The sequence below is a fragment of the Oryctolagus cuniculus genome, chromosome 7 (genome assembly GCF_051225735.1).
Source record: "Oryctolagus cuniculus isolate XC-2025 breed Fujian yellow rabbit chromosome 7, ASM5122573v1, whole genome shotgun sequence".
Lineage (NCBI taxonomy): Eukaryota > Metazoa > Chordata > Mammalia > Lagomorpha > Leporidae > Oryctolagus > Oryctolagus cuniculus.
Window position 1 is genome coordinate 120,958,327 of NC_142873.1, and position 247,164 is coordinate 121,205,490.

Sequence of the window (247,164 nt, forward strand, 5' to 3'; positions counted from 1 at the left end):
ACCAGGGGATGGAAGATCTGTCTCTCTGTGTCTCTTCCTCTCTCTGTCACTTTGCCTTTTAAATGAATAAATAAATAAATATATTTTAAATGATGTATTTATTTACTTTCATCTAATTAAAAAGCAGAGCTCCCAGGATGCATTAGCAGTAGGCTGGATTGGAAGCAGAGTAGCTAGAACTCGAACTAACATTCTTTTTTTTTAAGATTTATTTATTTATTTGAAAGTCAGAATTACACAGAGAGAGAAGGAAAGGCAGAGAGAGAGAGGTGTTCCATCCAATGGTTCTCTCCCCAATTGGCTGCAACGGCCGGAGCTGTGCTGATCTGAAGCCAGGAGCCAGGAGCTTCCTCCAGGTCCCCCACACGGGTGCAGGGGCCCAAGTATTTGGGCCATCTTCTACTGCTTTCCCAGGCCACAGCAGAGAGCTAGATTGGAAGTGGAGCAGCCAGGACTAGAACCGGCGCCCATATGGGATGCCGGTGCTTCAAGCCAGGGCTTTAACCCACTGCGATAAATATTAGTTCTTTTTTAAAAAATGTTTGTTTATTTATTTGAAAGGCAGAGTGTCGGAGAGAGGGAGAGACAAAGAGACATCTTCCAACCATTGGTTCACTCCCCAAAAGACCCCAAGCAGGAGCCTGGAGTTTCATCCAAGTCTCCCACATGGGTGCAGGAAACCACGTACTTGGGCCATCTTTGCTGCCTTCCCAGTTGCATTAGCAGGGAACTGGATCAGAAGTGGAGCAGCAGGAACTTGAACCAGCACTCATGTGGGATGCTGGCATCACAAGCAGCAGTTTAACCTACTGTGCCACAATGCCAGTCCCTAAATAATAACTCTTAATTCTCATAATAATGCTATGAGATGGGTACTATTTATATTTAACTTGTAGAAATCTGATTATACTGGCTGTAAACAAAAAGAAAAAGATTAAAAGAGAAAGGTCAGTCCTATGCTAAATATTCCCTTCACTCAGCATGGGTCCAAGACAAGCATATTATGTGAGAGGTAAATCTGTCATGTCCTCTGTTGGCCTCTGTCCCCAGGGGCCTCATCAAATCCCAGGAGGAACTCCAACTGGGTTTCCCATATGGACAACAGGGATCCACACACTTGGGCCATCTTCCACTTTCCCAAGTGCATTAGCAAGGAGGTGAATTGGGAGTGGAGCAGCCGGACTCAAGCCAGCACCCATTTGACCTGCTGCAGCACAATGCCAGCTCTCCTAGGTAAGCTTTGACTGAAATAGAGCTCAAAGATAAGGTGCCTCACCTTCCCCATTTGCCTGGGACTAAAGGTTCTCCCAGGATGCAAGGCTTTCAGTGCTAAAACCAAGAAAGTTCTAGGCAAACCAGGATGAGTTGGTCAATACTGCAGAACACAAAATTGTGCAGACTGTTGGGGCCATGTCCGTATATCATGTGTTACAAGGCTGTCAGGAGACATTTTTGGCTGGTCTTCATACCGAGAAGAGCTACATGTCCTCTAAGTGGCTTGTTTTTATCGGGTGAACACTTTGAACTGTGTAAATGAATAGGTTTCCCTTTTTGCTTTGGCTGCAACAAGTCCTACAGCTAAATATGTAGGACACAAATTTAGCTGTGTAGGTCACTGTGTTCTGCACTTTTTGTATCATTCCAGGCTCTGCTCTGTCCCTGTCTTGTTTTTTTTCAATCTTATCTTGCCCTGTGTCAAACTTAACTGTCTTGTTTTATTCTATATGTCTTTCTGGATCAAGGCAGGGTAAAATAAAACAGCTCTTAACTCAGAATCTATGGACTCTGCCAAAAGTCATTCAATCTATGAAATAAATTCCAAAATGTAAGTGTATAAACATTTTTTCCTGGGGAGAAAGAACTATAGATCTTTTTTTTTTTTTTTTTAAGATTTATTTATTTGAAAGGCAGAGTTACAGAGAGGCAGAGGCAGAGAGAGAAAGAGAGAGGTCTTCCATCCACTGGTTCACTTCCCAATTGGCTGCAACAGCTGGAGCTGTGCCAATCCGAAGCCAGGAGCCAGGAGCTTCTTCCAGGTTTCCCACATGGGTACAGGGGCCCAAGCACTTGGGCCATCTCCTACTGCTTTCCCAGGCCATAGCAGAGATCTGGATTGGAAGTGGAGCAGCCAGATCTCAAACCAGCACCCATATGGAATGCCAGTGCTGCAGGTGGAGGCTTAACCTATTACACACAGTGCTGGTCCTAGTAGGTAACATTTTTTAAAAATTTGTTTATTTGAAAGGCAGAGAGATGGGAGGTGTCGAAGAAAGACATCTCTCATTGTCTGGTTCACTTCCCAAATACCTTCAACAGCTTGGGGGGAGCCAGGCAGAAGTCGGGAGACTAGTCTCAATGCAGGTCCCACATGGGTGGCAGGGACCCATGTATTTGAGCCATCCCTGCTGCCTCTCAGGGTGCATGCACATTAGCAGGAAGCTGGAGTGAAGACTCAAACCCAGACACTCCAATGTGGAATGCAGGTGTTCCAAGGGACGTCTCAACTGCTGCTCCCTTTTGCTGAGGGAGTTAACAGTCCATAATGAGAGAGACAGGTACATAGATGACGACAACCCTGTGTGGTCAGGGATATGACACATGGCACCTGTGAGGGCTGTAGGAGACCAGAGCAGGTCCTACTCCAACTAGGGAGTCACAGAAAATCTGGATGGGGCTGACATAGTGGTGTATGGCTTATTCTGCTACTTGTGGTGCCAGCATCCCATATCGGAGCACTGGTTCCAGTCCCAGCTGCTCCACTTCCAGTCCAAGCTCCCTGCTACTGTACCTGGGAAAGCAGTAGATAATGGCCCAAATACTGGGGCCCCTGCCACCCACATGGGAGACCTGGATGAAGTTCCAGGCTCCTGGCTTCAGCCTGGCCTAACCCTGGCTGTTGTGGCCATGTGGGGAGTAAATCAGCAGATAGAAGAGCTCTCTGTCACTCTGCCTTTCAAATAAATAAATAAACAATTTTAAAACGTCTGCTGGAAAAGTACTGTCTGAGCTGAGTCTGCAAGGAGTCGTGAGCAGGTGGGAGGACAGCTGCTCTGGGCCAAGGTGCATGGAAATGCCCCAGGGCCCAGGTGCTAATGATCACAGACTGCCCCGTCCCCTGGGCCACACTCCTTTGCTCTGTCCATATCTAATTAACTTCAGACTCCTCTCCCCAGCTATTCTAATAACCCACATATTTTAGTCTGTTGCAATCAATTCCAACCAGGAGAGCATAATTGTTTCTTAACATGCGCAGACATTCCCTGATTTTGAAAGAACAGGACTTTCTGGAGGTGCAAAACCTGCTACTTCCCAGCCGCCTTGCTGCCATGTCCTTTCTTTTGGGCCCACTCCTTAGCCAGGACCTCATCCCAACAGCTGGGCGGGCCATTCACTACTCTGCTGTCCATCTCACTTACTTTTTTTTTTTTTTTTTTAACGTTTTATTTATTTATTTTGTTTGCTTGAGACAGAGATATCTTCCACACGGAATTGTGGGGAATTCCAAGCTATGTGGAATCTGAGGAAGGCAGCAGCTCCTTTGCCTGATCCTTGCGGACCTGGCCTTGGCCAAGTTAATGTCCCATCTGGGCTCTGAGTCTGGTGGGAGTTAGGCAGAGGGGTGAGGACAGTCAGAGCGGCTAAAGTGGCGACCCGCAAGTGGCTGTGTAGCCAGAGATGGAGTCTGTGCTAAACAGGCACTTCTTGGGGCAGGAATTAGGCTGTTGCTTTTGATTCTTGCTTCACTGTAACTTCCCTGCATTTCAGTGAGCCATCCAATAACCTTCCAATAGAGCCCCTTTTTGCTGGGTTTTGCAAGAGATGGTTTCTGTTGTTTGCAACTGAGAATCCCAAGCAGCACAGGATAAATACATGCCAGACATGATGTGCACTTACAGAAACTGAGATTCAAAGAGGTAAAATGACCCATCTGAGGTCAGAGTCGGGTCGTGGTGCTGGTGTGGGACTGACCACAGCATCTTTCTGGTGCATGGTATTTAGAGAGCATAGCACAGTATTGCTGAGTCATGTGTTCTCAGGTCTTAACACTACCCCATGAGGTCGGAGAGCTGGCATAGTCTCTTAAGACATAGAGGAAGGGGTTAGCTGCAGGAGACCCTGGTCTCAAATATACAGCTCAGGGCCAGTGCTCTGGTGGTGCGTGCACATGCGTGCACTCCCCAGGCCGATGCTGCAGTGTTTTGTGAGGCAGCCTCATTGGAAGTCATGGGTCCCTGGAGCATTAGCAACCTGGTGTGAGTCACCAGCTGCCTGTATGACCATCAGGGAGGGAGCACCACGTACCAGAACCTGTGGAAAGAAATGCTTCTGGCCAGCGCCGTGGCTCAATAGGCTAATCCTCCGCCTACGGCACCAGCACACCGGGTTCTAGTCCCGGTCAGGGCGCTGGATTCTGTCCCAGTTGCCCCTCTTCCAGGCCAGCTCTCTGCTGTGGCCCAGGAGTGCAGTGAAGGATGATCCAAGTGCTTGGGCCCTGCACCCGCATGGGAGACCAGGAGGAAGCACCTGGCTCCTGGCTTCAGATCAGCACGGTGCGCCAGCTGCAGCGGCCATTGGGGGTGAACCAACGGAAAAGGAAGACCTTTCTCCCTGTCTCTCTCACTGTCCACTCTGCCTGTCAAAAAAAAAAAAAAATGCTTCTATAGCCACCTTGCTGACCTGGGGGTTAGGGGAATAGATGGATGGTGCTAGGAGGTGGGATGGGGTGGAGAGAGGACAAGTGGAGTTTTCCTAAACTGGGACTGCCTCTGCTGTCCCTAATGGGCCCATGCTAATCAGGGAGGTTTTGGTCCCTGCAGTGTTGGCAAAGTGGTTTAACTGGACTTAATGGAAAAGAATGTGCAGTTCACATGGCTAACACAGGTGCTGAGGTCCCGAGGAAGGCTGGCCGGAAGCAGGGTGATAAGCTAAGGCCTGATCTGATGGGGGAGCCCAGGAGATGGATAGCAGCAGGGACAGCTGCTTCTCCCCAGGGGGCCCAGGGCATCCTGCTGAACCCCCCACAGCCCTGCCCTGCTCTTCAGACCTTGTCTTCTCACCTATACAGAGTCAGAGACTGTCAGACTCACAGGATTTGGGGACTAGAATCAGGCTCAGGATTCTAGAACCCCAGCCCTTCAGCATATGTGTTAATAATGGAAAATTTCAGCATCTAACAGTCTCACAACTTGAGGCCGCGGGGAAACAATTTAGGAGCTGGGTCTCCTCTCTTCATCTAATAACACTAAATGACCTCTGCCAAGCATATCAGCCCTCCAAAGGCCCTTTCACACCCACGGGGTCATCACAACAGGTGGATGGTTATACCTTCTGGCAAAGTTAGGTACAGATCGGAATGGGCTGGCGGGATGGGGACCAAGCCTGCAGGGCAAATTCTGTTTCTCATATGCTTAGGTATTGATCCCCTCACCTCTTGGAGTTACAGAAATACTCCTAAGTGCTTGGTAGACTGTGTCCAGCTTCTCAGTGTTTGCTGATTACATTCTGTGTGGTCACATGTGTCTTTCCTTACTGCATTCTGGCATTTTGCAGAGCTCAAACTCAGATTTTCCTCGTTGCTGGAGCATAGTCAGGGCTGGTACAATTCTGCCATAACTCTTTTTTTTTTTAACTTTTATTTAATGAATATAAATTTCCAAAGTACAGCTTATGGATTACAATGGCCTCCCCCCCATAACTTCCCTCCCACCCGCAACCCTCCCCATTCCCTCTCCCTCCCCCCTTGCCATAACTCTTTGGCAGGTTGTATATCCACCATTATTTTCAGTTCACAAAGGACTTCAACAACATAGCCAAGAATAGACCCAAAGTCCAAAGGTAAAGATCGAACTTCAAGTCACTTGTAGGTTCAGTCAGAAAATATACTTATTCCCTTAGAATAAAACGTTAGGCTGGGGCCAGTGCTGTGGCATAGCGGGTAAAGCTGCTGCCTGCAGTGCCTGCATCCCATATGTGCTGCTGCTTCAAGTCCTGGATGCTCCACTTCCGATCCTGCTCTCTGCTATGGCCTGGAGGGGCAGTGAAAGATGACCCAAGTGCTTGGGCCCCTGAACCCACATGGGAGACTCAGAGGAAACTCCTGGCTCCTGGCTTCGGATTGGCGCAGCTCCAACCGTTCTGGTCAATTGGGGAGTGAAGCAGCAGATGGAAGACCTCTCTCTCTGCCTCTCCTCTCTGCGCAACTCTGACTTTCAAATAAAAATAAATAAATTAAAAAAAAAAAAAGGCTACCAAAGCTTGGGATAAAAGCAACAAGAAGTAAGAAGTCTCCGGGCGCAGGAGCGCACGCCCAGCCGGGGCCGGTAGTGACCAGCGAGGGAGGGGCTGGGGACTGTGCCCAACCTTGGCCGCCTGGCACCTGGGCCAAACCTCTGCACGCGTTTGCGCCTCGGTTCTCCCCGATTGCAAGCAGGGACCATAAGTCCTGCCCTGGGAGAGCGAGGCGGGGTGGGCGAGGGGGCGGGGAGTCTCAGCCCTGGAGGGGATCTGCGGCCGAGGGAGCAGGCGCTGGAGAAGGGGGGCTGGGGGAGGGGTGCGCGGCCCGCGGGAGCTGCCCCGGCCCCTGGTCTCCCCGGGTCTCCATAGAAACGCCTGGCCCCCGAGCCCAGGCGGGGCTTGGAGGAGAGGACTCCCGCCGAGACAGCGCCCTCCTCCCTGGGCGAAGGCGTCCGGTGGAGGCGGGGCTCTGTGCGAGCTGCGCGGCCTCGGGGCTGCAGAGAGCCGCGATCGTGCCGCCTGGTTGATCGAGGAAACCGAGGAAACCGCAGCCTCTTCCACACCGGTTGGTGCTTGCCAGTTTGTCCGTCAGTCTTGCCTCAATGGCCGGAAGGTGCCCCGAGGGCAAGCATGCTGCCTGCCACTCTCCTTGTTTCCTGAGTTCAGGGCCCGAGCTGGCAGAGATCTGAGGTGTGTATTGGTCGAGTGACCTTGGATGGGATGAGGCCAGTGAATGGTCTCCTGGCCCAAAGCCCTTGGAGCCACTGGCGTGATAGACTGTCCTTAAAATGTGAAGTGGATATTCTAGGACTTCCTGTACCTCCCTGAGACCCTTCAAATATCACATGTCCACTTCTTCCACAAAGCCTTCCAGCATTAGAATTCTGCTGGCTCAAATCCCAGCTGCTCCGCTTCTGACCCAGCTCCATGCTACTTCGTCTGGGAAAGCAGTGGAGGATGCCCATGTGCTTGGTCCCCTGCATCCATGTGGGAAGAGGCTCCTGTCTCCTGGCTTTGGCCTGACCCAGCTGAATGAACCAGTAGATGGAAGATCTCCCTCTCTGTACCTCTTTCCCTCTCTTTCTGTAGCTCTACCTTTCAAATAAATAAAATAAGTCTTTTTTTTTTTTTTTACAGGCAGAGTGGACAATGAGAGAGAGAGACAGAGAGAAAGGTCTTCCTTTGCCATTGGTTCACCCTCCAATGGCCACCGCGGCCGGCACGCTGCTGCCGGTGCACCGCGCTGATCCAAAGGCAGGAGCCACGTGCTTCTCCTGGTCTTCCATGTGGGTGCAGGGCCCAAGGACTTGGGCCATCCTCCACTGTACTCCCTGGCCACAGCAGAGAGCTGGCCTGGAAGAGGGGCAACTGGGACAGAATCTGGCACCCTGACAGGGACTAGAACCTGGTGTGCCGGCGCCGTAGGCAGAGGATTAGCCTAGTGAGCCGTGGTGCCAGCCTAAAATGTCTTAAAAAAAAAGGGGGGGGGATTTTGCAGCCCAAGTGGCGGACCCCATGTCTAGGTATTTACCTGTGATGGCCCTGACTTCACTCCAGTGGGAAAGTTGAAAGGGAAGGGTTGTGTGTTCTACCCTAAAGGGCCACCATGGGCCCACCGTATGTCCTCAGTTGACAGTCCCTGAGTGGACCATCCACTCTGGGTGGCCTGGGTTCTGTGAGGTATGGTGAGGCGTGCAAGGGCCCAGTCACCTTGTGGGGACTCCTCCCAGGTACCCAGGTGAGATCCAGGACTCCAGGAGACACATAGGCATGTGGCTGACCTGGGCCCTGGCCTGTGGCCTGGCCTCAGTTGCTAGCGTCCTGGCTCCTGAACTAATAAGGCACAGACCAGGAAGAGCTACATGAGGAACCAGGCAGTGCCGTGCCCTCGTTCTGCTGTCAAGAAGAGGCATGTTTAGGACCTGAGTGGTTTTGCTTCGGCCCCTTTCACAGACACATAGGCTGATTTCTATCTTCCTCCCTAACAAAATCACCAACCTCCTCCGTGCGCGCTGTGGGCCTTCGTATGTACTGTTCCCTCGGCCTTCAACGCAGTGCTTCATCTCCCACCACAAGCCCCTTCACCTGTCAGTGGGTGCTTCATCACTCATTTCGGGCACACTTCCTTCAGGAAGCCTTCCCTGAAGCCCTTGGCTGGGTCAGGGACCTGCTAGAGAGGCCTGCAGCTCTTTGCAGCTGGGGACTGGGATATAATTTAGCCTGGCAGAAGCATCATTGGCAATCAGTGTTGAGTGAACAAACAAGACGAGTGTTTGAGAAACGGCTGCAAATCCCCCCGGCAGGAGCACCATAAAGGGGGAGTGGAAGGTCTGATGTCTTCACATTCAGTGTGCTCTCATTCTTGGTTGAAGATTCAGACTCAGGCTCCTCTCCATCTGGAGACCACTCCCCTGCCAGCCGCCCCCGCCCTGTGCCCTCCGCGTGTTCTCAGGCAAGCAGGCGCACGCGCGCGCACACACATACACTCTGAACATAACCGGGAAAGCAATTTACAAGAAATAATTGCCGGTCGATGTGTGCCTGGGAGCCCCGGTGAGCTCAGACTATTTCTGTCTGTGCGTCAGCCCACCCAGCTTCCTCATCCTTGGCAGCCCTGGGGGAGGGGCTTCTGCTGCTGGGGTGGGTGGGGGGATTTGTCTCCAAGGCAGGACTGGGGCCAACCCTGTGAGAGGCATCTCTGCAGAATGACCGTTGACCTTGGGGTGGGCCATTTTCTAGGGTCTGGGCCAGCGCAGGAAGCACACAGGTGGGATTCTCCTAGGCCCATGCCATACACACAGGCTCCTGCTGGGTCCCAGGCCCTGCTCAGTGTGAGGTCTCCCAACGTCTGCATTCAAAGCTCGGCTTTGTTCTTGGGGGCCAGTTGTGCAGAAGGGTGGTCACAGCCCAGCAGCCTCAGCATCATCTGGAACTTGTTAGAAATGCAAATACTGGGGGCTTACTCCGGGCCTACAGAGTCAGATGCTGGCCGGCCCAGTGGGGGAGGCAGGCAGCAACCTGTGTTGAAACAAGCCCTTGGGAGTCAGCCCCGGCCCCTGGCGGCCACTTGAGAGTTTCTGGAATTTACAGATCATCTTCCGCTATGTAGCGGTGAGCTGCTCAAAGGCAGAAACATTATCTGATGCTCGCTTGTGACTTCCTGGAAGGCCCAGCACACAGAGTCCTCAGAAAAACACTGAAATTTACCAATAAAGACAGGACTCGGACAGAGAGGGTCTCTGTTCCAGGAAGGGTCACTCGGAGCAGAAGTGATGACGCCGCCAGATGCTCATCCACCCCCACCGGGCTCGTGCGTAAACACAGGTCCCCTGAGTGCTCTCCACACCTAATAGCTTGCTGCGGTGGGGCCCTGCTGGGCTCCCTGGCCCTCCGTCTTGGAACAGGTTGTACCCTGGTCATAGCTGCCTCACCTGGAAGCTCTGGCTCATCACTGATGACTCAGCCCGGACGTTACTCCCCCTTCCTCGAGCTGTGTGCAGGGCCGCTGCCCAGCCCACTGCTTTTTTCCAAGAAAGACTTATTTACTATTTATTTATCTGAAAGGCAGAGCAACAGAGAGAGATCTTTTTTTTTAATTGTATTTTAGTTTTGTTCTCTATTTATTTATTTTTTTGACAGGCAGAGTTAGATAGCGAGAGAGAGAGAGAGAGAGAGAGAGAGAGAGGTCTTCCTTTTTCCATTGGTTCACCCCCAAATGGCCGCTATGGCCAGTGCTGCGCTGATCCGAAGCCAGGAGCCAGGTGCTTCCTCCCGGTCTCCCATGAGGGTGCAGGACCCAAGGACTTGGGCCATCCTCCACTGCCTTCCTGGACCACAGCAGAGAGCTGGACTGGAAGAGGAGCAACCGGGACAGAATCTGGCGCCCCAACTGGGACTAGAACCCGGGGTGCCGGCACCACAGGCGGAGGATTAGCCTAGTGAGCTGCGGCGCTGACTGAAAGAGAGATCTCCCATCCGCTGCTTCACTCCCTGAATGGTTGTTAACAGCCAGGTGTGGGTCAGGCTGAAGCCAGGAGCTAGGAACTCCATCCTGGTCTCCCGCGTGGGTGGCAGGGGCCCAAACCCTGGGCCACCATCTGTTGGATTAGCAGGACTCTGGATCAGACCCACTGCACCACAGCACCCCCTCCCCCCTTGCCCTTTTGTGTGCCCTGCACACTCCATAGGCGTGTGCAATCACTGGGCAAATAAAAGAACCCGGGGCTGGCGCTGTGTTGTAGTAGGCTAAGCATCTGCCTGCATCCCATATGGGCAAATAAATAAATAAATAAGTAAATAATATAGTAATAATAAGTACATAAATAATATAGTAATAATAAGAAAATAAATAATAAGTAAATATTTTTAAAAAGAGAAACTTTAAAAAGAAAATAAAAACACACTTGTAAATACTACCACAAATAAAGTAAGACCACAGAGCAGGACCAAGGTTTCTCTCTCTCATTCTTTTATTTATTTTCATTTTATTTGAAAGACAGGGATAGAAAGAGATCTTCCATCTGCTGGTTAACTTCCCAAATACCCCAACAGCCAAGACTGGGCCAGGTCAAAGACAGGAGCCAGGAATTAACTACATCCAGGTCTCCCATGGTGAGAAGCAGGGCCCAAGCACTTTGGGCCATCCTCCACTACCTTCCAGCACCTGAGCAGGGAGCTGGACCAGAAGCAGAGCAGCCAGGACTCAAACTGGTGTTCCACTATGGGATGCTGGCACCACAAGCGGCAGCTCAGCCCGCAGAACCACACTGCCAGCTCCAAGGACAGCACCTTGCCCAGGCATTTGGTTCTAGAGTCTCTGCTCTTTATTTATTTATTTTTTTGTCTTTAATTTTTTTTTTTATTTGAAAGGCAAACAAGAAAAAAAGGAGAGAGATCTTCCACCAGTTCATTTCCCATATAGCCACAACAGGCAGTGCAGGACCAGGCCAAATCCAGGAGCCAAAAACCCTACCATGGTCTTCCACATGGGTGGCGGGGAGTACTTGGGCCATTTTCTGTTGCCTTCTCAGCTGCGTTAGAAGGAAGCTGGAGCCGGCGCTGAGGCTCACTAGGCTAATCCTCCACTTTGCGGCGCCAGCACACCGGGTTCTAGTCCTGGTCGGGGCGCCAGATTCTGTCCCAGTTGCCCCTCTTCCAGTCTAGCTCTCTGCAGTGGCCAGGGAGTGCAGTAGAGGATGGCCCAAATACTTGGGCCCTCCACCCCATGGGAGACCAGGAAAAGCACCTGGCTCCTGCCATCGGATCAGTGTGGTGTGCCGGCTGCAGCGCGCCGGCCGGGGCTGCCATTGGAGGGTGAACCAACGGCAAAGGAAGACCTTTCTCTCTGTCTCTCTCTCTCATTGTCCACTCTGCCTGTCGGAAAAAAAAAAAAAAAAAAAAAAAAGGAAGTTGGATTGGAAGCAGAGCAGCCAGGACTAGAACCAGCACTCTGATATGGGATGCCTGTGTCCTAAGTGGCAGCTTATCTACTGCACCATAATGCCAGCCTCCCCCTCCCACCACCACTGAATTCTTCTCTTAAAGGCTGTCATATCAGGCTGGCGCAGTGACTCACTTGATTAATCCTCCGCCTGTGGCGCCGGCATCGCATACGGGCGCCAGGTTCTAGTCCCGGTTGTTCCTCTTCCAGTTCAGCTCTCTGCTGTGGCCCAGGAAGGCAGTGGAGGATGGCCCAAGTGCTTGGGCCCCTGCACCCACATGGGAGACCAGGGAGAAGCACCTGGCTCCTGGCTTCAGTCGGGCGCAGCGCCGGCTGTGGCGGCCATTAGGGGAGTGAACCAACGGAAGGAAGACCTTTCTCTCAGTCTCTGTCTCTCACTGTCTATAACTCTACCTGCCAAATAAATTAATAAAATAAAATTAAAAAAGGCTGCCATATCAGAAAACATCCATCTGTATTTTTATTTATTTATTTGGTTTATTTATTTTTTTTTGACAGAGTGGACAGTGAGAGAGAGAGACAGAGAGAAAGGTCTTCCTTTACTGTTGGTTCACCCCCCAGTGGCTGCTGCGGCCAGCGTACCGCGCTGATCCGAAGCCAGGAGCCAGGTGCTTCCTCCTGGTCTCCCATGTGGGTGCAGGGCCCAAGCACTTGGGCCATCCTCCACTGCACTCCTGAGCCACAGCAGAGAGCTGGACTGGAAGAGGAGCAACCAGGACAGAATCCGGTGCCCCAACTGGGACTAGAACCCGGGGTGCCGGTGCCACAGGTGGAGGATTAGCCTATTGAGCCGTGGCGCCGGCCCCCATCTGTAATTTTAAGTCTTTAAGCACTTTGGTGTTTATAAAGAGAGTTTAAATCCATTACCCCATGGAACACTTGCAAAAACCCCGCAAGGAAACTGAGGTTAGGGAGACTAAGAGCCTTTATCAGGGCCACATGGGAGCCTGTGTGCAGTCTGCTGGCTGCTCCCTCTCTCCCCTGTCATTCACTCCCGCCCACCCACGAGGCTGAATGACAGCTCTGCCCTGTGCCTGCTACACTCCCTCCCGTTTTCCTTCCTTGGCCAACTGCTCCCTTCAGGGCGCCAGAGCTGCTGGACAGGCAAGGGTCACCCACTTCTGGGTGCTGACCATCTTCCTGGAGTTTCCTAAATACACTTACTGTGGGACAGGGAAACCAAGTCAGAGTCGGCTGGCTCCCCAGTTAAGCGAGGTGCTCCTCTGCACGCTCTGGGCTTCCTGTTCGCACGGAGTTGTTGCTGACCATTCTCCTGGGCTCCTGTCTGCCTTCGTTGGCCCACATGGACCTGGCAGAGCAGTGTACACCAGTACGCAGCAGAACGTGGGGGCCTCTGCCGGGAACAGCCCTCATCGATCTCGCTCGCTCCGAAGTCCCTTTGCCCATTCCTACTCCCTCCTTTCACCAAAAGGAGACTCCAGAAGGGGTGGATGTGAGATATTTATTGGATGCTTATGGGACTGGTCCACGTGGGTCAGGGGTGGGGACAAGGGCCTCGGGGCTGCCTGGAATGTCACTGGCGGTCACTGTGGCCAGAAGCAGTGCAGTGGAGGCGACCACTGCTTGTTCTCATTGCCTTCCAGACGCGGGTTCAAGAAGGGGTCATGCTGCCCTCGAGGGCACACTGCTGCGATGCCTGTACTCACACCCTGATGGTCGGTAGGTAACTCCTCCGGGCCTGGAAAACAGCAAGCAGAGGTGTGGGGCTTCCACCGGCAGCCCCTTCCCCCGCCAGGACCACCCGCCCTGGCTAATTTCCATGTGCTTACTGTAGGCAGCACATCTTGCTCGGACTCTTAGATGCATCATTCATTTAACAAGTATTTATTTATTAGCAGCACTACGGCTGCGTTTCTGAACGTACAACTTAGTGAGGGAGACAGATGATGCACAGCGATGAGCAGACAGGAAGAGCTGACCTTTACCATTATCTTATGAGATAGGTACTGTTTTTTTTTAAAGACTTATTTATTTATCTGAAAGGCAAAGTTATATATACAGAGAGAGACAGAGACACAGAGAGATACCTTCCATCTGCTGGTTTACTACTCAAATGATTACAACAACTGGAGCTGGGTTGATCTGAAGCCAGGAGCCAGAAGCTTCTTCTGGGTCTCCCATGTGGGTGACAGGGCCCAAACACTTGGGCCATCTTCTGCTGCTTTCCCAGGCACATCAGCAGGGAGCCAGATCAGAAGTAGAGCAGCCAGGACTTGAACCAGCACCCATATGGGATGCTGGCACCACACATAGCAGTTTTACCCACTATGCCACAATGCTGGACCCAACGTAGTTACTATTAAAAAATCCTTTCTGGGGGCCAGCACCATGGCGTAGTGGGTAAAGCCGCCGCCTACAGCACCCATGTCCCATATGGGCACTGGTTCAAGTCCTGGCTGCCCCATTTCCAATCCAGCTCCCAGCCCTGGCCCCCTGGCTGTTGCTGCCATTTGGGGAGTGAACCTGCCTCTCTATAACTCTGCCTTCAAATAAATAAATAAATCTTAAATAAAAAAAGAAAAAGGCCGGCGCCGTGGCTCAATAGGCTAATCCTCCACCTTGCGGCGCCGGCACACCGGGTTCTAGTCCCGGTCGGGGCGCCGGATTCTGTCCCGGTTGCCCCTCTTCCAGGCCAGCTCTCTGCTATGGCCAGGGAGTGCAGTGGAGGATGGCCCAGGTGCTTGGGCCCTGCACCCCATGGGAGACCAGGAAAAGCACCTGGATCCTGGCTCCTGCCATCGGATCAGCGCGGTGCGCCGGCTGCAGCGGCGGCCATTGGAGGGTGAACCAACGGCAAAGGAAGACCTTTCTCTCTCTGTCTCTCTTTCTCACTGTCCACTCTGCCTGTCAAAAATTAAAAAAAAAAAAAAAAATTCTCTCTCCTCTCTGATACTCTGCTTTTCAAATAAATACAGGTTTTAAAAAGAGAAGTTTGTGTAAAATAGAATTAAAAAGATAATTTTACCCTTAAAAATGGGGTAGAAAGTAGAGTGGCCTCATCTTTCTCTTTCCTTTTTTCCGAACTTCCTGTGAGCCCCTAGACTGCATTTATGAAACACTAATTTTTTCCCACATTGAATTAACTGCAGTGTTCTTGGTCTTTCCTGCTGTGAAATGGGGGTGATGTGCGCACTACATGTCCTACTGCACAGCATGAGAGCCAACAGGAAGGCCAGTCTGTTAGGGATGCCACTTTGAGGAATGCGGAGGCACGGGACTGGAAATGGTCTCAGAGCAGGAGGAGGGCCTAGTGACTCCTGGTGACTGTCAGGTAGAGAGGGAAACACAGCAAAACACAATGAAGATGAATGGGAGAAACAAGGAACTGAATGTGAGCAGAGATCCTACAGCTGTCATTTAGTAAAAGGTCAGGAACGCAGTTTCCATCTTAAGCAAAGAAGCAAGAGTACATGCTATCCCGACCCTAGTGACTGGAGGGTCCAGCTGGTGGCTGAGGTAGGCTGCTTCTGTTCACAGACTCAAGGGAGGGACTGCCTTCCCCTGGAGCCAGAGGGGCTGGAGGGAGAGGAGCAGGGGAGCAGGGGAGCAGGGCACGCCCCGGAGCAGACCCCGGGGCCTTGCCTGGCGGAACCTTGGAGATGGAAACACACACGCCTGAATTCTAGCTCCACAGTCGATGAGCTGTGACTCCTTGAACAAGTCATCCCAGTTCTCTTAGACCTCTTTTCACATCTGTAAAGTGGGTGACAGAGATGCTCACCTCACCAGGGAGGCTGGAGGATGACATGAGCTGGCGCATGTAAAGCTTCCCATAGCGGCCAAGGGGCATGCCTTTGGCCTGCAGCTAAGCCGTCGGTTAGGACACCTGCCTCCCTCATCAGAGCACCTGGGTTTGATCTGTGGCTCTGGTTCTTGATTCTACCTCCCTGCCAATGAGGACCCAGGCAGGCTGCAGTAATTGGGTTTCTGTCACGCATGCGCAAGAGCCTGCTCCTGGCTTCGGCTTCCCCTGACTTTTTTTTTGACAGGCAGAGTGGACAGTGAGAGAGAGAGAGAGACAGAGAGAAAGGTCTTCCTTTTGCCGTTGGTTCACCCTCCAAGGGCCGCTGCGGCCGGCCGGCGCACCACGCTGATCCGATGGCAGGAGCCAGGTGCTTCTCCTGGTCTCCCATGGGGTGCAGAGCCCAGGGACCTGGGCCATCTTCCACTGCACTCCCTGGCCACAGCAGAGAGTTGGCCTGGAAGAGGGGCAACCGGGACAGAATCCGGCGCCCTGACTGGGACTAGAACCCGGTGTGCCAGCGCCGCAAGGCGGAGGATTAGCCTGTTGAGCCGCGGCGCTGGCCTTCCCCTGACTTTTGTGGGCATTTAGGGAGTGAACCAATGAGCTCCGTCTCTTTGTATCTCAAATAAAAAGCAAAAACAAAAACAAAAAACAGTGTCTGGCACATGACAGGGACTTCCTTTTCACAGCAACAGAGAGGAGGAGAGGAGGTGTTGAGGTGGAGTTGGCTCTGTCACTCACTCATCGGTGACTTCGAGCCTCAGTTTCCCTATCTGTAAAATGGAAGTAGTAATAGGATCTATACTTTCCCCAGGAGCTGTGAGAAGCAAAAAAGATGGTCTATTTAGTTAGTTCATTTTAGCTACCGTGTTGTATTTCACTGTTACAGTACACCACGGTTTATCTACCCATTTCTACAGTGGTGGACACTCAGTGTGCTTCCAACTGACCAGCTATCCTGATATCTATCCCACAAGTTCTCTCCTAATACAGTGATTTCTCTAAGGCAGATAACCAGAATCACTGAGTTACAGGATAGATACATTTCTCGTGTCAGCAGATGTCAAGTTGCCCTACAAACTGGTGATAACGATTTATACTCTTAACCAGCAGTACGGAGAGGACCCATTTCACCTCCCACGTGAACTACTTCTGCACTTTTGGCAGTGTAATTGTTTTAAAGAAGTAATGCTTAAATTGCTTCATCCTGATTATGAGTAAGGTTGAACATCCTTTTGTGTATATTGGGCATCTGTGATTTTGTGTGTGTGTGGATTACACTTTTCTCATTTGTTTAAAGGGGTGCTTTTATATTCTAGGTATCAATCCTGTCATATTTTACATACAGTCAATTCTCACTATGCACAGGAGCTATGTTCCATAAAGTCACCGCCAACACTGAATTAGTAAATGCCGAACGGTCACTGCTAGGGAAAACCCAAGGTAAGGACCCTATGAGCAATCTGTCACATTTTTGTTAACCAATTGATACATAACTTTGCTTATTAGTGTTTCTGTTAAGAGACTCCTTATTAATGTACATAATCAACTCATTAACACTAAACTTGCAGCCAACACACCTTAACTCCTGCCTGAATGAAGCCTAACTCACACGGTTCTCCTGCCAGGCACAGCACAGCCTTCTTGTGCTCAGCACTTCAGCGCTACGCGTGGAGCCCATTTTAAACGGTGACATCATCAACAAAAATACAGCAATCGTGGCACTAAATAGATTGCCGGAAGGACACCTGATGACTGTCTGGGCTGAAACAGGAAGGCTGAGCTCTGCCTGGCTACTGTCTCCTGGGAGCAAACGCAGCCGCTCTGGGCGTGCCCGAATCTGCAAATGACCTCAGAGTGCCTCTACTAGGGACGGAGAGGTGACAAGTAAGTTTAGCAAGTAGGCAAAAAGATTCCCAAATATGGAATCTGAGAGTAAGGATCAATTATGTGTATGTGTATAGATGTTTGTGTTTATTATATCTTTGTAGCCCATCACTTGTTTCTGAGATTTATATATGGTGTGTTTTATATTTGACTCAGGAAGATTTGCCAAGTTGTTTCTTTCATATAAAAAAATAAATTTTTCATATTTAATTAGTCTGTTTCTGAACTCTCTATTCCAGGACAAGTGACATTTGGGGCCAACGACTCTTTGTTACAGGGTATTGTCTTCTGAGGGGCAGGAGTTTTCCCAGCATGCCTGTGCCTCTGCCAGTAGGTACCAGTGTCACCCCTCTCCTGACTGTGACAACAAAACTCCTCTTAGTGCCCAGGTACCCAGTGGTCTTCACCTGGTTGAGAGCCACTGCACTGCCCAATTCTGTGCCCGTATTTCACTGACAAAGCTTATGTCCTTTTCAACTATCCTGCATCTGACTTCCTAGTAGGGTGAATGAAGAAGACTCAGGCGGGTAGACAGTGCAGTATGAGTTAGTGACGTGGTATGGTCATGTGGGGCGGAGGTGTAGGGGACAGTGATGTCTCCAGAGGGAAATTTGATTCCCCCCACCTCCAACTCCTCAAATGCCCTATTACAGCATCCCAGAGGAAAATAAACAATGAACATAAACCTGAGCTCTGCTAACAAGAGCGCATCCTGTGCCTGACCAGCAAGTCTCTCTTCTTTGTTTTCCAAAATTGCCATGTTCACTCTGATACCTGTGTACTTTAGATTAATCTTAGAATTCACTGGGCAATCGCTTCTTGGTCTTTTGGCTAAGATCAAGTGTAGAGTTCACTGGGCAAATTCCGTGAAAGACTTTGTTGGGATTTTTCTGCATAGATTAATTTTGGAAGAACTGGCATCTTCCTTTCCACATATATGCCATGTCCCACCAGATAGGCAGGTTCTGTTTGGTCTTTTTTCTTTAAGACTTATTTATTTGAAAAGCAGAATGACAGAGAAAGAGGGACAGAGAAAAAGAGATCTTCCATTCACTGGTTCATTCCCTCAATACCCACAACAGCAGAGACTGGGCCAGGCCACAGCCAGGAGGCAGGAATTCCATTCAGATCTCCCATGTGGGTGGCAGGAGCCCAAATATTTGGGCTATCCTCTGCTGTTTTCCCAGGCACATTAGCAGTGAGCTGGATTGGAAGCAGAATGGCCAGGACTCAAATGGGCAGTCCAGTGTGCATGCAGCGTGGGTTAACCCACAGCGCCTGCCCCAGACAGGTTTTTTGTCTTTCATTAACCTTCATGTTTCTCTCAAAGAGTTGAAGGATGTGGTGGGGGGCTGGGGTGGACACGAGAGCGAGCCAGGGAGTATTGTGGCCCAGCAGGTTAGGCTGGGTCTGTGTTAGGCTTTGTTCCTATTCCCTGCCACCTCCCAGGTCTTCCCAACCTCAGGAAGTGATATAATCAAGTATAAAATTCCTTGACACCAAATGTATCAAATTGACCACTGCTGCCCTGAACAGCCACCTGCCCTTGTCCTTGCACTGTTTAGACACAGCAGGGTTACTCGTGGTCAGGATCTGAGAAGGGTTCTTGAACTGTTGCTTGTTGCATTTGCACTGTTAAGTTAGAAAATCAGCCTTCAGGGCCCATACTGTGGCACAGTGGGTTAAGCTACGGGCCCGCGATGTCAAGATTCCTTTTTTTTTTTTTTTTTTTTTTTTTGACAGGCAGAGTGGATAGTGAGAGAGAGAGACAAAGGTCTTCCTTTTGCCGTTGGTTCACCCTCCAATGGCCGCCACGGCTGGCGTGCTGCGGCCAATGCATGGCGCTGATCTGAAGGCAGGAGCCAGGTGCTTTTCCTGGTCTCCCATGGGGTGCAGGGCCCAAGTACTTTTGCCATCCCCCACTGTACTCCCTGGCCACAGCAGAGAGCTGGCCTGGAAGAGGGGCAACCGGGAAAGAATCCGGCGCCCCGACCGGGACTAGAACCCGGTGTGCCGGCGCCGCTAGGTGGAGGATTAGCCTATTGAGCCGCAGTGCCGGCCGTCAAGATTCCATATAAGCGCCGGTTCAAGTCCCAGCTGCTCCACTTCAGATCCAGCTCTCTGCTATGGCCTGGGAAAGCAGTGGAAGATGGCCCAAGTCCTTGGGCCCTGCACCCATGTGGGAGAGCCAGATGGAATTCCGAGCTCCTGGCATCCATCTGGTCCAGCCCGGATTGTTGCAGACATTTGGGGAGTGAACCAGCAGATGAAAGATTCTCTCTCTCATTCTCTCTTACTCTCTCTCTCTCATCTCTGTAACTCTGCCTTTCAAATAAATAAATAAATCTAAAAAAAAGAGAAAGAAAGAAAATCAGTCATGCAGTTATTAACAAATGACAGCATTCAGCACCTGGCTGTCTTGGAGACCTAGCTACTGCCCACTGCCCTTCTGTGTGCCACAGGCTTGCTGCCCTTTCTTCTTTGACGAAGCTTAAATTCCATCCCTTCTTCTCCTGCCTGGCCTCGTTCCCTACTGCAGGAGTCTCACCCGGTCCTGCCTACACGGTTTTGGCCATTATCTGCCCTATGCTGGGATACTTTTTCTCCTCTGTTTGCTTTACCAATTTCTATACTTATCCCATGCTAATTCAAATGGACACATTTCATATCAAACCGTGTTGTAGTTAATTATACACTTGTGCAGACCCTGTGGGGTGGGCAGAAGACAGAGAAGACTGGAGGCAGAAAGTCACAGGCTGAATTTCAGGCCCAGCTATCAGCTTTGTGACCTTTGAACAAGTCACAAAACCCCTCTGAGCCTTGATGTTCTCATCTGTAAAATGGAGATAATATCTATTTCAAATGTTGTCTACAAACTACACTGAAAAATCTATTGCCAATAGGAACCTGTATTTTTCACAGTACAATGCAAGAGATGGTAAAAATATATGCAGTGAAAGCTACACTGGTTTACGGTTTATGCTAGCAAAGGAATAAGTAGTCTCGATGACCAGAATCATCAGATGATCAAAACAAAACAAAAACCAAAAATACCTATATTTCGTTTCTTTTTTATTTTTTATTTTATTTATTTATTTTTTTGACAGGCAGAGTGGACAGTGAGAGAGAGAGACAGAGAGAAAGGTCTTCCTTTGCCGTTGGTTCACCCTCCAATGGCCGCCGTGGCCGGCGCGCTGCGGCCGGCGCACCGCGCTGATCCGATGGCAGGAGCCAGGAGCCAGGTGCTTTTCCTGGTCTCCCATGGGGTGCAGGGCCCAAGCACCTGGGCCATCCTCCACTGCACTCCCTGGCCATAGCAGAGAGCTGGCCTGGAAGAGGGGCAACCGGGACAGAATCCGGCGCCCCAACCGGGACTAGAACCCGGTGTGCCAGCGCCGCTAGGTGGAGGATTAGCCTAGTGAGCCGCGGCGCCGGCCTTATATTTCGTTTCTAAGCGTGGGGAGAAGCAAGTTCTTATTTTCTTTTGTTAGGGATAATATTAAAAATTGGCTTACATTCCCTAAGGCTAGAATTAAAATAATCTTACAAACCCCACAACACGGGTTAATTCCTGCGTGATGACACTAAACTACTTGAAACATCCTGAGCACGTGGCAACTTCTGCCTGAGGAGAGGCAAAGGAGCCCAAGGTCACCTCCGAATTGCTCCCCGACCCCCGACTTCCCGGCCCTGCACCGCTCCGAATCCGCCCCACCTCCCACCCCGCCCTACGGATACCTGCAAGGCTCCTCTCCTGTTTCTTACCTGTTGTCTGCAAACTTAAGCCTGGGTCCAACTTTGGGTGGGGCTTTGCACTGATGAACAGGAAACACAGCACACAGGCTGTGATAACGAAGGCCAGGAGAACCACTGCTGCTACGGACAGGCCCACAAGCGCGCCGACGCTGCGGAGAGAGGCCCGCCGGGGTGTGAGGGTCAGGTGTTGGAGGAATCGGCGGGGGTGTTGTCCTGTGCCTCCCCATCTCACACAGGCCTGCTCTGCCTAAGCAGGGGACGGCACATCAACAACATGACAGGCTAAGCGGCTCCGTGCACCCAGTGTTTGGCACATGTTCCCTTTCTTCTCTCCTCTGCCTGCTTTCCTGGACGGCTTCCACCCCAGGGAGCAGAGAATGGTCTTTCTTATTTATTTATTTATTTATTTTAACAATTTTTTTGACAGGCAGAGTTAGACAGTGAGAGAGAGACAGAGAGAAAGGTCTTCCTTCCGTTGGTTCACTCCCAAAATGGTCGAAGCCAGGAGCCAGGTGCTTCCTCCTGGTCTCCCATGGGGTGCAGGGCCCAAGCACTTGGGCCATCCTCCACTGCCTTCCTGGGCCACAGCAGAGAGCTGGACTGGAAGAGGAGCAACCGGGACAGAATCTGGCGCCCCAACTGGGACTAGAACCCGGGGTGCAGCACCGCAGGCGGAGGATTAGCCAAGTGAGCCGAGGCACCGGCAACGATTTATTTTGTTTACTTGAAAGGCAAAGTGACAGAGAGAGAGAGAGAGATGGAGAGACAGTGAGAGAAAGAAAGATCCTCCATCTGCTGGTTCACCGAACACTCCATCCTCATGGATACAGGGACCTAAACACTAGGACCATCTTCCGCTGCTTTCCCAGGCACATTAGCAGGGAGCTGGATTGGAAGTGGAGCAATTGGGACCGGAACCAGGAACCGGCGCTCATATGAGATGCCTGCCTTAGCAGGAGGTGGCTTTACCCACTTGTGCCACTGTGCCAGCCCCTGGAGGTGGTTTTTAAGGTCCCTTACCTTCCACAGAGCTGTTTCTTAATGATGAAAACACATGGCAGGCCTTCCTTAGTTAAAAACCGATACTTCAATGTGGGGAGCAACTCGGACTAGACTGTTACTGGAGTTGAGACTTATTCTATACATCTGCTCTCCCACAATATGGCGCTGAGAAGGCAGTAACAACTTCTACGCAGCTGCCTCTCGCCAGCTTGAGTGATGACCTGCAGCAGCTGATCCTGCTCCTGATTGGAGGAGAGCAGCGTACTCGGCGTGTGGGTAGCAGAGTTGGGATTGGTGGAAGAGGACTATAAAGGAGGAGAGAGACAACATGCATCAGGAACATCTAAGAGGAACACCTGAGCAGCCCCCGAGAGAGCCGGCAGGCGGTGTGCCGCTCCCCCGCGGAAGTGGGGAAAGTGGCAGGGGGAACCGCCCTTCCACGGAGGTGGAAGGGTCGGTAGCCAACCCGGGAAGAACCAGCAGCAAACCCGGGAAGGGCCGAGCAGACAAAAGAACAGCGCAGGGTCCTGTGTCATTCCTCCACGAAGACGGGGAGTGACACTTCAACCTCAAAGTAATTGGTGAGGCAACTTCTGTGGGTCTTCTGATTATGCCAGTGTCAACTCTATGTCCAAGAAGTCTCCTCACTGCTGGGCCCTCAGCCTCCAACTCTTTGCCTCTTTCCCCACTCTAGCTTTGGTCACTTAAGAGTTTTTTCCCTTACACAACTTCTGATGCTGCAGGTATGAGGAGTGGGGATGTTTTTCTAAACACCCACAATTCTCCAGTAATACCAGCCGGGTATCCTGTAATTTAGCTCAATTCTGACCCTGTCCACCTGAAAGTGTCAGATCCCGCAGGCAGGGGGCTCAGTCGCACAATACTGCCCCGCACTTCAGGTGTAGACACTGGTGTGCCTAAGACCTTTGGTGTGCCTTTGGGTTTAATTTGCTAGATGGGCTCCCAGACCTCAGGGAAACACTTGCTTGTACTCGTTTATCATAAAGATATTACAAAAGATACAGATGAATGGGCAGATGGAAGACACGCACAGGGCAAGGTATGGGAGAGGGATAAGGAGCTCCCATGCCCTCAACAATAACCCTTCCAGAGGTCTCTGCATGTCCAGAATTGGAAGCTCTTGGAACCTTGTCCTTTTGTATTTTTGTTTTGTTTTGTTTTACAGAGGCTTCCTGATGTAGGCATGGCAGATGCCATCAACGGCCAGTCAAGCAACCTTCAGTCCTCCTTCCCTCCTCGCAGGTTGGGGGGTGGGGCTGTGAGTTCCAACCCTGGAATCACATGGTTGGTTCCCCTGGCAACCAGCCCCCATTCTGAGGCTCTCCAGGAGCCCACCAGCAGCACCTCATCAGAACAAAAGATGCTTCCATCACCCAGGAAATTATGAAGGATTTAGGGGCGCTGTGTCAGGAGCCCAGGATCACAGACCAAATATTAGAACAGAAGATTCTTCTAGTATCCTTATCTCCAAGGGTTTCAATTGCTTTGTCTCATGCACTGGAGGCAGAGACCAAATATAGATTTATTATATCATTTCTACTCTCCAGAAAACTGTCTCCTGGCTCAGATACCTAGGGGCCCTGTCTGTCCTATTTCACAGGCTCCCTCCCCATCATCTCCCCATGATGGTGCTGTGCCTGTCCTCGGAGGCTTATCCCAAATGTCCTGTCATACTTCTCTCCCCCTGCCCTCAAGCCAGGCCAACCTACACAGGCAGGACACCTTACTCCGGGCTGTTAGGGAAAGAGTAAGGAAGGGGCTTTGGGATCAGACCAACCAGGCTGGGACTCCCTGGGAGATCTTGGCACAGGTATTTAACTTTTTGAGTCTCCACTTCCTCATCAGAAAAGTGAAAAAGGTCAACACACAGTACCTTGCAGCTGGTGATGAGGATGAGTGCACTGACTATTCTGAGCACGCGTTAAGTATTCAACATAGTCCTATGCCCCTGAAGGCAGAGCAGACCATGTTTAAGCAGTTTCCTCTTCGCCTTGAACAGGGTCTGGCAGTGTGTAGCTGGTAAATACTGAGTACCTGCCATATGTCAGGGCACTGTCAGAAGCTCTCCCCCAGCACTGTGGGTGTTCCAGGCTGTGGCTTAACCACTGCACCCCCATAGCCACCCCTCCCAATAGGAAGGGGTGTGTCTGCACCAGGCTTTGTTCCTTCCTTCCTGCCACTATTCCTCCAGGCTGCCTGTCATTTCCCTTCCTCACCTCTAGCTCCAGACTCCTGCCCTTGACACTTCTACAAGAATTTCACTCTCAGTTAGCTGATGGCTGATTTCCTATGAACACCTTAGAGCCTTGAAGAATCTGTCTTCTCACAGCTAAGTTTTTGGACACTTCTGTGATGGAAGAGTATTGAGCTATTAAATACTTCAAATACTAGTTAAGATCATGGATATATTCTTATAATGTTAAGTGAAAAGAGCAGGACACCTTATTAATCTATAGCATCACTCCAACTTAACTCAATAAACAACTGCACCAAAGTACACATAGACAGGCAGGATAGAGATTTAGAAATACACAGCTAACTGGCTGTCTTGGCAGAGGAGGAAAGCTGTGGATGGCCTGTCTGCGTTCCCTTGGGTGTTACCATTGTGGAATATTCTGGCCAGCATTCATTTCTCTTTGCCCGAGGGCTTGCTTAGGCCCAGAACAGGCTCTGTGTACACACTGGACAGATCAGAAGCGTGGGATAATTCATGCCTCCCGTCCCCTGCTGGCCCTCATCAATGATGGACAGAACCTGGCTCTCAGAGGGGATAACTCCAGGGTGCATGGCCTCCCCCGCTTGGCAGGGTAGACCAGGCTCTGGAGAGCGCCAGTGTGACTTGCTGGGGAATACACCTGCTGTTGGCTTCTCTCCTTCCCGATCTCACTTCCCTACCTTTATAGGGTCACTGTCCTTGTAAACCACTTGCCATGACATCTTCTGAGAGTCTTTTGGGAAACTCAAACTAAGACCCTGGTCAGTCATGAGTCACCCATGAGTTCTTCTATTTCACATCTTCCACATTGTGCGTATAGAACAAGGGGGCTTTAAAAAGTTAGGGGAAAATGGAATTAAAAGATAGTTCAAGGCCGGCGCCGTGGCTGAATAGGTTAATCCTCCACCTAGCGGCGCCGGCACACCGGGTTCTAGTCCCGGTCGGGGCGCCGGATTCTGTCCCGGTTGCCCCTCTTCCAAGCCAGCTTTCTGCTGTGGCCAGGGAGTGCAGTGGAGGATGGCCCAAGTCCTGCACCCCATGGGAGACCAGGATAAGTACCTGGCTCCTGCTATCGGATCAGCGCGGTGCGCCGGCCTCAGTGCGCCGGCCGCGGCGGCCATTGGAGGGTGAACCAACGGCAAAAGGAAGACCTTTCTCTCTGTCTCTCTCTCTCTCTCACTGTCCACTCTGCCTGTCAAAAAAAAAAAAAAAAAAAAAAAAAAAAAAAAAAAAACAACAAACCCTAAGTGACCAGAGGTGTCAGAGACGTCAGTTCCCCACCACCACAGCAGAATCTGTGCAGGCCACAGGGGTGAGCACCCTCTTTCAATGAGGTTATAGATTCCTGCCCCAGGTGGGAACTGGATGGGAGCACCTGTAGCCTTCTAGGATTTCACCATTCTGACTCCGAAAGACTAAAACAGCCCACTGGGACCCCAGGAAGGCACAGGAGGGCCTGACAAATGAGGGCTAGTTCTAAGTAGTCCTCAGGTAGTTCTAAGTTCAAATCCTGGACTAGGAGGTTCTAAGTTCGAATCCTGGTTCTGCCACACATACGCTGAAAACCATTTCCTTGTCTTCCTTTGCAAAGGTTTCTATCTCACCAGGCGACCATCAGGATGAAATGAGATAGTATACACAATGCTGACCACCAGTTCTGTCTTCCAGCAGGGCTGCTGCCTTGGACTCACACCTTGGTGAAAACCAGAACTGGTGATGGAGGGTATTTAGCAAGTGGACCAGGCTGTGTGATGGCGCTGGCTGCTTCTCCACAGGGCATCTTCTCTGCCTGAGATGCACTTACAGAAGGCGGTACTCCCTCAGCATTCTCTCTCCAAGGAAACGGTGCTCACCTGGAGACCGCCTTTCACAAGAAAGGACAGATGGAACCAGGAGCAGACAAGGCCCCCACCCGCACTGGCAGGGGCTCTGTCAGAAGCCAGTCGGAAGAGTTATTTTCAGGTTCAGAGCACACGGATGCCCTGGACATCGTGGGGACCCTCAGGTCCTCTCCCTTGGGTGGAGGGCAGGCTGTGGATGTCCTGGCTATGTTTATGAACCATGCTATGTCCGAGCCCAGGAAGCATTGTCCTATGTGTTAGAACTTTCAGCTGCCCTTGGGGTCACAATGACCCTGGATGTGACCTCAGCAATCCCCCCCCAACCCCGCTACAGCATTGTCTGAGCTACTACAGCACTCCATGTGGAGAAGGTTTCCAAGGCAACAAGGGACCACAGATCGTGTGTAGAGAAGGGAGTGATGGGAGAGGGAAGGGGTCCTTGCTGGATGATGAGAGAGTCACTCATCTCTGTTCTCCCAAAGGCCAGCACACTCCCAAATGGTAACTCAGCCTCTCTCAAGTATCCTCATCTGTTAGAAGGAGAGAAGGTATGCCAAGACTGTGAATTCCTGAAAGCATCTAACCCGTGCATGGTCCTAGGTAGTGTTCTTTAAATCTACATCCCGCTAACAGGGCTGGGGAACCTCCAGCCTACAGGCCCTATAAAGGCTGTGAAATCACTTGGTCTGGCCCTGCCAAGCCAACTTGCAGTGGGACTTGAAATTCAATAAATCTTGAGCAGGCTCATTTTTAAGCTGATAATTTTGTCTGGCCCGTGAATGATGTTACAAATACCCTAACGCCCTGGCAGAAAACAGGTTCCCCACGCCCGGTAGATCTTGAACAATTCACTTTCCTACCTGAGCCTGATTTCCCACCTCTGTGAAGCAGGGCAAGGGAGCTCTGTTTTACTGAGCACCTGCTCTACACGGATGACTTTCATGTACTCTGTTTCTCTTAGAGCTTACAACAATTCCATGAGACAGGCGTTACTATTACCATTTTAAGGATGAGAAAAGAGATTGAAAAACTTTTGCCACCCACATAGAAAATTAGAACCAAAGCTTGGCCCAGGTTCTGAGCAGCCCCAAGGCTCCACACTGTCTTCATTCTTTAGAGGGAGGCCAGCACTATCTTATTTTAGCCCCCAGTAAGAAGCCTTCAACAAACACTGCAGTGTTTTACTTTGGGTGTATGTTATTTCTCTCTGAACAGACAAGAGTGCTTCTTGGGGGCAGGGGATCATCATTTTTTGCACCCCACCCCCCATTGTGCGATGTGCTTTGACAAAGCAAAGGCAGTAAATGGGTAAATGAATATATGGATGAACAGAAAATAAACTAATACGATTTCCTAGGTGATACTAGGAGCCAAATGCGCAGGATATGATAACCTGGCATTTGAAAATCATTTAGGGGCTGGAGCTGTGGTGTAGTAGGCTAAGCCTCCACCTGTGGCTTCAGCATCCCATATGGGTTCCTGTTCAAGTCCTGGCTGCTCCACTTCTGATCCAGCTCCCTGCTGGGGCCTGGGAAAGCAGTAGAAGATGGCCCAAGTGCTTGGGCCCCTGCACCCATGTGGGAAACCTGGAAGAAGCTCCTGGCTCCAGACCAGCTCAGCTCTAACTGTTGTAGCCATCTGGGGAGTGAAACAGCAGATGGAAGACTCTCTGCCTCTCTCTCTCTCAGTGTAATTCTGCCTTTCAAATAAATAAATAAATCTTACAAAAATACTGTAAAAAAGAAAATAATTTCGCATTAGATTGAACAGCCTAGAAAAAGCAGTAATATTTATAACTGCTGGGGGGGGGGCATATACCAAGTTGGTTTCACCCCCGTTACCTCTTGATCCTAGCCTTAGCTGGACATCAGGGCAATGACTGATCATTCTCCCCATTTGACAGATAAAAAGACAGAGGCTCAGAGCGGTCTTATGGCATGCGATGCTGTCCTTCCCCACCCAGAGGGTGTGCAACCTCTGCTCATGTATCTCCAGGGACAGGCAAGTCGCTACCCACTGCGGTGACTCCTTCTACTCTTGCTGATGCCTGTTTCCCAGAGCACCACATCCCATTCTCTGGGTGAGACAGACCTCTGGAGACCCAGGGGGATTAAGGCCTATTGCCCCTTCAGCTCTCTCCAGAGATCCCAGGAATGCCAGAGCTGGCCTAACCAACCCTTTCCCTGAACAAATCGGATACCTGAGCTCCCATGGGTGGGGGGATTCACCCAAACTTCACTTCTGTTAATAGGGCCAGAGCCAGGTTCTGCTGCGGCTTTACACCACTGTCTCATGAAGGGCCTTGGAGGCAGCTCTGACCCCCCAGGTCTCCTGCCCTAGCTCAGGGGTGGGGTCCACCCCAGCACCAGCCATAGGGCTTGGCACACACTAAGTGCTCAGCTGAAAGAATGGCTAAATGAGAAGGGAAAGGAAGGGGCTGAAGCTGGGGTGGGAGTGGAGCATCAGGTGAGGAGGAAGGTTTGCTGTGGAGGTTGGGTGGGGGTCTCGGTAAGGTTTGGGGTCAGGATGTCAGAGTGGTGCTGGGAGGGTGGGGGGAGGCAGCCGGAGCAGGGGGAGAGCCTGGGGCAGAGCTGGGAGTGGGTAAGGACTAGAATAAGCCGGTGTGGAGAGTAAGAAGGGGGCACTAGATGCGGACTACAGTTTGCGTTTCCTGTGAAGATGCAAGTCGGCTGTTAGGTAGGGGTTGGCAGGATTTGGAGTAGGTTGAAAGTGGTGATGGAAGAAGTTTCGAGGTGGGGGCAGAGAGGGTAGTTTGGGGGTAAGGATTGGGGTGAGATTCTGGCATGGAGCTCAGCGGTTGGGATCAGCATGCGGGAACAGAGCTGAGAGGGGATCGGGTGAGAGGGAAGGTCGGTATCGGGCACGAGTGGTAAGTGTGGGGCGGCGGTCGGTGCCCATGTGCCGGTGGGCACTTGGATGAGAGCTAAAGCTTAGCCCGCGCCGGCGAGGGGCCGCGAGGGGCCGGGGTTGAAGGTGGGGTTAGGGCAGGTGCCCGTACCTGAGCCACCACATGTAGCCGTGCTCGTAGGGGAAGAAGCTGTGCGGGTCGTCGCAGCAGTACTTGTGGTCGCGGAAGCCGCAGCAGAAGACGGCGGCCGCCTCGCCCCCCGGCCGCGGGCAGCTGAAGCCGCGCACCGCCTCCTGCTCGGCGCTCACGTAGCTCGTGCAGGCGCCGCTCATCGCGCCCCGCGGCCCCGGACGGCGGGCCCGGACGGGAACTGAGCCTCACAAAGGCGGAGCCGGAGTGCGCGGGGCAGAGGCGCGCGGAGACGGAGACTCGCGGAGTCTGAGGCGGACACAGCGACGCGCGCGGAGACGCGGCGGCTGCCCCCCGGAACCCGCGGGGAGACCAGGTGCGGGGGAGCCGCGGTACTGAGGAAAAGGGCGGGCGAGCGGGCCGGGGCGCGGTGGGTGGCGAGCGCGGATAGGAGCGGGAGCCGGAGCCGGAGCCAGGAGCGGGCGGCGGTGGGGCGCGACCCGCGGAGCCGACCGGGGAGCCGGCCCGGAGCCGCCCGCGCGCACCTCTGCCACCCTACTGCGCGCCCAGTCTGTGCACGAGGGCGCTGGGTGAGCAGGGAGACGCGAGGACACGGCCGGGGGGCGGGGCGGGACCTCGAGGCGCGCGGGGCGCTGTGCGGGGCGCTGGGGAGCTCGGGGGCAGTTCGCGACTAGCGCGGGAACTAAGGCGAGCGGCCACGCTGTAGGGTCAGTGTGCATAGGATCAACTTCCGCTTCACGACGACCCCAGTCCAGGAGTGTGCATGCGCATTTTTATAGATGAGAGTTTGCGAACCCATTTTATAGGTGAGAGCTGAGGACCTGCGAAGTGGTTTCTCCCGGCCCCTAACTCCGAGGCATTTTAACCTAGGGCTGGCTCCTTGCGATTCCCCTTGCTCTCCGTACGGCTCTCACCAAGGTCTCCCCTGCCCGGGACTTATCTGTGTCCTCTTGACCGGTCTCTTCCTTTCCCTGGGAGCGCTCCCGTGCCCTGACACGGCTCACACTCCCCGGGACCCCTGCCCCTGGCCTGGGACAAGGGGGCCAGTGTGAGTGTGGATTACTGCAAGGGATAACCTTCTTTCCTACACTGCTAGCAAAACCAGAAACCCTCTCCATTTTCAGGATTTCCTTCCGGGTCAGGAGGCAGTGTGCCCCTTAGGAGCAGAGAGTCGGGGCCTGGAGTCCTGGGGCCTTGGTTTCCCCAGAGACAGGCAGGTCAACTCTAAGGGCCTGTGACACAGGGTCCTGGCGGGCTGCATTTTTCACAGTGGAGGGTAGAGCAGGAAGTAGCTAATGAGATGCCTCAGGGTCTCCAATCCCTCCACCTCTTTTGGGGGTGTGGGAGATCTGTGCACAAGCCCTGCTCCACCCCTTCTCTGCTTTTTCTCTCTATGCTTCCGGTTCCTTGTCTTCTCCCAGCTCAGCTGTGCAGATGCCCGTGTGTGACCTGCTCCTGACTTGGGCCCTGGGAATCTGCCAGGGATCAGATCTGGGTCTTTTCTTGAGAAACATACAGTGTGGAGGAGTGGACAGAGCAGGGCAAGGCAGAGGGGAAGTGTGTGTGGGAGGATCATCTGAAGGAGCCTGGGAGAGTTTTGAGGGGTAGGGGTCCTCGAGGGTCAGTGTAAAGTCAAATATGAAAACTGGAAGAAATTGTTAGCCCTGGAATCCTCCTACTCGTCCCTCCACCCCCCACCCCTCGGAGCTGTGGGTCTGCAGACTGGAAGCTGGGTGGTGCACTTTGGCCTCTACTTATCAGAGGGAGAGTGAGAGGGGACAGATCTTTTGGGAAGGAGATATGGAGATCAGCTTAGGAGGAACAAAGTCCTCTGTTCCAGCTTTTGGCAAAAGTAGGAACCCTCCAACAATTTTCAAAACCCTTTTCCAGCCAAGAATTAATCTGTTGCTCCAACAGCCCTGAGGGATGAGCCAAGCAGGCGTGACTGTGCCTTTGAGAGAAATACCAAGCCCGGTTTGGCTCAGCGATCCGTGGCCCAGGCAGGGCTGTGCCCATGTCTGTCTAGACGAGGGGTCCCTCTGGCAGCCTGATGAAGCTCTAAACGGGATAATGCTTTCATCCACCAAAATAACTCATTCAAAATTCCAAAGGGCACCGATTAAATTGAATCTTGATTTCATCTTACACTTTCAACAGTGTCAAATAATAAGATCTAGAGATGGATCTTTTACTATAACTTTGAGGTAGTGAATGAGAATAAATAATATATATACATACATATATTTATATATATATATTTGGACAGGCAGAGTTAGTGGGAGAGAGAGAGAGAGAGACAGAGAGAAAGGTCTTCCTTCCGTTGGTTCACCTCTCAAATGGCCACTACAGCCGGCGTGCTGCGCCGATCCGAAGCCAGGAGCCAGGTGCTTCCTCCTGGTCTCCCATGCGGGTGCAGGGCCCAAGCACTTGGGCCATCCTCCACTGCCTTGGGCCACAGCAGAGAGCTGGACTGGAAGAGGAGCAACCGGGACTAGAACCCAGGGTGCCGGTGCTGCAGGCAGAGGATTAGCCTAGTGAGCCGTGGCGCCGGCCAGAGAATAAATAATATTTCAAGATGTATCTAATATAGTATAAAAGTACTCATAATTTCTGTTGGTGACAAAATTATAGATAGTACTAATACTGCTGTGGGTACGTTTTGCTTTTTGGTTTGGGGGTTTATTTTTATTTTTTGCTTATATGCATAATAGAAGGAAATACTAAATTTCAGTTAGTGATATAAAGACAGTTTTTCCCTTCCAAGTTCATAGATCTTGTATTCCTTATGGACCTCTTGGGCTCTGTGGACCTAGTGTTAAAATTCTCTAGCTTCTGCAGCTTAACTCCTACTTTGTTTATTATGAAAATTAATTTATTATTCAGTTTATAGGCAGAGATACAGAGAGACACATAAACAGAGAAAGAGCACCAGTCCACTGGTTCACTCCCCAGATGCCACGACTGGGCTGGACATAAATCAGGAGCTGGGAACTCCATCTCATGTGGGTGACAGGTTCCAATTACTGGAGCCATCGCGCTGCCTCTCAAGATCTAATTAGCAGGAAGCTGGTATCAGGAACTAAAGCTGATGTCAAACGCAGGCACTGACATGAGCTGTCTGTGCCTTAACTGCTAGGCTAAATGCCCACCCCTAGCTTCTGCTTCAATGCTATTTCTTCGGTATGTTGTCTGTGGGCATTTATTGCAGACCTCTTGTGTGCCAGGCCATTTTCCTTCCTGTACATCATGAGGTTCTTGTAAACTTCCTTTCGGGAACTGTCAGTCTTCCCACTTTGCAGGCAAGGTAACTGAGGCTCAGAAGTGAAGTGATTTACCCAAAGCCACACAGGCAGTAACTGGCCAGAGCCCTGTACTGCCTCCTTTTCCCTCCCCTGCTGAGGCCTGGGGCCAGAATCTTCAACACCAGAAGGGAGGGAAAGTCCAGGAGGAAGGGCTGGGCTGGGAGACTCCTGTTTCTGGAGAACACACTGAACCAGAAATTGTACTCTGTGCTTGCTGGAATTGTCTCCTTTAATCCTCACAACAGTCCTGCACTGTTGTGAGGATTAAAGGGTACTGCTCTACCCTTAAGAAATTTTTTTTTTAAATAATGTCCTCCCTTCATTTTTTTCCCCTCTTTCTCTCTGTCTCTTTAAAGATTTATCTATTTTGGTTGAAAGGAAGAGCTACAGAGAGAGGGAGAATGAGAGAGAAAGAGAGAGAGAGAGAGAGAGAGAGAGAGAGGTCTTCCATCTGCTAGTTCACTCTCCAAATGGCCGCAACAGCTGGAGCTGGGCCCATCAGAAGTCAGGAGCCAGGAGCTCTATCCGGGTCTCCCATGTGGGTCCAGGGGCCCAAGCACTTGGCCCATCTTCTTCTGCTTTCCAAGGCACATTAGCAGAGAACTGGATCATAAGTGGAACAGCCAGGACTTAAAATGGTACCCATATGGGATGCTGGCATTGTAGGCTGTAGCTTAACCCAATACACCACAACTCTGGCCCTCCATTAAGAAAAAAAAATTTTTTTTTTTTTTTTTTTGACAGGCAGAGTGGACAGAGAGAGAGACAGAGAGAAAGGTCTTCCTTTGCCGTTGGTTCACCCTCCAATGGCCGCCGCGGCCGGTGCACTGCGGCCGGCGCACCGCGCTGATCCGATGGCAGGAGCCAGGAGCCAGGTGCTTTTCCTGGTCTCCCATGGGGTGCAGGGCCCAAGCACCTGGGCCATCCTCCACTGCACTCCCTGGCCACAGCAGAGAGCTGGCCTGGAAGAGGGGCAACCGGGACAGAATCCGGCGCCCCGACCGGGACTAGAACCCGGTGTGCTGGCGCCGCAAGGCGGAGGATTAGCCTAGTGAGCCGCGGCGCCGGCCTCCATTAAGAAATTTTTAAAGGTAAAACACAACATGTTTATTATAAAATGACAAATTACAAAGGTAGAAAAGCCAAAAGAAAAATGAAAATTGTCCACACAGGAATAGCTATTAATATGTTGGGCTCCCAATAATACCCACGTGGGAGACCAGATGAAGCTCCTGGCTCCTGGTTTCAGCTTGGTTCAACCCTGGCTATTCGTTGAAGCCATCAGGGGAATGATCCAGTGGATGGAAGATATACTCCCCGCCTTCTGTTCCTCTGACTTTCTTTCTTCCTTCCTTCCTTCCTCCCTCTCTCTCTCTCTCTCTCTTTCTTTCTTTCTTTCTTTCTTTCTTTCTTTCTTTCTTTCTTTCTTTCTTTCTTTCTTTCTTTCTTTCTCTTTCTTAAGATTATTTATTTATTTATTTGAAAGTCAGAGTTTCACAGAGAGAGGAGAGAGAGAGAGAGAGAGAGAGAGATAAAGAAAGGTCTTCCATCTGATGGTTCACTCCCCAATTGGCCTCAACTGCCAGAGCTGCACCGATCCGAAGCCAGGAGCCTGGAGCTTCCTCCAGGTCTCCCATGTGGGTGCAGGGACTTGGGACAAGGACTTGGGCCATCTTCTACTGCTTTCCCAGGCTACAGCAGAGAGCTGGATTGGAAGTGGAGCAGCCGGGTCTTGAACCGGCACCCATATGGGATGCCAGTGCTTCAGGCCAGGGTGTTAACCCGGTGTGCCACAGTGCCAGCCCCTCCTCTGACTTTCAAACAAATAAATAAATCTTAATTTAAAAATGGTGATATGGAGTCTCCCAGATACACACCTACGCACACACACATTGAATGCCTGCATTATGGATAGGAAAACAGACCCAGAGTGGTTAAATCACTTGGCTGCAGATACATGACCAGTAAGTTGCAGTCACCCACCCTCTCTTTGCTGGAGCAGTCACGAGCATTCCTGCAGTTGAAGGGGGTGAAGTCTGCCCCTGGGCTAGCCTCGTCAGGAAGTCCATCCACAGAGTGCTCTGAACAGGGCCCACTGGGGCAGGGGAGAGTCTTGCTGCTGTGGGAGGGTCTGGAAAGAAATCCCCACCGTAGTTGGCAACAGGGAAGCTCAGTGGCTGCAGGCAATGGAGGTGAACACCATGGCCCTTCACTCAAGGTCACGCTTAAATCAATGGTCCGCTATGGCCTGCCATGGCTCCCTGGCCTCTCTCGGGCTGGGCTGAGCTGCACGGCAGCCTTGTCAGCCCCTGGCCAAGTTCAGGTCCCCACTCATAGTTGACCACAGCTGGAGAAGCAAGTGACCCCAAGGGCACTGGCTCCCACTGAATGCCAGCCCAGGAAGGATTCTTTCCCTTCCTTTCTAGACGGAGGATCCTGTGTGTCATCCTGAGAAAACCGCATCTCTCTGGCCTTGGTGGAACATCAAACAGGGAGGAATTGTGACCTGGTGCAGGGCTCTCACTGCCAGCTGGGCTCGTCTTACTCTTCTGCGGCCACCATCTCCTTTTAGGTTTTCACGGGTTTCCTGTGTCATTGTTTTGTGGTGAGAACATTTAAAATGTGCTCTTAGCAATGTTGAAATAGATGATACATTCGTATTAACTATAGTTACCCTGATGTGTGAAGGATCCCAGAAAACTTGTCACCCTGGCTAACTGAAGCTTTGTGCTCTTTGACCAGTGTTTTCCCATTCCTCCAGTCCCCAGCCTCTTTGAGCGGCTGTTCTGTTCTATGCGTCTGATTTGGTTGCTTTAGATTCTACGTGGAAGTGAGATCCTGTCCTGTTTGCTGTGCCTGACGCAGTTCCCTCAGCACAGTGTCTTCCACAGGGCAGGAGTATCATTCAAGCTATTGCAAATGGCAGCACTCGCTTCTTTTTAAAGGCTGAATGGTGTTCCCTTGCATATATCGCTGTATCCTAAGTGTGGGTGGGCTCTCAGGGTGGTTCCATGACTTGACGGTTGTGAACAGTGCGGTAATGGACATGGACCTGCACACACCTCCTCAACATGCAGATTGCAAACCCCTGGGCTATGTGAGTACACCCAGAGGTGGGACTGAGGAAGCATGTGGTGCTTCAGTTTTCAACTTTGGAGGAACCTTCATACGGTTTTCTGTAACGGCTGTACTAACTTATATTACCACCGATAGTGAACAAGGGATTCCTTTTCTGCACACACTCACCAACACTTGCTATCTTTTGTCATTTTGACAGTAGCCATTTGGACAGGTGAAAGGTGATATCTCATTGTGGTTTTAATTTGCATTTCCCTGGCTGGTTAGTGGTATTGAACTTTTTTTCATTTGTTTATTGGCTGCTTGTGAGTCACCTTTTGAGAAATGTCTATTCAGGTTATTTGTTTTCTTACCATTGAGTTGCTTGAATTCCTTGTATATTTTGGCAATGAATTTCGTCAGATGTTTGGTTTGCAAGTAGTTTCTCTAATCTATAGATTGTCTATTCACTCTGCTGTTTTCTTTGCAATGCAGGAGCTTTTTAATTCCATTTGTCTATTTCTTTTATTTTTTATTTATTTATTTATTTATTTATTTATTTATTTATTTATTTTTGACAGGCAGATTGGACAGTGAGAGAGAGAGACAGAGAGAAAGGTCTTCCTTTGCCGTTGGTTCACCCTCCAATGGCCGCCGCGGCCGGCGCGCTGCGGCCGGCGCACCGCGCTGATCCGATGGCAGGAGTCAGGAGCCAGGTGCTTATCCTGGTCTCCCATGGGGTGCAGGGCCCAAGCACTTGGGCCATCCTCCACTGCACTCCCTGGCCACAGCAAAGGGCTGGCCTGGAAGAGGGGCAACCGGGACAGAATCCAGTGCCCCGACCGGGACTAGAACCCGGTGTGCCAGTGCCGCAAGGCGGAGGATTAACCTAGTGAGCCGCGGCGCCGGCCTATTTCTTTTAAAGATTTATTTTTATTAATTTTGAAAGTTAGAGTTATAGAAAGGGAGATAGATAGATAGATAGATAGATAGGGATCTTCCATCTACTGTTTCACTCCCAGATGGCTGCAGTAGCTGGCACTGGGCCAGGCCAAAGCCAGGAGGTTGGAGCGTCATCCAGGTTTCTCATGTGGGTGGCAGGGGCACAGGCACTTGGGCCATTTTCTGCTGCTTTTCACAGGCCATAAGGGACCTGGAATGGAAGTTGAACAGTTGTGACTCGAATTGGTGCCCATATGGGATGCCAGCTTTGCAGGCAGTGGCTTTATCTGCTACCCCACACCAGCCCCTGATTATTTTTGTTTTGTTGTCAGGACTTTTGGGGTCAAATAAAAAAGAATCATTGCTCAGACCAATGTCATGTTGATTTTCTGTTTTTTAAATTTTTAATTTAAGAAGATTTATTTATTTAAAAGGTAGAGTTACAGAGAGAGATCCTCTATCCACTCGTTCACTGCCCAGATGGCTACAACACCCAGGGCTGGTCCAGGCTAAAGCCAGGAGCCATTAGCAGGATCCTAGGTTGGAAGAAGAGCAGCCAGGACTCAAACCAGCATTCTCTATGGGATGCCAGCATTATAAGAGGCAACCTACAGTATTATGCCACAACACTGGCCCCTTCATAAGTTTTAAAACACTGTTCTGAATAACACAATGAAGCCTACTGCCATCCCACTTTGTTCAGGCCAAAACATGAATTGACTCTGTTCCAGTGAATCTATGAAAATATGCTACCTGCCCCATGGCAGTTGAGAGACCATATTTACATAACTTTAATTAGTGCATTGTTAGGATTGTTCTACTTTATTATTATTATTAGTGTGTGTGTATATATATATATATATACTGAAGCAAGTAGCAAATCATATATATACATATTTGCTACTTGCTTCAGTTTTGGGCATCCCCTGAGGGCCTGGGCACAAACCCCCATGAATAATAGGGGACTACTATAGTCTAAGCCAGTGACAGATTGCTGAAATTCAGTAACAAGATTTAAGAAGATAACTAAAATACTGATTAATAATTAAGGCTTAGAAAATAGCTAAACTACTAAGTGATAAGATATAACCTAGTAAATAAAGTGTTTGGTTTATAAGTAAGGTATTGGAAGATAATTAAGATGTTAGCTGGAGCTGGTGTTGTGGCGCAGCAGGTTAAGCTGCCTCTAAAGCTAGCATCTCATATGGGCTCTGGCAGTTCCAATATATATGTGTGTGTATATATATATATATATATATATATATATATATATTTGACAGGCAGAGTGGACAGTGAGAAAGAGAGACAGAGAGAAAGGTCTTCCATTTCCGTTGGTTCACCCCTCAATGGCCGCTGCGGCCTGCGCACTGCAGCCGGCGCACCGCGCTGATCCGAAGCCAGGAGCCAGGTGCTTCTCCTGGTCTCCCATGCAGGTGCAGGAGCCCAAGCACTTGGGCCATCCTCCACTGCCTTCCCGGGCCACATAAGAGAGCTGGACTGGAAGAGGAGCAACCGGGACAGAATCTGGCGCTCCGACTGGGACTAGAACCTGGTGTGCCGGCGCCGCAGGCAGAGGATTAGCCTGTTGAGCCGCAGCTCAATATTTTTTTTTTTTTAAGATTTATTTATTTATTTGAAAGGCAGAGTTTAGAGAGGCAGAGGCAGAGAGAGAGAGAGAGAGAGAGGTCTTCCATCTGCTGGTTCACTCCCCAAATGGCCACAACAGCCAGAGCTGGGCCAATCCGAAGCTAGGACACAGGAGCTACCTCTGGGTCTCCCACGTGGTTGCAGGGGCCCAAGGACTTGGGCCATCTTCCACTGCCCTCCCAGGCCATAGCAGAGAGCTCGATCAGAAGTGGAGCAGCCGGGACTCAAACTGGCACCCATATGGGATGCCAGCACTGCAGGTGGCAGCTTCACCCACTATGCCATAACACTAGCGCCATCCAGTATTATTTTTTTTTAGCAAAGATTTATTTATTTATTTTGAAAGTTACAGTTTCTCTCTCTCTTTCTGGAGAAAGAGAGAAAGAGATATCTTTCATCTGCTGGTTTACTCCCCAGGTAACCACAACAGCCAGCACTGGGCCAGGCTAAAGCCAGGGGCCAGGCACTTTATCCAGGTCTCCCACATGAGTTCAGGGGCCCGAGCACCTAGGCCATTTTCTGTTGCTTTTCCAGGCACATTAGTGGGGAGCTGGATCGGAAGTAGAGCAGCTGGGACACATCCCATATAGGATGCTGGCATTGCAGGTGGCAGCTTAACCTGCTGTGCCACAATGCTAGCCCCACAGCTGTCCACTTCTGATCCAGCTCCCTGCTAATGAACCTGAGAAAGCAGTGGAAGATGTTCCAAGTCTGTGGGTCCTTGTACCCATGTGTAAGACCTGGATAAAGCTCTTGGCTCCTGGCTCCTGGCTTTGACCTGACCCAGTCTTGGCTGTTGCAGCTATTTGGGGAGTGAACCAGAGGATAGAAGATTCTCTCTCTCTCTCTCTCCCCTTCTCCCTCTGTAACTCTTTCAAATAAATAACATAAATATTTTTTAAAAGAGGGAAAAAATCAATTAAATCCTTGCCAACTATCACCTTAGTCATTGGTTAGCCAGTATCTACTAACATCTTGTTTTTAAATTAATCCCTTGGTTATCAGCTAACACTTGAATGGTTAATATTTGATTTTTACTAACATCTTTCTTTTTTAGGATTTATTTATTTATTTGAAAGGCAGAGTTACAAAGAGAGGGAGAGGGAGAAGGAGAAGGGGGGCGGAGAGAGAGAGAGAGAGAGAGAGAGAGAGAGAGAGAAAGAGAAAGAGATCTTCCATCCTCTGGTTCACTTCCCAAGCGGCTGCAGTGGCCAGGTCTGGGCCAGGCCAAAGCATGAACCAGGAGCTCCTCTGGGTCTCCCACATTTTGGCAGGGGCCCAAGCACTTGGCATTAGCAGGCACATTAACAGGGAGCTGGATTGGAAGTGGAGCAACCAGGATTTGAACTGATGCCCATATGGGATGGCAGCGCTGCTGGCAGCAGCTTAACCTGCTACAGCACAGCACTGGTCCCTAAGTGATATTTTTCGTAGGGTATTCTAGCATGTGCTAGAGGGCACTCAGGAATAGCAGAAAGCTGGTATCGTCTATAGTAATTCAGGTCTAGTTTGGAGTATAAAGCCCTCTGCTGGACTTTACATTCCTAGGGACAGTTTGCATATGATCTTTGGTTTCTTCAGAGAGGGGCAAGCCAGGGACAGGCAGGGAGCTGGTGCTCAAAATGCTTACTACACAGCTCAGTGTAATTTGCTCAGAGCCTGGCACTGTGCTGAGGATGCGTGTGTGAAGGGGAAGACTCGGGGAGCGGGGGCTGCGTGGAAGGGCAAGCAGGTGTGTCAGGGAGAGGTGATGATTTCAGTTCTGGATGTGCTGAATTGAGGTGTTAATAAAGGTGCCCAGTAGGCAGGTGGGTAGGAGTCCAGGGAAGACACAAGGGAGAGATCTGGGCATCATCAGGGTACAGATGGTCAAAACCCTGAGACAAAATGAGGTGGCTGTGGAAGAGAATATGGAGTGAGAAAAGCTACCACCCTAGGACCCCCAGGAAGAACGACAGGGTCTGCATCTGGATACAAAAACACGTTTCTAGAAGGGGAAATGATGGGTAAGAGGGTACAAACATTTTGTCTCAAAAGATATTGCCAAAAATGTGTGCCACTTTATTGTCCAACAGTTTATGTGAATGCCATTTGCTCACATCCTTACCAGTAGTAGATATAATTTAAACATTACTTCCAACTTAGATGAGGCCGAACATGTTTTCATGTATTTATTGTTGATCTATATTCTTTCATGACTTATCTATTCATATAATTTTTAAGATTATTTATTTGAGAGGCAGAGTTACAGAGAGGTCTTCCATCTGCTGGTTCACTCTCCAGATGGCCACAGTGGCTGAAGGTGGGCCCATCCGGAGCCAGGAGCAGGAACTTCTTCCAGGTCTCCCACGTGGGTGCAGGAGCCCAAGCAGTTGGGCCTTATTCTACTTTCCCAGGCCATAGCAGAGAGCTGGGTCAGAACAGGCATAGGCTTAATTTACTATGCCAAGCACTGGCTTCCAATATATTTTTTTTAACAGATCTATTTCTTTCTTTGAACGGCAGTTATAGAGATTGGTGGGGGAGGATTGAGGAGACACATACACACATATCTACCATCTCTTGGTTCACTCCCCAAATGGCTTCAACAGTGAAGGCTGGGCAAGGCTGAACCAGGATCCTGGAACTCCATCCTGGTCTCCCACATGGGTGCAGGGGCCCATGCACTTGGGTCATCTTCCACTGCTTTCCCAGACACATTGCAGGGAGCTGGATTGGAAGCAAAACAGTTGGGACTTGAACCAGCGCCCATGTGGGATTCCAGTGTCACAGACAGCAGCTTAACCTGCTGTGCCACAACACTGGCCTCCTTTGAATATCTTTTATTGTAGTATACTTTTGGTCAATAAGTGTTTATTGGGTAATACTGACTGGCTTGATTTTAAAGAATCCTGAAAGTCTTCATACCAAATTGCAGAGTATTTACTTCTAGAAAGTGAGAGTATAGAAAATAAGGGTATACTTCCATTTTTATTTTATGGCATTCTGTATTTTTTTGGATTTTTACAATGAGCTTGCATCTTATATAATTTAAGAAAAACACACACACACACACACAGAAAGAAAGACAATGAGTAAATTTTTTTCTTGGATACCCATTGGAAATTCATGTTGGGTGCAAGTTTTTATTGATCACAAGTTGTTTTTTGGTTTATATGCAAAAAACCCTTTTGAATGCCTCCTATTTAGTTAGCACTGCCCTGGTGCTTCCACAGGGATTCCATCCTAATCCCCACAACAGCCCTGTGAGGTAGGAACTGGCCCCGTTTTACAGACGGTTGCTTGATACACTTCTGTTTTCCACGAATCTTCACTGGCCAGAAGTTTAGTGGCTGGTGATTCACTGGTCCAGAGCTCTCACTGGCCAGGGTTCCTATTGGTTGCTCTAAGATTCAAATCATCAGAACACCAGCACTCCTCCCCTGTAAGATTGATGGGGTGGGTGGGATACGAGGGAATGAAGGAGAGGCCGTGGTCTCTCCCTCTGAAGCACCTTCGAGTTTTCTCTGGTCACAGCTGCACAGGCGGTGGCAGCCGAGGGTACAGGGCTACAAGTCTTCTCGATTCCGCAGGATGAGCTTCCTCACAAGCGCGGTGATCTGGGGCCTGATCTCCTCCACCGGCACCGTCGGGTCCCACGCCCCGATCACCTTCCCATCCGGGGCCACCAGGTACTTCCAGAAGTTCCATGTAGGCTCCTTCCCAGAAGTCTCTAGAGAAAAAGGAAGAAGGAGAATGAAGTGTTTTTCCCTGGGTACCTGCTCCTGGAATTGGTGGAACAGTTCTGATGCCCAGGCCATACCCAAGACCATTTAAATCAGAGTCACTGAGTTCAAGATTCAGGCATCAGTATTTTCAGTATTTTCCAAAAGCTTTCCAGGAGACTCCAGTGTACAGCCACGGCTGCACACGACTGCTTTAGGGTCCTGCCAAGTGCTTGATGAAGCAGCATCAAATCCTCCTTTATTAAGGACCTCAAGTTACTGAACAGTACACCCTATTCTATAATTAAACTTTAATGATATCCAAGTGTTCATCCATGGGGTGATTGTGTCAGAGTAAGTGGGAAGAAGGGAGGTGCTAAAATAAACAGATTCTCAGCCCTTGCTTCAGTGGGTCTCAGGCTTATGCAGAACAAAGAGAGAGAGAGAGAGAGAGAGATCTTCTTTTTGCTGGTTCACTCTGCACAAGTCCACAATAACCAGAGCTGGCCTGGGCCAAAGACAGGGGCCAGGAACTCCACTGGGTCTCCCACATGGGTGGCAGGGACCCAAGTAATTGATCCATCTTCCACTGCCTTCCCAGGCGTATGAGCAGGGAGCTGGATCAGACGCAGAGCAGCTGGGACACACACTGGCACTCCAATATGAACTGCTAGTGCAGCAGGCAGCAGCTTAACCTGCTGCACCACACTGATGTATTTTTAAGAGCTCCCTGGGTGCTTCTAAAGCAAAGCCGGGTTTGATCTCTAACTATGGTAACTGGGAAAGAACTAATAAAAACCCAAAGGGGAAAAGGCAAACATTGGAGGACCCACAGAGGGATGCGCAGATCTGCCTCAGTGAGGGGCCTTCTGTTTGCTGTAATACAGTGCTGTTCCCACTGGTACGGCGGCTCAATAGGCTAATCCTCCGCCTGTGGCACCGGCACCCCGGGTTCTAGTCCCGGTCGGGGCGCTGGATTCTGTCCCAGTTGCTCCTCTTCCAGTCCAGCTTTCTGCTGTGGCCTGGGAGGGCAGTGGAGGATGGCCCAAGTGCTTGGGCCCTGCACCCGCATGGATGACCAGGAGAAGCACCTGCCTCCTGCCTTCGGATCAGCGCAGTACGCTGGCCTCAGCGCGCTGGCCGCAGCGGCCATTGGGAATGAACCAACGGAAAAAGGAAGACCGGAAGAACTTTCTCTCTGTCTGTCTCTCTCTCTCTCTCACTGTCCACTCTGCCTGTCAAAAAAAAAAAAAAAAAAAAAAAAAAGCATCTTAAAAAAAATACAGTGCTGTTCGTGTACCCCTTTCCATGAGAGGGTTGTGGGGTGGTGAGGTGGTGAGTGGTACAAAGGCATCCAGAAACCTGGAGGAGGCAGATTGAGCTCTAAAGGATGCGGAAGGCCCCAGGGAGAAAACAGGAGCAGAAGGACCCTATTCCGGGGCTGGAGAAGGGAACTATCCCAGAAATATGAAGATCTGGTCTTTTAGCTCAAAAGGTTTCCTTCCCACGGCCTCCAAACCCGGCCTTTGACTCAGGGTAGGAGCCTCCTGTCAGCCATCTTGGTCAGCCTTCCCCACGCATGCAGCACCCCTGTCTGCGCCTTGATTTTTTTTCCCACACAAACTCAGCTAATTTACACAAGGCTACGTGTGAGGGCCTCGTCTCCTTCCAGGAGCCCCCTGCCTGGGAAAACAGGATCCCAGAGAAGTGTACCGGAGTAACTTGGAGGGAGGGCTTGGAGGCAGCAGGTGTGCAGACTTCTTAACCCTCCGCTCATGTCTACCTGCATTCTCCTCAAACCTTTGTGCTGGGTTTCCTAGGGGCAGGGGCCCCAGGCAGCCAGCCAGCCAGCGGCTTCTGCTGCCCAGGGAGCTGCACCCTCGGCCAGTTGAGGGACCAGGGACCAGGACTCACCTATCAGGTACTTGAAGGCGGGGTGGGCACCAGTGCCAGTGACCGCGACCTTGCTAAACATGGGGAAAGAGACCCCGTAGGTGCGGCGGGCAAAGCTCTCGATCTCCTTGTTGCTGTCCGGCTCCTGTTGGCCAAACTGGTTGCAGGGGAAGGCGAGCACGTTGAAGTGGCGGGGACCCAGGTCCCTCTGCAGCTGCTGCAGATCTCGGTAGTTCTGCTCTGTGAAGCCACACTCGCTGGCCACGTTCACCACCAGAGACACCTAATAAATAAACAAACACCCAGGTGAAGCTCAGACATGTGCACAGTGCAGTGAGAGGCAGGCGCTTGTACAAGCCCTGACGTGCCCACAGAGGAAGCTCCTTCAGGGGCCATTGCTGTGGTGTGGCGGCTTGAACCACTGCCTGTGACCCAGCATGCCATATCGGAGCACCAGTTCGAGTTTGGGATGCTGTGCTTCTGAGCCAGCTCCCTGCTAATGCATCTGGGAAAGCAGCAGCAGATGGCCTGAGTGCTTGTGGTTCTGCCACTCACCTCTGCGACCTCGATGGCATTTCTTGGATTTGGCCTGGCCCAGCCCTGGCCATTGTGGCCATTTGGGGAATAAACCAGCAGATGGAAGATCTTTCTTTCTGTCTGTCTCTGTCTCTGTCTGTCACTCTGCCTTTCAAATAAATTATATCCTTAAAAAAAAAAGTACTTCCAAAAGTTTATGGGAAAATGGAATAAAAGTAGGCATTTGGCACAGCAGTGAAGTTGCAACTTGAGCCACTCCTATCCCATATCCAAATGCCTGTTTCTAGTCCTGGCTCCTCCACATCTGATCTGGCTTCCTGCTAATGTACACCCTGGGAGGCAGTAGGTAATGGCTCAAGTAGCTGGGTCTCTGTTACCCACGTGGGAGACCCAGATTGAGTTCTAAGCTCCTGGCCTCAGCCCAGCCCTCTTGCCAGCATTTGGGAAGTGAACCAATGAATGGAAGTCTCTTTCTCTCTGTCTTTCTGCCTTTCAAAATTTGATTAATTAATAAACTGTGCTTTTAATTTTTTAAAGTTTATTTTTGTGCAAAAAATGAAACCCATGCATAATTTTTGCATAAATAAATTTTCTATGAACTTTTAAAAAATTATTTTAGAAGCAGAGAGAGACAGAGGCATAGAGGAAGAGGTAGAGAGATAGCTCCCATCTGCTGGTTTATTCCCCAAAGCCCCCAGCAGACAGGACTCAGCCAGACCAAAGCTGGGAGCTAGGAATTCCATCCAAGTCTCCCAAATGGGCAGCAGAGACCCAACTACTTGAGCTATCATCTGCTTTCTCAGAGGGTACACATTAGCAGGAAGCTAGAATTGGGACTGGAGCTAGGGCTTAAACCCAAGCACTCTATTCAGGGATGTGGGCATCTTAGCTGCTGCCCCAAACACTTGCCCCCCAAGAAAACCTTTTAATTCCATTTCCCATAAACTTTTTGAGATAATCTCATATGTGACTCTTCTGGCCATCAATGCTCTCTTACAAATACAAGAACACTCTGTACATATGTGAATGTGTGTACAATGCTCCCACCTATGCACAAACACATGCACACAGGCACACATGAAATCAAGCATGCAGGGGCTTCCAGATGTGCACCACATACATGAACACTTGTAAGCATAAGTACATGAAATCTATTAATGGGTAAGCACATCCATAAACACACATTAGCAAATATGGATCACACACATTTACACACACATAACACATTCCCAGTGAGAGGCACACACCAGGGGGTGATGTGGAGGAACAGAAAGGCAGACCTGGGCTTAATTTTTGGCTTAGTTAATCTGCACTTATCACTGTACTCTGTAGTTGCCTGTATATATGTCAGCCTTCCTTCTAGAATGTGAACCTACAGAGGGCAGGAGCTATCCACTTCCTCCCTGGGCCTGGTGTATGGGAAAGTCTCAGGACATGTCCGGGGATGAGTGAGTGTGCACACACAGGAATAGCTGCATGGGTACCTGGGCAGACACAGGTTTTCTTGTTAAGAACCCCAGGACCCCAGGACATTCCCTTTCTATCCCTTCCCTGCCAGCAATACTTCATGTTTTGATCACTAGACTAATCCCTTAATTTATTAAACCCTTATAGGCAATATATATAAAGCTGGCTGATAGACCTGGATTTTAATACTACAATTAGAATTTTGGCACCGATGCTATGTTGTAAGCCCCTAACTATATATTCCTAAAGTATTAAAAACCCTACCCCATGCCTGGCCATCCCTGCCTATCTCCCTGGCTGGTGTTTGTGAAGAGTCAGGATTATACCAGCTGGCCCAAAAAGAGGAACACCTCCCAGGGTTAGGGGAGCACTCGACAGGCCCAGGCAAGAGAGGTTTCTCAGCCTCAGTGCTACTGACATTGTGGGCTGTACGCTGCTTTTCCATGGGGCTCTCCTGCTCACTGTAGCATGTCTGGCAGCAACCCTGGCCTCTACCCACTAGCTGCCTAGTCTTGACAATCAAATATGTTTCCTGGCATAATCCAGTGTTCCCTGGGCTGGGGGGCAAAATCACCCCTAGCTGAGAGCCTACTGAGCTAGCTGACTACACATTGCACCAGAACTCCGGCATGCTGCCTCTACCCCAAGGACCCATTCCCTGGGGCCAGAGGCTGTAGAACAGTTTCCCCCATTAGTGGGCAGCATCTGCCCTGTTCTGCCCTGGCTGGTGAGAAACTGGGACTCTTCATTCTCTTCCCCAGTCTGGGGTCTTCCAGGAGCATTACAGATAAGAACATTAAAAGCTGCTTATCTTTATGAACCCACACCTTGTGTGTCTACCCACGCTGTTGGAAGTGGGGAAATCTTGCTTCTAGTTCCATCCCTGCAACCCACCGATTGATTTTTAGAGACTAACTTAATTTACATAGATACTTACAAAGCAGACTCTGAAGCATACAAAGCAAGCAAATAAACCATTCACACACACACATACCACCTGCAGGCCACACTATACAACCCCACATGGTACACAAGCACACACCTAAGTGGTCACCTGCACACCTATACTCAACACTGGTCTAAGTCCTAATTAGCTCATGGGCATAAACCATGTCACTCTTACTCATGGATGCCAGCCAGGTAACAGGAGCTGGAACATGTGTGCAGGTGACAGAATGAGCATATTTTCCAGGCAGCAGACCTAGCTTGGCCTAACTCTTAGCCCCATTTACAGCTTCTCCGGACTGTTTTTGTCCTAACACTTGTTACTACTGAGAATCACCTTGTTTATTATCGCTTCTTTGTTAACTGTCTCTCTCCCACAGATAAGTTCCAATAAAGAAGAAAACTGTTACGTTCACCTTTGTATTCCCAGGGTCTGGGTTGGTTTCTAGTATACAGTAGGCACTCAGTAATAAACGATGAATTAATGAGCAGCAGAGCTGGTCCGTGCTAACTCTGGAGCTCTCTGGTGAGACGGCACAGAGAGAAGGAAAAGTGTGAATGGGAAAGGGCCCTACTTGCCTTGGCTCGGTGCCCTGAGTCCTAGATGAGGCTCCTGTCCTGGGACAGAGCACTCTGAAGTTTTCTAAGAGCTTTTACGCGGTTGTCTCAAGTGGAACAACACCCGGGGACAGTCAGGACAGGAATGACTGTCCCCAGGACTCCAGCAAGCTTTCTCCAATACTTTCTTCCCTGGAGATGGCCTTGCGCCCAGGAGAAGGCTGACTCCATTTTCCTGTGGTCTATCCACAGGGGTCCCCGGGTCTATCTAGGAAGCAGCATGGAAGAGGTCTTCACTCCGGCCTCTGCCAGCAGTGGGCAGTATCAGAGGCCCCTCCAGGCCTGCCATGATCCCTCTGGGCCTACCCCTCCCTCCCTTCTGGCTGTTGGCTGCTGAGCCTGGACTAGGACAGTTCCCTTTGTCTGGAATGTTCTTTTTAGTCCTGCAAAAATGCACTTTCATATCAAGGACTGCGCCCAGCTACGCCCCTCTCTGACCCCCTGTCGCCTCTCAGAGCTGAGTCCTTCTTGGTAAAGAGGAGCCAGCCCGCCTGCAGAGCTCCCGGGTCTCAGTCTCAGGGTCTCCGCCCTGCGCTGCCTTGCACAGAGTTCGCCAGGAGGGAGGGAGAGGGGAGTGCTCTCCCCTCCAGGCTGGTGGCCGCCTAGTGCCGCGTGGCCTCGTGCAAACGCTTCCCATCTCTCCAGGATGGGCCGTGGGAAGGTCCCCCGTGCACCTAAAAAGCTACCGCCCTCACCCCGCACATTGCTCTCCAGTGTTCTCACTGACTCCGCATCAGCAACTGCCCAGTTCCCAACGTGGAACCCGGGACGGAGAGGCAAAGGCCGCACGGTGTTAAGGTGACTTTTCCCACGCGCGGATGGCAAAGGCTGGGCCTGCCTGCCAGGGCCGGACGCCGCTGTCCCGGGCCGCCGGGAGCGAAGTGGGCGCGGGCTGCGAGTCTCGGGTTTCGCTGCGCGCAGGGGCCGTGCCACGTAGTCGCGGGACGGACACGGCTGGCTCCCAGCTCCGAGCGCCGGGGCGGACAGAAGGCCCCGGTGCTGGTACCAGCCGAGTCCGGGTGCTGAGCGGCCAGAGCCACACCCGGCAGGGCCCCAGGCCGCCGGCGCCCCCCGCAGGCCCTGCAGGGCGGCATCCCAACCCCGCAGCGGACACGCACTCACCGAGCCGCGGTACTTCTCCAGCGACACCAGCTTGCCCCGGATGTTGACCACCTTGAAGTCGTAGAAGTCCTGCTCCTGCTGCGCGCAGGCCGTGGCCCACAGGAGCAGCCACGCCACCGCCACCGCCGCCACCATGGCTCTCTTCCGAGGGGCGGCGATGCAAGGCCAAAGACCAGGCGTGGGGAATCGGCGTGGGGGGCGGGAGGAGGCGGCCCCGCGAGGCAGGACGCGCCCCCTTCTCGTTTTTCCTCCAGCGAGCACTGGGCTCCGGAACTCAGTTTCCCCTTCGGTCCTACAAAAGCTCTGGAATGCGCCCCGGGGCCCCGGACCCCAGAGCCAGGCTTTTAGGTTCTGACCACTGAGGCTAGAATTTTCTTCGTGGGGCTCTTGCGTGCCCCAGGAGGCAGCGACTTAGTGCAGAATGAGAGACAGAAATCTGGTCTGAGGCCGGTTACTCCACCCCTGAGGGCCTCAGTTTGTCCGTCTGTGTAACGGGGCTAGCCTTCCAGTCCCTAGGCCCTCCAGCCATTGAAAAATGAATGCGACTCACGGACAGCGGAATGGAGCATACACGTTTAGGGATTTGAATGAATGTTCCAGGAACGGACTGCTTGGAGAAGCTGGCGGCCTACTGGGGGTTGGGTTCCTGGGAAGCAGAGTGTAGGATGGGGATTGTAGAGCAGGATGTTAATGAGGGGGCACCCTTGGGATCCATACCTGGAGTGGCAGAGGCAGGAGTGGAGAGCTCCGTGCAGATTCTAGGACTGTCCTGGCTGACCCGGCAGGGACTCTGGAGCTAGAATGGCCCATAGGAGCCCTTTTCCCCCCAGATGAGTTAAGATGGCCAGGCCTAATGCCACTGTCTTCATCCACGCATTCATTAGATGTGGAACTATCTGGGCAGGGGTGTGACAGGGGCAAGATAGTCCTACCCCTGTAGGAGCTGACAGCTAAAGGCTTTATACTGACAGCACTACCAGCAACTATGTCCCAGGTCGTCATTGATGGGGTATTTGGGAAGCAAATCACAGTTTCTCCCTGTGAGGCCCACAAAGTGCCAAGCATGGGGCTGGCAGCCAACCCTGTGCCAGTCCCTGCAGGAACCCCCAGGCTGGTGTAAAAGAAGCCAACTAAGGGGGAGATCGTGTGTCCTGTAAAGACTAAGCACTCCTGTAGACAATCAGCAAACACTTCTTGAGCACCTGTTCTGTGCCAGGTTCTGCTCTGGGTGACGCTCATGCAGTGATAAGCAAGATAGGCATGATCCCTATTGAGGGAGAGACAGACATTAAATAATTTGTAATTAGGGGCTGGTGTTTTAGCACAGCGGGTTAGGCAGCTACTTGAAAAAGCCACATTCCATAGAGGAGTGCCTGTTTGACTTCTTTCTGGCTGCTCCACTTCTTTTTTTTTAATTTAATTTAATTTTTTGACAGGCAGAGTGGACAGTGAGAGAGAGACAGAGAGAAAGGTCTTCCTTTTGCCGTTGGTTCACCCTCAGTGGCCGCTGCGGCCGGCGTGCTGCGGCCAGCGCACCGCGCTGATCTGATGGCAGGAGCCAGGTACTTATCCTGGTCTCCCATGGGGTGCAGGGCCCAAGGACTTGGGCCATCCTCCACCGCCCTCCCGGGCCACAGCAGAGAGCTGGACTGGAAGAGGAGCAACTGGGACAGAATCCGGCGCCCCAACTGGGACTAGAAGCCGGGGTTCCGGTTCCGCAGGCAGAGGATTAGCCAAGTGAGCCACGGCACTGGCCAAGAGATATTTTGAAGAACAACAACAACAAAAAAAGTGCAATGAGAAACGAAGACGGGTAGTTCGGTTGAAGAAAGATGGAAGGATGAAAGGGAAGGCGGGGAAGCAGGTGGAAATGACATCAAATCAAGAAGCCAAAAAGGAGTTGTGTTTTATTTTACAGTGGGGCAGTACCACAGGGGGTCCTGTGTTGCGGAAAGATACCACTGGCTGTTGTGGGAAGAGTGGGTGGGAGACAACAGGTGCAGTTATGTTCCAGATGCTGGGACAGAGGAAACCCCAGGACTTTGAGGCAGCTGATTCGTGACCAGAGCAGCCAGAGAGAGAAGGCTTCTTGGAGGTGGTGGGACCAGAGCCACATATTGAAAGAGGAACTCTCTGGGTTGGGAAGGGAGCAGTGTCTATGAAGGCACAGAGCTTGAGAGGGGCGGTTGGCTACTGGGGTGGAGGGCAGATGAGGGTGGAGCAGTCATCAGGGGCTTGATGACTGTCCAGGCCGTGGCAAGCCGAGATTGTGAAGCCAGGCACAGGATCATGTAGTTAACAGGACTTGAGCCAGGCCTTTGTGTACTGACGTCAAGGTGGTCTGTCTTTTCAGGCATGGACAAGATTATCAGAAAGAGGGTGTTCCAGGCAAGGGCTAAGGCATAAGCACGTGTTGCTGCCCTTCTTCCCCCTCTCTTGTAGGAGCCTTGAGCCCATGATGAGTCCTGCAGCTATTAATTGGTCTTCTCTTGCCTGCTCTGCCCCTGTAAAGCCCTTGGGCTCCCCTCCTGCCATCTGTCTCTTTCACTCAGCTTTTCTTTGCATGTCCCAATAATCAGGAGTTCTCAAGTTCTTCTTTACATAACTGAGACTTGTGCAAGTTTGGCCAAGCTACTTGCTGCTAAAATCCAGATAGCTCAGCATTTTTAGTAAGCAGGGACAGGGGGAGTAAATAGTAAAATGTTTCTCAATTATAAAATTCTGTCTTAGGCCATTTCCTTCTCTCCTGTTCCTGCTTCATAGCCAGTCTCCCACTCATCCACTGTGCTCAATCACTCCCTCCTCTCTGATGCCGTTGCACCTGTTGCATCTTTTTGTTCATGGGCAGATGGCAATATCATGTAGTTGTCATTGTCTGTGGCTGTCTCTCCCACCAGGCTGCGAGCATCTTCAGGATAGGCAGAACTGTGTCTGAATCATCATCATTATTATCAAAGAGTGGCAGAGAGAGACCTTCCATCTGCCGATTACTCCCCAAATGCCCACAACAGCAGAGAGGCCAAAGCCAGGAGCTGGGAACTCAATCCTGGTTTCCCACATGGGTGGCAGGAACCCAAGTACTTGGATCATCATTGCTGTCTCCGAGGATCTGCCTTAGCAGGGAGCCCGGGCCCAGGTATTCTGCTATTCTTTTTGAATATGAGATGTGTCCTCATAGGTGTGCTAACAGCTAGGCCAAACACCTGCCCCCCTAGTTATCGTTATGACCTTTTGGCATGTATTAGATACTCAGTAAATATTCATTTTTCTTAAAATTTCTGGTGACTCCTGTTCCTTATCTGTGCTAGAATCGGATGTGAGATGCTTTTGATTTTAGCCAACAGTGTATGTTTTATAATTTTATTTTCAGTCTATGAATTTTTTGATGTTCCTGAAAAAACTTATTTCCAAGTAGCCCATCTACACAAGTAGGGAACCTACGGAACATAAAGAAAAGCACACACAGTTCTCAGCTGAGTGCCTACAAGAATTGAGAAGTCATTTCAGGATTCCCACTACTTATCTTTCCTATAATGAGTTTTTCTGGATAGTTAAAGCACTCAATTCATATTTTGCTTATTCAACAAATTGTTGTCTATTCTGTACAAGGAACTATTTTAAAGGCTATTAATATACTATTGAAAGAGACAGACCAAAAATTCTTGAATTTACATTCTAGTGGGGCAGAAGGAGAAAGCGAAAACTTTAATAAAAAACTTTAATTAGTGGGACTGATGCTGTGGCATAGTAGGTTAAGCCTCTGTCTATGGCCCTGGCATCCCATATGGGTGCCGGTTCAAGTCCTGACTGCTCCACTTCCGAGCTAGCTCCCTACTGATGGCCTGGGAAAACAGTGGAAGATAGCCCAATCCTTGGGCCCTTGCACCCGCGTGGGAGACCTGGAAAAAGCTCCTGGCTCCTGGCTTTGGCCTGGCCCAGCTCCTGCCATTGCGGAAGACCTCTCTTTGTGTCTCTCCCTTTCTCTGTCTGTGATTCTGCCTCTCAAATAAATAAATAATTCTATTAAAAAAAAAAAGCTTTAATTAGTTTTTACCTGGGTTCTGGAGGTTCAAGTTCATGATTAGGTGGACCCTTTGATTTGGCCCATGTGAGGGTCTTGAATGGCAACAGCAGAGCAGATGTGTAGGAAGGATTACCTGGTGATCCAGGAAGCAGACAGAATGGTTGGCCCCCAGCTCAGGCTTTTATAACAACCCTCGTGCAAGAACTCTGTTCAGAAGGCACATTCCCACTAACCCAAGGACCTCTCATTAGGCGCCATTTATAAATACCACATTGGATTAAGTTTCTACTCTCATAAAGACCATTAACTTATGACTTGGGATTATTAAAGTCTATGAGTTTTGGGACAAATCAGAGTCAAATGATAGCACAAAAATTTATAGTATTTTGCGTGGTAAAAAGTAGGAGAGAATGGGGCCATCTTTGTGACATAACTGGTTAAGCCACAACCTGCAAAGCCGGGATCCGTATGGGTGCTGGTTCGGGTCCTGGCTGCTCCACTTCCCATCCAGATCTGTGTTAATGGCCTGGAAAAGCAGCAGAAGATGGCCCAAGTCCTGAGACCCCTTCACTCACATGAGAGACCTGGAAGAAGTTCCCAGCTCCTGGCTTTGGCATGGCCCAGCTCTGGCCCTTGCAGCCATTTGGGGATTGAACCAGCAGATAGAAGATATCACCCTCTCTCTGTTACTCTGCCTTTCAAAATAAATCTTTTTATTTTTTTCTAATGTTGGGGTGGTGCTTTTTTTTAAAAATATTTTATTTATTTATTTGAGAGGTAGAGTTACAGACAGTGAGAGGGAAAGACAAGAGAGAAAGGTCTTCCTTCTGTAGGTTCGCTCCCCAAATGACCGCAATGACCGGAGCTGCGCCAATCCGAAGCCAGGAGCCAGGTGCTTCTTCCCAGTCTCCTATGTGGTTACAGGGGTCCAAGCACTTAGGCCATCTTCTACTGCTTTCCCAGGCCACAGCAGAGAGCTGGATTGGAAGAGGAACAGCTGGGACTACAACTGGCGCCTATATGGGATGCCGGCGCCGCAGGCAGAGAATTAACCTACCGTGCCACAGCGCTGGCCCCTCAAATCTTTAAAAAGAAAAAAGAACTCTGTTTTGGGCATGTTAAGTTTGAGTTACCTATTAGCAGTGATCTGTTGGCAAAAGAATAATAACTGTCTTTACATGAAAAAAATGCTATATATATGTATACATATGTAAGTTTATTATAAAGTTCACTGATGTAAGTGATGCATAGTAAACAGTTCACAAATAATAAAACATACTCTACTCCTTATTGTAAATTCTATATGACCAGTTAATTCTCACAGAGTGCTTTAATCAATTTTTGCCAAACTTCTATCCATGGCCAACTACTAGTTGTAATTCCTAAACAGATGTTTTTCCAAGGTGAATGCTGGTTGATATTTGTGTTTACATTAACAGTAAGATGAAAGTGAAACAATAGGGCCAGTGTTGTGACGTAGCAGGTAAAGCTACCGCCTGCAATGCCAGCATCCCATATTGGTATTGGTTCAAGGCCCTGCTGCTCCACTTCCAATCCAGCTCCCTTTTAATATGCCTGGAAAAGCAGTGAAGATGACCCAAGTGCTTGGATCCCTGTCACTCATGTTGGGGACCCGGATGAAACTCCTGGCTCCTGGGTTTGGACTGGCCCAGCCCTGGCTGTTGTGGCCATTTGGGGAGTGAACCAGCAGATGGAAGATCTCTGTCTTTCCCTCTCTGTAACTCTGTAACTTTGAAATGAATAAAATTGATCTTTAAAAAGAAAGAAAGAGGAAACAATAAAGACATATGCCAGAACCTCACTAGCCAATGACATAAATGACTTTGTAGAATTAGATAATAATTTCCCAATACTGGAAGAATATTTCCACAACTATTTCATTATTCATAGTGTAATGGCTACTGTTATAATGTACTCTGAATTCAACCCACATCATTAACATTTTTCATTACTTTCTTAAGTCTAGGCAGGCAATCAATGAAACAATAAATTGACTTTTTTTAAAAAGATTTTTATTTTATTTATTTGAAAGACAGAAGTACAGAAAGAGAAGGAGGGAGAGAGAGGTTTTCCATCCACTGGTTTACTCCCCAAATGGCTACAACAAAGCCAGGAGCCAGGAGCTTCTTCTGAATCTCCCACATAGGTACAGGGACCCAAGGATGTGGGCCATCTACTCTGCTTTCCCAGGCGCATTAGCAGGGAGCTGGATTGGAAGTGGAACAGCCAGGATTCAAACTGGTGCCCATATGGGATGCCATTGCCTCAGGTGGCAGATTAACCTGCTGCACCATAGTGCTGGCCCCACTCTTTCTCTTTTTTTAAAGCTATGCTTTTTTCTTTCTTTCTTTCTTTTAAAGATTTCTTTATTTGAAAGGCAGAATGACAGAGAGAGAGAGAGAGAGAGAGAGAGAGAGATCTTCCATCTATTGGTTCACTCCCCAAATGGTTGCAACAGCCAAGGCTGGGCCAAGCTGAAGCCAGGAGCCAGGAGCTCCATCCATCCTGGCCTCCCACATGGGTGTCAGGAGCCCAAGGATTCGGGTCATCATCTGCTCTCTTCCTAGGTGCATTAGCAGGGAACTGGATTGGAAGTGGAGCAGCCAGGACTCAAGTAGGCACTTAAATATAGGATACCAATATCAGTGTTGCAAGCAGCAGCTTAACCCACTGCAACACAGTGCCAACCCTGTTAAATCAGACCTTGGTTAGTGGCATTTGCCTGTTTCTGTAGCATAATTATCCCACCATCACTGATTTTTGAGCTACCAACTTGATGTACCAACCACGGAGTTAGAAAGAGAGGGTAATATACCATTACATAGCATTATAGAAGACATGTCAATAACCTCAAGACCACAGAAGTAAAATAATGAGAAAATTATGAGCCTGACTGCTACCTTTGTTTTAAATCTAGTTTATTTAATTTTAAGTTTATATAATTTGATTTTTAGTAATGGTGATAGTTAATGAGAGGTCCACAAAAGTCCTGAAAATGTAATAATTGACTCTAGGAGCTGGCTCCACACACCATTCCCATGTCCAGTTAGTTTGGATAAATATGAGTCTGGAATTGGAGAGATCTAAGAGATAAATGTGGAAGTGGACAGCATACAGAATATTTTTTTAAAAGATTTATTTACTTATTTGAAAAGCAGAGTTACAGAGAGGCAGAGGCAGAGAGAGAGAGAGAGGTCTTCCATCTGCTGGCCCACTCCCCACATGGCTGCAATGGCTGGAGCCACGCTGATCTGAAGCCAGGACCCAGGGGCCTCTTCTGGGTCTCCCACATGGATGCAGAAGCTTCTGGCTCCTGGCTTCAGATAGGCGTGGCTCTGGCCATTGTGGCCATCTAGGGAGTGGGCCAGCAGATGGAAGTCCTCTCTCTCTCTCTCTCTCTCTCTGTCTCTCTCTCTTTCTCTTTCTCTGCCTCTCCTTCTCTCTCTGTGTAACTGACTTTTTTTTTTTTTTTTTTGACAGGCAGAGTGGACAGTGAGAGAGAGAGACAGAGAGAAAGGTCTTCCTTTTTGCCTTTGGTTCACCCTCCAATGGCCACCACGGCTGGCGCGCTGCAGCTGGCGTACCGCGCTGATCCGATGGCAGGAGCCAGGTGCTTCTCCTGGTCTCCCATGGGGTGCAGAGCCCAAGCACTTGGGCCATCCTCCACTGCCTTCCTGGGCCACAGCAGAGAGCTGGCCTGGAAGAGGGGCAACCGGGACAGAATCCGGGGCCCTGACTGGGACTAGAACCCGGTGTGTTGGCGCCACTAGGTGGAGGATTAGCCTATTGAGCCGCGGCGCCGGCTGTGTAACTGACTTTTAAATAAATAAATAAATCTTTTTTTTTTTAATTATTTATCTGCAAAGCAGAGTTATAGAGAGAGGGAGAGAGGAGGAGGGATCATCTGCTGGTTCACTCCCCAAATGGCTACAATGGCCAAGGCTGAGCAAGGCCAAAGTCAGGAGCCTGGAACTCATCCAGGTATCCATGTGGGTGGTAGGGGCCCAATTACTCGGGTCTGTTTTCCCAGGTGCATTAGCACGGAGCTGGATCAGAAGAGGAGCAGCCAGGACTGGAACTGGCACTGTAATATAGGATACCAGCATTGCAAGCAGGAGCTTAACTTGCTGTGCCATGCCCTATATGTTACCTTTGAGGAACCTGTGAACTCTTTGAGTTCAGGACTATGCTTGATTCAAACCTGTGTCTCTAACCTGCAGCATGGGACTTGATAAAGAGCAGGTGCTCAGGACATGAGAATTCGCATTTAAGAGTACCGCAAGTCCAGGGAAGATACTGTGGGGCAGTAGTTAAGATGGCACTTGGGATGTCAGCATTCCACATTCAAGTGCCTGGGTTTCAGTCTCTGCTCTGCTCTGGTCCAGCTTTCTGCTAATGTGTACCATGGGAGGCAGCAAGTGATGGCTAAAGTGCTTGGTTCCCTGCCACCCACATGGGGGACCTGAATAAAGTTCTGGGTTCCTAGCTTTAGCCTGGCCAGCCCTGGCTGTTGAAGGAGTTTGGGAGTGAATCAGTGGGTAGAAGATCTTTCTCTCTGTCTCTGCCTCAATCTGTGTTGCTCTACCTTTTAATTGAAAAAAAAAAAAAAAAAACTTACAAAAAATATAATTTCAAAGAGTTTGTCATTTTGTAATGATTATAGCATATATATATATACACACACACATATATCTCCTATAGGCAGGGCCTTGTGTTTTTTTTTTTAAGAATAACTGCTTTTTTTAAAAAAAAAGATTTATTTGTTTATTTGAAAGGTGGTGGCATTGTAAACTGTATTTCCACTGTGGGTTTCATTCAAATTGCTTAAAATCTACTGATCTACAAGTAATATAACTTTACTTCTGTTTTGTTTACTTTAAAATGAGCATAATAATAGTACCTCCTAATTCATGGGCTAACACATGAAAGTTCTTGGCATCTTGTAAATACTGTGCAACAGGGGCTGGCGTTGCTGGCAGATTTAGCTGCCACCTGCAATGCCGCCATCCCATATGAGCACTGGTTTGAATCTTGGCTGCTCCACTTCTGATCCAGCTCTTTGCCAGAGTGCCTGGGAAAGCAGCAGAACATGGCCCAAGTACTTGGGGCCCTGCCACCCATGTGGGAGACCCGAATGGAGTTCCTTGCTCCTGGTTCCTAGCTTCAGTCCTGGCTGTTTGCAGCCCCTTGGAGAGTGAACCTGCAGATGGAAGATCTCTCTTTCTCCCTCTCTCTCTGTAATTCTGTGTTTCAAATAAATAAATAAATCTTAAAAAGGAAATACTGTGGAACAGCAAAAATATTTTTACAATCTAAATATAAATTTTTATTTATGATGTTACTACTGTATAACATTATGCATACACATAGACAAGGGTGATTTGTCTTACTGTATCAGATCACTCAAAAATGCTGTAGCAGTAAATAATTGGTTTGCAAATAGGACACACAATCTCTTTCCTTTTCTTGAGACCAGGATTATTTTGGGGCCTGATTAGGGCAGTGGGGTGCTGCCTTAGATTCTATCTGAGCTGATCTTATTAATATCTTTACTGCATCTGACCACAGCTCTCTTTAGAGGAGGATGGAGTGGGACTCAGCAGAGCTTGGTTATTTAAGAATCTAAAGCACTTAGCACCAGGCTTGGCACTTGGTAAATGTAGGCTCACTTGAATTAACTGTTTTTTTTTTTTTTTAAGATTTATTAGGCCGGCGCCGCGGCTCACTAGGCTAATCCTCCACCTTGCGGCGCCGGCACACCGGGTTCTAGTCCCGGTCGGGGCACCGGATTCTGTCCCGGTTGCCCCTCTTCCAGGCCAGCTCTCTGCTGTGGCCAGGGAGTGCAGTGGGGGATGGCCCAAGTGCTTGGGCCCTGCACCCCATGGGAGACCAGGAGAAGTACCTGGCTCCTGCCATCGGATCAGCGCGGTGCGCCGGCTGCAGCACGCCGGCTGCGGCGGCCATTGGAGGGTGAACCAACAGCAAAAGGAAGACCTTTCTCTCTGTCTCTGTCTCTCACTGTCCACTCTGCCTGTCAAAAAAAAAAAAAAAAGATTTATTTACTTATTTGAAAGTCAGAGTTACACAGAGAGAGGAGAGGCAGAGAGAGAGAGAGAGAAGTCTTCCATCCGTTGGTTCACTCCCCAATTGGCTGCAACAACTAGAGCCACGCCGATCCAAAGCCAGGAGCCAGGAGCTTCCTCCAGGTCTCCCACGTGAACACAGGAGCCCAAGGGTTTGGGCTGTTCTCCGCTGCCTTCCCAGGCCACAGCAGAGAGCTGGATCGGAAGTGGAGCATCCTGGTCTCGAACCAGCTCCCATATGGGATGCCGGTGCTTCAGGCCAGGGCATTAACCTGCTGCACACAGCACCAGCCCAAATTAATTGTTGATAACTGTTGTGTGTCCTTAATTAAGCCATTTCCCTTCTCTGGACCAGAATTTCCTGTGTGTAAAATGAAGGGAGGGGGGCATGGAAGGAACCTCTGATTTTACAAATGAGGAAGCTGAGAGCCAGATAGAGAAAGGGACTTGCCCAAGTTCCAACCACAGAGACAGAGGTTATGGACAAAGTCTCCCTACTCCATGATAGAATACTTTAAAAAAATGTTTTAAAGACTTTATTTATTTTTAAGATATATTTATTTATTTGCATGTCAGAGTTGCAGAGAGAGAGAGAGAGAGAGAGACAGAGATCTTTTGCTGGTTCACTCCCCAGTGGCCACAACAGTCAGGGCTTAGCCAGGCCAAAGCCAGGAGCCAGGAGCTTCCTCCAGGTCTCCCACATGGGTTGCAGGGGCCCAAGCACTTGGGCAGTCTTCTGCTGCTTTCCCAGGCATATTACCAGGGAGCTGGATTGGAAGTGGAGCAGTGAGGACTTGAACTGGTGTCCATATGGGATGCCAGCACTTCAGGCTTTACCTGCCATGCCACAATGCGGGCTCATGTAGCACACTTTCTGTAGCACTGTATTGTCAACCCAGTTTTATAATTCTAGAGCAGTTAGAAACAACCAGCTGAAGATGCACCTAACAGCAGGGATAGATCCTGAAATACAGTGTGGTGTTTAAAAGGTGCAGAATGAGACGGACAACCTGGTACCATGTACATAAGTGTAAAATATGTGCACTCAAAATGAAAATACACATTTTGCAAGCACACTATAAATGGGTACACAATAAACATGCTGGAAGAGTTACCCAAGGGGTGGGGTGAGGAAAGAGGATAAGAGAATAAACAATAAAGTAAGAGCAAGGCATTTACAAACATACTCAGTGTGCCCTGAGCCAAGAAACGTCTGCTCTTGGCGCCTGAAGTTGAATAAAATCTAATGCACTTGCTTCCTCGTGGGTTGTATTTTCCTCGTGTGTGTAAAAGAAAAGCAGAGCCTGGCGCCGTGGCTCACTAGGCTAATCCTCCGCCTTGCGGCACCGGCACACCGGGTTCTAGTCCTGGTCGGGGTGCCGGATTCTGTCCCGGTTGCCCCTCTTCCAGGCCAGCTCTCTGCTGTGGCCAGGGAGTGCAGTGGAGGATGGCCCAAGTGCTTGGGCCCTGCACCCCATGGGAGACCAGGAGAAGCACCTGGCTCCTGCCTTTGGATCAGCGCGGTGCGCCGGCCACAGCGCGGCGGCCGCGGTGGCCATTGGAGGGTGAACCAACGGCAAAAGGAAGAGCTTTCTCTCTGTCTCTCTCTCTCTCTGCCTGTCAAAAAAAAAAAAAGAAAAGCAGATAGGTCCTGCTAGTGATTTCTTTTTTTTTTTTTTTTTTAAGGTTTATTTATTTATTTGAATGTCAGAGTTGCAGAGGCAAAGAGAGAGAGAGGTCTTCCATCCACTGGTTTATTCCCCAAATGACCTCAACGGCAGAGCTGGGCTGATCCGAAGCTAGGAGCCTAGAGCCTTCTCCTGGTCTCCTGGTCTCCCGCATGGGTGCAGGGCCCCAAGGACCTGGGCCATCTTTCACTGTTTTTCCAGGCACATTAGCAGGGAGCTGGATTGGAAGTGGAACAGCAGGGACTCGAACCAGCGCCCATATGGGATGCTGGCTCCGTAGGCGGCGGCTTTACCTGCTACGCCATGGCACCAGCCCTCCTGTTAGTGATTTCTAAAAATCCCTCTTTCCTCTGCTTGCCTCCACCCTCCTTTGGACCTCAGCCTCTCTCACCTGGACTTTTGGAGCTGCACTCTCCTTGGTCTTCCCACCTCCACTCTGGCCCCATCCACTCCAACACAATTTTCCACAGAGCAACTAGAATAGTCTTCATTACGCAAACATCCGATCATGTTACTCCTCTGTGTAAACACCCTTCAGTGACCTAGTCTGTGACTAAATGACCTGGAGAACACAGGGCAGTGGTCAAGCACATTGCAATTGGCTGCCTGAGTGAATACCTCAGTTCTGCCACTTCTAATTTTTTTTTAGTTCCAAAGTCAGAGTTACAGAGCCGGGAGGGAGAGAGAGAAAGATATTCCATCCACTGGTTCACTTCCCAAATGGCTGAAGCAGGAGCCAGGAGCTTCTTCTGGGTCTCCCATATGGGTGCAGGGGCCCAAGGATTTAGGCTGTCTTCTGTTTTCCCAGGCCATAGCAGAGAGCTGGATCAGAAGTGGAACAACCAGGACTCGAAGTGGCACCCATATGGGATGTCTGCATTGCAGGCAGCAGCTCAGTCTGCTATACCACAGTGCCGGCCCCTTCTAATTTTTTTTTAAAGATTTATTTATTTATTTGAAAGGCAGAGTTACAGAGAGGCAGAGAGAGAAAGAGGGAGAGGTCTTCCATCTGCTGGTTCTCTCCCCAAATGGCTGCAATGGCCAGAGTTGGGCCCATCCAAAGCCAGGAGCCAGGAGCTTCTTCTGGGTCTCCCATATGGGTGCAGGGGCCCAAGGACTTGGGCCATCTTCTACTGCTTTCCCAGGCCTTAGCATAGAGCTGGATTGGAAGTGGAGCAGCTGGGACTCGAACCGGCACCCACATGGGATGCTGGCACTGCAGGTGGCAGCTTTACCTGCTGTGCCACAGCACTGACCCCTCTAATGGAGTATTTTTTAAAAAAAGATTTATTTATTTATTTCAAAGTCAGAGTTACACAGAGAGAGAAGGAGAGGCAGAGAGAGAGAGAGAGGTCTTCCATCTGATGGTTCACTCCCCAGTTGGCCACAACGGCCAGAACTGTGCCGATCTGAAGCCAGGAGCTTCTTCCAGGCTTCCCACGTGGGTGCAGGGACCCAAGGACTTGGGCCATCTTCTACTGCTTTCCCAGGCCATAGCAGAGAGCTGGATTGGAAGTGGAGCAGCCGGGATTAGAACCGGCGCCCATAAGGGATGCCGGCGCCACAGGCCAGGGCGTTAACCCACTGTACCACAGCGGCAGCCCCTTCTAATGGAGTTTTAAGCAAATTAACTGACTCAACTGTGCCCCCATTACCTTACACATAAAATAGGAATGATATAGCTCCTGTCACATTGTATGGTTGGTGGATTTAAATAAATTGAAACTTGTGAAGGATTTCAAACTGCATGCCACGCTGCAAATGGTTAGTCATTATTCCCCTTACTCCTGGCCTTCCGCAGGTTGGGTCTTTCTCAGACTTCCCGACTGATTTCCTGCCTCCCCTGCCTGTTTCTGATGCCTGAACAGCTCTGCTTCCTCTGCCCTGCCTGCTAGACTCTCCCTGCTTAAGAGCTCGCTCCAGCCGGCGCCGTGGCTCACTAGACTAATCCTCTGCCTGCGGCGCTGGCACCCGGGTTCTAGTCCCGGTTGGGGCACTGGATTCTGTCCCTGTTGCTCCTCTTCCAGTCCATCTCTCTGCTGTGCCCTGGGGAAGGGAAGGCAGAGGAGGATGGCCCAAATGTTTGAGCCCTGCACCTGCATGGGAGACCAGGAGAAGCACCTGGCTCCTGGCTTCGGATCCAGGATCGGTGCAACGCGCCAGCTGTAGTGGCCATTTGGGGGATGAACCAACGGAAAAAGGAAGACCTCTCTCTCTCTCTCTCTCTCTCTCTCTCTCTCACTGTCTAACTCTGCCTGTCCAAAAAAAGAAACAAACAAACAAACAAAAAAAAAAAACGGAGCTTGCTCCTCCAGGAAGCTTTGCTCCAGGCCCTTTGCCACAAACTGGGTGCAGTTGCTGGGGAGTCCTTTCTTTGTGATTCCCAGACCCCTTGTATTTATCATGCTGTTTTGTTTGCAGGGCCTGGTAGATAGTCAATACATATTTCTTTTGAAAATGTTATTAACATGCATACAGCAAAGTGAAGGTGTCGTACGTGTACAGTCTTGATAAACTTTTGAAACTGAACACACATGTAACCTGAACCTAGATCTATAAACAGTGTTCCTTCCTCATGTTGCATTCCAGTCACCACCCCCTAAGCCTCCGATCCTGATTTCTGACAGCACAGATTGGTTTCGCCTGTTTTTGTACTTTATCTAAATGGAATCATATGGAATGGATTCTTTTCTCTCCAGCTTCTTTCACTCATCCTACATTGCACTCATGGAAATTCCATATTTCTATGCGGAATTGTGGATTGCTCATTCTCACACTGTGTGTGTGTACTGATAGATTTGTGAATATGCTCTAACGTGTTTATTCTGTTGTTGGCTGGCACTTGGTGAGTATTTCTCGAATAAATGGATAAATCTGTGCTGTGCTACCTGATGGGTTCCTTAAGGAAAGGGAGTTTTATTCATTTCTAAATTGCCACTGCCTAGCACGGGGCCTGGTAGTGAGTGAGTGAGGAATGGACTGGTGTACGATTCCCCCGGGCCTTTGTAATTAAAGTGGTCATTTCCCCATCCTCGCTGGGGCCCCAGCCTCAGATCCCTGGGTGATGCAGGTGAGTTGCTAGGCAACAGCATGAGGTTGGCTCAGGGGTCACAGTGGAGAGTGTGCTGTGGGGGCCAGCCTGTCGGGTAATTGGAAACACTTCTATTCAGCAGGCTTGAACTGCCTCTGGACCCCCGCCCCCCCGCAGCCCATCCCCCGCCCAGCTGCAGGGGGATTGTTCTACAACTAGACATCAGATTACTGCCCTCCCCCTTTCCATAAGCTGCTGGCGCAGTGAGGAAACGGAGCTGGAGAGGGCTGAAATAACTTGCCCAAAGCCCAAATGACAACTAAAGGAAGAGTTAAACCCAGGTTTTTCCGAGGCCAACCTCTTCCTAGGATGTTGGTTTTGGGTGCCCACTGGTAGAGAGATCCCAGCTGGCATCTGCATGGTCACACTACTGCTCTCTCTACCCATCATGGCTTTCCACGGAGTAGGCACATCGGTACGAACAAGAGACCAGTTCCCTGTGGGAGAAGGGATGATCCTGAAGAGTCTCCTGAACTTGGTGTCTAAATTTGGCATCCAAGTGATGACTGGAGGGCCTTGCTTGGCCTCACGGTACGCAGAAAGGTGAGCACCGGACCCAGACTGTAGAACAGAGCAGGACTCTTAGGAAAGGATCACAGGACAAGAGGACAATTTGAGCCAAGCCAAGGAGGCAGCCAGCTAGAGACAAGACGAATGTGGTAGAGGCAGTTCAGATGGCCCCTGGTGTGGGTGTAGGACAGACTCAATAATCTGGTTGAAGCCTTCTGTCCTAGGAGAAATTACTGTTCTTTCAAGCATTCATTCCTTCATTAGCTCATTTATCTAGATATTTCTGGTGAATCATGTCCTCTATGCTTCAACCATCCTGAACTCACTGCTCCAGCCCACTTTAATCTGTGCGTGCAGCTCTATGTTTCCCATAGACTACACAGTGAGTCTGTAGTCTGGGTGTGGGGTAGAGAAAGGGCATATGAAGGAAGGCTTCCAGGAGGCAGTGTCACTCAAGCTGGTACCAGAAACAGGTATGGTGTTAGTCAGGTATGGTGTTAACCAGGTCAGGAAACATGACCCTTCTTCTTTGTAGAGTCATCCCCAGTTGACCCAAGGTCATTTCCATCCTCTCCTGTTTCTGAAGCTGTACAACATTTTTTCTTAGAGGGCTTATCACATTATATTGTCATATATCTGAGTTGTAATATTTTGATTGTACTTGCCTGCTTCTTAAAGACCGAAAGTTCCTTGAAGGCAGGGAACTATGTCTGATTCTGCTTTTTCAACAGCAACTAGTGAATGGTAGGCACTCATTTCACATTGTTGAATGACTGGACAAATGAACAAGATGTTACCAGTTGCAAAGGGAGGGAGGTTACTGGAGCAAATCGATGGGTTCTTTTCCTTAGCTCAGTATGGAAATAAAAAGCCGGGAAACAATTGTGGGTGAGCAGAAATCTTATTTATGCAAAAACAAAAGTAAAGCATCTAGTCGGAGAGAAGACAAGACAGAGTGCAGGACACTGGTTTTCAAGAAGTGTACCGGGTTTCTAAGGTCTTGCTGTTTTCTTATGGACTCCTCTTATGGAGGTGCCTGTTGGACTGGGGTCTTATATAATGTATGCTTGTTGGCTTGGGGCCATGGTGATGCGGAGGGGGGGTGTCTTTTGGTGACGGCCCGAATGGAACTAGCTAGATTCCTCTTTTGGTGGCCTCAGCCCTCTCTGTTAGCTCTGAGTGGAAGCTGCAACTAGCCTGAAGATGTGGCCAAAACCACAGGCTCTTACGCAGAATGGGACATTACAGTGGAGAGAGGTGAGAGTACGTCTTAGAGCAAACCTCCCTGTCACAGCTTCCAGCCTGCATGCGCAAGACATTCTGCTAAAGCCTGAGGGACCCACAGACACTTAGCCGAACCAGATGGCCTCACAAACTATTTACGTGCCTTTATCCTTTACTGAACGATGAGTTGTTCCAAAGCAACGATTCTGTCTAATTTACCTCCAAGAACTCTCTTGGCCTTCAGTATAGTGGAGAGTGCGCAGGCTTTCAGAGACAGACCAAGGGCAAATCTCATCTGCACCCTGTACTAGGTGTGTGATCTTGAGTAAGTTTCTTAAGCTTCCTTGCCTGCAGTTTTCCAATGTCCAGTGGAGCAATAGTTCTGACCTAACAGGGTTGCCATGAACATCGAAGGGGAAAATGTAAAGGAATAACTAAGCATGGTGCTTGGTGCATAGTAAGTGCTCATTGAATAAATGGGCAATGGGTGGTAAAACAGTGGCTCAAGGTACAGGAGAAGAAAAAAAAAAAGAGACAATTCCTGCCAATCTTCAGATAAGGAGGATTTTCCTCCTGTCACTCTGGGAGAAAACCAAAGAGCTTCGCCTTCCACCCCAGCACCCCAAATTCCGATTTAGAACCTACTTACAGGGAGTTGTGTGCCCAGCCCTAAGGCTGTCCCACTCTCCCCACCCTTTGTTCACTATCTTGTGTCCTCTGTGAGGACCAGTCTATTTCCTTCCCAGACTGGAACCCTCTGAAGACAAGGATCACGATCAGGATGGATTCACACCTCAGCCCTTTTGTGCCTAGTGAAGTGCCTGGCGCATGAGGAGCAGTGCTCATTAATCAAATGTGAACTAGAACTACAAGGAACACTAAGTCAGAGTCATACATTCAGGGTAATTACTGACTCTATTTCAATTCCAAGACATCCCATGAAAACACAGAAATCTCCTTCCTGGTAGCAATGTTCTGTTTGCGGCCAGTGACTTGGCTTATTGAAAGACCTTAAAGTGCAGTTGATCTGCGCCAGAGAAGGTTTGGAAAGGCTTCTCTTGGCTGGGACTCAATCCTTTCTTTCTATTATTATGTCAGTTTCTTTAAACAAAAAAGGATTTAAAAGAATCTTTTTAAATTGATTCTCTTGTAATGCGTGTCCTGTGGCTGGGCTGTGATTGACTCTGAGAATAAAGTGGTGGTCTCTTAATTGTAAAGAGGAGGTGGTGTCTGAGCCACCCCCACCCCCCCGCCGACATATTTCATGTAATTGGTGATCATTTCCCCCTCCCCCAGTCCCTGATTGAGAGACAGCTCATTTCCTATTAGAAGAAAACCAGATCACTAACCTGGGAACCTGAGTCCTGCAAAGCGTTTATTTTACCAGAGCGAGTGTCCAGAGGGAGCGGAAAGCAGGAAGCCTGCGTTTTCTCTCTGCTTCGGTCCACCTGGTACCTGGACTGATCACCATGCTTGGGGTTGGCCTTGGCGTTCCCCCTTCTCTCCCGGGGGAACTTTGCAGCCTTCGAAATATTTGGGCAGATGTTTCCTGTGGAAAATATTCCACAGGGCTGCCCTCTGTTCTATAGGTTTCTGGTAGGAGTATCAAAGGTTTGAGGCTGGGCCCCATATAGAGATACTAGGAGGTGGATTGTGCCTGTGAGTAATCTGTCATATTATTAGCAAATCCTTTTTAGAAATTTAGAAAGTTCTTTCGTTGCCAACAATTAAAACCTCTTCATCAGCAGGCAAACTTTGGAATTTGTCAATATTGGACCTATCACTTATTAGCTGTATAGACTTAGACAAATTAACCTCTTTGACATGCAATTTCCTTCTCTGAAAAATTTTTTTTTGTTTTGGAAATACGAATTTCAAAGATTGTGGTGAGGTTGGGAAAGAAGTTATGTGAAAATCTGGAACTTAATGACCACTCATAAATGAAAACTCTTACTAATATTATGCTCTTTAGGCCAAGGGTTCAGCTAGGCCCAGCTTCTGGGCCAATCCTGGCCAACATAAGGGCACACTGCCTCACCTCTAATAGCAGGTGGGATCAAGAAATAGATCTGCTTTTGGATAGACTAGGTGTGAACCTTGATTCAGTTTGTACAACTGTGTGTAAGCGGAAATCCTCCCACTTCGTACATCTGGCCTATGGTTGCCAGCCTGCCTAAGTCCTACTAATGTAACCCAGGTAGGGAGTGACGGTGCATCGTGTTCCTTATGCTGCCGGCTGGCATACAGCTGTGAACAGAATGATAACCCAGAACCACGGTGTTGCTGCCATCAAGCTCTCATTGGTATCACTCACTGCCTAGGCTTCATGTCACGGAAACTGCATATGAAGTGTCTATCTGAGCTCATCACACCCCAAACATCATATGTGGCCCAACAAGTTCTTTCTTTCTTTTTTTTTTTTTTTTTGACAGGCAGAGTGGACAGTGAGAGAGAGAGACAGAGAGAAAGGTCTTCCTTTTGCCGTTGGTTCACCCTCCAATGGCCGCCATGGCTGGCGCACTGTGGCCGGTGCACCTCGTCGATCCGATGGCAGGAGCTAGGTGCTTCTCCTGGTCTCCCATGGGGTACAGGGCCCAAGCACTTGGGCCATCCTCCACTGCCTTCCCGGGCCATAGCAGAGAGCTGGCCTGGAAGAGGGGCAACCGGAACAGAATCTGGCGCCCAGACCAGGACTAGAACCTGGTGTGCCGGCGCCGCAAGGCAGAGGATTAGCCTAGTGAGCTGCAGCGCCGGCCCCAACAAGTTCTTTATCCTTCTCCTTACCAAGGCTCTACTCACTCTCTTCTCCTAGCCTAAGGAAAAAACAAGGGGATTCACTGGATGCTGGCCAGTTTTATATGTACTTTCTTACCTAATTTAATCCTGACAACTGTGCGACAGGTATTAGCTTTCACCTGTTTTACGGATGAGGAAACTGAGGCCCTGAAAGGTCGAGTTCTTTGCCCAGGATCACATATTGAGCGAATGGCAGGGTAAGATATTGAACCCAGGTATCTGTGCTAAAGTCCAGGTTTTCTCCATGATAGCCTACATGCTCATCCATGATGACCCTCAGTCTTTGGGCCTGCATAAATTACCTGGCCACTGGTGTTGCTGAATTCCCTCAGTGTTTCCCTCCTACCTTCTGCTTTGCATCCCCAAGTCCACTGCTTTCCCAGGGCCCTGCTTGGCTTCACATCTTGACCCTTCCTTCTTGTCTTGCCCTATTTGCGTATAGTAATCTTGTTCCAATGCCTGCTTTGTGACTAAAAAGTAATCTAGTTAGCCATTGATTCAATCATTAGATGCAGTCAGGGTTTGTATTAGTTTGCTTGGGTTGCCATAACAAAATACCACCGACTGGATGCCTTAAACAACACAAGTGTATTTTTCATAGTTCTAGAGACTAGGAGTATAAGACGAAGGTGTCGGCAGGTTTGGTTTCTCCTGAAGCCTCTGTCTTTGGCTAGCAGCTGGCTTCCTTCCCCACATATCCTCATATGGCCTTTCCTCTGTTCTTATGTGCTGATGGGGTTCTGTGTCCAGATTTTCTCTTATAAGGGATCCTAGTCAGATTGCATTAAGGCCCACCTTAAACATTTCCTTATAACCTAACTTCCACAGAAGCCCTATATCCTTCCTTAAAGGCCTTATCACCTCATATTTTGAGTTCAACATCAAAGTCTTGGGCAGAGTGGACACAATTCAGCCCATGTCAGAGTTCTAAGTAGTAGGCAACAGAAGTGGACTCTCTCTGATTTAATCAGGAAAAAAAATATTAAGAGGGCACTGAGGGTTTCACAGAATCACAGGAAACCCTTGGAAAGCAGATTGAGACCAGAGGCGAGGCAGGGAGTAACCAAACCACAGCCTCCAAGCCTGTCTACTGAGGTTGCTGTTGGGACGCTGACTGTCCGCTCTGGATCCTGCATGCTGCCACTGCCCCTTGGAAGTGCAGGCCTGCTGCCACTCCTACAGCCATAGGAATTGGTTTTCTTTTCTTCCTTTTTAATTTTTTTTAAGATTTATTTATTTATTTATTTGAAAGTCAGAGTTACACACAGAGAGAAGGAGAGGCAAAGAGAGAGAGGTCTTCCATCCGCTGGTTCACTCTCCAATTAGCCAAAACTGCCAGAGCTGTGCCGATCTGAAGCCAGGAGCCAGAAGCCAGGAGCCAGGAGCCAGGAGGAGCCAGGAGCTTCTTCTGGGTCTCTCACATGGGTGCAGGGGCCCAAGGACTTGGGCCATCTTCTATTGCTTTCCCAAGTCATAATAGAGAGCTGGATCAAAAGTAGAGCAGCTGGGACACAAATAAGTAAGTGGGCAATGAATGCACTCTCAAATTGGCCATGACAGGAAAGCAGAGAGGGTATGGGATTGAGGAACTGATGCATGGGGGAATCAGGAGGAATCAGGAAAGGTATTCTGCAGAGATGACATCTGAGACCTGAAGGACAAAGGGGTGTTCGCTAATTAAGAATTTTACTCGGCCGGTGCTGCAGCTCACTAGGCTAATCCTCTGCCTTGTGGCGCCGGCACACTGGGTTCTAGTCCCGGTCGGGGTGCCAAATTCTGTCCCGGTTGCTCCTCTTCCAGGCCAGCTCTCTGCTGTGGCCAGGGAGTGCAGTGGGGGATGGCCCAAGTGCTTGGGCCCTGCACCCGCATGGGAGACCAGGAGAAGCACCTGGCTCCTGCCATCGGATCAGCACGGTGCGCTGGCTGCAGCGCACCGGCCACAGCGGCCATTGGGGGTGAACCAACGGCAAAGGAAGACCTTTCTCTCTGTCTCTCTCTCTCACTGACCACTTTGCCTGCCAAAAAAATAAAAAAAAAAAAAAAAAAGAAGAATTTTACTCTCCCTCCCCTGGTCCCGGGTGCCTGTTTGCAAAGCCTCCAATAAGAAGCACATTGCTTGGCACTTGGTGTCTGAACCAGAGTTGGAAATGTCATTGACCAGGTACCCCAATCCCCTGATAGGAGGACGGAGACTGGACACAAATTGCCGTAATACTAATTTCCATATTCTTAATTACATTTCTTCTTTCATTAACATTCCCAGTCATTTTAGGAAGTTTCTTTTTTTTTTTTTTTTTTTTTTTGACAGGCAGAGTGGACAGTGAGAGAGAGAGAGACAGAGAGAGTAAGGTCTTCCTTTTGCCGTTGGTTCACCCTCCAATGGCCGCCGCTGCAGCCGGCGCACCGCGCTGATCCTGGCAGGAGCCAGGAGCCAGGTGCTTTTCCTGGTCTCCCATGGGGTGCAGGGCCCAAGCACCTGGGCCATCCTCCACTGCACTCCCTGGCCATAGCAGAGAGCTGGCCTGGAAGAGGGGCAACCGGGACAGAATCCGGCGCCCCAACCGGGACTAGAACCCGGTGTGCCGGCGCCGCAAGGTGGAGGATTAGCCTATTGAGCCACGGCGCCGGCTTAGGAAGTTTCTATAAGTACCCAACCCTGTATTAGGCAGAGATAGTAGGTGAAAAAAAGAGGAGCCATGGGTTATGCTTATTTGTATGCAGAGGGGAAAAAGGCCTTTAGTGAGACTAGGGAGGGTCAGATAGCCACGCAGACTCGTTCCCACAGGCTGCCATGGTCCAGAATCTGCCAGGCTCAGACCTGATTTTTGTGGTACATGAAGAGTGGATGGGGCCGGTGCTGTGGTGAAATGGATTAATCCTCCGCCTGCAGTGCCGGCATCCCATATGGGTACCGGTTCACATCCAGGCTGCTTCTTCTTCTGATCCAGTTCTTTGCTATGGCTTGGGAAAGCAGTGGAAGATGGCCCAAGTGCTTGGGCCCCTGCACCCATGTGGGAGACCTGGAAGAAGCTCCTGGACCCTGGTTTGCATCGGCTGAGCTGCAGCCATTGCAGCCATTTGGAGAGTGAACCAGCAGATGGAAGATCCTTCTCTCTGTCTCTCCCTCCCAGTGTCTGCAACTCTACCTCTCAAATAGATAAATTGAAAAAAAATCCTTAGAAAAAAAAAAGAGTGGATGCATCTCTCAGATTAGAGACCTGTCCTCAGACTCCTGTTAATAAGCTCACTGTGACTGATGCATAAACCAGAAGTCCATTTATTAATTTGCAAAAAGAACTTATTATTTGCAAAGCCAAGTTAATAGGCCAAGTAGACCAGAACATTGGCCTCAGAAGAGCAGCCTGTCTTCTCTCTCCCTGGAGCGTGTCACATGGGAAGCCAAGTATCAGAGGGTGGCCTGGAAGGCCTGGAGTCAGAGCAAGGGGTGTGAATCAGCCTCAAAAAAGAGCTCTCTGTCAGCGAGCTCCCCTCACTGGAGCTGTGTTTCTAGCCATGGCTGCCCATTAGAGTCATCAGGGGGTGATTTTTTAAACACTTGTGTTGGGACCCACTCCCTGAGAGTCTTTTCAGTTGGTCTGAGGTAAACCCCAAATAAAAAAGCCGCTGAAACCATTGTAACTTGCAGCAGGGGATGGTTTTCTAGGTGTTGCCAAGGAAATCGTGGTTGTGTTCTTTAGCTAAGCCCTCTCGCCCCAGGACGGTGCCTGGAAAGATGCCCCTGACTTTCCCTTTTCAGGCCTCCCTGGCTGACCTCCCTCCCTTTCCATTCACACAGACCTTCCCCACGCAGGATATGCCAGTGACGATATACGGGGCTTCCACTTATCCAATTGCTGTTAGTTTCCAGGCCTGCAGTTTCGAGATTACTCCCAGAGCATCTTAATTGGAGTTTTGAGTATTCCCCAACTTCTTGGATGCACTTTTACAGAGGAGCTGCACATGGTTAATTTCATTTATGGAGAGTGAATTTTATTTCAGGGGCCACGTTATTTCCAGGCTCCCTGAGAATGTCCCACTGTATACTATCAAGCACCCAGAGAATAATCCAAGGTTGTGGCAATTCAAAGAGAAAGCTCTGACTCTGTGCACATAGCAGTTGGTTCAGTGGCAAGAATCATACAGTTTTGAGTTCACATCTTGATTTTTGACCTTTTAAGAGAATGTGACTTGGAGCAAAAGGCTTTATCGTCTGAGCTTCACTTGTAAACTGGAGATTCTCATGCGTAGCCTATAGAGCTGTGGAGATTAACACAGATGCTGCATGGGAAGCCCTTGGCATAGTGCAGGCACCCAAAGAAGTGTCCATATTGGTATATCAAGAAAATCTGTCTCTCAAAAATCAGAGACTATTTCCTCAGAACCAAGCTACCTTTCTCTTTCATTTTTTAGAGTAAATAACTATTGTGCTTTTATAATAATAATACAAATATGGCTGGGCGCGGGGTCGCGCACCTGTAGTCCCAGCTACTTGGGAGGCTGAGGCCGGAGAATCGCTTGAGTCCAGGAGTTCTGGGCTGTCGTGCGCTATGCCAATCAGGTGTCTGCACTAAGTTCGGAACCAATATGGTGACCTCCCGGGAGCGGGGGACCACCAGGTTGTCTAAGGAGGGGTGAACTGGCCCAGGTTGGAAATGGAGCAGGTCAAATCTCCTGTGCTGATCAATAATACAAATATGTATGGATTTCAGAAATTTTGCACCAAAGTGAACTTATCTTTTAAATGAACTTATTTTTAATTAAATTTTCCATGAACTTTTTGAGGTTCCTTCATGTGTGCTTTTTTTTTTTTTTGACAGGCAGAGTGGACAGTGAGAGAGAGATAGAGAGAAAGGTCTTCCTTTGCCATTGGTTCACCCTCCAATGGCTGCCGCGGCTGGCGCGCTGTGGCCGATGCACCGCGCTGATCCGATGGCAGGAGCCAGGTACTTATCCTGGTCTCCCATGGGGTGCAGGGCCCAAGCACTTGGGCCATCCTCCACTGCACTCCCTGGCCACAGCAGAGAGGCCTGGAAGAGGGGCAACCGGGACAGAATCCGGCGCCCCGACCGGGACTAGAACCCGGTGTGCCGGTGCCGCAAGGTGGAGGATTAGCCTAGTGAGCCACGGCACCGGCACATGTGTGCTTTTAAACAATTCTGATTTTCCAAACAGAAAGAACACAAGGAAGAACAAATCACCCTGATTTTCAGTGCTCAAAATAGCATTTAACATACAGTGAAAATCATTATGGACACTGCATAAAATTATACAGCAAAATTGATAGAAAGAATTTGAATGGGCCCATATTATGATATTTTATTCTTTTTACTTCATACAAAAGAATTATTTATTTATTTGATAGTCAGAGATGGCCGGTGCCGCGGCTCACTAGGCTAATCCTCCGCCTTGCGGCGCCGGCACACCGGGTTCTAGTCCCGGTCGGGGTGCCGGATTCTGTCCTGGTTGCCCCTCTTCCAGGCCTGCTCTCTGCTGTGGCCAGGGAGTGCAGTGGAGGATGGCCCAAGTGCTTGGGCCTGCACCCCACGGGAGACCAGGATAAGTACCTGGCTCCTGCCTTCGGATTAGCGCGATGTGCCGGCCGCAGCGCGCCGGCCGTGCTGGCCATTAGAGGGTGAACCAACGGCAAAAGGAAGACCTTTCTCTCTGTCTCTCTCTCTCACTGTCCACTCTGCCTGTCAAAAAAAAAAAAAAAAAAAAAAAAGATAGTCAGAGTTACAGAGGCAGAGGGAGAAACAGAGAGTTTACTCCCCAGATGGTCACAACAGCTGGAGCTGGGCAAGGCCAGAGCCTGGAGCTTCATCTAGGTCTCCCACATAGGCAACAGGGACCCAAACATTTAGGTCATCTTCTGCTGCTTTTCCTAGGTCATTAGTAGGGGGTTGGATTAGAAGTGGAGCACCCAGGACACGAACCAGTACCCATATGGGATGCCAGTGTCACAAGTGTCTCAGGTGGTGACTTTACCTGCTATGCCACAACTCCAGGTGCATACTTAATTAGAATGTATTATTATTCTTAAATTTTTACTTTTTAAAAATTTTTAAAGTTTTTTTATTGCAAAGTCAGTGTTAGAGAAGGAGAGGCAGAGAGAGAGAGAGAGAGAGAGAGAGAGATTGATCTTCCATTCACTGGTACACTCCCCCAAATGACCGCAATGACCAGGACTGGGCCAGGCCAAAGCTAGGAGTTAGGAGCTTCATCAGGGTCTTTTTCGTGGGTATAGCAGACTGAGTACTTGAGCATTGTTCTGCTGCTTTTCCCAGGCCATTAGTAGGGAGCTGGATCAGAAATGGAACAGCCAGGACACGAACTGGTGTGCCCATATGCGTCACCAGTGGCAGCTCAACCTGTTATGCCACAATACTGGCATTTATTTATTTATTGGTTTGTTTGTTTATATTGAGAGAGAGAGAGAGAGAAATAGAGAGAGATCCACTGGTTGACTTTCCAAATGCCTGTATTAGTCAATACTGGGCCAGGCCAAAGCCAGGAACCTGAAAATACATCTCAGTGTCCCAAGTGGATGGCAGGAACCCAAGTACTTGAGCCACCATCTGCTACCTCCCAGGGTGAGCATTAACAGAAAGCTGGAATCAGAAGTGGAGTTGGGACTCAAACCCAGGCACTCCAATATGGGACACAGGTGTCCCAAGAGACTGCTTAACCACCTTCTCTCTTCTACCTTCGAATTTTATTACTCATATTTTTACTTTGCCAAGAATCATAATGTTTACACTTTATTTTTCAGTTGCAATTCCCCAGTCATTTGGGCTTAGGTCTAGATATATAGGTATAGCAGGAAGTTGGATCAAAAGCGGAGCAACCACAACTGGAACCGATACTCTGACATGAGATGCAGGGATCGCAAGCAGCAGCTTAAGCCACTGTGCCACAAGGCTGGCTCCTTAGTTCTAGATTTAAATAGTCTCAGAGTTCATCTCTATTGTGATATAAGAAAAAAAATGCTTTTCCCACTTATAACTCTCTGCTCTCACACAGTCATTCAATATAATACCACTGACACCAGATGTGTGGGGTGGTGCCATACACAAAACAGTTCTCCAGTGGACACTAGCTAGACGCCCTAGCATTTAACTCAGTTCTGAACTATCTACCTGCAGATAGTGCCACATCCCACAGATTGAGGGTTCATCCCCCGAAGACTGCCCCCACTTCAAATGCCAAGTTCAAACCACTCGTGTTCTGATCAACCAATTATGAATCAAGTTCCCACAGTCCCTTCTTTGGTATGATTAATTTGCTAAATTTGCTTGCAGAACTCAGGGAAACACTTTATTTACATTTGCTAATTTATTACAAAAGATATTTTAAAGGACACAGATAAATAGCCACATGGAGGAGATGCATATGGCAAGATACGTGGGAATGGAAGCAGAGCTTCCGTGCCCTCTTCTGGTCACCACCTTCCAGGAACCTCCGCACGTTAGCTATCTGGAAGCTCCAGGAACTCATTTCTTTCTGGTTTTTATGGAGGTTTCATTATGAAGCTATGGTTGATTGACTCATTAGCCACTGATGGTCAACTTAACCTATAGCCCTTCTTCCTTCCTCAAAGACTGGCAGGTGGAACTGAAAAATCTCAACCGTTTAATTGTGCCTTGGTTTTTCTGGTTACCAGTTCTACCCCAAAGCTAGCTAGGGATTCTCTTCTGCCAGCCATCTCATTAACAAATGACAGACTCTCCATATTACGTAGATTCCAAGAGTTTTAGGAGCTGAATTTCCAGGAAATCCTGTTGAAAATCAAGTAACTACCAAATGAGCTTATTATAAATCACTATATCACCACCATCAATCCATTGATAGCTTCTTTATTTGAAATTATGTCTTGATTAGCTGGATTTCAACATCAAGTAATTTTTATGAGAAAGAGATTGGATTCCTGGAATTATTTGAATTTTGATAATGTCCACCGGTTTTTTTTTTTTTTTTTAACATAAAAGATGGTGCAGGGGCCTTCATTGTGACATAGCCTGTACCACTATGGGCGTCAGCATCCAATATGGGTGCTGGCTCATGTTCCAGCTATTCTACTTCCCATCCATCTTTGCTAATGGCCTGGAAAAGCAATGGAGGATCAACCATGTGTTAGGGCCCCTGCCATCCACATGGGAGACCCAGATGGAGCACCTTGCTTTGGCCTTGCCCAGAGCTGGCTGTCGTGGCCATCTAGGAAATGAACTGGTGGATGGAAGAAGATCTCTCTCTGTCACTTTCTCTCTCTCTCTCTCTCTCTCTCTCTCTCTCTCTCTCTCTTTCTCTCTTTCTCTCTCTCTCTCTCTCTCTCCTTCTCTCCCTCTCTCTCTCTATCTCTCTATATAAATACTCACACACACACCCACACACACAACTCTTTCACATAAATAAATCTTTAAAAATAAATACATAAAGTAAAAGACAGGATAACCAGATATGATATTGAATGGTGGGTCACTTTCAATCTGAATGCCATAAACTTTTGCTGTGGAAAAATTTGAAGCAAGTCTTTTTCTTCTTCTAGATAACTTTTTATGTTTGAAGAAAAAATTCTTTGAGATTCGATAATAGCCAGGCTTAATCTGTCCTTTGACAGTATTACTAGGGAATTTATTTGCCTGTAATTTGCTGAGTGGTATCCTTCTCTGGGCCTCATTTGTTTCAACTATACATTGAGAGAGATCATGAATTCTTTTAGCTTTGCCAGTCTGTTCTTCCCTGATTGGATCCATGATTCACAAGCAGGTAGTTTTAATGTTATGTGGGATGCTAGCAACAAGGTGTATAAAAACTAAGCTTGAAGCTGCTCATAGACATTATAGCAGAAATTCATGTTCTTTTTTTCTTTTTTAAGTTTATTATATTTGAAAGGTACAGTTACAGAGACACAGGTAGGGCAGGGACCGGGGCCCAGATGGCCACAATGGGTAGCACTGGACCAGATGGAAGCCAGGACCCAACAGCTTCTTCTGAAGCTCCCACATAGATGCAGGTGCCCAAGCACTTGGGCCATCTTCCACTGGTTCCCTGGTGCATTAACAGGGAGCTAGATTGGAAGTGGAGCAGCTGGGATTCAAACCGGTACCCATATGGGATGCTGGTGTCACAGACAGTGTCTTTACCTGCTACGCTACAATGATAGAGTGGGCATTGTGACACAGCTGTGAAGACACTGCTTGTGACACTTGCATCCCATATCCAGAGTACCTGGATTTGAGACCCTGCTTCACTTTTTTTAATTTTTTTTTTATTTGACAGGTAGAGTTATAGACAGTGAAAGAGAGAGAGACAAAGAGAAAGGTCTTCCTTCCGTTTGTTTACCCCCCGAAATGGCCACTACGGCCGGCGCTGCACTGATCCAAAGCCAGGATCCAGGTGTTTCTTCTTGGTCTCCCATGCGGGTGCAGGGGCCCAAGCACTTGGGCCATCCTTTACAGCCCTCCTGGGCCACAGCAGAGAGACTGGAAGAGAAGCAGCCGGGACTAGAACTGGCACCCATATGGGATGCAGGCACCGAAGGCGGAGGATTAACTAAGAGAGCCACGGCACCGGCCCCCACTTTTCTTTTTTTTTAAAGATTTTATTTATTTTTATTTGAGAGGTGGAGTTACAGACAGTGAGAGGGAGAGACAGAGAGAAAGGTCTTCCTTCCATTGGTTCACTCCCCAATTGGCTGCAATGGCCAGAGTTGTGCTGATCGGAAGCCAGGAGCCAGGCGCTTCTTCCTGGTCTCCCATGTGGGTACAGGGGCCCAAGCACTTGGGCCATCCTCCATTGCCTTCCTGGGCCACAGCAGAGAGCTGGATTGGAAGAGGAGCAGCCGGGACTAGAACCAGTGTCCATATGGGATGCCGGTGCCACAGGCGGAGGATTAACCTACTGCGCCAAAGCACTGGCCCCCCTGCTTCACTTCTGATCCAGCTTCCTGCTGATGTGCACTTTAGGAAGCAGTAGAGGGTAACTCACGTACTATTCATATGGGAAACCTGGATTGCGTTCTGGGCTCCTGGCTTCAACCTGGCGCTGCTGCAGCTGTTGCAGGCATTTGGGAAGTGAACTAGCAGTTGGAAGATCTCTCTCTCCTGTCTCTCTGTTGCTCTGCCTTTTAAATAAAAATAAATAAATTTTAAAGAGTTCCTACTGACCAAAGCTGGAATAATTTGAACAAAATCAGTATTTATAGTATTGAATTATAACCCAGATGAGGAAATAAACATGAGAAATTTTCACAAAGTTCATTGAAAATGTGTATTATGGGGAAAAAAAAAACCCATGCATTTCAAAATTTTCTTCACCAAAATAAACTTACCTTTTAATTCTATTTTCCATGAACTTCCTTTACTAATATAAATAAATGTAGAATAAGTAGACTACAGGAGAGTTTTTTTTTAAAGGTTTACTTGGGGCTGGCGCCGTGGTGCACTAGGTTAATCCTCCGCCTGCGGTGCCGGCATTCCATATGGACACCGGGTTCTAGTCTCAGTTGCTACTCTTCCAATTCAGCTCTCTTGTCCTGGGGGGCAGTAGAGGATGGCCCAAGTGCTTGGGCCCCTGAACCCGTGTGGAAGACCAGGAGGAAGCCCCTGGCTCCTGGCTTCGGATCGGCACAGCTCTAACTGTTGCCGCCATTTGGGGAGTGAACCAACGGAAGACCTCTGTCTCTCTCTCGCTCTCTCTCTTTCTCTCTCTCTCTGTAACTCTGCCTGTAAAATAAAAAAAAAAAAGGTTTACTTATTTATTTGAGAGTTAGAGTTATACAGAGAGAGGAACAGACCTGAGAGAGCAGGGGGTGGGGGAGAAGGATATCTTCCATCTGCTGGTTCACACCCCAAATGGCATAAAGGCCATGGCTGGGCCAGGCCAAAGCCAGGAGCCTGGGGCTTCTTCTGGGTCTCCCAATTGGGTGCAGGGGCCCAAGGGCTTGGGCCATCTTTCACTGCCTTCCCAGGTGCATTAGTAAGGAGCTGGATCAGAAGTGGACAGCTGAGATTTGAACCGGGGCTCATATGGGATGCCAGTACTGCATGCAGAGGTTTAACCTTCTATGCCACAGTGTCGGCCCCAGATTTGTGTTTTGAGATTACTCGCTCTTGTTATTGTCTAGAAGAGAATGTATGAGGTCCAAGTGATGGTATAGGGAGAAAAGGAAAGAGATGAGCTGCAAAATAGATAGAACAAGACCTGGAGAGTAGTTGGATATGTGGCAAAGGAAAGAAATGGACTTATGGGGCTGGTGCTGTGATGCAGCAGGTTAAGCTGCAACCTGCAGCGCTGGCATCCCATATGGGCGCCGGTTTGAGTCCTGGCTGCTCCTCTTCTATACAGCTCCCTACTAATGGGAAAGCAGTGGAAAATGGCCCAAGTCCTTGGGCTCCTGCACCTGTCACTCCCCGTCTTCGTGGAGGAACGACACAGGACCCTGCGCTGTTCTTTTGTCTGCTCGGCCCTCCCCGGGTTTGCTGCTGGTTCTTCCCGGGTTGGCTACCGACCCTTCCACCTCCGTGGAAGGGCGGTTCCCCCTGCCACCTTCCCCACTTCCGCGGGGGAGTGGCACACCGCCGGCCGGCCGGCTCTCTCGGGGGCTGCTCAGGTGTTCCTCAGATGTTCCTGGTGCATGTTGTCTCTCTCCTCCTTTATAGTCCTCTTCCACCAATCCCAACTCTGCTACCCACATGCCGAGTACGCTGCTCTCCTCCAATCAGGAGCAGGTCCTACAGTTTATTGGTTGAACTGGAGGCAGCTGTGTAGAAGCTGTTTCCTCCTCTCCCAGCGCCATATTGTGGGAGAGCAGATGCATAGAATAAGTCTTAATTCCATAACTTAGTCTAGTCCGAGTTGCTCCCAGTTGCTCCCCACATGCACCCACATGGGAGACCTGAAGGAAAATCCTGGCTCCTGGCTTTGGCCTGGCACAGCCCTGACCATTTTGGCTATTTGGGGAGTGAACCAGCAGATGTAAGATCTCTGTCTTTCCTCTCTATATATAACTTTGCCTTTCAAATAAATAAATACATCTTTAAAAAAGAAGTGAACTTTCTCCTAAAAGTGTAAACCCCCTTTTTCTCCTCAATAGACTGGGGGCTTATTGAGGCTTGGAGCTCTATTTTCTTTGGCCACTCCATGCACACAACCTCCTGCCTTGGGCCAGGACTTACTAGAAAGATGGGTTGATAGGATCTGAAGAGATGTTTAGTAAGATAGTCTGGGGCCAGGAGCAAAAATTGTTAATTCTCTGGGCAGAGTTGTGAAAGAAAGGTGAATCCTGGGGCCAGTGGAATAGGGCAAGCTTTTGAAGAAGGGTTTGGTGCAAGAGATGAAATGAAAGCTGGTACAAGAAAAGTTAGCCCAGGATGAGATTTTGATAGCAAAGAGGCAACCACTGGAATTGGTTAATGAGTAGACACAAAGAGGAGTGACCAGAGGCCTACCTATGTTTTTTGGGATAAGGTATTTTATTATTATTATTTTAATTGTTCTGCAGCGCTTTTTATTAGTTTTTAAAAAGGTTTATTTATTTATTTGAAAGGCAGAGCAACAGAGAGGGAGAGACAGAGAAAAAGAGAGAGAAAGCCTCCATTTGCTGGTTTACTCCCCAAATAGGCCCAATAGCGAAGGCTGGGCCAGGCCAAAGCCAGGAGCCAGGAGCTCCATCCAGGTCTCTGATATAAGATACCAAGCAATTGGCCGGTGCCACGGCTCACTAGGCTAATCCTCTGCCTGCGGCGCCAGCAACCCAGGTTCTAGTCCGGTTGGGGCGCCGGATTCTGTCCCGGTTGCTCCTCTTCCAGTCCAGCTCTCTGCTGTGGCCCGTTAAGGCAGTGGAGGATGGCCCAGGTGCTTGGGCCCTGCACCCGAATGGGAGACCAGGAGGAAGCACCTGGCTCCTGGCTTCAGATTGGTGCAGCACCGGCCGTGGCGGCCATTTGGGGGGTGAACCAATGGAAAAAGGAAGACCTTTGTCTCTGTCTCTCTCTCTCTCACTGTCTAACTCTGCTTGTCAAAAATAAATAAATAAATAAATAAATAAATAAATAAATAAATAAATAAGATACGAAGCAATCTGCAGTTTAACCCACTGTGCCACAATGCCAGCCACAACAACCCTGATTCTTGATGCATGGGAAATGCTTCTGATATAAAATCACTAGATGGTGATTTGCTAGCGTAATTTAATTCATTGTAAACTTTTGTGACACCATACATATTCTCCTGAAAGTGGGGCCACTAAGATCATTCTTAAAAATATGATAGCACTTCACTCTTGTATTCAATAACCTACTCAACATAATTTTTATTAAGTACCTTATCTTATCCACTCTGGTCCAAGTGCTGAATTAAGAAACTTACCATCTAGCAAAGAGAGAATGACCCAGCATTTACAAGTGTGATAGATGACACAAGGAGAAATGCAGAGAATCATATGACCAAATCATAGACAGGTCTACGTTGGTCTTTGGTCAGGGAAAGCTTCCTTCAGAAGTGGAGTGTAAGCTGAAATCTGAAGGTGAATGAGAGCCAGATGAAGAGTGGGGAGGTGAGTGGGAAGGGGTAGTGGGAGTGGTGTTGGCATGTGTGAGGGCCCAGAGGCTTTAAGGAGCCGGTGTTGTCCGGGAAACAAAGGGTGTTTAATATTGGCTGAGCACAGAGACACGAAGCATAGCCGAGAGGCTGCTGGAGGGTTAGCTTGTGTAGTGTACTAAGGGCATGCTGGAGCACTCACACATGTCCCTGTGCCTGACTTTGTTCTGGGACTTAACACAGAATTGAAACAAGCCTTGAAGCTATTCAATCAAAGGCCTTAAATAACTCAGATCAGGTGGGTGGGATAAAAACATTTGACAGTGGCAGTGTAGTCTGATCAATACAACAATAGAGAGAGAAGAAGAGATGTCCTGGGACTTCACAGAAGAGATACTTAATAAATAACATTCTCATATTACCTGTCTTTTAAAAATTATTTTATTTTTTTATTTATTTGAGAGGTAGAGTTACAGGCAGTGAGAGGGAGAGCAGAGAGAAAGGTGTTCCTTCCGTAAGTTCACTCACCAAATGGCGGCAACGGTTGGAGCTGTGCCGATCCGAAGCCAGGAGCCAGGTGCTTCTTCCTGGTCTCCAATATGGGTGCAGGGGGGCCATCTTCTACTGCTTTCCCAGGCCACAGCAGAGAGCTGGATTGGAAGAGGAGCAGCCGGGTCTAGAACTGGTGCCCATATGAGATGCCGGTGCTTCAGGTGGAGGATTAACATACTATGCCATGGTGCTGGCCCTCATATTACCTTTCTTTTTTTTTAATTTTTAAAAATTTTTAAATTTTTTATTTTTGACAGGCAGAGTGGACAGTGAGAGAGAGAGAGAGACAGAGAGAAAGGTCTTCCTTTTTGCCGTTGGTTCACCCTCCAATGGCTGCCGCGGCTGACGCGCCGCAGCCGGCGCATCACGCTGATCTGAAGGCAGGAGCCAGGTACTTTTCCTGGTCTCCCATGGGGTGCAGGGCCCAAGCAATTGGGCCATCCTCCACTGCACTCCCGGGCCATAGGAGAGAGCTGGCCTGGAAGAGGGGCAACCGGGACAGAATCCGGCGCCCCGACCGGGACTAGAATCCGGTGTGCCGGCGCCGCAGGCAGAGGATTAGCCTATTGAGCCGTGGCACTGGCCCATACTAAATATCTTAAAACATAAAGATTGTCTTGCTCATCCTTCAGCAAATGCTAGTGTACTTCAAAATTTAATGGAAAATGGAATTAAAAGATAAGGTTTTTAAAAAAATATTTATTTTATATATTTGAGAGAGAGAGAGAGAGAGAGGTCTTCCATTCACTGGTTTACTCCCCAAATGGCTGCAACCCATAAGAGATGTGGTGTTGCAGGCCGGGGCTTTAACTTGCTGTGCCATAGCGATGACCCTAAAAGATAAGTTTTGATTTCAAACAAAAACGTTTGAAATCCATGTGTGATTTTTTTTTTTTGTAATTTGCATTTCCATGAATCTTTAGATCCCTCACATTTATCAAGCCCTTATTTTTGTGCCAGGTTTCAGACTAGATGCTGCAGATTCAAAGGTAATCTGGGCCGGCGCTGCTGCTCAATAGGCTAATCTTCCGCCTGCAGCGCTGGCACACTGGCTTCTAGTCCTGGTCGGGGTGCTGGATTCTGTCCTGGTTGCCCCTCTTCCAGGCCAGCTCTCTGCTGTGGCCCGGGAGTGCAGTGGAGGATGGCCCGGGTCCATGGGCCCTGCACCCGCATGGGAGACCAGGAGAAGGCAGCCATTGGAGGGTGAACCAATGGCAAAGGAAGACCTTTCTCTCTCTCTCTCTCTCTCTCTCTCACTGTCCATTCTGCCTGTCAAAAAAAAAAAAAAAAAAAAAAAAGAGAAAACAAAGGTAATCTGGATAGACCTAGTCCTTGTTCTCACAGCTTTTGTAGTCTAGTGTAGAAGGCAGATGATAAATAAGAAGAGTAAGAATTACAAATGGTACAATAGGGTAAAGTACGGTAGGGAGCAATGGGGAGGGCATCTACTTTGCTGTAGGAGGTAATGGAAGGCTTCCAGAGGGAAGTCATTTAACTAAGGAAGGGATACGCTCCAGTTAGCTAGCTAGAGTGGCCATCATGGATCCAGGGCTGAGAGCAAACACAAGTCAAGACACTGAAGGATCAGTTCACTTTGGGGGCAGGCAGTAGAAATTGGATGGGGCAGGAGACAAGTAGTGGGTCTCAGTTAGAAATAGAAATAGAAATAGCAGTTAACACAGCCATGTCCCACATTAGACTGCTTGAGTCGTGTTTCCAGCTCTGGCTCCTGACTCCAGCTGCCCACCAATGCAGACCCTGGAAGGCAGCAGCACTGGCTCAAGTATCTGGGTTCCTGCAATCTGTCCCAAGCCCCATGGGAGACCTGGATTGCATTCTTGGCTCCTTGCTCCCTCCCTATCCAGCCCTAGGCATTTGGGGGAGTGAACTAGCAGATGGGAGCTCTCTGTTTTTCTCTCAAATAAATAAAACTTAAAATAAATAGTTATTTAGTGTTATGATATAGACATAGAAAACCCTATGTAAATGCATGTTGAATGAACAAATAAAGGAGCCATTATAAAACTTGAGGAGGTAAGACCTTTGGGAAAGCCAAATTTATTTGATAGTTTTCCCCTTGTTCATTGGGTTGCATTGTAGTGTGTTGGTTAAGACTCTAGACTGACACCAACTGCTAACGTTTGAATCTTGGCTTTGATAATTAATAGCTGAGTGACCTTACACAAATTACATAGTTTTACTATCATTTTTCTCATTTGTTAGATAGAAATGATAATAATTCATAGAATTATTGTGAAGATTAAACAAGTTAATATTTGTAAAACACTTGGCATGGTGCCTGGAGCTCAGCACTGTGTGTTTGCTATTATCATTCTTCCATTCATCAAAACATTTATTGAGGGCCAAGTATGTGTTGGATACTGTGTAAATAAGATGTGGCTTCAGCCATGCAGGAAGACCATAAAATCTGGTGAGGGAGAAGACTCATAAATAAGTAATTACAACATAATGTGATCCAGTGAGATGATAGCGCTAAGTGTGGCAGAATCAAACAGGAGGGAATGACTCATTCTCTCTGGAGAAGCCAAGGCAGGCTTCAGAGGGAGAGATGCATTGAAGTCTGGTGACAGAGTTGAGCGGAGTTCACAGCAGAGGAAAGCAGTGGGGTTCATCAGCTCAGGGAAGTACCATGGCACAAAGGCTTAGTGAGATGCCAGCCTAAGGGGTGTTTAGGAAATAGCAGGGGGCTCTGGAGCACCTGTTGTATCCCTGCGTTTATTCTGAGCGCTTTCACTTTTCCTACTAATGCAGGGGGTGAGAATTATTAACCAAATTTTAGAAGGTGTTCAAAAAGATGGAGAGACCTGCTTAAAGAGAAAGAGAAAGCAATACATCTACATTTGCATACAAATCTGTGACCCCAAGATTTGTGTTCTTTGTTCTCAGGTTGAGGAAAGGGTGGGGTCAGATGGGAAAATAATCTTGTAAGTTTTTAGTGTAACTAAAAATATTTTTATTTTAAATTTTAGGGATGTTGAATGACAATCTTTTAAGGTAGGCACTTGATATAATGAGCCTTTAAAATAGAAGACACAGTGACCATGAATGAAACTTTTAAAGATATCTCAAGGTTATTATCATGACCATTATTTATTATTCTTTGATGTTCTATGTTCATATCCTGAAGATTTGTTAGGGGATTTCCCTCTTACACCTTTGGTTCCCAAACTGTGTGTTGAGGAGCCCTGTGTTGCTGTAGCCAACTCACAGGGTGCTATGGGACCTTTTTTTTTTTTTTTCTTTTGACAGGCAGAGTGGACAGTGAGAGAGAGACAGAGAGAAAGGTCTTCCTTTGCCGTTGGTTCACCCTCCAATGGCCGCCATGTCCAGCGTGCTGAGGCTGGCGCATCGCGCTGATCCGAAGCCAGGAGCCAGGTGCTTCTCCTGGTCTCCCATGGGGTGCAGGGCCCAAGCACTTGGGCCATCCTCCACTGCACTCCCTGGCCACAGCAGAGAGCTGGCCTGGAAGAGGGGCAACCGGGACAGAATCCGGCACTCCGACTGGGACTAGAACCCGGTGTGCCGGCGCCGCAAGGCGGAGGATTAGCCTAGTGAGCTGCAGCGCCGGCCTCTATGGGACATTTTAAGATAAATACAGTGATATTTAACATCTCTCTGATACCCACAAGGTTGGGGCCAAAGGTTCAATGTTAGATGCTGCCACATGCCTCTGGATGATATCATGCCTTTATGAAGCTGGATTTTTAAGAGTTGCTATAATAAAAAGCAAGTACTAAGTAAAAATCAATATAGAACAAGAAATGAATGTGACAATATATAATTTGATTTCAAAGCCTGAGAAGTGAATTGTTCAACAGGCACGTATATTCCGTTAGTAAATAATTATGAATATTTTAAAATAAAATATTATATATGCTATTCTTTCAAATGGTTAGTAAATTATTAGGATATAAATACTGATTAAGCTTTCTGAATTTAGCTACTTAAGCAGAATTGTTAGGTTTTGGATTTTCTTTTTTTTTTGTTTTTTTTGGAATGGGGAAGTGCCATAAAAAATACTGAGACACCGAAGTTGCCTTGAACTGAGAAAGCTTGGGAGCCTCTGCCTACATGGATTGTGATTGCTCTGTTTTGTTTGTTTGCTCAAATTTTTATTTACTGATTTGAGAAGCAAGATATGGAGAGAGAGGAAAAAGAGAGAGAGAGAGAGCGCTCCCATCTGCTGATTCCTCTCCGAAGAGAAAGAGAGAGAGAGAGAGAGAGAGCGCGCTCCCATCTGCTGATTCCTCTCCGAAAGTCCACAGTGGCCAGGGTTGGGTCAGGACCAGAGCTAGGATTTTGGAACACAAGCCCATTTTCCCACATGAGTGGCAGGAACCTGATTACTGGAGCCATCACTGCCGCCTTCCAGGTCTGCATTAGCAGGAAGCTGGAGTCAGGACCCAGAGCCAGGTGTCAAACCAGGCAGTCCATGTCCCATACAAGTCCGTATAAGTGTCTGAACTGCTAAATTAAAGCCCTCTCTGATTTCTCTGCTTGCATAACTTTTTGTTTTATTTTGTTGTTTGCTACATCTCAGCACTGTGTTCCCATTCCACTTAATACTCATATAGCATACACAATTGCAAGCACTTTATATCTATTAAGTCATTTAATCCTTATGGCAATTGTGTGGAAATAGGCTCTATTATTACTTCCATTTTAAGATAAGGATATCTCATTCAAAGTCAGACAGCTAGGAAACAGCAGTACCAGCATTCAAACCTGAAGTTTGACTTCAGAATCCATGCTCTTAACTTCTAACAGTCGGCACTCCACCCCTCAACTAGGTGCTGTCTGATCTGCTAGAGCCATGGAAACTAGATATGAGAACTTACAAATGCAATTAAAATCAATGTTGAATGTCACTGCAGGGAGAAAACTGCATGGTCTGCACAAGACAGAGCATAAAGTGCTTGCAAATCATTCCTTCCCCTCTCTGACTTCCCCTGCTGCTGTGGACAGTAGAGGTGGGGTTGGGGTGGGGTGGAAATTTGTTGGATTATACAGAATGTCTCAGGCCCTCCATGTTTCTCTGGGCTTCCATTTTAAATTTGTATCCTCAAGCCAGCAAGTTGCTTTTCCCTGCAATTGGAAAAGTTTAAAATACTCCCTTCACCGTAGGAGAAGATGTAAGTAGGCAGAGAATGCAGCACAGATAAATGACAAAAAGAGCTAGGATTATCTAGAGCTAGGCAGAGCCATATTAGTTCACAAGGAGAAATGTCATTTCAGAGAACAATAAGGAATGAGAAGGGGGAGTTTTGCAGACTTAGGGAAGCAAACTTCCTTAGGAATATGATTGATTCAGACTGTACTTAAAGTGAACCTTGAGCAAATGCAACCATGGAGATTTAGATAAAAAGTCAGACGAAACAGAATCAGAACTCAGGTAGTATAACAAGAAAGTCCAGACTGGACTTTCAAAAGACTTCATATTAGTAAAAAACTTTTCCTGTTTTTTTAGAGAGGGGAAACCAAAAATTAAAAAAAACTGATGAAGCCACCTTTGGAGATTTTACCTAGAATTATGCATAAGTGTGGTAGATAACTGTATATTCTCATTTCAGAGCGTGGGTTCAATCTTTTGCAGTGAAAGATTTTTGTAAGCTTCATAAACCCTCCAGTAAAGAATCCTTCTATGTATGATTTATAGATAGCAATCTGAATTGTTAGACCCTACCTGATGTGCAATCAAAATCTCATTCCAGGAGTGAGCAGAACGAGGGGAAAATCTCCTTTTTAGTCTGAGTATAACATACTGAACACTGACTTCCACCAATGCTGAGGACATTCAGAGTTCTTGTTTGTGAAACTTAAGAGCTGGATTCTGGATAGGTGGAATTTATAGCAACATTATGTCCCAGATTTTTGAGGACAGTCCCAGATTTCAAATACTCTGTCATGCTTTGTAAGTGTATTGGATTTGAACTGTGCTTTCATATCTCCTGATTTGGATGGAAAAGAAAATACAGGCATAATATAAGTGATCCACTTTGGAGTGCATGATAAAGATAATACCACAGGAAGTGTCGGTCGGCTTTCGTGCTTTTCTAAGAGTATTCCTTAGTAATGGGGTACAAAAAAGGCTGTATTCCATGTGAAAGACGCCAGGAGAAACTCCTGCAGATTTCAAGATGGTGTGTGTGTCACCTGGAGAGGATGGGGAGGTCCAGAGGCTGGCAAAGGTCAAGGGGGCTTGGGGAGACAGGTGTGTGTGTGTGTGTGTGTGGGGGGGGAGAGAGAGAGAGGAGAGGGGGGAGAGGAGAGGGGGGAGGAGAGGGGGAGAGGGGAGAGGGGAGAGAGAGAGAGAGAGAGGAATGTTACACAAAGACTCAGAAAAGAGAGGGAGAAGGGGAAATAGAGGGGAAGGCGGGGAGGGGAGGAAGGGAGGGGAAGAGAGAAGACAGAAAGAGGGAGAACAGCATTAAAAGAGACGCTTAGAGAAGAATTCAAAGATGGACTCAGGAAGGGCTCCTATGAAGAGAGGAAGCTAGGGGGAGGAGAGGGAAGAAAGAGGCCAGGAAGAACAGGAAGGGAAGAGAGCCAGGATGGGGTAGGAGGAGCTAGGATCAGCCCAGATCAGAATGGGGAAAACAAGAGAAGCTGGGAGCTTCTCTTGAGACTGTGGGCATACAGAGGGCCTGGGAGAGTGCTGGGTGAGTTGAGTCTGGGAAAGCGCTCTGGAGCTGGACCAAAAAATGCCCCAACAAGAAGACCTCAGTGCAAGGTGTCCAGCACGTAACAAATCTTCCCAGGAAGACGAATCAATTAATTCACAGGCTTTTATTGGGGTTCTGCTCCTGGGTGAGGTTCCCTGGTCCCAACGGAGCAACAGAGCGGGGGCCGGGATTGGGAGAGATTGGGAGAGCTCCTTTTATAGATTCAGGGCATGGGAGTTAAAGGTTGAGGCGGGTCTGATCCTCATTGGTTGACCTTTAGGCACCCGCAGGGACCTTGACAAGGACTTTCTTCCCCGTTAAGTAGGCCTCTCCATTACTGGAAGTGTAGGCCTTCCCTCCTTGCGGATCCCAAAGCTACCACTCAGCGCTGCACTCACTGTGTGCCAGGCCGGTTCCTGTCTCCTGGGGTCCCTGACGGAGCCTCCCCCGGGTCAGTAAGATTCTCCCCCGGGACTCAGGAGACCGGGCAGGATGTTCTGTTGATGTTGTTGAACCTTAAAGAAGACTCTCGCTACAATATTTTTGGCTTGCAAGGTAAAAGGACTTCTTTGTCCAAAAGGTAAGTTTCTCAGGTCCTAGGGAGACAGGTAAATAAAGCATGGCAACTCAACCCCAAATCTGGGCCTTTCAGTTAGCAGCCAGGATTTACCTCCTAAAGGGAAATGTGTTTGTGGAAGCAACAGCCTTTGCCCAGAGATTCTGAGCAGCTCATCACTTTTAAAGCTGAGAATGTTTAGTTGGTTTCCTCTCCCACATAGAAGCATAAGTGATATTTAGCACTGTACAAACCTTTTAAAAAGCAATTTGACAGTACATATCCAGAGCCTTTTACGGTTTAGCACTACTTGATGTAGACATACCACATCTGAGAATTTTCTCTGAGACAATAACGGTATAGTGTCTTGCATATTTATGCAAAAGACATTATTTATAATAGCAAGAAATTAGAAGTAACTTATGTATCCAATAATATGGGACTGGTTAACCAAAATCTGGTACTTTCATCATGGAATATTTTGCAGATACTAAAGCTGTATTTATAAAGATTTCCTAATGGTGTAGAAAAATACAATGAGGCAATAAGTAAAAAAATTAAACACAAAGTATGACCTCAACTATGTTAAAATGTATTTTTTAAAAAGACTGGAAGGAATTATGCCAAAAATTTGTTTACAATGGTGATCTTAAAATAGTGGCATTATGGGATGTCATTAGTGTTATTTTCTTTTTTTTGAGTTTTCCTCTATTTTCCAGATGTGGTATGTAATACTCTTATACTTAGAAAAAAAAGTTTAGTTGTAAACATTTTTAAAAGTCAGGAGCCAGGAGCTTCTTCCGAGTTTCCCACATAGGTGCAGGGACCAAGGACTTGGGCCATCCTCTGCTGCTTTCCCAGGTGCATTAGCAGGGAGCTGGATCAGAAGTTGGGCAGACGGTGCCACGGCTCACTAGGCTATTCCTCTGCCTGCGGCGCCGGCACCCCGCGTTCTAGTCCTGGTTGGGGCACCAGATTCTGTCCCGGTTGTTCCTCTTCTAGTCTAGCTCTCTGCTGTGACCCCGGAGTGCTCCTGGCTTCTGATCGGCCATTTGAGGGGTGAACCAATGGAAAAGGAAGACCCTTCTCTCTGTCTCTCTCTCACTGTCCACTCTGCCTGTTATTTTCTTTAAATAGAAGTGGAGCCACACATAAGGCTGCCAGCGTCACAGGTGCTGTGCTAAGTCACAGTGCTGGCCCCCATTAATATTTTTCTTTTTTTTTTTTTTAAATTGCATTAAACTCTTGCCTGATTTTCTACATTCCCTTACTGTTTTCCCTGCTTTCAATTTTGACTTCTTGATTTTTTTTCCCACACACTGTTGACTAATATATATTTTTTAAATATCCAAATATGACTGCATCACTCTCCTGGGTAAGAGCCTTTAAGAACTACCTTTCAGGTCAAGCTCCAATAAGTCTGCTATTGCAGGTTTCTGAAACATGTCCTACCCTTCTCACCTTATTTTATTTTAAAGATTTATTTACTTATTTGAAAGTCAGAGTTAGAGTGAAAGGCAGGGAGAGAGGGAGAGGGGGAGAGGGAGAGGGAGGGAGAGGAAGAGAGAGAGAGAGAGAGAGTTCTTCTACTCACCGGTTTACTCCTCAAGGGACCACAAAGGCTGGGACTGAGCTAGGCCACAACCAAGAGCCTGGAGCTTCATCTGGGTCTCTCATGTGGGTGGCAGGGGCCCAAGCACTTGAGCCACCTTTCACTGCTTTTCTCAGGCCATTAGCAGGGAGCTGGATCAGAATAAAGCAGCCAGACACAAACCAGCGTCCATATGGGATGCTCGTGTCATAGGTGGTGTCTTTACTCACTGTGCCACAAGGCTATCCCCCTCTATGTCTTTTTTTTTTTAAATTAAATCTTCTTTTCATTTAATTGAAGTTATTTATTTAAAAGTCAGAGGGACAGAGAGACAGAGATCTCCCATACTCAAGTATCTGAGCCATCATGGTTGCCTCTCATGGTGTGCATTAGTAGGAAGCTGGAATTTAAAGTGGAGGTAGGACTTGAAACCAGTATCATATTGAAGAATTGCCTTCCTTTTTAAGGCTGAATGATGTTCCATTGTAAGGGTGCATGGTACCACATTCTATTATCCATTCATCTCTGAATGGATACTTGGGTTGCTGCCATGTTTTAGCTAATGTGAATAATGATATAAATATGGGTGTACAAGTATCTCTTTGAGACCTATCAATTCTTTCAGGCATATGTCTAGAAGGGAAATTGCTGGGTCATATGATAATTCTGTTTTTAACTTTTTGAGGAACTGCCATACTGTTTTCCTCAGTGACTATACAATTTTATATTCCCACCAAAAGTGCACAGGGGATTCAGTTTTTCCACATTCACATCAACTCATTATATTTTTTAACCTAGTTTAGTGTCGAGGGTGGGGGTAGGGGTGGATGGGTGAGAGGTGGGGAGGGAAGCTCTCTCCCACTGTTTCACTCTCCAGATGACTGCAACAGCCTACTGGGGCCTGGCCAGGCTAAAATGGAGCTCTGGCAACTCAATCCAAGTCCCTCATGTGAGTGGCAGGGACCCATTATTTGAGTTATTACTATTGCCTCCTGAGGTCTGCAAATTAGCCGGAATCTGCCATCAGGAGGTGGAGCCCAAGATCAAATCCAGGTACTCAGATATGGTGCAGGAGAGTCCTAACCTGTGTGGGCCCCCTTGGTTTTTTTTTTTTTTTTTTTTTTAATCTTAGCCTAAATGGGTGTGAGGTGGCATCTCATTGTACTTTTCATTTGCATTTTCCTTAATGATTAGTGATGTTCAGTATCTTTTTATTTGCTTACTTTCCACTTGTATGCTTTTGGAGAAATGTCCTGTGCCCAGTTTGAATTGGGTTTTGTTGTTGTTGAGCTTTAGGAGTTCTCTGTGAATTCTGGTTATTAATCTCTGATTAGATACATGATTTACAAATATATTCTCCTATTCTGTTGGTTACCTTTTTACTGTTTTTTGATGAACAAAATTTCCATGCAGTTCAATTTTTAAGAAGTAATGGCTTGGGGCTGGTGCTGTGGCATTAGTAGGGGGAAGCTGCTGCCTGCAGTGCTGGCATTCCATATGGGTGCTGGTTTGAGTCCTGGCTGCTTCACTTCCAATCCAGCTCTCTGTTAGGGCCTGGGAAAGCAGTAGAAGATAGCCCAAGTCTTTGGGCTCTTGCACCCGCATGGGAAACCGGAAGAAGCTTCTGGCTCCTGGTTTCAGATCGGCGCAGCTCCAGCTGTTGCGGCCAGTTGGGAAGTGAATCAGCGGATGGAAGACTTCTCTCTCTCTCTCTGCCTCTCCGTGTAACTCTGACTTTCAAATAAATAAATCAGTCTTTACAGAAAAAAAAACAGTAATGGCTTACGAAAACTATTTTCATTGGAAAGGCAGAGAGAGACAGGGGAACAGGAGGAAGTTGGAATCAGGATTGGAGCCAAGGATTGAACCCAGGTAATCAAATCTGGGATATGGATATTCTATGCAGAATCTTAACTGCTGTGCCAAACACCATCTCCAGTTAAATTTTTCTTTTTGTTGTTATTGCTGTTGCCTCTGTCTTTGATGTCATATCCAAGAAATCACTGCAAAATTCAATATTGTACAGCTCTTGTCTTGTTTTTTTCTAAGAGTTTTAGGTCTTAGATTAAGGTTATGGATCCATTTTCAGTTAAGTTTTTGCATATGGTCTAACGATGGGGTCCAACTTCATTTTTTCTGACAAGTGAGTATCCAGTTTCCCAGCTCCATTTATTGAAAAGACTGTCTCTTCCCCCAGTTAATGGTCTTGGAATTCTTTTTGAAAATCACTTGACAAAACATGAGAGGGTTTCTTTCTGAACAGAGGGCATGACATTTTATAGTATATAAAGATGAATCAATATAGGTTGTCCTAACATTTTGTATTAGCATTGGTCGTAGGGAGATTGGTAGAGTGGAGGTTTATCTCATTTTTTAAAAAGATTTTTTATTTATTATTTAAAAAGCAGAGTTACAGAGAGGCAGAGGCAGAAAGAGAGGGAGAGGGAGAGGGAGAGGGAGAGGGTTCTTCTATCTGCTGGTTCACTCCCCAAATGGCTGCAACAGTCGGAGCTGGGCTGATCTGAAGCCAGGAGCCAGGAGCTTCTTCCAGGTCTCTTGCGCAGGTGTAGCGAAAAAGGACTTGGACCATCTTTCACTGCTTTCCCAGGCCATGACAGAGAGCTGGGTTGGAAGTGGAGCTTCTGGGTCTTGAACTAGGTCCCATATGGGATGCTGGTGTCCATATGGGATGCTGGCACTGCAAGCGACAGCTTTACCCACTATGCCACAGTGCAGGCCCCCAATAAATCATTTTTTTAAAAAATGATATCTAGGGGCCAGCACTGTGGCATAGTGGGTAAAGCCGCTGCCTGCAGTGCTGGCATTCCATATGGGTGCTGGTTTGAGTCCCAGCTGCTCCATTTCCAATCTTGCTCTCAGCTATGGCCTGGGAAAGCAGCAGAAGGTGGATCAAGTCCTCAGGCCCCTGCACCCATGTGGGAGACCCAGAAGAAGTTCTTGGCTTTGGATTGGCTCAGCTCTAGCTGTTGCAGCCATTTGTGGAAGTGAACCAATAGATGGAAGACATCTATCATGCTCACTCGCACTCTCTCTCTCTCTACCTCAGCCTCTCTGTAATTCTGCCTTTCGAATGAATGAATAAATAAATAAATAAATAGCGAGAGAGAGAGAGAGCGAGCGAGCGCGAGTGAGAGTTCTAGCTGGTGGATCACTTCCCAAATGGCTGTAATGGCCAGGGCTGGGCCAAGTCAAAGCCAGGAGCCTGGAATTCCATCCAGGTTTCCCACATAGGTAGCAGGGGCCCAAGTACTCGGGTCATCCTTTGATGCTTTCCCAGGCACATTAGCTGAGCTACAACTCCAGCCCCAAATGCCTTCTTTTTTTATTATTTGAAAGGCGGGGGTGGAGGGAGGGGAAGGTCTTCCATCTGCTGGTTCACTTCACAAATGGTTGCAATGGCTGGAGCTCTGCCTATCTGAATCCAGGAGCCAGGAGCTTCTTCTGGATCTCCCACATGGGTGCAGGGGTTCAAGTACTTGGGCCATCTTCTGCTTTCCACTGCTTTTCCAGGCCCTGGCAGAGAGCTGGCTGGGAAGTAGAGCAGCTGGGACTTGAACCAGCACCCATATGGGAAGCTGGCACTGCAGGCAGCAGCTTTACCTCATACGCCTGAGGGCTGGCCCCACCTTTTTAAAGAAATGGCATTTATGGCCCTTATCATGTGGTACTAGGCTACCTTTATAGCATTGTGTCCTGCTACTAGTGTATTTTTTTTTTTTTTAAGAATTATTTTATTTATTTGAATGACAGAGTTACAGAGAAAGAGGTCTTCCATTCTGCTGGTACACTCCCCAAATGACTGCAACGGCCAGAGCTGAGCTGATTCGAAGCCAGGAGCCAGGAGCTTCTTCCGGGTCTCCCATGTGGGTGCAGGAGCCCAGGGACTTGGGCCATCTTCTACTGCTTTCTCAGGCCATAGCAGAGAGCTAGATCGTAAGAGGAGCAGCCAGGACTTCAACCAGTGCCCATATGGGATGCTGGCACTGCAGACTGGGGCTTTAACCTGCTGTGTCACAGCCCCAGCCCCATAGTGTATGTTCTTGATATGTCTAACTGTATGATGGTCCTTCTAACTCAGTGCTATTCACTTAAAAGAAAATGTCACCTTAAAAAAACTTTCTAATGCTTCAAGGAAGTAAGCTAAAGGGTGTGACTGAAGTTTAAAAATTTCACACGTAGAATCCTCAGGACAGATGAAATAGAGTCAGTCTTAGCAAGTACAGCCATTTGCTAGTGTGAGTTTAAAGGCACATGAAATCTAAAGTGGAGCAGGTGGGAAGAAAGTAGATTTTAAGAAGAAAGGAGATTTGTTTTTGTTGAATGTTTACTATGAAATAGGCATTTTAATATATTTTATTTTAGAAAGCAAGAAGATAGGATAAATAAATCTTTTATGCTACTTTTGTGGTGAACACACACTTTAGGAGCTTTGGTAGTCAAGGTCTTGGTAAGAATCACAAAAATGTTAAAGTTTGGGGGCTGGCGGACTTGTGGTCTAGCAGGTAAAGCAGGTATGGGAACTGGTTCCTGTCCTGCTTGCTCCACTTCCCATCCAACTCCCTGCTAGTGGCCTGGGAAAAGCCTTGGAAGATGGCCCAAGTGTTTGGGCCCTTGCCACCCACTTGGGAAACCCAGATGAAGCTCCTGGCTCCTGAATTTTGCCTGGCCCAACCCTGGCAGTTGTGACCATCTGGGGAGTGAATCAGCGATGGTAGCTCTCTATCTTTCCTTCTCATAACTCTTCCAAATAAATGAATAAATATTTTTTTAAAAATTTAAAGTTTGAAAATACCTCTGCTTTGTAGACCACTTCAAAAAGTGTCAACAGGGCCCAATGCTGTGGCATAGAAGTTTAAGCCTCTGTCTGCAGTGCTGGCATCCCATATGGGCACCAGTTTGAGTTTTGGCTGCTCCACTTCCATCCAGCTCCCTGCTAATGCACCTGGGAAAGTTGTGGAAGTTGGCCCAAGTACTTGGGCCCCTGCACCCATGTGGGAGACCTGGAAAAGGCTCCTGGCTCCTGGCTTTGGCCTGGCCCAGCCCCAGCTGTTTGGCCATTTGGGGAGGGAACCAGCGAATGGAAGACTTCTCTGCCTCTGCTTCTCCCTCTCTGTAACTCCACCTTTCAAATAAATAAATAATCTTTAAAAGAAAAAAGTTTTGCCGCAAATAATTTTCATCTGTTTGTGTGAAACTGAGTTCCCAGAACTTCCAGACTAGAAGCTAAATGCCTTAACCACAATTCTGAGATCTTACTTGAAAGCAGCAGATATAAGTCCTCAGAATATTTCCACAAACCCATCAGATTTTTTTTTTATTTTTATTTTTTGACAGGCAGAGTGGACAGTGAGAGAGAGAGACAGAGAGAGAGAAAGGTCTTTCTTTGCCGTTGGTTCACTCTCCAATGGCCGCCGCGGCCGGCGCACTGCGCTGATCCGATGGCAGGAGCCAGGAGCCAGGTGCTTCTCCTGGTCTCCCATGGGGTGCAGGGCCCAAGCACCTGGGCCATCCTCCACTGCACTCCCTGGCCACAGCAGAGAGCTGGCCTGGAAGAGGGACAACCGGGACAGAATCTGGCGCCCCGACCGGGACTAGAACCCGGTGTGCCGGCGCCGCTAGGTGGAGGATTAGCCTATTGAGCCACGGCGCCGGCCTAAACCCATCAGATTTTATCATTTTATTTCACAGTAATCTCTTTGTGATTCCATGAAAAGAACACAGGGCTGGCATTGTTGTCCTGCTTGTGACATATTGTATGACTCTGGGAACTAATTAAGCCTTATATGCCCTAACTTTCCTTATGTTCATGTCAGAGTAATACTTGCTCTATGTATTTAGCTGTGATGATAAATAAGATCATACTCAACAGGAATGCAAGCATTATAAAGAATACAGATATACATATTTGGGCTCAAATTTATAATCTATGGTATCAGACTTATTAAAGTATTATGTTGGAATTTCAAGATTGGAGGGATAGCATCCAGTGGAATTGGGGGAGGGGTGATCAGGAAGACTCAATAAAGGAGATAGGAGTTGAGCTGGGTCTCATGAGATAAGAAAGGTCATAGAAGAGAGTTATGTAGGAGGGGTAAGTATAGAAAGGCTTGGGGGTTCTCAGTTTGGTCTCAGCTTTCTGCTCTAGACTTATGATCTTCTGCATGCTCCAGGCTAATGGTATCCTCTGAATCACAGAATTTTGTCTGGCTTGTAGCAAGCAAGACTTCAAGGTCCTGCTTCGACCTTTTTTTCACTGTAGTCTCATCTATGTGGGATTATTTGTCCAGCTCTTGGTTCATATCACCTGTTGCTTTTATTGTAGCTCAGCAGAACCACCTTGCTCAATGGTGAACTTTTTGAGACAGCAATCTGTTGTCTTTGTATCCCTAGGCACCTAACTAAATGTTTTGCTCTTATTAAGTAACTAGGAAATGTTTGTTCAACTGGACTTGCTCCAAGGACACTGATACCTCTAACTAAAAGGAATGGGACGTTTGATATCATCTCAACTTCTCTATAGGCGACAGGTTTTCACTTTAGTTTCCCAGTGTGTCCATTACATCATCTATGTAAAACAGTTGTGTGGTTAAAAACGTTACAGCCGAGGAAACTCAGAGGGTACATGTGCCCAGGGTCATTCAGTTGATAAGTACCCAAAACAGGCAGGGCTCTTTGGATTTGAATTCCAGTACTGTATCTGCTGTACGGAGGTGTTATGGCATCAGACAGACAGCGGAAAAATGCACCAACTCTCAGAGCCCTGGTTCTTGCCTCTGTAAATGGGAGCAACGGTACCTACCTCATAGGATTATTGTGAAGATTAAATAGTGAACTACAGGAAGCCCCTACATGAAGGCCTTGCACTTAGTGGGCAACGCTTGGCCCCTTTCACACCAAGCTTCTCATGAGGATTCAGATGGATGTACAGACATAATCAGATAAATAACCAGTATTTGCTTCTGGGTTGTGGTGTGGGGTAGATGGACTACAGAGGATTGTCCCTCTGCAACCTCTTTAACAGTTCCAGCCTCTGAGTCATAAGAAATTTTCTAAGACAGTATGTTGTAACTACTTAAGATCCAGCATCTTCCTTTCATCCTCAGGTCTGTCCTGGTCATATCCTTGCGATGCCTAGGGTATGCAAACTCCAGGATTGCAGTTGTGTAATCTGCCCAGCTTTGAAGTCGGAGGCTGGTTGAAATAATCTCTAGCCTGCGTCTCTAAAACAAAACGAAAAAACCCGAGCAAAACATTAAGCCCTCTCTATGTACTTTAATTAATGTACTTTAACGTTGAAAGGCAGGGGAAGAGGAGGCACCCTGATCGTAGGTGATCCTATACCTGCAGGAAGCTAAAGAAATGACTTCTAACATCTCTTTCCTGAGGTTTCTCTGCTTTTAACTCCTTAATCGGCTGTCTCGCACAAACAAAAAGGGTCAGGGGGCGAGGGCCTGGTGGCAACCATCGACGGCTGGGGGTGGGCTTCATCGGTTTCGCTGCTCGCTGACGCTCAGAAGCCCGCACTGGCCGCCGAAGCTCCGCGTAGGTTCGGGCCGTGCCCTGTGTGTCAGGTCAGAGGGTCACAGGCAGGGCCAGGTTTCCTCCGTGAGGGGAACAGCTTTGGGTGCGAGGCGTCGACACGGCTTTCGGAGCCCTCTCCCAGCCCGGGGGCCTCGCGTGGGCGGCGCCGCCGCGCGGGCGACCCCAGCCCTTTCCAGGCGCGCCGACGTCGGCGCGCGGCGAGACCTCGCGACCCTTGCCGGCGGCCCCGCCCCTGCCCGCGAAGCCCGGCCGCCTTCCAGCTTCCCCCTCCGCCGGGGGCCCGGCCCGCCCCCTCCCCTCCCCCGCCTCCGCGCGGGCTAACGAGTGTCCTCGCGCGTTTCCTTTCCCTCGGCGTGGGTGTGAGTGCGCGGTCTTCTCGAGGCGACCCCCTCCTCATTGTTTCCTCGCGGCCTCCGCTAGCCCCCGAGCGTAGCCCCTCCCCCCAGTGCTGTTTACCCTTCCTCCGCTTGGATTTCACCAGTAACCGGGGCCCCCCAGAACGGACAGAGGAGGCACTCCTGAACCCTTCCCTCTGCGCCTCGTTTCCCAAGGTCTCCCATTCTCCCGGGCCGGGACCCCTTTCAGGGCCAGTCCCTGGCTCCCCTCCCCCTCTCCCCCGGTCTCCACTCTTCCTCGGCCCCCTCCCCTCACCCGGTCCTCCTCTTTCTCTCCCTCTCCCTCCTCCTCCCCCTCCCCATCCCTTCCCCCCCACAATGCAGTTCGCGGCGCGGCGGACATGGCGGTGGAGCCCTGAGCTCTTCGTGTCCTGGCCTCCAGCGGCGGCGGCGGCGGCAGCGGTAGCAGCAGCGGGAGGCGGAGGGAGAGCGGGAGCGGGAGCCACTGAGATGAGGAGGCGCCGCGCGCGCCTATAGCTCGCGGGCCTCGCAGGTACGGAGGTTCCGGCCGCGACGCCGCGCCGGGTGCCGAGGGGGTGTGCTCGGGAAGGCCGGGCGGCCCCAGGTTCGCCTTCTTCAGGTGCCCGCGCCTCGCAGGTGTCGAGGAGTGGGAGAGCGGGTGCTGTCTCAGCCGCCCCTTGGGGGGCCTGACACTAATTTCCTTGCTGGAATGGGCTTTGGGGGTCCCAGAGGGACGGCTGAGTTCAGGGAGGTGGGGACGGCGGCCTGGGCGGCCTGGGGAGGGCATTGGGGCGCTTTGGAGCGGAACTCCACAGAGAGGCTGGGGCTCTTGGCCTCGGCCCGAAACCTGTTGTAGACGGGCCAGGCCGATTTTGACTTAACGGGGGTTGGCTTGAGCATTCTCTTGGGTCCGGGACGGTTCGGTGTCCTGTGTGCCTTTTCTTTCACCCATACTTAGGTAACAGATGTATATGTACCGTTCGTGCGCGCACACACACACACACACACACACACTACATAATGAGTCTGTTCTCGGTGCTCGCCCTTGCAGCGACGAGGTGGAGGTGTCTGTGGATTTTGTTTCTTGCTCGCCCGCCTTCTCTCCCCCGCCCCCCAGTCGTGCAGTGGCAACGCGCTCCTTTGACGTGGGTAACAGTGAGCTTCGTATTTGTAAACAGACAGCATTCCCCGAGTGTGTTCCTCGCCTCGCGCGGGGTTTCGGATCCTGTTGGGATCTGGACTGCAAAAAAAGAAAAGAAAAAAAAAATTTAGATCCGATAGAAGCACATCGGCGGGATTTCCCCTCGTATCTCAATGGGATGATTTACTGTTAATTTAACAAGATTGATTTCTCTTCAGATCACCAAATGTAAATCACACGAATTTTACCCCCTACTTGAAATTTTAGTTTTATTATACTATGTTCCTTCATTTTGATATATTTTTGATGTAAAAGTAGTTCCTTAGTCATTTGAGGTTCTACCTCCTTTTGTGATCCTAGTGTCCAGAAACGCGATTCGAATTGTATATCGTCGGCGTGCATTTAGCTCGAGTGGATCATACATCTTTTCATTTTCAAAGACTTTTTCCCTCTCAAGTCTTGTAACAGCGAAATATTTGTAACACCTGGTGAAACAGAGCATACCCTGTTCGATTTTGAAAGTAATGAGAACTGTTACTAAAATTGGGTAATCCCAAGTGAATATGATAATTTAGAGAAAATACCATACTAAGGTGCTGGAATTGTAAAGAAAAGTACTGCACTGTAGTACCTCTTAGTACTGATTAGTCACAACTTGTAAAATTATGAAATATTAATTTAGAAAGTGGTGCTTGATGAAGGAAACCTAGCTTCTAGTGCACTGTGATGCTTTTACAAATTATAAGGAATACTTCCTAAAAGCTGTATATATTGGGAAAAGTAAGACTTTTAAATGTTTTATGCTTTAAAAATAATTATGTTAAACAAAAAAAAGTTATTTTCAAAAAAGAACTTTTTTAGGTAAATTTCCCTGATATTTGCAGTTTTTCATTTGGTATAGAAAATGAAAAAGTTTCCTTGAAATAATCCAGAAGTGGAAGTGAGAGTTATTTACATTTAATGTTTTAAGGCCAGCAGACATCTAAATACAGGAAGTTTAAGGTCTTTTCATTGTCCAGGGCCATGATAGTAGAAGAAAAAATTTTTTTGCATCAAAATAAACATTTTTAATAAAATTTTTAAGAAACTTTTTGAAATATGTTCTGCATTGTTAAAAAAATGGAGAGACCTAAAGCTGGCTTGGGAAGAGGACACCATAATTCAAAAAAAAACATGAACTTTTTCTTATTAGTATTAGAGGAGTTAGGGCTGTTCACATGGTACAAACTGAATTGTTTAAATTCTGGAATCCTAGACAGTTGCACAATTTGGAGAAATATTTTTTTTTTTTTTTAATGTATTTGAAAGGTGTAGGGTTGAGGTAGTGGGGAAGACAATGAGAGAGAGAGAACCGGAGAGAGTATGCCTACAAGCTCTGGTGCTCCTATCTGGTTTACTTCCCAAATGCCAGCAAGAGCTGGGGCTGGGCCAGACTGAAGCCAGGAGCCCAGAACTCAGGTGGATGGCAGGAACTCAAATACCTGCTGTCTTGCAGGCTGCCTATTAGAAGGAAACTGGATCAGAAGCAGAACCCATACTCTTGGTATGGGATGCAGTTGTCCTTGCAAGTGGTGACTTAACTGCTGTGTCAAAGACCCATCCCTGGAGAAATGTTAAAAAAAACAGCAAGTCTCCCATTTTTTTTTTTTTTTTTAAGATTGATTTATTTGAGAGGTAGAGTTCAGTGAGAGAGAGAGAGAGAGAGAAAGAGAAAGAGAGAAAGGTCTTCCATCCGCTGGTTCACTCCCCAAATGGCTGCAACGCCCGGAGCTGAGCCAGTCCTAAGCCAGGAGCCCGTAGCTTCTTCTGGATCTCCCACATGGGTTCAGGGTCCCAAGTGCTTGGGCCGACTTCTACTGCTTTCCCAGGCCATAGCAGAGAGCTGGATAGGAAATGGAGCAGCTGGGACTAGTACTGGCACCCATATGGGATGCTGGCACCACAGGTGGAGGATTAACCTGTGCCATAGCACTGGCCCCCCCCAAGTGTTTCTTAAAAACACAAAAGAAAGAAAAAGTATTAAAATGTTTGAATTTTTTTCTCTTAAGGTTTAATTTGTGTAGTGTGCTGTAGTTTCTAAATTATTTTCATTTAAAATTATCCCACTAGATGTCCTTAATTACCCTAAGAGTTGAAGGAGAGAGGATACTTTTATTAGAGTGCCTGTTCTAGTTACTGTGCTAGATATGTTTATGCATTTTTTTCACTTCTTCAGTGTAACAGCCCTATGAAACGTGTTTATAGATGAGCAATCTGTGACTCATAGAGGTTATTTGCTCAAGATCAGAGTTGGAAAGATTTCAAAGCAGATCTCGTTCCTAATGTAAGACCATGTTGCTTCAGATATATCAAACTTTTTTTTTAATTTTGTAAATGAGGAAACTGCCTAAAGTTCATTCATTGATTAAGAACTCACTTCATTTTTTATTTTTTATTTTATTTTATTTTAATTTTTTTGACAGAGTGGACAGTGAGAGAGAGAGAGAGAGAGAAAGGTCTTCCTTTGCCGTTGGTTCACCCTCCAATGGCCTCCGCGGCCGGCGCGCTGCAGCTGGTGCACCGCGCTGATCCGAAGCCAGGAGCCAGGTGCTTCTGGTCTCCCATGGGGTGCAGGGCCCAAGCACTTGGGCCATCTTCCACTGCCTTCCTGGGCCACAGCAGAGAGTTGGCCTGGAAGAGGAGCAACTGGGACAGAACCCAGCGCCCCGACCGGGACTAGAACCCAGTGTGCTGGCGCCACAAGGCGGAGGATTAGCCTATTGAGCCGCGGCGCCGGCAAGAACTCACTTCAAACATTTGCAATTGTACTGTATACTAGACACTACTAGGTTTTAGAGACATGCAAAAAAAAGACAATCTGCTGTCAAGAAACTCGGTCTGTGTATAATTCTGTAAATTACAATATCCCAAATTCCTGGAGTTAAGAGGAAGAACCAGCTCTTGAGGGTTGAGTGGGAAATTGTTAGGTATAGAAGGAAAGGGAATAGATGAAGGCCATTCCAGACCTAGGAGATAACACGCAAAGATGGTAAGTTGTGGTGGGGCTTGGTGTGTGGGGAAGAGTGTGATCAGAATTGAGGATATGGATAGACTGGTGAGATAAATGATTGGAAGTGGAAATCAACTTGAGAGTATGTTAAATTAAGGTATTTGGATTTTTAATCTTGTAAGTGGTAAGCCAAGTGAGAGAGTGGTTGAGCTGTGATTAGAACTATTTTCTGACTCCTAGTCTAGTTTTTTGTCCTTGGCTTCCCTACCAACAGATTCTACCCGTTTTGAGTGGATATTTCAGCCTTTCTCATAACACTCTCCTCTTCCTCTATTTCAGACTATTTTTTGAAGATTCTGTGATCCAAATCTTACTGTATAAGAATTTTTCATCTCTTAGAAGATTCTTCTGAGACAATAATACTCTTGGGAGAAATCACAGTGTTACACCTGTTCAGGAAGCTTCTTCACTCATTAGCTTGGATTAGTTGACTGTTTTTTAGTTCAGCACTAGAAAGTAGTTTAGGGCATTGAGGAGTGTAGGCTGGAACGAGGGAGCAACATTCATGCAAGCTGTTCACCAGTAAAGTTAAGCAAAGTCCTAATCTTCAAATGAAGCAGCCTGTACTTCTAGAATGAGATAGGTGTGTTTGGTAGTCATACAACAGTCTAATAGTTCTAAATGGGCATTTGATTTACCATGGTAATAGATGATTTCCTGAGTAGTTACTGGGCCCTAATTTCTTTCTCTAGAGCTTAGAAGTATTAGCTCAGTCCTAACAACAGTACTTTTATAGTATCCTGATTTACTGGTACTTTTATATTATCTTCATTTACTGGTGAGAAAAGTACATAAAGATGGATTAAGTATTGGGGCCAGTGTTGTGGTATAGTAGGTAAAACAACTTTCTGCAACACCAGCATCTCACTTGGGTGTCAGTTCCTGTCCTGGCACTCCACTTCCAATCCAGCTCTCTGCTAATGGCCTGGGAAAAGCAGACGATGGCCTTAATGTTTGGGCTCCTGCCAACTATGTGGGACACTTGGATGAAGCTCCTGGCTTAGGCCTGGCCCAGCCCTAGACATTTTGGCCATCTGGGGAGGATCTCTCTCTTTATTTCTTTCTGTCTTTGTAACTAACAGAATCTCATATCCAGTTTGCTGCAGTGAGGATTTGAATTCAGAGTATCTGAGTCCAGAGCCACAGCTTTTCACTGCTACCCTGTGTTTTACCCCAAGCTCAGGGTGTCAAATTTTAGGATGCAGAGGTTTTTTTTTTTAATAGTTGTTCAAAAAATATTTTGCAAATATATAAAAGTGTGAATTATATAAAGCAAATCTGATTGCATTTTGTCAGAGTGTTTATTAAGCAACAATCGTGCTGAGTATTTTTTTTTTAAGATTTATTTTTATTTATTTGAAAGAGTTAGAGAGAGAGGAAGAGACAGAGAGAGAGGTACTGCTGTGCCACAGTGCCGGCCCCTGTGCTGAGTATTAATTTAGGTTAGTGTTATTCAAATTATGGGGACCTCTTTGCTGGGGGTGTGTGTTGGAGTCAGAGTTTTCATAAGTAATATTTTAGTATATGTGCTGCCAAAGTGAGGACTCTCATAAGTAATATTAAGACACTACAGGATTTGCCTTTTTCATTCTTTCATTCAGGATATAGGGTGGTGGCTGCATGACACGTTAAGACATTAGTATTTGATGGCTAATGCAATTATGTAATAGTGTATTTTTTCCTTTTTTTGAGGTGTACTTTATGATACCATAAAGTTCACCTGTTTTAAAAAAATATTTATTTGAAAGGCAGAGTTAAAGAGAGGCAGAGAGAGAGCGAGATTGAGAGAGAGAAAGAAAGAGAGATATCTTCCATTTGCTGGTTCACTTGGGCCATCTTCCAGTGCTTTCCCAGGCCATTAGCAGGGAGCTGGATCAGAAGTAGAACAGCTGGGACTCGAACTGGTGCCCACATGGGATGCTAGTGTGGTAGACAGAGGCTTAACCTACTATGCTACAGCGCCAGCCCCACCATCACTTACTATGTATCTTTAATTATAACCATTTTGGTAGATGAGGGTGGTACTTCCTTGTGGTTTTGCTTTGTCTTTCCATAGTGATAAATGATGTTTAGTATCTTTTTATGTGCCTGTTGGCCATTTGGGTATCTTCATCTATTCAAATCCTTTGTTTAAAAATTGAGTTTTTTTAAATTGTTGAACCTTAAGAGTTCTTTATGTATTATAGATACTAGAACCTTATCAGATATATGATTTGAAAACTATTTTCCCAGTTTGTGGGATGCCATTACATCCTTTATTTTTTAAGGCTTAAAAAATTGTGGTAAGGAGCTGGCATGTGGCATAATGGATTAAACCACCACCTATAATGCCAGCATCCCATATAGATGCCTGTTGGAGCCTTGGCTGTTTAACTTCTGATCCAGCTCCCTGCTAATGTGCCTGGGAAAGTAGTGGAAGATGGTCCAAGTCTTTGGGCCCCTGCACCCTTGTGGGAGACCCAAAAGAACTGACCCTGGTTGTTGCAGCCATTTGGCAGTGAACCAGCAGAAGGAAGATCTTTCTCTCTCTCTCTCTCTCTCTCTCTAACTTCCTTTCAAATAAATAAGATAAATCTTTAATAAAAAAAATTATGGGGGCTGGTGTTGTGGCATATCAGGTTAAGCCTCTGCCTGCATTGCTGGCATCCCATGTGGGTACTGGTTTGAATCCTGCTGCTCTACTTCCAATCCAGCTCCCTGCTAGTGTGCCAGGGAAAGCAGCAGAAGATGGCCCAAGTCCTTAGGCCCCTGCACCCACGTGGGAGAACTGGTTGCAGCTTCTGGCTCCTCGCTGTGGCCTGACCCAGCCCTGGCCATTGTGGCCATTTGGGGAATGAGTCAGCAGATGGGGGACTTCTCTCTCTTTCCCTTTCCCTCTTCTTCTGTCTCTTTCTGTTAACTGTGCTCTTAAAAATAAATAAAATAATATTTTAAAAAATTGTGGTAAACTATGTAATATAAAGTTTACTATTTACTACTTTTCCATTTTTTTAAAATTGAGTTAAAACACAACATAAAATTTACTATCTTAACCATTTTTAAGTGTATGGTAAGGTAAAATGAAATACATTCATAATGTACACCATCTTTATATCTCTTTTAGTCTTTTTTTTTTTTTTAAGATTTATTTATTTATTTGAGAGACAGAGTTACGGAGGGAGAAACAGAGAGAGAGGTCTTCCCTCCATTGGTTCACTCCCCTAATGGCCACAATGGCTGGAACTGGGCCTACTGAAGCCAGGAGATTCCTCTGGGTATCCCATGTAGGTGCAGGGGCCCAAGCACTTGGGCCATCTTCCGCTGTTTTCCCAGGCCATTAGCAGGGAGCTGGATCTGAAGTGGAGCAGCTGGGACTTGAACCAGTGCCCATATAGGATGTGGGCACCACAGGCAGAGGCTTAGTCTATGAGCCACAGCGTAACCCCAACTCTTTCATTATTACAAAACTGAAACTTCGTACTCCTTAGACAATACCCGCCAACTCCCCAACCCCCTTATTTCCCCTCTCTGCAGCCTCTGGCATCTACCATTCTGCTTTTTGCTTATGATTTTTACAACTATAAATACCTTATATAAGTGAAATTTTATAGTATTTGTCTTTTTGTAATCGACATTTCTCTTAGCATAACATTAGCAAGGTTAGTTCATATAGCAGCATATTATAGTATATGCAGCCTTTTTAAAGCTGAATGACATTCTGTTGTATGGGGCTACAGTACCACATTTGCTTATCCATTTATCCATTGATGGATGTTTGATACTTGAATTGCTGCCATGCTTTAGTTATTGTGAATAATGCTGCTGTGAACATGGAGTACAAATATCTTTTTGAGACCCTGCTTTCAATTCTTTAGATGTGTACCCAAAAGTGCAATTGCTGGATCATACAGTAATTGTAATTGTAGATTTTAAAAAAATATTTATTTATTTGAAAGGCAGAGTGAGAGACAGACAGAATCTTCTATCCGTTGGTTCATTCCCCAGATGGCTGCAACTGGCTGAAGCCAAAATCCTGGAACTCCATCTGGGTCTTCCATGTGGGTGGCAGGGACCCCAGTACTTGGGCCATCTTCTGCTTTCTCAGGCACATTAATTGGGAGCTGGATTGGATTTGGAGCAGCTGGAACTCGAGCTGGTACTCCAGTGTAAGGGGTGCTGGCATGGTAGCAGCTTATTTCACTATACCGCAACACTGATCCCTGTAACGGTAGTCTTTTTTTTTTTTTTTTTTTTTTTTTTTAAGATTTATTTATTTGAAAGTCAGAGCTACACAGAGGAGAGGCAGAGAGAGAGAGGTCTTCCATCCGATGGTCCACTCCCCAACTGGCCGCAACAGCTGGAGCTGCGCCAATCCGAAGCTGGGAGCCAGGAGCCTCTTCTGAGTTTCCTATGCGGGTGCAGGGGCCCAAAGACTTGTGCCATCCTCCACTGCTTTCCCCGGCCACAGCAGAGAGCTGGCCGGCGCACATATGGGATGTCAATGCTTCAGGCCAGAGTGTTAACCCACTGTGCCCAGTGCCGGCCCCAGTATAACTGTAGTGTTTTTTTTTTTTTTTTTTTTTTTAATATTTATTTATTTGAAAGAGTTACACAGAGAGAGAGGGAGAGAGGGAGGGAGGGGTCTTACATCCGCAGGTTCACTCCCCAGTTGGCCACAATGGCTGGAGCTGAGCCAGTCTGAAGCCAGGAGCCGGGAGCTTCTTCCGGGTCTCCCACGTGGGTGCAGGAGCCCAAGGACTCTACTGCTTTCCCAGCCCATAGTAGAGAGCTGGATTGGAAGTGGAGCAGCTGGGTCTTGAACTGATGCTCATATGGGATGCCAGCACTTCAGGCCAGGACATTAACCTGCTGTGCTACAGCGCTGGCCCCTGTAACTGTAGTTTTTAAAGGAACCATTATACTGTTGCCACAGTGGCTATATAATTTTACATTCTACCCAACAGTGCACAAGGGTTTCAATTTTTCTGCATTCTTACCAATACTTGCTATTTCCTGTTCAAATCCATTGCCCTTCTCTTTAAAAAAAAAATGCTGTGATTCCTTATGAAATGTCCAGAAGAAACAAAAAAATTTTAAGAGATTTATTTATTTATTTGAAAGGCATAGTTACAGAGGGAGAAGAGAGAATGAGATCTGTCTGCTGGTTCACTCCCTGAATGGCGGCAACGACTGGGGCTGGGCCAGGCCTCAGCCAGGAGCCAGGAGCTTCTTCTGGGTCTCTCACATAGATGCAGGGGCTCAAGGACTTGGGCCATCCTCTGCTGCTTTCTCAGGTGTATTAACTGGATTGGTAGTGAAGCAGCTGGGAGTTGAACTGGCATCAATATGGGATGCTGGTGCTGTAGGCCATGGCTTAACCTTATGCTGTGCCACAGTGCCGGGCCCCAGAAATGATTTTCTTGGATATGACACCAAAGGCACAGGCAAGAAAAGAAAAATTAGATCCACTGGATTACATGAAAATTTAAAATTTTGTCAACAGAAGGCACTATCAAACAAGGTAAAAAGACCACAGAATGAAAGAAAGTTTTAAATCATATATATGGTAAGGAATTTATATCTAGAATATACAGGAGACTCCCAGAACTCAACAAGAATAGAATAACAACCAGCACCAATTTGGTTAAAAATGGACAAATCTTTTTTTTTCTTTAAAGATTTATTTATTTATTTATTTATTTAAAAGGCAGAGTTACAGAGAAGCAGAGGCAGACAGCATCTGACTTTCGCCCATTATATTATATACCATTATATTAGGTGTGTATATATATATATATATATTAGGTCTTATTTTTAGGACATGGATCCATTTTAAGTTAATTTTTGTATATGGTGTAAGGTATGATACAGTGTCATTCTTTCGTCTGTGCATATCCAGTTTTTCCAGCACCGTTGTTGAAAAGAACACTTTCTGCTTAGAATGGATTTGGCATCTCTGGGCTCTCTATTCTCCATTGGTCTGTATGTCTATTTGTAAGCATGTAGTATAATACTTTGATTCCTGTAACTTTGTAGTAAATTTTGAAACCAGAGGTGTTCCTTGTCAAGGTTGTTTTGGTTATTTGAAGTTCCTTGGAACTTCATATGAATTTTAGGATAGGCTTTCTGTTTTTGCAAAAAACCTCATTGGGATTTTTGTTGATCTATACATCACTTGTGGTCGTATGGACGTTTTAACAATGTTAAGTCTTCCAGTCTGTGAATATGGAATGTATTTCTGTTTACATCTTCATTAATTTGCTTCAGCAATGCTTTGTACTTTTCATTATTCATTATTGATTTGTTATAGGATTCCTTAGTATTTTATTCTTTTTGATGGTATTATAGATGGAATTATCTGAATCTCTTTTTGAGATTATTTGTAGTTTGGTTTTGAAATGACTTTTGTGTGTTGACTTTGTATTGTGCTGCTTTGCTGAATTAGTTTCTTTGTTCTAATAGATCTTTGTGTGTGGAATTTTTAGAGTTTTCTACATATAAATCTCAGTAAACATTTCCTTTCCAATTTGAATATCTTTTGTTTCTTTTACTTGTCTGATCTGGCTAGAATTTCTAGTACCATCTTGAAATCATGAAAGTAGGCATCCTTGACTTGTTTTGATCTTAGAGGAAAAGCTTTTAGTCCTTCACCATTGAGTATGATGTTAGTGATGTGTTTTTCTTCTTTTTTTTAAGTTTTTTCTTTTCTTTTTAAGATTTATTTTATTTATTTGAAAGTCAGAGTTACACAGAGAGAGGAGAGGCAGAGAGAGAGAGGTCTTCCATCTGTTGGTTCACTCCCCAGATGGCTGCAATGGCCGGAGCTGTGCCGATCCAAAGCCAGGAGCCAGGAGCTTCTTCCGGGTCTTGGATGGACTTGGGCCATCTTCTACCGCTTTCCCAGGCCATAGCAGAGAGCTGGATCTGAAGAGGAGCAGCCGGGTCTAGAACCAGCGCCCATATGGGATGCTGGAGCTTCAGGCCAGGGCTTTAACCCACTGTGTCACAGCGCTGGCCCCAGTGATGTGTTTTTCATATCTGGCCTTTATTATGATGAGGTAGTTTCTTTGTTTCCCTGATTTGTGGAGTGTTTTTACCACAAAAGATTTTTTTTTGTAAGATTTTTTTCCTTTACGTCAATTGAGATGATTGTGTTGTTTTTCCTCTGCTTTAAGGTGGCATATTATATTGATTGATTATTTTATGTTGAATCATCCTTCCGTTCTAGGAATAAATCCCACTTGGTCATGGTGCATAATCCTTTTATGCTGCTGAATTTGGTGTGTTAGTATTTTGTTGAGTTTTGCATCAATGTCTATAACATTGTCTCCATTCTTTTTTTTTTGACAGGCAGAGTGGACAGAGAGACAGAGAGAAGGGTCTTCCTTTTTTCCGTTTTTCAGCTCCCCAATGGCCACTCTGGCCAGCACACTGTGGCTGGCGCACTGCGCTGATCCGAAGCCAGGAGCCAGGTGCTTTAACATTGTCTCCTTTCTTAAATGTATATTCAGTGACACTAAGAACATTTACAGCTCTTGGCTTCAGATCGGCACAGCTCCTGCTGTTGTGGCCAATTGGAGAGTGAACCAGTGGATGGAAGACCTCTCTCTTTCTCTCTGCCTCTCCTTTCTCTGTGTAACTCTGACTTCCAAATAAATAAATAAATCTTTTTTTTTTAAAAAAAGAACATTTACATTATTGTGCAACAGTCACCATCATCTGTCTTCAGAAAGTTTTCTTTTTTGCAAATTCAAAGTTTGTACCATTAAATAGTAAGTCCCCATTCCCCTCTTTTCCTAGCTTCTGGCAATAATCATTTCCTTCCTTCCATCCTTCTGTCTGTCTTTTATTTGAAAGAGTAACAGAGAGAGAGGGAAAGCGCGCACATGCATGCGAGAGAGCTATCTCATCCATCTTCTGGTTCACTTCCCAAATGGCTAGGCAGGGCCAGGCTGAAGCCAGGAGCCTGGAACTCTTGTCTGTGTCTTCCACATGGGTGGCAGGGGCCCAAGTACTTGGGCTATCTTTCACTGCTTTCCCAGGTGCGTCAGCAGCAAACTAGATTGAAAATGGAGCAGCTCGAGACTCAGAGGAAGCTTCTGGTTCCTGGCTTCAGATCGGCGCAGTTCCGGCTGTTGCAGCCATTTGTGGAGTGAACCAGCGAATGGAAGACCTCTCTGTCTGTCCCCCCTCACCCCCCCCCCACCATGTAACTTTGACTTTCAAAGTAAATAAATAAATCTTAAAAAAAAAAAAAAAAAAGAGTGGAGCAGCTGGGACTTCAACTGCCTCTCATGGGATGCCAGGGTTGCAGGTGGCAGCTTAACCTGTTGTGGTGTGGCACAAGGATAGCCCTGCAATAACTGTTTTCTGTCTCTGAATTTGACCACTGTAGATACTTCATATAAATGTAGTTATAATAGTATTTATTATTCTGTTTAGCATAACTCATTTTATTCAGCATAACTGTGTAAAGGTTTATCCTTGTTATGGCACATGTCAGGATTTCTTTTTAGGGCTGAGTAATATTCCATTTACATATATATTACATTTTGTTCCTCTGTCTATCATCAGACCTCCGGGTTCACCTTTTGACTATCGTGAATATTGGTGTTCTGAGCATTGGTGTTCAAATATATGTTCAAGTCCCTACTTTCAGTTCTGTGGGTCTGTATACCAAGAAGTGAACTTGCTAGATCATGTAATTCTGTATTTAATTTTTTGAGGCATTGCTACAAGAATCTCATTGAAGCACTAAAATTTTTAATTTTGTATTAAGTCCAATTTTTTTTTTTGTTTCTGCTTTAGGTATTATGCCTCAGAAATTATTGCCTAGTCCAAGGTTTTGAAGTTTTATACCTTTTTCAGGTTTATATTATTTATTTGTTCCAGCACCATTCAATGAAAAAACTATTATTTACACTGTTACAGTTTTAGTACCCTGTTGAAAATAAATTGACGTTGCATGTATGGATTTATTTGTGAATTTCTCAGTTCTATTTCATTGATCTATATGTTTATCCTTAGGCCAACTCAAGTATTGTAGGTTTGTAGTAATTTTAAAATTAGGAAATTTAAGTCTTTAATATATTTTTCAAGATTGTTTTGTTTAGTTGGGGTTTCTTGTAATTCCGTATGAATTTTAGGATCAATTTGTCAGTATCTGGAAGAAAAGGAATTTGAAAGGATTATGTTGAATCTGGCAGCTAGTTTGGGGAGTACATCATTAAAGACATATTTATTTATTTGAAAGGCAGAGAGAGATTGAGAGGTCTTCCATCCACTGGTTTACTGCCAAAATGCTGCAGTAACCAGGGCTGGACCAGTTCAAAGCTAGTAGCCGGGAACTCCATCCAGGTCTCCCATGTGCTTCCCAGGTATGGTAGCAGGAAGTTGAGTTGGAAGTAGAGGTAGAGAGCAGGATCTGATCCCAGGCACTCTGATTTGAGATATGGATATCTGAAATAGAAGCATAACTTGACTATTGTCATTTTGACAATAAGTCTTCTAATTCTTCAGCCCTGAATGTGTATCCGTATATTTATGTCTTTAGTTTCTTCTAGCAATGTTTCACAGTTTTTGATGGTGGCAAGGAGGTAGCAAGAAGGAGCTGAGGTTGCCAGCTGCTTTCTGCAGTGTTGCCTGCCTTGCCTAACCCAATTCCCCTTCTGTGTGAATTGAAAACTGCAGCTTCTTTAAAATCTGTTTAGAACCAGTGCCAGTCAAAAATAGCCAATGAGGCTGCTGACTGCATCCTTATAGTGACCTTTAGCTAATTATAATATCGTTATAATAGAATCCCCGTGGCTGACACATCTACTCTTGTCATGATACCATGACACTTCTTTTTTTTTTTTTTTTTTAATTCTTTTTTTTTTTTTGACAGGCAGAGTGGACAGTGAGAGAGAGAGACAGAGAGAAAGGTCTTCCTTTTGCCGTTGGTTCACCCTCCAATGGCCGCCGCGGCCGGCGCACCGCGCTGATCCAATGGCAGGAGCCAGGAGCCAGGAGCCAGGTGCTTTTCCTGGTCTCCCATGGGGTGCAGGGCCCAAGCACCTGGGCCATCCTCCACTGCACTCCCTGGCCACAGCAGAGAGCTGGCCTGGAAGAGGGGCAACCGGGACAGAATCCAGTGCCCTGACCGGGACTAGAACCCGGTGTGCCGGCGCCGCTAGGCGGAGGATTAGCCTAGTGAGCCACGGCGCCGGCCTGATACCATGACACTTCTAAGATTTCCAAAAAATAGGGAAATGAGTAATACTCAAACCCTTTTTTTAAAAAAAGATTTATTTTATTTATTTGAAAGACGGAGTTACAGAGAGAGGTAGAGACAGAGAAAGAAGTCTTCTATCCGCTGGTTCACTCCCCAGATGGCTGCAACAGCCGGAGCTGTGCCGATCTGAAGCCAGGAGCTTCTTCTGGGTCTCCCACATGTGTGCAGGGGCCCAAGGAGTTGGGCCATCTTCTACTGCTTTCCCAGGCCATAGCAGAGGGCTGGATCAGAAGTGGAGCAGCCAGGACTTTAACCGGCGCCCATATGGGATGCTGGCACTGCAGGCGGCGGCTTAACCCGCTACACCACAGTGCTGGCCCCCAGAATTCTTAATTTCATTTTTGGATTGGTCATTACTAGTATATAGATGTACAGTTGATTTTTGTATATTAAATTTGCACTTGTTTATTTGCTAAATCGTTTTTGTAGATTTGCTCAAATAGTTCTTGTGGATTCCTTAGGATATCCTGTGCAGGTTATATCATTGTGAGGCTGATGTGGTGCAGCAGGTTAAGCCACTGCTTGTGATGCCAGCATCCCATGTTGGAGTGCTGGTTAGAGTCTGGCTACTTCGCTCTTGAGCCAGCTTCCTGCTAATGTGCCTGGGAAGGCAGAGGATGATGGCCCAAGTACTTGGGCCCCTGCCGCCCATGTGGAAGACCTGAACTTCCAGATGAAGTTCCTGGCTCCTTGCTTTGATCTGGCCTAGCCCTGGCTGTTGTGGCCATGTGGGAAGTCAACCAGTAGATAGAGAATATTTCTCTCTTTCTCTATCTGTGTTTGTCCTCTGTTACTCTTCCTTTCACATGTAAGATTGTATCATTGTGGAATATATGTGTGTTTTTTTTCCCATAGTTCTTGGCAAATAATTTCCTCCTTTAAACTAGAATTTCTCTTCCTTAAGCAGGTCATAGTAGAGGATAAGGCTCCCCTTATTCCAGAGAGATTTTTCCACATGCTTAAGAATCTGAACAGACAGGTCTTGTTGGGTTTCCACACCCTATTAAGCCATCATGCATGTGTATGAAGTTTCAAAAGGCCAGTGTTTGGTGATCTTCCAGATAACTAACAGATGGAAGTTCTGGTAGTGTGGCGTGTCCAAGGAGGGCATGGAAGCTCTGGACCCCTTTTCCCTTACCTCACCCTGTGCATCTCTTCATCTGTATTCTTTTTTAATATCCTTTATAATAAACTGATACATGCATTTCCTTGAGTTTTGTGAATGGCTCAAGTAAAATCCAGGGAGGGGATTGTGGGAACCCTATTACAAAGTGAGTTGGTCAGAAGTACAGGTACAACAACTGGGGCTTGTCACTGGCATCTAAAGTATGTGTGTGTAGGGATCAGACTTAGGGGATGAACCTTCATCCTTTTGGATTTGATGTTATCTCCAGGTAGTCAGTGTCAGAACTGGGGCCAGTGGTGTGGCATAGAGGGTTGAGCTACCTCCTGTTATGCCAGCATTGTGTATGAGTGCTGATTGTAGTCCTGATGCTCCTTTTCCAGGAGCAGCTCATGTGCTTGGGAGGGCAGCAGAGGACGTTCCAAGTACTTGGGCCCCTGCTGCCCATGGTGGAGACATGGATGGATTTCCAGGTTTCTGGCTTCAGCCTGTCCTTGCTCAAGCCATGGTGGCCATTTAGGGGTGGGCCAACAGGTGGAAAATCTCTCTCTGCCTTTCTCTCTTTGTAACAGTGCTTTTCAAATAAATAAATAAAACTTAAAAAAAACTGTCAGAACTGACTTGATAACAGACACACAGCTGATGTCTGCCTGCAGAATTGTTTGCTGGTGAGGAGAAAATCCCTTGTTTTGAGGTCAAAGAAGGTAAAAAAAAAAAGTGGTTGGTTTTTCCAACACACAGTCACCTATTGATACAGATAGTTTTACTTTTTCCTTCTAGTCTATTTACCTTTTGTATCTTTTTCTTGCCTAAATATCCTTCCATGTTGAACAGAAGATGGACATCTCTTGTCCTGTTTCTCAGAGGAAAAACATTCAGCCTTTTTACTGTTAAGTATAATATCATCTGTGAATTTTTCATAGCTGCTGCTTAGCACGTTGAGGCAGTTTTCTTCTGTTCTTAATTCATTGAGGGTTTTTTTTTTTTTTTTTTTTTGTGTCATAAAAGGTTACTATGAAAATCCTTGTCAAATGCAAGGTGTTGAGGCTAGTTTTGTGACATAGTGGTTTAAGCCATCTTCTATGACACCAGCATCCCATATGGGTGCCAGTTCAAATCCTAGCTGTTCCACTTCTGATGCAGCTCCCTGGTAATGCTCCTGGGAAAACAGTGGAGGATGGTCCAAGTCGTTGGCCTGTGCACCCAAATGGAAGACCTGGAAGAAGCTCCTCACTCCTGGCTATAGATAGGCTCAGCTCCAGCCATTGCGGCCATTTGGGGAATGAACCAGCAGATGGAAGACCTCTCTCTTTGTCTCTACCTTTCTGTAACTCTGTCAAATAAATAAAACAAATCTTAGAATTGACTGGGTAAGAAAGAAGAATATGAAGACTGTTGACAGGACTTAGCCAAGAGACTGGATATGGGAGTTAGAAAAAGGAAGCCAGTGACTTGGACTTGTAGCAAGGGTGATGTTATGAACTGAAGAGCAATGAAGAGACAAGTTTGCTAAAAGAAAAATCCCACAGAAAATTCTTCTGCAATGTGCCTGGGACATACCAGGCACAATCAGTAAGAAATAGCTAATTAAGCCTCAGTAATTTTTTTTTTAAGATTTATTTATTTACTTGAAAGTCAGAGTTACACAGAGAGGGAAGGAGAGGCAGAGGGGGGGGGAGGGAAGGAGGGAGGGAGGGAGGGAGGGAGAGAGAGAGAGAGAGGTCTTCCATCTGCTGGTTCACTCCCCAATTGGCCACAATGGCTGGAGCTGCGCCAATCTGAAGCCAGGAGCCAAGAGCTTCCTCCGAGTCTCCCACACAGGTGCGGGGGCTCAAGGACTTGGGCCATCCTCCACTGCTTTCCCAGGCCATAGCAGAGAACTGGATCAGAAGTCGAGCAGCCGGTGCCCATATGGGATGCTGGCATTGAAGGCAGCGGCTTTACCTGTTATACCACAGTGCCAGCCCCAGTAATTTTTAAGAATATTAAGATTTTGTTGAACTGAAAACTTTGAGAACTTTAAGTTAGGCTAAGAGATATACATTCCTTAGTACTTATGCATTAGCTACATATTTGATTTTTGTTTCTTGCAGTCATATCAGTCCCATTTGTGTCATCTTAAGCACTTCATAAATAGGATGCCTCATTATGTATAAATGAAAGCAGCAATACTATTAATACACAGACTTGTAAAGCTAAATGAATGGGCATACTAGAAATGTAGTAGCTGATGCTATATCCGCCAAGAAATTTTTTTTAAAGATTTATTTATTTACTTGAAAGTCAGAGTTACACAGAGAGAGAAGGAGAGGCAGAGAGAAGGAGAGAGGTCTTCCATCCACTGGTTCACTCCCCAGATGGCCTCAACAGCTGGAGCTGTGCTGATCCGAGGCCAGGAGCCAGGAGCTTCTTGCGGATCTCCCACGCAGGTGCAGTGGCCCAAGGACTTGGGCCATCTTCTACTTCTTTCCCAGGCCATAGCAGAGAGCTGGATTGAAAATGGAGCAGCCAGGACATTGAACCTTTGCCATTATGGGATGCTGGCACTATAGGCAGCAGCTTTATCTGCTACGCCACAACTCTGGCCCCAGAATTTTTTTTTAAAACTGAAAATATATAACAGTGCCAGGACTTTTTGTAGGAACATGTGGCATTGTTATTTGGCAGTATCTTGGACTTTGCCTAATGATTAGTAGATATTCAATAATCAAGCAAATAAAAATTTACTTTATGCTTAGAACATATATAGCACTACTTTTAAATAATCCATTTTCAGTATGTGAGGATTATATGGGGCATTTTAAAAAGTTATGGAAAATGGGATTAGAAGCTTTATTTTGTGCTTGCATTTGGTTTAGTAGTTAAGTTGCCTGCATCCCATATTGTAATGCTTGTGTTTGGGTCCTGGCTCTGGCTCCTAGTTTTAGCTAATGCAGACTCTTGGGAAGCAGGAGGTGATCTTTGGGTCTTTGCCACCTATGTGAGAGCACTAGGTTGAGTTTCTGGCTCCCACTTTTGGCCCAGATCCATCCTAGCCTTTGTAGGCATTTGGGGTGGGAACTGGGCATGGGAGTTCTATCTCTGGGTTTGTTTGTTTTTTTAAAGATTTATTTATTTATTTGAAAGGCAAAATTAGAGAGATCGATCCTCCATCTGCTAATCCACTCCTTAAATGGCTACAATGGCCAAAGCCAGCAGCCAGGAACTTCTTCTGGGTCTCCCACGTGGGTGCAGGGGCCCAAGCACTTGAGTCATCTTCCACTGCTTTCCTGGACCATATCAGAGAGCTGGGTCTGAAGAGGAGCAGCTGGGACTGGAACTGGCATTCATATGGGATGCTGGTGCCGCAGGTGGTGGCTTTACCTGTTACGCCATTAAGCCAGTTCCTCTCTGTGTCCTTGTGTCTCTGTTTCTCAAAAAATAGTTAAGTTTGGTCCAGAAAACTTTGAAATCCATGCATAGTTTTTTCAAAATACACATTTTCCATAAACTTTTTGAAAACCTTTGTATTTCCTTAAGAAAGCATTTTTATAATATAATTTTGGAATGCTTTCTAAGATAGCCTCGGAACTGGTGCTTTGGTGTAGTGGGTAAGGCTGTCACCTGTGGTGCCAGCATCCCATATAAGCACTGGTTTGAGTTTTGGCTGCTCCACTTCTTTTTTTTTTTTTATTTTTATTTTATTTATTTGACAGGTAGAGATACAGACAGTGAGAGAGAGAGACAGAGAGAAAGGTCTTCCTTCCCATTGGTTCACTCCCCTAATGGCTGCCACGGCCAGCCCTGCGCCGATCCAAAGCCAGGAGCCAGGTGCTTCCTCCTGGTCTCCCATGCAGGTGCAGGGGCCCAAGCACTTGGGCCATCCTCCACTGCCCTCCCGGGCTACAGCAGAGAGCTGGACTGGAAGAGGAGCAACTGGGACTAGAACCTGGCGCCCATAGGGGATGCTGGCGCCGCAGGCGGAGGATTAACCAAGTGAACCATGGCACCGGCCCCTGCTCCACTTCTGATCTAATGACTGGAGCTGGGCCAGTCTGAAGCCAGGAGCTAGGAGCTTGGTCTCCCATGTGGATGCAGCGGCACAAGCACTTGGTGCATCCTCTGTTGCTTTCCCAGGCACGTTAGCAGGGAGCTAGATCAGAAATGGAGCAGCTGGGACTCGAACCATCACCCAAATGGGATACTGGTGTCACAGGTGGCAGCTTTATCCACTACACCAGAGCACCGGCCCCTGAGTAAATCTTTTAAAAAAAGAGAGATCCTTACAGGTACTCTCTTCTTTCCTGTCCTCCCCATCTCACATTCTTGTATTCCTCCTTATTTCTCCTGGAAGTGTGCTCTATTTCTCAGATGTATGAAGAATCATTATTCTAAATCTTCTATGGCCTGTAACTTATTTCTCTTGTATCTGCTTCCTTGAAGCTAGGAAACAAGATTCATACTGTTTTGTACACTGCTTGACCCTTCTGTAAAATTCTTCCTCTTGTAAGACTTCTGTAAAATTCTTCCTCTTGCCCTACTGGCTATGCTTCTTACCTGACTTATCATTTCAATCTGGAAACCTTTAGGTTGCTGCATTTTATTCACTGATGTTTTGGTGTAATTCTTGACTTCATATTGGACAGTTGGAAGCCTAACATTGAAAATCACCTGAACATCTTATTTTTTCTTACTTTCTTCTGTATGACAGTGATATTCACCTCTGTTTTCTTTGATGTTTCTACTCATATGATTGAAACAGTTCTACTGATCTTTTCCTTTTTTATTATTTGGTGCAGAGTTACACACACACACACACACACACACACACAGAGCCATCTTCCATCTGCTGGTTCACTGTCCAAATGGCCACAGTGGTTGGGGCTGGGCCAAGCTAAAGCCAGGAGCTTCTTCAGAAGGTCTCCCACTTGGGCACAGAGTCCCAAACACTTGGGCTATCCCCTCAATTTTACTTCTGACCAAAAGCTCCTAGATAAATCTTTCACATTTGTGTAGTTTTCTGATTTTCTGCCTTTGCCCCACCAACAGAATTATTGTTGTGCTTCTTGCCTTGTTGAAAATATTAATTCTTGGGGCCAGCACTGTGGCATAGTGGGTTAAACCTCCACCTCTGATGCTGGTTTGTATCTTGGCAACTCTATTTCTGATCCAGCTCCCTGTTAAAGGCCTGGGAAAGCAGCAGATGTTGGCCCAAGTGCTAAGGCCCCTGCTACTCAGGTGGGAGACTTGGAAAAAGATCCTGGCTCCTGGCTTTACCCTGTCCTAGTCCCTGCCATTGTGGTCATTTGGGGAGTGAACCAGATTATGAAAGATCTCTCTGTCTCTCCCTCTGATTCTTTCAAATATATAAATAAATCTTTAAAGAAATAAAAAATATATTAATTCTGTAAACGCTTTATACTTAGAATGGATTTAATACCTTCCAGTTGTACAAACTAGTGGGTTCATGTTTTATATGTTTAGTTAGGTTCTTAACATTGCTTGGCAGTGTTCTAATGAGTTTCTTTTCCTGTTCACTTCTGCTAATGTTTTACCACCCTGTCTTAAGACCTCTGCTGCCCTCTGGTTTTCTCACTCAGTGCTGGCCTTCTATCTGATGGAACAGTGTTAAGAAAACATGTGTTCCTTGCAGTTCTTTGAAATGCTGATAGGTGGTGCTGGTGAAAGAGGATAATTTAGTCAAGTTAGTTGGGAAAATTTTCCAGTTCTGTCTTTCTCTGAGAGATTTACAGTACTTATTAATAAGCATAATAACATTCTTCAGGAAAGAAACTCATTAAACTGTTTACTACAGCCTCTCCCACTTCCTACCCTACTGAAATTGCTTTTGATAGGACTCCAAGTAACCTTCTAGTGCTTATTATTATTATTGCTGATTACTATTGTTTTTCTGTCTCATCTCCTTTCCATTTCTGCTCTGTCTTTTTGTTATGCAGAAGTTAGTCTAAAATAGAAATTGTGCCACTGTTCTGCCTGTGAATCTTACTTCTTGCTAAAATATAAACTCAGTTCAGGGGCCAGCACTGTGGCATAGTGGGTAAAGCTGCCATCTGCAGCACCGTCATTCCATATGGATGCCAGTTCGAGTGCCCGCTGCTTCACTTCCAATCCAACTCCCTGCTAATGCACCTGGGAAAGCAGTAGAAGATGGCCCAAGTACTTAGGCCCCTCTACCCTCGTGGGAGACCTGGATGAAACTCCTGGCTCCTGGCTTCAGATCCGCCCAGCTCTGGCCATTGCGGCCATTTGAGGAGTAAACCAGTGGCTGGATCTCTTTCTGTTTCTCTCCCTCTCTCTCTCACTTACTTTAACGCTACCTTTCAAATAAATAAATCTGAAGAGAAACATAAACTCAGTTCACTGAGCAAATTTATGTGCGTTCCCAGCTCATTATTATGTATGTAATTCTGGGGCACTAAAAAACTTCTCAAAATTTATTTCTGTTAATATTTTAAAGCACCTATTTGTTTGAAAGAGAGAAAGAAAGCAAAAGAGAAAGAGGAGATATTTTCCATATGCTGGTTTACTCCTCAGATGGCCGGCATCACCTGGTGCTGGGCCAGGTTGAAGCCAGAAGCCAAGACTCCATGCTGGTCTCCACATGGATGGCAGGGCCCCAGATACTTGGGCCAACATCCACTGGTTTCTCAGGAACATTAGCAGGGAGCTGGATTAAGAGCAGAGAAGCTGGAACTCCCACCTGCTCACCGATACAGGATGGCAGTGTTTGAAGCAAGAGCTTAACCTGCTGTGCCACAATGCTTGCCTCAACTGCTTTGCTTCTTTCTGTCTAAAGTGGATCTTTTATAGGTAGGTCATAAGTGGGTAATGTGTTTTTTAATCCAGTTTGTCAGCCTCTGCCTTGAGTTGGAGAGAGAGTTAATTTACAATTAAAGTAACTTCTGTGATAGATTTACTCTGCTATTTACTGTTCTCCTCTCTGTATGTCTTATGTGCAAAAAATTTTTGCTCTACAGTTCTTTCACCACTGCCTTTTTATGTATGTATCTAGTTGATTTTTAAAAATTGAGTACCATTGTCTTCTATTTTGTTCTTTTGTTTGAAGTTTTTTTTTTTTTTTTTAAACATGATTCACTTGGGGATAACAATGCAGTTAACATCTTAAATTTATAACAACCTTGTTTGAGTAATGCCAACATAGTTTCAGTAGTACATATTCTTTTCCAGCGTATCTTTGTTCTTCTCTATTTACATTTTTATTGCCAGAGATTACTGCCATGCATTGCATAATGATGGGAGTACATTCTGAGGAGTACATCATTAGGCAATTAAATCATTCTGCAAACATAGAGTATACGTAGACAAACTAAGATGGTTATGACATCACTAGGCGGTATAATCTTATGGGACTACTGTTGTATATGTGGTCTGTTGTTGACTGAAATGCCATTATGTGGTTTATGATTGTACATTTTTTACATGCTGTTTCTATTAACATAGATTTATAATTTTTATGCATTTGTGTTTTAAATCATGGAAAAGGAATAAACCTAAGAGTTACAAACCAAAACTACAGATAATACTGCTTTTATAATTACGTAGTTGTCTTGTCTAGTGTTCTTTATTTCTTCTGTGGATTTTAGTTGCTGTCTAGTATCCTTTCATTTCAATCTAAAACTCCTTTTGGTATTTCTTGCAGGGCTGCTCTACTGGTAATGAGCCTTCTCCATTTTTGTTTATCTGGAAATATAATTTTAATTTTTTTAACTAAGAAGGTTTTTTGAAAGATAGACACATATGTACGCACAGAAAGCATAGGAGAGAGGGAGGGAACATGGGTGGGGGCAGCTCAGAACTCATTCCAGGTCTCTTATGTGGGTGTCATGTACCTAAACTGCCTCAGCTGTTAACCAGTACATCCCAAGGTGTGCATTAGCAGGAGGCTAGAATTGGGAATAGAGCCAGTACTTGAACTCGTGGACTTATATTTGGAACAGTGGTGTCCCAAGTAGTGTCTTTACTGTACCAAACGCCTGCCCCCCTACCTCATTCTTTAAAAAAGAAAATTCTGTCTGGAGCTGTAATGCAGTGGGTTAAACTGTTGCCTGCAGAGCTGGCATCCCATATGGGTTCTAGTCCCAGCTACTCCATTTCTGATCCAGCTTCTTGCTAATGTGCCTGGGAAAGCAGCGGAATGATGGCACAAGTCCTTGGGTTCGTGCACCCACATGGGAGACGCAGAAGAAGATCATGGCTCCTGGCTCTTGGCTTCTGCCATTGTGGCTATTTGGAAAGTGATCCAGCAGATGGAAGATTCTCTCTCTCTGTAATTTTGCTTTTCAAATAAATAAATAAAATAAAATAAATAATAGCTGGTTCTTGAACCAGGAACTCTGAAAAACTATTTCCATTTATTTGAAAGACTCACAGAAATTGTTCATCTGTTGGTTCACTCCCGATATGCTCATAAAAGCCAACAGAGCTGGGCCATGCTGAAGCTGTGAATCTGGAACTCGGTCTGAATCTCCGATATGGGTGGCAAGGACTCAAGTACTTGAGCCATTGCCTATTGCTTCCCCCTGGGTGTGCAGTGTTAGCAGGAAGCTGATACCTGAATTGGAGTCAAGACTTAAACTCAGGCACTCCAGTATGGAATGTGGGCATCTCAAGTGGGACCTTTCCTGCTGTGAAGATCATTCACCCCTTCATTATTTTAAGAGAGTTTTTATGGTTAGAGAATTCTTTTTTTTTTTTTTTTTTGACAGGCAGAGTGGACAGTGAGAGAGACAGAGAGAAAGGTCTTCCTTTGCCGTTGGTTCACCCTCCAATGGCCGCCGCGGCCGGCGCACCGCGCTGATCCGAAGGCAGGAGCCAGGTACTTATCCTGGTCTCCCATGGGGTGCAGGGCCCAAGCACTTGGGCCATCCTCCACTGCATTCCCGGGCCACAGCAGAGAGCTGGACTGGAAGAGGGGCAACCTGGACAGAATCCAGCGCCCCGACCGGGACTAGAACCCGGTGTGCCGGCGCCGCAAGGCGGAGGATTAGCCTAGTGAGCCGCGGCGCCGGCTGGTTAGAGAATTCTTAATGACAGTGTTTTTTTTCTTTGAGAACTTTAAATATGTTATCTCACTGCCTATAGCCTGCATTATTTCTTATGAGAAGGAAGCTGTTAATCTGTGTGCTTGATGAGTTAAGCTAGTGTTCCTTTAAAATGCTCCTTTTGTTTTTTGAGTTTTGATAGTTTGACTATATTATGTTTCAGTGAATTTCCTTGAGTTTTTCTTCTTAACTTCCTAAATTTCATTGAGCTTTTCGGATGTGTGTATTTATATCTTCAGATTTGGAAAATTTGGTCTTTGTTGTTTAGATATTTTTCCTGTACCCTTTTTTGTTTCCTGCCATGATTCCTATTACACATATATTGTGCTTGGGAGAGAAGCAAATAAAAAAAGAAGGGATGTAGGTAACAAAAAGTTAAGAGAATAGGATAAAGTTTCAGGAAAATTATATTAGTATTCTTAGAAATAAATGATTATAGCCATGAGAGAAGATCAGAGTAAAAAGAAATAATAAAAGAGTTCTTACAAGTAAAAGTATGATATAAATGTAGGAAGGTCAAATTATAGAAATTACCCAGGAAGGAGAACAAAAAGAGAGGTGAAAAAATGGGGGGAAAATGCAAAATTGGAGAATCAGTTTAGGAGGCCTAAAGTCTAATTACTAGTCCAATAAATAAATTATTTTTCACAGTTATATAGAAAAGTAAAAGAGCATAAGATGAAAGGAAGAAAATTACAATAAGATGTCAAGAGTTAAAAGATTGTGGGGCCGGCACTGTGGTACAGTGGGTTAAAGCCCTGGCCTGAAGCACCGGCATCCCAAATGGGCACCGGTTCTAGTCCTGGCTGCTCCTCTTCCGATCTTTTTTTTTTTTTTTTTTTTTAAAGAATTAAAAGATTGTGCATTATAGAGTAAAAGAACTAACTGAATCCTCAGCAAAATGGTTGAGGAAATATCTACAGCAAAACTTAGAACCTGGAAATCTCAGAACACTGGGACAAAGAGAATATAAGGTTCTATAGTGGGAGAAAAAAAGATGGAGAATGAGAATGATATAGTTACAGAAATTAGAAATAATGGAAAAGAAACAATACAATTTTTTTAAAGATTTATTTTATTTATTTGAAGGACAGAGTTACAGAGAGAGGTTAGAGACAGAGAGATAGGTCTTCCATCCACTGGTTCACTACCCAGATGGCTGTAGCAGCTGGAGCTGTGCCGATCCAAAGCCAGGATACAGGAGCTTTTTCCGGGTCTCCCATGTGGGTGCAGGTGTCCAAGGACTTGGACCATCTTTTACTGCTTTCCCAGGCCATAGCAGAGAGCTGTATCGGAAGTGGAGCAGCCGGGACTAGAACTGGCACCCATATGGGATGCCGGCGCTTCAGGCCAGGACTTTAACCCACTGTGCCACAGCGCCGGCCCGAACCATACGATTTTAAGCAAATGACTTTCAGCCTAGAGTTTTATACCTTTTTAAACAAAGTGTGAAGATAGAATGAAGATATTTCAGATGTACAAAGTCTTATAAAACTTACTTATTGGATTTTTAGTGGGATCAATAAAAATTGTCCCTTTCCTTTGCTAAATTCTAAACAAATTGGGTTGGACAAAGGAAGCATATGGAGACTAGAATATAACTTTTTTTTAAAATAAGATTTAATTTGGAGATTGAAGTTTATAGTTTCATGTTGTTTACTAATACTAAATGCCAGAATCAGAGCTGAACTGCAGGTGCGACTTACCATATGAAGGAGCAGATTGATTTTCTTCCATATGCACAGCAGGATTGAAACAAAGGGGGTGGGGGAGGAAGAGGCAGAGTTTTTCCCATTTTTCCAAACTCACTGATGAAATAATTCCTTAAGAAAGGAATTAATGAGGAGAGAGGTCAGGAATATTGTAATAACAGATATTTGTCTACATTAGAATGAAAGACCAGAAGTGGGTCATAACTAATTCCTCAATATCTTTCACATTTCTTTCCTTTTTATAAAAGATTTATTTATTTATTTGAAAGTCAGTTACACAGAGAAAGAGACAGAGAGATCTTCTACCTGCTGGTTCATTCCCCAAGAGGCTTCTGGGGCTAGGCTAGGCCAGGCTGAAACCAGGAGTCAGGGAATATATCATGGAAAAAACAAGGAGTACATATAGAAAAGGAAAACTGAAGAGTCAGCATGAGAGAAGGAAATGGAAGTGGTTGCAGGAACTTGTAAAAGAAAGTCTTAGGGTGACAACTGCGTTGGAAATCTAGTAATGACCAGAGAGCTTCCAATAAGGGATCTACAAGAACAGAATAGCAACAGAAAAAGATTACTTGATGTGTTTGAACATATTGAGATAATATTTATTTTGTCAACAAATTGTTGGTGGGTGTCTAAAAAAGTTTAATAAAAATGAGACAATGGGGGCTGGTGCTGTGGCGCAGCGGCTTAAAGCCTTGGCCTGAAGCACCAACATTCCATTTGGGTGCTGGTTCTAGTCCCGGCTGCTCCTCTTCCAATACAGCTCTCTGCTATGGCCTGGGATGGCAGTAGAAGATGGCCCAAGTCTTTGGGCCCCTGCACCCACATGGGAGACTGGAAGAAGCTCCTGGCTTTGGATTGGCGCAGCTCCAGCCGTTGCAGCCATCTGGGGAGTGATCCTGTGGATGGAAGGCCTTTCTCCTCTCTGTCTCTACCTCTCTCTGTAACTCTTTAAAATAAATAAAAATAAATCTAAAAATGAGACAGTGATTAATTTCAGGTGAAATTGGAAAGTATACCACAAAGGAAATAATGGTTGTAGTTCAGCATCTGTATACTTAAAAGACTAGATTAGTAATACAGTGGCTTAAAATGCAGAGAATTTTACTCCTTTCTCTTAAAATATTTGCCGGATAGGTAAGTGGTCTCCAGATCTTGATGAGTACTTTATTCCATGCAGCTATTCAGAGGCCTGAGTTTTGTTGATCATACTTGTCCGACTCCCTAAATGGCTGCAGTGGCTGGAGCTGAGTTGATCCAAAGCCAGGAACCAGGAACTTCTTCCAGGGCTCCCACTTAGGTGCAAGGGCCCAAGCACTTGGGCCGTCTTCTAGTGCTTTCCCAGGCTCATTAGCCAGGGTGCTGGATAAGAAGTGGAGCAGCTGAGACCTGACCTGACAACCATATGGGATGCTGGCGCTGCAGGTGGCAGCTTTACATACTATACCACAGCACCTTGCCCCCCCCCCCGCCCCGCCCCCCCCCCTTTTTTTTTTAAGATTTACTTTTTTTATTTGAAAGGCAGAGATACAGAAAGAGAGAAAAAGAGATCTTTCATCTTCTGGTTCACTCCTCAAATGACTGCCGTAGCTGGGGTTGGGCCAGGCCGAAGCCAGGAGCCAGGATCTTCATCCGGTTCTCCCACATGGGCTCAGAGTCCCAAGTACTTGGACCATCTTCTACGGCTTTCCTAAGTGCATTATCAGGGAGCTGGATCGGAAGTGGTGCAGCTGGGACTTTAACCAGCACCCATAAGGGATGCAGGTACCGCAGGTGGAGGCTTAATGTTTTACGCCACAGTGCGGACCTCGAGTGGCTACTTTATATAAGATACTGTGGTAGGAACTGAAGATGCAATGGTAAATAAAATCAGAAAGGGTTTCTTCCCTCATGAAGTTTACCATATAGTTGGGAGACTGACATGAATCAGATTCTTCACTGTGTGTAAGATTGTACAGAAGAACATGGTTTCCCTTAACTTCTACTTTTAGGACTATAGAACTTTTAGTTTTTTTTTTTTTTTGTCACGTCTTGGGGGTGGGTTGGGGTCGAGGGAGAAAGAGAATGAGAGACAGAGAGGCAGACAGGCATTGACATTAGACAGAAAGGAAGAGCTCCCATTGGCTGAAGCATTCCTTGAATGCCTGCTACAGCTGGGGCTGATACAGCTAGAAATCAGGAGCTGGGAATTCAGTGCAGGTCTTGAGTGGCAGGGAGCAAACTCCAAGGGTGCACACTAGCAGGAAGCTGGAATCAGAAGCGGAGCTGGGAGTTGAATCCACAATGGCCAGTATGGGATAATGGCGTTCCAGTGTTGTGGGTGTGCTGGATGAGTTCCTCACACCTTAGCCAATAAATTGAATGAGGCTTACACAGACAGCAGGTATAGGCAGCAAAGATAAGACAAGCAAAGTAACTCCACAGGGCTAGCAGGAGCAGGCCTTTGGAAAGAACTTCACTTAGAGTCTAAGAAAGGCTCTCAGCTCAGAGGCTCCTACCAGGGCCTCAGTGGTGATAAAGTAAAAGTTCACTACATAAGACTGTAGGAAGAGGCCTCTAAAAAGAGCTCAGAGCCTCAAGGGTGATTTGGACTGTTAATTTATAGACAGATTTTTTAGTGAAAGGAGGTGGAAGTTGTTGCCAAGGAGACTCTCCAGATGTCCTGGGCGGAGAGGCGTTGCTGGGGAAACTCCTGCCAGAGGTTCTCTGACACAATGCTTCATGTTTCTGGAGACGGCTTTAGTTCTCTCCTTGGATTTGGCCCTTTGGCCTGGACTTTGTGCTCTCTCCTGCAAGGAGGCTGGTGGTCTTTGAGCTAGCTGCTTTCGAAGCTAGTGCTTTTACGCAAATAAAGCAAGCAATTTTAATTTTTATGGCTTTTAAAATTTTCTTCTTGTTTTCCTTGAATCCTAGCTAGCTCCTGCTTCCCCAAAGGACATCTTAATCACTAGGCCAAATACTAGGCTGAATAGTTCTTTCAGAGTAGTTTTTTAAGTGAGGCCTCTAGTCCAGCCACATCAGCATCACCATCCCAGACATACTGAAATAGAAACTCTGGGGGTAGAGTCCTCCAGGTAATTCTAATGAATGCTAAAATTTGAGGGCCGCTGTCTTTGATTTAATCAATATTTTAAGCTTATTTTATTACTGATAGTATTTAGTGCTAAAACAACCTATTATATACACTAGATTATATAATTATTAAGTGTTTTTACGACTTTTTTTTTAAAGATTCATTTATTTGTTTGAAAAGCAGAGCTAGAGAGATCCAAAGCCAGGAACCAGGAGCAACTTCTGGGTCTCCCAACCTGGGTGCAGGGACCCAAGTACCAGGGCCGTCTTTCTCTGCTTTCCCAAGCACATTAGCAGGGAGCCCATATGGGATGTGATGCCACAGGCGGTGACATTACCCACTTTGCCACAGCATTGGCCCCAGCTTCTTAAATGTTTAATAAGGCACTGTTACTGTCACATATTAAACTACGTAGTGGTTGTTGGTTCAAGTCCCAGCTGCTCCTCTTCCAATCCAGCTCTCTGCTATAGCTTGGGAAAGCAGTAGAAGATGGCCTAAGTGTTTGGGCGCCTGCACCTGCATGGGGGACCTGGAGGAAGTTCCTGGCTCCTGACTTTGGTCTGGCTCAGCTCTGGCTGTTGTGGTCATCTGGGGAGTGAACCAGTGGATGGAAGACCTTTATTTCTGTCTCTTCTCTCTCTGTAACACTACCTCTCAAATAAATAAATAAATAAATAAATCTTTAAAAAACAATACCCCCACCAGTTAGAATTTGTTTGTAAGGCACATATCATGCATGAGTATAGGAATTCAAAATTTTTTCCTGCAGAAAACATTGCCTATAAATACTTTCTTTATGAAGCCTCAGAGAATCCTGGTAGTTTTCTATAATTTTTAAAATTATTAGAACCAATACATTAATATTACTCTGTTAAAGATTCACATAGAGGGCTGGTGCCGCGGCTCACTAGGCTAATCCTCCGCCTACGGCGCCGGCACCCTGGGTTCTACTCTCAATTGGGGCACCAGATTCTGTCCCGGTCGCTCCTCTTCCAGTCCAGCTCTCTGCTGTGGTCCAGGAAAGCAGTGGAGGATGGCCCAAGTACTTGGGCCCTGCACCTGCATGGGAGACCAGGAGGAAGCACCTGGCTCCTGGCTTCGGATCCGTGCAGTGCACCGGCCATAGTGGCCATTTGGGGGGTGAACCAATGGAAGGAAGACCTTTCTCTCTGTCTCTCTCTCTCACTGTCTAACTCTGCCTGTACCCCCCCCAAAAAAAAATTGCATAGAATCATGACCTTTTTTTTTTTTTTTCCCCAGTTAGAGTAGACACTAAACATGGCTGGTCAGTCACTATTTTATAGTTTAGAAATCTATTCTCAAATTTGTTGAGAGTTGCTTTGTGGTTGGTGGGTCTCAGTGATTGGAAGACTTAGCTGAAATTGTTTCATTATTGTGTATATGTTTTTGGTTTTTCTGCCTGTCTCCTGGAAAGGTTCCTTGATTGGTAACTATTGTTACTCGTTATTTTCACAATAATCATTTCAGGTAAAGGCAGTCATTTAGCCTAATGTTAAAATGCCACTTGGGAGGCACGGATTTCTTTCTTTTCTCTTCTTTTTTTAAAATAAAGATTTGTTCATTTTATTTGAAAGAGATACCGAGAGGGAAAGAGAGATTTTCCATCTGCTGGTTCACTCCGTAGGTGGCTGCCAGGGCTGGGCCAGGCTGGAGCAAGGAATTTCTCCTAGGTCTCTGACATGGGTGTCAGGGGCCTAAACACTTGGGCCCATCCTCTACTGCTTTTCCCAGGCCATTAGCAGGAAACTGAATAGAAAGTGAAGCAGCTGGGACTCAGTGCCAGCGTTGCAGGCTTGCATTTCACATGGGAGTACCTGGTTTCTGGTCCTGGCTATGTTTTCAATTGTAGCTTCCTGCTAATGTGCACCTTGGGAAACAGCAGGTGATGGATTGCTCAAGTGATTGGGTCTCTGCCACCCACAAGGGAAACCTGGATTCAATTATTTCAGGCATTTGGGGAGTGAACCAGTGCATGGGCTCTCTGGGAGTGTGCTCTGTCTCTAGCTCACTCGCTCGCTCTCAAATTCTTTCTAAAGATTATTTATTTGAGAGGCAGAGTTACAGACAGAGGAAGAGACAGAGAGGTCTTTCACCTGCTGGTTCACTCCTGAAATGGCCACAATGGCCAGACTGGGCTGATCCAAAGCCAGGAGCCAGGTCTCCCACGTGGGTGCAGGGGCATAAGTACTTGGGCCATCTTCCATTGCTTTCCCAGGCCATCAGCAGGGAGCTGGATCGGTAGTAGAGCGGCTGAGACTGGTGGCCAAATGGGATGCTGGCATTGCAGGTGGATCATTAACCTAATAAACCACAGTGCCAGCCACTGTCTCTGACTTTTTAAAAAAGATTTATTTATTTATTTATTTGAAAGAGTTACAGAGAGGCAGAGAAAGAGAGAGGTCTTCCATCAGCTGGTTCACTCCCCAAATGGCCACAACGGCCCAGGGCTAGGCAAGACTGCAGGCAGGAGCTTCATCCTGGTTTCCCAGGTGGGTTCAGGGGCCCAAGCACTTGGGCCATCCTCTGTTGCTTTTCCAGGCACATCAGCAGGGAGCTGGATTGGAAGTGGAGCAGCTGGGAATCCAACTGACATCCATATGGGATGTTGGTGTCACAGTTGGCGGCTTTATCTGCTATGCCACAGTTCCTGCCCCACATGATATTTTTAATGTGGAAATAATTTAACAAGATGTAGTATTTCATTTGTTTATGGTTTGTACTCCGTTGGTAGATTTAATGTTTCTCAATATAATTGTTTTGATTGGTTGTGAGAACAAAATAAGATTGATTTTACTGTTTTTTGTTACTATCATTTTTCTAAAGATATATTTAGAGCAGTTTTATTAGTTCATAGCAAAGTTGAGCAGAATGTAGAGTTCCCATATACTCCATTCCCTACCTCCTACATGCTTAGTTTCCCCCACTATCAATACCTGGCACCCCAGTTATGCATTTGTTAATAAGTCAGTGAACTACATTGAGTCATTTTTGTCATCCAAAGTCCATAGATTAGAGTTCATTCTTGATGTATATTTTGTTGGTTTCAATAAATGTATTTTAGGTACATGTATCTACCATTATAGTATCATACAGAATATTACTATCATTTTTAAAACTCTGGGATCCTATGGATTCTTAAAATTAAATGAAAAGGATTCATTAAAGCTCTTTCATTACTTCAGAGGTGGAGAAAGTTCATTGAAATTGTTTCTTCTTGTTTAGAGAGTCGAGTTTGAAAATTTAGGTTAGAGGAATAAATAGGTACTGTTGAGTATGAGTCATGTGGACAAAATCCTACCATTTAGGATTCCATAAACTGATTCCCTGTGGTATATATAAATTGCAATTCTTGTGTTTTCTTTATTCCATTTCCTTTTATGTTAATTGTTGTACATCATTTGTGGGTTTCATTTCCCTGTTTGTTGGAATTCTTACTGTGTGATATAAGACAACTTTTTAATTAACAAAAAACATTGAATGAATGTTTGGCTGTTATTTTCTTTAACTCCTAATGTAGTTTTTTGGAGTTTTGTCTTTTGTTGTTACTATTCAGTTTTGAGAAAGGATTTTTTTTCTATATTGCCATTTAAAAAAAAAGTTTTTTTTGTATTCCTAATAACAAAGGTTTTTTTTTTTTTTTCCTTTTTTTTTTTTAAGCCTAACAGTTTGCTTGCCTAAACTGAATTTGAAGCAATCCAAACTACTGGAGATCTGCCATTGCATAATATCACAATTGGAAAGAAGTTGATTTTCAAATAATGGAAGAGTCTAAGACCTCTAAAAGTGAAAATCATGAACCAAAGAAGAATATGATTTGTGATGAAGGCAAAGCAGTTAAAGTTACAACTAATCAAACTTTGAAAGCTAAAAATGATAAATCCATAAAAGAAATTGTGACTGGCTCTCCAAACAGGAATAGTAGTAAAAAGAACAAACAAAATGATATTTGTGTAGAAAAATCAGAAATTAAATCATGTAAAGTAAATGCTGGCAGTATTCCAGGGCCTAAAGATTTGGGATTAATCCTTCAAGATCAAAGTCATTGCAAAACAAAAAAATCACCTAATTTACTAGTACGAGCTGAAAAGGCAGCTATTTCACAGACACCTAGTTTACAGGCAAAAGCAGAAAAATTACCAAAGTCACCTAATTCACCAATTAGAGCAGAAAAAGCACCCAGTTCACAGGCAGTAGCAGAAAAGATGCTAAATTTACAGAGCAAAGTGGAAAAAGCACCCAGTCCACAGATGAAATCAGAAAAGATGCCCAGTTCACCAGCAGAAGCAGAAAAAATGCCGAATTCACTATTGAAAGAAAACATCAGACAGACAGAATTACAACATACTGGAACAAAAAGTTCAAGCCGCTTCACTTCTGTGGACAAAGTGATTATTGAAACTGTAGTGGGAGAACAATCTGCTCTGGAGAACCCACCACAATCTCAGAAGCAGCAAACATGTGCAGATAACACTGGTGATTCTGATGATAGTGCTTCTGGAATTGAAGATTTATCAGATGATTTAAGTAAGTACAGATTAGATTATTCCACAAGTCACTTTTTTGGAGGGATTTTCCTATATTAATGGTCTTCAGATTATCTGTGACTTAATTAGCTCTTAAAGCTTAGAAAATACCTTCCCACCTTATTACAATAGGTAAATAGGCTGTGCACCTGTGAATTTAGTGGCTCCTTTAGTTAATACACATACTCTTTTAACATGGTCTTGTAATATATTGCTCATTCATTCACCATCATGTATATATTGAGTTCCTATTACATGTCAAGTATGTGTTTATAACGAAAAACTGAAAACAGTGCTAGACCTCAAGGAGGCTTCTGGTCTGATGTGTTAAGTGATTTTCAATGCCAGAAACAGTTGAAATGATTTAATTATGAGATTTAGACTTTGGGTGGAGAAAACGTGAGACTGGAGGAAATTCAGTGTGATTGAACAAGAAGTTGAGAGAGAGAGTGTTAACAGGACAGGGCACACAGAACTAGAGAATGGAAGGCCTTGTAAGCTATGACAGAGTTAAGACTTTATCTTGAGTGCTTTGAGAAGCCATTCAAGTGGTTTAAGCAAGGTAAGGCTTTTGTTTTTCGTTAAAAAGTCTTTTGGCAAATTCTTTAACAGGAACAAGACTGGAAGCAGAGATTTTGTTAGGACATTATTAAAATTTAGTTGGAAACTGTGAAAGTAAATTTTGTAATTTTGTTCTGGGAATTTGCTTTTTTTGGATCTGGCTGAAGAGCCCATGAGAGTATTTTAGGCATGGAAAGCCTCGACACTCTGGCCAAGAAAAAAAAAAGACCTAAATGAAAGTTCTTTGTGAGTGAGATCCCAGTGGAAAGAACGGGCCATCAAAGAAGGAGGTACCTTTCTCTGAAGGGAGGAGTGAACTTCCACTTTGACTATGACCTTGTCTAAATAAAATGGATGTCCGGGAACTCAAAAGGCTTCCACAGCCTTGGCAGCTCATGACAAGAGCGTAGGGTGATTACTGATGCCATAAACAAGAGTGTCAGTTGTTAAGTCAACAACAGGAGTCACTGTGCACTTAATTCCCATGTAGGATCTCTGTCCTTAATGTGTTGTACTATATGAATTAACAGTATAACTAGTACTCAAACAGTACTTTATACTTTGTGTTTCTGTGTGGGTGCAAACTGTTGAAATCTTTACTTAGTATATACTAAATTGACCTTCTGTATATAAAGATAATTGAAAATGAATCTTGATGTGATTGAAATGGGAGAGGGAGCGGGAAATGGGAGGGAGATTATGGAGGGGAAAAGCCACTGTAATCCAAAAGCTGTACTTTGGAAATTTATATTTATTAAATAAAAGTTAAAAAAGGGATTTATTTATTTGAAAGACAGTTACAGAGAGAAGGAGAGACAAAGAGAGTTCTTCCATCTGCTGATTCACTTCCCAAATGGCCACCATGGCCAGGGCTGGGCAAGGCTGAAGCCAAGAGCTTCATCTCTGTTTCCCATGTGGATGCAGGGGCTTGGATCATTTTCTGTTGCTTTCCCAGGCACATTAGTGAGGAGCTAGATTGGAAGTGGAGCAGCCATGATACAAACCAGGGCCCATGTGGGATTCTGGTGTTTCAGCTGGTAACCCAACCCTTTATACCACAATGCTGGCCCTGATTTAAATATTTAGAAATATTGCCTGTGTCTTTTAATTAACTTTATCCTGTTTCGCTTAAATTAATTTTAGAGGTGGAGGTGGGAATCTTTTTTTTTTTTTCTGGTGTTTCCTTGGCTGGAAGAATGAAGCGTTACTTTGATGTAGAAATAAAACAAAGCTATATATGAATCATTTTTTTCTGTATTTGGAGAAACACTGGTAGAGCTTAGAAATAGCTTTTTAAAATTTCTGGTGGTACTCAGATAATAGTATATAGGTAGACCTTTTGAATTTTAATATCATTGCTTTATGTATATACGAAAAAATATTGGCTGGTGCCATGGCTCACTTGGCTAATCCTCTGCCTACAGCACCAGCACCCGGAGTTCTAGTCCCGGTTGGGGCGCAGGATTCTGTCCCGGTTGTTGCTGTTCCAGTTCAATTCTCTGCTGTGGCCCTGGAAAGCAGTGGAGAATGACCCAAGTGCTTGGGCCCTGTACCTGCATGGGAGACCAGGAGGAAGCACCTGGCTCCTGGCTTTGGATCGGCGCAGCGTGCTGGCCGTAGCGGCCATTTGGGGGGTGAACCAACGGAAGGAAGACCTTTCTCTGTCTCTCTCCGTCTAACTTTGCCTGTCAAAAAAAAAAAAAAAAAATCAACCTCATAATTAATTATATGTAGGTGATGCTTAGAACAAGTTCAGATTTATTTATTTTTTGGGAGAATTTAAATTTATTTTTTATTTTTGAGAGAACATTTTTAGTTTACGTTATAGTCAAAAGTTTAGTGCTCCATTTCTAAATAAAGAATTCAACAAATAAAAAGTAAAAAGACAAGGCCGGCACTGTGGCATAGCAGGTAAAGCTACCAGTGTCCATTCCTCCATTCCATATGGACATTCTGCCTGTCCAAAAAAAAAAAAAAACCAAAAAAACAAAAAAACAGCAAGTTTAAAAAGTCAGTTTAGCGGCCGGCGCCGCGGCTCACTAGGCTAATCCTCCGCCTTGCGGCACCGGCACACCGGGTTCTAGTCCCGGTCGGGGTGCCGGATTCTGTCCCGGTTGCCCCTCTTCCAGGCCAGCTCTCTGCTGTGGCCAGGGAGTGCAGTGGAGGATGGCCCAATTGCTTGGGCCCTGCACCCCATGGGACACCAGGAGAAGCACCTGGCTCCTGCCATCGGATCAGCGCGGTGCGCCGGCCGCGGCGGCCATTGGAGGGTGAACCAATGGCAAAGGAAGACCTTTCTCTCTGTCTCTCTCTCTCACTGTCCACTCTGCCTTTCAAAAAATAAAAAAAGGTCAGTTTAGCAACAGTATCAAGTAAGTAATAGTATTGGTAATGTATAGATATGGCAAAAAAAAAAAAAAAAGAAAACAAAAAACCCTAAACATGATGGTACAGGAATGATAGTTTGGGAAATAGTGGTGCTTAAGATCACTAAATTAAGACTCTGGTTATTTGAATTGGTGAAAAATATGATTTAAAGATTTTTTTTTTATAAAAGTAATAGTGAATGAGATGACAGTGAAATGGTCAAGGAGTAACATCTATAGAGTAAAATTGCATAGGTTGTAAATCTTATCTCTACAATTTTGTAATCTTGGATAATCTGCTTACCCCTTTAAAATACATCTCTGTTTCTTTCTTTTTTTTTTTTTTAAGAGATGCTGTTGCTCATGTTAAGTTTAAGTGAAATGTGCAACAGCAATATCATTATTATGCCAATTAAATGCAGTTTTGTTATTTGTTAACATGGAGAACAAGTTGAACTAGCTTAAGGAAACTATAGAGTGAGGTGATTTATTTATTTATTTGAAAGACAGAGTTATAGAGAGGCAGAGAGAAAGAGGTCTTCTGTCCTCTGGTTCACTCCCTAGGTGGCCACAATGGCCAGAGCTGCGCTGATCCGAAGCCAGGAGCCAGGAGCTTCTTCCAGGTCTCCCACGTGGGTACAGGGGCCCAAGGACTTGGGGCCATTTTCTGCTGCTTTCCCAGGCCACATCAGAGAGCTGTATCAAAAGTGAAGCAGCTGGGAAGCGAACTGGCGCACATATGGGATGCCAGCACTGCAGGTGGTGGCTTTAGCCACTATGCCATAGTGCCGGCCCCATTATAGCTATTTTTATAAGTGCTTGTTATGTTTAAAGCAACTCTTCAATATGTTAATGTTTGGCTTGAAGTCATGTTCATATGTAATATTTTTTAAGATGTCTTACTCATAAATAATTCCAGTTAGTGACATTTTAAGAAATGATTTTTCATTAGATTATTCTTTGATAAAATAAAAGAATAAAATCTTTACAAGTAGATCAACATCTGAATTTAATAGGTTATAGAAATTTTATTAATAATTTGTGTGTGTGTGTGTGTGTGTTTGTGTGTGTCTGCGTCTGCGTCTGCTGTTTGCCAGGTACTGATCTTGTTACTAGGAATACAATAATGAATGAAACAGTGCTGCAGTTTGGGGGTTAGTAGTTTAGTGGGAGGAAAGAGATAATAAACACAGTGAAGAAGAAAAATACATAATAAGTTAGATGGTTATTAAACCTATAAGAAAATAAAAAGGAGACATCAGAGTGTTGCTGGTGGTGGTGTTTTAAATTGTCACTAAGAAGGTGACAGAGCAAATTCTTGAAGGAAAGAGGTGAATGAGCCAGGTGAATATTTGAGAAAAATGTTCTTGGTCTGGGCCTCCTAAACCTTAATACTCACATGAATTATCTGGGAATCATTAAAATGCATGTTCTTGGGCCTCATTTTTAGAGATTTTTGATTCAGAAGGTTTACAGTGGGACCTGAGAAATTGGATTTCTAGCAAGCTCCCAAGTGATGCTGATTCTGCCAATCATGATCATGCTATTCATCAAGTGCTAACTCATCTTTTTACTTTCTCTGATACCATCCTTCATTGTGTTTTCAACATAGCAGCCACAATGATCCTGTTAAAATAGATCACATCATCTTATTAGTGTTCAGAATGTGTTAGTGGCTTTGCATACACCAGAGTAAAAGCTAACATTTTTGCAGTTTTTATTAAGGTCTCATATGTTATGTGACACACCTCCCCTTCTCTGCCCTCATTCATCTACTTCTCATCCTTTCTCTTTCTCTGGTTCACTTGCGTGCTTTTCTTGGATTTCCACAACTGTGAAGGCACAAATCCCATCTGAAGGCCTTTGCATCTGCGTTTTCCTTACTTGAACACTGGTCTCCCAGGTATCCATGTGGCTACCTCTCTTAACCTCATTCACTAGGCTACTTATCTGAAATTTATAACCCTCACCTCTACTTCTGATACTCCTTATTCCTTTAACTTAATTTTTCTTCTCAGTACTTATCACTATTTGTCATATTTTAAATCTTACTTACCTTCCTCTTTTTTTTTTTTTTTTTTGACAGGCAGAGTTAGAGAGAGAGACAGAGAGAAAGGTCCTCCTTTTGTTGGTTCACCCCCCTAATGGTTGCTACGTCTGGTGCGCTGCACCAATCCAAAGCCAGGAGCCAGGTGCTTCCTCCTGGTCTCCCATGCAGGTGCAGGGCCCAAGCACTTGGGCCATCCTCCACTGCTTTCCTGGGCCACAGCAGAGAGCTGGACTGGAAGAGGAGCACCCGGGACAGAACTGGCACCCCAACCAGGACTAGAACCCGGGGTGTCGGTGCCTCTGGTGGAGGATTAGCCAAGTGAGCCACGACGCCATCCAACCTTCCTTTTTTTTTTTTTTTAAAGATTTATTTATTGACTTGAAAGTTAGTGTTACAGAGAGGCAGAGGCAGAGAAAGGGAGAGAGAGAGAGAGAGAAAATCTTCCCTCTGCTGGTTCCCAAATGGCTGCAACAGCTGGACCTGAGAAGATTGGAAACCAGAAGCCAGGAGCTTCTTCTGCGTCTCCCATGTAAATGTGGGGGCCCAAGGTCTTGGACCATCTTTCACTACTTTCCCAGGCCGTAGCAGAGAGCTGGATTGGAATTGGAGAAGCCAGGACTTGAACCTGCACCTATATGTGATGCCAGCACTGCAGGTGGTGGCTTTACCTACTATGCCACAGTGCTGGCCCCTTTATTTACCTTCTTGTGTAATAGTTTTATTGGGTTATGATTCACGTGCCATAAATTCACCTCTTAAGGATAAAATTTATTGGTTTTTGGTATCTTCTCAAAGTTTACAGTTATCACTAGTATCTAATTCCTGACTGTTTTACTTTACTCCCTCCTACACAGGCAGTTACTACATTCTGTCTTCATAGATTTGCCTGTTATTTATAACTGAAGTCATATAACATGTAGGCTATTGTTTCTGGCCTTTTTTGCTTAAGATGTGCTCAACATTCATCCATGTTATGGCATATACTCCGTGGTATGAATATATCACGTTTTTTGTTTGTCCACTTACCATTTGGTAGGTTATTTGTGGTTTTTCTGTTTTGACTGTTCTAGATAATGCTTCTGTGAACATTTGTGTAAAAGTTTTTTTGTGGATGTATGTTTTCAGTTTTTATGTCTGTATAACTAGGAATGTAATCATTGTATCACATGATAACTGTTTAACTTCGTTTTTTGTAGCAGATACATATATGACTTACTATCATAGCTATTTTATATTTTTAAAAGATTTATTTATTTGAACATCCGAGTTATGAAGAGAGAGGGTGAGACAGAAAAGACGCCTTACATCCACTGGTTCACTCCCTAGTTGGCCACAACAGCAAGGGCTATGCCAAGCAGAAGTCAGGAGCCAGGAGCTTCTGAGTTTCCCACATCTGTGGCAGGGGCCCAAGCACCTGGGCCATTTTCTGTTGCTTTTCCCAGGCCATTATCAGGGAGCTGGACTGGAAGTGGAGCAGCAGGGACAGGAACCAGCGCCTATGTAGTATGCTGGCATTGCAAGCGGTAGCTTTATCTGTTATGCCACAACTCTGCTCCATCATAATCTTTAAAATTGATTTAAATTTATTTTTAATTTTAAAAATGTATTTGAAAGAATTAGAAAGAGAGGGAGAGACAGAGAGAGGTCTTCCATCTGCTGGTTCACTCTCCAAATGGATATCATAGCCAGGGCTGGGCCAGTTCAAAGCCAGGATCCATGAACTTCTTCCCAGTCTCCTACATGGGTGCAGGGGCCCAAGTGCTTGGGGCATCCTTGATGCTTTCCCAGGTACATTAGCAGGGAGCTGAATCAGAAGTGGAGCAGCCCGGACTGGAAACGGCACTCATATGGGATTCCGGTACCCAGGCAGTGTCTTAACCCGATAAACCACAATGTTGACACCTTTCATAACTATTTTAAAGTATACAATTCAGTGGCATTAAGTACATTTTCAGTGTTGTACAATCATCACAGCTACCTAATTCCAGAACATTTATTTATTTATTTATTTATTTGACAGGTAGAGTTACAGACAGAGAGAAAGGTCTTCCTTCCGTTGGTTCACCCCCCAAATAGCCGCCACGGCCGGCATGCTGCGCCTATCCGAAGCCAGAAGCCAGGTGCTTCTTCCTGGTCTCCCTTGCGGGTGCAGGGCCTAAGCACTTGGGCCATCCTCCACTGCCCTCCTGGGCCACAGCAGAGAGCTGGACTGGAAGAGGAGCAATTGGGACTACAACCTGTTTCCCATATGGGATGCCGGTGCTGCAGGTGGAGGATTAACCTAGTGAGGCATGGCGCTGGCCTCCAGAACTTTTTATTACCACAAAAGGAAACCCTGTGTTCATTAAGAATTATTCCCTATCTCCCACTTGTCTCAACCGCTGATAACCACTAAAATGTCCTTTTATTTTCTATGTGTTTGTCTATACTGGGTATCTCATAGAAATAATCTCATACAATAAGCAGTCTTTTGTGTCTGGGTTTCATTTTACATCATGTTTTCGAGGTTTATCCATGTTGCAGCATATATCAGTACTTAATTTTTTTTTGAAGGCTGTTGCTGTGGACTGTGTTGTGTCACCCTCCACCCATTCATTTATTGAAGAGCCAAACTTTAAATGTGGCTGGATTTGAAAATAGGACTTTTAGGAGGTAATTAAGGTTAAATGAGGTCAAAGGGTATGGGGTTCCAATGTGATAGCATTGAGGACTATATGATAAGAAGGAAAAGGAATACAGATCTTTCTCCATAAGGAAAGGTTATGGGCAATAAGAACATGGAAACAATCCAATTAAGTTGTTCAAGGTGATGACATAGGATTAGGCCATTTGGGTGGAGTCCCCAAGATAAGAATTAGGTAACTTCTGAAGGAACAGATATTCAAACCATAGCAGAAATGCTTTTAGTATTCAAATTTTTGTTTATTCAACAGTTACTAAAGTGCTAGCTCTACTCTGGGTATTATATTAAAATCTGAAGGTAAAGGTTAAATAAGATCTAGTTATTTGCATCAAGGAATCCATCGTATACTGTAGTAGTTAGACAAATGAATACAAATCCCATTATGTTATAGATAATGAGATGAGAATACAGAGAATATCAAATTGAGTTCTAAGAAACATGGTGGACATGTATCATGGCACAGAGGGTCGGTCAGTCTGCTGCTTGGGAATGCCTGCTTGGGAATGTTTGAGTGCCTGGGTTTCTGTTGATGTGCTTGTTTGGCAGCAAGTGATGGCCCAAGTTCTTGGAGTTCTTGCCACTCACAAGGGAGACCTGGATGGAATTACAGGTTCCTGGCATCAGCCTGGCCTACCCCCAGCTGTTGCAGGCATTTGGGGAATAAATGAGTGGATGAAAGATCTCTCTTTCTCTCTCTGTCATTTTGCCTTTCAAGCAAGGAAATAAATCAATCAATCTTGTTTTTGAAAAAAAATCACATTGATGGTAGAAATCCATTGCATACCAGTTACATATTACTAGATGCTGGAAATGCAGATGAACCCACATAGTCTGTGCCTTTAAGAGATTGCAAAAAGAGTTACCAGTTAAAGAAGCTGGAGAAAATGTTTTCTTGTGGTGAGTATCTATGAGCTTAATGAAAACAAAGAAAAAGAGGCCACCTCCCCCCCCCAAAAGAAAAAGAGGACTGGTGTGGGTTTGTGTTTTGGTGTATACAAGGGCACTTCAGAAAGTTCATGAAAAACTAGAATTCAAAAATTCATTTATTTTGTTCCCAAAACTTTGGAAACCTATGTATACTTTCTTCATAATATTTCAATGAAGTTTATGAAGACCCCTTGTATGCATGGATCTAAAAAAAATTTTTATATCAGAATATCTTAATTCCATTTTTCTGTGAAAAATTTGTAATATCCTTATACGTGTTCTTTATTTTATTTATTTTTTTAAGCATTTTTATTTATTTATTTGAGAGGTAGAGTTATAAGACTGTGAGAGGGAGAGAGAGAAAACTCTTCTGTCTTCTGGTTCATTCCCCAAATGGCTGCAGTGGCTGGAGCTGAGCCGATCTGAAGCAAGGAGCCAGGACCTTTTTCCAGGTCTCCCACGCGGGTGTAGGGGCCAAATACTTGGGCCATCTTCTACTGCTTTTCGAGGCCATAACAAGGATCTGGATTGGAAGTGGAGCAGCCAGGACTCGAACTGGTGCTCATATGGGTTACTGGCACTGCAAGTGGAGGCTTTAGCTCCCTACACCACAGTGCCAGCCCGGGAAGTGGAAACAGACAGAAATATCTTCTGTCTGCTGATACACATCCTAATTGGCCACAGCAACCAGAGCTGGACCATGCTGGTGCTACCAGCCAGGAACAAAATCCTGGTCTTCTAGGTGAATGGCAGAGTTCCAAGTACTTGGGCTATCATCTCCTGCTTTCTCAGGCACATTAGCTGGATCAGAAGCAGAGTAGCCCACGCTTGAACTAGTACTCCGACATGGGAAGTGGCTGCTTAATGCATTGTGCTACAACTCCAGCCCCATATGTTACTTTATCTGCTAGTGATTTTAGTAAATTTAGTTCCTTGACTAATCTTTAAGTGAGGCTCAAAATAGCTTTTTATCAAATTGACTTCAGATTCTACAAGATGATTATATTAACTTAGGGTAGTACTAAGTTATATATGGTTATATATGTCTCTTGATGGGTAGGTTGAAAGAATAAGGCAAATATTTGACCTGTAATATAGATTTTTTGAAAATTTTGATATGCATATTTTTATATTTTACATACATGTACCTACTTGAAAACTCAAGGAAAATATAAGAAAATTTTTTGTATATGTATAAATTTAATGTTTTTTGTTAAAAAACTACCATATCTTAAGATGATAACTAAGTGATTGTTTCCTTTTGTAGGTAAACTGAAGAATGATGAATCTAATAAAGAAAATTCTTCAGAGATGGACTATTTAGAAAATGCTACTGTGATAGATGAATCTACATTGACACCCGAGCAGAGGCTAGGCTTGAAACAAGCAGAAGAACGTTTAGAAAGAGATCACATCTTTCGACTTGAAAAAGTATATTATGTTGTTTTAATTATTTGGATGGAAATGTATGTTTCATACTTTTCTTTCCCCTATAGCTCTTTATTTTTTCTTTTATTCATGAGAGATAGTGTTCATTTTCTCTCTTTCCTTTTTTCCTTCCCTCCCTTTGCTCATTAGATATGTATGTTTGTGAGTCTGACTTCATTTGTTCACCCAAGGTTGGAAAACTATCACCTATACACAGCCTTGTTGTTTGAATGTGGTAAATCCACTTAGGTCTCCTGCCCCCCCCCCCCCTTTTTTTGTAAAGGGAGTTTTATTGGAATAAAGCACCATGGCCATTTGTTTACATATTGGGCATGGCTGCTGTGTGCTACCATGGCAAACTTGAGTTGAAAGTTGCCACAGAAAATATATATGGTCTGCAAAACATAAAATATGTATATTTACCAAAGCATAAAATATATATAAAGTTATTATGTTGTCCCTTAATGGAAGAAGTTTGCTGACCTTGGATTTACTCACTTTTAAATAGATAGTGAGTGCTTGTTATCTGCCAAGTACTATGTGAGGCACTGTGATGGATTTGTGTAAACAGCAGTTTCTTTGCATTCGAAGTTAAAAGTCCATTTGAATTGATGGAAATAAATTAGAAAATAGTACTATCATAGTCTTTTTTCCCTCTTTTCTTTCTTTGACTCTGTATTTACTGAGTACCATTATGTAGTAGCAACTATTTTAGCCACTGACATCTTGTTCCTGAGTACTAAATTTTTTTAAAAGATTTATGTATCTGTTTACTTATTTATTTATTTGAGAGTCAGAGAGGGAGAGACAGAAAGGTCTTCCATCTGGACAGTATTTATTATTTTATAAATAAGGAGAAAGAAGCAGACTCTAGCGATAGAGATATGTACAAAGTCACCTGAGATAATATCTTCTCAGGCCTTCTGATTGCTCATTCAGTGTTAGACCAAACTTCTCTTACTCAAAGGATGTAGACATGTTCTTGTCTGCTAACATACAATTGAAAGATTCATATGATTGATTTCATGACTCCCTTAGTGACCTCAGTGCTCATTGTTTAGGTCTTTGTATTTTCAATTCCTGAATCCATTGCCCTTTTCCACCTCTACCACCCTCACCTTGAACCATGCCAATATTGTTTCTTTTCTAGATTATTGCAGTATGCCAATAACTAAAGTCGGCTTTTCCTGCTTTTTTTAATATAGGAGGCAAGTGATCCTTTTAAAGATACAGATTAGATCTTAAAAGACTTCTCAAAAGTCTTTAGTGATTTTTCTTCAATTTTTGAATAAAAGCCAGAGGTCTCACAAGGGACTTTGTGATCCTGGTCCTCATTTTCTCTGTTCTAGTTATACTAGCATTTTTGTAGTTTCTTTTATTTAGTTATTTATTTTTTTGACAGGTAGAGTGGACAGTGAGAGAGACAGAGAAAGGTCTTCCATTGCCGTTGGTTCACCCTCCAATGGCCGCCAAGGCCGGCGCACCGCGCTGATGCGAAGGCAGGAGCCAGGTGCTTCTCCTGGTCTCCCATGGGGTGCAGGGCCCAAGCACTTGGGCCATCCTCCGCTGCACTCCATGGCCACAGCAGAGAGCTGGCCTGGAAGAGGGGCAACCGGGACAGAATCCGGCGCCCCGACCGGGACTAGAACCCCGTGTGCTGGCGCCGCTAGGCGGAGGATTAGCCTAATGAGCCGCGGCACCGGCCTTTTGTAGTTTCTTAAACATGTTATTTAAATTCCTGCTTCAAGGCCGTAGTATTCACTTTTTTTTCTGCTTAGAATGTCCACAAAAAGTCCATAAAGCTCAATATTTCACTTCCTTTAAGTCATTTTATTAAAACAATCTTAAATGATGGCATTATTTTTATTTTTTTAAAGATTTATTTATTTGAAAGACAGAATTACATAAAAAGGTAGAGACAGAGAGAGAGGTTTTCCATCTGCTGCTTCACTCTCCAGATGGCTGCAATGGCCAGAGCTGCACTGATCAGGAGCCAGAGCCAGGAGCTTCTTCTGAGTCTCCCATGAGGGTGCAGGGGCCCAAGTACTTAGGCCATCTTCTATTGCTTTCCCAGGCCATTACAGAGAGCTGGATTGGAAGAGAAGTAGCCGGGACTAGAACTGGCACCCATATGGGATGCCAATGCTTCAGGCCAGGGCTTTAACCCTCTGCGCCACAGCGCCGACCCTGTGATGACATTATTTAAAAATGTAGTATTTCCCCACCTCATATTCTTATGTATTGTATGTTTGAGTTTTCATGCACTAGAATGTAAATTCATACAGACAGTAATCCCTGTCTGTTTTGTTTACTGCTGTTATGTCTGTCTCCTAGAAAAATGTTTGACATATGATATGAGCTCAGAAAATATTTTATGAATAAAGAAATAGTTGTGATTTGAAACTAAGAGATGGAATTCTCTATGCTGGGGTAATTCATGCCCTAGTAGGATTAATTTGTAAGAATTTTTATAATGAAGGGGTCGGCGCCGTAGTGCTGTCGATTAATCCTCTGACTGTGGCTTGGGCATCCCATATGGGCGTCGGTTCTAGTCCCAGCTACTCCTCTTCCAATCTAGCTCTCTGCTGTGGCCTGGGAAAGCAGTATAAGATGGCCCAAGTCCTTGGGCCCCTGTACCCACATGGGAGCCCCGGAAAGAGGTGCCTGGCTCCTGGCTTTGGATCGGTGCAGCTCCGGCCGTTGCAGCCACCTGGGGAGTGCACCAATGAATGGAAGACCTTTTTCTCTGTCTCTCCCTCTCACTGTCTGTAACTCTCTCTCTCAAATAAATAAATAAAAATCTTTAAAAAAAATTTTTATAATTAAGAAAAGGAATAATTAGATTGAGCTGAATTTCCTTATTTCCTTGTTGCTCTGACAAATTTTTTATTTTATTTTTTTAATATTTTTCATAGGGACAAACACTGTGGTATAGTAGGCTAAGTCTCTGCCTGTAACACCAGTATCCCATATGGGCACTGGTTTGTGTCCCACCTGCTCCTCTCTGATCCTGCTCTCTGCTTATGGTCTGGGAAAGCAGTGGTAGCTGGCACAAGTGCTTGGGCCCCTGCAACCACATAGGAGACCAGGAAGAAGCTCCTGGCTCCTGGCTTTGGTCTGGCCCAGCTCTGGCTGTAGTGGCCATCTGGGGAGTAAATCCGCAGATGGAAGACCTTTGTTTCTGTGTCTCCCTCCCTCTGTAACTCTACCTCTCAAATAAATAAATAAATCTTTTTTTTTTTTTTTTTTTTTTTTTTTTTTTTTGACAGGCAGAGTGGACAGTGAGAGAGAGAGACAGAGACAAAGGTCTTCCTTTGCTGTTGGTTCACCCTCCAATGGCCAGCGCGGCCGGCGCACTGCGCTGATCCGATGGCAGGAGCCAGGTACTTCTCCTGGTCTCCCATGGGGTGCAGGGCCCAAGTACTTGGGGCATCCTCCACTGCAGAGAGCTGGCTTGGAAGAGGGGCAACCGGGACAGAATCCAGCGCCCCAACCGGGACTAGAACCCGGTGTGCTGGCGCTGCAAAGCGGAGGATTAGCCTAGTGAGCCGCGGCGCCGGCATAAAAAAATCTTAAAAAAAAAAAAAATTCATTGTATTTTAAAGCAGAGTGACAGAGGTCTTTCATCTGCTGGTTCCTTTCCTAGCAGCAAGGTTGAAGCCAGGGGCTGGAAACTCCTTCTGGTTCTCCTACATGGGTGGCAGGGGCCCAAGTAATCCTCTGCTGCTTTCCCAGCCTCATTAGCAGGAAGCTGGATGCCAGCATTGTAGCTTAACCTGCTGTGCCACAATGCCATTCCCTGCGTAAATTATTTAACCCCTAGGATTTAATTTCTTTGCTAGTAAAATGAAGAATCCTAATTGCTATAAGGATCCTAATTGTTAAAAGGTTGCTAGACTTTCTAAATATTGGCTGTATTTACTTTTAGTCTGTGGCATCATTTGTTAAATGTGGGGCATTTCCATTTAAAGAAAATCATATATAATAATCTGAGACGAGAGAATTTTTTTGTCAGACCCACAGCCTATTGAATATCGAAGACTAATTAGTTGCTGAAATTTCAGTGTAAGGCATTAGAAATCATGTTTTACAATTCATCGAGTGGGCATTTGATCTAGTTGTTAAGTTGTTGCAGATGCCCATATGCACTCTCACAGTGCCTGGTTCCAGGCCCAGCTTCCTGATAATGTGCACCCCGGGAGCAGTAGAGAATGGTTTAAGTATGTGGGTTCCTGTCACTCATGTGGTAGACCTGGATTGAGTTCTGAGCTCCTTGCTTTGGCATTGCCCAGCCCTACTTTTTGTGGGCATTTGGGGAGTGAACCATTGGATGAAAGATTTCTGTTTCTTTGCCTTTCAAGTGAAGCTAAAAAATAAAACAACTAACTGTGTATTTTATTGTAGTTGTCTTAATTTTTTTATCATACAGTTTTTTGGGAAGAATATTGGCTTCAGATTGAAATATACATTAGTTTAAATTCTGTATCTCCCACTTAGTATTATTGTATCCTTGTGAAAGTTGTAAGCTCTATGAGCTTTTGTTTTCAATTTTTAACTAATTAAATTTATTTGAAAGACAAAGAAAACTCTGATCTGCTAGTTCACTCCCCAAATACCCATGATGGCTGTGGTTGGCAGGGCCAAGCTGAATCTAGGAGCTGGGAAATGGGAACCCAATCCAGAGTCTTCCCGTAGGTGGCAAGGCCTCGAGTACTTCAGCTGTCACCTGCTGTCTCCCAGGGTGTGAATTAGCAGGAAACTAGACTCTTGATTGGACTGGGACTTAACTCTGCCAAGGGATATGGGTGTCCAAAGTGGCACATTGACCACTATACTAATACCCACCTTGAGGTGTTTTTTTTTTTTTTTTTTTTTTTTTTAAGATTTATTTGAAAGAGTTACAGAGAGCGGGAAAGACGGAGTCAGAGAGAGAGATCTTTATTCTTCTGGTTCACTTCCCAGATGGCCTCAGTGGTTAGGGCTGAGTCAGGCCTAAGCCAGAAGCCAGGAGCTTCATCTGAGTCTCTCATGGAGTTGACAGGGCATTTGGGTCAATTTCTGCTGCTTTCCTAGGCCATATTAGCAGGGCACTGGATTGGAAGTAGAGCAGCTGGGACTGGAATTGATGCCTCTATGGGATGCCGGATTTGGTGGCTTTACTTGCTCGCCAGCCCCTTCATCTTGAACTTTTTGTTTTAACATCTACAAATTGAAATCAACACTCAGCTTATTGATAATGGGGAAATTAAAATGATAAATTGTAATGAATCATCGAGCATAGAGTCTGGTATCTAGCAGGCACTCAGTAATTATTGTCATTTTATTTCCAGAATATGTAGGCAAAGTATGAATAAAGTGCTGTGACTAGTAAATCAGTGTGTCAAAGTTGTTGTTCCCTTTATAATGGTTACTTCAGGAGCTTATTTATTTATTCCCATGATACTGTGATTGATTGTAGCATTTTTGGACCAGAACTTTGGAAATTGTATTCCATATTTGTGTTCCATTTTTTTGAAATCCCTTATTTGAGAGTAGTTTTTATTTTTTATAGTACTCAAAAAGACTGAAAATTAAGTTTGAAATAAATTTTTGGGCCAGCATTGGATTAAGACTAAGTGACAAGACTGTTTTTCGGCCAGCGCTGCGTCTCAAGGCTAATCCTCCACCTAGCGGCGCCGGCACATCGGGTTCTGTCCCGGTTGCCCCTCTTCCAGTCCAGCTCTCTGCTGTGGCCCGGGAGTGCAGTGGAGGATGGCCCAAGTGCTTGGGCCCTGCACCCCATGGGAGACCAGGATAAGTACCTGGCTCCTGCCATTGGATCAGCGCGGTGCGCCGGCCTTGGCGGCCATTGGAGGGTGAACCAACGGCAAAGGAGTACCTTTCTCTCTGTCTGTCTCTCTCACTGTCCACTCTGCTTGTCAAAAAAAAAAAAAAAAAAAAAAAAAAGATAGTAGGTGAGTACTGAATGCATTGAGCATTATGAGGGTTGAAATAAGTATGTAGTCTTCTATGATGACTATTTGAAAAGGACAACTATCTGTTAGGATGTAAGAACTGATTTATGTACTAAAACCTTCTTTAGTGTATTTCTATTGGTTATATTTGCATACTTAGTCAAAATTTATTCTTTTATTAAAAATTACATTTTAACTTGTCTTTTCAGCGATCACCGGAATATACCAATTGCCGATATCTATGCAAACTCTGCTTAATTCACATTGAAAACATCCAGGGAGCTCATAAACATATAAAGGAGAAACGACATAAGAAAAACATTTTGGTAAGTTCTTTTTAAAAAAATTTGTTTTCCAGATGGTAAAATCTATATTAAATATTTTTAATTTACAAACCTAAAAATGAGATACTTGTCCAGTGTAAGTAACTGAAGTGAAACACTTGGAAGCTGACTCAAGACTGATTTGCTCATTCTAAAGAATGTTGATTACTGAGTTTAACACTATCAGGAACAGTCCAGTCAATCAGTACTTGTTGAGAATTTATTTATTTCATTTTATTTGAAAGAGAGGGGTGCACTGAGAATTTCCATCTACTGCTTCATTCCCCAAATGCCCCTAGCAGCTGGGGATGGGGCAGCCTAAAGCCAGGAGCAGAACTAAATCTTTGTTTCCCATGTGGGTAGCAGGGACCCAAATACTTGAGCCATCATCTTCTGCCTCCTTGGGTGTGCATTAACAGGAAATTGGAATTGGAAGTGAAGCTGGGACTTGACCCAGGTACTCCTATATGGGATGCTGGTGACCCAAATGGTGTATGTGTGTGTGTGTATTATATAATATATATTATTTTTATATACATGTTTTTTAAATATTTATTTACATATTTGGAAGGCAGAATTACACAGGATAGAGAGTGATCTTCCATCTGCTGGTTCATTCCTCTAAATGGCCACAACAACCAGGACTGAGCCAGGCTGGAGCCAGGTTGAAGCCAGGAGTTTCTTTCTTGTCTCCCATATGGTTGGCAAGGGACCAGGGACTTGGGCCATGTTCTGCTGCTCTCCCAGGCACATTAACAGGTAGCTGGATCAGAAGTGGAGCAGCTGGGACAGGAGCCAGTGCTGCAGGCTGTGGCTTAACAGCCACCCAACCCCTTCCACCCCCAATTATCTTAACTACTGAGCCAAATGCCTGCCTTGTTTTAGAGTTTTTGTGTGCTCAATCTAGGCATTGGTAAGTGGATAGTCACAGCTCCTTCCTGCAGACTTTCTAAGAATTGGTGAGAACATATGAGAGCCTACAGTGAATAATGCTTTAAGTATAATGAACCTTATTAAAAGGGGAAATGTGTTAGGGAGTGTTTAAGGATATTTTACCTGGTCTAGAATAGGAAAACTTTATCTGAGTTGAACCTTGAAGTAGTACTTTAAAAGGCAAAAAAGGTAAGCAGAGAGCCTGTTATACAAAAAAGCAGCATGAATAAAAGATCTTGAATCAGGAATCAGTAGTCTAGTACTATTGGAGCGAAGAACTAGAGAGAAATGGTGTGACATAAAGCTGAAGAACTACATAGAGCCTTATATGCTTTAGACTTAAAGAATTTATAATTTTCAGTTACCTTTATTAAAATGTCATAAACAACTCTGAAAATTTTTCTTTTTAAAATGTATTAGTGTATTAGTTCTTTCAGTTTTTCTTTTTAAAGTTATAATCGAATACTGTGTAACTTCTTAATTACCATTCAGTCTCAACTAAGATATCTGAGAAATACTCTTTCCTGACCCTTCTAAGAAGTCTAGGTTCGGTATTCCTTCCTTGGGTTTTTCCTCACATACTTTGATTAGAAAACATAATTATACTGTATTTTAGTTGTTTGCTTTCTCTCACCTTCCAGACTTCAATATTCTAAAAGGTAGATTTAGTTTCTAAGTTATTTTTGTTTCTTAATTGCTTTTGACAGATGCTCAGGGTGTTTTTCTTGGGGGAAAAAACACAAATGAACAAATGGACATCTTAAACTTAGAAATCATTTTTTTTATTTTTTTAAAGATTTACTTACTTATTTGAAAGAGTTACACACAGAGGGAGAGGGCTTCCATCTGCTGGTTCACTCCCCAGGTGGCTGCAGTGGCTGGAGCTGTGCCAATCTGAAGCCAGGAGCCAGGAGCTTCTTCTCGGTCTCCTACATGGGTGCAGGGGCCAAAGTACTTCGGCCATCTTCCTCTGCCCTCTCATACCACAGCAGAGAGCTGGATTGGAAGTGGAGCAGCCGGTCCTCGAACTGGCTCCCATATGGGATGCCAGCACTGCAGACAGCGGCTTTACCTGCTGTGCCACAGTGCGGCCCCTGGAAATCATTTTTATCTGCCAGGCTGTGATTTTGATTTAACTAGAACTTCAGAAGACTTTGTAGAATGGAGAAGGCTGGCAGTTTAGGAGATAACTGGGAATTTTCTGATGTGTTGAAAGATACTGATCATTAGTTTCAGGAAGCTCAGGAAATTCCTAGCAAGACACTTAGAAAGAAAATATAAATAGAGGGAAATTTTAGAACATTACAAAAGCAAGCGAACAACAAAATAGCCATACAAGATTAGGCTTTTTGTAAAGTTGGAATGACAGAGGGTGGGTTTACCTTCTCCTTAAAATAATAATTTGAAAAAAAAATACAAAAATTTTTTTAGGCAACAAAGGACAGTGAATGAAAAACATATGAAATAAGCTCAGTGATTGTTACATCTTGAGTGTTCCTAGGTCTCACTATTGGAAAGGGAACTCTGTAGAGTCCCAGAGTTGAAGGCAGGGGCCTTAGAGTCCAGAGAGTCTAAGGTGGCTAAAGTGCATGGGACAGAGTAACAAAAATAGAAGACTACATAAAAGAAATCCAGAGATTGAGTTTTTGCCTTGTAACATTCGCACAGTGCTGATTGGTGCATGCATGTAAGAAAGCTTCCTTAAGGAAGTAACTGTCTGAGGGAATTAAAACAGGGCTTGGTGCTCAAACAGCACTTCTTATTGTCCAGATGGGAAGGTTTAATACTTCATGGAACATTCAGTACAGTGTTTAGAATGATCTTGTTACAGTGGTGGGAATATTTAGCTCGAAACTAAATATCTGATTATACCTAAAAACTCTTAAAGTCTATAACCAAAAAGGGCAAATGGTTTCCACCTATTTAATGTCATTATAGAACATAGCTTGAGAATATAGAAATATAAAAATGTCTGTCACTCCCTCACTCAGATTTTCAGGTGGGGATGGGTGTTTGGGCTCAACATTTAAGAAGCTGCTTGGGATGCCTGCATCCCATATCTGAGTATCTGGTTTCTCTTGCTTTCCGTCCATTGCTTCCTGTTAATGTGCACCCTGGTTGTTAGCATATGCTGGTTGAAGTACTTGGATCCTTGCCATCCGCATGGTGTGAGAACTGGACTGAGTTCCATGCTCCTGGTCTGGGCCTGTCCCAGTCCCAACTGCAGGCATTTGGGGAGTGAACTAGTAGATGGAAGATCACTCTTTCCCTGTCTCTTTGCTTTTTAAGGGAATAAAAAAAAATAAAGAAATTTCAAAAAAAGAAGAAAAAAGATTATCAGGAATTCAAGGAATTGGTAAAATACAGACCACAATAAAGAGAAAGCCAGCCAATTGAAACTGACCTTGAACTGACACAGAGAAAACTATGAAGAATGTTGATACAATTATATTCTTGATGTTCTGAAAATGAAGTAGAGACATGCAAAATACAAAAAAGATTCAAATAAAACTTTCAGAAATGAAAACTACAATCTGAGATTAAAAATACATTGGGTGTGATGTTGGCAAAAGAAAAGATGAACTTGAAGATGTAGAATCAGAAATTACTAGAATGAAAGATGCAGAGGAAAAAGAATTTTAAGAAGAAAGAAATGAAGGAGGAATCGAGGGAGGGAAGGAAAGGAGGGAATAATGGTAGGAGCAAGCATCATTGCTATAAAAGAAAACCAGTATTCCGCATGAACACAGATGCAAAAGTCCTAAACATTTTAATAAATTGAATCCAGCAGTATATTAAAGGAATGAATACATCATGACCACATGTGGCTTTATTCCAGGAATGAAATGTTGCCTTAACAGTAATCAATGTAATTCACCATAATAACAAGTAAAAACGAATTTCATGATAATCTCATTAGATGCTGAAAAAGGCTCAGCAAACTGGGACTAGAAGGGAACTTTTTCAACGTGATAAAGAATGTTTATGAAAACATAACAGCTAACATTATTCTTAATGGTAAAAGATTGAATGCTTTTCAAGATTAGGAAAAGGACAGGTATAAAAATTGCAAAGCTGTAGAAAGAAAATTGTGGTTCCTCAAAAAAAGAAAGTATGGAACTATCATGTGATAAAGCAGTTTCACTTCTGGATATATACTGGCAAGGATTCAAAGCAGGATCTCCAAAAGATGTTTGTGTTTCCATGTTCATACCAGCATTATTCACAATAGCTAAAACATGGAAACAGTCTACATCTGCCTTGATAATTGTTTAAGCAAATGTGTATTTATATACTGGAATATTATTCAGCATTAAAAAGGATGGCAGTTCTGCAATATACTTCAGAATGCATGAACGTAGAGAACATTGTATAAAGTGAAGTAACCCAGTCAGAAAAAGGCTAATAGTGTGTGATTCCACTCATGTGAGATTTTTAGAAAAGTCAGTATCCTAGAAAGTTGAGTCGTGCTTGTAGGGGCTGGGGAAGAATGGGGACCATGAGGAGGTATTGTTTTATGGATATAGAATTTTGGTTTTGTATATATCTAGTATGTTAGAATATTTGGATTTTATTTTGAACATTATGGACCTTCATGTCATGTATTTTTTATTTATTTTTTATTTATTTATTTTTTTTGGACAGGCAGAGTGGACAGTGAGAGAGAGAGACAGAGAGAAAGGTCTTCCTTTGCCATTGGTTCACCCTCCAATGGCCGCCGCGGCCGGCGCACCGCGCTGATCCGATGGCAGGAGCCAGGTGCTTTTCCTGGTCTCCCATGGGGTGCAGGGCCCAAGCACCTGGGCCATCCTCCACTGCACTCCCTGGCCACAGCAGAGAGCTGGCCTGGAAGAGGGGCAACCGGGACAGAATCCGGAGCCCCAACCGGGACTAGAACCCGGTGTGCCGGCGCCGCTAGGCGGAAGATTAGCCTAGTGAGCCGGGGCGCCGGCCTCATGTCATGTATTTTTGCAGAGTCATTCTGGCATCAGTGTGAATAAAGTCTGCGAAGGGTCTAGGTTAGGGAGACCCGTTGTCTTTCATGTTAATCTAATTAGGCATTGATGAACATTTGATCTGAAGTAGTTGTTAGTGAGAGTGGAGTTGAGGTTAGAGGTTTTTTTTTGTTTTGTTTTGTTTTTTTAGATTTTAAAAAATATTTATTTAAAAGGGAGAGTTACAGAAAGAGAGGACACATACACACGCATACACACACACACACAGAGAATAGTCCATTTGCTGGTTCACTCCCCAGGTGGCCTGATGGCCAGGGTTGGGCCAGACTGAAGCCAGGAATCAAAAGCTTCTTTAATGTCTCCCATGTGAGTGCAGGGGCCTAAGTACTTGGCCCATCTTCTGCTGCTTTCCCAGGCACATTAGCAGGAAGCTGAATCAGAAGTGGAGCAGCCAGGTCTTGAACTGGTGCTTATATGGGATGCCTGTGACACAGGCAGAGGCTTAACCTGATATACCACACTGCCAGCCTCGAGGTTAGAGTTTTAAGTGGAATACAGGATATAGAATTGTGGTGGTTGTGGACTAGAAATGTGTCTGATTTGAGATATTACTATAGATGGAGTTATTTACTTAGAGGAAATAATAATATGTTCAGAATATGCTGTATTTGAGACAGTTGTGTGACATTTTCAAATAGAATTTCCAGTCATTTGAATATAAGGATCTAGAATTTATATTATTAAGAGCTTGATACTCAGATTTGGTAATCTTCTACCTATGGAAGTCATGGATGTGGATAAGATCACCAAAGGAGTGAGGAAAGGAGTCCAGGGAACACAAAAAGATACAGGAGTAATAGAGGAAGAGCCATTAATGGACTGGTGTAGGAACTGAAAGCTTTAAAGAGAAAAATAGGTGTTACAGAAGCTGAAAGAAGGGCTGGTGCTGTGGCTTAGCGGGTAAAGCTGCCGCCTGCGGTGCCAGCATCCCATATGGGCACGGGTTCAAGACTTGGCTGCTCCATTTCCGATCCAGCTTTCTGCTATGGCCTGGGAAAACAGTAGAAGCTGGCCCAAGTCCTTGGGCCCCTGCACCCACGTGGGAAACCCGGAAGAAGCTCCTGGCTCCTGGCTTCGGAGCAGTGCAGCTCCAGCCGTTGTGGCCATTTGGGGAGTGAACCAGTGGATGGAAGACCTCTCCCTCCCTTCCCCCCTCCCCCTTCCCCTCCCCCTCTCTTCCCCCTTTCTTCCCCCTCTCTTCCCCCTCTCTTCCCCCTCTCTCCCTCTCTCTCCCTCTCTCTCCCTCTCTCTCCCTCTCTCTCTCTGTGCCTCTTCTCTGTGTAACTGTGACTTCAAAGTAAAATAAATCTTTAAAAAAAAAAGCTGAAAGAAAGATTTGCATCATATAGGTAAAAATAACTTAAAAATGTCTAGTTTGACAACTAAACAAGTTTTGGTAATCCTGGTAGAACAGTTTCTGTTTTAGAACTAAAGAAGACATATGTAGTGTTGAGACATCCATCCATCCATAGGGCAAGGAAAGAAAAGAATAGACTTAATTTTCAATAAATTTCATTGTAAAGTAACACTGATAATAGCTAATGTGGCACACAGGATTTTTTCTTTTATTATGGCAGAGTGGAACTCACAGTTTTGATAATTTGGATAATCATTTGATTAATCTGTCTCCTTCTTTACAGTAAGTTCCATAAAAGTGGGGATTGTATCCATTCCTTTTTTTTGTATATTGTAATTCCATTGCCTAGTATAGTTCCTGATATATAGTTGCCCCATAACAATTTGTTGACTGATGATTTAAATGCAGTAGAAAGAGCACTAGCTTTGCAGTTAGAATTAAATTCTCAGTTCCACCTTGTGACTAAAGGAAGATATTTAATGTCTATAAACCTCTGTTTTTTTTTTAATCTTTAAAAGTGATTTGAGTATTATCTATCTAGGGAAGATATTATAAGAGTTAAATGCGAAAACGTCTGAAAAAAAATCCTGACATAGTGGCAGGTGCACAGTAGATACTCAGTACTGAGTACTTACTTAATGAAAACGCTGACTAGTAAATTGAACAGTGCTTAAAGCAAGGAGGAGTTGATTAGTGAGTAGGTAAAGAAGGATGGAATTCAGAGCTTAGACAATTGAGTTAATCATGATTTAAAGGGAGTATTTTATTATGGTGTAAGATATTGGGAAGATTTCCCTGAATATTTGACATTTAAGCTAATACTGAAGGATGGTTAGTTTCACCAGATGGATACAAAGAAGAGGGCATAGGGAATAAAATGAGTAAAGGTGTGGAGCCACAATAATATATATATAGTATTTGGCAGTTAGTGACTATTTAAAAATGTGAGTATTTACCAAAAATGTTGGAGGGGGTGGGAGACTGATTGGAGAAAGGCCTAGCAAGGTAAATAGAAACCAAATTACTTTATATTTCATGTTAAGAAGATGGTCTGTTTCCACAATAGTTGCTTTGAAGGTTTTTTAAAAATTTTTTTATTGTGGTAAAATACAAAATTTGCTATTTTAACAATTAAAATTGTTTTTTATTATTTATTTGAGAGGGAGAGAGCAAGAGAGAATGGGCAAGCGAGCTCCCAACTGCTAGTTCATTCCTCAAATGTCTGTGATGACCAGGTCGCGGCCAAGCCTGGAGCAAGGAATGTAATCTGGGTCTCCTGTGTGGGTGTCAGGAATTCAGTTATTTGAGTCATCACTATTGCCTTCCAGAGTGTGCATTTGCATAAAGCTGGAGTAAGGAATCAGAGCTGGGTGTTGAACCCAGATACACCCCTGTGGGATGCGGTGTTTGCTCCTAAAATTTTTGAGTGAGCACATTCATATTGTTTTGCAATCATCTCCCCTATCTGCCTCAGGAACTTTTTCATCATCTCATACTGAAGCTCTGCACCCATTAAATAATAACTCCCAATCCCTTTCCCTCCAGCATCTGCTGACCACCGTCCTATTCCCTCTCTTTATGTTTTTATCTGCTGTAGGCTTACTTACTCTTATTTGTCTTTTTGTGCTTATAAAATTTAGCATAGTGTCTTGAAGTCAACCTTACTGTTCCAGGTATCAGAATTTCCTTCCTTTTAAAGCATGAGTAATAGTTCATTGTATCAATATACTGTTTTCTGTATCCTTTTCATTCATGGATGGACACTTGATTTGTTTCTGCTTTTTGGCTATTGTGAATAATGTTGCTATGACTATTAATGTGGAAGTACCTCTTTGAATCTCTGGTTTCATTTATTTTCTGTACATACCCAGGAGTGGAATTGCTGGATTGAATGGTAAATCTATGTTTAATTTTTTTTGAATTGCCATGCTATTTTCCGCAGTGGCAATTTACCTTCTCACCAGTAGTGTATACAGTTTCCAGTTGCTCCACATTCACACCAACTCTTTATTTTCTGTTCTTGTTTTGTTTTTATTTGAGAGTAGCAATGCTCATGATTGTGAAAGGATATCTTATTGTGCTTTTGAGTAGTGTTTCCTTGATAATTAATGATGTTCAGCACCCTTTTGTGTACTTCTTGGCCATTTATATACCTTTGGAGAAATGTCTATTAAAGTCTCTTTTCCCCCACTTTTGAATTGGGTTGTTTTCTTTATATGGAGGCTAAGGAATTGTTTATATGTTCTGGATATTAATTCCTTTTTAGAAATGTGATTTGCAAGGCTGGTGTTGTAGCGCAGTGGGTTAAACTGTCTGTGACACCAGTAATACCATATGGGTGCTGGTTTAAATCCCTTAAGTCCCAGTTCCTCTACTTCCAACCCAGCTCCCTGCTAATGTGCCTGGGAAAGCAATGGAAGATGGCCCAGGTGCTTGGGTCCCTGTCACCCATGTGGGAAACTCAGATGAAGTTTCTGGTTTCTACCTGGCCCAGCCCCTGCCACTGCAATCATTTGGGAAGTGAACCGGTGGATGGAAGATCTCTCTCTCCCTTCTCCCTTCCCTTCTACCCCCCCCCCCGCCCCCTTTACTCCTTGCCTCTCCCTACCTCTCTCTAGCTCTGCCTTTTGAGTAAATAAATAAATCTTCAAAACAAAACAGAAGGGACTGGCATTGTGGTGGAGCAGGAACATCCAGAACACTAACTGGTGCCCATATGGAGTACAGGTGGCAACTTTACCCGGTTTACCACGATGCTGGCCCCTATTGATGGTTTTTTAAGCAGGAAACTAGTAGCAATATGGAGAGAAATAAATGGCCAGATTGGAAATTGTGGACTGCTTCTGAGGCTATTACTCTAGGACAAATTTTTCTAGCCTAAACTAGTTCTTTCTGGAATATACCTTATCTTTGAAGGAAACCCCATTCACCCAGCTAGTAGGAAGAACATCTTTAAGTCATAATTGATTTCTTTCTCTTACATCTCACATTCAAACCAGCAACAAATCCTATAAAATTTACCTTCAAAATACTGTTATCATTCATAATCTCAAAAAACATTTTTAAAAAGATTTATTTATTTGAAAGAATTAGAGAGAGGTCTTCTATATGCTGGTTCACTCCCCAAATGGCCACAACAGCCGGAGCTGAGCTGATCTGAAGTCAGCAGCCAGGAGCTTCTTCTGGGTCTCCCACATAGGTGCAGGGGCCCAAGGACCTGGGCTGCCCTCTGCTGCTTTCCCAGGCGCATTAACAGGGAGCTGGATCGGAAGGGAAGTTTCCAGGACTCGGAACTGGCGTCCATATGAGATGCCCATGCTTCAGGCGAGTGCTTTAACCTGCTGTGCCACAGCGCCAGCCCCAGGACATGTCCTTAATGCTGTAATCCTGAATGTTGAAATTTCCAAAGATCAAAATCCCTAATATCCAAAAACCCTGAGAATCATAATCCTGAAAGATTGTCTTTTATGTTCTTATTTCCATGAAAATCTAACACTATGGGTCAGAGCAGTTTTTGGTAATTCCATGTTTTTAAGGATAATCTTGTTTAATTTATTAAGTATGTTACTATTAATCCCTTGGATGAATCCTTTTCTTTTCTTTTTTTTTTTTTTTTTTAAAGGTGTATTGTGTTTCAAAGAGTGATAGAGAGGGAGGGACAGAGAGATCTTTCATCTGCTGGTTCATTACCCAAATGCCCAATAGTGTGGGATGGGCTAGGCCAAATCTGGGAACCAGGAACTCCATCCAGGTCTCCCACATCACTGCTGGGAAATCGTAGTTCATGGGCTCTTACCTGCTCCCTCCCAGTTGCATTAGCAGGAAGCTGGATCTGAAGCATGGAGTAGCTGGGACTTGAGCTAGCACTCTGATATGGGATGCCAGCATCTGAAGCAGTGGCTTAACCTGCTGTGCCATGATGCCTGCCCTGAATGAATCCTAAAAGAATAGTTCTGAAATCTCAGACATTCATCTAAAAGTTTATACTAAGTTTTGAGAATTGTACAAATGGTTACAGAAACTTGTAAAATGAGGTTGACTTGCTGTGTTTGACAGTTTTATACCCAAGGTAAACTTAATTTTGATCCTGAATGTGATAATAATGAGTGACTTTAGGAATGGACCAAAGTCTTTGTTTAATTATATTTGGGTAGCAACTAGTTTTGGTTATTATATCTCTTGTGAGTTTTATGTCTCAAAAGATAAGAGAGGTTCTTGATTGAAAAGTATTAACAAAGTTCTTATGTTGTAACACTAAATAAAAGAAATTGTATGTTCTTAGTTATGTTAAAAATGGAGAGAGTAGGATGTGAGATTGTGAAAGGTTTTTCCCTGTTTTATCTAGCTTTTGCAATTAGTGTGTATTTTTAATAGAAAAATTATTAGTTGATAAGTCATTATACATATATAATATTGTGAATACATGTTTTTTGAAAATTTTGTCTAGCAGTGTTTATATTATAAAAGAAATAAATTGTAAGTAGTAGGCAGTGTACCAAATGTGAAGATAGAGTCTAGAAAATTTTCCTGTGCCCATTTAACTTGATAATGTTACATGCTGGTTACATATGATTTAATACCTGCTCTATCTGTCTACTGCAACAAAGTCAGCAGCTAAGTGTTGTATTTAGGGTATCCTATTGTAGCATATCAGAATTTATCCACTACAGTAGAACAAATAAAAAAATTTAATAAGTTCTCCCACAGTACTTCTTATTCCTGACTCATGCTCCACAAAAGCAGAGTTTTCTGTCTCTTGTTTTCTTTATTATATTTTCTTCTGTATTTCTTCATAAAGGTGAATATTGAGTTAATTTTTTTGGTCCCTATCTCCTAAATACATAGACAGTAAAATAGAAACATTATTGTTATTATTGTCATTGTGAAACATTACACTAATAGGAAAAACAGGAAGAAAATGAGCTTCGTTCTCTGCCACCGCCTTCCCCTGCTCACTTGGCTGCTTTAAGTGTTGCGGTTATTGAATTAGCAAAAGAACAAGGAATAACAGATGATGACCTCAGAGTCCGTAAGGAGATTGTGGCGGAAATGTCAAAGGTTATAACGACCGTTTTACCAGGTACGAAATCATTTTATTTTTAATTTTTCAAATCACAGAACTTTCTTTCTTGCCACTACTTGAACTAGAATAAATTTCTTAATTTTAAACGACTTTGTTTTATGAATGATTTTTTGTAGGGTTAAAAGGAAAACAGTTATGGTACAGGGTATTTTGTAATGAAAAATTTTAAATACAAAGTATAGAATAATTTCTTAATGGTAAAATATATTTTACGTTACTTTTCAGTCTGATTTAAAATTTAGAAAGTACACACACATATAAAATACAGATGAGATGGATACAGACACATATACACAGTCAGAGCTCCTATCTTGTTGTCCACTCCCCAAATGCACATGGTGTGGGGCTGGGTTTGGGGCTGGACCTGGGAATTGGGAGTTCAGTACATGTGCGTGTTCAGTGCTTGTGAATAGCAGGGACCCAATTATTTGAACCATCACATGCTCATTCCTAGAGTTTGCACTGACAGGAAGCTGTCATCAGGAGCTGGAGCTGTGAGTGAAATCCAGGCATTCCAAAGTAGTTCATAGACTTGTTTTGTTTTTAAAGATTTATTTATTTGAAAGAAAGAATTAGAGGAAGAGACAGAGAATGAGGTCTTCTATCTTCTGGTTCACTCCCCAGATGGCCACAATAGCCAGGGCTGGGCCAGGAGCTTGGAACTCCATCTGGGTCTAACACATGGGTGGCAGGGACCCAGGTTTTCTTGAACCATCTTTTACTGCTTTCCCAAGCACATTATAGTGGGAAGCTACATGGGAAGTGGAGCAGCCTGGAATTTAACTTGAACCTATATTGGATGCTGGCTGTGCAGGTGGCAGCTTAACCCACTGCATCACAGCACTGCCCCAACACAGTTGTTTTAACTTTGCTAGACCAAATGCTTGCCTCAATATCATTGATTTTTTTTTTTTTCTAATAAAGTGATTTGGTGGTGGTGGTGATTTTAAATTTTCACATTGCTTGAAAGGCAGAGACAGAGACACTGGTCCGTTTACTCTCTAAGTGCTCTCAGTAGCCCAAGCTGGGTCAGGCCAAAGCCAGGGACCTTGAATTCAATCCACGTCTTTCATGTAGGTGACAGGGACCCAAGTAATTGAGCCATGATCTGCTGCTTCCCAGGGGTACATTAACAGGAAGCTGGATTGAAGTGAAGGAGCCAGAACTCAAAGCAGGCACTCTGATAGTAGATGTGGGTGTCCTAAGTGGCTGGTGTCTCAAACTATGTCAAATGCCTGCTTCAATCTCATTGACTTCTGAGTGAACTTTTTAGTCAGATTCTTTTTAGTATAAACATTCATCCTGTTCCTGATTTGGGGAAAAAAATTAATTTCCTTTAAGTAGAACAGCAAAAACATAATTTTTGGTACAAGGGAGAGTATCAAGTCATTTATTTTAGACATCTGTGTTTAGACTATTTGTTTAGCCCGTGTCATTTTTATTTTTTGACATTCTCTCCTAAAGCTGAACAGATAGCATATGACCTAGCATTATTTCTTTAAAGATTTATTTATTTGAAAGGCAGAGCAAATGAGTGAGTGAGTGAGTAACTGAGAGAGAGAGAGAGAGAGAGACTGCTGGTTCACTCCCCAAATGGCCACAACAGCCAGGGCCAAAGCCAGGAGCCAGGAACTCCATCATACTTTGCTACATGTGTGGCAGGGCCCCAAGCACTTGGGCCATCTTTTGCCTTCTCAGGCACATCAGCAGGGAGCTGGATTGGAAGCAGAAGAGCGAGGACTCAAACTGGCACTCTAGCACGGGATGCTAGCTTCATAAGTGGTGGTTTAACCTGCTGTACCACAATACCAGTCCTTGGCTTGTGTCATTTTTTTGCATTAATATAGAGATAAGTAAATACACCTTAAATAAAACTTACTTTTTACCCGCAGAATAATTTTAGACAGTGGTTAAATTATTATTTCATATTAATTCATTCTGAAATTTATGAAGACTATAGTTAGAATTTAAAAATAGTTTTTTATTATTTGTAATAATTTGGTTTCCTACCTAAAATGCATAAATTCTAATGTAATTTATAAAAATAATTCACTTTTGTATAACCAGGAATGGAATTTGTGTGATTTTAATGACTTAGATGACTTTGAGTCATCTTGAGAGCTTGAAAAACAGACTTTTATGTATATATAGTTGAATATGAGCTCCAACTTTGTAAGAAAGTAAACCTGCATAATCATTCCCAATTATTACTTCTAACTTGTCCTCTGGTGGATTCTTATATAGTTTGCCTTTTTATAGTTTTGAACATAACACTTCTGATAGTCTGAGAAAGATGTAGGTAGTTTGTTATTCTATATTTTTGTTCTGTGAACTTTTGAGAGGCATTGTTTTTTAGATTTTAGGTTGTAATGTCAATTGGCTTGGCTTCATATTTTTAAAAAACATGAGCAGTGAATATGAACCTTTCCCCAAAGTACTATTTCTTATGTAAATATAAGTATGTAATTTGTAATTTAAGTAAATATAAGTATCTAAAAATAAGTAAATATAGTTTGTGATAGTAGCTTAGCTAGATAAGCACATTCTCTGTTACTCCTCAATGAACTATAACTAAAGTTTTGTTTAAATACTGAACTTTTATAAGTAAATTTTCTTTCCCTTCTCTGTTTCTGCACCCCATAACTGGGAAACACTTTAATTTGTATAGATTAGTGTGATTGAATGTCATTCTTCTATAATTGTTGTACTGGAAACAGATGACATAGATTGAAGTATGTTCCATTTTGCTGCTGCTGTTTTTTAAAGCTTCCATATTTGCATTCTTTCATGCTTTTGTTTTTTCCTTTATTCCAGAATGTTCACTTAGGTTGTATGGCTCATCTCTGACTAAGTTTGCTCTGAAAAGTAGTGATGTTAATATAGATATAAAATTTCCTCCCAAGGTAAGTAAGTTAAAAAGAACCTTTCCTGTGTGGTTCTTAACTAGTATTTAGTGATTTTTATGGATAATCTTTTACAGATAAAGGGTAGGAGAATTAATCAGCTTTTTGTTACAGAGCAAAATAACTGAGATAAGTTATTGTGAAGGAAAGAGACTTATTTAGATCACAGTTTTGGAGGCTGAAAGTTGAAATGGCACAATGCAAATTTGATGAATGCCTCATGTGGTTGTACAGGGGAAGAATTACATGGCAAGGTAGAAAGCAGAGAGAGCAGCTAGACCCAACTTCAGGCTTTTATGATAACCCTTAACAGTATTTGTTGACATAAAAGTGAAATAGTATTCTATTATTTTAAAATATAGATCATTATTTTAACTTTTTTTTTGACAGGCAGAGTTAGACAGTGAGTATTTTAACTTATTTTAAAAAGATTTATTCATTTGAAAGGCAGACTTACAGAGAGGCAGAGGCAGAGAGAGAGGTCTTCCATTTACTGGTTCACTCCCCAAGTGGCCACAGTGGCCGGAGCTGTGCTGATCTGAAGTTAGGAGTCAGGAACTTATTCCGGGTTTCCCATGAGGGTTCAGGGGCCCAATGACTTGGGCCAGCTTCTACTGCTTTCCCAGGTCATAGGAGAGAGCTGGATCAGAAGTGGAGCAGCTGGGAGTTGAACCGGCGCCCATTTGGGATGCCGGCACTGCAGGTGACAGCTTTACCCACTACGCCACAGTGCCAGCCCCTTAACATATTTTTAAATGAAATTGATTTCTTCCTAATATTCTGCTACCTCAACTTTGAAATTAGTATGCTGTTTTAATTTCAAAATTTTTTTTAGATGAACCATCCAGATCTTCTGATAAAAGTGCTTGGAATTTTAAAAAAAAATGGTAAGTTTTCCTCTTTTTTAGAGAGTGTCTTTCTAACAGTCCTGTGTTTTGTAGTTTATACTCAGTATATACTTTATAGATGTATGTATGTATATACTGTGTATATATACACAGTCATGTAAAACTAGTAGCATATTTGAGTCTTGTTACATATGGATAGATAGCAAGTTGTTTATTTGTCTATGTGTATTTAATGGGTACATTAGAAAATGTAAATTATCTGTTGGTTAAGTTCAAAATACCATATAAAAATTGAATCTGTAAATCCACTGCCTTTTGGGTAATTTCAAAAATATCAGCTTTGAATATAGTAGTTTTCCTGTTTCTGCAGTTTTGCTTTCTGCACTTTCAGTTCTCACAGTCAACCACAGTTCTCACAGTCAACCACAGTCCAAAAATTATTATGTGGGATATTCCAGAAATAACACATTCAAAGTTTTAAATTGACTTGGGCAATATTCTGCTTGTTTTGCAATAAAATTTAATAAAAAATTTAAATTGTATGCCATCTTGTGTAGTGTGATGGAATCTTTCATTGTCCACCTCCATCCAGCCAGATTCATCAGTCAATCCCTTTGTTAAATGTATTTGTACTGGATATACTTCCTGCTCATTAGTCTAGTAGCCATCTTGGCTATATTGACTGTGGAAGTATTGCTAGGGTTGTGTTCAAGTAACTCTTGATTTAATTCAATTTAATTAAATTAATTTTTTTTGACAGGCAGAGTTAGACAGTGAGAGAGAGAGACAGAGAGAAAGGTCTTTCTTTTTCTGTTGGTTCACCTCCCAAGTGGCCGCCACAGCTGGTGCATTCTGACCGGCGTGCTGTGCCAATCCGAAGCCAGGAGCCAGGTGCTTCCTCCTGGTCTCCCGTGCGGGTGCAGGGCCCAAGGACCTGGGCCATCCTCCACTGCACTCCCGGGCCACAGCAGAGAGCTGGACTGGAAGAGGAGCAACTGGGACAGAACCGGTGCCCCAACCGGGACTAGAACCTGGGGTGCCGGCGCTGCAGGCGGAGGATTAGCCTAGTGAGCCGCGGCACCGGCCTCAAGTAACTTAATTTACTTAATAATTGCCCCAAAGTGCAAGAGTAGTGATATTGGCAATTTGGATATGCCAAGGAGAAATCACAAATTGCTTTTTTTTTTTTAAGGGAAAAGGTCAAAGTTGTTGACTTAACAAGGAAAGAAAAAAATCATATGCTGAGGTGGTTTAGGTCTACAGTACAATAAGAGTTTTAGACAAACCACATTTATATACCTTTTATTATAGTATAATTATTTGATTTAATTATTAGTTATCAGCAGTCTCTTACTATGCATAATTGTTAATTTTTATTATGGGTATGTAAATATAGGGAGAAACATGGTATATATGAAGTTTTGTATTATCCATTGTTTCAGGTATATACTGGGGGTCTTGGAGAGTATTGCAGATAAGGGAGCTACTGTATAATGGGCATTTTATTGTATAAGAGAAGATGGAAACCTAAAATCATTAGGAGATGATTGATGAAAGAAGGTAGAAAGAGAATTGGAATAAATGTGTGTATGCATTGAATAAATTTGTTTATTTTCCCATTCAAAAATAGTGATATCAACCTATTTATTTATGTCATATTAACTGAATCATACCCGGTAAATTTTTGGATATGCCTTGTCTGGATTGCTTTCCTAAATAGAACATTAGTATAGGTAAAAATGCTTCTAAAGTAAATATTTTAACATTGCAAATGTTTTAAACAAAACCCTAGTCATGTATTAGAAATTGGAAATTTTATGCGGAGGGCAGTTTACTTACTGTTTTTCTCATTATAAAGTAAATGTTGAAGAGCTCAGGATCTGGAGCTAGACTTTTTGAGCTGAGGTTTTAGTTTTTTTTTAATTTGAGCAGCAGAGAGAAAGAGAGCACATGCATATATGCTGCTGTCTTCTGGGTCATTCCCCAGCTTGGAGTGAGATTTTAATTATGTCACTCACTGATTGTGTATCCTTTGATAAACCAAAATTTTAGTTTTCTCATTGGTAAAATGGCAGTAACCCATTGTGTTGATGCGAAGGTTGTTGTGAGGAAATGGATTAAACTGTAGTTTAGAAAAGTGCCTGGTAGGTATTAGTCTCTTATTAAATTTTTGCAACTGTAATTATAATTACTTTAAATTTAATGAACTAAAAACACCTGGCAAAAGTATTTGTAATTTGACTTATGAAAATGTTTTTTATTTACTTGGTTTTTAAAAGATTTATTTATTCATTTATTTGAAAGGCAGAATTACAGAGAGAGAAGAAACATCCATCTTCCGTTTGCTGATTTACTCCCCATATAATTGGCTCCAAGAAAGCATTGAAGCAAGAAAGCTGATGTTGGTGCAACAGGCTATGACAGCAGCATGTTGCATGTGTGCCAGTGTCCCTGCTGCTCCACTTCTGATCTAGCTCTTTGCTAATGTGCTTAGGAAAACAGTGTGAAATGGCTTAACTGCCAATCATGTGGGAGATCCAGGTGAAACTCCTGGCTCCTGACTTCGGGATGGCCCAGCCCTGGCTCTTGTGGCCATTTGGGGAGTGAACCAACGGATGGAAGATCCTCTCTCTGTCTCTCTCTCATTCCCGCACTGTCTCACTCTCCCTTTGTAACTCTGCCTTTCAAAATAAATAAATCTATTAAAAAAAAATTAAAGCCTTACATTCTCAGAAGACATGTCAGTTTTAAACTTCCTTTCTCTTTCTGTCAGCACCATCAACTCTGTTATTATCTGTTTCCTTCTGCCCATTGTCCTTTTTGGGAAATTAATTTTTAAGGGATGAGTTTGGTGCAATTTAGCTTGTAGAGGTATTTTAATATAGTTTTCTTTCTTAATAAATACTTGTTTCTTATTATACAAAACAAGTAAGAGGTAAAGAAAGCCTTTATGTCTTCAGCATTACTAGATAGTATTGGCCCACCGTAAAACATTATTCATTTATTTCTTTTAAAACTTTATTTGAGAGACAAAGAGCTCCCATTTTCTGATTCACTCCCCAGATGTCTGCAACAGCTGGGGATAAACTAGACCAAAGCTATTAGTCAGGAACCAAGTTCTTTTGACATCCAGGGTCTACATTAGCAGAAAAATGGATTCAGGAGCATAGCTGGGCATTGAATCCAGGCACTGTAAAATGGGATGTGGGTGTCTTAACTAGTAGTCCAAATGCTCTCCCCCCATATTTATATATTAAACATTTTTAAGATTTATTTATTTGAAAGGCAGAATTAGGAGAGAGGAGGAGAAACAGAGAGAGAGGTCTTCCATCCACTAGTTCACTCCCCAAATGGCAGCAACAACCAGGGCTTAGGCCAGGCTGAAGCCAGGAGCAAGAGCTTCTTCTGGGTCTCCCACGTGGGTGTAGGGTGCCAACCACTTTCGCCATCTTCTGCTGCTTTCCCAGGGACATTAGCAAGGAGCTGGATCAGAAGTGGAGCAGCTGGGTCTCAAACTGGTGCCCACTATACCACCATGCTGGCCCTGATATTTATATATTTTAAGTTTTTATTTATTTGAGAAAAAGAGCAAGCAAACAATATCGATACTGATCTTTGATCTTCTGATTCACTACCCCAGTGCCCATGAAGGCCAGGTCTGTCTGGATTGAAGCCAGGAGCCAGGGTATTAATCCCAGTCTCCCAGGGGTTGGGAGGGATCCAAATTCTTGAACTATTACCACTGCTTCCCAGGGTGTGCATTAGCAGGAAGCTAGATCCAGACCCAGGTATCCAACGTAGGTACTTCAATATGAGATGTAGGCCTATAATTGTTAGACCAAGCACCTGCTGCTAATGTAAATACTAAAAATACGTCTTTTCCAGTAAAATACGTGTGTAGATCATTTTAAGTCACATAGCATAGGTTTATAAAAGTTAATATAAAATTATTTGGGGCCAGCACTGTGGTATAGAAGGTTAATCCTCTGCCTGCAGTGTAAGCATCCTATATGGGTTTCTGTTTGAGTCCTGGCTGCTCCACTTCCAATCCAGCTTCCTGCTAATGCACCTGGAAAAGCAGCAGGGGATGCCCCAAGTGCTTGGATCCCTGCACCCACATGGGAGTTGCAGAAGAAGCTTGGGACTCCTGGCTTTGGCCTGTCCCAGCCCTGGCTGTTGATGCCATCTGGGGAGTGAACCAGCAGATGGAAGATCGATCTCTCCCTCTCTTTGTCTCTGGTTCTTCCTCTCCTTCTCTGTAACTCTGACTTTCAAATAAATAAATGCAAATTTTTTAAAAAATTAATTTCTCCTTACGTCTTCCGTTTATCCTGTAACAATCTCTAGCACATCATATACAGGATTTATTTGCTTCTGTTTGTGTTCCAAACCTGTCATTGAGGTCTTTGTCTTACTAGTTGTCATATCTGTTGTGCATAGTGCAATTTCTGATGTGTAGGTCCTCAGCACATGTTTTTTAGTTATTCCAAGAAGTACTACTGAGAGATTTTATTTGAATTTCAGATGAATATGAGTGCATCTATATGTAGATTAGGCATTCATAGAATGGTGCTTAGTTTTGAGGCACAGAAAAAGACTTCAGAGTAGAAGTGTGATTTACCCAGTTAGTTCATTCCTAGCAGGATTGATGAGGCAGACTCTATATATGTTAACAATAAATGAGACCAGCAGAGTTAGCCTCTCCTTACAAACGTTAATTTAAAATAATTAAACTGTCAAATCATGGTAGGTCCTCATTTCATGACTCTTGGGGAAATAGCACTCAGAAATATATGATATCCTCCCTTTGCTGTGTATCTATGAAGGCTTAACACTTTGAGTAGATTATATACTTACTTGGAAATCTTCGAACTTTTAGGGATGTTAAGACCTTTCTTAAGGTGATTGTAATTTTTGCACAGTATTTGGGACTGTACCTGTGGTTTGTGGTGTGCAGCAAATGACACCAAGAGAGGTAAGAGATCTGTTGGGATGATGCTCATAGTAGAAAGAGTGGATCATCCCACAGAAGCAATGAGAGTGATTTTTTAGATGGAAACTATTACTTAATGTTTATTATAGAGCAAACTTTAAGAGTTGTTGACATCTTATTTTTTTTCCCTTATAGTATTATACGTAGATGTGGAATCTGATTTTCATGCCAAAGTTCCTGTTGTGGTGTGCAAAGATCGGAAAAGGTAACAAGGAAGAGAAAGTAAAATATTTTTAAAAATTAAAAAATTTTATTTGAAGGGCAGGCAGGGAGAGAGGGGTGGAGGGGATAGGCAAGAGGCAGGAGATACAGAGACAGGGAGGTTTGTTTACTCTCCACATGCCGGCAATAACTAGGATTGGGCCAGACTCAAACCAGGAGCCAGCAACTCGGTCTAGGTCTGCCATCTAAGTGTATCCAACTACTGGAACCATCACCTTCTGCTCCCAGGGTACCCATTAGAAAGAAATTGGAGAAACCAGCATTGTGGTTCAGCAAGTTGAGCTGGTATCTGTGTTGTTCGCATCCAATATGGGGACCAGTAAAAGATCCAGTTGCTCCACTTCTAGTTCAGTTCCCTGCTAATGTGCTTGGGAAAACAGCAGAAGATTGTCCAAGTACTTGGGCCCCTGGTCCCATATAGGAGACCCAGGTGGAGTTCTAGGCTCCTTGCTTTGGCCTGGTTCTGCCCTGGCTGTTCTGACCATTTGGGGAGTAAACCAGCAGATGAGGCTGGCGCTGCGGCTCAGTAGGCTAATCCTCCGCCTTGCGGCGCTGGCACACCGGGTTCTAGTCCCGGTCGGGGCGCTGGATTCTGTCCCGGTTGCCCCTCTTCCAGGCCAGCTCTCTGCTGTGGCCAGGGAGTGCAGTGGAGGATGGCCCAAGTGCTTGAGCCCTGCACCCCATGGGAGACCAGGATAAGTACCTGGCTCCTGCCGTCGGATCAGCACAGTGCGCCGGCCTTGGCGGCCATTGGAGGGTGAACCAACGGCACAGGAAGACCTTTCTCTCTGTCTTTCCCTCTCACTGTCCACTCTGCCTGTCAAATAAATAAATAAATAAATAAATAAATAAATAGTAAACCAGCAGATGGAAGATCTCTCTCTCTCTGACCCTCTGTTCCAAGTAAACACTTTTTTTTTTTTTTTTTTTTTTTTTTTTTGAGAAAATTGTAATCTGAAGTGGAGATGTGATTTGGACTCAGGCAGTCTGATGTGGTGATGTGGGATGCAGATATCCTGAGTAGTGTCTTAACCACTGTGCCAAACTCCCTCTCTGAGAAAATACTAAAAAAAAAAATTTTTTTTTATACTTATTTGAAATGTAGAATGACAGAAGAAGAGATAGAGAGATTTACTGTCTGCTGATTCCCTATGTACGTTGCCAAAACAGTTGAGGCTGGTCCAGGCTGAAGCCAGGAGTCCAAAACTTCATCTCAATCTCTCATGTAGATGTCAGGAACCCTAGTATTTGGGCTGTCATCTGTTTCCTAGGCACGTTAGCAGGAAGCTGAATTGGAAGCAGAGCAGCCAGGAGTTGAATTGGCACTCCGATATGGGATGCAGGCATCCAAAATGGTAGCTTGACCTTCTAGGCCACAATGCTCTTCCCATGCAGTTTTTATTGAATGTCTCCAAGACAGAAAATATTTACTTCAGATTTCTCCTTAGGTAACATGACTAAGCTAATTTCTTTTCATTAAAAATAGCAAGCTTACCACAAACATGTAAAAAATATAACTATTCAAAAAACATTTTTGGTAAAATTGTCATTTTTTTCCCTCAAGTTCACTCAGCGATATTTAGCAGGTATTAATATGATGCAGACAAATAAGAAATTAACCTCTCAAGGAACTCAGTCTATTAAAGTTTACTTTTTAGTTCACTGAAATGAGATGAGATATCAAAGACTGATCTTGCCTTTATAGTCATATGTCTATAGGATTGAAAAGGCAAAGTACTTTCAGAAAAGGAAGTGGAAATGTAATTGGAATCAGTTTGACAGACATGGAAATAATATAGAAAATAAAGTTTTCTTTTATTGATTATTAAATTATTATATATCTTAAATTTTAAGATACTGTATTTTCTTATCCAAAGCTAGAAGATCCGTTCAACTTCCTTGTTTTAAATTAGAAAATTGAGGTGCAGGGAGGGGTTAAACAATTTGTCCAAATTCTTGTCATTCAAGCAGAAAACTACTGGTGGCAATATGACTTCTAGTACTTTTTGGTTTTGTTTTTTAAAGATTTATTTGAAAGGCGAGTTACAGAAAGGGAGAGAAAGATCTTCCATCTGCTGGTTTACTCCCCAAATGGTGTACTGGCCAGGGCTGGGCCAGGCTGAAGCCAGGAGTCATGAACTTCATCTAGGTATCCCATGTGGGTACAGGGGGCCAAGGACTAGGGCCATCTGCTGCTGCTTTCCCATGCAGATTAGCAGGGAGTTGGATTGGAAGTGGATTAGCTACCCGTGTGGGATGTGGCTTTACCCATCACACCACAACACCTGCCCCTCTTCTGGTGTTTTTTTCTACCACATTGTGTCAAATTACCTCTGTGTTTGGACTTCAGTTTCCTTCTTCTTTGTCCTTAAAATACCTCCACTATTCCTCTGTCATTCTAGTTAAGGTAGCTCTTGTTATCATGTACTTATAAGCATAATTTGTGGTTTAATGTGTAATTTCTAATGTTTTATAATTTTTTTTAAAGATTCATTTAATTTAGAGGTGGGCATTATGACAACAGATGGTTAAGCTACTGCCTGGAATGCCAACATCCTGTACTGGGCTCCTGGACGTCCCCGCTACTTTAAGATTTCTTTACTTGTTCGTTTATATGAAAGGCAGAGTGATAGAAGAGACAGAGAAAGAGAGAGAGAGAGAAGAGAAACATCTTCCATCGCTGTTTTACTCCCCAAATGCCCACAACAGCTGGGACTATGCCAAGCCAAAGGCAGGAACTCCATCCGGGTCTTATAGGTGAAGGGCAGGAACCCAAGTAGTGCCTGCAGCCTCCCTGCCTTATTAATAGGGAGCTTGATTGGAAATGTGGAATAACCATGACTTCTGGCACTCCATGTGGAAATGGTGGGCATCTCAAGTGGTGACTTAACTTATTCACTGCAACACCCACTCCCAATTTCTAACCTTTAATCTGAGGGTAAAATAATTAAAGCTTCTAAAGGAAAAATTTAAGTCAAGAAGTTGTACTAGTCCAGTATTTCGTTTTTGTTTTTACCATGTGCATAGCAAGAAGAACAAACTAGGAGTATATGTTACACTGTTTGACACTGAAGAGATGAGTATCCTTTCTTTCATATAAATCATAGATTTATGATGTATAATACTGCTTTTGTAATTAATATCTCATGATCTTAAATACTGAGAATGAAATTTATTTCTGAAGTACAGATGAATATTAAAAATACCCTTCTTTGACTTACTTGCAACTCTAGTAATGGAAATGACACATCATTTTTAGTTGGCTCTAAATTTATTAGACCACTTGTTTCTACTATAACTTTGTAGGTTTTAAAATGTGACTGTAAATGGTAGCCATGGGATTTGAAGTATACCACTTTTTAAAGTATTAATGCAATGAAATTTATATCTTTCTTATTCACAGTGGTTTACTTTGTAGAGTGAGTGCAGGAAATGATATGGCATGTCTCACTACTGATTTGCTTGCTGCTCTTGGCAAAATGGAACCTGTCTTTACTCCCTTGGTGTTAGCCTTTCGTTACTGGGCTAAGGTAAGTGGAACAGAAGAACCTGATCCTCAAATACATTGGGCTTTCCCTTCTGCCCATAAGTTACATAAATAATAATATGTGAGACAAAAGTAATAGTTTACCTATGCCAGAAGGAAAGCGGTTTGGCAGGTTATGATTTATATACATGAACATAAGGTTGCATAGACATATCATAGTCCCCCCCCCCCCCCTTATCTGTAAGAGCTAAAACCTTAGCACCAAATTCTGTATATGTGTTTAGGCACAGTAAGAGATTAATAATAATAATAGAGTAATGATAGTAATATACTGAAGTAAAAAATTATTAAAACATGAATTATTTATGAAATGTTTCATCTATGTTTTCAGACCATGGTTGACCATGGGTAACTGAAATTATGGAAAGGAAAACCTCAAATATGGAGAGACTACTGTGTAGACTAATTATTATACTTTAGAATTCTTAATTGTCATACTTATTTTCATTTTTGTAGTATAGAAACATTTTCTTTCATATTTTAATATATGAGGCTCAAGGTTTCACTGTTATGACAAGTTAAAATTGTAAGGTGCTAAGTTATGGTATGTAAGTTACTGATCTTCTGTTGGTTTTTTTATTAAGCTTTATTTATTTATTTTTTAAAGATTTATTTATTTACTTGAAAGTCAGAGTTTCACAGAAGGAGAGGCAGAGAGAGGGAGAGAGGGAGAGGTCTTCCACTGCTGGTTCACTCCCCAGTTGGCCTCAATAGCCAGAGCTGTGCGGATCCGAAGCCAGGAGGCAGGAGCTTCTTCTCAGTCTCCCACGCGGGTGCAGAGGCCAAAGGATTTTGGCCATCTTCTGCTGCTTTCACAGGCCACAGCAGAGACCTGGATTGGAAGTGGAGCAGCAGGGACTAGAACCGCCGCCCATATGAGATGCTAGCATTTTAGGCGGATGCTTTACCTGCTATGCTGTAGCGCCGGCCCCAAGATTTATTTATTAATAAGATTTGAAAGCGTAGAGAGAGGCAGAGACAGAGAGAAAGAGAGAGGAGAGAGATTACATCTTCTGGTTCACTCCCCAAATGTCCACAACAGCTGGTGCTGGGCCAGGCCAAAGTCAGGAGCCAGAAACTTCTTCTGGGTCTCCATGTAGGTGCAGGTGCCCAAGGACTTGGACCATCTTGCTCTGCTTTCCAGACATGTTAGCAGGAAGCTGGATTAGAAGTGGAGCAGCTGGGACTAGAACCTGTGCTTATATGGGATGCTGGCCCTGTAGGGCAGCCGTTTTAACCCACTGTTCCACAGTGTCAGCCCCAGGCATGATTTTTTACATTCTAGGTTTAAGAATGCTATTTTCTTTTCTCCAGCTCATTTGATAACTTGGAGCAGTTTCTGATTGGGCAATTTTGCTTGAAAGATAGAGTTAGAGAGAGAGAAAGAGGTAATTCTATGTCTTAGTGCATGGTGTCAAGTCCTGGCTTTACTCTGATTCCAGCTTCCTATTAATGCATACCAAGGGAGGCAGTGGCTGATGTAGATGGATCCCTGCCTCTCCTGTTAGAGACTCTGATTGAGTTTGTGGTTCATGACTTCAATCTGGCACAGCCCTGGCTGTAGTAAGCATTTAGAGACTAAACCAGTGACTAGGAGCTCTTTGGCTCTCTCTCTGCCTGTCTTTCAAGTAGATAAAATGAATTTTAAAAAATTAAAATTGAGGGACTGGCACTGTGGCGCACGGGTTAAAAAGCCCTGGCCTGAAGTGCCGGCATCGGCCACTCCTTTTCCAATCCAGCTCTCTACTCTGGCCTAGGATGGCAGTAGAAGATGGCTCAAGTCCTTGGGCCCCTGTACCCACATGGGGTGAAAATAGAAAAACTGGATAAAAATTTACTTGGCAGTTTAGAAAATAAATTTAAAGCTTAGCAAACACATGGAAAACTGCATAACCTGATTTGAGTCAAAAAACATGCAAATAATCATTAAGTATTACATCTCACCCATCCTATTAATAATTACTTTTTAACTAATGATACCTATTGTTGAAAGGGTTATGTGTGCATTTATATGTTAAATCTGGAAAGTAAAAAATTTTGTAGTTAACTATAGAGAATAATCTTAAGGGCCCACATTGTGGTGTAGTGGGTTAAGCTGCAGACTGTGACATCTGACATCCTATATAGATGCTGATTTGAGTCCTGGCTGCTCCACTTCCTATCCAGCTCCCTGCTTATGTTCTTGAGAAACCAGTGGAGGATGGACCAAGTACTTGGGCTCTTGCACCCATGTGGGAGAACCAGAATAAGCTCGTGGCTCCTGGCTTCAGACTGGCCCAGCCCTGGCCATTGCAACCATTTGGAGAGTGAAGCAGCAGATAGAAGCTTTCTTTGTCTTTTCCTCTCTCTCTGTAACTCAGAGTTTCAAATAAATGAATAAATATTTTAAAGAAAATCTTAATTTTATTAGAATTAAAATGTTTTAATTTTTATTTGAAAAGTTTCTTGGAAGGAAGGGAGTGAGAGAGGTAGCAATGGAGAGAAGGAGGAAGAAAATATCATTATTTTCTTAAAATTATTTCCGTAAACTATATCAAATCTGTTAAAAACAAACAAAAAAAACCCTAAAAATAAAAAAGACAAACTTTATAAAAAAGCAGGAAGACAGAAGTAGAGGGATGGAGAGGGAGAAACAGACAGATAGAAAAAGGGGAGAGGTCTCCTATGTGGTGGCAGGAACTGAATATGTGAGCCATCACTACCTCCTAGGTTCTGTACTTCAGCATGGAGCTACAGTCAGGAGAAAGAGCTACAACAGAGTATTGAACCCACTTGGCTCCAGTGTGGGCCACAGGCTTCCTAACCACTAGACAAAATGACCATACTTTTTATATTTTTTAATTCAAATATTCCTGGGAATATAGCTAAAAAGTATCAGTACTTGGGAAATATGCATAGGATAAATGTTAAGCCTTGTTTGATGTGGTAGGAAACAAGTGTTAAAATGTCCTTGAGCAGGAAGGAGGTACCTTTCTCTGAAGGGAGGAGAGAACTTCACTTGTCTAAATAAGATCGGAGTGGGGCCGGTGCCATGGCTCACTTGGCTAATCCTCCGCCTGCAGCGCCGGCACCCCAGGTTCTAGTCCTGTTTGGGGCGCTGGGTTCTAGCCCCAGTTGTTCCTCTTCCAGTCCAGCTCTCTGCTGTGGCCCAGAAGGGCAGTGGAGGATGGCCCAAATGTTTGGGCCCTGCACTCTCAGGGGAAACCGGGAGGAAGTACCTGGCTCCTGGCTTCGGATCAGTGCAGGGCCGACCATTAGGAGAGTGAACCAACGGAAGGAAGACCTTTCTCTTTGTCTCTCTCTCACTGACTAACTCTGCCATTCAAAAGAAAAAAAAATTAAAGAAAAAAAAAAAGATTGGAGTTGGCAAACTCAAAAGGCTTCCATAGCCTTGGCAACTCATGACAAGAGCCTTGGGTGATTACTGACACCATAAACAAGAGTGTCAGTTGTTAAATCAACAGCAGGAGTCACTGTGCATTATTCCCCATGTGGGATCTCTGTCCTTAATGTGTTGTACTATGTGAATTAATGGTATAACTAATACTCAAATAGTACTTTACACTTTGTGTTTCTGTGTGGGTGCAAACTGTTGAAATCTTTACTTAGTATATACTAAATTGACCTTCTGTATATAAAGATAATTTAAAAATGAATCTTAAGAATGGGATGGGAGAGGGAGTAGGAGATGGGATGGTTTGCAGGAGGGAGTATGAATGGGTTGGGAGAGGGAGCGGGAGATGGGATGGTTACGGGTGGGAGGGAGATTATGGGGAGAAAAAGCCACTGTAATCCAAAAGCTGTACTTTGGAAATTTATATTTATTAAATAAAATTTAAAAAAAATTAGGGTACTTCAGAGCAAAGCACAAAATCTCACTGATTTTTATAGAACTTGGAACCTCAATCTCAAAGTTATTATTATGAAACTAGCTAGGAATCTAATTGGACTAATTGTAGGAAAAGTTAAATAAATCATTTCATATATATATAAAAATAGAAAATAGATCTTTGAAAAAATTAAGAGTGGGAATAGTTTAGGAAGGGGGAAGAAGGGTGGAAGGGTGGGTGCACACTTTGTTCCTAAATCTCTATATATGAAATATGTGAAATTTATGTACCTTAAATAAAACTTTTTAAATATTAAAAAAAGTCATTGAGCATTGAGTAACCATCCAAATTGTGGACTGTAATTCTTTAAAAGATTTTTTTTTGATAGGCAGAGTTAGAGAGACAGAGAGTTATAGACAGTGAGAGAGACAGAGAGAAAGGTCCTCCTTCCGTCGGTTCACTCTCCTAATGGCCGCCATGGCCAGCGCTGCGCTGATCTCGAAGCCAGGAGCTGGGTGCTTCCTCCCAGTTTCCCATGTGGGTACAGGGACCCAAGCATTTGGGCCATCCTCCACTGCCCTCCCGGGTCACAGCAGAGAGCTGGACTGGAAGAGGAGCAACTGGGGTTAGTACCTGGCGCCCCAACCAGGACTATAACCTGGGGTGCCGGTGCCGCAGGTGGATTAGCCAAGTGAGCCATGCGCCGGCCTTTTAAAAGATTTTTTTATTTATTTCCTTGAGAGAGTTACAGGGAGAAGAGAGACAGAGAGAAAGGTCTTCCATCTGCTGGTTCACTCCCCAAATGGTCACTACGGCCAGAGCTAAACCTTTCTGAAGCCAGGACCTTCTTCCTGGTCTCCTATGCAAGTATAGGGGCCCAAGCACTTGGACCATCTTCCACAGCTTTCCTAGGCCACAGGCAGAGAGCTGGATTGGAATAGGAGCAGCCAGGACTCGAACTGGTACTCATATGGCATGACGACACTGGATGCGGGTTAGCCTGCTGTGCCACAGCGCTGGCCCCACCTATAACTTTAAAAAAATTATTTATTTATTTGAAATTCAGAGTTAACAGAGACACAGAGATCTTCCATCTGCTGGTTCACTCTGCAGATGGTCGCATAGGCCAGTGCTGGGCCATGCTGAAGCCAGTAGCTTCTTCTAGGTCTCCTATGAGGGTAGCAGGGACCCAGGCACTTGAGATAGCAGCTGCTGCTTTTCCCAGACTGTTAGCAGGGAGGCAGATTGGAAGTGCAGCAGCTGGAACATGAACTGGTGCCCGTATGAATGCTAATGTTGTAGGTGTCGGCTTTACCCACTATGCCACACCAGCCCCTAGAAGGACTTTCTTGATGCATTGTTATGGAGAATTGGAAGTGGAGCAGCTGGAACATGAACTGGTGCCCGTATGAATGCTAATATTGTAGGTGTCGGCTTTACCCACTATGCCACACCAGCCCCTAGAAGGACTTTCTTGATGCATTGTTATGGAGAAGAAATATCTGTAATACACTATTTTGGTAAAATAGTGACAAAAAATCCCCCATATTTTTATGTAGAAAATAAAAATGTATGTACATTGCCTATGGTTATTTGAGTGTAGAAAAAGGCAGGAAGCATATCTAGAACATTAATATTGAGGCACAGTAGAGTTGAGAACAGGAAAAAAGCATTTGTAAAAGATATCTGTATTTTATAAAAACACTGATATGATTCCATTAAACTAAAATATGAATACAGAAGATAAGTAAAACATGTGACTGGTTTTTACAGGCTGATGTGATTTTTAGGCCATGACATAATTTTCATTATTGTTTAAGCTACTTTTCGATTATTAAAATATGAAAAACAAGCAACTTTTACTATGAAAATGAAAGAAAGCTAAGTGATGATGCTTTTTCTCCTTTCTTTTGCAGTTATGCTACATTGACTCCCAGACTGATGGTGGAATCCCTTCCTACTGTTTTGCTTTAATGGTGATGTTTTATCTACAACAAAGAAAACCCCCTCTTCTTCCTTGCTTACTTGGAAATTGGGTAAGCGTGAGTGCATGATCCATGTGCATGTGTATAGGTAATTTGCTCTTTCATAGTGCTCTAATCAAACATTTTAAGATGGAATTCTGGTTTGTTTGTCCATCCTTTTTATTTTTTAATAATTTTTCCACTACCAATTTGGAATGCCTTTTTATATAGATTGAAGGCTTTCACCCAAAAAGAATGGATGACTTTCAGCTGAAGGGCATAGTAGAAGAGAAGTTTGTGAAGTGGGAATATAATTCAAGTAGTGCAACTGAGAAAAACTCAATTGCTGAGGAAAACAAAGCTAAGGCAGACCAACCAAAAGATGATACCAAGAAGACAGAAACAGACAACCAAAGTAATGCCATGAAGGAAAAACATGGCAAAGTAAGCTGTTTTTGTTTATGTTTTTTGCCTTTTTTATCTGTAGAATATGTGATGCCTTCAATTTAAGCTATTTTAATAGTAGATTTTAATTGACCTTGGGCAAGCCTCTTGGCCTCATTTTCCTCATCTGTAAAGTGAGGGGTTGATCTGGTTTAGTTTTTTTGGTAATGGGGTGTCTAATGAATTTATACATTATCTTTGAATATCTTTGAATTTCTGAATCATGTCAAGGTATTCCTTTATATCTTTTCATTTAGACAAGGAAAATTTCCTTCAAGGACTAGGCTTTGATCAAAACTTTAGCATTTGAGAATGATGTTGCCAGATTGCATGGAGAAATACCCTGTGCTCTATAAGGAAGTGCTTTGCTTATTTAATCATTCAATATTCATTTATTCCAGACCTGCTATGTGCCAGGCATTATCTTGAGTGCTGAAGAATCAAAGATGAATGTACATGAATTGTGTTCTTCAGAAGCTTGTAGCCTTCTGAGTAGACAGAAATAAGAACATTTCTGAGCTCGTTGCTCTAACTGAACTAAATTATTTGTCATTTCCTGGAAATACTTCCCTGTTCCATTCAACTTTCTTTTTTTTTTTTTCTTTAAAGATTTATTTATTTATTTGAAAGGCTGAGTTACATAGAGGCAGAGGCAGAGACAGAGAGAGAGAGAAAGAGGTCTTCCATCTGCTGGTTCACTGCCCAAATGGCTGCAAGGGCCAGAGCCTGGCTGATCCAGAGCCAGGAGCTTCTTCTGGGACTCCCATGTGGGTTTAGGGGCCCAAGCACTTGGACCATCTTCTGCTGCTTTCCCAGGCCATAGTAGAGAGTTAGATTGGAAGTGGATCAGCTGGGACTCGAACTGGCACCCACATGGGATGTTGGCAGTGCTGGCAGTGGCTTTACCCGCTATGCTACAGTACCTGCCCCTCTATTCAACTTTCTTACTTTGTTAGACTACTTTCTTTCTCCTCACACCACCAATACTGTCAGCTAATGATGTTGGTTATTACTTCCCTAAGAAGAGAACATCTGCACATCTCACCATTTTCTACCACCAACTGCACTCACATACTTTGCTTTTCTGCCTGCTTTCGTAAGAAACTTCTCATATTCTTAACCATATATTCAATCTTATTCCTTCTTGTCCATTTAGAACATCACTCTAGCAGTTCTTCTCTTTTCCTTCTAAATCACGAGTGTTTCAATCTTTGCTAAAACAGCCATACTTTTATTTCTGTTATTTTAAGGAAAAATTTTGATACCACAGCTATTTTATGCTCCTCTTTGCACTAGAATTTTGAAAGAATTTTATATATTTGCTCTTTCCATTTTCTGTTCCCCCTTACCCTGCCCTGAGTTAGTCTCCACATTGCTAAATCTAGTAGTTATTTCCTGATTTTTATTTTTTTCTGACTTAGCATTATTTGCCAATTGATTACTCCTTCTCTGAAAAATGTCTTCACTTGACTTTTCAGTATACCACATCCATAACTGGTTATTATTTCTCAGTCTCTTCTGCTAGATCTTTCTTCTCTCTCCAGTCTTATATCATTAAGTGCTACAGGGCTGAGCCCATGATGCCCTTTTCCTTGTGTATCTGCATTGTATTAGCATATCCGTCCAGTTCCATGGTTTTTCTCTTAAACTTCCCTCTCCCTCTTTTTTTTTTTTTTTTAAAGATTTATTTATGTATTTGAAAGAGCCAGAGAGAGAGAGATATTGATCTTCTGTTTCCCATATCATTAGCAGAGAGCTGGATTAGAAGTGGAACAGCTGGGACACACAAACTGGTGCCCATGTGGGATGTCTGCATTGAAGGGAGCAGCTTTACCTGCTACTCTGCCACAGTCCCATGGATTTTAAGTACCATCTATATGATGATGACTCCTAACTTTAAATCTCCAGCTAGACCTCATCCCTGAACTCCATAATTGTTTATCTAACTGCCCATTTAGTGTCTCAGATCTCTAAAACTTAGTGTTTTTAAACTGAACTCTTGATTTTCCCCTCAAACTTGTTCCACATACAGTTTTCCCATTTCAGTTGATGGCACTCCATCTTTTCAGTTGTAAAAACCTTACTCCTTTCTTCCATACTCCCTTCTAAAGTCTGTGGGGGAATTTCTATCATTTCTACTTCATAATATACCCAGAATTTGATCCCTCTCCCCACCTCTACTTTTAGCATCCTCTTCCTAGCCAGCACCATCTCTGGCTAGGTAGCTACTGTATCTTCTTAGCAGATTTCTCTGTATCTACTGTGGCTTTCTGTAATCTATTATCAACACAACAGTGAATGTTTCCTCTAAGCATAAGTCAGAGCATCATGCCTTTTTCCCTCAACACATCCTGAATGTTCACTTGCTCCTCATTTTATTTTGATAAAGCCAATCAGCTTATAGTGGGTAGCTTTATGTTTTCTTCTATTACAGCTATTCCTCAACCATGGTAACTTTCTTTTTTCTTTCTTTCTTTTCTTTTTTTTTTTTTTTTTAATTTTTTGACAGGCAGAGTGGACAGTGAGAGAGAGAGAGAGAGAGAGAGAGAAAGGTCTTCCTTTGCCGTTGGTTCACCCTCCAATGGCCACTGCGGCCGGCACACTGCGCTGATCCGATGGCAGGAGCCAGGTGCTTACCCTGGTCTCCCATGGGGTGCAGGGCCCAAGGACTTGGGCCATCCTCCACTGCACTCCCTGGCCACAGCAGAGAGCTGGCCTGGAAGAGGGGCAGCCGGGACAGAATCCGGCGCCCCGACCGGGACTAGAACCTGGTGTGCTGGCGCCGCAAGGCGGAGGATTAGCCTAGTGAGCCACGGCGCCGGCCAACCATGGTAACTTTCATGATTTTCTTTTTACTAACATTCCTACTTTGTGTATTTGCTCTCTGTTCATCATTCCTGGAAAAATTTTTCCTCTTTTTCAGATCATGCCACTCAACAAATCCCATTCTGACTACTCTGTTTAACGTTGTAATCTATTGCTCTCACTCTCATCCCTTATTCAACTTTTTTTTTTATAGCACTTACCTTCTTATTTACTATGTAATTTACTTATTAAGTTTGTCTTCGTTCCCTAGAACGTCAGCTTTGTGAAGTCAAGAATTTTTTTTTTTTTCCCCAAAGTTACCATCCTGCATATCTGGAACACTGCCTGGCACGTAGTAGGCACTCAGTGAATAGTTAGAGAGTTGAATGTCTGAATGACTGTTTCATGCCTTTATGCTTCCTGGGGGCTACTTTTAGCCAGTCTTCATCTAGCTAATTCTTTTGGATTTCAGTTATTACCTCTTCTGTTCTTACCCCCAATACAGAGACCCATCATAGCATGTGACCTTTAGTGTAATTGTTAAATTGTCTCTTCCTGTCTTAATAATATTGTCTGTGAAGTAGGAATTCACTTTGAGTGGCAATTTAGTGTAGTGATTCACAGCATGGATCTAGATGGTCTTGAGTCAGATTGTTGCCCCACATCTGCTTCACAGAATTGTTAATATATATGCCACTCTTAGATGAGTGAATGGTGGCATGGTTAGCATTATTAAATGCGAGCTTTCAGTATTTTATTTCTAGTACAATGCTAGGGAACACAGTAGGTTGGAAAGGGTTATTTGCCAAATGAAGGCATTGAGTTTTTGAAAACCAGCATATTTACTTTAATTTCAAAAGTAATCACTGAATGAGGTATTACACTAATTATTATGCAGTGGTTTACAACCTTGACTACATTTGAGAATCACTTCAGGGAGCTTTACAGATTCTGTGCCCAGGCCAATAGCCCAGATCAGTTAAATCAGATTCTTGTGAGGATTATGGAAGGTGGAATGGTGTGGAATTTGGGCAATAGTGTACTTTAATGTTCCCCAGGTGATTCTAATGTGCATCCAAGGCTGAGAATCACTGGTTCACTGGAAAGAACACAAAATTCCCAGGAGTCTATAAACTGGGACTCTGTTCCCAGCCTTTCCTCAAATGGACTACTTTTTGGCAAGTTACTCCTTCATTCCTGAGTTTTTGAAAGCATGATCTCTAAGGTCTTTTCTATCTTAATATTCATTGATTGTATTAAGTTGTGAAGCTTAAATTAAAGATATTTTTTCTTTTTCAGTCTCCTTTAACTTTGGAAACAACAAATCAGGTATCCCTGGGACAGTTGTGGTTAGAGCTGCTAAAATTTTACACACTGGATTTTGCTTTGGAGGAATATGTCATATGTGTACGGATACATGATATTTTAACAAGAGAGAATAAAAACTGGCCTAAAAGACGGATAGCTATTGAAGGTGAGATGATGTACAGTATTTCATTTCTAGAATTTGTGTGTGTGTGCCACTCATCATTTGTTTCTAATACAGTGTTGCTAAGCTAAAGAAGAAACAACAATTGATACTGACAAACAAGGTTCCACATTAAATCACAAGAACCATCAATTGTGGTAGGACAAGAGATGAACATTATTAATAGGTTCTGGACCTTGAAAGTTGCCATTCAGTGACAATAATATACAGAAGCATAATGGCAGAGTGTCTTATTGCAGTAATTTCATCACCAAAACTGTAATTATTGGATTGGCCTTCTCAGCATTCTTAGTTATGTTGTTATTTTCTGTTTCTCTTTTAGCTTTTAATTTTATGGGAGAAACAAATGATGTTGCTATTGGCTTTCCCTTACCCAGCTTTCAAGAACTTTCCTTGGGACCCTTTGTTAGAAAGACCTGGGGGAAAAATACTATGCTAACAGTATAGCAGTTGAGGTGTACTTGTGTTAGCTTGGAAATGTAGTTTATTTGTAGAGCCTTAACTACTACCATTTTCTCTTTCACTAGATCCATTTTCAGTCAAGAGGAATGTTGCACGGAGCTTAAACAGCCAGCTTGTTTACGAGTATGTTGTGGAGAGATTCAGGGCAGCCTATCGGTATTTTGCTTGTCCTCAGAAGAAGGGTGAAAGTAAATCTACAGTGGATTTCAAGAAAAAAGAAAAGGGAAAATTAAGCAGTAAAAAATCAGTGAAGTCTGACAGTATATCAAACTGTTGCATTTTGCTTGGGGAAAGCACTGAAAAAATAAATGCAGAGAGAGGTCAACCTGAAAAGCATAATCAAATGGAATGTACACCACAGAGATGTACAGTTGACAAAGACAGTCTGTTGGTAAATGAACTGGATTTGGCTGACCAAAGACAGGAATCTTCATCTCTTTTTACTGCCAGTGAAGGGAATGAATTAGAGCTAAAATCAGTTAAGAAACAAGATGATTTAGCACCTTTAGAAACTTCCTTTAAAAAGGAGTTCAGCCAATGTAGTTGTACTGATTCTAAGTCTTCTGATCCATCTGAATCTGCTGGAACAGACTGTAGGTCAAATTTTAAAACAGAGAGTTCACATCAGATTGTGTGCACGTCTGCTACCTCTTGCATCTGCAAAGCTACAGAAGATGCTTCTGATCCTAACGATGATAATCTCCCCACCCAGGAATTATATTTTGTATTTGATAAGTTTATTTTAACCTCTGGCAAGGTAAGATATAGTTTGTAAACAGTCCATAAGATTTTGTGGTTGTTGCATCACCCTGTATTTCTTTATGGTTTTTAGATTTAGTAATGTGCAAATAGTTTCTATGGTGGTGATTGTCACTTTGGAACTGTATTTCAGTATGTCTTTGTCTTCTACATTTTTTTTTCCTATAATTGCCTTTATTTTTATTTATTTTTAAAATATTTTTATTTTACTAATTTGAAAGGTGGAGTTGCAGAGACAGGTAGAGACAGGGAAGTCTCTGATCTGCTGGTTGACTCCCGAAATGGCTGCAATGATCAGGGCTGGGCCAGGCCGAAGCCAGGAGCTTTTTTTTTTTTTTTTTTTTTTTTTTTTTTTTTTTTGGACAGGCAGAGTGGACAGTGAGAGAGAGAGAGACAGAGAGAAAGGTCTTCCTTTGCCGTTGGTTCACCCTCCAATGGCCGCCGCGGCCGGCGCGCTGCGGCCGGCATACCGCGCTGAACCAATGGCAGGAGCCAGGTGCTTCTCCTGGTCTCCCATGGGGTGCAGGGCCCAAGGACTTGGGCCATCCTCCACTGCACTCCCTGGCCATAGCAGAGAGCTGGCCTGGAAGAGGGGCAACCGGGACAGATTCCGGCGCCCCGACCGGGACTAGTACCCGGTGTGCTAGCTCAGCTAGAGCTGAGCTGATCCAAAGCCAGGAGCAAGGAGCTTCTTTTGGGTCTCCCACAGGGATGCAAGGGTCCAAGGAGTTGGGCCATCTTCCACTGCTTTCCTAGGCCATAGCAGAGAGCTGGATCAGAGGAGCAGCCGAAACTCAAACTGGTGCCCATATGGGATGCCAGCGCTTCAGACTGGTGCTTTAACCTGCTGTCCCACAGTGCTGGCCTGAGCTTTTAACTCTTTAAATCACAGAAAATAGCCCAATGGGTAAAAAATAAGAAGCAGCTTTTGTTAATAAAAGAAAGTTTTTGCTAAGTTACATTGTTGCAGTTACAGTGCATATAATTGGAATATGTTCAGCATCCAAAATGCAAGTGTGATAACACAGATCATGTATAAGCCAAGTAGAATTTTTATTTTTTAAAGAACTATTTATATATTTGAAAGGCAGAGTTACAGAGAAGGAGAGAGAGAGAGAGAGATCTTCTATCCTCTGGCTCACTCCCAAAATAGCTAAAATGGTCAGAGCTGGGCTGATCTGAATCCAGGAGCTGGGAGCTTCTTCTAGGTATCTCATATGAATGTAGGAGTCCAAGCATTTGAACCATTCTCTACTCTCCCAGGCACACAAGCAGGAAGTGGAACAGTTAGAACTTGAACTATTGTCCATATGGGATGCTGGTGCTGAAGTCGGTGGCCTTACCCGCTATGCCACAGTGTTAGCCCCCATGTAGAATATTTAAAAATCAGTAACAATCTAGAGTAGGCATTTGACTTAGCAGTTAAAATTCTTGAATCACCTATTGGCATCCCTGTGTTCAAGTCCTGGCTTCTGTTTTTTTTTTTTTTTTTTTTTTTAAGATTTATTTTTATTTATTTGAAAGGCAGAATTAGAGAGATCTTTCATCTGCTGGTTCACTCCCCAAATGATTTGAGCAGCTGGGACTGGGGAGCATTGCTGTGGTGGAGCAAATAAAGCCACAGTCTGCAGTGATGGCATCCCATGTAGATTCTGATCCAGCTCCTTGCTAATGCACCTGGAAAAGCAGTGGAAGGTGGCCCAAGTGCTTGGGCTCCTGTACCCAAGTGGGAGACCTGGAGGAAGCTCCTGGCCCTTGGCTTCTGATTGGCCCAGCTCCAACTTTTGCAGCCATCTGGGGAGTAAACCAAAGGTTGGAAGACTCCCTCTCCCTCCCCCTTCCCCTCCCCCTCCTCCTCTCTCTCTCCCCTCCCTCCCTCCCCTTTTCCTTCTCAGCCCCCCTCCATCTCCCCTCCCTCCACCTCCCCTCCCCTCCTCTCCCCCTTCCCCTCCCCCTCCTCCTCTCTCCCCTCCCTCCCTCCCCCTTTCCTTCTCAGCCCCCCTCCACCTCCCCTCCCTCCACCTCCCCTCCTCTCCTCTCCCCCTCCCCTTCTCCTCCTCCCCCTTTCTCTTCCCCCTCTCCCTCCCCCCTCCCCCTCTCTCCTCTCCCTCTCTCTCTTTCTCCTGTCCCTCTCCCTCTCCTTCCTCTTCCCTTTCCCCTTCATCCTTCTCTCCCTCCCTCCCTCTAACTCTGCTTTTCAAATAAATAAATAAATCTAAAAAACAACTGGGGCTGGGCCATGGCAAAGCCAAGAGCTTCATCTGGGTCTTCAACATGGTTGCAGGAACCCAAGCACTTGGGCCATCTTCCACTGCTTTGCCAGGCTGGATCAGAAATGGAACAGCCAAGACTTTGACAACCACTGGTGTTGCAGGTGGCGGCTTAACCCATTAAACCACAGTGGCAGACCAAGGGCTTCTGCTCTTGATCCCAGCTTCCTGCAAGTGCAGGCTCTGAAAAGTAGCATGTGATAGTCAAGTAATTGCTGCAGTGCCAGCATCCCATATGGGCATGGGTTCAAGTTCCAGCTGCTCCACTTCCAATCCAGCTCTCTGCTATGGCCTGGGAAAGTAGAAGTAATGGCCCAAGTCCTTGGGCCCCAGCACCCATGTGGGAGACCCAGAAGAAAACTCCTGGATGAAGCTTCTGACTTCGGCCTGACCCTCTGCTGGCTGTTGCACCCAGCTTGGGGAATGAACCAGCAGATGGACAATCTGTCTCTGTCTCTTCCTCTCTGTATGTAACTCTGACTTTCAAAATAAATAAATAAATATTTAAAAAAATTATGGTATATAGGTTTTGGAGTTCAGTTTGTAGCTGTTGAATGAGAGTGTAGTCCTACAGTTTGGTCTCTTGAGACCATGATAATAAATTGAATCAAGTGGCTTAACTGAGGGTTCTGTGATTAATATATTCTGAAGTTAGGAAATATTTGGAGTGAAATGAAAGATGTAACTTTAAATTTCTTTATAACCTACTTTGTTAGATTTCGGTAATTAAAAATGATTTCTTTGGCAGTGTCAAACTATTTGAATTTACTCATACTTTGTGTTTCTTGTTTTTTTTTTTTTTTTTGTATGTTCCCTCTTTATGTAAATTAATCTTTGATATTTAAGTATAGTAGGAAAAACAATTGACTGAAAGTTTCTTAATATCTAGTGTTGTATTTCATTAACATACTTTATTGAGTTGTTTTTGTTTTAACCTCTCAGGAGCACAGGTTATTAAAAGAATGTTAGGTAAAGATTCTTTTCAGGTATACTTTCTAAGTGATGAAATATTTTAAAAGTTTAACTTTTTTTAACTTTTGTGTAGCCACCAACAATAGTATGCAGCATCTGCAAAAAGGATGGCCATTCAAAAACTGATTGCCCAGAGGATTTCAGGAAAATTGATCTTAAACCTCTGCCACCAATGACAAACCGATTTCGGGAAATACTTGATTTAGTATGTAAAAGATGTTTTGGTAAGGCTTTTATTACCACAGTTATTGCAACTAGATTATATAATAGATATTGAATATTTATTCATTTTATAATTTAAAATTACTTGCTTAGATTGTGTTTTAGATACAGGTTATTAAGTAGTTTAGAGGCAAAAGGATTTATTTTTAAGTTTTTATTTAATAATTATAAATTTCATAGGTACAGCTTTTGGAATATAGTGGTTCTTCCCCCTATACCCGCTCTCCCATTCCCATTTCTGTCCCATTCCTGACCCTCCTCCTCCCTCTCCCATCTCATTCTTCATTAAGATTCTAATTATCTTTATATACAGATCAACTCTTTACTAAGTAAAGATTTCAGCAGTTTGCAGCCACACAGACACACAAAGTATAAAGTACTGTTTGAAGATAAGTTAATTTTCCTAGTACAGCTCATTAAGGACAGAGGTCCTACATGGAGAGCAAGTGCACAGTGATTTAACAATTGACACTCTTATTTATGATGTCAGTGATTACCCACAGCTCTTGACATGAGCTGCCAAGGCTATAGAAGTCTTTTGAATCCAGAAACTCTAACATTACTTAGGGCTATAATCAAAGTGGAAGTTCTCTCCTCCCTTCAGAGAAAAGTACCTCCTTCTTTGATGGCCCATTCTTTCCACTGGGATCTCACTCACAGAGATCTTTCATGTAGGCCATTTTTTGCCACAGGCTTTCCATGCCTGGAATGCTATCATGGGGTTTTTAGCCAGATCCAAAAGCCATCGGGTCAGATTGTGTGGCCAGAGTGCTGTTTAGGGCATTTGTAATTCTGTGTGTCTGCTGTGTGTCCTGCTTCTCTTGTTGGCTCATTCTCTCCTTTTTACAAATTGTATCTATCGTTATTAGCAGACACTTGGTCTTATTCATGTAATCCCTTTGACTCTTATTCCTATCTTTACGATTAGTTATGCACTTAAAATGATCACTTTAGTATGATGGCATTAGTACCTGCCAACTTAATGGGATTTGGAGTCCCATGGTGTCGCTCCCCCTCTTCGCGGAGGAACGACACAGGACCCTGCGTTGTTCTTTCGTCTGCTCGGCCCTTCCCGGGTTTGCTGCTGGTTCTTCCCGGGTTGGCTGCCATCCCACCTCCGTGGAAGGGCGGTGCCCCCTGCCACTTTCCCCACTTCCGCGGGGGAGCGGCACACTGCCGGCCGGCTCTCTTGGGGGCTGCTCAGATGTTCCTCAGGTGTTCCCCTTAGATAATCCTGGTGCATGTTGTCTCTCTCCTCCTTTATAGTCCTCTTCCACCAATCCCAACTCTGCTACCCACACGCCGAGTACGCTGCTCTCCTCCAATCAGGAGCAGGATCAGCTCCTGCAGGTTACTGGTTGAACTGGAGGCAGCTGTGTAAAAGTTGTTTTTACTCCTCTCCCAGCGCCATATTGTGGGAGAGCAGATGCATAGAATAAGTCTTAATTCCAGTAACTTAGTCTAGTCCGAGTTGCTCCCCACACCATGGCAAGTTTTTAGCTTTACCCTTAAATTTAAGTCTGAGGGAACATGTGACGAACTGTACATCTCTTCTTCACTTCTACAGGTTTCCTTTTAGGTGCTCAGTTAGTTTTCACAGATTAGGGAGAACATAGATATTTGTCCCTTTGAGACTGGCTTATTTTACTCAGTATGGTGTTTTCTACATTCCTCCATTTTGTTGCAAATGACTGGATTTCATTTTTTTTTAATCGCTGTGTAGTATTCCATAGAGTACCTATCCCATAATTTCTTTATCCAGTTTTCCATTGACGGGCATTTAGGTTGATTCCATGTCATGGCTATGGTGCATTGAGCTGCAGTAAACATGGAGGTACTGATAGCTCTTTTATTTGCCAATTTAATTTCCTATGGGTAGATTCCGAGGAGTGGGATGGCTGGGTGATGTGGTCGGGCTATTTTCAAGATTTCTCAGGTATCTCCAAACTGTCTTTTTTTTTTTAAAAGATTTATTTGAAAGAGTTACACAGAGAGAGGTCCTCCATCCATTGGTTCACTCCCCAATTGGCCTCAACAGCCGGAGCTGTGCCGATCAGGAGCCAGGAGCTTCTTCTGGGTCTCCCATGCAGGTGCAGGAGCCCAAGGACTCATGCCATCCTCTGCTGCTTTCCCAGACCACAGCAGAGAGCTGGATCAGAAGTGGAGCAGCCAGGTCTCAAACCAGCACCCACATGGGATGCTGGCACTGCAGGTGGTGGCTTTACCTGCTATGCCACAGCACCACCCCCAAACTGTCTTTCATAGTGACTTTACCAGTTTGCATTCCCACCAACAGTGGATTAGTGTACCTTTTTCCCCACATCCTCGCCAGCATTTGTTGTCTGTTGATTTCTGTATGAAAGCCATTCTAATCAGGGTAAGGTAAAATCTCATTGTGGGTTTGATTTGTGTTTCCCTGATGGCTAGTGGTCTTGAACATTTTTTCATGTGTCTGTTGGCCATTTGGATTTCCTCTTTTGAAAAATGCCTGTTTAAGTTTTTTCCCATTTCTTAACTAAATTGTTTGTTTTGTTGTTGTGGAGTTTCTTGATCTCTTTGTAGATTCTGGTTATTAATCCATTATCAGTTACATAGTTTGCAAATAATTTCTCCTATTCTCTCAGTTGCCTCTTCACTTTCCTGACTGTTTCTTTTGCAGTACAGAAACTTCTCAATTTGATGTAATCTCAGTTGTTAATTTTGGCTTTGGCTAACCCTGCTTCTGGGGTCTTTTCCAAGAAGTCTGCCTGTGCCAATATCTTGCAGGGTTTCTCTGCTGTTCTCTAATAATTTGATGGTGTCAGGTCCTAGATTTAGATCTTTAATCCATGTTGAGTGGATTTTTGTGTAAGGTGTAAGTTAGGGGTCTTGCTTCAGACTTCTGCATGTGGAAATCCAGTTTTCCCAGCACCATTTGTTGAATAGACTGTTACAAGGCATTTTCTAAATGCCTGCTGTGTACAGGGTACTGTGGTAGATGTTAGGGAATACAGAGTTCATAAGTACTGCTTTTAAAGAACTTAGACTGTGAATCTGAGCTATCTATCTAGACAGAGAGTGTTTCTTTTATTGTAGTGCTCTTGGACAGTGCCATGATTGAAACCCAATTCTGATTTATGCTGTAGTACTGGTAAATAAAATGTCATGCAAACACAAGTTAGTTTTAACTGAGGTGAATGAGAATAGTTAGTTTTTTTTGTTGTTGTTGTTCTTTTTTTGTTTTTGTTTTTGTTTTTTGACAGGCAGAGTGAACAGTGAGAGAGAGAGACAGAGAGAAAGGTCTTCCTTTGCCGTTGGTTCACCCTCCAATGGCCGCCGCGGCCGGTGTGCTGCGGCCAGCACACTGCGCCTATCTGAAGGCAGGAGCCAGGTGCTTCTCCTGGTCTCCCATGGGGTGCAGGGCCCAAGTACTTGGGCCATCCTCCACTGCACTCCCTGGCCACAGCAGAGAGCTGGCCTGGAAGAGGGGCAACCGGGACAGAATCCGGCGCCCCGACTGGGACTAGAACCCGGTGTGCCGGCGCCGCAAGGCGGAGGATTAGCCTACTGAGCCGTAGCGCCAGCGAGAATAGTTAGTTTTAACTGGGGTGAAAGAATAATTGGAATTAGGAAGGTGGTATTTGATATGCAGCTTGAACTCCATTTTCAGATACTGAAGTTGCTTAAAAGCAAAGAGTTTATAATTTGGAGGCATAATTGCCTTTGATTTGGCAGGATACAATAAAGTTAATAGACATAAGGCTATATGTTTTAGGGGAAAGCCTTTTATGTCTTTATTCGGCCAATACATATGGAATACCTGGGATATACTTTTACTCAGCAAATGTTTGGAAATTATTTGTTGTGTCCAGGAAAGATAAAATTTCTGATGTAACATGTAGTGTGTAATTGTGATCCTGCTCTCCTATCCTTCTGCATTCCTCCCTCCTGCCAGGTCACAGTTTATCTGCTTTTGTCAATGTAGATTATTTCACATTTTCTAAAATCTTAAACAAGTGGTATTCTCAATATACTCTTTTTTTTTTTTTTTGGTCTGACTTTTCTCTCAATGTAATTATTTAGAGGTTCGTACATATTATGTGTATCAGTAGTTGATTGCTTTTTATTGCTGAGTAGTGTTCCAGTGTATGAATGTATCACAAGTTGTTTATCCATTTACCTATTGTTGAATATTTTCTTGGTTCTAAATTTTGGCTATTACAAATAAATCTGTCATGCATATTTGTTTATAGGCCTCTGTATGAATATATGCTTCCATTTCACTTACAAGTGTATTTTACGACTTGTATTTTTAAAGCAGCTTTATTAAGATACTACTCACTAATTTCTTTATTTTATCATTTATCACAATATGATCTGAAGGATATTTTATGCTTTGGGTTATAATCCAATACTACTGTATTTTGTTGCTCTGATTATTTCAGCTATGGCCACTGGGAGCTCTTTCTTTTTTTTTTCTTTAAGATTTTATTTATTTACTTGCGAGATAGAGTTACAGTGAGAGGGAGAGACAGAGAGAAAGGTCTTCCTTCTGTTGGTTCACTCCTCAAATGGCTGCAAGTGGCTGGATCCAAAGCCAGGAGCCAGGTGCTTCTTCCCGGTCTCCCATGTGAGTGCAGGGGCCCAAGGACTTGGGTTATCTTATCCTGCTTTCCCAGGCCACAGCAGAGAGCTGGATAGGAGGAGGAGAAGCTGGGACTAGAACTGGTGCCCATATGGGATGTCGGTGCCTCAGATGGAGGATTAGCCTACTGCGCCACAGCGCTGGCCCCTGGGAGCTCTTTCAATTGCTTCCTATATACCTTTGACATACTCCTACCACTGTGTTTTTTTGTTTATGTTTCTTTACTTTCTGCTATAAGATGCTCTAGGCTCGTCATTTATATTTTCAACCTTAGTCGTAGAATGTGGCATTTCTCTTAGGAGCCCTGGTTCTCTTTATTGGAGAATGACATTAGGTGTCATTGCTTGAGGCCATCTCAGAGCAAAATATATGTGTATATACTAACCCACTAACCTACAGTGACCTGTATGTATTTCTGTATGTGAAAATCTTAATCTATATTAAGTCAAACATGACTTCAGACCGATGTCACCAACTTAATTACTATATGGCTTAGCCTAGCCTCTTTGCTTATATCTTAAGCCCCAAAGTGAGAAACCTAGTTGCCACCAATTTGCTTAATTATTCCATTTCAGTACATAGGTATAGCAGAATCATATTTGTTAACTCATACCCCTGCAGGAAATAACTTTAACTAGAGTATGCTGATGTGTAGTTCCTTTTACTCATTTTTCCCGAAGTTACTTAAGTCTGCACCTTTTTCCCAAATCCCTTTCAGTGAAGTTGTTTCATACATTTATAATACAGCTAGATTTCTGTTGTCACAGTTTGCATTCCATTCTGTAATCTTCTGACATACTACATGATTTTTTTTTTTTTTTTTTTTTTTGACAGGCAGAGTGGACAGTGAGAGAGAGAGACAGAGAGAAAGGTCTTCCTTTGCCGTTGGTTCACCCTCCGATGGCCGCCGCGGCGCACTGCGCTGATCCGATGGCAGGAGCCAGGAACCAGGTGCTTTTCCTGGTCTCCCATGGGGTGCAGGGCCCAAGCACTTGGGCCATCCTCCACTGCACTCCCGGGCCACAGCAGAGGGCTGGCCTGGAAGAGGGGCAACTGGGACAGAATCCGGCGCCCCGACCGGGACTAGAACCCGGTGTGCCGGCGCCGCTAGGCGGAGGATTAGCCTAGTGAGCCGCGGCGCCGGCCAATATACTACATGATTTTTAAAAATTTGCTACACTCAGGCTCACTCTTTTTGTTGGTTTTCACAAATGCCTTGTCTCTTTTATTCACCACCAGAGAATTAATCAGAATAGTTTCACCACTGTTAAAAACAAAATCACCAGTTTTTCATCTCTTCAACTTCCCATTCTTCTGTAGCCACTGATACTATTATCTGGTTTTTAAATGGTGAATATTAGTTTAATTATGGCAAGTATCCATAAATTCGTGCTATGTTCTATTGCTGTATTAACATTTGGGAATGAATCTGTAGCAAAAGATAGAAAAAATAGACTGTTTTTAGAAAATGTGTAGTTCTTTTGGAACAATAAGATGACTATATGAATGAAAGAACTAGAAAACTAGAAGAATAGAATATTAGATTGTGGCAAGTAGTTTGAGGAACTAAAGAAAATAAATCTAGGAGAAGTCAGTAAAGGCTCTGGTTGGGCAAAGTAATTCATAGGGAAGACAAAAATCTTGATCAGGCTTTTGAGAGAGCTGTTAGATTTAAATGGGCCAGGTACCTATGGTAACAGTTTGAGCATAGTATTAACAGGTGGTAAAAACAGTTATTGCTGTGTGAGAATGTCTGAAGAAAACATTATTAGTTTGAAAAAGTCAAAATGATTGTAGCTATCTCATAAGATAATTATGTAAAATGTGCATAGATCATTAAAAATGCTTTTTTGCTACTCTCCTGTTACTTCTCCAGTAAGCTTTATGATTTAAAGTCAGAGAAGTCAACAAATAATGAAGAAATTTTAAGTGAAAGTATTACAGTACAAACATGAAGGTATTTTTACATTCTATTTTCCTTTTCTTTTTTCTCCTTAAAATCTAGATGAATTGTCACCACCTTTCTCTGAACAACACAACAGGGAGCAGATTTTAATTGGTTTGGAAAAGTTTATTCAAAAAGAATACGATGGTATGTCATAGGTTAAAAGTGATTGATTTTGTTGCTAAATTTGTGGTCTTGAGATTCATTTATTTAAAAAATATTGAATGTTTTGTATTAGATACTGTTCTAATTGCTGGGGATACAGTGCTAATAAAGAAGTGAAACTGGTTTTTATAAAGCTTATATTTCAGAGTGGAGATAGTCAGTGAAGCATATGATATTTTATCAGCAAATAAATGCCACTAAAGGACAACAGATGAAATATCAGAAGTGATGGATTGTAATGGTAGGTATCTGATAAGAGTAGCATCTGAGAACAAGTTATATGAATATCCAAGGAAAGAACATTGTAGATAGAAATAGTAACAGGTACGAAGACACTAGGACTGGATTGTGTCTGGCATGTTTTGAGGTCAGCCAGGAGGTTGCTGTGGCTGGAGAGGAGTATATGATATAGAATGTAATTGAAAGATGAAGTCAGAGAAGTTGGCTAAGAATTAGATCTTTAGGTCCATATAGCTATTGTAGAATGATGAGAAACTTACGAGGGTTTATGTTTGTAGTTATTAAATGACATGATCTGAAAGAATAGATTGTAGAACCCAAGAGTAAAAGCAAGCAGAACCTTAAGGAGGCTGTTGAATAAATTTAGATGAGAAATAATAGTGATTTTGAGGACTAGATCAGAAGTGGTCAGATTTGGATTATATTTTGAAGGTAGAACAAATTCAATCCTGTTAAGCCGTAGCTTGTTTGAAGTGTTTTTTGTTTTTTTGTTTTTTTTTTTGGGGGAGGGGCAGGCAGAGTGGACAGAGAGAAAGGTCTTCCTTTGCCGTTGGTTCACCCTCCAATGACCGCTGTGGCCGGCGCACCGCACTGATCCGATGGCAGGAGCCAGGTGCTTATCCTGGTCTCCCATGGGGTGCAGGGCCCAAGGACTTGGGCCATCCTCCACTGCCTTCCCGGGCCACAGCAGGGAGGTGACCTGGAAGAGGGGCAACCGGGACAGAATCCGGGGCCCTGACCAGGACTAGAACCCGGTGTGCCGGCGCCGCAAGGCGGAGGATTAGCCTACTGAGCCGCGGCGCCAGCCTGCCAGCTGTTTTTGAAGGATGCTTAACTGAAAGGATAAGCCTATCATGGTTTATATTTAATGGATTAATCACTTTTGGAGAAGAAGTAATTGATTGTGAGTACCAAGGTGATATTTGTAAAACTGCTTAAATGGTGCCCTGGAAGAATGAGTTTATTATTTTATTTTTCTTCCTCATTTCTTCTTTTTCAAATTTTTTTAAAGATTTATTCATTTGAAAGTGTTGGGGCGGGGAGAGACACACAGAGAGGTCTTCCTTCTGCTGGTTGACTCCCCAGATGGCTATAATGGCAAGGGCTGAGCCAGGCCAAAGGCAGGAGCCAGGAGCTTCATCTGAGTCTCCCACATGGGTGACAGGGGTTCAAGCACAGAGGCCATCTTCCACTGCTTTCCCCAGCCTATTAGCAGGGAGCTGGATCAGAAGTAAAGCAGGCAGGACATGAACCAGTGCCCATATGGGATATTGGTGTTACAGGCAATGGCTTTACCCACTATAGCACAGTGCTGGCCTCTGAACAAGTTTAGTTTTAATCGATAAATTCCCAAATATATATATATATTTTTTTACAGGCTGAGTGGACAGTGAGAGGGAAAGACAGAGAGAAAGGTCTTCCTTTTGCCATTGGTTCACCCTCCAATGGCTGCTGCACTGCGGCCGGCGCACCGCGCTGATCCGATGTCAGGAGCCAGGTACTTATCCTGGTCTCCCATGGGGTGCAGGGCCCAAGCACCTGGGCCATCTTCCACTGCACTCCCTGGCCACAGCAGAGAGCTGGCCTGGAAGAGGGGCAATCGGGATAGAATCCGGCACCCCAACCGGGACTAGAACCCGGTGTGCCGGCGCCACAAGGCGGAGGATTAGCCTACTGAGCCGCGGCGCCGGCCAAATTCCCAAATATTGATCTTAGTTATTGGACATATCCACAACAAACCTTATGAAAAGTAATGATGCTGAGAGTGAATGAAGGTACAGGAATTTATAGTTAAATTGGAAGAAAACAAATGTCTTATTGATTGTATGTGGAACCTGAGAGGGGTGTTAAAGATCTCACCTATATTTCTGACTTGGGCAACTGAATCAATGACACTATTTGCTGAGAATAGGGACTGCAGCAATAACAGTAGGTTTTGGGGGTGAATTTGGTAGTCCAGTTTTCACATGTGGAATTTATGATATCTTTGGAAAAGTGTAAAAAGCAGTTGGATTCGTGAGCAAAGATCTGGGCTTTAGGGACAGACATTATGGCACAGCAGGTTACTTTGCTGCTTGAGATGCCTGCATCCCATATTGGAGTTGCTGATTCGGATCCCAACAACTATACTTGCTAATAAGTAGTTGGACTCCTGCCACCATATGAGAGACCTGGATGGAGTTCTGGGCTGCTTGCTTCCTCCAGGCCCAGCCCTGGCCGTTGTGGACATTTAGGGAATGAACCAGCGGATTGAATGCCTCTATCTTTCTGTCTTTCTCTCTGTCATTCTGCCTTTAGAGTAGATGAAAATAAATTTAAAAAGAAAAAAAAAAAAGGAAAAGGAGAACAATATAAAAGTATCTGAGCTTCAAATGGGTGTCTGAAAGTTCTCAGTGTGTCTTCCCATGGTAGGTAATGAATTTAAGTCATCGTAGTAGATAAGATCATCTTGTGTTAGAGGCCATTAGTAGGTAATAGAAGATTCCTCTTTCCTGATAATTATAAGGCTTTTGACTTTTTGCTTTTCTTAGAAAAGGCCAGATTGTGCTTATTTGGTTCTTCTAAGAATGGATTTGGGTTTCGCGATAGTGATCTGGATATTTGTATGACCCTGGAAGGCCATGAAAATGCAGAGGTAAGAGTGCTTGGAAAAGTATATGGAAGTATATTTTTTTCTGATGATGTATCTAATTTTGTATGTAATATTGATAAAGGACACAATGTCATTTCTTAACATAAATTTATCAACAGGTATGTTTGACATGTAAAAGCATTAGCATTATAAATTTAGAAGATACACAAATCTTGAAATTAGTTAACTTTCTGTTCAATAATTTTGTAAGTCAAAAGCCCTGTCACTGAGAGTTAAGTGCTATATAAGTTTTGGCAAAAAAATAATGTAGTATATAGTTGGGTTGTTAAAAATTAGAACCAATGAGAAGCTGGTACTTTAGTTTGGTAATGGACATTGATCTTGCTTACTCTGTCTTCCTGTATCTCTTTCATTAGGTGATACCCTTGAATCACTATAGATAGAAAATGCAGGTAGTTGTCTAATTTATAAATAGATTGCGTTCTAAAAGTTAATTCTAATTTTTGAACACTTACAATATAGTTTTCCCTCTAGGGGCATTGTTATTAATGATTTGCTAGGATAGCTTTTAGAAATTCCTTTTGGGTGGGGAGGGGAGCTACTATTTGTGGAGTCCCCAGTATACACTTTTACCTACATAATCTCATTTCATTCTTACAACCATCTTCGAGGTAGATATTATTTCCCCCATTTTACAGATGAGGAAACTGAGGCTTTGAGAGATAAACTGACTTGCCCAAGTTCACACAGCTAGTAAGTGTTGGAGCCGGGATTCATACCCAGGTCTGTCTTGACTCCAGAGTTCATGCTCTTTCCATTGTATCTCACTGCCTCTCTGTAATTTTTTAACCCATAATGTAGCTGAAATATAGTACTAATAATATTGTAGAATCTAACCACTACTTTCTGAAATTGAAAGCTTTCTGAGTTCCACTGTGAGATGCCAGGAGCAGACCTTCCCCCAGTTCAATTTCGGTAATGAGAGTTTGGTACTTACAGTTTCCTTCTTTGTGTATCAGGCCTCAATAGAGGGAATGAGAATGTTCAAGCTCCAGTGAAGAAAGGGACTGATTGGACAGGGAAGAAGTGTTTCTCACCTTTCGTGGCAGCAATTAGAAAAGTTAGGGGATCTCTAAAGATGCGTAGTCCTTTACCAGCGTAGCTATTGGTATTTATGTTTCAAAATCAGGAACTGCTTGCAAGATTGGGGTGAGGCCAAGCTTCTGGCATCTGTGTGGTGTCAGTAGAGCCTTTGTTACATTATAAAGAATTCAGCAGAATAGCATACCTGTGCATTTCTGAAGTAGTTCTTTTAAAAGGGGATTTTTAAATTGTTAGACCTAGAAAAAGGATGGCATGCCTGGTAGATCCTTATTTCTGGCTAGAAGAAAATTCGTGTAAAGACTTTTGTTCTGGGGCTGGCGCTGTGGCATAGTGGGTAAAGCTGCCGCCTGTAGTGCTGGCATCCCATGTGGGCTCTGGTTCAAGTCCCAGCTGTTCCACTTCCAATCCAGCTCTCTGCTATGGCCTGGGACAGCAGTGGAAGATGGCCCAAGTCCTTGGGTCTTTTGGGTGAGTCTCGGAAGAAGCTCCTGGCTCCTGGCTTCAGATCAGCACAGCTCTGGCCGTTGTGACCATTTGGGGAGTGAAGCAGCAGATGGAAGACTCTCTTTATCTCTGCCTCTCCTTTTTCTGTAACTCTGCCTTTCAAATAAGTAAAATCGATCTTAAAAAAAAGGTTTTGTTCTATAAAGAAACTGAAAAGTTGCAACTATTTTATTTGTTCTCTTTAACTTAACTTTTGTGTAATGCCACCTACTTGGAAAGAGGCTGCCCTCCGTTTTGAAGAAATGAAGGAATGTTTTTCCAGGGAGGAGATTAGAGTCAGATAGCATCTGTAAATTTTAAAAATCAAATATCTACTTACTAAGTATTTGTATATTGTATATAATGTGTGCCATGCACATTGGAAAGTTGAAGTAGTGAAGAACAACACGCTATTTTTTTATACATGAGCCACCATAAATTGAAACTTTAAAATTTATCATAGCTGCATCTTTACATAATAAAGAGAAAAATTTCTTTTGTTCATTTTATTTTGTACGAATGATTCCCTTGATATCCCCAGGTTGTGCTGAATGGCTACTGCCACAAAAGTAATTTTAATAATTATTGGGATTCATAGGTATGCCCTTCAGCTAATCCAGTTAATTTATAATGCCATTATCTTCCCTTTTATAATGATTATCATCACAATATCAGCTCTACTATCTACTTTTTCTGTTTTTTGACAGAGTTTTAGACAGAGAGAGAGACAGAGAGAAAAAGTTCCTTTCCGTTGGTTCACCCCCTAAATGGCTGCTACGGCTGGCGTGCTGCGGCTGACATGCTGCGCCGATCCGAAGCCAGGAGCCAGGTGACTCCTCCTGGTCTCTCGTGCAGGTACAGGGCCCAAGCACTTGGGCCATCCTCCACTGCACTTCCAGGCCACAGCAGAGAGCTGGACTGGAAGATGAGCAACCGGGACAGAATCCGGCGCCCTACCTGGGACTAGAAGCTGGGATGCTGGTGCTGCAGGTGGAGGATTAGCCTAGTGAGCTGCGGCGCCGGTCCGCTATCTACTTTTTTAAGAAAAGGAACATATTTAAATTTGCTGAGATATATTTCCTTGAGGAAATAGGTGGTAATGATAATAGGCTAACCTTTCTTTTCCTTATCAACCAATAACAATAAATAGCTTGCAAATGTAAAGTGTTTATTTTGCACCAGGGACGCTGCTGAATACTTTACATACATCCCTCATGTACTCCTTCCCGCACTCTATAGCACAGTAGTTTGTAAACAGAATTAGTAATGTGATTCTTGGAGAGGTTGAAGGTTAATCATTATAGCTAGTTAGTACTTGAATTTAGGTTTGTTTACATTCAGAGTTGATGTTTTTTTGTTTTTGAGGCAGAGAGAGACAGAGAGAGTTCCCCTCTGGTGATTTACTCCTGCAATGGCTGGGACTGGACCAGAGCCAGGAGCTAAGACTACAATCCTAGCCTCTCACATGGGTGACTGGAACCCAGGGTCTGCGTTGGCAAGAACCTGGAGTCAGGAGTTGGAGTCAGGAATTGAACCTAGTTAACTCTAGTCTAAATGTGGGTTACCTAACTGCTAGGTTAAATGCCTCCTTCTCGGAGCCTATATTCTTAAACACTATACTGTTTTGTCCTCACCAAATCCATCTCTGCTTGTTCATATATTGAAAACCATGTTATTCTCCTGTCATTGTGCTTTTCATCTTTAAGTTGTATGTGGACTACCTTTGGATCTTGTTAAAATGCAAATTATGATTCCGTAGACTAGGGAGAGGACTAAGTTTGCATTTCTGTCATGTTTGCAGATTATCCTGAAATTTATATGGGTCTGTGAACCATATACTTTTCAGTAACAAGGGTATTATATAGAATTTTATAGCTGGAAATTTTAAATGCTATTGTTAAATCCCTGAAGTAGAATTTGCACAAGGCCCAATTGACTCAAACTTTAATTTATTATTTATTTGTTTTGTTTTTTAGAAATTAAACTGTAAGGAAATAATTGAAAACTTGGCGAAAATTCTTAAAAGACATCCAGGTACTTTAGAGTTTAGCTTTCAAACATAAGAAAATTTTTTTGGCGTTATGGAAGTTATGTAACCTACTTAAGTGTTTTTTTTTTTTTTTAATTCAGGTTTAAGAAATATTTTGCCTATAACTACTGCCAAAGTGCCTATAGTAAAATTTGAACACAGAAGAAGTGGGTTAGAAGGTGATATCAGTTTATATAATACATTGGTAAGTTTTTCTATATAGGCCAGTTAAATTAACACTTTTCATTTAAAAAGTTTACAAATTTCTGATTTTGGTTTAAAACTTTCAGATATGAATAGTCTAAGAAAAAGTAGTTAATCATCTTGTTATTTACTTCAGATTAAAGATTAGTTTTTGTTTGGCTTATTGATCGCTGTTTAAGTTTTATATTTTCATACATTACATTTGCAGTGTATTTTATCCTTTCATCTGATTTGTAAATTTATTTTAGGAAATTTGAAATATGCAATTATTTTTCAGGCTCAACATAACACAAGAATGCTAGCTACTTACGCAGCTATTGATCCTAGAGTGCAGTACTTGGGGTATACTATGAAAGTGTTTGCCAAGGTATTTATGAAAGATTAATGATTTTTTTTGTTGTAATACTTAAACATGCAGATGTCATACTGGATTAGGAAATCTTGTATTTGGGTTTAATGATACATTTTTCTGACCAAGAAAACAAAACAATATCAATAAAACCACGTGCTTCTCCTATTATAACACTTGTTATAGCAACAAGTTCTGTCTTCTTGTTTCTTTGTTAAATGTATAAACTTTGAGGTTAGGGGCCTGTGTTTTCCTAGTTCAGTGTAGTGTTTTTATGGTAGATGCTCAGTATATAGTTAATTTTATGAGCGTCAATGAGTTTTAGGATAGAGGAGTGACTCATATTACAACAGCAAAGTGTATTTGTTTAGATACTCCTGTATGTGTGTTACTGGATGGAGAGTATCTTAGAAAAGCATACAGATACATACTTACTACATGTAAGAATTGATGCAGCTCCTATATTCACCTTGAAAAATAACTCCAGCATGAATAATTTGATATAACTACATGGAGTTTTGGTTATGAAATCACATGTGTCATTTTAGAGAAATACTTCCTTACATTTATACAGGTAGAAGCTAAATCCTTACTCAAGGAGAGAAGCCTCTGAGAAATTTTTTTTAATTAAAAATTAGTCAACATTCATATGGTTAAGAATCAAAATGGAGTTATTTGAATCCCAGTACTTCAGGGTGAGTAACTGAGGACAGTTGGATCTGCTCTGCACATTTCCTCCTTTAAAACAAGGGGCTTTGAAACTTAAATCATTGGATAAAGTTCTCCCCAATCCTTTTCCTCACATTCTTTCTCTGGCTATTTGGAAACCTACAGTTTGAGACCTAATTTCCTTTTTCCCTGAATGTTGTAAAGGTCTATTAATTTCTTATCTGAGGCTTTTAATGTAGAGTACTGCCTAATCTATCAAGGGCTAGAGCGGACTATCCAGATAACTTCTTAACTCGTTTTATACAGTGGACCTGGGTTATTGTTAATTTAATTCAAACTGCAGAGACAAAGATAAAGAATAAATGATTGATTTAAGGTACATTGTGGAGCCAGTTCAATAGATTTGGAGGCAGATGCTCTCTCTAATCAGAAACTCACTCCAGAGATGAACAGCCATTAGGAAATCAGGAAGTCACATTCCAGAGGTGATAACAGTAGCTTTTCTGCTCTCTGTACCTTTTTTTTTTTAATTTTTATTTTTTCATTTTTTGCCAGGCAGAGTTAGACAGTGAGAGAGACAGAGAGAGAGTTATAGACAGCGAGAGAGAGACAGAGAAAGGTCTTCCTTCCATTGGTTCACTCCCCTAACGGCCGTTACAGCCTGCGCTTTGCCAATCCGAAGCCAGGAGCTGGGTACTTACTCCCGGTCTCCTGTGTGGGTGCAGGGACCCAAGCACTTGGACCATCCTTCTCTGCCCTCCTGGGCCACAGCAGAGAGCTGGACTGGAAGAGGAGCAACCGGGACTAGTACCCGGCACCCCAACTGGGACTAGAACCCGGTGTGCTGGCGCCGCAGGCAGTGGATTAGCCAAGTGAACCACGGCACCAGCCCTCTGTACCTCTTGAGAATTTATATTTAAGATACCAAACATCAAAATTGCATTTTATTGGTAAAATTATTAGATTTTTAATCAGAATGGTGGTTGGTAAAAACGGACCCTCATGGTGGGCATGTGGCGCAGCAGGTAAGCCACTGCCTGTGACTCCGGCCAACATTGCATATCAGAGCTGTGGTTTGAGCCCAGCTGCTGTGCTTCCGATCCAATTCCCTGCTAATGTATCTAGGAAAACAGTGGAAGATGACCCACGTACTCGGGCCCGTTCCACCCTGTAGGAGACTTGAATGGAGTTTCATGCTCCTGGCTTCAGCCTGGCCCAGTTGAGCACCAGTCATTGGGGCATTATGGGGAATTAACCAGTGAATGGAGGATCCATTTTCTTCTCTCTCTTTCTCCTCTATCACTCTGCCTTTCAAGTAAATAAAGCCAATTTTTTTAAAAAAAAGTCCTTCATTAATGCCTGTCCATATATGTAGATTGTCTGAAATGTTGAATTCCCCACTATTACATGAATAGATTCTAAGAATCTAGTGAGATTCTTACGTGGGGAGAACGTTTGATGAGCCTTTGATTTGGATGCCCAAACTGGTCCCTGCATCCCACTATTGCCATTAGCAAGTGAGTGGTACCAACAGAACCCAAAGCTTGAAATGCTGCAAATCTCTTTCAAATGGATCCCTGTTGAAAAAGAGTGCTCAGCTACCTAAGGCAGGAGGACAGTGTATTGAATCTGTTTTGTACCTGCTAGCTAATAAATATTTATTTAGTATTAAAAACAATTCAAAATGTCTAAGGAGATTTATTATAGAAAATGAAAAATTTCCTTTCTATATCTAGCTCATAACCAACCATTGCTTTTTGTTGGAGGCAAATGTTAAAGATTCCTCTGTGGGGTTGGCCCTGTGGCGCAGCAGGTTAAGCTGCTGTCTGCAGCACCAGCATCCCATGTAAGCACCAGTTGGAGTCGTTGCTGCTCCACTCCTGATCCAGTTCCCTACTAATGTGCCTGGGAAAGCAGCGGAGGATAGTCCCAAGTGCTTGAGCCTCTGCACCCATGTGAGAGACCTGGAAGAAGCTCTGATTTTGGCCTGGCCCAGGCCTAGTTGTAGTGGCCATTTGGGGAGTGAACCAATGCATGGAAGATCGATCTCTCTCTGTCTTTCCCTATCTTCCTCCCTGTCTTTCCCTCTCTTCCTGTAATTCTGACTTAAAAACAAATAAAAGAAATCTTTAAAAAAAAAAAAAGTTTGCTGTGTCCTTCCAGAAATGTATTATATCAGTACAAGCAAATTTCCTTCTCCTTTTTATTATCGAATAAACACAGTGAAAACATTGTTCTATACTTTGCTTTTTTCACTTAGCCTTAAATCTTGGAATTACTTAGCTGTAGATCTTGTAGTTTATTTCATGTTAGTATACCAAGAACTTCCTTTTCCCTTTTTGTTTTTAAAAGACTTATTTATTTATTTGAAAGAGGGTCAGAGGAAGGGACAGAGGGAGAGGAAGAGACATGGAGAAAGGAAGGGGTGGGGAGATTTTCTGTCTATTGGTTTACTCCCCAAATGGCTACTGTAGCCAAAGTTGATGGAGGCCGAAGCTGGGAGCCAGGAACTCCATCCTGCGTGCCACATGAGTGTCAGGGGCCCAAGTACTTGAATCATCTTCCACTGCTTTCCTAGGCACATTAGCAGGGAGTTGGATTGGAAAGTGGAGCAGCGAGGACTCAAACTGAAACTCCAATATGGGATGCTGGAGTCACAAGTAGTAGGTTAACTTACTGTGCTATAGTGCTAGCTCCTCTTTTTTTTTTTTTTTTTTTTTTGGCTACCTACTATTCTGTAGTATGGGTAATACTTAGTTTTTTAAAACCTGTGCTTTACTGAGGAACCTAAAATTTTTTCTGATTTTTGCTACTACAGCAGTGCTGCAATAAAAAACTTTTTTCACATAATTTTTGTCAGGATACATTCACTTTATTTGTAGGATAAGTTCTTAGAATAAAATTGCTTGGTCAAAGGAAATGTGCTTTTGTAATTTTGTTACTCATCTATAATGTATGGGAATGCTTGTTTCCCCCATCCTTTAGAGCCCTTTGTTATTCAACTTTTGGATATTTGCCAGATTGATTTTTTTATTTTTTAAAGACGTCTAACATTTCTGTATAAAATAAAACTCTCAAGTTTTATTTCCCATCATTTTTTTTTTTAAGCGATGTGACATTGGAGATGCTTCCAGGGGAAGTTTATCTTCATATGCATATATCCTTATGGTGCTGTACTTTCTGCAGCAGAGAAAGCCACCTGTTATCCCAGTTCTACAGGAGGTAGGTGTTTATGAAAACTAAATAAATTTTTGTGAAAATAGCAGATTTAAGCACAGTAGATCTTCATGATATCATGAAGGATTTTTCCATAATGAATGTCCTAAGTTTTCTTCTTCCATGTTTTAGTTAAACAATGAACCTTTTTAAAAAATTTGTTAAGGAGTAATATATACTACCAAAAGATGAACAGAACTATCCATTTCTGAATTTCACATAGAATGCTGCAAATGATTACTGTAGCCAATGATTACTGTAGCCAATCATAAACTTGTATATATTATACATTCTGAGATGTAAGTATGTGAGTTTCTGCTCTTCAGAGGATTTTCTCTTATTCTGTCTGACAGTGAAATTTGATTTATTCATGCATATACATCCTTTGATCAACCTTGTGAATTCTGATTGAGAAAACCAAGGAAATTTTTCCTCTTCTAAGGTCCTGTTAATTTCATTAAATAATGTACATTGAAATAAGCAGATTATACTCATATCCACTCAGAATTGGTGACTCAGAGAGTCCTTTTTTGGATTTATAGGCATTTGAGGGAGATCCAGTTATAATTTTTTAGAAGGGTGACTATTTTGAGGTAGGAGAGAAGCATCAGAATTGTTTAAAAATTACATGTTTGATTTCACATAAACTTTGATAGTCATGACTTGAAAAGAAAATCACAAAATAACAAGTCATATGGTAGATAGCAGATGGCCTTACTAAGTTTTGAAAAGTTCTAATGAATGACAGGTGGTTTTAGCAGCATTTGCTTCTCTCTTAAACAGCGAAGGGGAAATAAAAAATTTTAAGTACTCTTAAGTAGCTGAAGGTATGTTGAATGATATGTGTATATGTAAAGTTTTTATAATACTAGAGCAAGATCACAACAAAATTGAGAAAGGTAAAGTCATCTAACATAGCCCTTGTCTGCACCATGCATAGTCTTGCCTGTTAGCAGTCCCCCAAGAGTGGTACATTGACATTATTCCAGTTGTGACATTATTCAGTTGGTGAACCTGTACATTGTAATCGCTCAAAAGTCCATAGTTGACATTATAGTCTCTCTTGGTGTACATTCTGTGAATTTGAACAAATGAATAGTGCTTTATTTGTTATTGTATTATCGTTCCAAGTACTATCACCACCTTAAAATTTATCCTCTATGCTCTGTGTAGTCATCTCCCTCCTCCCCAAATCCTGGAAACCACTGCTCTTCCTACTGTCTTGCATAGTTTTTTTCTTTTCCAGAATGTCATGTGGTTGGAATCATATACTGTATTAGCCTTTTTAGAATAGTACTGTAGACATTTCAGATTGTCATCTTTCATTCAATAATGTGCGTTTAAGTTTCCTCTGTTTCTTTTCATGGCTTGATTGCTCATTTCTTCTTAGTGCTGAATAAAAATATTGTTAGGATAAACTACAGTTTTTCTATTCATTGAGTAAACTGATGGAGATTTTGGTTGCATCTTAGTTTTTGCAATTACGAGTAAAGCTGCTGTAGAGTCTGCGTGCATGTTTTTGTTTGGTTGTACTTCTCACAGCTTTTGGATAATTGCCAAGGAATGGGATTGCTGGGTGCTGTGAAAGTTTGTTTACTTCTGTAAGAAACTGCCAAACTATCTTCTGAAATGTCTATGCCATTTTGTATTCCCACCAGCATTGAAAGTTCCTGTTGCTTCACATCTTCACCAAAATTTGCTGTTGTCAGTGTTCTGGATTTAGGGCATTCTGTTAGGTGTACAGCAGTATTTCATTGTTGTTTTAATTTGCATTTTCTTGATGATATATGATATGCAACATCTTTTTGTATGTCCGTTTGCCATCTATATATTTATTTGGTGAGGTGTATGTTAGGGTCTTTGGCTCCTCCCCCACCCCCCCTTTTTTAAAAGAATTTTAAACTTTATTTTAAAGTCAGACCTGAGAGAGAGAGAGAGAGAGAGAGGTCTTCTATTTACTGCTTCACTCCTTACAGGGTCACAACAGTTGGGGCTGGGTCAGGCTGAAGCCAGGAGCCAGGAGCGTCTTCTGGGTCTTTCATGTGGATGTCAGGGCCCAAGCACTTGGGCCATCCTCCGTTGCTTTTTCCAGGCCATTAGCAGTGAGCTGGATTGGAAGTGGAGCAGTCAGGAATTGAACCAGTGCCCATATGGGATACCAGTGTTGCAGGCAGCAGCTTTGCCTGCTATGCCACTACATAATATCTTTGCATATTTTGGATAATTATCCTTTATCAGATCTCTGTTTTGCAAATGTTTTCTTCCAATTTGTGGCTTGTCTTTGCACTTTTTGATGCTATCTTGCAGAGCAGAAATTTTTAATTTGTTTTAAAGTTCATTTGTTTTTGTTTATTTGAAAAGTAGAAAGACAAAGATCTTCCATTTGCTGGTTCAGTCTCTAAATGCCTGTAACAACTGGTGCTGATCCAGGCCAAAGCCAGGAGCTTGGAACTTGATCCAGGTGTTCCTTATGGTACCAGGGACCCAAGTACTTCAGCTGTCATCTGCTGCCTCCCAAGGTGTGCATTAGCAGGAATCTGGATTCGAAGTGAAGGTGGGACTCAAATCCAGGAACCCTGATATGGGACACAGGCTTCCCAGGTGGCAGTGTAACCCATTGCACCACTGTGTCTACTCTGAAATTTTTTATTTTAATGAAGTCCAGCTTATCAACTGTTTCTTTCATAGATTATGACTTTGATATTTTATCTAAAAAGTCATCAGCTTACTCAAAATCATCTAGGTTTTCTCCTATTTTATTTATTTAATAGCTTTGAGTTTTACATTTATGACTGTGATTCATTTTGAGTTAATTTTTGTGTATGGATGTCAGATCTGAGTCTAGATACATTTGTTTGCATGTGAATGTCTTTACTTCATCATCATTTGTTGAAAGGACTATTTTTCTCCATTGAATTGCCTTTGTTTCTTTGTCAAAGATCAGTTGACTATATATAGGTTTATTTTGAGGCTCTCAATTCTGTTCCATTGATCTGTCCTTTTCACTAATATCATTCTCTTGATTACAGTAACTATATAATAAGTCTTAAAGTTGGGGTGTATGTCTTCCAACTTTGTTTTCAGTATTGTATTGGCTATTCTGGGTCTTTTCCCTCTCAACATATAGATCAGTTTGCAGATATCTACAGGTAACTTGGCTGCAATTTTGATTGGGATTGCAGTGAATCTAAGTCAAGTTGGGAAGAAATAACATCTTGACAGTTTTTCTGTCCATTGAGTATCTTTCCATTTACTTAGTTCATTTTTGGATTTTATTCATCAGTTTTCCTCATGTGTATCTTTTACATATTTTACAAGATTTATACATAGATAACTTCATTTTAGGGGGTGATAATATGTTTTTGTGTATAGGAAGTAAAGATACATGTCTGAGATGATAGGCCAGTAACCTCAGTCTAATCATTACATGCTGTGTACATGTATTGAAATGCCACACTGGGGCAGGTTTTTGTTGAAGCCATTAAGACAATGCTTGGGACACTTGCCTCCCACATCAGAGTGCTGCCACATCTAACTTCCTGCTGCTGTATACTCTGGAGGCAGCAATTGATGGTTCAGGTGCTTTTGATCCTTGCCACTCATCTGGAAGACCTAAATTGAGATTTGGCCTCTTGACTTTGGCCTGGATTAGCCCTGGCTGCTGTGGGCATTTGGGGAGTAAACCAGTGGATGGACTTTGTTTCAATTAAGTAAAAATAGATGGATAAAACTAAAAGAAACAAATGCTATACTGCCACTTTGCCAGAATACTGTGATCAAGAAAATGAAACACAAAATAAAGTTTTATGTTGATTTCTAGGTGTACTTCTGCATTAGGAGTCACTGAAGTATAATGTAAAAAGCATGGTGTGATATTTGGAGTTAGAGTGAGCTACTCAGCATTGTAATTCTGACATGGTGGCCTTTACAAACTGCATAAGCTTCCTGAGTCTGAGTTTCATCATAATCAAAGTGTACTAATAGTAATATTATTTCATTGAAGGCCTTTGAATAAGTAAGTGCTAAAGTAGGCATTCATAAATGGTTGTCATTTTTTATTTTACTATTATCATTAGCATAATTAATACTGGAAAAAGATAGGTAGGATTTCCATATTCAACTTCATAAACTTTACCATTATCTGCTTAACAGACAGTGATTGATAAAAATGAGAGGCAGTCCGTGACCCACTACACTACAATGAGCTCTGATTGTGGGGGACTTGGTGATACATATAGACTGATACGTGGATTTTTGCTTCTGGCCCATTTTGGTTTTCATATGGGACCCCATTGTCCATTGCTCTTGCATCGTTTAAATATTGATCATTGTCACCAGTCATTTTTTATGGGTAAGGATATGTTTAATGAAACTTGATTTCTGGCTGTATTTGTTAATGGAACTGTACTTTAGGGTTCAACTAAGAATGTTTCTTGATGTTTAGCAGTTCAAAATTCTTTCAATCAAAAGGAGCTTTCCTAAGCAGAGATTTTTGCTGTACTTAACAAATCATAATTAAAAGCAAAATTTTTGCATAAAATTAAAATCAAGAGGTTTGGGAGTATTGTTTAGACTTGATTCATGAAATTTTATATTTTCCTAAACTATTTCAGCTTAAAAATTTTAATTTTACAAATGAACCATGAAGGCATGCTAAGTGAAATAAGATTGTCACGAAAAGATATACTCTGATTTTATTTATGAGTTACCTAGATTTGTCAAATTGATAGAGACAGTGTAATGGTGCTGGTTTGGGACTGGAAGAGGAGTGGGAAGTTACAGTTTAATTGGTACAGAGTTCAGTTTTACAAGAGGAAACGAACTCTGAATAGATAGTAATGATACTATAACCATATGAATTTATTTAATGCCACTGAATTAGACATTTAAGGTGGCAAATTTACATATATTTTACAATTTAAAAATGGGATTATAGTAAAATATACTAAATGTTACAGAAAGAAATTAATATGAAAATAGGGTCACTTCTTAATACACTATGAACTTTCAGAGGGAGGACAGGATGGTTTTTGGTGTGTAGTGAGAGAAAAAGCAGAGACAGAAAATGAGAGGAGAAGATAGCGTAGTGCTTCTCATGGCTGAAACAGACTGGAGAAATTAGGTATAGCAAAACAGCAGAGTTCAAGAGTATGCAAATTAAGCAGTTAAATACTTTTCAAAGTTTCCAAGTCCCTAAGGTTCAGGACCACTCTGCTGTGTTACTAACCATCATTTTTGGGTTTAGATTATGATTGTTACTCAGAAGTGGAATTTTCTTAAAAACAATCAAGGTCAAAGCTGTGTTATGTCAGTATCTGTAAAATAAATGTATCTCTTTTACAAATTGTGGAGTTCGTACAATAATACCTGACTCCATTTAAGGGCAAAAATCTGTACTTTAGGTATTAAAACTTCATTTCTTTCTTGAGTATAGGACCCCATGTATGTTATTTTAGTTATTCAAACCCAGTTAGTCTCAGGTTTCAATTCTTCAAGTATTACAACAATATATTTACTTCAGTTACCATATGTGGTATATTTATTGCTCAGTTTTAAGTTTTTAGGACAGTGGGACATAATCGGTTTAATATCTACAGTTTCTGAGCTCTCACTTTTTTATTTTATGAAATATCAGAATTCATGATAAATGATCTTTGGTATCTGTATTTGTTTAAGCTATATGTAAATATAAAAGAGCAACTTATTAACTTAAGTCCCTGGAAACTTGATCTCTTGATCTTTATGTATCATACTTACAGAATAAATACACTTGGTCAACAAACATAAATTAAGTATTCTGTGTATGGCAAGATTTGACCTAGGAGGTTTTTGGGCTCTCAAGTTAAGCTGTAGTCTTTAGCCACAGTAAACTTAAAGCTGAGAATGAAACTGGAGAGGTCACACATGTAGTTAATTTTGGAAATCACTGTCCCATTGAAAATGAGAAGAGCCTTCAGGAACATCTTATCTAGTGGTTTTAAACTGTATTGTGGTGTAAGTACCTTTTGGGACCCGTGAGTGAGAGTTTGTGTGTGTGTGTGTGTGTCAATCAGGGGAGATGGTGTAGAACAGGGTGAAGAAAAGTTGTGGTATATTTTCTCCACCCAAGACTTTTTTTTTTAAGATTTTTTTTATTTATTTGAAAGGTAGAGTTACAGACAGTGAGAGGGAGAGACGAGAGAAAGGTCTTCCTTCCATTGGTTCACTCCCCAAATGGCTGCAACGGCCGGAGCTGCGCTGATCCGAAGCCAGGAGCCAGGAGTTTCCTCCGGGTCTCCTACGCGGGTACAGGGGTCCAAGGATTTGGGTCATCTTGTACTGCTTTCCCAGGCCATAGCAGAGAGCTGGATTGGAAGTGGAGCAGCTGGGACTAGAACCGGTGCCCATATGGGGTGGCAGTGCCGCAGGCAGAGGATTAACCTACTGCACCACAGTGCCGGCCTCTCCGCTCAGGATTCTAAAAGACAATCTCTGCTCAGATTTATTTCACATGTTGCACTTTGAAGAAGGTTCCATTTTAAGAAAACGCCTAGACTTTAAAAGAAAAATAAAATTTGTAAACTACTCATGTAATTAAAAGATTTTCCCGCATTTTCACTGGAAAAACTGAGAGCATAGGGGAATATTGTTCAGAATCACTAAACTGCAGCACTGAAGCTAGAAATGAGATCAGGTGACTCTGAGCCTATTTCATTTTTCTGCTTACTACATCTCTTACTTAACCGTCCTTTCGAAAAAAGAAGCCTCAGATTGGCTGTGGAGGTCATTTATACCTATACTTTCATCTTATGGGCTACTTAAAAAAAATTAAAACAACTAAAAATTTTTCACTTTTTTTTTTTGTTGTTGTTTTGTAAGGCAGACAGAGACAGACACAGAGATCTCCCTTGTGCTAATTCACTCCACAATTGCATAGAACAGCTTAGGTTGGGCCAGCAGAAGCCAGGAGCCTAGAACTCAGTACAGTTGTCCAACATGGATGTCGGGGATTCAACTACTTGAGCCATCTACTGCTGCCTCTCAAGGTGCACAGGAGCAGAGAGCTGAAATTGGCAGACCTGAGACTTGAACTTGTGGCCTACTTTCCTTTTTGTGACAGCATTTCTTTTTCTCCCTTTCCTAGGACAGTGAATTATTACTCGTAATAATTTCATCAAATGTCAAGCAAAACTATCTAATTTTCCATTAAAAAAAAAAAAAACAACCAATGTCCAAATACTTTTCAGCCTTGTCTTGTCTTATAGAGATAACTGATTAAAAATACCAGGTCTGAATCAGTTCAATTAATTTCCTTGGGTATACAATCAATAGATATTGTTTGTTGTTTATTTCTTATCTGTTATTCTTTGGTGAAACTGCTGTTTTCATTTTCTTGTCTTTGGTTTTACTTCTTTAATCTTGGGCTGGATATGTTTTAATAGGCAAGATAGATAACATTTTATAATATTTAATGAATCATTTGGAGAATGATGCTTTTAAGATATCCTTTTTCAGCTTTTAGTTACATTTTATTCATTAATTGTCATCAAATTTACCATTCTGTCATGTTCTTTTTGGATGATGCATCTTAGTGTGTTTCTTAAAGGTAAATTCTAAAATGATAGTGAGGATATTAGACCTTTGGGTTGGATAACATGAAATCTAACAATAGAATTATTGTTTCATGCAGATCTTTGATGGAAAACAGATTCCACAGAGAATGGTTGATGGATGGAATGCTTTTTTCTTTGATAAAACTGAAGAGCTGGTAATTTTTTCATAGTCTTTATGTTATAGAATCCTCAGAAATATGTATTGGGGTTTATATAATTTAATAATTTCACTTGGATTTGCTATGCATATTTTGGATATGTATATATTTTCTTCTCCACTGTAGAAAAAGCGCTTACCTTCACTTGGAAAGAACACAGAGTCCTTAGGAGAGCTTTGGTTGGGACTGCTTCGCTTCTATACTGAGGAGTTTGATTTCAAGGAATATGTAATTAGTATTCGACAAAAAAAACTGTTGACAACTTTTGAGAAACAATGGACATCTAAATGCATTGCAATTGAAGGTAATCTTTCATACTGATTCAGGAGCAAAACAAAAATTTGGCCAAGGAAATTGATAGGAAAACAGATGACATACTAGGATTTGGACGATTCTTCTTCTAGATTTTTATCAGTTTCCGTCTTTTAACTATAGTTTTAAAAGAATAATTTGTTAACATGGATAGTCTGAGTATATATAGTATTAGACTATAACTACAACTGCTAAGTATATATTTGGTGCAATGAATATAATTCTTAATTTTAAAAAACTGAATATTTTCTTTTCTAGACCCTTTTGACTTGAATCATAACCTTGGTGCTGGGGTTTCTAGAAAAAGTAAGTTTTAAATATAGAGATTTCCTGCTTTTGTAAAGTTCTTACAGTTTAATGTCTGCATCTTTATGTTTTCTTCTTTCTTTAATAGTGACCAATTTCATCATGAAGGCATTTATCAATGGGAGGAAACTTTTTGGTACCCCTTTTTATCCACTCATTGGCAGAGAAGCTGTAAGTTCACATTATTTTGATTTTAAATCTTTTTTTTTATAATATACTTAACAGTATAAAAATATCTTCAATTTTTTTTAAATAGTGTACCTAATTTCCAAGTTAATGTTAGGAACAGGGAGATAATCATAGCTCCGTATATTTTTTTCTTATTATACTTTCCATAGTTCATAATGAAATATGTATTTCTTAAATTTTATTTGTTTGATTAAAATACTAAATTCTCTCTCTTCCACTAGACTGTAGTCTCTATGAGGATAGGATTTAGATCTCTGAGGTTCAGCTTTTTATCTCCAGAGCCTATTACAGTGTCTAGCATAATAGTAAGCATTTGTTGGATGAATGAGAATTGTCAGGACTCAGGATTGTTGAATTTTCTGTTGAAGTGCTGCTCACTGTCCCTTTTCCATCACTGGAAATCTTGATGAAAGTATACACAAAACATACAGAGTCAAAGAGCTTCTGCTTCTCCGTTTTGTGTAGGCTTGGTAAGATGAATTAGATGGCATGGAACGTAGGGGTTTCCTTTTGCTTAATCTAGGCAGCATAGTTTCATACATTCCTCTTGGTCTCACTCTGATTTTGCCTGTTTTCTAATGGTTCAGAGATCACAAGGAATCTCAGTTTCAGGGCAGGTTCTCAGAGTAGGAAATCACAAGAAAGTAGAAACCATGTATTTATTGTTGTAGTCTTGTGTGTTCAGCCTTACATGATTTAGTAGTCTACCATCTGCCTATGGTTGGGTTGCTAAGCAGTAATGGGAAAAAGTCATATTTATATAACAGGCAATTTTAAAAATATGGTACAAACATTAATTAATGTTCACCAATCTCAACTGGACTTCGAATGCTGTCTGAAAATCTTATTTTATTGATTTATTTACTTCTGTCTTCCATTCTGTAAGAAACATTGCAAATTTTATTTCAAACTCCCTGCCCTTGTATTTTGTGCTACCTTTCATCTCTGCCTTTCTCTCTCTTAGTATGTTTTTTTTTTTAATTTATTTTTTTATTTGACAGGTAGAGTCATAGACAGTGAGAGAGAGAGAGAGAGAGAGACAGAGAAAGGTCCTCCTTCCATTGGTTCACTCCCAAAATGGCTGCTACGGCTGGCGCTGCACCGATCCGAAGCCAGGAGCCAGGTGCTTCTTCCTGGTCTCCCACGCGGGAGCAGAAGCCCAAACACTCGGGGCATACTTCACTGCCTTCCCGGGCCACAGCAGAGAGCTGGACTGGAAGAGGAGCAACCGGGGCTAGAACCCGGCACCCATATGGGATGCCGGTGCCGCAGGCAGTGGGTTAATCAAGTGAGCCACAGTGACAGCCTCTCTTAGTATGTTTTTACTACTGTGATAATAGATTCCATTAGATAAGTATTCCTTCAAATTTTTGCTACCAGATCATAAATCTGCCTATAGAAAGATTTATTTATTTATTTGAAAGGCAGAATTACAGAGGAAGAGAGAGAAAGGGAGGGAGGGAGAGGGAGAGAGAGAAACTTCCATCTACTGTTTTATTCTACAAATAGATGCAACAATAGGATCTGGGTATTTTTGAAGCTAGGACCCTGGAACTTCGCCAAGATCTCCCCCATGGATGGCAGGGCCCAACTACTTGGAGCATATTAAGCTGCTTTGCCAGGCACATTAGCAGGGAGCTGTATTGGAAGCAGAGCAACAGGGACTCCAGCCACTGCTCATATAGGATTCCAGTGTTGCAGGGAATGGCTTAACCTGCTGCACCACAGCTCCTGGCCCTGTCTTTTACTGAAAACTAGTTCATCCATATGTACTCTAGATCCTTTATTCTCTGTACTTTGAATCTTCTCCTCTTCATGTGAAAAACATTTTTGAAAGATGAAATATGCAAAATATAACTGCAAATCAGCATTTATTCATCAACATTTGTCATCCATTTTGATGATAGGGAACATTGTGTTTGAACCCTAATTAAGTTAATTATTTTCTTCACAAAAAGAATTCTAGTCTTCCAGTTAGTAAATTTATTTATTTATTTATTTATTTATTTATTTATTTGACAGGCAGAGTGGACAGTGAGAGAGAGAGACAGAGAGACAGGTCTTCTTTTGCCGTTGGTTCACCCTCCAATGGCCGCCGCGGCGCACCGCGCTGATCCGATGGCAGGAGCCAGGTACTTATCCTGGTCTCCCATGGGGTGCAGGGCCCAAGCACTTGGGACATCCTCCACTGCACTCCCTGGCCACAGCAGAGAGCTGGCCTGGAAGAGGGGCAACCGGGACAGAATCCGGCGCCCCGACCGGGACTAGAACCCGGTGTGCCAGCGCCGCAAGGCGGAGGATTAGCCTACTGAGCCGCGTCGCCAGCCCACCAGTTAGTAAATTTACATCATAAAAATATTTAATTAGTACTGTTAGTATATTTTGAAATTCTTCAATAAAAATTTTTGTGGAAATACGTTTTCTTCCATGATGGAAGTTCCTGTATTGTATCTTCATTGTTGCCACAGCACCCAGAATATCTTTGAAAACTAGGATTGTAGAATAGAGAAAAGTTGATTCAAGAAATAATTCAGAAATAGAATGGGTATAACTTGGTGACTTATTAGAGGTAATAAGTAAAGGAGAACATGTTCAAGATTACTCGGTTTCTACGTTAAGCAACTGGATGAATTGAAAAAGGCCTTTATTTTGTTTTGGTAGAAAATAGGTTGATGAAGATTTTGATTAACTACAATAATTTTATTAATAGTAAATGTAGAAAAATATATCTCCCCTCTTTTGTTTAAAAAAGTCCTATCGAGAATAAGTCATAATTAAGTATATAATTCAATGATTTTTAATATGTTGGAGGATTTTACAATCATCACTACAGTCTAATTTTAGAACATTTCCATCTTCTTTAAAAGAAATCCCTGTCACCATTAGCATTCAATCCCTAGCCTATCTCTTCCCATACCATTCTACTTTCTGTTTGTATAGATTTGTGAACCTGGCCATTTTGTGTAAGTAGAATCATGTAATATATAGTCTTTTGGAATTGGCTTTCTTCACTTAGCAAGTATTTTCAAGATCCACCTGTGCTGTAGCATGTATCCACATTTCTTTTATATGGCTAGTAGTACTTCAGTTTATGATTATTATGAATAATGCTGTTTTGAGTATTTGTATACAAATTTTTGCATGAATTTACGTTTTTCATTTCTCTTGGTAATATATATGTCAGTGGAATTGCTGTATCATTTTGATAAATTTATATTTAACTTTTTGAGGAACTAATAAATTGTTTGCTAAAGTGACTGTACTATTTTACATTCTCACTAGCATTATTTTTTCTCCCTCCTCTAGAAACCTTTTATTTAAGGAATACAAACTTCATACATTTCATAATTACAACTTTAGCAACATGGTGATTCTTCCCACTGTACTTGCCCTTCCACCCCTCTTCCTCCTCCCACTCTTATTCTCATTCATATTTTTTACTAAGATCTATTTTCTTTTTTTAAAAAGATTTATTTATTTGAAAGTTACACAGAGAGAAAAGGAGAGGCAGAGAGAGAGAGGGAGAGAGAGCGCGCGCGCGAACAAGCTGGATCAAAGTGGAGCAGCCAGAACTCAAATCAGCGCCCATATGGGATGCCGGCACTGCAGGCAGTGGTTTTACCTGCTACATCACAGCGCTGGCCCCGTAAGATCTATTTTCAACTAACTCTTAACAAAGAGTTAATCATATGTGTACAGAGTTCGACAAATACTATGGAAAAAAAAAAAAACAAAACTGTTTCTTAGTAGTCGAAACAAGGGCTGTTAAAAGTCATTGCTTTTCACTGCTATTATCCAAAAGCTGTACCTATGAAATTTATATTTATTAAATAAAAGCTTTCTATAAAAAAAAAAGTCATTGCTTCTCAAAGTGTCAATTTCACTTCTGTAGATTACCTTTTAGGTGCTTTGTTAGTTTTCACAGGTCAAGGAAACATATGTCCTTTTGGGAGTGGCTTATTTCACTAAGTATGATGTTTTCCAGCTTCCATCCGTTTTGTTGCAAGTGAATGGATTTCTTTCTTTTTTTCTAACTGCTGTGTAGTATTCCATTTTGTACATATCCCATAATTTTTTTAACCAGTCTTCGTTGGTGGTCATTTGTGTTGATTGCATATTTTAGCTATTGTGAATTGAGCTGCAATAAACTTGGAGGTATAGATAACTCTTTCATATGCTGATATAATATCACATGGGTAAATTCCCAGGAGTGGGATGGCTGGGTCATATGGTAGGTCTATATATTCAGATTTCTGAGGTACCTCCATAGTGGCTTTACCAGTTTACATGCTTACCAACAGTGGATTAGGGTACCTTTTTCCCCACATCCTTGCCAGCATTTGTTGTTTGTTGATTTCTGTATGAAAGCCATTCTAATGGGGGTGAGATGAAACCTCACTGTAGTTTTGATTTGCATTTCTCTGATGGCTAGTGATCCTAAGCATTTTTCATGTGTCTGTTGGCCATTTGGATTTCCTCTTTTGAAAAATGCCTGTTTAAGTCTTTTGCCCATTTCTTAACTAAATTGTTTATTTTGTTGTTGTTGAATTTCTTGATTGCTTTATATATTCTGGTTATTAATCCTTCATCAGTTGCATAGTTTGCAAATAATTTCTCCCATTCTGTCAGTTACCTCTTCACTTTGCTGAGTATTTCTTTTGCTTTCTGAGCTTTTCAAGTTGATGTAATCTCATTTGTCAATTTTGGCTTTGACTGCCTATGCCTCTGGGATTTTTTCCAAGAACTCTTTGCCTATACCAATGTCTTCCATGGTTTCTGCAATGTTCTCTAATAATTTGATGGTATCGGCTCATAGATTTAGATATTTAATCCATTTTTAGTAGATTTTTGTGTAAGGTAGAAGGTCTTGCTTTATACTTCTGCATTTGGAAATCCAGTTTTCCCAGCACCATTTCTTGAAGAGATTGTCCTTGTTCCTTTATCAAAGATAAGTGTTGCAGATGCATGGATTGATTTCTGCTGTTTCTATTTTGTTCCACTGGTCTACCCATATTTTTGTTTGTTTGTTAAGATTTTATGTATTTACTTGAGAGGTAGAGTTACAGATAGTGAGAGGGAGATACAGAGACAAAGGTCTTCCATCTACTGGTTAACTCCTCAAATGGCTGCAACAGCCAGACCTGGGTCGCTGTGAAGCCAGGATTCAGGAGCTTCTTCCAGGTCTTCCACGTGGGTGCAGGGGCCCAAGCACTTGGGCCATCTTCTACTGCTTTTCCAGGCCATAGCGGAGAGCTGGATTGGAAGAGGAGCAGCTGGAACTAGAACTGGTGCCCATATGGGATGCTAATGCTGCAGGGGGAGGATTAACCTACTGCACCACAGCATTGGCCTCTACCCATCTGTTTTTGTACCAATACCAGGCTGTTTTGATTATTCCTGGCCTGTAGTATATCTTGAAATCTGATATTTTGATACCTCCTGCTTTGTTTTTGTTGTTTAAGATTGCTTTACCTATTCAGGATCTCCTGTTTCCGTGTGAATTCCAGTATCACATTTTCTATATCTAAGAAGAAAGTCCTTGGTATTTTGATTGGTATCACATTGAATCTGTAAATTGCTTTTGGAAGTATGGACATTTTGGTGATATTGATTCTTCCAATCCATGAACGTGAAAGGTTTTTCCACTTTTTTATATCTTCTTGTTTCTTTCTTTAATGTTTTGCACAGATTGTTGACATAATTTATTCCAAGATATTTGATTTTTTTTGTAGCTATTGTGAATGGGATTGAGCTTAGAAATTCTTTCCTATGCCGTGGCATTGTCTGTGTATATAAAAGCTGTTGATTTTTGTGTGATGATTTTATATCCTGCCACTTTACCTCACTCTTCTGTGAGTTCCAGTAGTCTCTTAGTTGAGTCTTTTGGATCTCCTATATATAGAATCATGTCATCTGCAAATAGGGATAGCTTGACTCTCCCTTTGGTCTGTATCCCTTTGATTGTCTCTCTCTTTTTTTTTTTTTTTTTTTTTTTTTTGCCTAATGGCTCTGGCTAAAACTTCCAGGATTATGTTGAATAGCAATGGTGAGAGTGGTTATCCTTGTATGTTTCTGGATCTCAGTCTCACTAGCATTATATATAGCTTCCAGTTGAGCCATATCCTCACCAATATCTTGTTATATGCTTTTAAAACTATATAGTCATCCTATTGGATGTATATCTCTTTTTAGAGAGGGATAGAGGGAGAAACAGAGGTAGGTTTTCCATCCACAGTTCACTCCCCAAAAGAGTGTAACAGCTGGGGCTTGGCCTGTCTGAAGCCAGGAGTTTCCTTCTGGTTTCCAACACAGGTGCAGGGGCCTAAGCACTTCTGCCATCTTCTGTCTTCCCTGATACATTACCAGAGAGCTGGATCAGAAGTGGAGGAGCTAGGACTTGAACTGGTACCTGTATGTGATGCTGGCACTGTAGACAGTGACTTAACCTGCTGTGTTACAGTGGTGGCCCCGGATGTGTCTCTTACTTTTACTTATGATTTTAAAAAAATTTTTTAAAGATTTATTTAATTATTTGAAAAAGTTAGAGGGAGAGACAGAAAGAGCGTGAGAGATCTTCCATCCTCTGGTTAGCTCTCCAGATGGCTGCAGCAGCCGAGGATGGGCCAGGCTGAAGCTAGGAGCCAGGTGCTTCTTCTTGGTCTCCTACGTGGGCAGCAGGGGCCCAAGCACTTGGACCATCTTCTGTTGAAAAAAAATTGAAAGAGAAAGAGAAGTACAGACATACACACAGACATTTTCCGTCTACTGATTGACTCCCAAATACTGCAACAGTCAGAGCTGGGCAAGACTGAAGCCTGAAGCCTGAACTCAGATCATTATCATTATCTGCTGCCTCCTAGAGTGTGCATTGGCAAGAACCAGGATTGGAAATGAAAGAGCTGGAAATGGAACCAGGCACTCTGGTTTGGTTTACAAGTGTTCCAAACAACAACTTGACTGTTGTGCCAAATGCCTGCCCCATCTCTGATTTTAATAATTTTTGTTTCTTATGTGACAGACATGCAGAAAGAGGCAGAGAGCTTCCATCCCCCGATTTTCTTCCTAAATGCCTTTGGTGGCCAGTGCTGGGCTGCTCATAGCACAGAGGCAGGGATTCAGAATCAAGGTCTCCCACATTGGTTTCAGGGACCCAATTACTTGAACCAGTACTGCTGCCTCCTAGGGTCTGCATTAGCAGGAAGCTGGAGTCATTAGCCATAACAGTTTGTTGAACCCAGGTACTCTGATATGGGACACAGTGTCTTAACTGCTGGGCTAAATGACTGTCCCTATCACTCAGATTTGAAGACAGTTTAAGTGGACATATTCTCTTGCCTTCTGGAAGTGTAGGTACTATTAGGACCAGTTAGTTTTGTGATAGTGTATAACTGAAACAAAGTTTAAGAGGGATAAAGCAAAAATGTGCCTTGGATTTAAGACTTCGAGAAATTATTTACTTCTTAGTTCTCTTACCTTCTCTTTCAGTACACTTCATTTTATATGGTAAATCTTACATGTTCTTTAAAAGTTGTATGCAGATCTAACTATATTTGGAAGAAACCAGAAGATTGCTTTATTAACCTAAAGCTCTTTTGTACAGAGAATTTTTTTTTCCCTGAAAGTAGCCTGATGTAGCAGAAAAATATGAGCTTTCTAGCAAGACAGACTTAGCTTTAAATGCTTTATTTGAGACTTAGCCAACTTTTTTACTTTGGGCAAGTGTCTTGAATGCTGAGTAAATGAAGGTGAAATATATTGTATGTATTTTATTGAGATTTCTTCATTCATCTGTAGGGTCTGTAACATAATGTGTATGCAAAATGTATAGTACTGTTAGCTATGATGATTCTGAATCTTTTTCTCTTATTGTGATTTTAATTATAGTGAAATATTTGTTGATATTTATTTCCTGTTGGTTGAAACTTTTTATCTTCATCTCCTTTCCATTTGGATCCAAAAGTTTTATCATAATTTTTTTCTGGTAAAATTCCATTGTCTCCCTAGGAGTACTTCTTTGATTCCAGAGTATTAACAGATGGAGAACTGGCTCCCAATGATCGATGTTGCCGTGTGTGTGGAAAAATAGGCCATTACATGAAAGACTGCCCAAAAAGGAAAAGGTTGGCAAATTATTATGTATCAGCCTTATTGGGAATGTAAATGTGAGTCTAGTTTGTAGCTATATTTGTGTTCAGAAGTATTTAAGTGAGAAAATTCAGGGCTTTATATGGTAACCTAAGATATGTTTATTTGAGTGGAATTTTTAGTAGGATGAGATTTATTTGTGGTATAATGTCTTATAACATTGATTTGTTCATTTATTCACCAATCCATTTCATTTCTTTTTTTTTTTTTTTTTAATTTTTGACAGAGTGGACAGTGAGAGAGAGACAGAGAGAAAGGTCTTCCTTTGCCGTTGGTTCACCCTCCAATGGCCGCTGCCGCTGGCGCACTGCAGCCGGCGCACCGCACTGATCCGATGGCAGGAGCCAGGTGCTCATCCTGGTCTCCCATAGGGTGCAGGGCCCAAGCACTTGGGCCATCCTCCACTGCACTCATGGGCCATAGCAGAGAGCTGGCCTGGAAGAGGGGCAACCGGGACAGAATCCGGCGCCCCGACTGGGACTAGAACCCAGTGTGCCGGCGCCGCAAGGCGGAGGATTAGCCTGTTGAGCCATGGCGCCGGCCTCATTTCCTTTTAATTGAAGAAATATTTATTGACACCTACTGTGTGAGAGGCACTGTGCTAGGAACCAAGAAAAAAATGATTGAGATGTTGGGGTTCTTTCTGAGGATATCACAGTCATGCAAACTAATAATTAAAATAAAATTAACTGAGACCTTGAGATAAATGCTGTGAGGTATACATATATATTAGATACTTTGAGGAATATACATCTTAAATACTCCCTCCAAATATATCTGTGAATTATATTCCCTGGATTCTATATGCTGTACTTAATCTGCCAGGAAAATCGATCCTTTCATCCAGTCTGTCATAATATAAAAAGTTGGAACTGTGCAGACAGAACATACTTCTATTGCTGCTGTTTATTGACTGTTAAATTTAGGCAAGACACTTAACTTTTTCTTAGCCTGAGTTGCTTCTTTAAGGAAACTGGAGGGGCTGGTGCTGTGGCATAGTAGGTTAAGCCTCTGCCTACAGGACCAGCATCCCACGTGGGCACTAGTTTGTGTCCTGCCTGCTCCTCTTGCAGTCCAGCTCCCTGCTAATGGCCTGGGAAAGCAGTGGAAGGTAGCCCAAATGCTTAGGCACCTGCAGCCATGTGGGAGACCTGGAAGAAACGCCTGGCTCCGGATCGGCCCAGCTGTGGCTGCTTCAGCCATTTGGGGAGTGAACCAGCAGATAGAAGACATCTCTCTGTCTGTAACTCTGACTCTCAAATAGATAAATAAATACATCTAAAGAAACTGGAGAGAAAGAAGATAATAAATATCGATCTCCAAGGACTGTTAGAGATTTAAAATTTCATATTAAACATTTTTAATAAAGTATTGTGTTATAAAACTGGAATACCCAGTTTCCTCCATATCAGTAGGTGCACTATACATGTGAGTTCCCTTTCCTTAAACAAGCAATGCATGCAACAGTGGACATGTTAGTCCCTTTGTTATTGTGGTGACTCTTGGAAGGTTTAGTTTGTTTTGTGACTCACTAAGTTTATAAGTCCCTAGCCCACACATTATTGGTATCAGCAGTTTATTGTTTAGACTAAAGAAGAAAGACAGTGAAGAAGAAAAAGAAGGCAATGAAGAGGAGAAAGATTCCCGAGATCTTGATTCCCGAGATCTCCATGACACTCGAGACTTTAGAGACCCCAGAGATCTCAGATGTTTTATATGTGGAGATGCAGGACATGTACGAAGGGAGTGCCCAGAAGTCAAGCTGGCCCGTCAAAGGAATAGTAATGTGGCAGGTAAATATAAAAGGTTAAAAATCGTTTCTGTTGGAAATATAGTTTATGTTGATATCATGCTAAGGACACTGATTCCTTTCTGTTACACACCTAGTTGAGTGATTTTGAGGCTTGTAATTTGTCAGAAAGATAAAATTAGACAATGAGACCTTTAGTAGAACTTGGATGTGTTCATCATCAAGGGCTGTACAGTCTCTTTTTTTTTTTTTTTGACAGGCAGAGTGGACAGTGAGAGAGACAGAGAGAAAGGTCTTCCTTTTTGCTGTTGGTTCACCCTCCAATGGCTGCCGCGGCCGGCGCGCTGCGGCCGGTGCACCGCGCTGATCCGATGGCAGGAGCCAGGTACTTATCCTGGTCTCCCATGGGGTGCAGGGCCCAAGCACCTGGGCCATCCTCCACTGCACTCCCTGGCCACAGCAGAGAGCTGGCCTGGAAGAGGGGCAACCGGGACAGAATCCGGCACCCCGACTGGGACTAGAACCCGGTGTGCCGGCGCCGCAAGGCGGAGGATTAGCCTAGTGAGCCGCGGCGCCGGCTGTGCAGTCTCTTGTATTCAGTTCCATCTACGTATTTTTTGGATTGGAGTTAGAATCCTCATTTTTCTTGCTATAATATTACATTCTTTTTAAGACTTTTTCTGGGAAGATATAAGAGAAATTATAGTTACTCTCGAAGATATAAGAGAAATTATAGTTACTCTCACAGGTATTATGAGAGAGGGAGACTTGTTCCTATTTTATTTCACAAAGAATTTTAAGAATTACATATTAACCCAAATGAGAATTTATTGGGAAGAAAAAAGTATTTTAGAAGTGATAGTTTCTACTTATTAAGACTTCTTTTGCAGAAATTATTTTCTTGAATATATTGTCTCCTTTAAGAAAGTGATTTGGCACTTATTCTTGTTTTTTAGAACCAGTGACCTTTGTTTTTTCAATTGATCTATAGGATTAAAAAATTAGGAGAAAATAGCTGTTACAGGTCTTTCACTAATAATAAGAGTTAAAAGTCCAAGTTTATAAAATTTCAGAGATATTTGAGATTCTTTTACATAAGAAGAAACTTTATGGTCATTTTCCTGCTACTTTATCTTTGGATTTTCTTTGTGATGTTTTCTCTTAGCAGCCCAACTGGTTCGCAACCTCGTCAATGCCCAGCAGGTGGCTGGTTCAGCCCAGCAACAGGGTGACCAATCTGTAAGGACTAGACAGTCCTCAGAATGTGTAAGTACAGTGCCTGTGAATGGATTCATTTTAACAGGAATATAGCACTGTCTTTCTTGAGTTATGGTGTATCTATCAGGCAAATAAAGTCTTCAGATTTTCTAATGCTTTTTAGATGTGTCATTGAAAGGCATAAAGGGTGGAATGAGCATTACTTTTGGAATAAGGATCTAGGTGTCTTTCTCTGCGCAAGCTCATTAATATATTTGATCCTGCTTCCTCATTTCTAATCTAAAATAACTAATAAGATGAATCAAAATAAGGTTATGATTTTGAGGTTTCAGGCTTTGCATAGTGGAAAAATGTCTACCATTAATCAAAACAGACATAAAAATTGAGATATTTAGTGCTGTTAGGGAAATATACATGTTACATCTTGTATCCATGAGACTTCTGTGTGTCTTCTCATAGCCTGACTTACAGATACCTAAGAGAGTGAGAGTGAGCGAATGCTCTTCCATCCACTGGATTACTCCTCAAGTGGCTACAACAACCAGATTTAAGGCCAGGTTGAAGGTGGAAGCCAGGTACTCCATCTTAGTCTTAACACATAGGTGGCAGGAGCCCACTTACTTGGGCCACCATTGCTGCCTTTTCAGGCACATTAGCAGGAAGCTGGATTGGAAGCAGAGAAACCAGGTCTTGAACTGGCAGTTCAATATGGGATATTGGTGTCATAAGCGGTGACTTTACCTGTTGTGCCACAATGATGGCCCCACAAGTTTTATATAACTTGAATAAATTGTTCTTTTGTCTACCTTTATATTTACTTTATATTTCTTTAGTTAATTAATTCTATCCTGAGTGCTTTTCTAAACCTGACACCATGTTTCAGAGCTTCACACTTCTGTCAAATTTTGTCTTTTGAGTGAAGTGTTAGATATTAGTGTGATGAAATTTTACATGTTGAGAAGCTGAAAATAAGAGGAATTACAAGACAGAAATCTGTTTCTAGATTCAAAGCTATTAACTGATAAGCATGCTAAATTGGATGTGATTTGTGTTTGAGAAAAGACTAGTATTCAAAGAGCAGTAGTAGAGTTTTGGAAAAACACTCTTTTCCACTCGTACCCCAAATATTTGAATATCTACTGTGTACCTGAAATTTTCATAAATTTTATAATAATATTTAACATGTGCTGAGTGATGTATGCTATGCGTATATTCTTCATTTTTGTTTTTATAAAATACTTCAAAAATAATAAAAAATGGGACCAATATTGTGGTGTAGGGTGCAAAGCCACTGCTTGGAACAGCGGCATCCAAGATGGGTGCAGGTTTGAGTCCAGGTTGCTCCACTTGCAATCCAAATCACTGCTAATGCATCTGGGAAAGCAGGGGAAGGTAGCCCAAGTCCTTGGGTCCCAGCAGCTACATGGAACACCTCTAAGAAATTCCTCACTCCTGGCTTTGGCCTGCTCTGGCTGTTGGGGCCATTTGGGGAGTGAACCAAAGGATGGAAGAACTCTGTCTCTCCCTCTCCTGCCTTTCAAATAAATAAAAATAAATCTTTTAAAAAATAATAAAGCTTACTACTTTTCTGTGCTGCTCCTAATTTTCACTTTCTGCCTCTTGCCCCAGCTTTTGTCTCACCTGAATTTTCTGTAAGAGTCTGTCTGAGGGCTGATGTTATGGCACAGTGAGTTAAGCTGTCACCTCTGATGCTGGCATCAGCATATGGGCAATGGTTCCAGTCCTGGCTGCTCTACTTCTGACCCAGCTCCCTGCTAATGCACCTGAGCAAGCAGCTAAGGATGGCCTCAGTACTTGGGCCCCTGCACCGATATGGGAGATGGAGATGAAGCTCCTGACTCCTGACTTTGGGCTGGCCCAGCTTTGGCTGTTGTAGCCATCTGGGGAGTGAACCAATGGATAGAAGATATTTCTCTCTCTTGTTTTCTCATCTTTCATCTCTTTCTCCTTCTCCCTTCTCTGTAACTGACTTTCAAATAAATAAATAAATCTAAAAAAAAGTCTGTCTAATGGACATCACTATTCTGGTGTCTCACAAATCATTTCCAACATCAGCCTGTCTAGAATGTAGTTTATATTCTGCTCCAGCTCTGTTGACTTGCCTCTTACTCCTGTATTTGGCGTTATTGAACAATCTCAGTATCTTTCTAGTTTGAAAATTTTCTAGGCTGGCGCCGTGGCTCAATAGGCGAATAGGTGGCACTGGCACACCGGATTCTAGTCCCGGTCGGGGCGCCGGATTCTGTCCCGGTTGCCCCTCTTCCAGGCCAGCTCTCTGCTATGGCCCAGGAATGCAGTGGAGGATGGCCCAAGTCGTTGGGCCGGGCACCCGCATGGGAGACCAGGAGAAGCACCTGGCTCCTGGCTTCGGATCAGCGCGGTGCGCTGGCCGCGGCTGCCATTGGAGGTGAACCAACAGCAAAGGAAGACCTTTCTCTCTGTCTCTCTCTCTCACTGTCCACTCTGCATGTTACAAAAAATAAATAAATAAATAAATAAATAAATAAATAAATAAATAAATAAAAGAAAAAAGAAAGAAAGAAAAATTTCTCCCTCTTCAACCTTTACATCCGGTCAGTCACTAAGTCCTATTGGTTTTGCCTGGGGGAAAAGGGGGGATGTTATATAACAGAACTCATAGTCATTGCTTCCTTCTGTCTCTGTATTGTATTTCCATATCCTAGGCTACCATCATTTCTGGACTGCTGTATTATAGCAGCTTCCTAATCGGTCGTCTTAGTCTTTATTCTTTTTTTGAAAATGTTACTTATTTTTTTAAAAAATACTTTATTAATAATAAATACAGTATACATACCAACAAATTCACAGAAGCTAACAGATCAGTGATCTAATTAGGCTTTAAAATTTTTTAGGGGACCAGGGCTGTGGTGTAGCAAGTAAAGCTGCTGCCTGTGATGCTGGCATCCCTATGGGTGCCAGTTCAAGTCCCAGCTGCTCCACTTCTGATCCAGCTCCCTGCTAACATGCCTGGGAAAGCAGTAGAAGATGGCCAAAGTGCTTGGGCCCCTATACCCATGTGGGAGACCTGGAACAAGCATCTAGCTCCTGGATTCAGGTTGGCCCAGCACTAGTTGTTGTAGCCATTTGGGGAGTGAACCAGCAGGTAGAATCTCTCTCTCTCTCTGTCTCTCACTCTGCCTTTCAAATAGATCTTCAAAAAATTTTCTATTTATTCTAATTCATTCTAATTAAACTAGAATAACTTTTAAAAATAAAGATTGGTCATATTCCTGACCTGTTAAAAACCCTTCAGTAGTTTCCCACTGCCCTCAGAATATAATGTAAGTCAACAGATTAGACCTTTCATTATCTTGCCCTGTTTAATCTTCAGCCTCATAGCTACCATTTACCTTCCCTTCTAGTCCAGGAATTTTGAACTTCTTTCAAATTCCTTGACAGAACCATGTATTTTCATACCTGTAGGCTTTCAATTGTGTTGTTCCCTCTGCCTGCAATACTTTTCCCTTTCTTTCTCTCTCTGGTTTTTTTTTTTTGTTTGTTTTTTGTTTTTTGACAGGCAGAGTGGACAGTGAGCGAGAGAGACAGAGAGAAAGGTCTTCCTTTGCCGTTGGTTCACCCTCCAATGGCTGCCGCGGCTGGCGCACCGCGCTGATCCGAAGGCAGGAGCCATGTGCTTCTGGTCTCCCATGGGGTGCAGGGCCCAAGCACTTGGGCCATCCTCCACTGCACTCCCTGGCCACAGCAGAGAGCTTGCCTGGAAGAGGGGCAACCAGGACAGAATCTGGCGCCCCAACTAGGACTAGAACCCGGTGTGCCGGCGCCGCAAGGTGGAGGATTAGCCTAGTGAGCCGCGGCGCCGGTTTCCCTTTTTCTTATCTCTGTACTTTAATTTATCAGAGCAGTTTCTGGTTAATCTTTAGTCTTAAGTTAAAGGTCACTTCCTCTGGGGACATCCCCTGATTTCCAGTTTTCCTTGATCTTCTCTCCTCCTGCCAATGTGAGTTTAGGCATTCCTGCTTTGGGATTTCATTTTACTTGTACCTTATATATTCTTTTTCATAGTAATCATTATAGATGATTGGGATTCCTTTTGTAGTGTTTACTTGCTGCCATTCCTCCCATAAATATTAAGCTCCATGAGGGCATACATGATTATTTTTATTTGCACATTAGTTAGAGAAGAGAGAGAGATTGAGATCTTCCACTTGCTGGTTCACTCCCTAAATGGCCACAATGGGTGCACTGGGCAGACCAAAGCCAGGAGCCAGGAACTCCATCCGGGTTTCCCTTGTAGATGCCAGGGGCCCAAGTGTTTGGGACATCCTTTGCTGCATTTACAGGTGCTTTAGAAGGGAGTTAGATCAGAGATGGGACACTGCTATGGGATGCCAGTATCACAGGCAGCGGCTTAACCCACTGTGCTACAGTACTTGCCCCTATGAGATTTTTGACATTTAATTTTTAAATTCACAATGGGAAATACATGTTTCTCAGGATGAGAATGATGTCTGAATTCTTTGTCCTTTGACCAGTGAAAAGGTTTATGAGGCAGTACTCATGAAAGAGAGAGTTTCGGTAACTTTGGAAAAATTCTACCCTCATGTAATATGAGTTTTAATTATTATTTTATATATATTATAGAATTCTCTGTATAGTATTCTAATGAAATAACTTCATAATTCTATATTTTGATCATCTGTATTTAAAAAAATTAAGATGTTTGTAAATTAATTTGAAATGTATCTTTTTTTCTCTACAGTCTGATTCACCATCTTACTCTCCTCAGCCCCAGCCATTTCCACAGAACTCTAACCAATCAGCTGCTATTACCCAGACTCAATCCCAGCCAGGATCCCAGCCTAAGCTTGGCCCACCTCAGCAGGGAGCCCAGCCTTCCCATCAGGTCCAAATGCCTATGTATAACTTTCCCCAGTCACCACCAGCTCAGTATTCTCCCATGCACAATATGGGATTGTTGCCAATGCATCCCCTCCAAATCCCCGCTCCATCCTGGCCTATCCATGGCCCAGTAATCCATTCTGCCCCAGGCAGTGCCCCCAGCAATATTGGCCTGAATGATCCCAGCATCATCTTTGCACAGCCTGCTGCCAGACCTGTGGCGATCCCTAACTCCTCTCATGATGGACACTGGCCTCGTACTGTGGCTCCAAATTCCCTGGTGAACAATGGTGCAGTGGGGAATTCTGGTAATTCTTTGCTTTTTTTCTTTTATATCTGCCTGTAGAAGGATTGGTTGATTGGAATTATTGGTTGAATTTAGAAAAATAATGTGAGGAAAGTAATGTGAAGGCAAGCAATAAGTGTTTGTGGAAGGACAGTACAGGATTAGATAAAAGTTAAGAGTATGGATTCAGATCTCCTAGATTTGAATCTGGCTCTGCCATTTATTGTGAGACCTTGTGAAATTATTAAACCTGTTGTGTATCGGTTTCATCTGGGATTTATATATTCATAGGGATATTGATGACATCTAACTCAAGGGGATTTTGTGAATGTTAAGTGATGCACGTTAAATATTAGGTGTTCTGTTATTTTTAGTTTTCACTGGCATGTTGCTTGGTATTTTATAGTTGATGTAACTGGATGGCTAAGTAGTTTTTCATATTATAGTTAATCATGGTTAAGATTTAATCTAATTTCTTCATTCAAAACTTGTGCTCTGTATTCTAGACTGTACTGTCTCTTAGTAAAAATTTTTTTAAAAAGATAAAGATATTAATAGCAATTAACATTAAAATAGTTTTTCTCTGATATATAGGTACTATTCATTATAGAGCATGACTCTTTTTTATCTCAGTTACTGGATGCAGCTACTAAGTAATATTTTGCTGTCTTACCTTCTTCTAGTCTTTATTATGTTTGCCTATTTAAAAAGTGGTTGAGGCCGGCGCCGCGGCTCACTAGGCTAATCCTCCGCCTTGCGGCGCCGGCACACCGGGTTCTAGTCCCGGTCGGGGCGCCGGATTCTGTCCCGGTTGCCCCTCTTCCAGGCCAGCTCTCTGCTGTGGCCAGGGAGTGCAGTGGAGGATGGCCCGAGTACTTGGGCCCTGCACCCCATGGAAGACCAGGAGAAGTACCTGGCTCCTGCCATCGGATCAGCGTGGTGCGCCGGCTGCAGCGCGCCGGCCGCGGTGGCCATTGGAGGGTGAACCAACGGCAAAGGAAGACCTTTCTCTCTGTCTCTCTCGCTCACTGTCCACTCTGCCTGTCAAAAAAAAAAAAAAAAAAAAAAAGTGGTTGATGTATGGTATAAATCTAGCTTCATATTAAGTTTTTTAGTGATAATAATTTTAAAAACTATTGTGGAAATTTTGAAACATATGCAGAAAGTGAGAGTAAAATGTAGTGAACCCCCAAACCCAACTTTAACAGTTGTAATTTGCTATTCTTTTAAATCTTCCCCACCTTTTAAAATTTATTTTGGCTTGAGTATTTAATCAAATCCTAGACATTTTATCAAATTTGCTTTTTTTTTTTTTTTAAAGATTTTTACTTATTTATTTGAGAGGTAGAGTTACAGACAGTGAGAGGGAGAGACAGAGAAAAAGGTCTTCCATCCTCTGGTTCACTTCCCAACTGGCCACAACGGTCGGAGCTAAGCCGATCTAAAGCCAGGATCCAGGAGCTTCATCTGGGTCTCCCATGCAGATGCAGGGGCCCAAGCACTTGGGCCATTCTCTCTCTCTCTCTCTCTCTCTCTCTCTTTCTTTCTTTCTTGAGATTTATTTTTATTTATTTGAAAGAAAGAGTTATAGAGAGAGGTAGAGATGAAGGGAGAGAGAGGTCTTCCATCTGCTGGTTCATTCCCAGAATGGCTGCAACAGCTGGAGCTGAGCCTATCAGGAGCCAGGACCTTCTTCTAGATTTCCCATGTGGGTGCAGGGGCCCAAGGACTTGGGCCATCTTTTGCCTTCCCAGGCCGTAGCCGGGAGCTGAATCAGCAGAGGAGCAGCCAGGACTAGAACTGGTGCTCATATGGGATTCAGGGGCTTCAGGCTGGGGCTTTAACCCGCTGTGCCACAATGTGAGCCCCCTGGGCCATTTTCTACTACTTTCCTGGGCCATATAACAGAGCTAAATTGGAAGAGGAGCAGCCAGGATTAGAACCGGTGCCCATATGGGATGCCAGCGCTGCAGACAGAGGATTAACCTATTACGCCGCAACGCTGGCCCCTCAAATTTGTTTTTAAACATCAGTTCATGTCACTAAAAGAAAAACGGCTAAGACCGTTATCACACTGGGTATCTAATGCTTATTCATTTCCCCTGTTTCTCCCAGAGTATTCTTATTGTTGATTTAAATCAAGATTCAAAGTGCATAATTATAAATGGTTTTATTCTTACATGTTGCATATAACAGTTCTTCCACCCTAGTTTTTCACCTATAATGAAGAAAATATATCATTTTCCATAGTTTGGAGTTAAGTGATTCTATCTTTATGTTGTCATTTAATGTACAGCTTTATCTCTGTTTTCTGTAAACTCGAAGATTTGGAGACTTGATTAGATCTTTTTGAGAACAATCACACTTCTTAGTTGGTCCTATATATTTTTTGTTGCCTTACTTGAGAAGGAATGTTCTGTCTGATTGTTCCTGTTTTAGTGACTGAAGAGTGATCTGTGAGTTAGGTGATGTAAGTCTTCTCTGTCCTTCATGAACTTCCTCATTTTTACTTAATGGTCTTAGCTGCCGGTGATGATTGTTGACAGTATACATTCTTTCTTTTTAATTAAAAAAAAAAATTTTTTTTTTTTCATTTGAGAGGGAGAGACAGATACTCCATCTACTAGTCCATTCCCCCAGATGCCTGTGTCAGCCAGGGCGGGCTTTCTCCAAAGCCAGGAGCTCAGGACTCAGTAGTTAAGTATCATCTTCTGCCACCTGTGGTATGCAGCAGCAGGAAGCTAGATCATAAACTGTAACCTGGACTGCAACCAGGCCTTTTTTTTTTTTCCCCAAATATTGATTTTTTTATTTTAAAGGCAGATTCAGAGAGAGAGAGAGAGAGTGCTCTTTCATCTTATGGTTCACTCCCCAAATGGTGGCAATGGATGGGCCAAGCTGAAGCGAGGAGCTTCTTCCAGGTTTCATATGTGGGTGCAGGGGCCCAAGCACTCGGGCTATCCTCTGCTGCTTTCCCAGGTGCATTAGCAGGGAGCCAGATTGAAAGTGAAGCAGCAGGGGCTCAAACCTTCACCCATATGGCATGCCAGCATGCAGGTGGTGGCTTAACCTACTCTGCCACAACAGCAGCCCTGAACCAGGCCTTCTGATAGAGGATTTAACTGCTGTGCCACATGTCTGCTCCCAGTATCCATTCCTCCACTAGATATTCATTGTACAATGATAATTTTCTACTTATTACTTGTGGTTATTTGTGAAAAAAAAAAAAAGAACTTTCCTTATTAACTACTTGATTACTCTAATTATCCCATAATCCAATTGGTATAGGAAGAGTAGACTGAAAGTTCAGTTCTTTCTCTTTATCAATTTTAAAAAAAAATTTAGTGGTTATTAAAATATGCTATTCCTTAGAGAACTGTGATGTTGGGGAAAATATGTCTACCCTCTTTGGGAAAAAGGCAAATAATGTATTTTACTCAACAGAAATGTCAGAATGTGGAAACTTAATTACTGAGATCAAAGTATAAATGGCATTCATGGTCCTTTTAATGTGGCCTCTGGTTGTATCATTTCACCAGAGTTTTTATGCCATATCATGTACTACCATGATAGTCACTGAGTTGCATAACCATGAACACAGATACAGTGTTTCTGCTGCATGGTGTATCAGTTCAATTTTTATAATTTTAAGTCCCCCACCACTTGCTGATCTCTGTTTCAGTCATAATGAAGCAATTAATATCCCGCAAACACACTGTATTGCCTCTTACCCCTGAGTTTTTGTTATTTTTTAAGATTTATTTATTTTATTTGAAAGGTAGTTACAGCCGGTGCCGCGGCTCACTAGGCTAATCCTCTGCCTGCGGCACCGGGGCACCCTGGATTCTAGTCCAGGTCGGAGAGCCGGATTCTGTCCCAGGTGCTCCTCTTCCAGGCCAGCTCTCTGCTGTGGCCCGGGAAGGCAGTGGAGAATGGCCCAAGTGCTTGGGCCCTGCCTGCACCTGCATGGGAGACCAGGAGGAAACACCTGGCTCCTGGGTTTGGATTGGTGCAGTGCGCTGGCTGCAGCAACCATTTCGGGGGTGAACCAATGGAAGGAAGGAAGACCTTTCTCTCTGTCTCTCTCTCTCCGTCAAAAAAAAAAAAAAAAAAAAAGGAGGAGAGACAGAGATCTTCGATCTGCTTGTTCACTCCCCAAAGGGCTGCAACAGCTGGAGCTGAGCCAATCGGAAGCCAGGAACCAGGAGCTTCTTCCGGTCTCTCATGTGGGTGCAGGGGCCCGATAGATTTGGACCATCTGCTGCTGCTTTCCATAGCAGAGAGCTGGATCAGAAGTGGAGCAGCTGGGATTTGAAGTGGTGCCCATATGGGATGCTGGCACTGTTAGCAGGCTTTACCTGCTACGACATGGCATCCACCCCTTACCCTTGTTTTTTTTAAGTTGGTTCTGCCTGCCTTTTCGCTGCTCACTTACCTGTTTCTGCCTTGCCCTAAAGCTTAGCTAACTTACTCATTCTCAGACACTATTTAACTTAGATTACTTTGTTCTGGAAACCTTTAGTCTTTGCTGATATTGTCATTGTCTCTCTAGTGGCCAGTTTAGCGCCCAAACATGGAGAAGATATATTTTTGATGTCATACGTTATTACATCATAAACTGTTATACAACAGATATTATCTGTTTTCTGAATATATAACTCATAGTTAATATTGTAACTAAATTTACTAGTGTGTCAAAATGGAATAACTGCGTGGGAATACATTAAAATGATAATCATGGGGTTGGTGTTGTGGTGCAGCAAGTTAAACTGCCATCTGCAGTGCTGGCATCCCATTTGGGTGCCAGTTCGAGACCTGGCTGCTCCACTTCCAATCCAGCTCCCTGCGCCTGGGAAAGCAGCAGAGGATGGCCCAAGTGTTTGAGCCCCTGCCTCCTACATGGGAGCCCAGAGGAAGCTCCTGGCTTTGGCCTGTTGTGGCCATGTGGGGCATGAACTAGCAAATGGAAGATTCTCTCTCTCTAATTCTGACTTTCAAATAAATAAATCTTTTTTAAAAATGATAATTTTGGTTATATTAAATTAGGAGATTATGAGCCCCACCCCCTTTTTTGGAATTATCTTTAATGAGATAATATATTATGAAAAATACTTGATTGGAAAAGTGGTTACAATACCTTGTTGTTAAACATAATTTCTCAATTGATGGTAGAGTAAATCTATATACCATCTCGTTGATTTTATATGAGCTCTTCAGCTTCAGCTCTAAGTTGTAAAATATGGCTTTAAGAGTTTAGAGTATCTGCTTCATTTTCTTTATCTTCTGATGAGACTGAGCTTGTAAGAAAGTAGCTAACTACTCTTCCCCATCCCTTAAATTCTAATTTGAATTCTCTATGTTGATCAAAAGTTTACCTAATAAATGCCATGTGTTTCGGGTATTCTGTAGCAACACATTTTGACCCTGAATAACAAAACACCAGAATGACCCAGAAGATTCACTGGGTAATGCACTTAGAAAAATGTACTTAAAGATACATCTTTATGGAAGCTAAGACGATTTTTGGGTGTAGTTAGCCACAGAAAGAACATGACTCATTTTTTGAGTTCCTATCTATGTGCAGAATTTGTACAAGCCACTTTGTTTTTGTTATCTCATGTGATACTCAAAACAACTTGAGATTTACAATGGGACTTTTGTGATTTTTGGAACTGATTTGAATTCAGACCTGTTTAAGAGCAAAGCCCAATTTCTCAACAATTGTACCATAGTGCCTCAGACTTCTAATAGGATCTCCTCTCATCCAAGATACTAGTTGATTTCTGTTATGATTGTTCTTGTCCTTAGAAGAAAGACAAGAGGCAGGGTGGGGTGGTGCAGTAGGTTAATCCTCTGCCTGGTGCACCAGCTCTAGTCTTGGCTGCTTCACTTCTGATCCAGCTCTCTGCTTGGGAAGATGGCCCAAGTGCTTGGGCTCCTGCATCCATGCTGGAGACCTGGAAGAAGCTCCTGGCTTCGGATCAGCCCAGCTCCAGCTGTTGTGACCATTTGGGGAGTGAACCATAGGATGCAATACTATGTCTCTCTCTGCCTCTCTGTAACTCTATCTCTCAAATAAATAAATAAAAATCTTAAAAAAAATAAACTAAGATTCTTTGACATTTATATATCCACTTTCTTGTCCAGCCCTTTTACTTAGTACCTCCTCCTTTGCCCTGTCTGTATTGCTGATTGCTTTATAGCTCCCAAATTTGCTGTACTTTCCTGCTTTCAGGCTTTTGTAAATGCTGTTCTTTCTACTTGAAAATGCCCTCCTTGCTCCTTTTGCTTGACTGGTTTCTTGTTCTTCAAAACTCAACTTAGCTGATCTTAGGATATTCTCTAAGTTCAGAAACTGGTATAATACCCCTCTTCAGAAGGGGTGTTATGTGTTATGAGAATTATTAAATATTGTTGTATTTAAATATTGTATTTCCTATGTGTTATGGGAATTATTAAATATTGTTGTATTTATCTTTTTATATTGTCTGTCTTGTGAATAATTTGATCAAATAGAAGTGTTTACTAACTTTAAAAAAATTGTTTTTTGGTACATACTCAATATATTTTTGTAGAATGAAGGAATGTTTGAATCAACAAACTAATGTTTTAAATTTTTTTTTTTCGTTGTTGTTGTTGTTGAAATGCAGAGCCAGGCTTTCGAGGACTGAATCCTCCAATTCCTTGGGAACATGCACCACGTCCCCATTTTCCCCTTGTCCCAGCTTCGTGGCCTTATGGTTTGCATCAAAACTTCATGCATCAGGGAAATGCCAGATTTCAGCCCAACAAACCCTTCTATTCTCAAGGTACCATTTATTACAAATTGGATAATAGATTGGGTGGGTTTATTCCGGGACAGAGAGCCTCAGACAAGGCCAAGATCTAGGAATGAAAATTCATGCATTCAGTAAAGATTTATTGAGAGTGCATATTGTATGTCAGGCTACATTTAGGTGCTTACTGCTCAAGCTAGAGTAAAATAAAATCCCTCTGCTTTCTTTGCATGTTATTATGAGAACCAAATGTGTTAAATAGGTGAGAGTAGGATTTTTTTTTAATTTTAATTTTAATTTTTGAAGATTGTTTTAGAGAGGGAGGGGGGAGAGAGAGAAAAAGGGAGAGGGAGGGAAGGTGGGGGAGAGTGAGAGCGAGAGAGAGAGAGCGAGAGAGAGAGATCTTCCATCCACTGATTGACTCCCCAGGTGGCTGCAACAGTTAGGGCTGGGCCAGATCAAAGCCAGGAGCCAGGAGCTTCATCTGGATTACCCGTGTGTGTGGCAGGGCCCCAAACACTTGGACCATCTTCTGCTGCTTTCCCAGTTGTTTTGGCAGGGAGCTGGATCAGAAGTGGAGCAGCTGGGATAGAAACTGTCACCCCATATGGGATGTCAGCATCACAGCTGGTGGTTTAACCTGCTGTGCCACAACACTGGCTCCAGGAATTTAGTGTAATCAGTTACTGTTGCTCTGGCAGAAGGGGCAGGATTTGGGTACCAGAAATTACATCATACATGATTTTTAAATTTGAACATGTCTTTTAAATTTGAAAAATTTAAAATTTTAAATTTCCCTAGTGAATTTTTAGAGATTAAAGGGAAGGATATTGTTATTAGCTGAGAAATATCATACAGTCACTGGGTTTTGTCTGAAATAATGAGGAAGAAGAGAAAATATCAGGACTAGAGGATGGAGATTCATGGGAAAATTAATAAGGCTAGAGAGAGTACACTAATATATGTATTATGAAATTTGCACTTGGTATAGTAAGTAGTAGGGATTTAATAGAAGTTTTTGAAGCAAAGAGAGATATAGATTAGCTTAGTAAAAGTAAGTCTTGAATCACATGAGAATATTTTATGCGTATCTGGTGCTTTTATAGTAGCAGTAACAGTTTTAACCTGGGTAATGAATTTTACACACTGAGAATTCCTAGAAAGTTGGAACATTTTATCTAACCTACTTACCTCAGAAGTGTCTGTTCCAACAGGCAAAACCTCAAATTCTGGCCTTTAGCTTTTGGTTAGCCTGGGAGTTTAGAACACTGGACTCAGTCTCATAGTTAAAATACAAGTTCAGGACATTAAAGGCAGAAACTCGGAGTGGTGACGAATGCAGCACTAACTGTAAGGGGAGGCCCCTGCTCTAAGTGTCAGGCCTGATACATTTCAGCCTGTGTGTTTACTGGGAGGCAAGCCTGTGTCAGACATTCTGAGGGAACTTTGTGGTTGGGTTCTCTTCAGCTTCAGCAAAGAGCTAGGATTGTGGGAAGTTATGACCAAGTCATACTCTAGGCCCGTGTAGGCTGGGGTGGTCTGCAGTCCTTCTGTAGGGGTTTCTTATTCCACCCTGCATCTCTTGTCTCCTCTCCCTTCTTTCACATGCTCACATTCTCCTCCTTTTTCCTGCTCCCCTCCCCAATGTTTTGACATGATTCATTCATCTCCTCATATTGTGTAAATAGAAGAAAAGAACTAGCTACAAGTTAATTTTAAGGGATTGTCAGATAAATAGGCACGCACCTTTCAGTTTCCTGTCTGTGTTATATCCAACAGACAGATGTGCCATCCGTCGGTGTAGAGAGCGTTGTCCCCACCCACCAAGAGGAAACGTCTCGGAGTAATGCGAGTCCATTTTCTTTCAGCTGGTCTACCGATGCACAGCAACCAGCCAATCCTGCTGTCTCAAGGGTATCCGTACCTCAGTGTCAGTTACATTCAGCAGAAAAAGTGACATTTAATGGAAAGCAAAACAAATCAGGTCCTGATTTAAAATTTTAACACGTTTAGATAGCTTATTTAAATTCTGACTGTTTTTAAAAGGTGTATTATTTGTATATAAATATGAACTATAGTTTTTACTAGTATCACAAATTGAGTGATACAAATTTCATCTATTTTATTACCCTATTTTTAAGGGAATTTTATGTTTTGTTTAATCTTGATGAATTGTATAAAGAGAGAATTTAAAAAATTACATTCTTTATTTTCTATTAGCTGTATTCATACTTTGGTTGCTTCAGACTTTATATATATTGTTCTTAAGAATTAGGAAAGAATTTCATGTGTTTTAAATTTGTCACTTCTATTCTTTACAAAACCTTGTAGTGCCAAAAACTTTTTAAAAGGTGAAAAACAAAAAAATAAAATAAAATTACAATTACATTACATGAAGATTCAGGATTTTTTTCTTCTACATATTTGTATGTGGAACATATTCATACTTGAACAGAAAATGTTACTTTTGTGTGTGTTTGAAGTAGTTCTATTTTAAGTTAATAAATATTTTTGGACAAGAATGAATTTGGTTAATTCATCTAGTTTAGATGATAGAAAAATAATATAGACTTCTTTTAGATAGAGTATTCTAAATTTTTAGAGATTTAAAGAACCTTCCTTTTTTCTTTCCTGTCTATAGCAGACAGAGACAAAAAATGTGCTTTACTACCCTTGATCTTAGCTAAAAGGCTAAGAAGCAATGTGCTTACTAGATTTCCATCCACTGCTTCAGTTCCCAGGTGCCTGCAGTTGCCGGGGCTGGACTGAGCTGAATCTGGGAGCTGGAAACTCAACTTAGGTATCCCACATAAATGGGACACTTGAGTGATTACTACTGCCTCTCTAGGTCTGCCTTAGCAGTAAGTTGGAGTCAGCAGCTGGATGGAAATGGGTATTAAACCCAGGTACTTTGGTGTTTGATGTGATCATCTTAACCAGCATCTTAAGCAATAGGCTACATTCCCACATGTCAAGGATATTTTCATGTCCTTTATTTTATTGGATCTTCATAGTTGCCATATGAAATTGATAGATGCAGGTGCTGTCTCCATTTTGTTTTTCCTGAGGCAACTTAAAGGGCTTGATTTTTATAAGATGTACAACTGTTTTCAGTTTTGTATTCAGTGAAGGAATATTCTTATGAACCTGAGGGGTATGTGCTCTGACAATTCTAAGCATTTGTTAAAATATCTTTTTATCAAGGTGGATGTCTTCTTATACTTTTTATTCTGGTAACAAGATACAACCTGTGGATCCCCACCATATTTTTCATGATCTGCCGGTAAAGATTGAAATACTTTATCTGGAATTCTTAATTTGGTAAATTTGTGACAAGTTCAGTTTTTACAAATGAGAAATTCCAAACTTTTTGTTACAGTCTAGTCTCCCCTGGAAACTCTGAACTACTACCCAGTGTAAAATCTCTGCCATAAATGTAATGATTGTTCTCTTTAGAAGCAGCTCCTGCTAAACTCCGGCCTGAACCTTCCTGAAGAGAAGCTCCATTTTGTCATTGAAAATGAAAACTGAAGCTCAGAGCAATAAAGTGAATCTAAAGGTAGCATATCTACATGTTGGAATTTAAATGGAAATTATTCTTTTCAGAGTTTTTTTTAAAGATTTATTTTATTTATTTGAAAGAGTTACAGAGAAAGAGGTGTAGCCAGAGAGAGAGAGAGAGAGAGGTCTTCATCCGCTGGTTCACTCCCCAAATGACCACAATGGCCAGAGCTGAGGCGATCTGAAGCCAGGAGCTTCTTCTAGGTCTCCCATTCTGGTGCAGGGGCCCAAGGACTTGGGCCATCTTCCACTGCTTTCCCAGGCCATAGCAGAGAGCTAGATCTGAAGTGGAGCAGCTGAGACTTGAACCAGAGCCTATGTGGGATGCCAGTGCTGCAGGCTGGGGCTTTAACCTGGTGCACCACAGCACTGGCCCAGAATGTGGGTGTCTTAACTGCTGAACACCTTACCCCTAAATATTTTTTAGAGGAAAAAAGTGTGTGTGTGTGTGTGTGTGTGTGTGTATAAAAATAGACATAATAGACAGCAGGGTTGGGCCAAGCAGAAGCCAGGAGCCAAAACTCCCATCTGAGTTTCCTACATGGGTGCAGAGACTGCAGTACTTGAGTCATCGTCCATGGCTTTCTAAACATACTGGCAGGGAGTTGAATTGAAATGTAGTAGCCTAGGCTGGAAGTGGCACTCTGATACGGGATGTGGGTTTCCCAAACAGTGGTTTTGCATGCTGTGCCACAGAACCCATTCCTTGAGTATTTTGTATTTTTAATTGAGATTAATACTGGCTTTTAGAGCGAAGGGAAGATAATTCTCTTAATGAGGACCTACTATGTGCTAAATGATCCATTGTGAGTCCTATTCTGCCATCTGGAAAGTTTAGCTGCTAGGATGTTAATTGCAATGATGATTGTGATCAGTGATTATAGAAGTACAGTCATGCATCATGTATGATCAGGGAAAGTTCTGAGAAATGACTCATCTGGTAGTTTCGGACAGTGCTGCAGACATTATGGGGTATATTTACACAAACCTTAATGATACAAATTAATTATTTGACATGGACTCCTTATGCAGTCAAGAGATGTATATGTCTGTTGCTGGCATTTTATGATAAATATTTATTTGAGAGAGACAAATACCGAGAGAATGCACTGGTTTAATCTCTAAATGTCTACAACAGCTGAGGTTGGGCTGGGCTGAAGCTGGGTGCTGGGAGCTCAATCTAGTTCTCCTATTTTGATGGCAGAAAACCAATCACTTAGCCATTACTGCTGCCTCCCAGAATCTGCAGTAGCAGGAAGCTGGAGTTAGTAGCCAGAGCCAGGTACTGAGCTCTGGAATTCTGATTTAGAATGTGGGTGTTTTTTTTTTTTAATTATTTATTAGTTTTTAAAGATTTATTTTATTTATTTGAAAGAGAGAGGCAGAGACAGAGAGGCCTTCCGTCCGCTGGTTCACTCCCCATATGGCTGCAATGGCCAGAGCTGAGGCGATCTGAAGCCAGGAGCTTCTAGGTCTCCCACACGGGTGCAGGGGCCCAAGCACTTGGGCATCTTCCACTGCTTTCCTAGGCCATTAGCAGAGAGCTGAATCTGAAGTGGAGCAGCTGAGACTTGAACCAGAGCCTATGTGGGATGCCAGTGCTGCAGGCTGGGGCTTTAACCTGGTACACCACAGCACTGGCTCAGAATGTGAGTGTCTTAACTGCTGAACACCTTACCCCTAAATATTTTTTAGAGGAAAGAAGTGTGTGTGTGTGTGTGTGTGTGTGTGTATAAAACACCAGTAACATAGTCATTTATTGTCAGGCATTATATAGTATACAAATTTGTATATGATGTACTTTTATTAAAAACAATGATTTATTTATTTAAAAGGCAGAGTTAGAGGGAGAGACAGATCTTCCATTTGCTGGTTCATTCTCCAAATGGCTGTCATGGTCAGAGGCTAGGCCAACTCCATCTGGGTCTCCCATGTGGGTACAGGGATCCATGTACTTGGACTATCTTTGGCTTCTTTTTCATGCACAATGGCAGGAGGTAGATTCGAAGTGGAGTAGCTGGGACTCGAACTAGTGCACATATAGGATGTCAAGCGGCAGGTCAGCCCACTGGGAAACAATGCCATTCCCATATGACATACTTTAGTGACTGCCATTTCAGTGAGTCTGTTTATCCCAGCATCAGGTAATGTATTGTGCTACATTATAATGACTTTGATGTTAAAATGCAACAGGATTTTTCCAGCCCCATTATAATTTTAGGGGGCCACCATTGTATATGTGGTCATTCATTGAAACATTACGGAATTCAGACTGAAGCCGTCCTGGGTGTGGTTTTTCTTTTTAGCTGTTTGGGGACTGTGTAGATAGTAAGTGGAGGTAGTTTTCTCTTAAGCCCCTAGATTTCCCAGATTTTAGGCTAAGTGATGCTATGATGCTACAGATCTATTTGGAAATGTGCATAATAAGTAGCTAAAAATTAAGAATAGTGTGTTCTTTTTATTTTGGTTTCTCAGGTACACTTTACTTAAAAATAGTAGACTGCCTGTGCTCTTGCCCATATTTCCCAACGTGAAAGATAACTTGAAATCTATTCTAGGAGGTTGAGGGTATCTTTGTTAAATTTACAGCCTTGAGTTAAGTTCAAGTTTATTTACAGGTAGTTTTTCATATTACAATTTCAGCATCTTTAGAATTCTGGTAAGTGCTTGAGTTGCTCATTTTTTTGTTAATGACATATCTCACCCAGCATGTGCTTTTGTGTGAAAATACAACTTGCAGCATTCAAGATTTTGTTTGGTTCAAATATCTCACCCCTTCTAGTTCTTGGGAGAACAGGTGATGAGGTATAAAGGGGTGTTCATCTTAGTAGTCTCCCCACTTTTCTGTGTATTTGAAGTTTACCTAAGAGGGGCAAAAATACTGCAACTGCCCCAGCCCAGTCTGTCTTTCTAAAGCAATGTGTCACTTGCAAAAGGCATGAATGGGTAACCTAGGTTTTATTTATATGATAGTGTATGTCTAGTAATTTTCAGCATCTAATGTCCCATCTCTTTAGTAGCTGACAGTGTTGAATGATTGACAAAACTGTTTCAAGTTCAAAACGAGAATAACCTTTTATAATAGTTCAGTTTTATAAGGTTGCAAAGTTAATTATGTAAAGTATGAAAAATAATCTCAGGCAAAGAACACATTTTTAAGACAGAGATCTTCCACCTGCTGGTTCACTCCTCTAATGGCCACCATGACTGTAGCTGGGCCCATTCAAAGCCAGGAGTCAGGAGCTTCCTCCTTGTCTCTGCTTTCCTTGGCATATTAGCAGGGAGTTGGATCAGAATTGGAGAAGCTGGACTCTGAACTGGCACCGATATGGGATGCCGGCATTGCGGGTGGTAGCTTTATCCAATGCGACAATGCCAGCCCCAAGAATGCAATGTTACGATTGTATCGTTTTGAAATATTTTGTTTAATGATTAATGACTTGGAGATTCTATTTTGCTTGCCATTTAAATTATTTAGAAATTGGATTAAATGCATACCAAATAACTTAATTCCATTGTGATGGACATTTACCCAGGTTTTCTCAAAATATATGTAACATGATTATCATTATGATAATCATAAATGTAATCATAATGATAATCATAACTAATAATAAAATGTGTATACATTTAATTATTCTATTAGGTTAAATTCCCACAAATAGGAATACTGGGCAAAAGGATAAAAGTTTTAAGGTTTCTGCTATATTTGCTAAATTGCTCTCCATAGAAATCGTTAAAATTTCTAGTTTTAACAAGACGTAAAATGTGTTAGTGTGCTTACAAAACACTTTAAACTCCAACAACTCATTTTTGGCTGGTTAGAAATTATTTATTTAAATAAAAAATTTTATAAAAATACAAAGTATAAAAACCAAATCTATCAGAAATATGCAGTTAATTTTTTATGATCTTCACTCTTTCCAACCAACTCTCTTAAGCATATGTAAAAACAGCTTTACAAAAGTAAATTCAGATGTTGTGTTTAATATGGCAATTTAATTTCACTTAGATTTAATAGAAGGAAACAAATTGAGAATATGCTCAAATTAATGTTTTTCTTCCACAAATCTAGTTCTAAAAGATTCCTCATGAAATTATGAAAAACACAAGTGTTACTAGAGTTACTTTTCTAGATTCATATATGGTTTATTTATTTGAGAGTCTGAGCGAGTGTGTGCATGTGTGGGGAGGGGGGATCTTTCGTTTTCTGGTTTACTCCCCCCATGGCCACAACTGTTAGATCTTGGACAGGCTTAAGCCAGGAGCCTGGATTTTCCACATGGATGGCAGGGGCCCAAATAGGCCATTATCTGGTACTTTTTTTTTTTTGACAGGCAGTTAAACAGTGAGAGAGGGCTGGCGCCACGGCTCAATAGGCTAATCCTCCACCTAGCGGCACCGGCACACCGGGTTCTAGTCCCGGTCGGGGCGCCGGATTCTGTCCTGGTTGCCCCTCTTCCAGGCCAGCTCTCTGCTATGGCCAGGGAGTGCAGCGGAGGATGGCCCAAGTGCTTGGGCCCTGCACCCCATAGGAGACCAGGAGAAGCACCTGGCTCCTGCCTTCGGATCAGCGCGGTGTGCCGGCCGCAGCGCATCAGCTGTGGTGGCCATTGGAGGGTGAACCAGCGGCAAAAGGAAGACCTTTCTCTCTGTCTCTCACTGTCCACTCTGCCTGTCCAAAAAAAAACAGTGACAGAGAGAAAGGTCTTCCTTTTTCTGTTGGTTCACCCCCTAAATGTCCGCCACGGCTGGTGTGTTGTGGCCAGCGCACTGCGTAGATCCGAGCCCAGGAGCCAGGTGCTTCCTCCTGGTTTCCCATGCAAGTGCAGGGCCCAAGCACTTGGGCCATCCTCCACTGCCTTCCTGGGCCACAGCAGAGAGCTGGACTGGAAGAGGAGCAACTGGGATAGAATCCGGTGCCCCAACCGGGGCTAGAACCTGGGGTGCCAGCGCCACAGGCGGAGGATTAGCCTAGTGAGCCGCGGTGCCGGCCTATCTGGTACTTTTCTAGACAAAAGGAGATGGACTGAAAGCAGGGCAGCCAAAGACTCTCACAAGTGGCAGCTTAACCCACTGTACATTGCCCCGCTGCATGGGATTTAGGTTAAGCCTGCTACGAAGAATAGAAACCAGCAAACATAAGAGCTTCTCCTCTTTTGGTTATGTTATTTATATATGGATAGTATTCATAGTATTGGATTTGAGCCTTATATTAATTTCCTATTCTTTTTAATTTCTAAAGTGTACATAACACCCCTTTTACTGCTTGTTTCTGAATCATAATGAGATTCACTCAATTTATTTCTTACTTGTATGAATTTTATCGAAAGGCTCCTGATTTATATACTTTTCTTATCTACCCAAGAATATTCATTCCTTTTGTTTTAAAGACACCTGGGCAGAGTAGACAATTCCTGATAGATTTTTATTTTTCTGCAGACCTTTGGAGCTTTTTGGTTTATTGACTTCTAAGAGATCTGAGTAGTCCATCTTCCTTTTTCTTCCTATTATGACTTGATTTCTCTCTGGATTCTCAAAAAATTCTGTTTTTATTTAGGTTTTATTTAAGTCAGAGCTACACAGAGAGAGGAGAGGCAGAGAGAGAGAGGTCTTCCATCAACTGGCTCACTCCCCAATTGGCCACAAAGGCCAGAGCTTTGCCAATCTGAATCCAGGAGCCTCTTCCGGATCTCCCACGCGGGTGCAGGGGTCTTGGGCCATCTTCCACTGCTTTCCCAGACCACAGCAGAGCCAGATCAGAAGTGGAGGAGCTGGGTCCCAAACTGGTGCCCATATGGGATGCCTGCACTTCAGGGCCAGGGCGTTAAGCCACTGCGCCACAGCGCTGGTCCCAGGTTATTTCTTGATATATTTAATTCAGTATGTTTTAATCATTTTCTAAAAAAAGATTTATTTGAAAGTCAGGGATAGAGAGGGTTCACTACTCAAATGGCCACAATGGACTAGGCTGGGCTAGGCCAAAAATAGGTGCTTCATCTGGGATTCCCACATGGGTGCAGGGGCCCAAGTGTTTGGGCCATTCTCTGCTGCTTTCCTAGGCCATTAGCAGGGAGCTGGATCAGAAGTGGATTCAAACAGGTGCCCATATAGGATGCTGGGATTTCAGGCAGTGGCTTAACCCCTATGCCATAACAGCTACCCTCTCTATTCTTTTCCACTTGTTTTCCCTCTAGCTTATTTAGTCTATGCCTTATTTTCTCTCTTGTGGCTTCTAATAAGACTGATTCATGCAAATTTTTAAAGCTGTCTT

The 247,164-nt window shown here is 43.7% G+C and overlaps 3 protein-coding genes and 1 non-coding gene across 37 annotated transcripts; 2 read left to right on the top strand and 2 right to left on the bottom strand.

Moving 5' to 3' along the window:
* Window positions 1–13,143: 13,143 nt before the first annotated feature.
* Window positions 13,144–29,384, bottom strand: SHISAL2A (shisa like 2A). The gene is given in 4 exon segments (XM_008265249.5): window positions 13,144–13,276; window positions 13,279–13,394; window positions 21,114–21,253; window positions 29,203–29,384. Coding segments are annotated over 4 exon segments (546 nt in total). The 3' UTR covers window positions 13,144–13,168.
* On the top strand, window positions 29,355–239,720 carry TUT4 (terminal uridylyl transferase 4). 34 transcript variants are annotated; one of them, XM_070078502.1, is made up of 31 exons: window positions 99,074–99,242; window positions 131,798–132,664; window positions 142,518–142,681; window positions 148,842–148,958; window positions 160,164–160,341; window positions 163,159–163,247; window positions 164,083–164,134; window positions 169,224–169,293; window positions 172,714–172,840; window positions 178,604–178,723; window positions 178,883–179,095; window positions 183,200–183,374; window positions 183,917–184,608; window positions 187,926–188,076; window positions 194,704–194,790; window positions 197,580–197,683; window positions 201,205–201,262; window positions 201,359–201,462; window positions 201,739–201,828; window positions 205,588–205,701; window positions 213,365–213,442; window positions 213,572–213,749; window positions 214,016–214,063; window positions 214,152–214,234; window positions 222,257–222,372; window positions 223,970–224,190; window positions 225,313–225,413; window positions 230,128–230,271; window positions 230,470–230,575; window positions 237,204–237,362; window positions 239,109–239,720. In XM_070078502.1, the coding sequence occupies exons 2-31, from the start codon at window positions 131,899–131,901 to the stop codon at window positions 239,174–239,176; spliced, it is 4,773 nt and encodes a 1,590-aa protein (XP_069934603.1). In that variant the 5' UTR covers window positions 99,074–99,242; window positions 131,798–131,898; the 3' UTR covers window positions 239,177–239,720. The 34 variants fall into 34 exon arrangements, 33 of the variants coding, with proteins under 33 accessions (XP_089156760.1, XP_069934594.2, XP_069934596.2 ...); XM_070078498.1 differs by having other exon boundaries at window positions 239,198–239,720; XM_070078503.1 differs by having other exon boundaries at window positions 223,985–224,190.
* On the bottom strand, window positions 41,104–48,609 carry GPX7 (glutathione peroxidase 7). Its single transcript, NM_001256904.2, is given in 3 exon segments — window positions 41,104–41,862; window positions 43,769–44,030; window positions 48,437–48,609. Coding segments are annotated over 3 exon segments (561 nt in total). The 5' UTR covers window positions 48,572–48,609; the 3' UTR covers window positions 41,104–41,698.
* Window positions 72,326–72,612, top strand: LOC149125710 (signal recognition particle RNA). Its single transcript, XR_016211452.1, has one exon.
* Window positions 239,721–247,164: the final 7,444 nt, after the last annotated feature.

Excerpts from the sequence above, each read along its gene's own strand:
- TUT4 (XM_070078493.2), top strand. The coding sequence starts at position 131,899 with ATGGAAGAGTCTAAGACCTCTAAAAGTGAAAATCATGAACCAAAGAAG. Across the intron at positions 148,959-160,163 it reads GACATAAGAAAAACATTTTG|GAAAAACAGGAAGAAAATGA; the intron begins GTAAGTTCTTTT and ends TTACACTAATAG. Across the intron at positions 178,724-178,882 it reads CTTGCTTACTTGGAAATTGG|ATTGAAGGCTTTCACCCAAA; the intron begins GTAAGCGTGAGT and ends CTTTTTATATAG.